Source organism: Ambystoma mexicanum, chromosome 1q (genome assembly GCF_040938575.1).
Source record: "Ambystoma mexicanum isolate Mex_15411 chromosome 1q, UKY_AmexF1_1, whole genome shotgun sequence".
NCBI classification, from domain to species: Eukaryota; Metazoa; Chordata; class Amphibia; order Caudata; family Ambystomatidae; genus Ambystoma; species Ambystoma mexicanum.
Genome location: NC_090922.1, coordinates 645114384 through 645402741, shown reverse-complemented (window position 1 = coordinate 645402741; position 288358 = coordinate 645114384).

Genomic DNA, 288358 nt, shown 5'->3' with positions numbered 1-288358 from the left:
TTTTAGACCCTGTTGGGAGAACAGTCCTTTCCAAAGCCCTCTGCTAGAGGTGACGACAGGGGTTCTAAGACATAGACAAGGTCTGTCCCTTAACGATCTCCATAGAACTTAGGAGGGTGACTGCTGTTGGACCAAGAACTCACTAGAGGTGAAGGACTCCTGCAGTGAGTGAAGAGGAAAAGAGCTCAACTTATCCCAGAGTCCATTGATTGGGACCTGCAGCACAAGAGTAGTCAAAGCAGATGGAGTCCTGTGTTCAGCCACTTAGAACCATCCTGAAGCCTGGGCCTCCCATATTTGATTCATCCAAACCCTCCAAGACCCGAAGTGCTGCATTAGGTACTCTTTTTGTATCTGTAACCTATGTTTTGCTGCATCAAACCAGTTTGCTGCTGCATCATGCCAGCAGAGTCAATGGCAGCTCCAGCTTGAACAAGTAGCTAACCTCTGTAGAAGTCTTGGAGAAGCTGTATATCTGAAAAAGCACCTCGAACGGCCAAGATCTTCCCATCAAACCAGACCTTGACATGAACCCCTGGAAGAATAATTTTGCCTGTGTAATTGATTCAAAAGTACCCATCGTCTTGATCTGACTCGATCATAAAACTTGACCTGGTAGATTCTTTGAGCAACACCGTTGTGATGCTGTATTGAAACCACATGGAGCTTCACATCAAACCCGACTCAACGCCAACTCGCTGACTGGATGACCATAATTCACTGAATTCAAACCCAGTTCAACCCATTCACAGCACTTAGAACCCCAGTTAGACCCTGTTTAATCCCTGGCTTTTTTGATTTGTATTAATAATACAATTATGCAGATAATCCACTACAGAAAGGGTGGTGCTAAACAGACCCGTCTTTCAGAAATCTCCATGCCAACAAGAAGATACTAACATAATTTTGAGAGGCCCAGGCCCCCTGGTCCATTTTTGGAACTTTAGTGACTGTAAAGCCCCCCCTGTTGTACCGTTTTAAAGGACATATTATTTTAACATCACTGTGTTGCAATTTCTCGCTCTTCACCTCTGCTACAGAACCCACAGTGCCTTCATTTCCATGTTCTGTATTTTCCATGTTCTTTCCACATTGATGGGTTTTTGCTAGTGTTTTTCAGTCAGTTATTTTGCATATTGGTTTCTCCAATTAAAGTATACATTTGTATAGAACCTTGATTGGACATTCCTTTATTTTGGAGTCTTAAACGTCTGCTGTGTGGCTTGCTACAGTTATCATCGTCATGCATCTCTTTAGACTATAGCCTTCGCTCGGCCCAGGTTACCATAATAGGCAAAGTAGTTATACTTCTTGACTGTGCCTAGTTCATCTTTATGATTGGGATCCTTGTTGGTTTGTAGAAGTGTGAAAGCTGAGTAGGTGACTTAGCCACTTCTCATCCTTGTACTCTTGCAGAGAAGTAGTCATTTCATCACAGGTTGTCACACAAAGGTTGTCACATGAAACCCTTTTGTGAAAAGCTTTATAAAAACCGTGCTAACATACATTATGAATGTTGAAACTCTTTCCCTTAACCATACACCTCATGCTGGAAAAAAGGTTCCCAGAATCTCGTGTGAAAACCTGTGTGTGACACCCTGTGAAAAATTGACTTCTACCCTGTAGGAGTACAAGGATGAGTAATGGCTAATACTCCCACTCAGGCGTAACACTTCTACAAACCAAGATCGCACAGAATCATAAAGGTAAATCAGGCACAGTTAAGAGATATACCTCATTCACCTTTTGTGGTAACGTCAGCCAAGTAAAATGTATGCTCATAAGAGGGACATGGATGTGATACCGTCGTGACCCAAACAACATAGTAACATAGTCCAGAATAACGGGAATATCCAATGAAGTTTCGAAATAAATATATATACTTTCATCAAACACGCTATCTACAAGAAAACAAAATAAAAACACTGTACAAAACCCACCCCTGGGGAACGAACAGAGAACATGCAACAGATAGAAGAATGTAGCATTCTGAGCATGAACACTGGGGTGATAGGCAAATTATAAACCATAAAAAGCATATGGATGAAAAAAGGTACACAAATGACCTAACCAGTCTCTAGGTCCCACAATGGACAAGGGAGGGCAGTATTTGATATTGCCGGGTCGACAGCATCACACCCACCTTTGTGCAGTGGTGTAAGCAGATCGAGCACAGTTTGGGTACATTGGGCCTCATTACGACCCAGGCGCTGGACCATGGTGCTATTAGCACCATGGTCCATGCCGGTCTCCGGCATGGTGGATGGCGGAATTACCGCCCCCATCACAAGGTTGGCGGGGGCGGTAATTCCCCATTCACCATTTGCCCTTCCCCATTCCCATTTTGCCCCATAGGGCATAATGGGGATGGGGAAGGTGCTAATTACGGCACTGTAAATTACGGTTGCCGTAATTAGCTCCAAGGTCCCTTAGCGGGTTGGATTTTAATGCCTACAAAAAGCAGGCGTTAAAGCCTCCAACCCGCTAAGGGACCTTGTAATCAGGCGCTAATGGTTTAACGGCGCCGACGCTCTTTACGGCGCCGTTAAACCATTAGCGCCAGGGTCGTAATGAGGCCCATTGCATCAAGCAGGTGCTAATGCAGCAGCTATGTGCATTTCAAAAGCAGCGTTCGGTTCACACGTTGGGACGCTCACCAGGATCTGTTCAATGTCAAGCAGAATCAACGAGTGATGCTCCAAAGGCTCCAGTCAGCAGGCGGAAATTGTCGAAATTGGTGATCCTGTTGCTCCTTTCTGAGGTTTGGAAATAGGCTCAGTAAGGGCATAATGCTGCATCTCGAGCCTGCTTGAGATGCAGGCACTGTAGTTCAAAGGTTCATAGGAGTGCTCAAAAGCGGCACCAGAGGGATCCCTCAGCATTGAAAGCAGCTAGACGTCAGTTCAGCCTGTCTCAAGGTGGCAGAATGGGAAGCCTTAGCTGATCTGGTCCTCCAGATGCTTTCAGATCCACTTTAGGGGCTCAGGACAGGATGAACCCGTCAGGCGCTGTTCTCCTATCCTTGGGAGATTCTAGTGCAGAGTTTCAGGCCCTTGTTCACAGTAAGAGTCACCCCCAATGTGCCATCAGAGTTGTAAGAGGGCACAACCCTCCTCCGCCTTAGACGGCTCCTTTTTCACTTTAGTGGTTGAAGGCTTTGGAAAATGCAACTCTCGCAAAGTCCAAATGAATCCTTCTCAGGTGTTTGTTCCAGGGAATCCCGTTGGTGGGGGAAGACCCCTTTTTGTTAAAGGTGCAAGTGATTGGACTAAAGCTAGCCTGCTTTAGGCATCCAATCCATGCTCCTGGAATCAGTGGACTGTGCCTTCTGACATCACACCAATTGTGCTTTCTGTTGCAGGAAGTGGAGAGGACAGGGAGGAGAGATAGAGGTAGAGAGAAAAAAGATGGTGGATCCTTCCTCCAGTTGTCAAGAGCTCCCTCTTCCTGCACTCACCCCGACCCCTTTATTCCTGTGTGAATAGGTGTGCTCCTTTGATCACTGTTCCCAGACAAGATTATTGTGGAGTGGCTGTCTGGTGAGGGGTTACCAGCATTCACAAAGGAATCAACGAGAGCCACTTCCCAGGTATACAGTCTTGCTACCAGAGTTGAGACAGCCCAGTCTGGGGAGAATACACATAGCCACTTCATTTCTGAGCTAGATTCACAGGGCTATAGTGTGGGATATAAAATTGCTGTGGATGTAATCATTATGAGAATACCATCCACTATATCCTAACTCAGGTATGGCTTATTATTTTTTGTATTTATTTATTGCACTATGGTTTCCAACAAAACCCTTTGCATAATCACATCAACAGTTCTGGGGCACTGATGGAAGCATGACCCAATCAATATTTAGAAAGGAGTCCATCAGCGGTGTGTACTGGCTCCCAAGCTGTTTTATATGTTCATCAATGGAATAATTACTGAGCTGCTATCATCCCATTCAGATGCCCCTACACTGTCAGGAGATAAGATTCTGGTTTTATTGTTTGTCAATGATACATTATTACTGTCTTTAACACCAGTTGGCAAGCAACTAAAGTTATTTATGGATTTTTGTAACAGAAATAGCCATGCTCTTAATGTCTCGAAGATGAAATTCACATTCTTTAGCGTCACAAGGAAGAGCAAAGCCAGAGTCCTAAAGCTGGAGCTAGAAGAGGGCCCCATTGAGCAGGTTGACTTTTATGACTAGGTCAAAGGTCATGCTGGCAAGATATAGCTGCGTTCTTTCCAGGTTCACCAATGAGCAAGGAAACGGACCAATGACCAAGGAAACGGCGCAGTCGGCGTTTCCCTAGAGGCCCACAAAGCCAAGGCTAGGCAGGCTGCCATTTATGGGGATGAGCAATGGGGGAGTCAAATACTGTTTCCTTACCCATTGAGAAAAGTAAGTATCTGAAGACCATCCTGGGACTATTTTACACTGTGCCCACTTTATCTGTATTCTCAGAAACAGGGATGTAAGGCATCCAATCAATTTGTTGTATGTGGCCGGTAAATTACTGGGTTTGCTTAAGGTCGAATGATTCTTTGATTAAGTGAAAAAAAGTAGTGTTAGATGTTATATCACAGGATGGAGGCCCTTCACTCCCATAGTTTGCCCATGTTAAGGAAGAATTGTTTACCCTGGGCTTGGAAGAGTACTGCACTGGCCGAGTAACATAACTAGTTTCATGCAAGGCAGTGCTTAAGTCTTCATCCCTGCTCAAAGCTGTGATATTATCTCCAAGTTAGAAGGATCCTCACTCCTGATTCACTATTGGAGTGTAAAGTAAAAACAGGAATACAAAGATTACTTAGATTATGTAAACCTAAAATACAAAAGAGAGCTGTATATATAACTTTGCATTGGATTCTCCTGATTACTAGCCTTCGTAATAAATGGAACAACACTGTATCTCCAGTATGTCTACTCTGTGGTTGTTCCAGTGAAACCTTGGTTCACTTCCTACTGATATGTCCTGCCAACCTGATTGCAAGGACACGCTACCTAAGGCCGTTGTTTAGGATTTGAGGAAGTTGCGTGATGACCCTTGAGGCCATGTCTGTATGTACTAATTCCAGTGATATTTTAGCAGTCCACTCAACTTGTAAATATCTTGTTTGAGCCGGGAGGCTAAGACAGAAGAAGGCATCTTAAATGTGTAGTATATACTCCTGATAATGAAATATGCGTTGCTCAGATCTTAACCTGACTGACAGAGTAGGCATTTTAGTGCTGCTATTAGTAGGTAACATGTTGTCCTTGGGGTTCTGTATAACATATTCAATCAGTGCTATCAGTTTATGCATTGCACAAAGATGTTCTGTTAATGATACCATGGAACTGTATTATAGCTATCATGGATCTTACTTGTAATTTAGCATTATCATATGTGTGTGTTTTTGTATCATTCGAATGGATTTAATGAATTGAAATGTGATGTTCATTGTTTGCTTTTATGGCATTTTTGATTGAAATAAAGCACTGAACTGGACATCAACAAAAAGCCTTATTTACAATCAAACCCTAAATTACCAGCATAAAAAGGCACATTATATCGACTTTAAAACCTGCTTTGCAAAAGTTAAAACAGCAATACTTAATCACATTTCAGGTGCATTCAAAATGCAGTGCCAAAACGGGACTGTCAATAACATGGCATCATGGTACACAAATCTTCTGAATGTTTGAAGTCGCAACAGCAATAAAACCACACATTTGGTGAGTAGGTTTGGTAGAGTCTCCATCTCTAAATGGCAGAATCGACATAGTCGTGCAGACCTTGTCACTCCAGTTCTGGCACCTACCACCTCCAATGTTAGAAACAGGTTAAACTTCAACGTGAGAAATTCAAAGCTAAAACTACGAGATGAACAGGTATGGCTTATATCTAGAGATTATTTTGCAATCAGGACAGGAGACTAATTGTGGGTTTTAGTGCATGGGTGCATGTCTTAAATGCAGCCGCTGTGCTGCAGAGACGTGGCTGTAACAGCAGCTGTCTGTCAAATGGGTGCTTGTGTCCTCTGAACCTGCTCTGTGCTACTGATAGAAAGTAGTTACACACAATTTGGCACGTTGGTGTCGGGCTACATTAGGCATAAGCAACCCTATTTGCTTTTTTGCACATGACGCAGGGGTTTTACAGTGTCAAGTTCAGACACAGGTTTTGTAAATATGGAGGTAGTCTTGTATTTGTTCTTTATGTTTGTACGTGTGAATGGGAGTCTAGTCATGATTCAATGTTTTTTATGTGATATTCATATGCCAGTCTCATGACAGTGGATACATTTTGCAATTTGTGATCATATTGCGCTGTATCTCATTACTAATTGTTTAATAAAACTGCATTTCTATATATGTCATGATTGTTATGTGTGGATGTTGTCTAATGTAGGCAGTGTATTGCTTATGCGAACAGATTATTGCATGTATTCATGGGCATCAGATCTTTCACTTGTGCGTTTTTGATTGTTGGTTTCCACTCATCCTATTGTGGCCAATGTTTTGTGGAAAACTTCATGCTCTTGTTTCTGTGCTGCTGATAGAGCAGGTGCTGCAGATCAGGATACTGATGCAGCAGAACACAAGTGTATACTGTGCTTTTGTGCATGGAGCCTATGAGAGGTGTATCTGATCGGAAGATTGCCCTTTCAGAGAGGGTATTACCTGCATCATCTTATCAATAAATGTCAAATCAATAAAGCCAGGGCTTCAATTAATTTCCTTGACAGATGGTAATTACTCACAGGTAGTGCTTGAGTTATTAATTTAAGAGAGAACAGATCAGCGGCACTGCAAGTTTGAGACTACCTGCTATCCTTTTAAAATCCAGTGGTGAGGTGCTAAAGGCAGATATGTTCCTATGGGGCATCAAGAAAGCACTAGTCACACAAATGGAGCTACACATGGACACCAACAATCCAAACCTACCAATCTGGATTCAGATCTAGAAGCAGCACTGAGACAGGTGGTTGACAACGCCCTCAATATCCTTGACGATGGCCACCCGGCCTACTGGTTCTACAAAATCACAGGGATACTGTACTTGCCAATATGTTCTATATGTAAGGATATTTGGCATGTTACAGCACAGAGTACAGCACTACTGCACAGGTAGCAAACAGCACAGAGTACAGCACTACTGCACAGGTAGCACATTTTTTTTTGCAGCACCACCACAAGGGTGCGGTGCATTGCTATATGTGTTACCAGATTAACAAGGAAAGACAGGCCATTCAGTCAAAAACGATTTTAACATATAAGATGCAAATCTATTTTTACAGTTAAAAGTACACGTGCACATTCAAAAATGCACACTATTTTTCACCTGAAATGCCTATGGTGCGAGAGACACATTTGAAAATAATAACTAACCTTACTGACAACTAACATGACTAATGAAACATAATCCACTAATAAAAATGTGTCTCCACTGCAGAATTAGGCCTATTCTGAAAGTGAACTTTTAAACGCACATCCATTTTTTTTTCTGTTCTCTCTGCTGCCCTGTCCACATAACTACAGGAAGCAAATGGGCTCGAAAGAACAGGAAATCAGTTGGTTACAAAGTATTACTATGAAAATGAGCCATTGTGTAGAGAAGGAGGAGATGGCGTGATTAATTCTGATTGGAGCAGCGTCATAGCAAGTATCATGCTAGAGGGAGTGATCAGGCTTTTGCTGGGGGGTTTTTGAGAAAGGAGAAGGGAGTCGAGATTGGGGAGAGCTGAAAGAAGGACCTTTCCACTGGCTGAGGCATTCCTATCTGCAAAAGCTGAGAATTCCAGGCAATGACCCCGGTTTGAGAAGGCAAGCGTTCCTTTTTACTGGAGTTAATCTTCAAGGGAGCCACATTCAGAAGGAGAACAGCCAAAGAGAACAACTAAAAAGATAAGGTAATTACAGAAATGTGGGAGCTGAGTGTGTACGATAATATGCAGTCAGTGTAGGATTCCTGTACATGCCTTAATCAAATGCTAATGTTGCAATTTGAGTTCTGTTCTCCGCCACTCTCTTTGCAGTGTGTCATAGACAATGCTTTTACTGTACCATTTTATTTATTTCTGTAAAGAATGAGATCGTGTTTAATTGCAACATTTATAATACAGAAAAATATTTGAAAACAGACGGGTGGTGTATTTACTATTTACCATTACAATGCTGATGATGTGGGGAGATTTTAGACAGTGCAATGGTCATTTTAAGACAGATGTGTGCATGTCAGATTCAGTATGAACAGTTGTGAGTGACTGTAGCATAGCTCGTTGGAGGTACATGAGCCAACGGGAAGAGAGACTCTCTGAACATAGCTCCCTACCGTATATAAGGTAGTGGAAATTACCACAAGATTACCATATATAGCTCTCTGTCGTAAATAAGTCAGTGAGATCGCCCATGGTGGCACACAAACACTGAAAAATGTGGTATTCCTAAAATGTAGGTCTGAGGTCTCTCTAGTGATTACACGAAAAATCTAAGCAAAGATAAGGGATTCTGGACATTGGGGCCACAAATAAAACAAGGGAATTATGCTCACCAAAATACCACCAACCGCGCCTACCACCCACGCATACCAAATATGCATGCCTGGGTGCTGAAATAATGCATGTTCACTGTATTATTGTTGTACATGGCCCAATCTGAATACAAGGAGTGATTGTTGCTAAGTTATATTTCGGCGGTAAGAAAATACCGTCAGGCCCCAAATCTCCACAAAATACCCTCCATATTTATGGTGCGTTGCAGGCCGGGAAAGTGATCATAGAGTACCTACTGGGCGTGGCAAGCGTGTCTCACACTGCCATTTGCACATTAAAGGGAACCCATTTTATAATAGCAGTTTGCCACTAAAAACGAATTTCAGAATGTCACAAAGGGAAACCACATTCTCAGATCTAGTGCAATATTTAGAGGCAAAGTTATTTACACATGGGAATTGGTCTTCGAATAGCACGTTAGAATGGAGTAACCGCATTCAGGGTGAGGTGCAGAAAGAAAAACTAGACAATATTTTTACAGAAGGCAGCATAATTCAGGTCTGCCTTACAAGATTATTGAATGCAGCCGATAAAAGTACAGAGAAAGACTGTTTAATACGGCTATGCGGCAAAATATGGTTTATTTTAAACAAGTCCCTGCGAATGCAAGAGAATGATACTCAGCTAATTAACAGGTTAAAGACTGAATTAGAGGGGGCAAGTAAGAATCAGGAAATGTTGAGAGCAGAATTGGATGTATGCCAAAAAGACATGCAATTAAAATGCAGAGACTTTGATACTCAGTTATCCAAAAGCAAGAAACAATTTGAAGATAGTGAGCAAGAATTGGCACACTTAAAAGCCTTAGTGGATCACATTAGGCAGGATAAAGATGAGGTTGTTTCAGAAATGCAGATTTTACAAAAAAAACATTGTGAAAAAGAAGGTGATCTCCAGAGTGCAGAACAAGAAATGATTAAAATGATCCAAGAAAGAGACAAGAGAAATAAAGAGTTCAATGAATGCCAAATGCAAATGTGCGAAATGCAGGAGGTGATTAATAAAATGAGTGATGAAAATAATTATTTGCATGATGAAGCCAACAGACTCCTTAAAAAGTGTAAGGACTTAGAACAGCAAATGTGCATTCCCAGGTCCCAGGAGAGGCGGCAGGGTACCACATTCAATGGAGTGGAGGTGAATTCTAGCTCTGCCCAAAGAGCTAGTGCCCCAGTGACTGGGCCGGTGACTGAACTTGGTTGCAGCGCCCTTGGGGGATTTGATACTCCCATTGGGGGCAGTCACCAATCTCATACACCTGAAAACAGGATTGACTCACAAAATAGTGCAATTCCATGTATTGCAACAAGTAGCCCCATAAAAATAATGAAATCCATTAAAGCCCTGATCAAACCATTTAAAAAGGGAGGTGAATGCTGCATTGAGGATCACTTAGAAGCGGTGCATGACATTTGTAAAGCACTCCAGATACCTAGGGAACAGTACAGACAATATTTTCATTTAACTTTAGATGCCCCGACGGCCAGCATCATAAGGGGATTAAATGAACAGCAGAATATGACATGGCTGGAGTTTGAAAAAGAAATTAGGCGTCATTTTTCTCCTTTTCAGTCATTGCAGGAGGCAAAGAAAGTCGCATACACAATTACTGCTGGACCTAATACATCCCCTCGCCAATTTTTACAAGACTTAAAAAGAGCATTCTCTCGCTTTGATGTATCTTTTGACTCAAATTCCAATGAGTTTAAAACTGCATACTTCTATGGGCTACAGAAAGACATCATATCCCAATTGGTCCGTGAATTTGACCGTGACAAGTCCCTTGAATGGATTGTACATCAAAGCACAAAGCTATATGAGGTACTCTATTGTCAGGGTAGGGAAAGTGATAAAATGAAAGATACCAGGCCTAAATCTAAAGAACCCTCAGCCACAGTAATGGAAATCAGGTCAGCCAAAATGTCCCTTGAGTCTGCTCAAAGTCAAGGTAAAAATAATGTGACACCTGAACAAAGGGGTAATCAACAAAGATCGCCATTTCCTGTACCAATGTTCCAAACACATGATCCTAGTAATAGAGAGAGCTACATCAGCCCTAGGTATTTAGGGGATAGACCCCGGGTAGGATAACGGCCTGATATGGCAGGTATGAACAATAACCAGAGACAAAATCAAGATCAAAGAAATGATGGTCCCTACCAGTCATTGGGGACACAGAGTAGGTTTGATCCCAACACCATGATATATGGTAATCAGGATAGGCCCCGATATGTGGATCGATTTACTAATAATGGAAATCAACATAGGGGCCAGTACCCACAATCTGAGAGACAGGACATGAGGCAAAACGTGAACTACAGTCCACGCCAGTACAATGATTCCCCACCAGGGGACTATAATCAAAGGATGGGTGCAACCCGCTCCCCTCCACAAATGAATCAAGAGTTCAGAAACCATCCCAACCGACATCAATCACCTGAGAGGTATCAGAATAGATCCAATCAGGGGGAAAACAACCAATATCGACCTAGGCCACAGAAAGAGGATCCTAGAGAGTTGGAAAGGTTCCAGTGCCTTGAGGCCCAAGTGAAAATGTTAGCTGAGCAAATAGGAAAGCTCTATACAGCGCAAAAACAACCTTCCAAAGAGGGGGCTGATGGCCATAGCAATGACCGGGGGGCTTCCAAAAAGTGACTAAGTACTCATGATAACTGCAGTGCCAAAATGACAGATTGCTCTGATATAATTTTGCATAACGACTCTGAGATGCCTAATGGATTAAAAATGAAAGTACCAGTAAATGAAATTGTGATAGAAAGTGCAAATACTTCTAAAAAAGAGGTACGGTTTAACTTAGAGCTAAATAAAACAGTAAAGATTTGCACAAATGAAAAAGAAACATTAGGAATTCCAAAAGAACAAAGGAACAGATTTAAGAAAAATGACTCATGCATGGGGAATACCAGTGAAAAGGGAGTAAGTGGGGATGCCATAGCTCCTTCCCTGGGCAAGCAAAACAATGACCAAACACAGACAGAAAAAGGAAATACTCACAAGGAGGGTACAAGTCAATCACCTGAAGAATTCTTTGAGCCACATATTTTTGAAGAGGCTGAAAGGGCTGGTATTACACTAAATGATCACAAATGCACAGAATTAAAAAATGACAAATTGCTGAATGATGTTGTTACACATGTTCAGTTGGAAGGTTGTAATGTGATCTCTGATGTTACCCAGATGGATGGGCGAACAGTGGCCACACTCCAAAAAACCTCTGAACATGGAGAAATGAATAAAATATCTCGCACAGAAATGGGTAAAAAGGAGGGAAAAATGTCTTTTCATTTACCAATGTGCTTAGCCAAAAGTGAAAAAGACCTGAGAAAGGTGAGCCCTGAAATCAGTAATAATTCACATTTCTTATGTGTATTAGAGGAAGTTGAGGACAGATATTATGCACCCATCACTGTAGAAGAAAAATGCCACACCTTCGCTATGATTGACACTGGCGCACAGGCCACAATTATGTCCAAGGAGCTGGTAAAGTGTATCAATGAAGGGAGGCCTCCACAGAGTCAGATCACAGTGAAGGCAAATCAAGGCCCAGTGCATAACTTTAATGGGGAGGAGGTGCCCATCATAGGTGTAACTGAGGTTGACATAAAAATAGGAAAGCACAAAATGAAACAAGAGGTATTGATCACATCTATTTGTGAAATTCCATTTCTGATGGGGACAGATTGCCTGAAAAGATTGTCTCCTCTCATAGATGGGGTGAATGGAGTGCTGTGGTCCTTAACCAAAAAACCATTGAGGCCTAAGAAACTAAAATCACAAAACAGCAATATAAATGAATGTCACACCGTTGCCAAAACAAATGATGCTGTGGAAGTATATCTCCAGAATAGCTGCATACCTAGTGTCACTGTTATATTAATGTGTCAAGACAAAATGCAGAGCGACAATTAAAAACTACCTGTACAAATATACTTGGACCCAAGGAAAGATTGGCAGACTGCCATAGATGAGCACACATTACGTTTCTATTTAAAAGAGAAAACATGCAAACAGAATATTGCTCCTAAAACAGATTCAGAAAAACACATTACCACTCTGGCAGAAATACACATGGAAGATGAGCAACCATGGGTTCATGTTGGTATAAATGATTATCTTAAAACAATAAAAGCCACTTTAGCACTTGAACATGAAAGGAGTTTCATTAATGAGAAATTGTTGCAAAAAATTATGGAGAGGGAAGAAATCCCGAAATTTAGGATTAAAAACCAATATGTTTCTGGGTTGGATAGTCCAGACTTTGAAAACCAAATTGCAGGCAGATGCATGCTTAAAATTAGCATTGGGCAGAAAACAATTTACCATAATGTATGGATAGTGAGTGGAGCACAAAATGAATTTTACATGGGCAATGACATCATGCACAGAATGTGTATGGTGTTTGATTTCCTTAATCAAAAAATATGGTCACGCCTAGGTGGTCCGGCACCTGAATTTGAAGACAAAAGAAGGGCTTATCATTGTGCACAACTGGTTCCTTATGCAGTCGAATTACAAATGAGGAAAAATACTATTATTCCTGCATTTACAAAACAGTTTGCAATAACACTGAAATGCAAAAATGGACAGCAGATGAAAGGCTCTGATGCATTTGTATGCCTGAATGAATCCATAAAACAGCAAGGCCTGGATTATGAATACATTCCATTGGTAGACATTGGTGAGGGATCTGTAAAAATCATGGTAAATAATAAAGGTTGTCAGGATATTCATTTAGAGGAAAACTCCCCATTAGGAATGGCCATACAAAAATCACATTATACGGCAGATTTAAATAACATGGTGATTGGGAATATTCCTGAAAAATATGTAGATGCCAAGGGCGAGTTGCCAGAACACCTGGACTCTCAGCCCAAAGGAATATTTAAAATTCATTCTGTGTATCCTTATGGTTCAAATGAGACAGTGTGCTGCCATCAAGAGGATTGCATAATATTTAATTTAAATGAAAATGAAACAGGAAATCAGCCCATTGAAGTGGAAGCTGATATGCCAAAATATTTAAAAGTGGCAGCTCTACAAAAAGACACAGCCACACAGTTAGAGGAAAGCACTGAGATTCCTTTACCAGAAGAGTTTCCAGAATTTTCCACAATGGTAGAAGAGCAGATCTCCTTAGCGGATGCATGTGACAGCGATAAGGATAGGGACGACCTGAGGGAAATATTTATGGAGTTTAAGGATGTATTTGCAAAAGATGCTTATGATTGTGGTTTAACTGATTTACATGTGGAAATCCAGTGTTTGTACGCCAGTATAGACTACCGCTGGCATGTTTAGAATCATTGGCAGAGATTATTAAAAATTTGGAATCACGAAGAATAATCAGGCCCATTCATAGCACATCCAATACGCCTATTTTAGGTGTGTTAAAGCCAAATGGTCAATGGCGGCTGTGTGCAGACTTAAGAGAGTTAAATAAAAGAGTACCAATATCTAGATGGCCACTGCCATTCATTGATCAGGGCCTAGCTCAGATACATGGTTCAAATGTATTTACCACATTAGATCTCACCTCTGGATATTGGTGCGTGCCATTGGCAGAGGAGATACAACACTTATTTTCCTTTACATTTGACAGGACTCAATATGCCTGGCGTAGAGCTCCATTCGGGTACATCAATAGTGGGAGTGAATTTGGCATATTTTTGAGAAAGGCCATGCCGGATGTAGCGGAAAGAGGAACAATAGTTTATGTGGATGATGTCCTGATAAAAAATGAAAGCCTGAAAAGCCATTTTGATGAAATAAGACATGTACTTGGCCAATTGCAGAAAGCGGGCGCCAAAGTATCTTTGCAAAAAGCACAATGGTGCAAGAAAAAAGTGAACTTTCTAGGGCATGAAGTGACTGAACATGGGCTAAATCCACAAAGGAAGAAAATAGAGGCCATACAAAGATTAAAAGATCCTAAAAATGTGAAAGGAGTAAAAAGTTTATTAGGGATGACAGGCTATAACAGAAAGTTCATTGAAAATTATGCAGAAATCACTCAACCATTGACTAAACTGCTTAAACTGAATACTCCCTGGAAATGGGAAAGAGGGCAGTCTGGTGCAGTGGCTAAATTAAAGGTATGTCTTGTAAAGGCACCATGTTTAGCATACACCATAAAGGACAGGGATTTCTTTATAGAAATAGGTTTTTCTGAACATTGTATGTCAGCAGTGTTATCACAAAAACACGATTTGAATCACAAAACCATTGCATATGCAAGTAAGGCGTTTTCCCAAGTTGAAATGAAATTTAATGAATGTGAAAAGGCCCTAGTAACCACTGTGTGGGCGCTACAACATTTCCGCCCCATTGTTCAGGGAGAAAAGGTGATTATTGAAACAAATCATCAACCTTTGCAATTTTTAGAGAGTAAAAGAATTAGATCAGGCAATCTAGCACAATCCAGAATCACTTCATGGACGCTGGCATTACAAGGTTTTCCCGTAGAAGTGAGATATAGACAAAATAAAAAGAGCCCAATTGCTCAAGGGTTAGCTGACTTACATGACTGTGCAGCTGAACAAATACCAAATGAAATGGAAGTGGAAACTAGTTTACAGGAATTTGAACAATCACCACACAAAGCTTTTGATGAAAAAACATGCAAGGATTTGCCAACTGTATATGTGGATGGGTGTGTTTTTCACATTGAAAATGACAGTAATAAACAATTAGTGGCAGGAATAGGAAATGTCTGGTTGAAATGTGAAGGCGTTCCCAGTATAGGGATGAGGATTGGAGATAGGAGCAGTCAGGTGGCGGAATTGGCAGCCATTTATAAAGCAATTGCTACTGCAGTTGATAAAAAGTTCAGTGAAATTGTCCTGGTGACTGATTCTGACTATGCACGGAATAGTTTTGTGGAGTATTTGCCTGGTTGGAAAGCAAGAGGCATGGTTACATACAACAAAAAGCCACTTAAACATGGAAAAATGATACAAGCCATAGACAAATTGGTGTCAGAAAATAATTTAACAATATACTGGAGAAAATTCGTGGGCATTTAAAAACACCAGGAGAGGATAAGGAGGGAAATGATAAGGCAGACCACCTGGCTTTAAAATGACTACTGGGATTCTGCTGTTCGTTTATATGTCTGCCCCAAAGTGCAAGCAGATCCAACTCTGGCAATGTATTGTTTACAAATTGTAGCCATTTCCATTTTGTGTCATCTGTTGACTCTAACAATTCCCACGAGATCCTTGTGGAATGCCCGTATTCAGTGTAATTTCATGTACATAATTGTATGTAATATGTTCTCTGCAAAACGTTTTGGCTTAAGGCGCTATGTAATAACTCATTACCATTATCATTGACAACAAAAAAAGAGATAATAAATACATTAATAGCAATAGATTTTGTAAAAAAAAGTTTGAAAGAAACACAAATAAAGGATAAAGAACAATAAAAATAAACTGAATTCACTGGGGTCTTGTGCTTATTTCACAGACTCAACATATATTAGATCAGATAAAAAAAAAAGTTAGGATATAACCAAAATCAATTAAATAAGCAATATGACCCGAGGGGCGGGGGGCATTACCGACTGAGGTAATGCCCCGGGGCCGATAGTTATAGTGTTCTCAGCGCGTCCGCTCCCGAAAAAGAAGCAAAAGGTAAGTGGGGTTTGGAGGGAGGGGATGGGAAAAAAAAAAAAAAGTACCTGCGTCCCTGGCGGGGGACGATGGAAGCTTCCAGCCATGTGGAGGCGCGGAGCGGGGATGGCCCCGCTCCGAGTCTCCACACTGCTGGAGGCTGCTATCGTCCCCCACCGGGGATGCAGGAGCAAGCAGGTAAGTGGGGTGGGGAGGGCAGGGAGGAGGGAAGGAAGGGAAGAAAAAAGAAAAAAAAAAAAAGCTTACCTGAGTCCTGGGCGGGGGACGAAGGCAGCCTCCCAGTCGTGGGGAGGCTCGGAGCGGGGATGGCCCCGCTTTGAGCCTCCTCATTGGCTGAGGGGCTGCCACGCCCCCCGCCGAGGACAAGGCGGCTTGAATCCCGGCCGAGAATCGAAGGATTCTCGGCCGGGTAAGGACCCGGCGAGAGCCAATCGGAATGCGTGTTGCATTCTGCTTGACTCTCGCCGGGTACTAATAAGAAATAAGTAACTAACGAAGGTTTAAAATATATTGTTTACTAACCAAATTCAAAATAACGTTGGTGTAGATGGAACCTGGTGCCCAGACGATTAAGGGGTCATCAGGGTGATGAGGCATTCACCTATTTAATGAGGCATTCACTAGGCTAAAACACTGGAATTCAATCCATCGTGGGTAGAGCAGGCAAGTATCCAATGGTTTGTCCACCAATGTTACATCGAACCACAGGTGAGTGAATGCCTATGTGCTTGAAAGGACACAAATGTCATACTTGTGTCCTCTTTGCAGCCCATTTGTTGCCAGGAACAGCGCATGGAGATGGAGATGCTTCCATCCCTGGCGAATAAGAACATTTGTGGTGAAGTGATAAACACCAGCATGCAATTCTGTGTCCCAGGGGTATCAGAGATGTACTTAGCGAAAATAGGGGTGAAATATGTCAATGAGATGGCCAATTCAGCCAATTAAAAATATAGATATGCAATCATGACCAGTCTGTAAGGATTTATGTTTAGGGGTAGCATAGAACAAGGACAGATCCTGCCATTAATTCTTAGATGGCTGAAAGTTTGGCTTAATCCACATCTTGAAAGTGTTCCTTTTAACAAACGTTAAATGTGGTATCCACTACTGATTGCATGGATAACAAAAATGTTGAATAGCTGCAGCTCCCTAATGGCTGTGTCCACTGACTTGTCTCCACATTAGACTTCACAACAGAGTGGGTCATGAGTTACTGGTCCACAGAAAACCTGGACCAGACCAGGAAAAACAGTTTGGGTCAGCCTGAAGCCTGCAACACCAGAAAGGGGTGAGGCAATCCCCCTTGGAGCTCCACAAACTATGACACTTCCATTGTGTGGTTGAGACATTGGACTTGGTGAGGGTTTCTGAAGGGACTAAAACCATGTATTGAATCTCCTAGCGCACATAGCAGGCTTCAATCAAGGGCTGATATTGTCAAGAGTGATGCCTGTTTGAGGCTTGCCAACCCCTAGCTGTTTATGATGATGTGCAATTTATGGCACTTTACGGCTAAGGTAAAATTGGGCTAAGTCATTTCAAGAAGTTTCAATTTAAGGCATCATAATTTCATGATCGCCAATGAACAATAGGTATGGTGCATTGTGTAGAGTTGCACATGTATTTTGTTAATCAAATGGACATACAATTCTACACTTAGATATTTGTTGCTAAAGGATTGTATATCTGACTAAGAAAAAATGGTGTATCATACTTTTGTTTTGTTGTGGTCAAATGTTATGTGTTTTTAATATGTTTGAATCATCTTTAGTCATTTGATAGAGATGATTGCAAACAAATTAACTAACCCGACGTGTGTTGGCAACAAATGTGGTGGTGAGAACAATGTTTGCAGTAGCATCAATGTTGCCAATTAAGACCAGGTACAGATCTTTTCCATATACACATTCAATAAAGTAGCATCTCATATAATTAGTCAGAGGAGGAGGGATAATCTTTTATTAATCTTCATACAATGTAATAACAATTGAATTACTGATTTCACCTTCGGCACAAATATTCTTTCCAAGCAATGTTTTTAACCAAATTACTTAACATAAATAATACAATTCCCTAGGTAATGAAAGTAAAAAATTATTCTTATTAAAAACTCAAAAAAACACTGAAGTTACATCCTTTTGAAATTATATTGTATCTATAATGAACATGTAAAGTAAAGTTTCAGCAAAAAGATGTTAAAATTATATTAAATAGTGAATAAGAAAATTTGTTTATTTTCAGCTATTTTGAAGCATAATTTAAAAACAAAGTCCTGTGGACCAAGTTTGTAAGAGGACTGGGTTAATATTCATCTGAACTCCAAGTTTCCCAAATTTTCACTATGTTTGGTTGACTCGTGCTCGGAGATTGAGGTGACAAATGTGGGTTAAGTTCATGAATATTCATGCTGATGAACTGTTGCTGTAAACATTGAGTTAAAGGGGTCAGATCTTTTCCTGCGTACAAATTTGAAGACATTGATTCTCACTGATATAAAATCAGTATTGTCTCCAAGCATGTCGTTATTTTTTGGAATCTATATCCATTAGTTGCTGACAACATAATGACATGCTATTAAACATGTTGAAATTTTGCGTAGAACAAAATAATTGTGTATATGACAATATTATGTATAAGGAAACACAGGGGACAGCCTATGCACACCTATATATGGGGTGGTGGGATCCGAAAAAACGGCATGGAAAGAGAAATTGGAGATTTACACGCAACATATAGTGGTATGGTACTGCTATATAGATGACTTATATATTATTTGGGAAGGTACTGAAGAAAAACTTACCTTAACAAAGGCATATTGTTCCCCTTGTTTAATACTCCCTCTCTCTCACGTTCAGGGGATAACCATACATTTTTATCATATAAAGGAGACAGAAATTACATTCCTTCAATAAATACTGGTCTATACATATTGTATGATGCGGAAGTACCCTCTTTGTACCAATAGTCTTGAAAAAATAGACTTAGTACCTAGTTGTTTTTTCACAATATCAAAAACAGTTTATTTTAATAGGTTAAAATTGGGTTGTGATTTAACCTATTAAAATAAACTGTCTATTTTTCAAGACTATTGGTACAAAGAGGGTACTTCTGCATCATACAATATGTACAGATCAGTATTTAGTGAAGGAATGTAATTTCTGTCTCCTTTATATGATTAAAAACAAACTGAAGAAAAACTTGCCAGATATATTGGAATCCTAAATAATAATGACCTGAACCTTAGGCTGACTATAATAGCTAGGCCATTAGAGTTGGTATTTCTGGATATAAAATTCCAAATGATAGAAGATGAATTAATATCCATCTTGTATAGAAATCATATTAATTCTAATTCTACACCTCATGCCAATAGCCATCACCCAAGAACTCTCAACAATTCTATCCCGTATGTAGAATTTGCACCAGAGACAACAACTACCAGAGGGAGGCTAAAGGGATTACAACGCATTTCCTTCGTAGAGTTTATCAACACTCCACATTAGATAATTGTTTTGAGAAAACTTAAGAGAAAAGTAGAGCTCACCTTTTTAAGCACAATAAAAAAGTGGAGGAAGATACCATCAGATTTATTACTGGTTTTACTCATCAAGCGAACCATGTGCATGCTATTTTACCAAGCATTGTCATATATTAGCCAGATCTTTATAAAGACTTGGGTAAGTCTCCTCAGGCAACACTATCAAATCAGACATCTAAATATTGTCTCTCTAATTCATCTAAGATCCACCATTGTCTCATTAAAACAGTGTATATTACAACATTACAGGGCCATACTTAATGCTGATCTTAGCTACCGTCTAACTCAAAGCATTTTATAGAGAAGCATAGTAGTGATGTCCAAACTATGACATTTTTGGGTCTGGAGCACATTCCTGAACATGACAGAAAATGTAACAGAGACCTTAAACTAAGACAACTAGAAGCAAAATTGATTTGTAAACGTAATACTTTAAAACCATTTGGTCTAAATGTTGACTCAGAAATGTATATGTTTTTGAATTGAATAACATATATGCACTTTAAGATAAAATATATGCTGTAAACTATTTATTGCTTGTTAGTTAAAAGTGATATATATATATATATATGTATATATATATATATATATATATATATACATATATATATATATATATCAGTGAAAAAACATTGTTAAAGGGACGATATGGTTAAGTTGTGCCAATAAAAACCTATCAAATTCAGTGCAAAAACTTTGTTAAAGGGATGTTACAGTTACTTTGCTAATAAAAACCTATCCATATTATGGTTACGAGTAAAATCGAAAAATCCCAGAAATTTGTCAGTTATGGTAAGCTAAGCAGCCATAACTCGTGCCACCACCGTGCACTGCTAAGACTAACACCCATGACATCAAAGATGACATCACAAATGTCATTGATGACATCACTGATGACAGCACATATGCATTTAATTTTCAGGAAAAGCCTCTTATAATGTTGGCAAAAAACTATCAGAGGTCATTGGGAGAAATATCATGAGCTACATAGTTCATTAAGCAATGCACTGCTATAAACACCATTGTATTACAGAGTTCTTTCCAGTATAGCAACCTACTCATGTAGAAACATGATTTTACGTGTAGCCATAATATGGATGGATATTAGTGCAAAGAATCTATAACATCCCTTTAACAAAGTTTTTGCACTGAATTTGATGGGTTTTTATTAGCGCAACTGAACCATATCATCCCTTTAACAAAGTTTTCTCATTGAATTTCAAAGGTTTTTACCAGGATACCCGTAAGTTGTACAGATGTAGCATACACCATACTGAACCCCCTGCTATAACCACAGGGTCTGCAGACCATGCGACTATTCACAAACCTCGGGTAGCATCCACACTGCTCAAAACCTCAGCGGTTGTTTTACATTCTGATAGCGTGCAGCAAAGACACTGCAAATGTTTAAAGAGCAACACATAAGTGAATTATAAGGAAAAGTAGGTCTTCAAACTCTGTACTTATAACAACAGCTGCGCAATTGCATAGAATGTGCAACATAATGGAATGCACCAAGGAGAAAAATAACCTGTGCTTCCAACAGTATTACCTCAGTGCTGCTTTACCTACAAACTGAGAAGCAACTGTCATCAGGAGAAGTCCAATGTAGTGACAGCAGAACCATACTAGAAAGTGGTAAGTACACTATATTTTTTCCTATAACTGTGCAGTTTGTTCTGACTACATCACTAGTAAAACGTTTTTTTTTATCACAGAAATGGCAAGCACCCTGGAGTAGCTTGAGGAGAATTTACATCTTGAAATGAGTGAAGATAGTAACTCCAATGGTATATAGTGCAGTTTGAAAAATAAGAGAATTAATACACATTGCTTCACATGTAACTGAGCCATGTGTTTTTGTTTATCAGTACATACAGGAAATGAAGGGAATGGCAGAGACTCATTAGCTACTACACAAGTGCATGAGCACATAGAAATGCAAACTGACAATGTGGCCAATGAACCGTGAGCCTGGGGGCAAAAATTGACTAATTGAATAACAGTTTTGCAGATTTAAAGCTACCTATTGAAAGGCATATCATGGAAAATATAAAGTACCACTGCCTCACTTTAACCTGTACCCCTTTCCTCTGTCCCACCCTACCATCCCCACAAATTCCCTGTAAGCAAAGACATTATGATGAGACCTCAATCCCTTCCTCCCCTGAATACCAGCCTTTACAATACCCCAATTCCCCTGTATATGTCTCCATTTCTACTACCCCTTCCCTTTCCTAATTGTGTCTATTTGTGTGTGTGTAAATAAAGTTCTATGTGTATACTGTTGCTGTTTGTGTGTGTGTGTTCAAAATGCAGGTGTGCATAGGACTCCGCGTCTATTCGGACATGTCCACAAAGTTGTGATGTACCTGTAATTGGTTTGAGGAGCCCACCCCTGTCCTGCAGACCCCTGGGTGCACGCGCATCACATTCCCTGTGTCCTATGAACAACTCACCTGTCCGGCATATCTGCAGAGTTGTAGCGTACTTTTAATTAGTTCGGGGAGCCCACCCCTGTCCGGAGGACACCTGGGTGCATGTGCATCTTGTACCCCGGGTCCTATGAACAATGGTCCTGTCTAGCATGTCCACAAAGCAGTGACATAGTTCAATTAGTTTGGGGAGCCCACCCATGCCCGGTGGACACCTGGGTGCATGCGTATCTCGTCCCCCGGGTCTAACAAGCAACAGGCCTTTCCGGCATGTCTGCAAAGCAGTGGCATACCTTAATTAGTTTGGGCAGCCCACCCCTGTCTGGCGGACACCTGGGCACATGCGCATCACGCCCCCTGGGTCCTATGAACACTGCGCCTGTTCAGAACTGTCCGCTGCACATTTGTCGCACTTTTAATTAATTCGGCGAGCCCAACCCTGTCCATAGGACACCTAGGCGCATGCGCACAATGGATCCTACTTGATAGGTGTCCTACGGACAGCCGCCCCATACGCAAACTTTAACGATGTCACCATGTGACCATACCCACGCTGAGCGTCGCCCCTTATTTGTGAACAGGGTCCGGGCCCCCCAAACAGCAAAAAGGTGCTCTTTTGAGAAATCCAAGGTGTTTTACTGTGAAACGTCACCCTTATTTGCGAACAGAGTCCAGGCCCCTGAACAGCTAAAAAGTACTTTTTTGAGCAATCCCAAGGTGTTTTACTGTAAAACTTCACCCTTGTGGATGTCCCAGATCATGCCCCAGGCGATCTAGGGACTTTTTTTTAACTTTTTGAGCCCAGCTTGCTGTTCAAAATGTCCGTGAAGCGCACGACTGTCCGTGAAGCGTTCCCAGCACCCCTATAAAAGGCCACACCCCAGTGCTGCTCCTCATTCTGTTTTTGGATTTCAAGGCCAGACACTGCTTCACATTGCTGGATTGCTGCATTACTGCTCCACATTGCTGGATCACTGGACTACTGCTCCACATTGCGTTATTGCTGGATTGCTGGGCTGCTGAGTTCCTTCATTAGGTAGATTACCTGCATAATGGCATCCACTGCTGTTGCATCTGCTGCCTCTGCCTCAGCACCACCCCCACCCCCACCACCTCCAACACCTTTCCAAGGGCCTGGGGAGGGCAACAGGCGTGATCAGGGGGAACAAGAAGATGATGAGGATGAGGTAGTGGAAGTCCCCGCTACCAGCTGCTGACGTGAGTCTTGGGCCTGGAGGCATTTTTCACCGTTGAGGGAGGTAGCCAAGGCTCAAGCAGCCAAGGCTCACTGCAATGAGTGCCACATTGTACTCAGTCATGGCAAACCTGGGCTGTACAGTTATGGCACCACATCCATGCAGCGACACCTGAGATCCAAACACAAAGCAGCAGTTGGAAGGGTTGTCCCCTCCGAACTTCTAAAGCATGCAGTGGGTGGCTGCCGGTAAATCAATACAATTAATTTCTTGGAGAAAGTGGTGGGTCTGAAAAGAGCCTTTATTGTTGTGTTTCGAAGGTTTGAAGTGGCCATCACCGACTGCACAAATGCTTGCTATACTTGCAAGAAGGGCTGCAAAGCATTTTGGATATTGCGCAAAAAAGGCGATTGCCAGCATCAGTAAGATGGATGCCATTTCTGTGGAAAATGTTGGTGCTACAAAATGTAATTTTTTCATTGTGGAAGGAAGACATACCAACACCTGGTTGATGTTGCGCCTGGCTTTCTTCATTTACGGACCCAATGAGGAAGAGCACAGCCACATCTGTCTCTGGGCAATGCATGAAAAAATTACTCAAGAGTTTGGAAACATGTCCATGACTTTCCCAAGTGCCTCCTTCACCACAAACTGCAGAGAGATTCCAGTAACGTGGCCTAAACGTCTCCATCCACAATGAACAATAATAATGGCTGGATGATGCTGCATTACCAAAGTGTCACAAAGGGGAAGCAAATCCAGCCACTTCATGTCACGCACTCCATACCAGTGCACATCCACATGAGGGAATCCAAGATGTGCAGTCACTCCACACTGCTCTGCATACACCTGCAACCAATGTATCCAAGAGTCCCCCAAAATTCAGACACTCTGCCTCCTAAAACACACAGCCATAGCCACAGCCATATGCACTCCTCTCAGCAAACAAAGCCTCTGCCACACATTCGCCTTGCACACCACACCCAGGGTACCTTATTGACCTATCCCCTGGCCTCCAAAGTCCCATTCCCATGCCTGCCATCCTTAAAAGTTCTGGATGTGGCACGTGCGATCCGCAAACTACTGCTGTTTTCATGGATAAATCAGGCCATTCAAGGGTATGGGGAGAAACATTTAACCCAGGTGAGGCCATTTCCTCTATTGTGGTGGCTGTGAAAATAGCCTTTTTCTTTAGGTGCTACTGAACAAACACCTTTTGTTTTCTATGTTTTTTTGGGGAGGGGGGTTCTCTTCTTTTCCTCCTTAATGCCTTACATCAACCTCTGCAAAGCATCCCTTAGATTGCAAAAAAAAAAAAACTAGCATTTCCAAGAATGGACAACGAAACGCTGTCTGCCGTAAAATAGTGCACACTAAGGGAGTCAATGTTGTCATCGGAGAAAACAGACATCCCAGCTTGTCGCAAAACTATACCCATGCCTTTATTAACAAGGCACCTTCCAACATTTTGCAGCGTATTAAAGAGATTGGGGTTGTTCCATTGTGCTCTAAGTGGTATTTCAGAAAAAACACCTTTGCAGTAGGGAAAATCAGCATCAGTTCTTCCACCAACAACTTCAGTAAAGTAACCAAACCTGGAGCACTGATGTAGCCAAAATGCTCTACTCCACAAAATCAGGACTACCAAAATTACCCATGTTTCAGCAAAGAGCAAGTAGTGCCTGCTAATATCAGCCAGGCACACTATACCACAAAGCCTGCAGGCCTGGAAAACCAAGATCAGCAGAAACACTTCTTGCCTTTACATACCTCTCCAGATCACATTCAAAGGAATCTCCCACTATCAATATAGTAACTCCAGCCAACTTCACTACACAACCAACACAGCAATGAAAAAATGTATTACCCTCCCTTCCTGTAAAGCACACCGTCAACACCTGATTGGCTAATCCCCACAGTCCCAATTCCATCCCAGGCATGCCGAGAAGCCCCGCATGTGGCACATGCGATCCACAAACTACCACAGTGTTCACGGATCCCGTAACACAGGGGCAGCCCTTCTTCCCTTTCCCCTCTTTGCAGCACTCTCTCATTGGCGGCTGGTAAGCAGTCACAAACCCATCCACCAATCACATCCAAGATCTCTAAATTTAACTCTGTCAACTCAGTACACCACTATAGATGTACTGTTCACCACTCAGAGCACAGGTGTCCTGTGATTCCCAAGCACCTGCATCCAAAAATACTGGAAAACTCTCCAATATTTCGACTTCCAGATTTATCCACATCTACATCATCCATCAACACAAACTACAAGTATGCATATGTTTTGTAATGCACACAGAAAAAGACAACTGCATGTATGTTGCCAAAGCATAGCAAGTACATAGACTGCATGCATGTGAAAACGATGCCTGCCCCCTTGCCCTGCATAACATACTCAACAATCATACTCTTATTTGTCCCATCTCCTGATATTAACTGGCAATTAGTTACAATGCTGTTTGCTTTCAAAGTGTTCTTGTAATGCCCACTTGCATAACAGCTGCAACCCACATATTTCAATTTCAGCACCACGGTCTGTGATTTTTTAAATAAAAAACAACATTAGGAACATTTGCACAGCAAATTGAAGTGTCAGATCCTATGTGAAATGCCCAGAATGCACACAGAAAAGGAAAAATGCATGTATGTTAGGAAAGCATGGCAAGTACAGCCATTGCACAGTTGACAAAATGCACCATTGGAAGGAAAGCAAAGAAATGCATGTGTACATTGGAAACAGTGATATCTGTAAATTTGGATAAATAAATGAAACAGCAGGAAAATATATCTGCACTTGTAGCAAGCATCTATGTGTGGGGAAAAGTAATAAAATGCCACACACAGGAACATTCTTTTTTGTAATCTGTACATCTTTCTGAGCCTTTTTCTCACCCTACTCAGACTTGCACTAATCCATTTCCCAAACCAGTAGTACAACAGCAACTCACACACTTGCAAATGTGCAGCTCACAGAGCACACTTATCAATACACCACTGCCCCCATAGCACCAATGCTGATGCTCCCAAGTCCAATTCCTATGCAGTGCTGTACGGATCTACGTGATCCGACTGCGTCTGAATGTCCCGCAGCCAGAAAGTTTGCATGAGAAAGGTGCGAACTACCAAAGGCCTGCACCTTTGTCATGCGAACACACGTACATATCCACACCCCTACCCACACCCACAACACACCCATGACACACCCCCATCCACACCCTCAACACACCCCAACACAAACAAACCCCACTTAAATTCTTCTTCACGCTGGGTCCCTGCGGTGCCAGTCCCCTTTCACTTCCGTGATCGAGAACCGGCACTGCAGGGTCCTTTTTTTTTGTTGCTGCGGGGGTGTCCCTCGCAACCCCTGCTCACTACACTATAAAGTATAGTGAGCAGGGCGATGCGGGGGACAGCACCGCAGCCACTGTTTCTTTTTTTTTTTACAATGCTACCACCAAACTTTTGGTGTTCAAACCTTTGGTGGTAACATGTTTAGAACTTTTGGTTCATGTGAACCATTATATTCGGTAAAAAGGTACAAACCCGTGCTGTACAATGGAACACACACACTAACTCTTCCTGCCAACAAATCTTCCTACAATCTTAAATAATGTGTTCTCCTAGTGCAATTACTGTGCCATCAATATACATACCCAGTAACTTAGTTCTTTCGCAATTGCAGTGAAGAACAGCCTCCTGAAAGCCAGTGAATTCTCCAGTGGAAGATAAAACCCAGAAGAAACCTACTCTTCACATCCAACAAAGTAAGTGCAGTACTGTAGTACTGTTCTGCCTGTTACTCAGACAGTGCAGTGTTGGTGAATGGTAGCCTAGAAAATTCTATCCAACCCAAAACCATTTACTTCACTCTTACTCATTGCACCTTAGCAGGTCCACTCTTTGTATTTATATTGTTATCTGAACACCAGTATGGTAACATCCACTAGTTTTGTGAAAACACCGTAATGTCCTTACTTTTTCAGGTACAGTACACTGTCATACACACTGAAGCAAACCTTTCCCACATAAACACATACTAGTACAACCTTCCTAACCAAAAGTAACAGCCCTTTACACAATCGCACACCCCGCTATGTATGCCTACCCTCATATTCAAACTCTCATACAAAGTGCACACAAATACATTACACAATTTCCTTTTTTCTCCAACAGACACAAGAGAATGCCTACCAAAAAGCAACTCAGTAGAAAACAATGCAGAAATAGAGCAGATAAAACTCAAAGCATGCAAAATAGCCATCCGCCTCTAGCAGACCTTGTATAAAAAGTTCAAACAAAACCGCTTATACAGTCACTGAGCAAAATGAAACAAGGTAGCAGGAAAAAAGTGTGACCCCTCTTCCAAATTGTAAAATTAAAAAGAAATGTATTAACAAGAATGCAACTATCAGTAGTGTTAACACTACATCTAGCAATGTTTACATAGCCACAGGTAAGCATTCCAAATAAATTATTTTACAAAAAATATTTCACCATAGAGTCCTTCAGAAACTTATAAAAACAGGGGAGAAAACATGCACACCCCTTCAAACTTACCGCAGACAACGGATCCTGGAAGCTCTCATAGACAGTGCAATGCTCCTCAAAAGGAAATTGTTTATATTAATTGTAAACAGAATGAAACCACTAACACAATTAATTAGTAAACTACAAGAAGTACTTCACAACATACGCAATATCAAGATAGATACCTTTACAAACTTCTGTGCAGGTGAGAGGATTCACACAAGCAGCACAGAGCCATATTTCAATGAGGAGGCATACAAACAAGAGCAAAAAAAACAAATTGCCATACATAGCAGTGGCCGAGGGTATGAAAAGGTAGACAGTACCATAATGGCAGAAGAAAGGCTGATTGAAAGAATATCCCCAACAAAATTAAAATCAACTCTCCATTCCACTGAACCTATCCGTCCCATCTACAAATGGCGGTGCACCTCAGTGTGTAACGTACGAAAACAATCCTTCAAATCTTTGTGGCAGTTCCTCAATCAGTATGCAAAAGCCAAAGACTAATTATAAAATTTAAATTTTACAAACCATGGACTCCTGTCCAGTGCACAAATACACAGGACTATGAGGACATTCATTAGCCTGCATTTCCAGGCCTACTTGCAAAAGCACCTTCCATCACATGAAAATGTTAGCAACACACCATTCTACTGTACGAAATTTCGTTCAGAGACTGTACTAAAAGTCCTGCTTTAGCATCGGAGCATTTAACTCACATTCCCCTACATGGCACAGCCAAAGAACTCCTGGAAGAAATAGACCACATCCAAAGCAAATATTTTGGAAGTGAAGAGCACTTACAAAATCCAGTAACTTTAGAAGGTAGTAGCGACAACCTTGCAGATGCCAACCTTCTATTACACACGTAAAAAAAAAAATAGCTAAATTTAAAAGCACATCTGCTGAAGTACCAAACCAAGTATGTGTGTGTTGTCGCAGAACTTTTTATACAAAGATTACCATAACTGTAGATATAACGTACAAAATGGAAGACAATGAGGAATCCCAATGGTTTCAATTAGCTCTGTGTCTTATAGCAGAAAACAAATACGAAATTACTAACCCCTCAATATTTTGCACATACTGCACTGGAAAACTTGATAATAACCAAATGCCTTCACAGGCTATCACTAAAAGCTTGGAAATATTCCCACTTCCAAAACCATTCCAACAGCTCAATTTCTATGAGAACATTGTAATCCAAACAGTACACCCATTTCAAGCGATACTACGCCTTCAACTGAAAACAGCCAAGTTGCCTCCTTCTGTTTTACTCAAAGGCATTTGTGGCAAAGTATTTTATTTGCCATTAGATCTTAAAGAAATTGTAGACACTCTGGGAGTGCAACGGCCAATAAATCAATCTTGTATTATCCTAGTGAATGGTGTACCTACGAAAGACAAAATGAATTGGCAGCAAGAAGTAGCCTTAAACAAAGTTAGAGAAGCCCTGCTATATCTTAAAGAGAACAATGAATTCTACAAAGAAATAAACATTGAAGAAAACATGAGAGAATCCACTGAAATAATTCAGGATTCCTCATCAACTGGCCAATTTGAACTTCTAGATCCTAATGCAGCCTCCAATATTTTAGACCAGTATACAATTCACCCACTGCACTCCAAAGACACCATAGAGGATGCACTAGAAACATATCACACGTTGCAAGCCAAAGGATATCCAATCAGCATATGGGGAAAAAAAGTGTAGAAGCACAAGCCTTTCCTCTACTCGTTCCTACTTGAAAACATGGAAGGTAAGATAAGAGATGCACATAAATAACAGCATCAGAATACCGCTGTTTATGAATGTATTCTGAAGAACAGCATCAGAATACCGCTGTTTATGAATGTATTCTGAAGAACTCAGATTCAGACAAAATGTTGAATACATATTCCACCTCATGTTTGAAAGTAAACTAGCAACTCTATGTTACAGAGTAGCACACACATTGAAAACAGGTTTCAATTTGTTAAACATGTCTGCTACGCAGCTACTTCAAAAGGTGCAAGAGAAAGATGATGTTTTACATTCAAGTATTACAAATCTCTTGGCAAACATGTGTGGTACGAAATAAAACTGGTTCCGACGTCACACAGATGTACGGTGTATGCTATGCAACCTTGGCCCACGTCATGGTTTGTCACTTTAAGTTGTGCAGAGTATGCATGGGAAGACTTGCACGATTTCCAAAGCATGTCAAATGAAAACAATGCAGAGATAGACATGAAAACACCAGGAGAACTCTGCTCTCTGGACCCTGTACATGTGTCAAGGTACTTCCATCACCACGTTATTGCCATGCTGCACTTCATCTGTAATAAAACAATTCCCCCCCCTCTGAGAAATGCAACACTTTTTTGGGATAATAAATATCAATCCAGAGGAGCACCAGACATCCACATGCTTTTGTGGACTACAGAAGCTCCTAAATTTGGTCAGGACTGTGCTGCCACTGTTTTCCAGTTCATTCACAAATATGTCACTTATGAAATCCCTTCACAAAGCGCACATAGTGACCTACATGCACAAAATGTGTGGTTTCAAAGACATAAATGTGGCAAGTATTGTCAGCACATATATAAAAAGCAAAGGCAAATACTACACAAAATGCCTCTTTAGTTTCCCTAGACCAGTTTGAGTAAAAGGACAAGTAAACAGCTTCATGTCTTCTGTGAGACACATTGTGAAAGGCAAATCACATGAGAACACATACTGCATTAAAAGAACTGAAGCATCAAAGTACATCAGTAATTACAATGCAATCATTGTCCTCCTCTGGAATGCAAACATAGATATGCAGTACATTGCAGACAATTCCACTGCAGTTGCATGACATGTCACAGCTTACTTAACCAAAGCTGAGAAAACAGAGCTAAAAGACCTCTGGGATGACATACCATCTGACAAAACACTGTCACAAAGATTATACAACTTTGCCATAAAAATGCTCTCTGGTAGAGAATGTGGTTACTATGAAGCCACAGACTGTTTAACCGGCACAGCCTTGTATGGGAAATCTGAAAACATAGTCCGTCTAAGCCTTGGTCCTGCTGCATCCAGAAAAAGAGTTCTCAAATCTTACCAAGACATAGAAACAATAGCCAAAAATGATCCGAACAGCCAGGACATTTTGAAAAACAATATATTGGACACATACTACCGAAACAGGATTACTGATTTAGAAACCATCTGTCTATACTACATAGCCCAACACTTCTCATACAAAAATAATATTAAACCAGATGAGAAAAATGGTAAATGCATAGTCAAAAGTTGTGATGGCAGCCTGGTTAAACTTACCAAATGCAGCCTGATTAATCATATGAAGCTATCATTTAAAACTCCTCAACATAGAGAACTTTACGACATGTCCCTACTGCAACTTTTTAAACCATGAAGAAAAGAAGAAGATGTATTGGCCACCTATGCTCCTATGAAGATGCTTTCAATGTGTGTGAAAGCTCTATAAGAGATACCAAGTTCAAACAGAACAAAAACATGTTGGACAATGAACGCCAACAAGAGGAAGAACTTCAAGCACAAGTAAATGTAGACGCTCAACCTTCTCTTACAGGAAGCCAAGAACCACTTGGAGAGCCAGTCATAGTAGATGAGGCAGAATTAGCAATGACTGAAATAGAAAAAACCATGTGTCAGTATGAGGAATCTGAAGAAAAGTTTTATCTACGGAAATCCCAACTGATTATGAACAGCGTGGCATTTTCCTAGAATTAACTACAGAAATTGAACATGGTGTGCAGCAGGAAACTAAAACTTGTACCTGTCAAAATTATCCACCTGTACTCCTGTATGTAAGTGGTGAAGCTGGTTCAGGAAAAACATTCTTAATAAACATCATCAGCAAGTTCCTTCAACAAATGACAAACTACAAGCTTTCAGCTATTGTAACTGCCCCCACAGGTTTAGCTGCATACAACATAGGTTGTGTTACTTTACACTGATTACTACTCCTCCAGCAGAACACCAAAACAAATTAGACTGCTACAAACTTTCAGCAGAAGCTGCTATGGAGCTACGCAGAATTTTGAAACAAATAAAAATGTTCCTAATAGATGAGGTGAGCATGGTCTCCAACCTAATGTTAGCTTTGATTCACCTCAGATTGCAAGAGGTCCTTAAAACGGACTGCGAAGAACTCTTTGGAGAAAAACACATTATTGTTTTCGGAGATCTTCTTCAATTAACACCAGTGAAAGGTGAACCAATTTTTAAAACCTTAGGACACAAACTGTGCCGTAACACACTTGGCAGCATAGGAAATGTAAATCTCTGGCAACATTTCCAAAACAGAGAACTAACTGAAAACATGCGTCAGTCTGTAGACCTCACCTATGCTAACATTTTGAAAAGCATTCAGATTGGTGTGCTTTCTAAGGAAGCACAGTCTATCTTAAATAGCAGACACATCCATGAGCTATACAGGCATAACACATCTGCTACTGATGTCATGGAACAATTAGCATACACACATGTAAAATATGTGTCCTTAATGCCAACCGTAGCAAGCTCTGTGCAATTCAATGAAACAATGTTGAGAAAAGAAATTCAACCAATAGTGCAAATTTACTCCACAGACAAACTTGAAGTGCAAGGTATGACAGTGCCTATGTGTCGACAAGCCACAGCATGACTAAATAGCTTAGAAAACTATCTCCAACACTGCTGGTTTGGAGAAAATGTTAACATTGTGTTTAAACTGTAGTGTAATGCTAAAGCTTAACCTTGAAATGGAGCAAGGTTTAGTAAATGGAGCACTTGGTACAGTTGTTGGCTTCCAGACATACCCACGTGACAACAGCACTCAGTTTGTCAACTTCCACTTTGACAAACTTTCAAAAGTTAAAAGGATATGACACTCAGCAGCCAGATTCCTACTTTTCAAAGACATGTATGCACGCAGAGAACAATTTTCTCTGTCTCTTGGGTATGCAGTCACTATTTATAAATCGGAAGTTCTACACCTAGATCAAGCATTGATTGACATTGGCAGCACAGTCTTTAAAGAAGGCATGAGTTACGTAGCACTGTCACGCCTACACACACTTGAATGACTGTTTTTAGTCAATTTTAATACAAGCAAACTCAAGGCTGACATTGCATTGTAGAGTACTACAGACTACGTGCTCTCTACACAGCCCATCTCAAAATGTACCCTGTTCCTCAAAAAGGCAAACTTGGCTAAATAAAACTAGTGCAAACACAACTTATACATGATCTCCCAAAAGTACCACCAAAGAAATTGAAAGCAGCTGCTACTCTATCAATTACCACAACCACAGAAAGATGTACTGAAAAGGCAAATGCATGCCCAACTGCACAAACACAGAGAAGTACCTCTTCAAAAAAAGCAAGTGGACTTCCATTCAAATTTTCCAACACAACTGGTGTAAACTGATATGCAAATGTAGCAATCAATGTTCGATTCCAATTGCCAACAATTGTTGAAAACGACACAGACCAGTTCTGTTTGCAAATGCTACTCCTTCATAGAATGCAACAAACAATCCTGACAACACTTATAGTGTCTCAGGAATGATACAGGAATTGAACTATTGTGCGGAAATGGTGAGATTCACTATAAATACATCACGCATTTCATATGTACTTACTGCAAGTACTGGAAAGCAAAAACATCTTCCAGATTTCATACGTGTGGAAGGGTACAGGCACTCTCTGCAGCCATGTGGCGCAGGAACATGTCCCTAAGCGCTTTGTGTATGTATCTATACCTAATTGTGAATCCATTCCATTTCAGCTGCTGGTACAAAATGAAAATCATGGCATATTATGTACTACTTGCAATTCAAACAATTGTTCCACCTTACAGACACAGTCTCATAGCCAATACGTAATAGTAATGCTTTTATGATACAATGCAGATGGTACCAAAAACAACTACAAGCTTACTAGCTTCACACACGAGCAAGTATCACTTGGCAAGAAAACCTTCACAACAGTAGACATAATCTACCACAAAGTTGCCACAACAACTGCAGGTCACTATACTGTATATATTAAAAATAGATGTGGGTGGTTTGAATGCAATGATACTTCCATTACTCTAAAGCAGAAATTACCAGCAAATCTTGCAAATGCCTACTTAATATTCTTGAAACCAAAATATACACACTGATCTACAAAAGTAGCATAGCCTACTGTCCAATACCCATCAACAGATATGTAACTGCAAACAGAAAATAACCTTCTGCCCTGTGAAACTGGAACAATTTAGCATACACAAACTGGCCCATGAGGTCATCAATTAAAAGAAAAGCACTGATTATGAGGGTCTACAAACTGTCCTCAATGACCTGTGAAATGACCAACTGTTAGAATAAGGCAACAGCTGTCGATCAATGCCCATACCACTGCAATAAATACACAACTGCATGTAACTACACCCATAATACTGCAAAGGCACTTCACAATAGTGGAAAATGGAAATCTGACAACAAGAATGAAGGTGCTTGAAGACATACCCTGCAAAACTGTGAAACTGTAAACAGTTAGATTACGCCAACTGGTATCTAACTGCAACCATAATACTGCAATATTACTTCCCATTACTACACAATTTAAAATCCACCAGCAAAAATGAAAGTTCTTCTGAGGAAACCCTTCACGACCTATTAGGTATAAACAACCAGAAGACACCAACTGGTGTCTTAGTACACCCGCAGTACTCCAATGTTACTTGCAGCGGTCAAACTGCCAAAATCATTCTTCAGCAATCAAAGTGCAACAAAACACACCCTTAACAACTTTCAAACTACCAACAGTTAGAATACGCCAACAGGTTTCCAACTGCCCCCACAATCCTTCAATATTAGTTTGCAATAGTACAGTACTTAGAAAACACCAACAGCAATCAAAAGCATAAGTGGATACTGTTAAAAAGAGGAAACAGATAAACAGTTAGAATACACCAGCTGATATCTAACTGCAACCATAGTACCACCACTTCCAAAAAGCAAAACACATACACCATTTCAATTCCTCATACTGCAACCGTGCTTATAACTGCAAGACCACCTAGATGTGTACCTTAAACATTCCTGTAAGTACTGCACACATCAATTTAACAGAGTGTGCCACATAACATCAAATGAAAGTAGACGTTTTTTTTTTTGTAATCCTGCATGGATTTTGTTTTTCCCACAGACTCAATGATTATGCAAACAAACACAGGAACTGAGCAAATTGCACAGTACACTTGTTTGAAGCACATTACTTGTAATGTAATAATTATGAGGGTTCACAAAGTACATAAATGTCTGAAATTGAATACAATACGACATTTTGAAGTACCGTCCCTAACATGTTAAGTTTTTTATCACAGACAATGAAACAAATATTTCTCGTGCATTCCCACATGCAACAAAGACAATAGGCTTCATTACGAGGCAGGCGGCCACGTAATGAACGGTGCCAGTACAGGACCTGCACAGTTTATTACAGGCTGCCCTGTTACTAGGACTGCTGCGGGACCCGCTAAAGAATGCCTGGTCAGACCAGGCGTCCTTAGCGGGTCCCGCTAGCAATCCAGGATGCTAACAACGGGCCCGTCATTAACGGGCCCGTTGTTAGCATCCTCCCCATTCCCATTGAGCCCTATGGGGGCTCAATGGGAATGGGGATGTACCGGGTCCAGGTCCCGCGAAAGGGATTTACCAGGCCCTCCAAGGTCGGAATGGCCCGGTAAGTCCCCTTTTGCAGGACCCGGACCTGGAACCCGGTATGGAGATAGCCATGCCACTTTTAGCAGCATGGCTACCTCCATACTCGTAATGAGGCCCAATATGTGCCCACAGCGCCACAATATTTAAATCTGCTATTGCCACTTCAATGGTATTCTATCACTGAGTTCCAAAAAGGTATACAGTGCATCAACAATATATACAGTGAGTTTATGATTATTGGTGTCATGCTTCTTTGTAATCAGCAAATTGCATTTCTATACACATGTTTGTGCAATCCACATGCAGGAGTCACATTCTTGGGTGCATGGTCGTATAATGCTGCAGTGGCTGTGGCCAGGCCCTAGATTCTTGGGCCATTCCTATGGCCTTGCACTCAAGAGTCTAGGGCCACAACCACCGCAGCATAATACAGCCATGCACCCAAAAACCTGCCCAGTGACCACAACCCACACACATAATTCAGCCACCTAAGACCTTGTCCACCTCAGTTCACATACTAGTACACTACTTGCACCCACTGCACAGACTCTCATTCATCCGAGAATATCAAGGCAGTCCAATAAACCAACTGCCACATGCCCTATGCACTTCTCTATACATATTATTACAGTACTTCAACCAGTGGGCATACTCTTGGCCAAGCACCCAAGATCCCAGGAGCTTGCCACAACCACCACAGCATAATACAGCATATACAAACATCCTCATATAATGCACATTCCACTCCCGTACCCTAATGAAGCCTGTCTGCAGTCACCAGATAAACTGCTCACCTGCGGACCTACGCACAAACTGCTGTGGATTCCGCAGATGGCCGCAGGCACAACACATTCTTCTTCCACCTAAACAAATATATCATATGAACGATCTTTTACTCCCCCACCCTTTCCAGCCCCTCTTCCCAACACCAAATGCCCCAAACATGTTTTCCAGTCTCGTTCTCCCCTGTGCTATCCGCAGATATCCGCAGATGCAACATGGCGGGTGTTTTGGGAAAATATGACGCACATCACACTTCCATCCAGCCAATCAGCAGGTGCATTGGATGTCCGCAGACATGACGCGGTCCTCCGGACCAATCAGAGTCCCTTTCATGGAGCAAACAGGGAAATGGGTCCATGGAACAGAGCCAAATATCACACATTTTTTCACACCTACATTTTGCATGTTTTAAAAAAACAAATGGGAGGATTTTCACCAAATGTACAAAAGCACGCTTTCGGGACCAAGCCGCTACTCCTGCCGCAAATTTGGTAAAAATCTGTCCAGCAGTTTGGGCTGGAGGCGTGAGCAAAAATGCTTTCCATTCAGTCGATGGAGAAAAAAAAATGTTGGTACCTCCCTATAACTTTTCCCCCCCTTGACGAAACCTCACCAAACTTGCCATAAAATTTCACAGCAGGCCATATACTTTATTTGCAAAGTTTGGTGAGGATTTGTCCTGGGAGAGCGAAGTTAGAAGCAGCCCAAAAAGTGCTCTTCCTATGGGTTTAGCAACTTAACCATAACTACATGGCTACTACCCCAACCGTTTAAGATATATATGTATATGCACTTTGTGATGTTCTGTTAATGTATAGCCCACATGTTCATTGGTCTTTGATAGAATAAGATAGAGAATCATGAATTTAATATGTATTTGACATTGTTTCATTAGAGGAATATGCACTAGCAATGTACATATTATTTAAGTTTTAGCAAGTATTTTATCATGAATGATGCTACCATATTGAAAGAGTTTCAAAGAAGGTAGCAGGCGCTCCTCTCCGGAAAGAACATGGCATGATAACCTGTTCTGAGATGAGAGTTTGCAGCACACGCTTTTTGCTCACTGTACCTTTCACATATGGGAAATACCCATTTGCATATCAGTCTTTGTCCCACCCACATGGGCAATCCAGTACCGAAATGCTATGGCAATTCCTCTGAACAAGAGTACCAAAAGCAACCCCATACACGTGTTTCAGCCTTGTTGGGCCTCATCAGTTGAGGTACAGTGAGTAAAAAGCGTGTGCTGCAAACTCTCACCTCAGAACAGGTTATCATGCCATGTTCTCTCTGGAGAGGAGCGCTTGCTACCTTTTGTGAAATATGTGGAAGGAACTTGGGGTTGGTCACCCTAAGTTACCTGGGGGCAACTAGACGTGGTCTCCCTGCTCACTCTGCTCAGAGAGGCACAGCTTCACCTCACTGATGAGGCCCAACAAAGCTGAAACACGTGTATGGGGTTGCTGTCGGTACTCTTGTTCAGAGAGGAATTGCCACAGCATTCCGGTGCTGGACTGCCCATGTGGGCGGGACAAAGACTGATATGCAAATGGATATTTCCCATCTGTGAAAGGTACAGTGAGCAAAAAGCGTGTGCTGCAAACTCTCACCTCAGGACAGGTTATCATGCCATGTTCTCTCTGGAGAGGAGCGCCTGCTACCTTTTGTGACATATTGAAAGAGTGTATACATGATTATGGGTTTAGATAATAATGTTTCTTATGTTTTGAGAAGGATTCATTTATGCATTCGCATTTTAGGAAATCTCATATGCTTCTAGATAAACCAAGCGCCAATATGCTCTCTGTATTTGCACTAAGGCACAAGCACTTTAGGAAATTATATTTGCTGCTATAGAAGCCAAGCGTGATGTTACTCTTGGAATATGCACTAAGGTACTTGAACTTTTCAATTGTCCGAGGATGAAGGGACTGTCTTTTATATTCCAGACTCTGTGTGTTTTTGCAATATAGTGACATTACTAATTTGTGTGCTTTTATATATTGCACAAGCTTTATATAACGGTTGCGTTATTATAGTGAGGTGATTAGAAATTGTCTTATTATAGGTTTTGTTGTTTAAACAGTGAATTCATCTTTAGCCTAGCAACTAATGGCAAACATTGTGAATGTATGATGCTGTAAAGGATATATGTTTTATTCAACCATTAACGTTAGATGCAGGTGCTGTTGTCTTGTAATCCGCTCACTCATCACAAGGGGGATTTGCTGGCGAGCCATTTATATTGTATCAAGCATTGCTGGTCCAAGAGATATGTTACCCACACTTGCGGATTTACCTTCCAATATTGTGTTTTATAAACTGGCACAATCCATTTGTCACGTACCCCAAAAACAAATGCAGGTTAACAATCTTTACTATTCCTTTTATGTTTGCTACTGAGCTATATACATTATGTACATGGGAATCTGCAGTAAGCCAGTTTGTTCTAAAATGGCGGCTCTATTTGCCTTTTTAAGCTCTATGGTTATCACATGATACTGATACGAGGGGAGTGAATAATGGCTTGTCTTTGTGTATATTGGAGTAAGCGACCAGAAATGACTATTTTATCACTGCCCGAAGAAGCCTTTTTTATGGGCGGAACGCATGGCATCCCGCTATAGGAAGGAAAATCCTTTTCCAAGATGGCCACCGTGGAAAAAAAGGCGGGACTCCGTACAGAACCCGTCTTCCCTTTCCATGGCAGCCTGCAGAAACCTATGACCATATTATCACAAGCACATTTTTTTTCCCTTTCAAACCTATCCTACTTTCGAATAACTTTACCACAAAGGAGGTCCCAGGTGGACATGGCCACTGTAACACCATTTTTCGTCCCTTGTGGTCATGGCCAGTATCCAGATTGTCTGCGTCATGACCTTATACCATGAACCGGACAATCTGGCCACTGCCCATGGCCACAGGCTATACCTCAGTCACCAAAGGTATATGACTTTTTTTTGTACCTACAAAACACTCGTAAAAAAATAAAACATGGGCACATTTGCAAAACCATGCTTTAAGATCCTTGCCAATGCTCCTTACATGAGTTTGCTTGAAATTCGCCCATGTTTTATTTTTTCAAATGTGTTAAAATGTATGTACATACAATAGTCATCTAAGCTAGCCCCACTTGACAAAATCCATTCAATCTTAACATAAACATTGAAGGTTGGGTCTATAATATTTCTCAAAACGTTTGTCCACATTAACCAAACGGCAAGATATAAGCCATCAAAAAATGTTGAGACCACCCCTCTAATTTCGACCCTCTTGAGAAAATCCCACCAAACTTTAGAAAAACATGTATATCTAGATCCAAAATCGGTATGCCAACTGGTGTGCAGATTCGTCAAATGGTACCACATTTATAAGCCTTTACAATATTCTGGGAGCCCCCTCTAATTTTGCCCCCACCAATCTTTGCAAAACCATTCAGGATTAGGTCTAGATGCAGTTTCATTGAGTGGTGCCAAAGTTATAAGCCATCCAAAAGCTGCTTTTCTACAACCCTTAATGCAGAAATCGGCACAGATGTTCTGGGACATCTGAAGTGTCAGCGGACACTACAGGACTGTCCCAGGACATCTAGGGTGTTGCAGACTTTTGGGGGATGAAAAACACCTGTTTTTTGGCTTCTTATGGCTATATACCATCCCATCCTCATCCCACCGCACTTCCGCAGAGATTTTTTGTTGAGTTTGACAAGTGCTATGTTGCATTTAAAAAAAAATCTACGGTGGTGTCTGCGGACACGGGCAAAAGTCTGCGAATCCAACCTGGTGTTCGTCTCAAGAAAATGGACGCATTTTTACACTTGTGCCCATCCAATCAGCAGGCGTGCCCGATGTCTGCGGACATTATGTTGCCTGATAGGCCAATCGGATGACTTTCCGTGGACCGAACAGGCAAATGGGTTCTGTGGACCGAACCCAGATATCACTAATTTTGTGACTTACGTTTAGCCCATTTTAAAGAAAACTAATCGACGAATGTACACCAAATTTACAAAAGCACACTTTCTGACCAAGCCGCCGCTCCAACCACAGATTTGTTGGAAATCTGTCTACTGGTTTGGGTTGTAGACGTGAGCAAAATTAATTTTCTATTGCGTCTATGGAAAAAACAGAAATGTTGGGACCCCCCCTTACAACTTTGCCCTCCCTTAACGAAACCTCACCAAACTTGCCAGAACAATTTTGACAGGACCATATACTTTTTTTGCAAAGTTTGGTTAGGATTCATCGAGGGGCGAAAAAGTTATAAGCCACCCAAAAAGCGTTCTTCCTATGGATTGAGCAATTTAACCATAACTACAGGGCCCCTACTGCAGGCCCTGTAATTATAGGGCAGCTATCACCACCTTATATTTCAGCTTAGTTGCACTCCCATAGGAACCCCTCAAAATTCTATTGTTAATAACATTTGATTCGAGTGACGGATTTGACTGAAATTTCAAAAATGATTAAGGACTCGTGGTCTCCCACCCCCAAACTAGCAAAGTTTGTAAAAAACCAAAAAAGTTATTAAGAAGACAACATTTTTTTGTTCCAAACTTGCGGCCTACTTCCCATTCATTTTTCCCATTAACAAACATGGTCAATATTTGTAAAATCGCACAGACCAAAGCACTGGATTGATTTGGACCAGGTCCGGAACAACTTGGGCACGAAGTGTTTAAAAAAGGCCTTTTTGTAGTTTGGGGTTATTCTGTGTTATTTAAATATTTGATGGCGAATGTGGTGCCCCTTTCTCAAAAATAGATAGCTGTATCTCGAGGATTTACCCCAAAACAGTTTTTTTTTAAATGAAATGACCACCACCTTGTTTTTCTCTCGATGCAAGAGATAACGCCAACTATAGCCGAGAATATCGGGAAATGAAAAGTAGTTAAAAAGCTATTTGCAGGTTAGAATAATTTCAAATGACTTTAGTCTAGAGGTGAAATTTGGGTGTTATACGAGTTCCAGGGACTGAGCTTGCAATGCAAAGCTTTCTGTAGCCATGGCTATAGCCTTGAATAGCTGACATCTCAAAGAAAACTGCATCACAGAAGCAGCATTTGTTGAGGAAGGAAAGGGAGAGGGAAGGTGAGGAGGCCATCTAGGCAGTGAGGGGAGCTGGCACAGATGAGGAATGCACTTGTTGAGGGCCTTGGGGCGCAGGAAAGCATTTTCCTTTCTATTTTTCCGATATTCGAGGCTATATCTGAGGCTGTACAGGACTACAGATAACCGTGGGTAATAGAAGTTCGGTGCCCATGGCTATACATTTTGGGGTGTCTGTGTTTTATTTCTTTTAAAACATAATTTTTATAGGTATAGTGACGTTGTGGCATAAAATTAACTGGCCATGGCCATAGACCATGGTCTGTGACACGGTAGGTATTTTGGAAAGTTATCTATTTTGGTTGTGTGTTTTCAGACTTTCTTACATGTGAGACTGTGGAGCAAACAATTGTTTATAGAAATCAAAACAAAAAGGATCCACAGTACTTTAGTTTTAGATGCCCCATGCACTGTATTTTAGCCTTTCTATTGTCACCCATGCTATTTTATCTGGTCTAATTTTACCTATTAAATGTATCCCCACCTAGTTTGCTATCATATATTATACTGTACTCTCTTTATCTTCATCTACCTTACAGATGTAGATGAGCAGTGTTTTACTGTTTTTATCTTTTACCTTCTATTGTATTATAAACTCGAAGTGACCCCCCCCTTTAACTAACAATTCTTAACCGCTGTTATTGAAAAAAGTCAATGAACTCCAACAGGGTTATATTAACAACAAAATTGTGGGCATTATTTTTTTGCATTTGTGTATTTATATATGATAAGTAGTCCTTAAAAGGACTGTTTTGGGGTACACTGAGTGTAGTATTTTAGCACAGATGGAGTACTGTTTTGATGTTATGAAGGAACACTGTATTTCCGTCATCGGTTAGGTATACTCCGTCATGTCTGTAGAAATTGGCCATGTATGTATGTTGTTGTTTGAAATCCATAATTGGTTGTGGTCTCTCATGAATACTGTAAACTACTTTATCAACATTTCTCTGTGGTTTTTCAATTTTACCATTACATTTGGTGGTCCATTTCCATTTTTGCCTCTGAGTTCCATCGGAAAAGATGAAAGCGTGTGAGGAATATGTTCCATTCGTTTTTCCCAGTCCTTATAGTAAGGGACACACCTCGTACATTCACCAAATCATTGCCTCCACAATTAATTAGTTTGATGTCTGGGTGCCCTCTACTTTTCGAACTGAACATATTTGGAAACCCTTAGAACCAACGCATTCCTCGCAATCCAATCCATTTAATTGTATAATCTCTAAAACCAAGGTCCACGTTAAGTTATGTTTTCTCACAAAAAGTCAGTAACCAAAACAGCCAACTGTCTCCAGTCAGCCACACAGTTTTCATACCAGCCATGATATCTGCAGTTTTTCTCTGTTTCCAGGAAAATTATTCTTAGTTTGAATTTCTAGTAATTTGGATGAGTAGGGTATGTATGATGTGTGTGTTTTGAATTTTGTAATTAGTTGATGTTACTGTTGTAATTCTGTGTTTGTCTGGGATAGGCTACACTCAAAATGTTTCAGCCATTTTTTTATTTTGGCTAGTAAATATAGTCCTCTTTTTGTGATTTTAATTTTGCAAAGTATGTGTAAGTGATTTCAATCCGGCACACACCCAAGTCAAAGCCCAGCATGTAGTGCACAACTGAAACCCATATTTATTTTTGTCTATAAGTTCAATATTCTGAACGATATACCACTCATATCACACCCTTCTCCTGAGACCCCCCCCAGGTCACACTGAACCAGGAATCAGGCTAGTTTGCAAAGGTTAATATTTATTTATGTATTTAAAATATTATCACAGTATCTTTTAATAGGTACATAACAATCACCAATGGGGTGACAGAACACTAAATAATATATTTAATACACTTGGAATAAGTAATCAGAAAAACAAATGCAGCATAGAAAATAATACTTTTCTGTTTGTTCAGATCAGATAGCACTACGGTTAGAGGTTTCCCCTGCAACACCCCCCAAACCCCAATAGGCAATGTAAAGAGATAGGAGGAGAGAGCAGGTATTCAGGAATAGCACAAATCAAACAGAATATCAGTCCCACTTTCCCCCTTCAAACACAAGAGAAAAACGGAATTGACTTTTCAGCTGCAGGATGGCTTTTAAATTATCTTTAAAATTGACTGGGCACAAAAACGAAATATGGTCAAAAATACTTAAATTGTTGTAAATTCCTATGGGAGCAGTTTTCAATAGGTGTAAACAATCACAAGCAATGATTTAGTCAGAAGAAAACATTTGAAATCTTAAGTTCCAAGGCGGAGGCAGTTTAAAGCTATTTCCCACGTGTAAAATTTCTCAGACTGGAACATCGTGGCATACTTTTCCTTGCGCGATATTCGTGATAATGGGAGAATTGTTCTATGGATAGCTATGGATGTTAGGTACAAGTAGGAGTTGAAATTTCATTTCTATCACAAAAACTGAGGAAGTTATAGAGGTTTTAGTGAAAGTTATCTTCGTAAAATAGGCGCGAGAATGGAAATCAGAAATGCACTTTTGAAAATGACAAATGGGTTTGCTTACACTAGAGGATGACTATGAACAAGCGAATACCACACAGGGATCTTACAGTCACGTGATCAGAGTGACCCGCCTGCTAAGGAAACTCGACTTCTTCAGATGAGAAAAGGGTCAGCGCAAAGATGGTTCTAACAATACTGGTTCTGAAGGAAAGATAGGATGGGTTTGAGATAGGGATAGGACAATGCACAGATACTCCTAACAATACTTGTTCTGAATGAAAGATAAGATGGGTTTGAGATATGGATGATGCAGGGTAAATATCCTATGGGCCACAGTTCTTCCTATTAATACTCACAGGATGAGTTTTTAAATGGACCGTCAGCTCTGGTCATTGGATTGGGTCTGGTCTAGGAAAGACAGCACATCAGGCATGGTACTGGATAATCTAGGCCGGTCACCCGATTGGCACTGGATCTACCCTCCTAGTCTCCTGGTAGTTATATCAGCCGGGTAGCGAGTTCCTCAGTCAAGCCTAGTGGTGGCAAGCCACAGGATTTCAGGATACTGGTTCAAAAGGCCTTCTCACACCACACAGCGCTTTACTGGGTGTGGAGAATACATTTGAGGATTTGGGCCTTGCTGGAAATCAATAGTTCTCTATTGCTGGCAAGAGATTTGGCATCTGGATCTGGAAGAATATAAAAGCTGGATGTAGATTGCTGGATCAGAGTGCTTCGTTGGAATCAGGAAAGGGAGTGGATCTGTGAGTCCCTATGTGTTGTCAGCTGTCTCTATTTATCCTTTAAAATGACATCACAAAGGGGTTGTATGGGCCGGCTTAGCTAAGCTTGCCCCTGTGAGCTGGGATTGGACCAAACTTCAACTCCGCCTTGCAATTTGAGTGATTGGATCAAGGCCGGATGATGTCGCATTTTATGATTTGCTTTACAAGCCGCAGAGACCTCCCTTTAGCCACTGGTCTCAAAATCGGATTTGATACTAAATGTACATTTCTACATTGATCACCTTTATGCAAAACACACATAAAGATGCCATATTTTATGTGGCAGCTAGTCCTCAAAACCCTGCAGCGGTAGGATCTTGTCTCAAATTTCTACAGAATGTTGCCCTTTTCGCTATGAACACAATTTCCAAATTGTATGCACATTTCCACAAATGTGCGTGTTTAACATAGGGATATGCGTGTACATTGTCACAATTCTAACATTAATTTTGCATAAAACCACATATATTGCCATTCCTGTCCAGAACATGCCACCCAGTTCTACCACCTCTCCACACGTGCAGCCAAAAGTTAAATTAACAACTCTGTCTTTTTTTATATTTTTCACCCTTTTGGACAACAAGTTATGAGTCTTTTACAACTTGTTTTTGTTCATGTTTAGCAACAGATGGTCCGCCCCTTTTTGTCTCCCTGCAGTCCAGGGCATCCCCCTCCTTGTTTGTTCCTTCCAGAGGCCATTTACGATCCCCTTCAAACTTCCAATTTCCGGGGCTGAAGCTCTGTCATTGTTCCTTCCCTTTCCATGGACAAAAGTCTGTTCTGACCCGCAATTACCACCTCCCAGGGAGTTTTTGGTGACAGGAAGGCCCTCCTTCTTGGAGAAACCTGCTTTTCCAGTTCTTGTGACTCAGCCAAGCTAATTAACTTCCTAAATCCTGCAAAAACCAACTTTGTTGCATCAAACATAAATACATTTCTTTCTTAGCCTTAAAATCTGTGGGATCAAAAACAAAACTAAAACCTGTATTCCTTTTTGGCAACAATCTTTTTTCTGTTTGCTAATCCAGCAGACTTTTTAGTTTTAGGTCATTTTAAAGTTTCCTCAGTACTCCTCTGACAGCTGTCATTCAGGTAGCCCCGGGTACTGCACACATATTTTGGCATAGAGGCTGTCAATTTTTAGACTTTGTATGTTTCACAATGCTTCATTTGATACATGAATTTTAGCACCAGGCAAGATTTTGAATGTGGAGAAGTGTTGTGTATCGGCATTTAGGAGTTTTTAACAACAAATCAAGCAGCCGATTCATGGAATTAATGTGCGTTGACATTTTCAGCGCAAGCGTGCGAAAGCGTGCAAATCGCAGTGCCAGTGCGAAAATTGCAGCGAAACCCGCGCACAGCGATTCATGGAAGTCCGTGCGCGTGTACATTCCAGGATGTGCGCCAAAATTCTGTGTGGCGCACGCTGGCGCACACGTCTCCAAACAGCGTGCGCTACGCGCACAGCGAAATCGCACATAGCGCGGTGCACACAACAAAAGTAGAATGAACAGGAGGCGTGACACGTGGAATGGGGAACAACTCGTCAAAATGTGGGTGTCACAGGGGAAGTACAGGAGGCAAGTGCGCGGAACGCCCACACGCATGTTCAAAACACGTATGCATGGAATCGAACGGGGCTAAGGCGTGCGCCAAAAAAGACGAGCTAATCAGGAAACATGTACGCCAGCAGGAAGCGGGCGTACGTGGACCCGCGCAGCTTAAAAGTGCACGCAAACAACAAAAAAGCACAGACGCCAGGATGAATCTACCGTTCCTAGCAGCAGTGGTCGTGGGATACCGCAGGAGGAGGAGGAGGATAGTCAGGCCCAGAATTTTTACACCCAGAACCAGCCTTTTTGGGATGCCTGATGACCAGGTGTATGGGAGGTACAGGTTTCCACCTCACATACTACTCGACCTAGTGAGTGAGTGGGAGGATGACCTCACATCACCCACCCTGTGCTCCCAAGCACTCAGCCCCCTGCATAAGGTCCTCAATGTACTGCACTTCTTGGCCACTGGATCATTTCAGCGGACAAGTGCCATAGTGGTGGGGGGTGTCACAGGCCACGTAGTCACGCTGCCTACACCAGGTCTTGGCCATCATGACTGCACACCCATCAGTCCGCAGGCACATATACCTGCCCAAAACACCTGCAGAAAGGCAGGCTGTCGTCCAGGATTTTTACGGGGTGGCACACTTCCCCAAAGTGCTAGGTGCCATTGACTGCACCCATGTGGCTCTAGGTCCTCCCAGGGCATCTGAGCACATCTATAGAAACCGCAAGCACTGGCATTCCATCAACGTCCAGGTAGTATGTGATGCCAAGGGAATCATCACCTCAGTATATGCCAACTATCCAGGGTCCACCCACGACAGTTTTATTTACAGAATGTCAACCCTAAACCGGGACCTAGAAGCTGGGCGGCATGGCGATACATGGCTGCTCGGTGAGTATAAATGCCACAGCACATGCATGCATGTCACATACTGAGTAATGTCACAACCCCACTAATGATACCCATCATCACCTCCCTAGGGGACAGTGCCTACCCTCTGAGCACCCACATGATGACGCCAATTCGGAACCCCACCACGCCACCCGAGGTAAGATACAACACAGCCCACATTGCAACCCGGGGCATAGTGGAGCGCACATTCGGAGTGCTCAAGTCACGCTTTCGCTCCCTTGACCGTTCTTGCGGACAGCTGTTATACGCTCCCCCAGTAGTGTGCAGGATCATAGTGGCAGCATGTGTCCTGCACAACGTTGCAACACGCCAGGGTCTGCCCGTGGACATGGTGGTGCCCCCACATCCCCAACCACATGCACGGCCGCTGCGCATGGGAGGGTAAAGGGCACGGGGTGAGGCAGCCCGTACGCAGCTGGTGGCTAATTACTTTACCTAAATCACACCCCTGTGGAGTGCACACATCCCTGCCACATACCAGCTGACAATCAATGATGATGACATAAGGGACAGTCAACTGTCACAACCATACCAGCCTGAGATTGGTCAGCTGGAATTGTTACATTGTGTGAATCCCTATCTGCCGAAAGACAACCAATGCTGTGTCACAAACAAAACCACACATTTATGCTGCATGAATGACTACCCCCTTGCAAAATACAACATGAAAATAGTGCCATGTCACCCAACCCCTCTCCAGCTCTGCCACCCAACACACCATGGCATGTCATGCAATGTGAAAGCAAACAAAGCAATGCACAAGACCTGTCACAAGTGTCAAAGTACAGTGTCCCTAATAGAAACTGCCCACTCACAATATGCAGTAATGTCCAACTAACAACACACATGACCAAATACTTACCAACAATACAATGTAGCTACACAACCTCAAACATAGCATAAACAAGACAGTACTAAGTTAAAGTAGTGGTAGTCTTACAACCTGATTATGCCAGCACATCGACCACTTCCAACTGTACAGTGCTGCTGCCACGCAAATGTCTAAGTGCACTGCTTACAACATGAACTCCATCTCCAAAGTAGACGGCCTTGTGAAGACATGAGGAATTAACCTGCAAATTAGGAGAAAGACATGGATGCACAAGCACATAGCAATACACCATGCAGTGTACAATTCAACAACAATATCCACTAGGAATGTATACACAGTGTTGACTACAGACTGCCCACACCGCTCATGGGAGTCCTACGTCACCGTGAAAGTCACTGTCACTTGGGCACACCCCTTGCAAGCCCATGGAAACGAGAAGCAGGAGGGGTGTGTGTCTCACGAATCCATGGAAAAAAAAAAAAAATCAAAAATCAAAAATGTTAACATTATTAACAAAGAGCTGGAATCAACAAAATGCTCGGAGATCAAGAAGTGGATCGCCTGCCAAATAAACGATCTGGAACAAGTGGCATGTTCTACAGAGGACCTGAAAAGCAATCCACAAAGAGTGTCCCAAAAATTGAAAAATCAAGACTGGATTACCACAGCCGACCAAACCAGAGTGATTAAATTCCTAAAGCATCTGCCACCAACATTCAAAAGGCTCAAAAGCCCACTGGCCTACTGCGTAAAATTTCCAAATAGAAACCTTCGAACCTACTTCTTAAGAGCAAGGCTCAACTTGCTCCATACCGGAGAAATCATGGCGATAAGAAGTCAGGCCGCGGCAACCACATGCAGATTACGCCAATCCGACGACGCAATTGAGACAATTCGCCATCTTCTGCTAAACTGCCATACTCTCAACGCAGAACGTGCAGCCTACTTGGAACCCTTATGGGAAGAAGACACATGGTGGTGCCGCCTTATCTCGGGTGAAAAAACACTCTGGGCTGTAGCGGCATGTAAACTACTGGAAGCTGCCTTCACAAAAATAAAGGCCACAGAATCTTCTCCCTAGGCAGGCGAAAGCACAGTCTATCACCGAGACAGATAGCACCACCTTTGGTGTAGCAAGACCTGGCCTTCGGACCCATAGTCACATTTAGACCTTCTGGGCCTGACCAGTCCGGTCAACACGCAACGGACTCTAACTTCTCGTAACGGAGTGTGTGAGCTGGCGTATTTATATGAAAGCAGAAACATACGCGGCTAGACCGGATTTTGATTATCCTTGTAAAAATCATTGTTTCTTTTGATTATATACAAGTAAATAAAAAAAATAAAAAAATGGCCACCCTTTGCAAGCCCATGGAAACGGGAAGCAGGAGGGGTGTGTGTCTCACGAATCCAAGCATCTAACCCAAACTCAGGACAAGCCTGCATGTGCCCAGCCGGAATACAGTGGATGGCCACGGGAGTCAGACAAGGCAACACACTGTAAAAAAAAAAAATAATGAAAAATCAAAAATTTTAACATTATTAACAAAGAGCTGCAATCAACAAAATGCTCGGAGATCAGGAAGTGGATCGCCTGCCAAGTAAACAATCTGGAACAAGTGGCATGTTCTACAGAGGACCTGAAAAGCAATCCACAAAGAGTGTCCCAAAAATTGAAAAATCAAGACTGGATTACCACAGCCGACCAAACCAGAGTGATTAAATTCCTAAAGCATCTGCCACCAACATTCAAAAGGCTCAAAAGCCCACTGGCCTACTGCGTAAAATTTCCAAATAGAAACCTTCGAACCTACTTCTTAAGAGCAAGGCTCAACTTGCTCCATACCGGAGAAATCATGGCGATAAGAAGTCAGGCCGCGGCAACCACATGCAGATTACGCCAATCCGACGACGCAATTGAGACAATTCGCCATCTTCTGCTAAACTGCCATACTCTCAACGCAGAACGTGCAGCCTACTTGGAACCCTTATGGGAAGAAGACACATGGTGGTGCCGCCTTATCTCGGGTGAAAAAACACTCTGGGCTGTAGCGGCATGTAAACTACTGGAAGCTGCCTTCACAAAAATAAAGGCCACAGAATCTTCTCCCTAGGCAGGCGAAAGCACAGTCTATCACCGAGACAGATAGCACCACCTTTGGTGTAGCAAGACCTGGCCTTCGGACCCATAGTCACATTTAGACCTTCTGGGCCTGACCAGTCCGGTCAACACGCAACGGACTCTAACTTCTCGTAACGGAGTGTGTGAGCTGGCGTATTTATATGAAAGCAGAAACATACGCGGCTAGACCGGATTTTGATTATCCTTGTAAAAATCATTGTTTCTTTTGATTATATACAAGTAAATAAAAAAAATAAAAAAATGGCCACCCTTTGCAAGCCCATGGAAACGGGAAGCAGGAGGGGTGTGTGTCTCACGAATCCAAGCATCTAACCCAAACTCAGGACAAGCCTGCATGTGCCCAGCCGGAATACAGTGGATGGCCACGGGAGTCAGACAAGGCAACACACTGTAAAAAAAAAAAATAATGAAAAATCAAAAATTTTAACATTATTAACAAAGAGCTGCAATCAACAAAATGCTCGGAGATCAGGAAGTGGATCGCCTGCCAAGTAAACAATCTGGAACAAGTGGCATGTTCTACAGAGGACCTGAAAAGCAATCCACAAAGAGTGTCCCAAAAATTGAAAAATCAAGACTGGATTACCACAGCCGACCAAACCAGAGTGATTAAATTCCTAAAGCATCTGCCACCAACATTCAAAAGGCTCAAAAGCCCACTGGCCTACTGCGTAAAATTTCCAAATAGAAACCTTCGAACCTACTTCTTAAGAGCAAGGCTCAACTTGCTCCATACCGGAGAAATCATGGCGATAAGAAGTCAGGCCGCGGCAACCACATGCAGATTACGCCAATCCGACGACGCAATTGAGACAATTCGCCATCTTCTGCTAAACTGCCATACTCTCAACGCAGAACGTGCAGCCTACTTGGAACCCTTATGGGAAGAAGACACATGGTGGTGCCGCCTTATCTCGGGTGAAAAAACACTCTGGGCTGTAGCGGCATGTAAACTACTGGAAGCTGCCTTCACAAAAATAAAGGCCACAGAATCTTCTCCCTAGGCAGGCGAAAGCACAGTCTATCACCGAGACAGATAGCACCACCTTTGGTGTAGCAAGACCTGGCCTTCGGACCCATAGTCACATTTAGACCTTCTGGGCCTGACCAGTCCGGTCAACACGCAACGGACTCTAACTTCTCGTAACGGAGTGTGTGAGCTGGCGTATTTATATGAAAGCAGAAACATACGCGGCTAGACCGGATTTTGATTATCCTTGTAAAAATCATTGTTTCTTTTGATTATATACAAGTAAATAAAAAAAATAAAAAAATGGCCACCCTTTGCAAGCCCATGGAAACGGGAAGCAGGAGGGGTGTGTGTCTCACGAATCCAAGCATCTAACCCAAACTCAGGACAAGCCTGCATGTGCCCAGCCGGAATACAGTGGATGCCCACGGGACCCACACAAGGCAACACACTGTAAAAAAAAAAAATAATCAAAAATCAAAAATTTTAACATTATTAACAAAGAGCTGGAATCAACAAAATGCTCGGAGATCAAGAAGTGGATCGCCTGCCAAGTAAACAATCTGGAACAAGTGGCATGTTCTACAGAGGACCTGAAAAGCAATCCACAAAGAGTGTCCCAAAAATTGAAAAATCAAGACTGGATTACCACAGCCGACCAAACCAGAGCGATTAAATTCCTAAAGCATCTGCCACCGACATTCAAAAGGCTCAAAAGCCCACTGGCCTACTGCGTAAAATTTCCAAATAGAAACCTTTGAACCTACTTCTTAAGAGCAAGGCTCAACTTGCTCCATACCGGAGAAATCATGGCGATAAGAAGTCAGGCCGCGGCAACCACATGCAGATTATGCCAATCCGACGACGCAATTGAGACAATTCGCCATCTTCTGCTAAACTGCCATACTCTCAACGCAGAACGTGCAGCCTACTTGGAACCCTTATGGGTTAATTCAGTGTTGGTGGAAGAAGACACATGATGGTGCCGCCTTATCTCGGGTGAAAAAACACTCTGGGCTGTAGCGGCATGTAAACTACTGGAAGATGCCTTCACAAAAATAAAGGCCACAGAATCTTCTCACTAGGCAGGCGAAAGCACGGTCTCTCACCGAGACAGATAGCACCACCTTTGGTGTAGCAAGGTCTGGCCTTCGGACCCATGGTCACATTTAGACCTTCTGGGCCTGACCAGTCCGGTCAACACGCAACAGACTCTAACTTCTCGTAACGGAGTATGTGAGCTGGCGTATTTATATGAAAGCAGAAACATACGCGGCTAGATCGGATTTTGATTATTCTTGTAAAAATCATTGTTTCTTTTGATTATATACAAGTAAATAAAAAAAAATTAAAAAAATGGCCACCCTTTGCAAGCCCATGGAACGGGAAGCAGGAGGAGTGTGTGTCTCACGAATCCAAGCATCTAACCCAAACTCAGGACAAGCCTGCATGTGCCCAGCCGGAATACAGTGGATGCCCACGGGACCCACACAAGGCAACACACTGTAAAAAAAAAAAATAATCAAAAATCAAAAATTTTAACATTATTAACAAAGAGCTGGAATCAACAAAATGCTCGGAGATCAAGAAGTGGATCGCCTGCCAAGTAAACAATCTGGAACAAGTGGCATGTTCTACAGAGGACCTGAAAAGCAATCCACAAAGAGTGTCCCAAAAATTGAAAAATCATGACTGGATTACCACAGCCGACCAAACCAGAGCGATTAAATTCCTAAAGCATCTGCCACTGACATTCAATAGGCTCAAAAGCCCACTGGCCTACTGCGTAAAATTTCCAAATAGAAACCTTCGAACCTACTTCTTAAGAGCAAGGCTCAACTTGCTCCATACCAGAGAAATCATGGCGATAAGAAGTCAGGCCGCGGCAACCACATGCAGATTATGCCAATCCGACGACGCAATTGAGACAATTCGCCATCTTCTGCTAAACTGCCATACTCTCAATGCAGAACGTGCAGCCTACTTGGAACCCTTATGGGTTAATTCAGTGTTGGTGGAAGAAGACACATGGTGGTGCCGCCTTATCTCGGGTGAAAAAACACGCTGGGCTGTAGCGGCATGTAAACTACTGGAAGCTGCCTTCACAAAAATAAAGGCCACAGAATCTTCTCACTAGGCAGGCGAAAGCACGGTCTCTCACTGAGACAGATAGCACCACCTTTGGTGTAGCAAGGTCTAGCCTTCGGACCCATAGTCACATTTAGACCTTCTGGGCCTGACCAGTCCGGTCAACACGCAATGGACTCTAACTTCTCGTAACGGAGTGTGTGAGCTGGCGTATTTATATGAAAGCAGAAACATACGCGGCTAGACCGGATTTTGATTATCCTTGTAAAAATCATTGTTTCTTTTGATTATATAAAAGTACATTAAAAAAAAATAAAAAAAATAAAAAAAAAATGGCCATGTGGGGGTCGGGGGGGGAGACCACCCAGGAGGTCCAAGGACAGGGGGCGCACCAAGAGCCACCTGTGTGGATGTTGGGAAAAAAAACACCTCCATGGGCTCATGGCCTGCACGGCTATGCCATTGTGGGAGAAATGCTGCTGTCGCTCTCATCAGCCTCTGCTGCTGCCACAGCAGGTGGTGCTGCCACAGGAGGTGGTGCTGCCACAGGAGGTGGTGGTGCTATGGGAGGCAGACCACGCAAAGCCCTGGCATGGTCCTCCATGGCAGCAAGCATGTGGGCGTGGAAGGTCTCGTTCTGTAGGATTATAGTGCGGAGATCCCCATGCAGCACCTGACGTGATGCCCGGATCGCCTCCCGAGTTGCATGCATCTCAGCTGAGAGCGAACGTGTGAGCCGCTCCAGCTGCTGTTCTGTCCTCAAGTAAGTGGAAGCCTCAAGGGCAACAAGAGTCTCCCTGAGGTGATGGAGTTCTACCCTCAGGGCTTCGCTGTGGCCCTGGGACTCTATTGATATCGATTGGCGTAGAGTCTTCAGTGCCGCCCGTCTGTCCCTGTTGGACGCCAACATGTCCTCCCTGTGTGATTGGCAAATGGAGTCTGTTGCCTGCTGTAGTTGCTCCATCTGCCTTTCAGGGGGGACAATGGAAGTGGCCACCCTCTCCATTGCTTGAGCCATCATCTCAACTGATGCTGCCTGTTGGCTTGCCATACCGTACATGGATTTTTCCCATACGGTATTGCCTGGTGGCGTACGGCCACCGCGTCGGCAGGCACCACACCTGTTTGGGGCAAGGCGATCTGCGCCTTGCTGTGCCGGCACTGCCTGAGGCTGCAGGACTGCATTCCCCCTCTGATCTGCTGGCCCAGGAACAGGATCAGATATTGTGGTGTGTGACCCTGAATCCGTAACCGCCAAAGGCGGATTTAACAACACTGACATCCCCATAGAGGGTTCTACCCCTGGTGCAGGTGGGTTGGACAGAACAGAATCCCTGCCAGAAACACTTACCTGCGATGGCACATAGGTCTCATCATCCGAATGAGCACCTGAATAGAGGTCTGGGGAGGTGCACCCCTCGACAGAATGGTCTGCAGCAAGATTGGGTTCTCACCCACCACCACACCACGTCCCCCACTGGTGCCCAGTCGTGCCTGAGATTCCTCCTGTGTCTGCACCATCTCCTCAACCTCAACAGCATCAAGTGCGTCATCCCCTGCAAAAACATGAAAGACAAAAAATGGAAACAGGCATTATCACCATAGCACACAAATAGGCCTGACAAGCTACAGAACCAGTACATGATTTACACATGTCCCACATGACTATAAGCCTCCCATGCATGCACTGTCACTGAGTTGGAAGGGGAGGCAAAAGGCAGACACTGATGACACCAAGATGGAAGAGCAACACATTTGCTGCATGCTGGGTAGCACTGCCATCACACATTGGCCTGTGAGTGGCATGTCCAATACACATACATGACACATGCCATCACACAGATGGCATGTACCATAGCCATGGTACATTCCACAAGTACATCCATATGTCAGTGAATGAATACTGTCAGCCATCCATGTGAGATGGACATGATGAGATGAAAAATGCTACATAGTGTGACAAAATAGGCATGTGCCACACACTGCAACACATCCAGTGTACAAAAATACATTGATTGCAGGCCGATGTACACATCAATGGTTGTGTACTTCAACATGACAGGAAACAACTATCATATTCAAACAGGCCCCAACAATTCCTGTGAGCAGGCCAATACTCAATTAGCCTGAATGGTCAAATCATTCACCTAACAAGGTAACACATGTGGGCCAATGTGGGGTTCTCCAATGACAGAAGCATGTCACAAATGTGACAATAGGGCTGAGGAATGCGCAGCAAAAGTGGGAGAATTGAAACAATCAGCCTGAACGAACACTGAAAAAGACAAACAATGTTGTTGCAAGATGCCACTTTAAGGGGAACTGCCGTAATGTTGCGCTAAATTACTAATGTGTGCAGAAGGGATACTGTCACACCCAAATCCCAGGCCGCTGAATGTTTTGGATGAAGCACATGGGTGACCCATACCACTCAGGCACACACACCCTCACCTGGCACTCAATCAGAACCCGTCACCCAAACAACATACACATGCATTACACACACATGCATGGGCACTCACCGGACAATGCATCATAATCAGGTAGTCCTCCCACACCTTGGATCTGTTCCTCTGTAACGAAGGCCCCAGCAACAGACTCATGTTCAGTGAGTTTGTTGTCCTCTTGTGGAGACCCACCGCCAGTCACCAGAGTAGCGGCATGATTTGAGGCCAGCTTGTTCTTTGCTCTGCGTTTCATGTCTTTCCACCGCTTGTAGCAATCATCAGCTGTGCGCCTCACAAATACAAGGGCACTTAAGCGGTCGGCGATGGTCTGCCAGTGTGCCTTACGTTGACCAGGTGTGGTCTTGCACCCTGCAGTCACCAGCATTTCGTGGCTATGTGCCGACACATAGCCCACAAGTGCATCAAGTTCCGGATCATTGAAGCAAGGCTTCCTTGAGGTACCGGAGTGTGTAGCTGTGTCTGGTGTCTCAGCCTGTCGTGCCAGAGCACCCTTCTTCCTCTTCTTTAAAGGTGGAGCAGAGCCAGAGTGGCTTACGCCACTCTGGTCAGTAGGGGCAGAATCACCGGTGGACTGGGTAGCAGAAGTGTGGGAATGCACAATGACCATAGGTCTTGATGCAGGCATTGGTTGCAGGGTAATGTTGGCAGGGGGAACATCAGTTTAATGGACCGGGACTGACACTGTCCTGGCTGGGAGAGTCAGAGCTGGGGAGGATGGAACTGCAGCTGCCCCTGCAGCCTCCCCACCCTGCATACTTGGGGCAGCAGATGACATAGCTGCCCCAAATCCACGTGGATTGGTAACAACAACTTGCACCGCCACACGTGGCCTAGACTTGCTGACCTGGAAGTCAGCCAGGGAGTCATCCTGTGCCAGGTCAGGTGCCACAATGGGCTGGTCCAACAGGGGCTGAGCTTGGATGGTGTCAGCCACGTTTCCCTCAACCATGGGGGGGGCATGGGTGTCCCTGATTGTTCCTCCACACATGGGGCATAGGGGCACCCTGCAAATCCCAGACACGTCCCCTACCGCGCCCACCACGCCCACCTCTTGAGGGTCGGCCACCTTTGCCTCCCTTACCGCTTGGTCGCCTCCCAACCATGGCACTGATGTTGTTGTGCTTATGGGAGTTGCAGTAAACTATTGTCCTGGGCAATTGGGGTGAAAGGGGTAGGATACCAGATGGAATTCGTACCCTAGTGCTCTAACAAGGCTGTCTGTGACCCCTGGGGGAAGATGACGGGTCACGCAACCCACAGGCAGCCCAAAATCAAAAATAAACATGCACGCAACCCCTCGTAGACCACGTGCGTGAACAAATGAACCCAGACACACAAAAATAAGCGTACGCGTAATACACGCAGCCTACAATGACCTCTGAAGGGGAACGCAACACACAGGGCAAGCACAGTTGCTAAGTACGTGCGGAACTCACTGTCTGCCTGGAAAAAGAACTCAAAAAATACACGCGTGTGTGCGTTGGCAAAACCCGCGCCAAAAGAAGAATTGTACGCTGTCTGAGGAGACAGGACCAAAGGAGAAATGAACTCTGTTTGAGGAAACAGGCCCAACAAAAAATCAGAAAAGAGCTGTCAGAGGTAACAGGGAGTACGAACTAGAAACGCTGTGAAGTAATCGTGTGTGAACTGACAAGAAGTACAGATTCCACCCACTCGCTCTCCACGAAAAACACGTACAAGGAAATGGCGTCCTACACATAGCTTTTAAACCGGCCCACACGTACACGTCAGATACACATGTACGCGGGCGCTTTCCTCCAATTACACGCGATGACACTTGGACGGGCAGTTTTTCCACGTGTGCTCTGTCATCACATGCTATGAGGGAAACGCCTGCGCACATAATGTAACTTACGCTCTTACGCACTAAGGGCCTTTGGTCCAATGGAATCGCGTGCATGTGCGGATGCACTTACGCACTAAGGCCCTTTCCTCAAATTACACGCTGAGGTGCAAGATTTTCACGTGCCAAATCACTCCGTATCAAGCTGGCCACGCGAAAACACACGGAAGACCACGCTCCTGCCCAGAAGGCCGAATTACTGCCCCCCAGATCCCCGAGCAGGCTCCAACCTGCCATCTGCTGCTGCCTGACTGCCTGCTGCCCACGTGCCCTGCCATTTTCTGCCTGCACGTAAGCCAGGAGTGTAGTTGCTGTGACCACCCCTGCTGGAACCGAAGACTCCCGACTGGGATTCCTTCGCTCCACAGCCCAGCCCCAGGATCCAGTTGCCCACCCACTCCTGCCTCTGGGGTTGCCATGTCCAGCACTACACCATCTGGCAGCACTGGCAACCCCCAGCCAGAGAGGCAGAGGGCCACCAGCTTCAGTGCCACCGAAGTTGGTGTCCTGGTGGAGCAAGTCCTGGGGCAGTATGATGCCCTCTTTGAAAGTTCGCGCACCTACAAGGAAGGACGGACCAGGATCTGGATGGACATCGTGACTGCCATCAACGCGGAGGGGGTGGCAGTCCGCGACTTACAACATGTCAAGAAGCGCTGGGAGGACTTCAGGTCCAGGACCCTCAACATGGCCCGACGCCTCGCTAAGGCAGCGGATGCCAAAGGGCGCCGGGGCCAGCTGTCAGACCATCAAATGAGGGTCGTGGAACGCATATGCCCAGCGCTCTACGTCCAGATCCTTCATAGGCAGACCCGTCTGGAGTCCAGCGGTAAGTGTACATGCATGTTGATGGTATGCTGTGCGTGTCGTGTTGTGCCAGTAGTGTGCAGGTTGCACATGTGTTTATGTACGGCCATGTAGGGATGTGTATGAGCATGGGCGTGTGGCTGCCACATGTGAGTCCTCTCAGGTGTGAGACACATTGATGGTGTATGTGTTGGTAAGCATGTTGGGCACATGCAGGTGTGGGAGCACACAGGTTTCAATCTCTCCGTATGTACATTGGCATGGTTGTGGCACGAATGGTGGTTTATAATTCATGTATCTGCACTGTGTACATGTGCATGCATGTGTATTTCACAAGTGTGCAAATGTGATGCATCATGGATGCACGTGACACTGATATGGAGAAGGATGAATGGCAGAGGTGACATGTATGGCGATCTCTTCACTGAAACAGTTGCAGGAGATGTAGACATGCATGTAAGTGTGGTGGCGTGTGTGCACTCCCTGTGCTTCATGTGATGTCTGGCTCACTTTTGGCTGCTCATGCTGTTGTATGTGTATGGATGTTGCTGGCCGTTGTGATATGGCTGTGGAATAGTTCATGTGTGTGAGTTGAAATGACATGTGTGTTGGGGATTGTGATGCCATGTCTGAAGTTTGACACTGCCACTCATGTGGAACTGTCATGTGTGTATCAGTCCATTGTACAGTGCCCTGATGCCTGTCTCCTATCTCTCCCTGTCTGCAGCGTCAACTGATGAAGAGGGTGGACAGTGTGCTGTGGAGCACAGTGGCAGGGATCACACCGCCAGCTGGAGACGCAAGGCCCGGCTCCCCTCCCAGGCTTTGATCTCGTCGGGGAGTGAGGAGTCCGGTGCCGTGTCCCAGGCCGCAGCTGCCGAGGGTAGGTCCAAGAGGCGGAGGTCGGAGTTGGACTCCTCGGCAGCAGAAGGGGCAGCTGAGACCCCACAGGGTCCGACGGAGGAAGATGGCACGGAGTCATCCAGGTTGGTGTGGGGTTTGGTGGAGGAGGAGGCTGTGCAAGGGACAGACATGGGGTATGGAGGTGGGGATTCCACTGGTGCTAGTGGTGCAGTGCAGGGGCAGGGACAGGAGGCAGCACAGGCCACCGCCGATGTGCCTGTGTGTAATCCTGTCCCCGATCCTGTGACTGCATCATCCCGCACCAGCAGGGATGCCTACGTCCAGACCCATTTTCAGGGAGGGGATCCGCTTACAACAACTGGCCTTCCTCTCCCTGCGGACGTGGCTTTCCGGTGCGGTGGCGTTGCGTCGACGGGCCATGCGAGCTGACCTGCAGTCTTTTCATGAGGAGGCAGCGCGTCTTCTCGGATAGCTCGTTGACCACGTTGACCTACTGGGACAGCTCACCAGGGCCGGATTCCTCCGTTTTCTGGACCTTGTTCCGACCCCCTCCTCAACTGAACCCCCTATGCCCGAATCATCCTCCATGCCATCTTCCCACCAATGTATCACATGGGTACCCTGTGGAGATGCCTCTGACCCTGCGGCCAGGCTGGTGGAGGACACATCCCTGCCACAGTCGGGAGTCGGACGTCCAGCAGGGGTGGCCACCAAAACAACTGCACCCCAGCCAGAGGAGGATGTGCAGGCAGCAAGAGCCAGGGCACAGGCAGAGGCACAGCAGCAGCAGCAACAAGGTGGGAGCCATCATGGCTCGGGGCCTTCGACATCGGAGGGGCAAGCATCGGCCAGAGGGCAGGAGGACCCAGGACTGGAAGTGTCTTCCGTGTGGCAGCGGTTAGGCCATGCTATAGATGCGGAGCGGCAGCGGGCAGAAGCGGCACGGCTCACAATGGTCAGGGCGGAGAACTCCATGCGGAAGGCCCTGAGGCGGGCCGAGTGCCTCGAGGCAATTCGCAGGGAGTTGGAGGAGAACATGTCATCGTCCCTGCGAATCCTCGGGCCATGGAAGAGGACCGCCTCCATTACATTGAGCAGGAGTTCGATGATGCCCTGGCCCGGGACATCAAAAGTGAGCCGTCGGACTAGCCTGCTGCCCTTGTAAATAGTTTTTAAAGTTAGGTTTCCTTTATGTTTTCCTTTTATTTGTGGTCAATGGACAATGCCACCCAAATTTGTATATAGTTATATTTTTAGGTAGTTAGGTAGGTAGGTTTCATTTATTTTGTTGGGATCATGGACCCTTTACATCCTTGGACAATGGATTGTATATAGTTTAATCATGTATTCCTTATTTTTTTTTGTTTTGCATTATGGACATGGAGCAATGGATTTATTTTTTCCGGACAATGGATTGTAAATAGTTGGACTATGGATTGATTTTTTTTTTTTTTTTATGAACATGAAGCAATGGATTTTTTTTTTACATTTCCTTTGGATTTGCGTTGTTGGAGGGTAACTTTGGACTGTTTTCCTTTCAAACTTATATGGATTGGTTATCATTTTCATTCAATTATCTTTTTCACATGCTTTTCATTTCATGTTTCATATTTTGGTATGCTTTCATTTCATTTTTGATTTCATGTACATAATACATTTTCATTTTTTAGTTCCATGTGTGGGATTCGCTCATTGGGTTGATGCATGTGAAAATATGGGTTTACACAAGCAATGCCAACCAGTGTATGTGTGTGCTGGACATGTGTTGATGTACATAGTTGACTTTTGGTTTGTGTCATGAGATCAGCATTTCACTGCTTGGGGGTGGGGGTCCAAGGGGACATGAGTGGGACATGTGTGGGGGCCTGCTGGCAGGTGCCCCGCACTGCTGGGGGTGGGGGTGCTGGGGGACATGAGTGGGGGCCTACTGGCAGGTTTGAAAGAAAAGTCACCCTCCAACAACGCAAATCCAAAGGAAATGTTAAAAAAAAATCTCCATTGCTTCATGTTCATAATACAGAAAATAAGAGAAATCAATACATAGTCCAACTATTTACAATCCATTGTCCGGAAAAAATAAATCCATTGCTCCATGTCCATAATGCAAAACAAAAAAAAATAAGGAATACATGATGAAACTATATACAATCCATTGTCCAAGGATGTAAAGGGTCCATGATCCCAACCAAACAAATGAAACCTACCTACCTACCTAAAAATATAACTATATACAAATTTGGGTGGCATTGTCCATTGACCACAAATAAAAGGAAAACGAAAATTAAACCTAACTCTAAAAACTATTTACAAGGGCAGCGGGCTAGTCCGACGGCTCACTTTTGGATGTCCTGGGCCAGGGCATCATTGAACTCCTGCTCGATGTCCTGGAGGCGGTCCTCTTCCATGGCCCCGAGGGTTCGCAGGGACAACGACAAGTTCTCCTCCAATTCCCTGCGAATTGCCTCGAGGCACTCGGCCCGCCTCAGGGCCCTCCGCATGGAGTTCTCTGCCCTGACCATTGTGAGCCGTGCCTCTTCTGCCCGCTGCCGCTCTGCATCTATAGCATGGGTCCTCCTGCCCTCTGTCCGATGCCTGCCCCTCCGATGTTGATGGCCCCGAGCCATCATTGCTCCCACCTAGAGTCTGCTCCTGCTGCTGCTGTGCATGTGCCATGTCTGATGGTGCCTGCACATCCTCCATCAGCTAGTCCCCAGTTGGGGTGTCCACCCCTGCTGGGCCGCCGACTCCCGACTGTGGCAGGGATGTGAGCTCCACCAAGCTGGCTGTGTTGGTCGGGCCAGGTCCACAGGGGGCCCTGGTGGAATCTGGGCTGGAAGACGGTGTGGAGAACGACTGGCGCATAGTCTCCACAGAGGAGGAGAGGTCCGCCAGAGTGTGCGACACATGTAGGGACCCACCAACCAGGACGGAGCCCATACGTTCATGGGACCCCTCGTCCGCAGGTAGTGGAGAGGCAGATGACATGGCACTCTCCCCTACCTGCGGACGGGCCTGGGACGGGCCTCCCTGCTGGTGCATGGTGGTGCAGTCACAGGGTCAGGGACAGCGACATGCACAGGCCCCTCCGCGGTGACCTGTGCTGCCTCCTGACCATGGCCCTGGACTGCACCACTTGCACCAGTGGTACTACCCCCACCAGGACCCATGTGCGGCTCAGTAGCGGGCTCCTCCTCCTCTGTGGAGACCACCAACCTGGATGTCTCCACACCGTCTTCCGCCATTGGAAGCCCCTGTGGGGGCTCACCCGGCCCTTCTGCCACAGCCGTTGTGGCAGACGCAGCACCAGGCCCCTCATCCCGGATGATGGTAATTCCTGGGAGGGTGGCTGGGCCTTGCGTCGCCGCCCAGTGGAGGCATCCCCGCCGCTTGGCTCCACAGCGGCGTCTCCGCCCTCTTCTTCACTTGACGCTGCGTAGAGGGAGACATAGAACACAAGCATCAGGGTACAGTACAAAATACCCTAGACAGGAAGCAATAACACATGAGTGGCACTGTCAAATGTCACTTCCATCCTGTCATTCCACAACACATGGGTGAATGCACACAACACACATGCAGAAATAGTCCTGGCGCCTGCAATCAACATCAACATCTATGTAGAAGGGCCCCTGTATACCAAGATGTTGCCTTCAAAGTCACATGCAGCCATGGCGTTTCAAAGTCACACACACACTTCTCTGGCACACACACACACACGTGCACCATACAAGTACATGACATCAGCACCCATTCCTCACCCCCCCTTCATGTCCAGGAACAGAGACAGCCATGCTTTCATGTGTGCATTCTGCATAGAGCTCCCCGTGTTGCATTAAAACACATACACCAACCATGTGGTTCACCACACATAACTGGTCTCACATGCATGACCATGATGTCCCTGCACACACACATCCATACATGGCCTATGTCACACATACAGGCAAGCATCAGACTAGCAGCACACTGCAACATGCCCTGTCTCACACAGCAATGCTTGGCCACTTACCGCTCAACTCCAGACAGGTCTGCCTCTGAAGGATCTGGGCGTTGAGCGCTGGGCCTACGCGTTCCAGGACCCTCATCTGGATGTTACTCATGCGTGCCCGGCCCCCCTCCGCGAGGCGCCGGGCCTTGTGGAGGGTCCTGGACCTGAAGTCCTCCCAGTGCTTCTTGACGTGCTTGAGGTTGTGGGTTGCCACCCCCTCTGCGTTGATGGCAACCACTACGTCGTCCCAGATCCTCTCCCGTCCTTCCTTGTTGGCGTGTGATGTTCCGAAGAGGGCATCATAATGCCCCAGGACATGCTCCACCAGGACACCAACTTCGGTGGCAGTGAAGCTGGTGGCCCTCTGCCTCTCTGCTGGGGGTTGCCAGTGGTGCCAGATGGAGATGTGCCCGACATGGCAACCCCAGAGGCAGGAGTGGGTGGGCAACTGTGTCCTGGGGCTGGGCTGTGGAGCGATGGTATCCCAGTCGGGAGACTTCTGTTCCAGCAGAGGTGGACACATCAACTGGACCCCTGCAGATGGCTGATGTGCAGGCACCAAATAGCAGGGCACGTGGGCAGCAGACAGTCAGGCAGCAGCAGATGGCAGGTGGGAGCGTGCTCGGAGCTCTGGGGGGCAGGAAAATGGCCTTCAGGGCAGGAGCGTGGTCTTCCGTTTGTGTATGCGTGGCCAGCTTGATACGGAGTGATTTGGCACGTGAAAAATGTGCACGTCAGCGTGTAATTCGAGGAAAGGCCCTTAGCGCGTAAGCGGGTCACCACACGTACACGATTTCATTGGACCAAAGGCCCTTAGTGCGTAAGCGCGTCTGTAACGTATCGTGCACGGGCGTTGCCGTTTCACGTGTCAAACTTCACGCGAACCCCAGGAATACACGTACCCCACTTGCACAGGGCCCTTTCGTGTGTCAAACTTCACGCGAACCCCAGGAATACACGTACCCCACTCGCACAGGGCCCTTTCGCGTGTCAAACTTCACGCGAACCCCAGGAATACACGTACCCCACTCGCACAGCCCTTTCGCGTGTAAAACTTCACGCGAACCCCAGGAATACACGTACCCCACTCGCACAGGGCCCTTTCGCATGTAAAACTTTATGCGAGCCCCAGGAATACACGTGCCCCACTCGCACAGAGCCCTTTCGCGTGTAAAACTTCACGCAGACCCCAGGAGTACACGTACCCCACTCGCACAGGCCCTTTCGCGTGTGAAAATTCCAGCGCACACCCGAAATACACGTGCCCGGATCCAATCGCGTGTGTGACTTCCCGCAAACCCCCGTAACACATGTACCCTGCTGAAATTGCATGTGAAACTTCCCGCGAACCCCAGTTATACACATACCCCACTCGCACAGGCCCTTTCGCGTGTGAAACTTCCCGCGAACCCCAGTAATACATGTTCCCCGCTTGGCTTTGCTGTTTGGCAGCCCTGTAAACTGGTCCAGGGTTAGCGCAGCCCTTTGCACTGGATTGGGGATTTTGATGGCTTTTCCTTGCGCGAGGGCGTTCTTGGGGGGGTAACTGGCGCTGCTGCAGGGTCGCTGCGCCACTCTGCGCCACGGCTGGTTTTGGAGGCTAAAATTCATGAATACGATGTGCGCGGAAATCGATTTTAGCGCAGGCGGCTGGCGCAGACATTCGCACGCGCACACTGTGCGCCAGCCGCGTGCGCCACTTTTGTGTGAAATTCTATGAATTACCTTGCAAATGTCATGTGTAGGCACATTTTGGGATTTCACTTGCAAAGTGCTGCTTCTCTCTCTGCACTTTGTTTGCTGGTCATGGAGCCCACTGGCACATGTTTGCAGGGTGTGCTCTATCCCACCGCACATGCGCCATGGGTGGCTGGTTGTGCATCCCTCTTTTTGTGTGCTGAAGAACACGGTTTTTGTAGGTTTTTGTGGGTTTTTGGCGCGCACAAGAGTTTTGCCGCCATTGTTGCTGTTTCTTTCACCATAACTGGCAGGGTGATGCTGCATAGCATAGCGGAGTGGGTCAATATATCCCACATATAAAAGCGAACACTTTATGGAGTTTTGTCCTTCTGATTGTAGAACTCCCTATGCACTATTCTCTCATTGTTTGTGTCCAACCCATGTTTGCCTGTTTTTGAACTTTATCACCCTACCTAACCCCAATCCTGTATATACTCTAACTGCTATGTATATTTTATCCTCATCCACTTTAAATAATTTAATGAGCAGTCATGTATTGCATTGACAACGTTTAAGGATCATTGTACCAATACTGTATCCTTTCTCATTTATATTGCATGTTCAGACTTTACAAAAAAAAATAATTCTGGTAGCCGCAGATTTACAAAAAGAGAGGTTATTGGAGGATTGAGGGTCGCACCCAGCAACAGCAATGACTGGGGTATTTAACTACAGCTATCCAGTACCCATTCAGTGCGTGGTGGTGCTACCCATGGGTAAACCTGGCACCCTGTGCAGCCACAGCTCTATTCTGGCAAATGGCATATTGTGTGTTTGTGGGCGTGTGGTAGCCGTCGCTATCCAACAGTTTGCGTGGAGTAGCATCATAGATGCATTGAGTGTTTTGGGGGGGGGGTGGGAGAGACCAGGGTAGTGGAGGAGGACCATGGGGAGTGGAGGGGGGGATATGTGTTAAACATTTTTGGAACATGCACACTGGCCATGGCTGAAGGCCATGCTTAATGCTAGTTACTGTTGTAATGTCATCAGTGATGTGATCTGTAATGGGGTTGCAAAGTTAAGGTGACTTTAGCTGAATTTCAGGGGTTTTGTTTTAAGTTCTAACCTTAACGTTCTCACCTTAACTTTATGTAGTCCTACCAGACTTAATGGAATTTCTTTAAGCATTTTCAAAGTCTACATAATGAATAGTTAACATGTGACTGACTCTGCCTCAGTCTGACAGGAATTTCTGGATCATTGACCTCCAGCAATGAACTCTTCTGATCATTAAATAAATAACTGCAGCAGTTCACATGGAAGCAAACTCAGCAGAATGAAACTTCATACACCCCCAATGCAGTACTGGCTCTTCATGATTGACTCTTCCAGAGCTTTACAGAGGTTATAAATTCCCTATATTGTAGTATTGTAATATTATAAACCTCCATAATTCCCAATGTGTTTACCTCTGAATGATGTAATGTAGACCTATTCATGCCTGACATGTGAGTGACTATACTGGCCTGACATGCAATCTTACAATTCCCCAATAAAACGTTATTACTTTGATCATCTTCAGAAGAGTGAAAGGCAAAGTCTTTTTACCCAGATTCAAACCTGAGCCTGCAGTTTACACATAACACTCTGCAGTAGGCACTTTTACCTACTGGGATATCTTCCTGAGGAGTTTAATGTGCTATCCTACTTGAATAACATTCACAGAAGCACAGAAGCCCCCTCACCCCTAGCCTCCACTTACCCCTACCTGACCCTACCCTTTTCTTTAACTTTTCACACCCTTCCTGAAGCCTTATGAGTTATTTTGTCTGTGTGTTTCCCAAGAATCAGCCCAAAGCTTCTTCCCAACCTCCCTGAAGATGTATGGCTCTCAAAAGAGGTTCAGTAAATTTTGGCAGGAAAAAAAATCAGCAGGATCGCGCAAACTTACCCGAATCTCACAGAGATGTGTGTGAGCCTACAGATCGTGCTTGTGAAAGTTACCCACGACTTAGACTTTAAGACTGGGGAAGTACTGACCCAGTATAAATAATAAAATATTTCCTAACACTTTAAGAGCTCACAAAAGTTTTAGTTAATAGTTATTGTGATGTTACTTTTGGAGCACCTCTGTTACGCTTGGCTGGTCTCTGCGGGGATGTTGCGGCACGGTTGGAGCCCTCCCTGGATCTGGCTCCCTCTGCTAGCTTCTCTCCCCAACTGCTGTCTTGCCAGGGATCCTAATGGCTGGGCTTGTTCCTGTGATAAGGTGAGAGGCAATAAGGATATCGTGGTGGAGTCGCAGTTCACTTCTGCCCTTTCATGTCAAAATGCAGTGCGTAGAGGTTTACCCATGCAGGCTCACCTGTTTGTATGTAAGGATGCGCTTTCTGTCCTGCTTTCTTCAGCAGGGGCGCTGCGGATGGACCTAGTTGCGTCACTTGTCCAAATTGTGGAGGTCCAGACTAGCTGCGACCATTCCGTCTTCACGTTAAGTTTTTATAATAATGGTTGTTGTCCGTATTCTTGTAACAATACTGTCTCAAGTTAGATTGTTCGTAATGGTATATTGTTCTCTCTCCCCTGTAGATGATGAAGATGACCCAGGAGCGCGTGATGGAGAGGAGAGGCTGTTCCGGATGATTCCACTATTGGTAAGTAAGTCGTTTTTGGAACTGCACCAAGTTCGTGAGTAGTGCTGCTTTAGCGAGTTAGTCTGTGTGACCGCTCACCTTGTGTCTCTTATTCTCTTGCAGGTGCAGCAGAGCGGCGATGGCTGGCGAGCGGTGTCCGTCTCCTTCAGGTTACCGGAGATGAAGATCCGCGTGGAGGCTGCACCCGATGAAGGCCCCGTGTTGGTGAAACTCGGAGCAGGTATGGATGCTGGGCAGTACCTGCAGAGGATTTCAGAAGGCAGGTAAGGTGAATGCGGCTGTGGCGGAGTCGGGAGCTGAAGACAGCACTTCCAGCAATGGTGTGGCCTCAGATAAGGCGTTTTCAGTGACTGCGGAATGAGAAGCGGATGGCGATGCTTCTGGTGATGGTGCGACTTCAGGTAAGGTGTGCGCAGTGACTGCAGAGCAGAAAGCAGATTGCAGACTTCTCTGCGATGGTGTGACTGAATACAGGTAAGATGGTCGAGGAATCCGGAGACTGGAGATGCACATGTAGAACCAGGTAGGTGGTGGAGGGTTCCAGAGACTGAAGGCACATGTGCTGGATCAGGTAAGAGTCCTCTGAACGGCACTAAGTGTTATGCTGCTCTCAGCAAACTAACGCGAAGTGCCAGTATACGGGTGGGGCCGGCTTATATAGCCTGGTCCCAGCCACTCCCTTTAGGCCCCGCCTTGTGGCCCCACCTAGCTCCTCCTTCTGTCTTCTGCACGTGCCTTTCCTGTGATAACAGGGCCCCACCCGGCCTTGCTGCACGTGCCTTCGGTCTTCTGTGTGCCATGCACACTTTGAAATGAGCTTGGTGCCTTAGGCGCCAAGACTGGGTCCATTGGGACCCTGCATGAAGTGAAGTACTGGGCTCCTGCCCAGTGGCCATGACAACCTCAGAGTGGTGCAAAAGTGGTTAACATTGGGACAGAGTCTTTCTTCAACCTTTATTTTGTGTACTCGGTCCTGGTGATTGCAAGGCAAGGACACATTCTACATAATCCCCACTTAATCGCTGAGAGCCGGGGAGTGGTTGTCAGTGGGACAAAACCTTTATTTTGGAAGGCAGTCCTAGTGATTGCAAGGCAAAAACACACCCTACATAATCCCTATTTACTCTCGGAGTCCGCAGAGTGGCGCAGGAGTGGTTACCAGTGGGACAGAGCCTTTCTTCAACCTTTATTTTGTGATGGCAGTCCTAGTGATTGCCAGGCGAGAACATGTCTACATAATCCCCATTTGCTTGAGGAGTGCCGCAGAGTGGTGCGGTAGTGGTTATCAGTGGTTATCAGTGGGTTGCAGTGGCCACAAGTAAGTGCACTGTTCACTTTCTTCACTTGCTTTGCGGCTATTGAGACCTGACGGGATTCGCACGCATACAGCGAGTCGCAATGCACATTCGCCATCTGACATGATTCAGGTGGAGCAGACGCTTGGCATTCCAAAAAAAGTGTGCTAATTCATCATCTCCGATCGATACCAGTGACACCAGCGAAACCAGCAGGGGCCAAGAAGGGTGTACCTGGGAGCGTCAGCTTGGAACAGGCCGGTAGGTGGTGCCTGGAATTGGCAGTGTGGGCTATTATTAACGTGCATCACCCAGAAAAACTGCTGGGCAGTGGGTCAAGCAGTGGCTGTCATAGCAGTGCACAATAAAGTAGTTACCCGTGCTGTGGTGGAGTGATGGCGAGTCGATGTATCTACGGCCTGAGAAGTCAAGCTGTACTGATACGTAGGTAAGTGCAGAATGTGCGTGACCCATCGACCCCTGGAGGGTGCAACACAACATCTGATCAGCCTCGGTGCAAAAGGAAGAGACTGTACACAGGAACTTGGTCACTCTAATAGCGTGCCATCAAATTACAGACTTTTTGCCCAGAAAGGGAACAAGTACTGAAATAAGAACTATAAATACAGTCTGTGCGCTAGCCCGTACATAATGTTCTCATATCAGTGACATTAGTATGATAGCGTTTGTTGATAATGTGGTTTATAATAAAGTGGTACAAGAGAAGCAATGCAATGAAAATGAAAATGCAATTGAAGTTTTTAATGCGGATTCCGACAGGGGTTCTGAGGATGGATCAGGGGTGGGGCTGGGGCCGGGCTCCCTGACTGAGCTAACAAACCTGTTGGAAGAGAAATAATATGAAGAAATGGAACAGGCCCGCTAATCCTTGCACCACACATTAGGAGGTTGATGAGCGTATCAAGCTCACTGCGCAGACAATTTCGGCATTAAACATGGTGTTGAGCTCCTTTGTCGAGTTTTACGATATCAGGATATACAGGACAAAGTGAGAGCTCACACCCTGCTATTGAGTGAAATCAAACTAAAAATGGAATTTATGGGTGAGAGAAATATATAAATACAAGGCAGGGTTGCTCAAACCATATCAGTGGTCCCGCCCAAATGTGTCAGGGTGAAGATATTCTGAAGAGGTCAGTGCGCAATGACCTAATTAGTGGATCAGTCTGCACGGCACGTCCAGACTGCACAGCATCACTGATCTGCCCTGTCACAGCGGAGACATCCTGCGGCAGACATTAGCGTGAATAATGGAAAGTATTCCACTGGCACCATGACAGTGGATTTTGATTCCAACAACTTGGACTACCCACTGCGCCTCTTCCTTACAGCGCGCTTTTCAATGCTTGGGGCAACTTCCCACTGACCTCGCCTTATGACTGTTCACACCTTACCACCTCGCTTTGACAGTCACGGTGACCGCAAGACTACACCTTGATGTGGCTGCCAGCTGTGGCCTCGGTTCCATGGTGGACTACCAATCCACACACAGTATGTTGTTTCCCCTGATGAAGACGTGGTAAAAAGGACCTACATGTCGAAACAGGTTGGACTGGTTTAGTTCAGGGTCCCTATAAAAACTTCATTTGGGCTTCCTAACTCTTGAACCAAAAGAAATGGATTCATGAAATATTTCATAGTCAATTTTGTGTTTGTTTTGTGTAAAATTGTGTTGCTGGTATGAATGGTATGATTGAATGTATGATTTACTCTTCTTGAGAATAGAAATGATGTTTGAGCTCTCTTTTCTCTGTGCTTATGCTTTGCTATCCATTGGATTTAGATCTTTTGTTGTGTTTCCTGAATTAATTGTACGATTTTTTTCTACCACAAAAAAATCTAAAATAAATGTTTCTTGAAAAATAATGATCTAGAACTCTTTTTCTGTTTTTCAATTTATGCTCCTCTGGATCTAGAATGAGGGATACCCACCTTTCCGTTCCTCTCTCAAGTAGTGGATCAGGACATTGAAATATCAGGTGTTATCTTACCACATCTGAAGGAAAATAGTCTGTAAGGTCCGAGTGGGTTGGGCAGCCTTGGCAGTGTTGTTATAGGTGTCGGTGAAAATAAGGACGATGAGGAAAAGCAGTAAAATAATGAAAGGAAAAACTTAGAAAAGTCTGAGATGATAATGACCAATGCCAAGAAGACTGGTAGCAGTAAATCACTTGGAAGGTAACAAGAGGCTATTCGATGTATGGAGGACAATTAGGGGCGGGGTTCCATAGGCATACTATACAGAGGGAGTAAGAAAGTTGTGGGGAGGAAACAGGCACAACGATCTTTAGATTCAAAGCAAAGTCCTTGCGTATGGTCTTAAGAAATCTCCTGATTGTAGAGTCCTATGATCGGACTGTAAGAGGGAGCTTTAAAAAGGAAAGGGATGAAAATAAACCGCTGGAAGTCAGCATGGTTTGGAGGGAAAGAGTGACTTACGTGTGGGGAGTGGAAATAGGTCAGTGATAAAGGTGGATCAACTAAGTCCCCCGGCACGAATCGTGGTGGATTCTGCAGCACAGACAGACAGGGAGAAACAGGAGTGTGCAATGGCCCAAAGAACAACATAGGCAGCTCCCAAAGGATTTGTATAGAGACGCTTATTATAGTGGTGGAGATAAGGAAGGGTGGCCAATGAGAAGGCACGAGTGGGCTCCACAGAGGTGTACCTACAGAGTGCTGAAAACCGTTCTTAGCAAGGACAACAATCTAGAGTCTGATAAACAAAACGTGATGGAAAAGAGAACCAAACAAATGAGTGTAATTAAAAACATGCAGTAACGGGAGGCTACAGAAAGAAATAGTGTAATGGTAACAGGCCTTTGGGACAAAAACTCTCCAATTGGTCTAAATAGAACCAATAACCTGACGAGTTTTGCTGAAATCCCTAACCTCAGTGCAGTTTCACCTTATGACATCAACCGAGTGGAATTTACAGACCATGCTCAGACAGACATCTGTGTACTACACCTTGGGGCATGCATTGTTAGAGACCTCATTCTAAGAGAATAATCACTGATGCCTAACATGGGCTTCGATATAAATATCGTTGGGAAGGGGCCGTTAGACCAAGGAGTACCAGAACATGTGAATAGGGGACGAGACATAGTTGTATCAGTGCAGCCACAAGTGGGGCTGGTGCGGGAAGTAACAGCAGGGAACATCCACCGGATTGAAAGTCCTAGACAAGTAGATTGGTCTTGGGTAGCCGCGGCATTAACAAAGCAGGGAGCAAGCAACAAGCACTTCCTTTAGCCAAGTAGTAGGAATGAGGATTGCATCCTGGAATTCTAGGACAGTGCCCATCTTTTTAGTAATGAGACTCCAATGTTACTTTTGAAAGAGTTCAGCTCTGAGCTCATATAGGAGATGTGGCTTAATGCTCCCCCAGTGTGGGATGGGTTTGTAGTATTTTCTCTAGAAGCAAAGCCCAGTTTAGGGGTAAGATCATCAGGTGGGCTAATAGTGGCAATTAAGTCATGTCAGAATCTAAAGGCCAGAATGTTACCTAACTTACCGTTTGGTATTTTGGCAGTGGAATTGGTACCGAGGATGGTGTGTGACGCTGCACCACTGCTTTTACTAAATATATACTAGCATATATATACTAGCATAAAAGAGTGAGTGACATTGACTTCTTTCTAAAAATGATCATCAGAGTAATTGTAGAGTGGAATTGCAAGAAATTGAATGGTTGAGTCATCCTGGCAGGTGTGGAAATTGAAATGGATGAAGTCTGGAGGAATGAGGATGGGGGTACGTGGGTGTGAACAATAAGGTACGGTTTGGGAGTGAATGATGGGGCTGGCATCTGTAGGCATCCATTTATTAAATGGAAAAGTACAAGGGGATAGTCCTCTAGGATACACCTGATTCAGGGTGGCGATAGGCCCACTCTTGACTTCTTTTTTGAAGACATTGCCTTATTTCAAGAATGTTCCGAAATGTATGCTGTTAGGAATCCGTGGAATGACCCTTGCATAATTATCACCTCATTTGCGTGTGTCCTGGATAAAACTGAACAGGGGGGTGTAGTTGATTTAGCAGTGAACCCAGCAAACGATAGAGTCTTTTGGACACCAAGCGATATTATAAGCCGAAATGGATAGATGGAGGAAATCCTGTTAGAAACTGGACAGTATGGCCCTATCTATGCATAAACTTTTAGAGAGACAGAAGAGGATGCATAAACATAGATTTGACAGTGTGATGGCAAGGGAAAAAAGAGAGCACCATTCCACTATAGGTGGGTGAAGGTTGGTAATAACTTGACGTATGGTAAACTGCATGAAATTAGAAAACTAAAGCAATAGTTTAAAAATGTCAGGAAACAACATAGAGCCATATTACTACAGAATGAATCTGAACGAATGTTGGACATTGCCAAGAAAAAGAACATAAGCGCATTCTGGGAGGTGATAAATGCGCATGAGACCGATGAAGCAATGAAACAAACAAATGTGGTCTCTGAGAATGATTGGATGTCTCATTATTCAAGGGTGTATGCTCTGGGACCACCACATACAATTATGACCCCAGGTGTAAGCCAAACCAACCTTTGGTATAAGTTTGTACCACACAGTTTTTGGTAGCGAGCTGAGCAGCCAGGATTATCTCAAGAGTGAATGTGAGCAGTACAAGAGGTTACACAGAGGCCTTTCAATCACAGTAGTTCAAGTAGACACTTTTACTCAAGGTTTCTTGGTAAAACACTTATTAATTTATTACACAATCATTTAGAAAACATTTACTAGAAGGAGGCAACTTGATATTAAAATAATAAGGGGGTCCTGGGAGACCCTCTGCCAGACATTAGTCCTGGTTACGAGAGCCCTACCCAGAGTCTTCAGCTCACTATCTTTCACAGAGAAGAAATATCCCAAACCTATCAGTCTACAGACTCTGGGTAAGTCTCTCGTAACCAGGACCAATGTCTGGCAGAGGGATTCCCAGGACCCCCCTTGTTAATTTGCATATTTAAGTAACTTTGGGCCTCACCCTAAATTACTAGGGCAATCCAGACTTGGACCTCTTGCTCACTATTCTTAGGGAGGCACAGCTTCACCCTACTGATGAGGTCCAACCAGACCGAAACAGGTGTCTGGGGTTGCTGTTGGTACTCTTGTTCAGAAGAGGATTACCTAGCATTTCGGTGCTGGACTGCCCCAGGGCAGGACAAAGACTGATATGTTTGGGATATTTCTTCTCTGTGAAAGATAGTGAGCTACAGACTCTGGGTAAGTCTCTCGTAACCAGGACTAATGTCTGGCAGAGGGACTCTCAGGACCCCCCTTGTTAATTGGCAAATTAATATTATACACAAACACGTTTCAGTACTGAACCAATACGTTTCTGAACAAGTTAGGCTCCCCTGAAGTAGGAGCAAAATGGCACTTCAGTTACTTTCAATGGTAGTAAATGGCACAAGTTAAGTAGAATAGATCATACATACTTTCATAGGCAGTGCAAATAGTTTCAGTTCACAAGAGGACTCACTTCAGTTCAATAGGCATAGGCCAACGTCAATGGACTAGTGTCTTGGATAGGAAAGAGCAGTTCTTGTAGTAAAGTCTTTGCAAAAGTTCTCAGAAGTAGTTCAGACAAAACAGAATTATATGTTGGGTGACAAGCTGATTAGGCCTGCAAGTTGGGAACGTTACACAACCTTTCCCCACAAGTGTGGCGTTCTCTCAATCGGATTGTCACAGTACCTTAATATGAAGAACAAAATGCAGCTGAAGACGTTGATTCCTGGCAGGTCCTGCAGATCTCACTGTTCCTGAGCCTCAGTCATGGAGACAAGAGGGAGGACGTCGGGGGACTCCTGCACTGTGCGGGATCATTGGAAAAAGCTGACAAGATGGAGTCACTTCAGTTCCAGTAGCTGTAATTCAAGCACACAAGCTGGCGTCCCTCTCCCTGGTTAATCCTAACCAGCCTTGAGAATGGTATCCAGGTGGCTTACGAGTTGATTGGTCCCACCAACTCAAAGGAAGAAGTCGTCCTTGAAGGGGCTTCTCTGTCGAGATGAACTTGGCAATTCGGACCTGCAGCAGGGCTTCACCGGGCAAACAAATGGTCCAGGAGTTGCAGCAGCCGTCTTCTTCCAGCTCTTCTTTGGTTCTTTCTTTCCAGTGGTTGACTCTTCTTTCCAGTCCAAGATACTTGCCTTTTAAACAGTTCTCTCCCTTTCATTCCATACTAGCTGTCAATCGCCCCGCTGGTTGGCTGTCCTTACCAGACAGTCAGCCAGCCAATCATGCCAAAGTGCATTTGGGTCTCTTAGGAGCCTAAGCACAGGGAGTTTCGGGCACCTCCCTCACTTCCTGCCCAAACCAGACACACAGACACCAGAGGCGGTCTTCAGTCCTAAAGCTCGCCAAAGGCACACGAACAAAGGGACCAAACCTGGTTTGGCACGCAGAGAAAAACTCTAGAAGGAACTTTCCAAAAAGAAACAGTGAAAAAAGAAGACCGGGACCTGTTTAAACAAAGGGGTTTAAGGCGCCATCTTGAAAACATGATTCCCGCGATTTTTAGCTAGCAGTGTTCGTGGTCGGGAAAAATCATGGTACTTCATTGTAAAACCACTGCCACCAGCCTTTTAATTGAGAAAGGATAGCATTTGATTGCTACGTGAGTATTTAGACACAGGGGATGCTGTGTAACCCCTCCAGCACTCCATTGTAAAATGGTGTGTGCTGGGTATAGGAATTTGGAAAGACTAGTAAAGTCAATTTCACTTTACATTCTCTGGGAAACAGTAGTTAATCCCAGAGAAGGTATTTAAACCTTGGGACGGCCTAAAAGGCTTCCCTATGTCACTGCACTAATGGTGCTGTGTGACACACACAAAAAGATTATGAGGGTAATTCATAGAAAATCGCACAAAAGTGGCGCACGCGACTGGCGCACAGCATGCCCGTGTGAATATCTGTGCCAGCCGCGTGCGCTAAAATTGATTTCCGCGCACAGCGTATTCATGGATTTTCGCATCCAAAACCAGCCGTGGCGCAGCGTGGCGCAGCGACCCTGCAGCAGCGCCAGTTACGCCCCCAAGAACGCCCTTGCGCAAGGAAAAGCCCTCTAAATCCCCGAATAATCGCAAAGGGCTGCGCTAACCCTGGACCAGTTCACAGGGCTGGCAAACAGCAAACGCCATGCGGGGACCATGTATTTCAGAGGTTCGCGGGAAGTTCCACACGCGATTGACCTGTGTACGTGTGCATCAGGGGTGCGCTGGAAGTATCACACGCAAATTCAGCTGGGTACGTGTATTTCAGGGGTGCGCGGGAAGTTCCACACGCGATTGGCCCCGTGCGAGCAGGGTACATGTATTCCAGGGGTGTGCGGGAAGTTCCACATGCGATTCCATCAGGGTACGTGTATTTCAGGGGTGCGCCGGAAGTTCCACATGCGATTGGCCCCGTGCGAGTAGGGAACTATATTCCAGGGGTGCGCGGGTAGTTCCACACGCGATTTCGGCAGGGTACGTGTATTGCAGGGGTGCGCAGGAAGTTACACACGCGATTTCAGCAGGGTACGTGTATTGCAGGGGTGCGCGGGAAGTTCCACACGCGATTTCAGCAGGGTACGTGTATTTCAGGGGTTCTGGGGAGTACTGCACGTGAATTGGCCGTGTGGGTCCTCCCAGGTGTTCGCTCTACAACCTCCACGGCCCCTGCAGGCAGCCCACACCACGGGGGACTACCCTGCACCCCTGCCCATGTCCCGCAGGCAGCCCATCCACCATGTGCATGCCCCCCAGCCAACCCACATGTCACCTTGCACCACTGATCAACAATGCATGTCTCCCACCACCCCCACCCCCCAGCAGTGCAGGGGCAGCCTCCACCAGGCCCCCACTCATGTCTCCCACCACCCCCACCCCCCAGCCACCAGGGGCAGCCTCCACCAAGCCCCCACTCATGTCCCCTATTACCCCCACACCCCCCGCAGTGCAGGGGCAGCCTCCACCAGGCCCCCACCATGTCTTCCACCACCCCCACCCCCCAGCCACCAGGGGCACCCTCCACCAGGCCCCGACCCATGTCTCCCACCACCCCCACCCCCCAGCCACCAGGGGCACCCTCCACCAGGTCCCCACTCATGTCCCCTATTACCCCCACCCCCCACAGTGCAGGGGCAGCCTCCACCAGGCCCCCACCCATGTCTACCACCACCCCCACCCCCCAGCCACCAGGGGCAGCCTCCACCAGGCCCCTACTCATGTCTCCCACCACCCCCACCCCCCAGCCACCAGGGGCTGCCTCCACCAAGCCCCCACTCATGCCCCCTATTACCCCCACTTCCCAGCCACCAGGGGCAGCCTCCACCAGGCCCCCACTCATGTCTCCCACCATCCCCACTCTCCAGCCACCAGGGACAGCCTCCACCAGGCCCCCACACATGTCTCCCACCACGCCCACCCCCCAGCCACCAGGGGCAGCCTCCACCAGGCCCCCACTCATGTCCCCTATTACCCCCACCCTCTGCAGTGCAGGGGCAGCCTCCACCAGGCCCCCACTCATGTCTCCCACCACCCCCACCCCCCAGCCACCAGGGGCAGCCTCCACCAGGCCCCCACTCATGTCCCCTATAACCCCCACCCCCCGCAGTGCAGGGGCAGGCTCCACCAGGCCCCCACTCATGTCTCCCACCACCCCCACCCCCCAGCAGTGTAGGGGCAGCCTCCACCAGGCCCCCACTCATGTCAAACACCAACCCCACCCCCCAGCCACCAGGGGCACCCTCCACCAGGCGCCCACCCATGTCTCCCACAACCCTCACCCCCCAGCCACCAGGGGCAGCCTCCACCAGGCCCCCACTCATGTCTCCCACCACCCCCAACCCCAGCAGTGCAGGGGCAGCCTCCACCAGGCCCCCACTCATGTCATCCACCACCCCCACCCCCCAGCCACCAGGGGCAGCCTCCACCAGGCCCCCACTCATGTCTCCCACAACCCCCACCCCCCAGCCACCAGGGGCAGGCTCCACCAGGCCCCCACTCATGTCTCCCACCACCCCCACCCCCCAGCCACCAGGGGCAGCCTCTACCAGGCCCCCACTCATGTCTCCCACCACCCCCACCCCCCATCCACCAGGGGCAGCCTCCACCAGGCCCCCACTCATGTCCCCTATTACCCCCACCCCCCGCAGTGCAGGGGCAGCCTCCACCAGGCCCCCACTCATGTCTCCCACCACCCCCACCCCCCAACCACCAGGGGCAGCCTCCACCAGGCCCCCACTCATGTCCTCTATTACCCCCAACCCCCGCAGTGCAGGGGCAGCCTCCACCAGGCCCCCACTCATGTCTCCCACCACCCCCACCCCCCAGCCACCAGGGGCAGCCTCCACCAGGCCCCCACTCATGTCTCCCACCACCCCCACCCCCCAGCAGTGCAGGGGCAGGCTCCACCAGGCCCCCACTCATGTCTACTACCACCCCCACCTCCCAGCCACCAGGGGAAGCCTCAACCAGGCCCCCACTCATGTCTCCCACCACCCCCACCCCCCAGCCACCAGGGGCAGCCTCCACCAGGCCCGCACCCATGTCTCCCACCACCCCCTACCCCCCAGGAGTCAGGGGCAGCCTCCACCAGGCCCCCACTCATGTCTCCCACCACCCCCACCCCCCAGCCACCAGGGGCAGCCTCCACCAGGCCCCCACTCATGTCCCCTATTACCCCCACCCCTCCGCAGTGCAGGGGCAGCCTCCACCAGGCCCCCACTCATGTCTCCCACCACCCTCACCCCCCAGCCACCAGGGGCAGCCTCCACCAGGCCCCCACTCATGTCTCCCACCACCCCCACCCCCCAGCCACTAGGGGCAGCCTCCACCAGGCCCCCACCCATGTCTCCCACAACCCCCTACCCCCCAGCAGTCATGGGCAGCCTCCACCAGGCCCCCACTCATGTCTCCCACCACCCCCAGCCACCAGGGGCAGCCTCCACCAGGCCCCCACTCATGTCCCCTATTACCCCCACCCCCCCGCAGTGCAGGGGCAGCCTCCACCAGGCCCCCACTCATGTCTCCCACCACCCCCACCCCCCAGCCACCAGGGGCAGCCTCCACCAGGCCCCTACTCATGTCTCCCACCACCCCCACCCCCCATCCACCAGGGGCAGCCTCCACCAGGCCCCCATCCATGTCCCCTATTACCACCACCCCCCGCAGTGCAGGGGCAGCCTCCACCAGGCCCCCACTCATGTCTCCCACCACCCCCACCCCCCAGCCACCAGGGGCAGCCTCCACTAGACCCCCACTCATGTCCCCTATTACCCCCACCCCCCCGCAGTGCAGGGGCAGCCTCCACCAGGCCCCCACTCATGTCTCCCACCACCCCCACCCCCCAGCCACCAGGGGCAGCCTCCACCAGGCCCCCACTCATGTCTCCCACCACCCCCACCCCCCATCCACCAGGGGCAGCCTCCACCAGGCCCCCACTCATGTCTCCCACCACCCCCTACCCCCCAGCAGTCAGGGGCAGCCTCCACCAGGCTCCCACTCATGTCTCCCACCACCCCCACCCCCCAGCCACCAGGGGCAGCCTCCACCAGGCCCCTACTCATGTCCCCTATTACCCCCACCCCCCGCAGTGCAGGGGCAGCCTCCACCAGGCCCCCACTCATGTCTCCCACCACCCTCTACCCCCCAGCCACCAGGGCCAGCCTCCACCAGGACCCCACTCGTGTCCCCTATTACCCCCACCACCCAGCCACCAGGGGCACCCTCCACCAGGCCCCCACCCATGTCTCCCACCACCCCCTACCCCACAGCGGTCAGGGGCAGCCTCCACCAGGCCCCACTCATGTCCCCCTGCACCCCCACCCCCCAGCAGTGCAGGGGCAGCCTCCACCAGGCCCCCACTCATGTCTCCCACCACCCCCACCCCCCAGCCACCAGGGGCAGCCTCCACCAAGCCCCCACTCATGTCCCATATTACCCCCACCCCCCGCAGTGCAGGGGCACCCTCCACCAGGCCCTCACTCATGTCTCCGACCACCCCCTACCCCCCAGCAGTCAGGGGCACCCTCCACCAGGCCCCCACCCATGTCTCCCACCACCCCCTACCCCCCAGCAGTCAGGGGCAGCCTCCACCAGGCCCCCACTCATGTCTCCCACCACCCCCACCCCCCAGCCACCAGGGGCAGCCTCCACCAGGCCCCCACTCATGTCCCCTATTACCCCCACCCCCCACAGTGCAGGGACAGCCTCCACCAGGCCCCCACTCATGTCTCCCACCACCCCCACCCCCCAGCCACCAGGGGCAGCCTCCACCAGGCCCCCACTCATGTCCCCTATTACCCCCACCCCCCGCAGTGCAGGGGCAGCCTCCACCAGGCCCCCACTCATGTCTCCCACCACCCCCACCCCCCAGGCACCAGGGGCAGCCTCCACCAGGCCCCCACTCATGTCTCCCACCACCCCCACCCCGCATCCACCAGGGGCAGCGTCCACCAGGCCCCCACTCATGTCTCCCACCACCCTCTACCCCCCAGCTACCAGGGGCAGCCTCCACCAGGCCCCCACTCATGTCCCCTATTACCCCCACCACCCAGCCACCAGGGGCAAACTCCACCAGGCCCCCACACATGTCTCCCACCACCCCCTACCCCACAGCAGTCAGGGGCAGCCTCCACCAGGCCCCCACTCATGTCCCCCAGCACCCCCACCTCCCAGCAGTGCAGGGGCAGCCTCCACCAGGCCCCCACTCATGTCTCCCACCACCCCCACCCCCCAGTCACCAGGGGCAGCCTTCACCGAGCCCCCACTCATGTCCCCTATTACCCCCAACCCCCGCAGTGCAGGGGCACCCTCCACCAGGCCCCCACCCATGTCTCCCACCACCCCCTACCCCACAGCAGTCAGGGGCAGCCTCCACCAGGCCCCCACTCATGTCCCCCAGCACCCCCACCTCCCAGCAGTGCAGGGGCAGCCTCCACCAGGCCTCCACTCATGTCTCCCACCACCCCCACCCCCCAGCCACCAGGGGCAGCCTCCACCAGGCCCCCACTCATGTCCCCTATTACCCCCACCCCCCCGCAGTGCAGGGGCAGCCTCCACCAGGCCCCCACACATGTCGACCACCACCCCCACCCCCCAGCCACCAGGGGCAGCCTCCACCAGGCCCCCGCCCATGTCTCCCACCACCCCCTACCCCCCAGCAGTCAGGGGCAGCCTCCACCAAGCCCCCACTCATGTCTCCCACCACCCCCACCCCCCAGCCACCAGGGGCAGCCTCCACCAGGCCCCCACTCATGTCCCCTATTACCCCACCCCCCCGCAGTGCAGGGGCACCCTCCACCAGGCCCCACTCATGTCTCCCACCAGCCCCTACCCCCCAGCAGTCAGGGGCACCCTCCACCAGGCCCCCACCCATGTCTCCCACACCCCCACCCCCCAGCAGTCAGGGGCAGCCTCCACCAGGCCCCCACTCATGTCCCCCTGCGCCCCCACCCCCCAGCAGTGCAGGGCCAGCCTCCACCAGGCCCCCACTAGTGTCCCCTATTACCCCCACCACCCAGCCACCAGGGGCACCCTCCACCAGGCCCCCACCCATGTCTCCCACCACCCCCTACCCACAGCAGTCAGAGGCAGCCTCCACCAGGCCCCCACTCATGTCCCCCTGCACCCCCAACCCCCAGCAGTGCAGGGGCAGCCTCCACCAAGCCCCCACTCATGTCTCCCACCACCCCCACCCCCCAGCCACCAGGGGCAGCCTCCACCAAGCCCCCACTCATGTCCCATATTACCCCCACCCCCCGCAGTGCAGGGGCACCCTCCACCAGGCCCTCACTCACGTCTCCCACCACCCCCACCCCGCATCCACCAGGGGCAGCGTCCACCAGGCCCCCACTCATGTCTCCCACCACCCCCTACCCCACAGCCACCAGGGGCAGCCTCCACCAGGCCCCCACTCATGTCCCCTATTACCCCCACCACCCAGCCACCAGGGGCAAACTCCACCAGGCCCCCACACATGTCTCCCACCACCCCCTACCCCACAGCAGTCAGGGGCAGCCTTCACCAGGCCCCCACTCATGTCCCCCAGCACCCCCACCTCCCAGCAGTGCAGGGGCAGCCTCCACCAGGCCCCCACTCATGTCTCCCACCACCCCCACCCCCACCCCCCAGCCATCAGGGGCAGCCTCCACCGAGCCCCCACTCATGTCCCCCATTACCCCCAACCCCCGCAGTGCAGGGGCAACCTCCACCAGGACCCCACCCATGGCTCCCACCACCCCCTACCCCACAGCTTTCAGGGGCAGCCTCCACCAGGCCCCCATTCATGTCCCTCAGCACCCCCACCTCCCAGCAGTGCAGGGGCAGCCTCCACCAGGCCCCCACTCATGTCTCCCACCACCCCCACCCCCCAGCCACCAGGGCTAGCCTCCACCAAGCCCCCACTCATGTCCCCTATTACCCCCTACCCCCCAGCAGTCAGGGGCACCCTCCACCAGGCCCCCACCCATGTCTCCCACCGCCCCCACCCCCAGCAGCCAGGGGCAGCCTCCACCAGGCCCCCACTCATGTCCCCCTGCACCCCCACCCCCCAGCAGTGCAGGGGCAGCCTCCACCAGGCCCCCACTCATGTCTCCCACCACCCCCATCCCACAGCCACCAGGGGCACCCTCCACCAGGCCCCCACTCATGTCTCCCACCACCCCCACCCCCAGCCACCTGGGGCAGCCTCCACCAGGCCCCCACTCATGTCCCCTATTACCCCCACCCCCCCGCAGTGCAGGGGCAGCCTCCACCAGGCCCCCACTCATGTCGACCACCACCCCCACCCCCCAGCCACCAGGGGCAGCCTCCACCAGGCCCCCGCCCATGTCTCCCACCACCCCCTACCCCCCAGCAGTCAGGGGCAGCCTCCACCAGGCCCCCACTCATGTCTCCCACCACCCCCAACCCCCAGCCACCAGGGGCAGCCTCCACCAGGCCCCCACTCATGTCCCCTATTACCCCCATCCCCCCGCAGTGCAGGGGCACCCTCCACCAGGCCCCACTCATGTCTCCCACCACCCCCTACCCCCCAGCAGTCAGGGGCACCCTCCACCAGGCCCCCACCCATGTCGCCCACCCCCCCCACCCCCAGCAGTCAGGGGCAGCCTCCACCAGGCCCCCACTCATGTCCCCCTGCACCCCCACCCCCCAGCAGTGCAGGGGCAGCCTCCACCAGGCCACCACTAGTGTCCGCTATTACCCCCACCACCCAGCCACCAGGGGCACCCTCCACCAGGCCCCCACCCATGTCTCCCACCACCCCTACCCCACAGCAGTCAGGGGCAGCCTCCACCAGGCCCCCACTCATGTCCCCCTGTACCCCCAACCCCCAGCAGTGCAGCGGCAGCCTCCACCAGGCCCCCACTCATGTCTCCCACCACCCCCACCCCCAGCCACCTGGGGCAGCCTCCACCAGGCCCCCACTCATGTCCCCTATTACCCCCACCCCCCCGCAGTGCAGGGGCAGCCTCCACCAGGCCCCCACTCATGTCGACCACCACCCCCACCCCCCAGCCACCAGGGGCAGCCTCCACCAGGCCCCCGCCCATGTCTCCCACCACCCCCTACCCCCCAGCAGTCAGGGGCAGCCTCCACCAGGCCCCCACTCATGTCTCCCACCACCCCCAACCCCCAGCCACCAGGGGCAGCCTCCACCAGGCCCCCACTCATGTCCCCTATTACCCCCATCTCCCCGCAGTGCAGGGGCACCCTCCACCAGGCCCCACTCATGTCTCCAACCACCCCCTACCCCCCAGCAGTCAGGGGCACCCTCCACCAGGCCCCCACCCATGTCGCCCACCCCCCCCACCCCAGCAGTCAGGGGCAGCCTCCACCAGGCCCCCACTCATGTCCCCCTGCACCCCCACCCCCCAGCAGTGCAGGGGCAGCCTCCACCAGGCCACCACTAGTGTCCGCTATTACCCCCACCACCCAGCCACCAGGGGAACCCTCCACCAGGCCCCCACCCATGTCTCCCACCACCCCTACCCCACAGCAGTCAGGGGCAGCCTCCACCAGGCCCCCACTCATGTCCCCCTCTACCCCCAACCCCCAGCAGTGCAGCGGCAGCCTCCACCAAGCCCCCACTCATGTCTCCCACCAACCCCACCCCCCAGCCACCAGGGGCAGCCTCCACCAAGCCCCCACTCATGTCCCATATTACCCCCACCCCCCCGCAGTGCAGGGGCACCCTCCACCAGGCCCTCACTCATGTCTCCCACCACCCCCTACCCCCAGCAGTCAGGGGCACCCTCCACCAGGCCCCCACCCATGTCTCCCACCACCCCCTACCCCCCAGCAGTCAGGGGCAGCCTCCACCACGCTACCACTCATGTCTCCCACCACCCCCAACCCCCAGCCACCAGGGGCAGCCTCCACCAGGCCCCCACTCATGTCCCCTATTACCCCACCCCCCGCAGTGCAGGGGCCGCCTCCACCAGGCCCCCACTCATGTCTCCAACCACCCCCACCCCCCAGCCACCAGGGGCAGCCTCCACCAGGCCCCCACTCATGTCCCCTATTACCCCCACCCCCCCGCAGTGCAGGGACAGCCTCCACCAGGCCCCCACTCATGTCTCCCACCACCCCCACCCCCAGCCACCAGGGGCAGCCTCCACCAGGCCCCCACTCATGTCCCCTATTACCCCCACCCCCCGCAGTGCAGGGGCAGCCTCCACCAGGCCCCCACTCATGTCTCCCACCACCCCCACCCCCCAGCCACCAGGGGCAGCCTCCACCAGGCCCCCACTCATGTCTCCCACCACCCCCACCCCGCATCGACCAGGGGCAGCATCCACCAGGCCCCCACTCATGTCTCCCACCACCCCCTACCCTCCAGCCACCAGGGGCAGCCTCCACCAGGCCCCCACTCATGTCCCCTATTACCACCACCACCCAGCCACCAGGGGGCAGCCTCCACCAGGCCCCCACTCATGCCTCCCACCACCCCCACCCCGCATCCACCAGGGGCAGCATCCACCAGGCCCCCACTCATGTCTCCCACCACCCCCTACCCCCCAGGCACCAGGGGCAGCCTCCACCAGGCCCCCACTCATGTCCCCTATTACCCCCACCACCCAGCCACCAGGGGCACCCTCCACCAGGCCCCCACACATGTCTCCCACCACCCCCTAACCCACAGCAGTCAGGGGCAGCCTCCACCAGGCCCCCACTCATGTCCCCCAGCACCCCCTACCCCCCAGCAGTCACTGGCAGCCTCCACCAAGCCCCCACTCATGTCTCCCACCACCCCCACCCCCCAGCCACCAGGGGCAGCCTCCACCAGGCCCCCACTCATGTCCCCTATTACCCCACCCCCCCGCAGTGCAGGGGCACCCTCCACCAGGCCCCACTCATGTCTCCCACCACCCCCTACCCCCCAGCAGTCAGGGGCACCCTCCACCAGGCCCCCACCCATGTCTCCCACACCCCCACCCCCCAGCAGTCAGGGGCAGCCTCCACCAGGCCCCCACTCATGTCCCCCTGCGCCCCCACCCCCCAGCATTGCAGGGCCAGCCTCCACCAGGCCCCCACTAGTGTCCCCTATTACCCCCACCACCCAGCCACCAGGGGCACCCTCCACCAGGCCCCCACCCATGTCTCCCACCACCCCCTACCCACAGCAGTCAGAGGCAGCCTCCACCAGGCCCCCACTCATGTCCCCCTGCACCCCCAACCCCCAGCAGTGCAGGGGCAGCCTCCACCAAGCCCCCACTCATGTCTCCCACCACCCCCACCCCCCAGCCACCAGGGGCAGCCTCCACCAAGCCCCCACTCATGTCCCATATTACCCCCACCCCCCGCAGTGCAGGGGCACCCTCCACCAGGCCCTCACTCACGTCTCCCACCACCCCCACCCCGCATCCACCAGGGGCAGTGTCCACCAGGCCCCCACTCATGTCTCCCACCACCCCCTACCCCACAGCCACCAGGGGCAGCCTCCACCAGGCCCCCACTCATGTCCCCTATTACCCCCACCACCCAGCCACCAGGGGCAAACTCCACCAGGCCCCCACACATGTCTCCCACCACCCCCTACCCCACAGCAGTCAGGGGAAGCTTTCACCAGGCCCCCACTCATGTCCCCCAGCACCCCCACCTCCCAGCAGTGCAGGGGCAGCCTCCACCAGGCCCCCACTCATGTCTCCCACCACCCCCACCCCCACCCCCCAGCCACCAGGGGCAGCCTCCACCGAGCCCCCACTCATGTCCCCCATTACCCCCAACCCCCGCAGTGCAGGGGCAACCTCCACCAGGACCCCACCCATGGCTCCCACCACCCCCTACCCCACAGCTTTCAGGGGCAGCCTCCACCAGGCCCCCACTCATGTCCCCCAGCACCCCCACCTCCCAGCAGTGCAGGGGCAGCCTCCACCAGGCCCCCACTCATGTCTCCCACCACCCCCACCCCCCAGCCACCAGGGCTAGCCTCCACCAAGCCCCCACTCATGTCCCCTATTACCCCCTACCCCCCAGCAGTCAGGGGCACCCTCCACCAGGCCCCCACCCATGTCTCCCACCGCCCCCACCCCCAGCAGTCAGGGGCAGCCTCCACCAGGCCCCCACTCATGTCCCCCTGCACCCCCACCCCCCAGCAGTGCAGGGGCAGCCTCCACCAGGCCCCCACTCATGTCTCCCACCACCCCCATCCCACAGCCACCAGAGGCACCCTCCACCAGGCCCCCACTCATGTCTCCCACCACCCCCACCCCCAGCCACCTGGGGCAGCCTCCACCAGGCCCCCACTCATGTCCCCTATTACCCCCACCCCCCCGCAGTGCAGGGGCAGCCTCCACCAGGCCCCCACTCATGTCGACCACCACCCCCACCCCCCAGCCACCAGGGGCAGCCTCCACCAGGCCCCCGCCCATGTCTCCCACCACCCCCTACCCCCCAGCAGTCAGGGGCAGCCTCCACCAGGCCCCCACTCATGTCTCCCACCACCCCCACCCCCCAGCCACCAGGGGCAGCCTCCACCAGGCCCCCACTCATGTCCCCTATTACCCCCATCCCCCCGCAGTGCAGGGGCACCCTCCACCAGGCCCCACTCATGTCTCCCACCACCCCCTACCCCCCAGCAGTCAGGGGCACCCTCCACCAGGCCCCCACCCATGTCGCCCACCCCCCCACCCCCAGCAGTCAGGGGCAGCCTCCACCAGGCCCCCACTCATGTCCCCCTGCACCCCCACCCCCCAGCAGTGCAGGGGCAGCCTCCACCAGGCCCCCACTAGTGTCCGCTATTACCCCCACCACCCAGCCACCAGGGGCACCCTCCACCAGGCCCCCACCCATGTCTCCCACCACCCCTACCCCACAGCAGTCAGGGGCAGCCTCCACCAGGCCCCCACTCATGTCCCACTGTACCCCCAACCCCCAGCAGTGCAGCGGCAGCCTCCACCAAGCCCCCACTCATGTCTCCCACCACCCCCACCCCCCAGCCACCAGGGGCAGCCTCCACCAAGCCCCCACTCATGTCCCATATTACCCCCACCCCCCCGCAGTGCAGGGGCACCCTCCAGCAGGCCCTCACTCATGTCTCCCACCACCCCCTACCCCCAGCAGTCAGGGGCACCCTCCACCAGGCCCCCACCCATGTCTCCCACCACCCCCTACCCCCCAGCAGTCAGGGGCAGCCTCCACCACGCTCCCACTCATGTCTCCCACCACCCCCACCCCCCAGCCACCAGGGGCAGCCTCCACCAGGCCCCCACTCATGTCCCCTATTACCCCCACCCCCCGCAGTGCAGGGGCAGCCTCCACCAGGCCCCCACTCATGTCTCCAACCACCCCCACCCCCCAGCCACCAGGGGCAGCCTCCACCAGGCCCCCACTCATGTCCCCTATTACCCCCACCCCCCCGCAGTGCAGGGACAGCCTCCACCAGGCCCCCACTCATGTCTCCCACCACCCCCACCCCCAGCCACCAGGGGCAGCCTCCACCAGGCCTCCACTCATGTCCCCTATTACCCCCACCCCCCCGCAGTGCAGGGGCAGCCTCCACCAGGCCCCCACTCATGTCTCCCACCACCCCCACCCCCCAGCCACCAGGGGCAGCCTCCACCAGGCCCCCACTCATGTCTCCCACCACCCCCACCCCGCATCGACCAGGGGCAGCATCCACCAGGCCCCCACTCATGTCTCCCACCACCCCCTACCCTCCAGCCACCAGGGGCAGCCTCCACCAGGCCCCCACTCATGTCCCCTATTACCACCACCACCCAGCCACCAGGGGCAGCCTCCACCAGGCCCCCACTCATGCCTCCCACCACCCCCACCCCGCATCCACCAGGGGCAGCATCCACCAGGCCCCCACTCATGTCTCCCACCACCCCTTACCCCCCAGCCACCAGGGGCAGCCTCCACCAGGCCCCCACTCATGTCCCCTATTACCCCCACCATCCAGCCACCAGGGGCACCCTCCACCAGGCCCCCACACATGTCTCCCACCACCCCCAAACCCACAGCAGTCAGGGGCAGCCTCCACCAGGCCCCCACTCATGTCCCCCAGCACCCCCTACCCCCCAGCAGTCAGGGGCAGCCTCCACCAGGCCCCCACTCATGTCTCCCACCACCCCCACCCCCCAGCCACCAGGGGCAGCCTCCACCAGGCCCCCACTCATGTCCCCTATTACCCCCACCCACCGCAGTGCAGGGGCAGCCTCCACCAGACCCCCACTGATGTCTCCCACCACCCCCACCCCCCAGCCACCAGGGGCACCCTCCACCAGGCCCCCACTCATGCCTCCCACCACCCCCACCCCCAGCCACCAGGGGCAGCCTCCACCAGGCCCCCACTCATGTCCCCTATTACCCCCACCCCCCGCAGTGCAGGGGCAGCCTCCACCAGGCCCCCACTCATGTCTCCCACCACCCCCACCCCCCAGCCACCAGGGGCAGCCTCCACCAGGCCCCCACTCATGTCTCCCACCACCCCCACCCCCAGCCACCAGGGGCAGCCTCCACCAGGCCCCCACCCATGTCTCCCACCGCCCCCACCCCCCAGCAGTCAGGGGCAGCCTCCACCAGGCCCCCACTCATGTCCCCCTGCACCCCCACCCCCCAGCAGTGCAGGGGCAGCCTCCACCAGGCCCCCACCCATGTCTCCCACCGCCCCCACCCCTCAGCAGTAAGGGGCAGCCTCCACCAGGCCCCCACTCATGTCCCCCTGCACCTCCACCCCCCGGCAGTGCAGGGCAGCCTCCACCAGGGCCCCACTCATGTCTCCCACCACCCCCATCCCACAGCCACCAGGGGCACCCTCCACCAGGCCCCCACTCATGTCTCCCACCACCCCCACCCCCAACCACCAGGGGCAGCCTCCACCAGGCCCCCACTCATGTCCCCTATTACCCCCACCCCCCCGCAGTGCAGGGGCAGCCTCCACCAGGCCCCCACTCATGTCGACCACCACCCCCACCTCCCAGCCACCAGGGGCAGCCTCCACCAGGCCTCCGCCCATGTCTCCCACCACCCCCTACCCCCCAGCAGTCAGGGGCAGCCTCCACCAGGCCCCCACTCATGTCTCCCACCACCCCCACCCCCCAGCCACCAGGGGCAGCCTCCACCAGGCCCCCACTCATGTCCCCTATTACCCCCATCCCCCCGCAGTGCAGGGGCACCCTCCACCAGGCCCCACTCATGTCTCCCACCACCCCCTACCCCCCAGCAGTCAGGGGCACCCTCCACCAGGCCCCCACCCATGTCGCCCACCCCCCCACCCCCAGCAGTCAGGGGCAGCCTCCACCAGGCCCCCACTCATGTCCCCCTGCACCCCCACCCCCCAGCAGTGCAGGGGCAGCCTCCACCAGGCCCCCACTAGTGTCCGCTATTACCCCCACCACCCAGCCACCAGGGGCACCCTCCACCAGGCCCCCACCCATGTCTCCCACCACCCCTACCCCACAGCAGTCAGGGGCAGCCTCCACCAGGCCCCCACTCATGTCCCCCTGTACCCCCAACCCCCAGCAGTGCAGCGGCAGCCTCCACCAAGCCCCCACTCATGTCTCCCACCACCCCCACCCCCCAGCCACCAGGGGCAGCCTCCACCAAGCCCCCACTCATGTCCCATATTACCCCCACCCCCCCGCAGTGCAGGGGCACCCTCCAGCAGGCCCTCACTCATGTCTCCCACCACCCCCTACCCCCAGCAGTCAGGGGCACCCTCCACCAGGCCCCCACCCATGTCTCCCACCACCCCCTACCCCCCAGCAGTCAGGGGCAGCCTCCACCACGCTCCCACTCATGTCTCCCACCACCCCCACCCCCCAGCCACCAGGGGCAGCCTCCACCAGGCCCCCACTCATGTCCCCTATTACTCCCACCCCCCGCAGTGCAGGGGCAGCCTCCACCAGGCCCCCACTCATGTCTCCAACCACCCCCACCCCCCAGCCACCAGGGGCAGCCTCCACCAGGCCCCCACTCATGTCCCCTATTACCCCCACCCCCCCGCAGTGCAGGGACAGCCTCCACCAGGCCCCCACTCATGTCTCCCACCACCCCCACCCCCAGCCACCAGGGGCAGCCTCCACCAGGCCCCCACTCATGTCCCCTATTACCCCCACCCCCCCGCAGTGCAGGGGCAGCCTCCACCAGGCCCCCACTCATGTCTCCCACCACCCCCACCCCCCAGCCACCAGGGGCAGCCTCCACCAGGCCCCCACTCATGTCTCCCACCACCCCCACCCCGCATCGACCAGGGGCAGCATCCACCAGGCCCCCACTCATGTCTCCCACCACCCCCTACCCTCCAGCCACCAGGGGCAGCCTCCACCAGGCCCCCACTCATGTCCCCTATTACCACCACCACCCAGCCACCAGGGGCAGCCTCCACCAGGCCCCCACTCATGCCTCCCACCACCCCCACCCCGCATCCACCAGGGGCAGCATCCACCAGGCCCCCACTCATGTCTCCCACCACCCCTTACCCCCCAGCCACCAGGGGCAGCCTCCACCAGGCCCCCACTCATGTCCCCTATTACCCCCACCATCCAGCCACCAGGGGCACCCTCCACCAGGCCCCCACACATGTCTCCCACCACCCCCAAACCCACAGCAGTCAGGGGCAGCCTCCACCAGGCCCCCACTCATGTCCCCCAGCACCCCCTACCCCCCAGCAGTCAGGGGCAGCCTCCACCAGGCCCCCACTCATGTCTCCCACCACCCCCACCCCCCAGCCACCAGGGGCAGCCTCCACCAGGCCCCCACTCATGTCCCCTATTACCCCCACCCACCGCAGTGCAGGGGCAGCCTCCACCAGACCCCCACTGATGTCTCCCACCACCCCCACCCCCCAGCCACCAGGGGCACCCTCCACCAGGCCCCCACTCATGCCTCCCACCACCCCCACCCCCAGCCACCAGGGGCAGCCTCCACCAGGCCCCCACTCATGTCCCCTATTACCCCCACCCCCCGCAGTGCAGGGGCAGCCTCCACCAGGCCCCCACTCATGTCTCCCACCACCCCCACCCCCCAGCCACCAGGGGCAGCCTCCACCAGGCCCCCACTCATGTCTCCCACCACCCCCTACCCCCAGCAGTCAGGGGCACCCTCCACCAGGCCCCCACCCATGTCTCCCACCGCCCCCTACCCCCCAGCAGTCAGGGGCAGCCTCCACCACGCTCCCACTCATGTCTCCCACCACCCCCACCCCCCAGCCACCAGGGGCAGCCTCCACCAGGCCCCCACTCATGTCCCCTATTACTCCCACCCCCCGCAGTGCAGGGGCAGCCTCCACCAGGCCCCCACTCATGTCTCCAACCACCCCCACCCCCCAGCCACCAGGGGCAGCCTCCACCAGGCCCCCACTCATGTCCCCTATTACCCCCACCCCCCGCAGTGCAGGGACAGCCTCCACCAGGCCCCCACTCATGTCTCCCACCACCCCCACCCCCAGCCACCAGGGGCAGCCTCCACCAGGCCCCCACTCATGTCCCCTATTACCCCCACCCCCCCGCAGTGCAGGGGCAGCCTCCACCAGGCCCCCACTCATGTCTCCCACCACCCCCACCCCCCAGCCACCAGGGGCAGCCTCCACCAGGCCCCCACTCATGTCTCCCACCACCCCCACCCCGCATCGACCAGGGGCAGCATCCACCAGGCCCCCACTCATGTCTCCCACCACCCCCTACCCTCCAGCCACCAGGGGCAGCCTCCACCAGGCCCCCACTCATGTCCCCTATTACCACCACCACCCAGCCACCAGGGGCAGCCTCCACCAGGCCCCCACTCATGCCTCCCACCACCCCCACCCCGCATCCACCAGGGGCAGCATCCACCAGGCCCCCACTCATGTCTCCCACCACCCCTTACCCCCCAGCCACCAGGGGCAGCCTCCACCAGGCCCCCACTCATGTCCCCTATTACCCCCACCATCCAGCCACCAGGGGCACCCTCCACCAGGCCCCCACACATGTCTCCCACCACCCCCAAACCCACAGCAGTCAGGGGCAGCCTCCACCAGGCCCCCACTCATGTCCCCCAGCACCCCCTACCCCCCAGCAGTCAGGGGCAGCCTCCACCAGGCCCCCACTCATGTCTCCCACCACCCCCACCCCCCAGCCACCAGGGGCAGCCTCCACCAGGCCCCCACTCATGTCCCCTATTACCCCCACCCACCGCAGTGCAGGGGCAGCCTCCACCAGACCCCCACTGATGTCTCCCACCACCCCCACCCCCCAGCCACCAGGGGCACCCTCCACCAGGCCCCCACTCATGCCTCCCACCACCCCCACCCCCAGCCACCAGGGGCAGCCTCCACCAGGCCCCCACTCATGTCCCCTATTACCCCCACCCCCCGCAGTGCAGGGGCAGCCTCCACCAGGCCCCCACTCATGTCTCCCACCACCCCCACCCCCCAGCCACCAGGGGCAGCCTCCACCAGGCCCCCACTCATGTCTCCCACCACCCCCACCCCCAGCCACCAGGGGCAGCCTCCACCAGGCCCCCACCCATGTCTCCCACCGCCCCCACCCCCCAGCAGTCAGGGGCAGCCTCCACCAGGCCCCCACTCATGTCCCCCTGCACCCCCACCCCCCAGCAGTGCAGGGGCAGCCTCCACCAGGCCCCCACCCATGTCTCCCACCGCCCCCACCCCTCAGCAGTAAGGGGCAGCCTCCACCAGGCCCCCACTCATGTCCCCCTGCACCTCCACCCCCCGGCAGTGCAGGGCAGCCTCCACCAGGGCCCCACTCATGTCTCCCACCACCCCCATCCCACAGCCACCAGGGGCACCCTCCACCAGGCCCCCACTCATGTCTCCCACCACCCCCACCCCCAACCACCAGGGGCAGCCTCCACCAGGCCCCCACTCATGTCCCCTATTACCCCCACCCCCCCGCAGTGCAGGGGCAGCCTCCACCAGGCCCCCACTCATGTCGACCACCACCCCCACCTCCCAGCCACCAGGGGCAGCCTCCACCAGGCCCCCACCCATGTCTCCCACCACCCCCTACCCCCCAGCAGTCAGGGGCAGCCTCCACCAGGCCCCCACTCATGTCTCCCACCACCCCCACCCCCCAGCCACCAGGGGCAGCCTCCACCAGGCCCCCACTCATGTCCCCTATTACCCCCACCCCCCCGCAGTGCAGGGGCACCCTCCACCAGGCCCCCACTCATGTCTCCCACCACCCCCTACCCCCCAGCAGTCAGGGGCACCCTCCACCAGGCCCCCACCCATGTCTCCCACCACCCCCATCCCCCAGCAGTCAGGGGCAGCCTCCACCAGGCCCCCACTCATGTCCCCCTGCACCCCCACCCCCCAGCAGTGCAGGGGAAGCCTCCACCAGGCCCCCACTCATGTCTCCCACCACCCCCTACCCTCCAGCCACCAGGGGCACCCTCCACCAGGCCCCCACTCATGTCTCCCACCACCCCCTACCCCCCAGCAGTCAGGGGAAGCCTCCACCAGGCTCCCACTCATGTCGACCATCACCCCCACCCCCCTGCCACCATGGGCAGGCTCCACCAGGCCCCCACTCATGTCCCCTATTACCCCCACCCCCCGCAGTGCAGGGGCAGCCTCCACCAGGCACCCACTCATGTCTCCCGCCACCCCCACCCCCAGCCACCAGGGGCAGCCTCCACCAGGCCCCCACTCATGTCTCCCACCACCCCCACCCCCCATCCACCAGGGGCAGCCTCCACCAGGCCCCCACTCATGTCCCCTATTACCCCCACTCCCCCCGCAGTGTAGGGACAGCCACCACCAGGCCCCCACTCATGTCTCCCACCACCCCCACCCCCCAGCCACCAGGGGCAGCCTCCACCAGGCCCCCACTCATGTCTCCCACCACCCCCACCCCCCAGCCACCAGGGGCAGCCTCCACCAGGCCCCCACTCATGTCCCCTTTTACCCCCCCCCGCAGTGCAGGGGCAGCCCCCACCAGGCCCCCACTCATGTCTCCCACCACCCCCTACCCCCAGCCACCAGGGGCAGCCTCCACCAGGCCCCCACTCATGTCCCCTATTACCCCCACCTCCCAGCCACCAGGGGCACCCTCCACCAGGCCCCCACCCATGTCTCCCACCACCCCCTACCCCACAGCCACCAGGGGCAGCCTCCACCAGGCCCCCACTCATGTCCCCTATTACCCCCACCACCCAGCCACCAGGGGCAAACTCCACCAGGCCCCCACACATGTCTCCCACCACCCCCTACCCCACAGCAGTCAGGGGCAGCCTTCACCAGGCCCCCACTCATGTCCCCCAGCACCCCCACCTCCCAGCAGTGCAGGGGCAGCCTCCACCAGGCCCCCACTCATGTCTCCCACCACCCCCACCCCCACCCCCCAGCCACCAGGGGCAGCCTCCACCGAGCCCCCACTCATGTCCCCCATTACCCCCAACCCCCGCAGTGCAGGGGCAACCTCCACCAGGACCCCACCCATGGCTCCCACCACCCCCTACCCCACAGCTTTCAGGGGCAGCCTCCACCAGGCCCCCATTCATGTCCCTCAGCACCCCCACCTCCCAGCAGTGCAGGGGCAGCCTCCACCAGGCCCCCACTCATGTCTCCCACCACCACCACCCCCCAGCCACCAGGGCTAGCCTCCACCAAGCCCCCACTCATGTCCCCTATTACCCCCTACCCCCCAGCAGTCAGGGGCACCCTCCACCAGGCCCCCACCCATGTCTCCCACCGCCCCCACCCCCAGCAGCCAGGGGCAGCCTCCACCAGGCCCCCACTCATGTCCCCCTGCACCCCCACCCCCCAGCAGTGCAGGGGCAGCCTCCACCAGGCCCCCACTCATGTCTCCCACCACCCCCATCCCACAGCCACCAGGGGCACCCTCCACCAGGCCCCCACTCATGTCTCCCACCACCCCCACCCCCAGCCACCTGGGGCAGCCTCCACCAGGCCCCCACTCATGTCCCCTATTACCCCCACCCCCCCGCAGTGCAGGGGCAGCCTCCACCAGGCCCCCACTCATGTCGACCACCACCCCCACCCCCCAGCCACCAGGGGCAGCCTCCACCAGGCCCCCGCCCATGTCTCCCACCACCCCCTACCCCCCAGCAGTCAGGGGCAGCCTCCACCAGGCCCCCACTCATGTCTCCCACCACCCCCAACCCCCAGCCACCAGGGGCAGCCTCCACCAGGCCCCCACTCATGTCCCCTATTACCCCCATCCCCCCGCAGTGCAGGGGCACCCTCCACCAGGCCCCACTCATGTCTCCCACCACCCCCTACCCCCCAGCAGTCAGGGGCACCCTCCACCAGGCCCCCACCCATGTCGCCCACCCCCCCCACCCCCAGCAGTCAGGGGCAGCCTCCACCAGGCCCCCACTCATGTCCCCCTGCACCCCCACCCCCCAGCAGTGCAGGGGCAGCCTCCACCAGGCCACCACTAGTGTCCGCTATTACCCCCACCACCCAGCCACCAGGGGCACCCTCCACCAGGCCCCCACCCATGTCTCCCACCACCCCTACCCCACAGCAGTCAGGGGCAGCCTCCACCAGGCCCCCACTCATGTCCCCCTGTACCCCCAACCCCCAGCAGTGCAGCGGCAGCCTCCACCAGGCCCCCACTCATGTCTCCCACCACCCCCACCCCCAGCCACCTGGGGCAGCCTCCACCAGGCCCCCACTCATGTCCCCTATTACCCCCACCCCCCCGCAGTGCAGGGGCACCCTCCACCAGGCCCCACTCATGTCTCCCACCACCCCCTACCCCCCAGCAGTGTAGGGACAGCCACCACCAGGCCCCCACTCATGTCACCCACCACCCCCACCCCCCAGCCACCAGGGGCAGCCTCCACCAGGCCCCCACTCATGTCTCCCACCACCCCCACCCCCCAGCCACCAGGGGCAGCCTCCACCAGGCCCCCACTCATGTCCCCTTTTACCCCCCCCGCAGTGCAGGGGCAGCCCCCACCAGGCCCCCACTCATGTCTCCCACCACCCCCTACCCCCAGCCACCAGGGGCAGCCTCCACCAGGCCCCCACTCATGTCCCCTATTACCCCCACCTCCCAGCCACCAGGGGCACCCTCCACCAGGCCCCCACCCATGTCTCCCACCACCCCCTACCCCACAGCCACCAGGGGCAGCCTCCACCAGGCCCCCACTCATGTCCCCTATTACCCCCACCACCCAGCCACCAGGGGCAAACTCCACCAGGCCCCCACACATGTCTCCCACCACCCCCTACCCCACAGCAGTCAGGGGCAGCCTTCACCAGGCCCCCACTCATGTCCCCCAGCACCCCCACCTCCCAGCAGTGCAGGGGCAGCCTCCACCAGGCCCCCACTCATGTCTCCCACCACCCCCACCCCCACCCCCCAGCCACCAGGGGCAGCCTCCACCGAGCCCCCACTCATGTCCCCCATTACCCCCAACCCCCGCAGTGCAGGGGCAACCTCCACCAGGACCCCACCCATGGCTCCCACCACCCCCTACCCCACAGCTTTCAGGGGCAGCCTCCACCAGGCCCCCATTCATGTCCCTCAGCACCCCCACCTCCCAGCAGTGCAGGGGCAGCCTCCACCAGGCCCCCACTCATGTCTCCCACCACCCCCACCCCCCAGCCACCAGGGCTAGCCTCCACCAAGCCCCCACTCATGTCCCCTATTACCCCCTACCCCCCAGCAGTCAGGGGCACCCTCCACCAGGCCCCCACCCATGTCTCCCACCGCCCCCACCCCCAGCAGCCAGGGGCAGCCTCCACCAGGCCCCCACTCATGTCCCCCTGCACCCCCACCCCCCAGCAGTGCAGGGGCAGCCTCCACCAGGCCCCCACTCATGTCTCCCACCACCCCCATCCCACAGCCACCAGGGGCACCCTCCACCAGGCCCCCACTCATGTCTCCCACCACCCCCACCCCCAGCCACCTGGGGCAGCCTCCACCAGGCCCCCACTCATGTCCCCTATTACCCCCACCCCCCCGCAGTGCAGGGGCAGCCTCCACCAGGCCCCCACTCATGTCGACCACCACCCCCACCCCCCAGCCACCAGGGGCAGCCTCCACCAGGCCCCCGCCCATGTCTCCCACCACCCCCTACCCCCCAGCAGTCAGGGGCAGCCTCCACCAGGCCCCCACTCATGTCTCCCACCACCCCCAACCCCCAGCCACCAGGGGCAGCCTCCACCAGGCCCCCACTCATGTCCCCTATTACCCCCATCCCCCCGCAGTGCAGGGGCACCCTCCACCAGGCCCCACTCATGTCTCCCACCACCCCCTACCCCCCAGCAGTCAGGGGCACCCTCCACCAGGCCCCCACCCATGTCGCCCACCCCCCCCACCCCCAGCAGTCAGGGGCAGCCTCCACCAGGCCCCCACTCATGTCCCCCTGCACCCCCACCCCCCAGCAGTGCAGGGGCAGCCTCCACCAGGCCACCACTAGTGTCCGCTATTACCCCCACCACCCAGCCACCAGGGGCACCCTCCACCAGGCCCCCACCCATGTCTCCCACCACCCCTACCCCACAGCAGTCAGGGGCAGCCTCCACCAGGCCCCCACTCATGTCCCCCTGTACCCCCAACCCCGAGCAGTGCAGCGGCAGCCTCCACCAGGCCCCCACTCATGTCTCCCACCACCCCCACCCCCAGCCACCTGGGGCAGCCTCCACCAGGCCCCCACTCATGTCCCCTATTACCCCCACCCCCCCGCAGTGCAGGGGCAGCCTCCACCAGGCCCCCACTCATGTCGACCACCACCCCCACCCCCCAGCCACCAGGGGCAGCCTCCACCAGGCCCCCGCCCATGTCTCCCACCACCCCCTACCCCCCAGCAGTCAGGGGCAGCCTCCACCAGGCCCCCACTCATGTCTCCCACCACCCCCAACCCCCAGCCACCAGGGGCAGCCTCCACCAGGCCCCCACTCATGTCCCCTATTACCCCCATCTCCCCGCAGTGCAGGGGCACCCTCCACCAGGCCCCACTCATGTCTCCCACCACCCCCTACCCCCCAGCAGTCAGGGGCACCCTCCACCAGGCCCCCACCCATGTCGCCCACCCCCCCCACCCGCAGCAGTCAGGGGCAGCCTCCACCAGGCCCCCACTCATGTCCCCCTGCACCCCCACCCCCCAGCAGTGCAGGGGCAGCCTCCACCAGGCCACCACTAGTGTCCGCTATTACCCCCACCACCCAGCCACCAGGGGCACCCTCCACCAGGCCCCCACCCATGTCTCCCACCACCCCTACCCCACAGCAGTCAGGGGCAGCCTCCACCAGGCCCCCACTCATGTCCCCCTCTACCCCCAACCCCCAGCAGTGCAGCGGCAGCCTCCACCAAGCCCCCACTCATGTCTCCCACCAACCCCACCCCCCAGCCACCAGGGGCAGCCTCCACCAAGCCCCCACTCATGTCCCATATTACCCCCACCCCCCCGCAGTGCAGGGGCACCCTCCACCAGGCCCTCACTCATGTCTCCCACCACCCCCTACCCCCAGCAGTCAGGGGCACCCTCCACCAGGCCCCCACCCATGTTTCCCACCACCCCCTACCCCCCAGCAGTCAGGGGCAGCCTCCACCACGCTCCCACTCATGTCTCCCACCACCCCCAACCCCCAGCCACCAGGGGCAGCCTCCACCAGGCCCCCACTCATGTCCCCTATTACCCCCACCCCCCGCAGTGCAGGGGCCGCCTCCACCAGGCCCCCACTCATGTCTCCAACCACCCCCACCCCCCAGCCACCAGGGGCAGCCTCCACCAGGCCCCCACTCATGTCCCCTATTACCCCCACCCCCCCGCAGTGCAGGGACAGCCTCCACCAGGCCCCCACTCATGTCTCCCACCACCCCCACCCCCAGCCACCAGGGGCAGCCTCCACCAGGCCCCCACTCATGTCCCCTATTACCCCCACCCCCCGCAGTGCAGGGGCAGCCTCCACCAGGCCCCCACTCATGTCTCCCACCACCCCCACCCCCCAGCCACCAGGGGCAGCCTCCACCAGGCCCCCACTCATGTCTCCCACCACCCCCACCCCGCATCGACCAGGGGCAGCATCCACCAGGCCCCCACTCATGTCTCCCACCACCCCCTACCCTCCAGCCACCAGGGGCAGCCTCCACCAGGCCCCCACTCATGTCCCCTATTACCACCACCACCCAGCCACCAGGGGGCAGCCTCCACCAGGCCCCCACTCATGCCTCCCACCACCCCCACCCCGCATCCACCAGGGGCAGCATCCACCAGGCCCCCACTCATGTCTCCCACCACCCCCTACCCCCCAGGCACCAGGGGCAGCCTCCACCAGGCCCCCACTCATGTCCCCTATTACCCCCACCACCCAGCCACCAGGGGCACCCTCCACCAGGCCCCCACACATGTCTCCCACCACCCCCTAACCCACAGCAGTCAGGGGCAGCCTCCACCAGGCCCCCACTCATGTCCCCCAGCACCCCCTACCCCCCAGCAGTCACTGGCAGCCTCCACCAAGCCCCCACTCATGTCTCCCACCACCCCCACCCCCCAGCCACCAGGGGCAGCCTCCACCAGGCCCCCACTCATGTCCCCTATTACCCCACCCCCCCGCAGTGCAGGGGCACCCTCCACCAGGCCCCACTCATGTCTCCCACCACCCCCTACCCCCCAGCAGTCAGGGGCACCCTCCACCAGGCCCCCACCCATGTCTCCCACACCCCCACCCCCCAGCAGTCAGGGGCAGCCTCCACCAGGCCCCCACTCATGTCCCCCTGCGCCCCCACCCCCCAGCATTGCAGGGCCAGCCTCCACCAGGCCCCCACTAGTGTCCCCTATTACCCCCACCACCCAGCCACCAGGGGCACCCTCCACCAGGCCCCCACCCATGTCTCCCACCACCCCCTACCCACAGCAGTCAGAGGCAGCCTCCACCAGGCCCCCACCCATGTCCCCCTGCACCCCCAACCCCCAGCAGTGCAGGGGCAGCCTCCACCAAGCCCCCACTCATGTCTCCCACCACCCCCACCACCCAGCCACCAGGGGCAGCCTCCACCAAGCCCCCACTCATGTCCCATATTACCCCCACCCCCCGCAGTGCAGGGGCACCCTCCACCAGGCCCTCACTCACGTCTCCCACCACCCCCACCCCGCATCCACCAGGGGCAGTGTCCACCAGGCCCCCACTCATGTCTCCCACCACCCCCTACCCCACAGCCACCAGGGGCAGCCTCCACCAGGCCCCCACTCATGTCCCCTATTACCCCCACCACCCAGCCACCAGGGGCAAACTCCACCAGGCCCCCACACATGTCTCCCACCACCCCCTACCCCACAGCAGTCAGGGGAAGCTTTCACCAGGCCCCCACTCATGTCCCCCAGCACCCCCACCTCCCAGCAGTGCAGGGGCAGCCTCCACCAGGCCCCCACTCATGTCTCCCACCACCCCCACCCCCACCCCCCAGCCACCAGGGGCAGCCTCCACCGAGCCCCCACTCATGTCCCCCATTACCCCCAACCCCCGCAGTGCAGGGGCAACCTCCACCAGGACCCCACCCATGGCTCCCACCACCCCCTACCCCACAGCTTTCAGGGGCAGCCTCCACCAGGCCCCCACTCATGTCCCCCAGCACGCCCACCTCCCAGCAGTGCAGGGGCAGCCTCCACCAGGCCCCCACTCATGTCTCCCACCACCCCCACCCCCCAGCCACCAGGGCTAGCCTCCACCAAGCCCCCACTCATGTCCCCTATTACCCCCTACCCCCCAGCAGTCAGGGGCACCCTCCACCAGGCCCCCACCCATGTCTCCCACCGCCCCCACCCCCAGCAGTCAGGGGCAGCCTCCACCAGGCCCCCACTCATGTCCCCCTGCACCCCCACCCCCCAGCAGTGCAGGGGCAGCCTCCACCAGGCCCCCACTCATGTCTCCCACCACCCCCATCCCACAGCCACCAGAGGCACCCTCCACCAGGCCCCCACTCATGTCTCCCACCACCCCCACCCCCAGCCACCTGGGGCAGCCTCCACCAGGCCCCCACTCATGTCCCCTATTACCCCCACCCCCCCGCAGTGCAGGGGCAGCCTCCACCAGGCCCCCACTCATGTCGACCACCACCCCCATCCCCCAGCCACCAGGGGCAGCCTCCACCAGGCCCCCGCCCATGTCTCCCACCACCCCCTACCCCCCAGCAGTCAGGGGCAGCCTCCACCAGGCCCCCACTCATGTCTCCCACCACCCCCACCCCCCAGCCACCAGGGGCAGCCTCCACCAGGCCCCCACTCATGTCCCCTATTACCCCCATCCCCCCGCAGTGCAGGGGCACCCTCCACCAGGCCCCACTCATGTCTCCCACCACCCCCTACCCCCCAGCAGTCAGGGGCACCCTCCACCAGGCCCCCACCCATGTCGCCCACCCCCCCACCCCCAGCAGTCAGGGGCAGCCTCCACCAGGCCCCCACTCATGTCCCCCTGCACCCCCACCCCCCAGCAGTGCAGGGGCAGCCTCCACCAGGCCCCCACTAGTGTCCGCTATTACCCCCACCACCCAGCCACCAGGGGCACCCTCCACCAGGCCCCCACCCATGTCTCCCACCACCCCTACCCCACAGCAGTCAGGGGCAGCCTCCACCAGGCCCCCACTCATGTCCCACTGTACCCCCAACCCCCAGCAGTGCAGCGGCAGCCTCCACCAAGCCCCCACTCATGTCTCCCACCACCCCCACCCCCCAGCCACCAGGGGCAGCCTCCACCAAGCCCCCACTCATGTCCCATATTACCCCCACCCCCCCGCAGTGCAGGGGCACCCTCCAGCAGGCCCTCACTCATGTCTCCCACCACCCCCTACCCCCAGCAGTCAAGGGCACCCTCCACCAGGCCCCCACCCATGTCTCCCACCACCCCCTACCCCCCAGCAGTCAGGGGCAGCCTCCACCACGCTCCCACTCATGTCTCCCACCACCCCCACCCCCCAGCCACCAGGGGCAGCCTCCACCAGGCCCCCACTCATGTCCCCTATTACCCCCACCCCCCGCAGTGCAGGGGCAGCCTCCACCAGGCCCCCACTCATGTCTCCAACCACCCCCACCCCCCAGCCACCAGGGGCAGCCTCCACCAGGCCCCCACTCATGTCCCCTATTACCCCCACCCCCCCGCAGTGCAGGGACAGCCTCCACCAGGCCCCCACTCATGTCTCCCACCACCCCCACCCCCAGCCACCAGGGGCAGCCTCCACCAGGCCTCCACTCATGTCCCCTATTACCCCCACCCCCCCGCAGTGCAGGGGCAGCCTCCACCAGGCCCCCACTCATGTCTCCCACCACCCCCACCCCCCAGCCACCAGGGGCAGCCTCCACCAGGCCCCCACTCATGTCTCCCACCACCCCCACCCCGCATCGACCAGGGGCAGCATCCACCAGGCCCCCACTCATGTCTCCCACCACCCCCTACCCTCCAGCCACCAGGGGCAGCCTCCACCAGGCCCCCACTCATGTCCCCTATTACCACCACCACCCAGCCACCAGGGGCAGCCTCCACCAGGCCCCCACTCATGCCTCCCACCACCCCCACCCCGCATCCACCAGGGGCAGCATCCACCAGGCCCCCACTCATGTCTCCCACCACCCCTTACCCCCCAGCCACCAGGGGCAGCCTCCACCAGGCCCCCACTCATGTCCCCTATTACCCCCACCATCCAGCCACCAGGGGCACCCTCCACCAGGCCCCCACACATGTCTCCCACCACCCCCAAACACACAGCAGTCAGGGGCAGCCTCCACCAGGCCCCCACTCATGTCCCCCAGCACCCCCTACCCCCCAGCAGTCAGGGGCAGCCTCCACCAGGCCCCCACTCATGTCTCCCACCACCCCCACCCCCCAGCCACCAGGGGCAGCCTCCACCAGGCCCCCACTCATGTCCCCTATTACCCCCACCCACCGCAGTGCAGGGGCAGCCTCCACCAGACCCCCACTGATGTCTCCCACCACCCCCACCCCCCAGCCACCAGGGGCACCCTCCACCAGGCCCCCACTCATGCCTCCCACCACCCCCACCCCCAGCCACCAGGGGCAGCCTCCACCAGGCCCCCACTCATGTCCCCTATTACCCCCACCCCCCGCAGTGCAGGGGCAGCCTCCACCAGGCCCCCACTCATGTCTCCCACCACCCCCACCCCCCAGCCACCAGGGGCAGCCTCCACCAGGCCCCCACTCATGTCTCCCACCACCCCCACCCCCAGCCACCAGGGGCAGCCTCCACCAGGCCCCCACCCATGTCTCCCACCGCCCCCACCCCCCAGCAGTCAGGGGCAGCCTCCACCAGGCCCCCACTCATGTCCCCCTGCACCCCCACCCCCCAGCAGTGCAGGGGCAGCCTCCACCAGGCCCCCACCCATGTCTCCCACCGCCCCCACCCCTCAGCAGTAAGGGGCAGCCTCCACCAGGCCCCCACTCATGTCCCCCTGCACCTCCACCCCCCGGCAGTGCAGGGCAGCCTCCACCAGGGCCCCACTCATGTCTCCCACCACCCCCATCCTACAGCCACCAGGGGCACCCTCCACCAGGCCCCCACTCATGTCTCCCACCACCCCCACCCCCAACCACCAGGGGCAGCCTCCACCAGGCCCCCACTCATGTCCCCTATTACCCCCACCCCCCCGCAGTGCAGGGGCAGCCTCCACCAGGCCCCCACTCATGTCGACCACCACCCCCACCTCCCAGCCACCAGGGGCAGCCTCCACCAGGCCTCCGCCCATGTCTCCCACCACCCCCTACCCCCCAGCAGTCAGGGGCAGCCTCCACCAGGCCCCCACTCATGTCTCCCACCACCCCCACCCCCCAGCCACCAGGGGCAGCCTCCACCAGGCCCCCACTCATGTCCCCTATTACCCCCATCCCCCCGCAGTGCAGGGGCACCCTCCACCAGGCCCCACTCATGTCTCCCACCACCCCCTACCCCCCAGCAGTCAGGGGCACCCTCCACCAGGCCCCCACCCATGTCGCCCACCCCCCCACCCCCAGCAGTCAGGGGCAGCCTCCACCAGGCCCCCACTCATGTCCCCCTGCACCCCCACCCCCCAGCAGTGCAGGGGCAGCCTCCACCAGGCCCCCACTAGTGTCCGCTATTACCCCCACCACCCAGCCACCAGGGGCACCCTCCACCAGGCCCCCACCCATGTCTCCCACCACCCCTACCCCACAGCAGTCAGGGGCAGCCTCCACCAGGCCCCCACTCATGTCCCCCTGTACCCCCAACCCCCAGCAGTGCAGCGGCAGCCTCCACCAAGCCCCCACTCATGTCTCCCACCACCCCCACCCCCCAGCCACCAGGGGCAGCCTCCACCAAGCCCCCAGTCATGTCCCATATTACCCCCACCCCCCCGCAGTGCAGGGGCACCCTCCAGCAGGCCCTCACTCATGTCTCCCACCACCCCCTACCCCCAGCAGTCAGGGGCACCCTCCACCAGGCCCCCACCCATGTCTCCCACCACCCCCTACCCCCCAGCAGTCAGGGGCAGCCTCCACCACGCTCCCACTCATGTCTCCCACCACCCCCACCCCCCAGCCACCAGGGGCAGCCTCCACCAGGCCCCCACTCATGTCCCCTATTACTCCCACCCCCCGCAGTGCAGGGGCAGCCTCCACCAGGCCCCCACTCATGTCTCCAACCACCCCCACCCCCCAGCCACCAGGGGCAGCCTCCACCAGGCCCCCACTCATGTCCCCTATTACCCCCACCCCCCCGCAGTGCAGGGACAGCCTCCACCAGGCCCCCACTCATGTCTCCCACCACCCCCACCCCCAGCCACCAGGGGCAGCCTCCACCAGGCCCCCACTCATGTCCCCTATTACCCCCACCCCCCCGCAGTGCAGGGGCAGCCTCCACCAGGCCCCCACTCATGTCTCCCACCACCCCCACCCCCCAGCCACCAGGGGCAGCCTCCACCAGGCCCCCACTCATGTCTCCCACCACCCCCACCCCGCATCGACCAGGGGCAGCATCCACCAGGCCCCCACTCATGTCTCCCACCACCCCCTACCCTCCAGCCACCAGGGGCAGCCTCCACCAGGCCCCCACTCATGTCCCCTATTACCACCACCACCCAGCCACCAGGGGCAGCCTCCACCAGGCCCCCACTCATGCCTCCCACCACCCCCACCCCGCATCCACCAGGGGCAGCATCCACCAGGCCCCCACTCATGTCTCCCACCACCCCTTACCCCCCAGCCACCAGGGGCAGCCTCCACCAGGCCCCCACTCATGTCCCCTATTACCCCCACCATCCAGCCACCAGGGGCACCCTCCACCAGGCCCCCACACATGTCTCCCACCACCCCCAAACCCACAGCAGTCAGGGGCAGCCTCCACCAGGCCCCCACTCATGTCCCCCAGCACCCCCTACCCCCCAGCAGTCAGGGGCAGCCTCCACCAGGCCCCCACTCATGTCTCCCACCACCCCCACCCCCCAGCCACCAGGGGCAGCCTCCACCAGGCCCCCACTCATGTCCCCTATTACCCCCACCCACCGCAGTGCAGGGGCAGCCTCCACCAGACCCCCACTGATGTCTCCCACCACCCCCACCCCCCAGCCACCAGGGGCACCCTCCACCAGGCCCCCACTCATGCCTCCCACCACCCCCACCCCCAGCCACCAGGGGCAGCCTCCACCAGGCCCCCACTCATGTCCCCTATTACCCCCACCCCCCGCAGTGCAGGGGCAGCCTCCACCAGGCCCCCACTCATGTCTCCCACCACCCCCACCCCCCAGCCACCAGGGGCAGCCTCCACCAGGCCCCCACTCATGTCTCCCACCACCCCCACCCCCAGCCACCAGGGGCAGCCTCCACCAGGCCCCCACCCATGTCTCCCACCGCCCCCACCCCCCAGCAGTCAGGGGCAGCCTCCACCAGGCCCCCACCCATGTCCCCCTGCACCCCCACCCCCCAGCAGTGCAGGGGCAGCCTCCACCAGGCCCCCACCCATGTCTCCCACCGCCCCCACCCCTCAGCAGTAAGGGGCAGCCTCCACCAGGCCCCCACTCATGTCCCCCTGCACCTCCACCCCCCGGCAGTGCAGGGCAGCCTCCACCAGGGCCCCACTCATGTCTCCCACCACCCCCATCCCACAGCCACCAGGGGCACCCTCCACCAGGCCCCCACTCATGTCTCCCACCACCCCCACCCCCAACCACCAGGGGCAGCCTCCACCAGGCCCCCACTCATGTCCCCTATTACCCCCACCCCCCCGCAGTGCAGGGGCAGCCTCCACCAGGCCCCCACTCATGTCGACCACCACCCCCACCTCCCAGCCACCAGGGGCAGCCTCCACCAGGCCCCCACCCATGTCTCCCACCACCCCCTACCCCCCAGCAGCCAGGGGCAGCCTCCACCAGGCCCCCACTCATGTCTCCCACCACCCCCACCCCCCAGCCACCAGGGGCAGCCTCCACCAGGCCCCCACTCATGTCCCCTATTACCCCCACCCCCCCGCAGTGCAGGGGCACCCTCCACCAGGCCCCCACTCATGTCTCCCACCACCCCCTACCCCCCAGCAGTCAGGGGCACCCTCCACCAGGCCCCCACCCATGTCTCCCACCACCCCCATCCCCCAGCAGTCAGGGGCAGCCTCCACCAGGCCCCCACTCATGTCCCCCTGCACCCCCACCCCCCAGCAGTGCAGGGGCAGCCTCCACCAGGCCCCCACTCATGTCTCCCACCACCCCCTACCCTCCAGCCACCAGGGGCACCCTCCACCAGGCCCCCACTCATGTCTCCCACCACCCCCTACCCCCCAGCAGTCAGGGGCAGCCTCCACCAGGCTCCCACTCATGTCGACCATCACCCCCACCCCCCTGCCACCATGGGCAGGCTCCACCAGGCCCCCACTCATGTCCCCTATTACCCCCACCCCCCGCAGTGCAGGGGCAGCCTCCACCAGGCACCCACTCATGTCTCCCGCCACCCCCACCCCCAGCCACCAGGGGCAGCCTCCACCAGGCCCCCACTCATGTCTCCCACCACCCCCACCCCCCATCCACCAGGGGCAGCCTCCACCAGGCCCCCACTCATGTCCCCTATTACCCCCACTCCCCCCGCAGTGTAGGGACAGCCACCACCAGGCCCCCACTCATGTCTCCCACCACCCCCACCCCCCAGCCACCAGGGGCAGCCTCCACCAGGCCCCCACTCATGTCTCCCACCACCCCCACCCCCCAGCCACCAGGGGCAGCCTCCACCAGGCCCCCACTCATGTCCCCTTTTACCCCCCCCGCAGTGCAGGGGCAGCCCCCACCAGGCCCCCACTCATGTCTCCCACCACCCCCTACCCCCAGCCACCAGGGGCAGCCTCCACCAGGCCCCCACTCATGTCCCCTATTACCCCCACCTCCCAGCCACCAGGGGCACCCTCCACCAGGCCCCCACCCATGTCTCCCACCACCCCCTACCAAACAGCAGTCAGGGGCAGCCTCCACCAGGCCCCCACCCATGTCCCCAGGCACCCCCACCTCCCAGCAGTGCAGGGGCAGCCTCCACCAGGCCCCCACTCATGTCTCCCACCACCCCCACCCCCCAGCCACCAGGGGCAGCCTCCACCAAGCCCCCACTCATGTCCCCTATTACCCCCACCCCCCACAGTGCAGGGGCACCCTCCACCAGGCCCCCACTCATGTCTCCCACCACCCCCTACCCCCCAGCAGTCAGGGGCACCCTCCACCAGGCCCCCACCCATGTCTCCCACCACCCCCACCCCCCAGCAGTCAGGGGCAGCCTCCACCAGGCCCCCACTCATGTCCCCCTGCACCCCCACCCCCTAGCAGTGCAGGGGCAGCCTCCACCAGGCCCCCACTCATGTCTCCCACCACCCCCATCCCACAGCCACCAGGGGCACCCTCCGCCAGGCCCCCACTCATGTCTCCCACCACCCCCACCCCCCAGCCACCAGGGGCAGCCTCCACCAGGCCCCCACTCATGTCCCCTATTACCCCCAGCCCCCCCAAGTGCAGGAGCAGCCTCCACCAGGCCCCCACTCATGTCTCCCACCACCCCCACCCCCCAGCCACCAGGGGCAGCCTCCACCAGGCCCCCACTCATGTCTCCCACCACCCCCACCCCCAGCCACCAGGGGCAGCCTCCACCAGGCCCCCACCCATGTCTCCCACCACCCCCTACCCCCCAGCAGTCAGGGGCAGCCTCCACCAGGCCCCCACTCATGTCTCCCACCACCCCCACCCCCCAGCCACCAGGGGCAGCCTCCACCAGGCCCCCACTCATGTCTCCCACCACCCCCACCCCCCAGCACTGTGGGGCACCTGCCAGCAGGCCCCCACTCATGTCCAACTCATGTACCCCTGCACCCCCACCCCCCAGCACTGTGGGGCACCAGCCAGCAGGCCCCCCACCATGTCCAACTCATGTACCCCTGCACCCCCACTCCCCAGCACTGTGGGGCACCTGCCAGCAGGCCCCCACTCATGTCCAACTCATGTTCCCCAGCCAACATGTCATCACAATCTAGATCCCTGTTCCCTATGGTCAGCCTCCAAATGCAAAACACCCACCCGAGTATTGCATCCACCCACTCAGAAATGGCAATTACATGACAGAACACCAATTGCAAGTTCCGAAACAAACACATTTCCCTCACATACACCCAATGGGTGTCAGTGAATCTCAAAAGCCATATCATGACATGCATTAAACCAATGAGATGATACTACACATTGAAGTGTGATAAAAAAATATGTATTGAAGGAAACATAAATAGAATCAAAAATAAAGAAACAGAAATGGGAATGTACAAAAATGAAAAGAAGCATGTCCGTGAAAAAAAGCGAAACCAAAAATAAAAATCCAAAGTAATGGTGTCCAAAGTCACCGTCCAGAAAACAAAATCCAATGGGAAATAAAATAGAAAGCCATTGCTCCATGGTGAAAATGCGAAAGAAAAATACAATCCAACAGTGAACTATGTACATACGAACAAGCCAGGGTCCATTATCCCAACAAAAGAAAGGAAACCTATCTAACTACACTGACTAATAAAATAAACTATATACAAAAATGTGGCCAATGTCCGAAAGGTCCAAAATAAATAAAAAAAAAAAATGAAACCTAACACTACCTACATAACTATGTACCAGGGCAGCGGGCTAGTTCGACGGCTCACTTGTGGATGTCCCGGGCCAGGGCATCATCGAACTCCTGCTCAATGTCCCGGAGGCGGTACTCCTCCATGGCCCCGAGGGTCCGCAGGGCCGTCGACGTGTCCACCTCCAAACCCCTGCGGATTGCCTCGAGGCACTCGGCCCGCCTCAGGGCCCTCCGCATGGAGTTCTCCGCCCTGACCATTGTGAGCCGTGCCTCTTCCGCCCGCTGCGCTCCGCATCTATGGCGTGGCCCAACCGCTGCCACACGGAAGACACTCTCTGTCCTGGGTCCTCCTGCCCTCCGGCCGATGCCAGCCCCTCCGATGTTGAAGGCCCCGAGCCTTCATGGCTCCCACCACGTTGCTGCTGCTGTGCCTCTGCCCGTGCACTGCCTCCTGCTGCCTGCACATCCTCCGCCGGCTGGGGTGCAGTCGTTGACGTGGCCACCCCTGCTGGACGTCCGACTCCCGACTGTGGCAGGGATGCCTCCTCCACCAGCCTGGCCGCACCGTCAGAGGCAGCTCCACAGGGCACCCAGGTGACTGATGGGTGGGAAGATGGCACGGAGGACGACTGGCGCGTAGGGGGTTCAGTTGAGGAGGGGGTCGGAGCAAGCCCCATCATACGGAGGAATCCGGCCTGGGTGACCTGTCCCAGCAGGCTGACGTGGTCAACGAGCCATTCGAGATGACGTGCAGTCTCCTCATGAAAAGACTGCATGTCACCTCGCATGGCCCGTTGACGCAACGCCACACCGCTCAGAACAGGCTCAACCCGGACCCGGATAGCCACGTCCGCAGGCAGAGGAAGGCCAGTTGTCGTAAGCTGTTCCCCTGCCTGAAAACGGGTCTGAACATAGGCATCCCTGCTGGTGCAAGATGATGCAGGGACAGGATCAGGGACAGGATTGCACACAGGCACCTCCGCGGCGGCCTGTGCTGCCTCCTGTCCCTGGTCCTGCACTGCACCACTAGCACCAGTGGGATCCCCACCTCCAGTCCCTGTCTCTGTTGCTTGCACGGCCTCCTCCTCCACCAAACCCCCCACCAACCTGGATGACTCTGTGCCATCTTCCCCCGTTGGGCCCTGTGGGGTCCCAGCTGCCCCTTCTGCTGCCGAGGAGTCCAACTCCAACCTCCGCCTCTTGGACCTCCCCCCAGCAGCTGCGGCCTGGGACGTGGCACAGGACTCCTCACTCCCCGACGAGATGACAACATGGGAGGGGAGCCGGGCCTTTCGTCTCCGTCTGGCGGTGGGATCCCCGCCGCTGTGCTCCACAGCACCTTCTCCGTCCTCTTCATCAGTTGATGCTGCAGACAGGGAGAAATAAAACACAGGCATCAGGGCACTGTACAATGGACACATACACACATGACAGTTGTACATGAGTGGCATTGTCAAACCTCAGACATGTCATCACAATCCCCAACACACATGTAATTTCAACTCGCACACATGAGCCATACCACAGCCATATCGCAACTGCCAGCACCATCCATACACATACAACAGCATGAGCAGGCAAAGGTGAGCCAGACATCACATGCAACACAGGAAGTGCACCACACATGTACACACACCACCGCACTTGCATGCATGTGTACACCTCTGCCAAGTGTTGCAGTGTTCAGATGGGCATCCATGTCACATCTGCCCATCAGGCTTCCACATACCACTGTCACATGCATCCATGTTGCATCACTCTTGCACCCTTGTCAAATACACACACATGCACATGTACACAGTGCTGATACATGCAGCTAAAAACAACATACATGCGTGACATCACGACATGTCTACTTACATACACATTCATCCAAACATGTTTGCCCACACAACTGCATTTGGCATGCAAGCCTACACACACAAGCACCATCCATGTCTCACACATTCCAGCCCTCGCATGTGTTAGCCCCACGGCCCTGTACACCCCCACCCATACTCGACCACATACAAACAGATGTGCAACCTGCACACTACTGAAAAATCACCACACGCACAGCTCACAATCAGGATGCATGTACACTTACCGCTCGACTCCAGACGGGTCAGCCTCTCAAGGACCTGGACGTGGAGCGCTGGGGATATGCGTTCCAGGACCCTCATCTGTTCTTCCGACAAATGGCCCCGGCGCCCCTTGGCATCCGCTGCCTTCAAGAGGCGCCGGGCCTTGTTCAGGGTCCTGGACCTAAAGTCCTCCCAGAGCTTCTTGACATGTTGGAAGTCACGGACTGCCACCCCCTCCGCGTTGATGGCAGTCACGATGTCAGTCCAGATCCGAGTCCGTCCTTCCTTGTCGGCGCGGGGACTTCCAAAGAGGGCATTATACTGCCCGAGGACTTGCTCCACAAGGACACCAACTTCGGTGGCACTGAAGCTGGTGCCCCTCTGCCTCTCTGGCCGGGGGTTGTCAGTGGTCTCAGATGGTGTTTGCCCAGACATTACAACCCCAGAGGCAGGAGTATGGAGATGCTTCATGATAGAGAAGTTCCCATTGGGTTAGGCTAGGAATGTGTCTTTTCCAACATGGCTGCTTTATTAAACAACACCCATAACCAGTTTATCACACTTCATATGCCACCCCACTCTATCTAAAGTCTGATGCAAATAATGTTGCCTCAGTAGGCATTGCGCTACAGTTGAGCTAACACTAAACATGAAGTGACTGCAGTAAGGATGAAACATGGCTCTTTGCACATTGTTTAAGTTGAATGGATTTGTTGTTTCTTCCTCCTACCTCTTTGGTGATGTTTCACTATTGTCAATTCAAAAAACCAACCACGTTATCATTCATGATGGTGGACGCTTATATGCTATGTGCTCTCATCCAATGTGAGTTCATTTTGATTTGGGTCTGTGATAAAAACACACAATTAAAAATGGTTGATGTATTGGACTTAATGGTGTAGAAAATTACCTGGACTGATTGTAATTATTAGCAGCAGTCAAAATGATCAGACTGGTGTGAGAACGTCTTCCGTAATGGAATTCTCATTTTACTAGCTCAGCCTTCGCAAATGAGTGGCTATAAAAGCAGTAGTCAAAGCTTTCATGATTGCAATAAGGAAAAGGTTTACACTAAACTAAAATAATCAGAGAGCATGCAAAGCTATTAGCCAACATCCAGCCTGGCCCTAAAAACCTTTGAGGTGGATGATGGTGGGAGTGGAAGGGGCAAATATGGAGAATCAAACCGAAATAAATAGGATCAGTTATTGATCAAGAAGTGTATAAAAGAAGACTGGCGGTGCAACATCTATGTTAAATCTAAGATGTCTTTCCCTGAGTAATGCTGCAGATTAAAGCCCAGATTGCTTATTGGTAATGTGCATCATACCTGTCAATCAAAGACAAGGTTATACGAATCTTTGAGATGGGTAACCTGTTCCATAATGAAACGTTTTTGTTTTGTGTAAGCCCCTCTCACGCGGCCTCATGGGGCAGGAGTAAGGTGGTCCTCAACCCATACACCCTCTGTAATATCGTAATGAGCTGGCTCTTGCCTTGTACTCCAGCTATAATATTGTAGTAGTCCAAGTACTGGGAGTCAGAGAAGCTGTGAGGGAAGGAGGCGGGGAAGAGAAGGGAGGGATGTAGGACTCAGTTGAGGATGAGTTGGACTCCATTTGAAGAAGATTACCAGTAAATAACCTGGCCCTTAACCATTTTCCCCTCTTTCTCAGTCCTTAACAATGAATACCTTTCAAGCAATAGAAGAGATATTTGAGCAACATGAAAGTCTTCACGTTAGGTATTTTTTCACAGTTCTTCCCATGTCTAGTGTGTGCATGTCCCAACAATCGGCCGCAACAGTAATTCTGTTCTGGTGAAATAGCATGAAACCCCAATACCGATCAGTGCATCCCTCAATTTTCAGTGTAAATAGCATTAACATCAGAAAAATGGAGACATTACTGAACGGTTATTCGTAGGGGGAGTTAGCATTGAGCATAAATAGAATCATTCTGGAAACTGGAAGCTCAAAAGCAGCCATCTTTCAAAACCCAACCAATTTAAAATCAGCCATGCTCTGTTACCATTCAACCCTGTGACTAGTGCTAAGCATGTCAGGCAAAAAAGACAAAGGGAAGGTGTCTGAAATGCATGTCAGAAAACGAAGGTTTAGTAAGGCAGGACTCCAGGTCCTTGCCTAAGATGTGGTCAGCCATGCTGCTGAGCTTTTTGGAGCATAGACATGTAAAACAACTGCCCCCAGGAGAAGTTTCGTCTAGAAAGACAAAGGACAGGATTGTGTCCGCTGGCAAGGTATCCTGGGACAATTAAGACTACCACAAGAGGTGGAATTACCTAAAGGCCAGGGTTTGGTCTTTAATCTCAAGCTAGCAATAGGAGACACTTGCCGCAGACAGCCACTCACTCTCATACCCTAGAGGGAATAGGACAGTGGTATCCACCACATAGCCTCCACAGCGTGAATTGGAGTTTGAAGCAGGCAGTCCACCATGGCCTGGTGAGCAGGAATGTCCTCTCTTTGAAGTGAATGTATAACCTGGCTCGCTAACATAGCCATGTCCTAGGTTATGTAATCAGATTGCAACAATTGTGATGCCAAGGCTATACTCCAAATGCCATCGAACTAATGCTGGGCCAGCAACATCCCTATGTCAACTTAAAGGCGCACCGTGTCAGTAAGGCTTAGAAGCTAAACATGTAATTGTGCATCTAAAGAAATGTGACCTCATGAAATCTGGAGATAGATCAATCAGGGCAATACTGTGAACTGAACACCCTGTGCCCACATGCATACCATACACCCCCAAAAACCACTGAGCACACATTGAAAACCATTGCCAATAAATGTACTCACCCATGGAAATATCACTTCATCACTGCATCGGCCAAAGAGATTTTCAATAAATGGCTTGCCAAGTCAAGATGTCTCTCTGGCCTAGCCACACCTTGCCAGTGTGTGGCCTACGAAAAAATACTGACACCTCCGAGAAAGCCACCCGGGGCCAGATTACAGAAACGTTGCAATGGAACAAGTGCAAAATGGCACCGTATTAACATTTTCACTGTGACAAGCACCATTTTTCATGCTATAATCAATAGGACAAAATGTTCCTATTGCAAAGAACATGCACTTTCAATGCATAATTGCATCGGGAAAAGTTTGCTAATATGGAATGGTATTAGCACTAAAGCCCCAATGTTTTTTATCCCAGTGATTTCACCATGAAAAATTGCACTTGTCACTGTGCAATGTTTTCGAATATGGCCCCAATCTTTTTTGCACTAAGGCAAACTTTGTGCCAGTTTGAATACAGTGCACATTTGCACTTGCACAGCTGCACATAACAACAAAAATGGTGAGACAAAATATTCCAATGTCACGCCCAGCAAGGTGTGCACACATCACAGAAGCACATGTACCAATGATCGAATAGCTACCCCCTGCATGTGAAGACACCCCTATTTAGAAGCTTTGGTCAGCATCCTCCAAAATATTCAGCTTTGTCATATACCAGTCTCTGACCTCAACCACCAGCACCTTGGTCAACACCCATGTGTGTCACAGTCATGGCACCAGACAGAAAACCCCTGGCATCAACATATCTTCTGCTAGTACCTGCATGGTACCTGCATCCACCAGCCAGATTTCCTCTACCTCATCAGTAGTTGCTAAGGACATCACCACTATTGACACTGCTCATTATGCAGCAGCTAGACTTGTCATCAGCACAACAGTGTACATGTCCCTGAGGACGCCAGTGACCCGTCAGACAATACTTTAACAACTCATTGTTAACAAATCCCTCCTGCCACCATCTCACCTGCTTCACTGACTCAATGCTAGCAACATCAGGACACATTGGACCACTGGATATCAGTGGGATGGGCTAAGGGTACCTGTGCAACATCCCCAGGCATGCCCGCACCCCTTACAGTGTCCGCAGTACAAACTGAAAAACATTGAGCAGCACCAGGAGCGCATTCAAAATATAGCAAAGCAGCAGCTGCAGGCTATTAAGGATGCTGTGCAGGTTCCATCTTGATAGATAGGTAGGGCAAATGACAAGCAGTGCCACCACCTAACAGTATTAACAGAATCCAAAACAGTGGGCCAGGGGGTAAAATAGCAACTACGAGAGCTGGGAAAGGATATATCGTCAGGTGCTGAGAACATGCAGAGGATAATACCCCCGAAATTGCAGCATATCCAGGGGTAGTAGTCAGAAAGTTCACTGGCAGGGTGCCCCTTCCATTAGTTCCAACGCTCTGATGCATGCACAAAAGCTGAGCAATCCAGCAGGTTAAATCAGTCCTGTAGTAAGACTGCACTTTATAAGACACTCAATTTGGGTTTAAGAGTGAAGGGGAGGGGCAAGGGTTGTTGGGTAGGAGAGAGGAGGGGGAGCAAGGATGTTGTGGATTAAGGTGGAGGGAGGGCAAGAGTATTGGATATGAGAGTGGTGGGAGAGCAATGATATTGGGTATGAGGGTGGAGGGAGAGCAATGATATTGGGGATTGAGAGGAGGAAGAGCAAGGGTGTTGGGGATTAGGGTGGAGGGAGGCCAAGAGTATTTGGTATGAGGGTGGAGAAGAGCATATATGTTGGGAATGGGGAGAAGGGAGGGCAAGGATGCTGGGGATGAGGGTTGAGGGTGGGTAAGGATTTTGGGTGTGAGGGTGAATGATGGGCAACTGTAGTATGGACTGAAAATAAAGTTACATACGAACATAAAATGAGGAGTACAAAGTCATCTTTCAGTAGGTGTGAATTAAGTAGCCACTTGTTACCTAATGACAAAGAAACTTCATAGCCACTGCTCCAGCACTCACTCTCAACCCACCCAAAGACAACATGAGCATGTGCATGTGCCATGTTTTATCAAACTCAATTAGTATGTGCTAATATACTACATTGTAACCATAATATTAAGAGACATGAAGACTGTCTCATGTTTAAGTGAGAGAGGTGCAAGAAAAATGCATTGCTTTATTTAGGATTTGTGGATCTCACCAGCCACCACGACAAAGGTGAACTTGGGGAATACCAGTACTTACCGGCTCCATAGAGAGACAACATGCCACAAATTGCATGGAGTTTCACACATTCACCTGGAACTCTCATGTGACTTGACCAGAGAGACTGATTTTTGAATAGCTTTAAATTAACAGCAGGTCATACTGAATGCCATTCCATGCAAGTTATGGAAATGCTTATTAGTAATGTTAAAAGTCCAGAGTGGGGTCAGAAATATGATTAAACCAACTAGAGAGAAAAGCTAGTGCTACAAACACATTTCTTTTAAAATTACAAAAGTCATGTGATAGGATGTTGATGAGTATTCTGAATGGCGTTCTTATACAGTTTTCCTATCACACATCAAGGCAAAGCAAAAAGCAAGATCAGTGTATTCAATGCTTTCTCTAATATAACATTTTCTTTCTTTCTCCATCCAATGTTGGATCATTGTACAGATATATAATAATATGGTGGAGTTAAAATAATGTCTTACAGTGCAAATGAAGGGTAAATGCAATGTTTTCTATATTGAATTGAATAACAGTTGCTGACCATCTCATCCATATTAAGGCTGATTTTAGTTGGCCACAGTTGACCTCAGACCAAACTAGCACCCACCATTGGAAGAATCTAAGAAAGTATGTTAACATTCTAACAACAAGAAAACTATGGTGTACTACTTAATGATAATCCATCTGTTTTCTTGTTACTGCTGAGCCTAAAAGGGAGACACTTTCATCTAAGGTGACACTTTGAACTCTGCAGCAATAAACACAGACATATGGCTGGGCATATGTGAATAACAAACCCATAAAGACCTGTCACTTGATCTAGGCTGATCATTAACTCGAGAAATGCTCTGCCATGTCTATTATGCAGATCAAATGCATCAATCTATTTGCAATACAATTTTGCATAGATACATTAATTTTGCCTGTAATGCTGGACCTATATGACTTAAAGAAAAAGAGAAGAGTGAGTGTTTATTGTGAGATCATTATCTATTTACTAAATTCCAATTTTAATGTTCTACATTGATTAAAAATGATGAACATGATTACTATTCAGAACTTTACAAATAAATATGGCAAACATTTGTGGCACATATCCAGACATGTGTCTGTGCCAGGGAATCTGAAAGGTCTGTGTTTCACGAAGGTGGCATGTTTCTGCAATGAATAATTAAATCAACATGAGTTTACATTCAGATATGCAAGAACAAACTTCCCCACTTTTATTTTTCTATTCATAAGTACAGAAATTATAATCAACCAATCGAGAAGGAGGGGGTGTATTCTCTTGGAGTGTCTGACTGTTTTGCAAGCCAATGGAAGGACTTGACGAATTAAGATGTGCAGCATCATCAATGACCAATTGCAAGAATATTTTAGATTATAAATGGGGAGCATACAGAAATATGATTTTTATGGGTGGATTAGAGAGACCAATGTAAGAACTGTAGAAGGGAGGATTCCTGTTCCAAGGGGATGAACCCTGTCCACAAGGGAACCTGCAGAGAAGGGGAACTGAGGCAGCTATAACGTCATAGAAGCAGATCAGCAGGGGTCTCGCTTACTAGGAGATTTCCAATTTGAGAGTGTACATGCTGATCCTAAAAATGAAAGGATCATTTCAAAGTGAGGATGCCACATCACCAATAGAAATGGCAGATGCTCTCTAGAATTATTTTACTGCTAAGTATCAGAAGAGGGATGGAAACGGTGCTACTATAATACTTTGAATTTCTAATCAGAAATTAACAGCACATCTCACTGTATTTAAAATTAAGTTGGATAACATGTTAATCTAACTTAAATATACATTTCTGAGTTGTGAGCGCAGTGATAAAGAAAGCATTCCTGTGCACAGCTCTTTTCTAACTAGCAATCTCATTAAATGGAACCCAAGTGTTTTCACAGATATAGTTAGCATTGGGCTGTGATATAAAGATTACCATCCGAAAGACAAATGACGAATTACTTGATAATGTGTGATCTGTGAGGGCCATAGATATTTAAACTGAATTTGGAAATTAGAGGAAGCTTAATTGTGTTATTTCTACTCCCATTGAAAATATACAAATGTAAATCCCATGCATCTACTCTCTCTTGACTTTGCGAAGTAGAGATAACGTATTGTGTGCCAGTGGGATGCAATTTGCAAAATAAAAGGTGAGGGTCACTCATAAATGTATTAGAATATCCTAAAATGAGTGGATGAGCTGCAATTCTGTGCTTTCTGAATCAATAACACTGCCTCCATAACATGTAACATTTAGAATTCTGATGAAACTCAGTGTAAACATAGTTTTAAATTTCACACACATACTAGCAACCTCCAGCACCATATTTAGATGGGATATGTGATGCATGCAAAGGTTCTATGGTCACAGTACAGGTACAGTCATTTCAATAATTTCTTGTGTACCTTACGGGTAATTTAGAAATGCTTTGAAGTAAAAAGAAATTTGATACAGTGACGAACAAGTAGCTAAATTATGACTATACTGCCTAACGTTTTTCAGAATTAAGCATACATATTTGATTATGTAAATGGATGTGTGTGTGAGAAATAGTGAGATTTAGTCAGCAGGTTGTTGTCATTCTGGTAGACAAAATCGATGTGATTGAATATTATTTTGGTGATTGTCCCTCCATAAATCTTGGGGGCCACCTTTGCATTGATTTTATTTTAATAAAACAAAATATTCTTTCTTTTAAATTAACCTGTTTCTTGTTCCCAGGATTGTGAAGTGAGATTGTATGCCAAGGGGCATTAAATTGGGGTAGCATATTAATGGATCAGACCAATATATAGAAGTTGATGTGCGTGACAATGTGGTTATTTAAATTGTAGCGTGAAATAGATAGTTATAGATGGACGAGTAGGCTTGGCATGAGTAAGGAGACTTGAACGGATGGGAAACCCCCTTTTAAAGAAAAAACTGAGGAAACCTACCTCCAAATAAATTACGAAATAATCGTTTATTTCAAAGAAATCACATGCAACTCAAAATAGTTACAACAATGACTATTAAAACTGAATTTGTCATAAGGGAACTTCTGTTGAAATAGCATAAACCCCCATGGTTAGCCACTTTAAAGCATTCTTATGCTTAGATCGTTGTGACAAAATAGGCAACATGGGAAACATCTTAACACTATATGATAAGTTGCGAGATGGCTGTGGAGGGTGCTCAGTTGCCCGGAACATTTTTCTATCACAAAATCAGATAAAACTGAAACTGTCTACCTTAAGCTATGAAAATAATTTAGTTAGATTAAATACCAATGCCAATACCGGTCCATTTATTTTGTGTAGAAATTCTTGCAACAACAGGCCTGCTTATATCAATGCCTATCCTAACAGTGATATAATAAGACAGTATCTGCTTCTTAAATTTAATTTGAGTGCGGCACTTGAGATACAAGGTGGGTCAGTTGGTCTTCCTCGTTCTGATCATTTGTGCCAGCTATGTGAGGACAATAAGCTTGCAACTTTGGAACATCTAATGATACACTGTCCAAGTCTTTTATTCATCAGGGAACAATTTGTCAAAGCATTTGATAATAGTTTTGACTGCTCTGACATGTCATCAATTTGGTCTAAATGTATGGCTAGAGAGGAGCAAAATTAGATTTACTTTATGATAAAATGTTATTGGAAATGTAAAGAGATTTTAAACATTTGATAGTGTTTGTTTTCTTTCTTAAATTTGATTAATCTGATGTTTTAAACTAATTTATGATGTTTTAGTATATTGTTTGATAGGCACTTTTAACTCATCACATATCTGTTTTATGAAACTCATTTCCAAGTCTGTACTATTAGTTGATGACCGATGGAACGTAATTCCGGGACTTATTGTTGTTGTTATTGTTGTTGGTTGATGTATTTTAACTAATTGTTTTTATGTTTATTGTTAAGATAGATGTCACCATTCAAATCATATGATCTTATAACTGGGCTATTACCAAATTGTTTAAGAAGAACACAAAGGGGGAAATGGTCAGTATCTTCAGGAAGCAAAATGGACATATTCTCCACTCGAGACAACCCTCCCCGACTTACAAATATGTGCTCTATGGTAGATGCACTATTACCACATATTCTCGTGTGAGCCATCTGAGCATCCCCAGCACACTGACAGTTCAAACAAACAAACCCAAGTGCCCAAAAGCAACATCTTCCAGGATTTTCCTTGTGGATTTGAAGTTGGCATTTTGACTGTGGCGGATTCATAGATCAGTGGATAGTCAGGGTTTGAAAGTACTATAGGTGCATTAAAATCACCCACGATCCATATTGGGAAAGATTGGTGATAAAAATCCAATAGTTGTCTTACTGTCAAGACATTGATTTTAGTCACAATGCATTTTGGGGGGGTCATAGATGTTAATCAATATAATTTCTTTCTTAAAATACATCAGTTTTACTATTTGGATTTAGAGGAGGAACCCCTGACTTCACTAATAGCCCACAGATCCTGGACTGATATCAACAAGCCTCCTTTTGGACGGCCAATCGACTCCTTTGTACCTTTCCTCTGCAAGGTGGTTTCGGCCATCGAGGTGAGTAGGCTCAGTAAACCACGTTTCTTGCAGGGTAATAATTGAAAAGAGGTCCATATAGACAAGCAGACCGTCATCAGTGAACAGATGAGAGTGCTCCCGCGTGTTCCGTGAGCACAAAATATTAATGTCATCATAACAGAATGGAGAAGTGAGTTTTAAATATAGTTGGCAACCATTGCCAGTAACCATCATCAGCACTCTGTACTACACCATCGAGATTAACATCAATGGGTGTTCTCCTACTACAGTTGGTCCCAGAGACATAGGTTCCATTGTGCACACTACTTGGTATACTCAATGCTTTTGATTCGAAGTGGGGATGACCAATGGCGAGTGGTTCAGTTGTTCAACATTTTTATATTTCGAAAACAATGAGGACGGCTTCTCAGGTATGTACTTTCCACGAGCAGTGTCTACCACCTTATTTCTTATTTTATTTAGTGACATCATCATGATATTGCATCAGTAGCCAAGTCTGTAGAGTTCGTCTCATATGCTAGTATGTATTCTAGAGTAGCCTCAGAGTTTAACCTAATGTCAACTATTTTAATATCCTCCATTGATATAACTCTCAATGGGACAACAGAGTGCAAAATACTCAAAATAGCTGCACGGTTAAGAGGGGGAAGATGATCCGTCGCCAATACAGGCTGCATCTGGAGAGCTTTAAATTGTCCGCCCACATCGGACCCAGGAAGATTATCTGATATAGCTGTTTTGTTTTGTACATACCACAAATCCCGTCAGCTTGTCTTGTGAAAATGTCCCATGGTGACAATCAGAGCTCAAAGGTGAGACAGAGGTACCATCCGGATTGTAAGCGATATTCAATCTACACTACAGCTAAGTCAATGCCTTGTCTGGGATGCTGAGGAAAACCCTTATTGATGTATTTTTATGTCCAGTTCAGTACTCTGGATGACAACCCTTGTATAACACCCCCTCTTAGAATCCCCCTGACCCCACTGAGCCGAGAAGTAGGTTTGTTTTGCAAATTAAAAGGTTTATTTGAAAATTCAAACGATATATATGTCACACTTCTATAAATAAATTGATAATGGATATTACACTTGTGAATATGAGAAGTAATCAGCAAGAGGTAACTTATGAATAGGAACAGAAGAATAAGGTGGGAAAGAATGCTTTATATGGTTCAAGGAAACGCAATGATGAATGAAATGCAGTACAGAAAATAACTTGATATGGCTTCACAAAAGATAATACGTTCACTTTTCCCCTGGTGGCAATTCACCTCCCCTATATGCAATGCAAGGAGATGGAAGTAACACACACAGTGTTCAGGAATACAATCAAGTACAATACGGAATTCAGTTCCCCCCTAGCAAGTTTAGAGAAAACAGGTAGAAGTTTGAAACACAGGCCCAAAATGATTTTAAATGTGATGGCAATGGATGGGAAAATGTGCTAACTGATTTTAATTCCCTCTAGAGATTCAGGGTGAGTGAGAGATGCTTGTTGGTATTAGTTCAGGCTCACTTTAGCAATGCTCTATGAGTTATTACCAGGTTGCAAACGGATTTTAACAAAAGAAAGTAAATCGCGATGGCGGAAAAAGTATAGGGAGTAGGAAGTCGGTTCTAGGTTCGTTGGAAATTTCGTTCCTAGCCCAAACGGTTCCAGAGATACGGACGATTTAATAAAGGTAGATTTTCGGATTTAGAGTAAAACTCGAAATGACAGGTGACAGCTTGCAGCTGCAGAATTGACAGGTGACAGCTGTGCAGCTTTAAAAATGACAGATGACACAATTTCTAGGAGGCAATTCTACTTAGGTTAAAATAGCTTGAATTAGATTATTTTAACTAAGAGATTGGTTCTGCACAGTTCTGGCCTCGTCACGGATCTGGTCAACACGTCCAGCGGCGGTTCTCTCAGCTCGGCGGGTCAATCAGGCACCGGTTCTGCTCACAGCGATCGAGATCTCTGGTTCTGCCCACAGCGTTCTGGGTCTAGTCTGCGGTTCCGGCAAAAGTTCTTGGCACAGAATTCAAACAGCTCGCCCGGCTGTGGAATAGTTTGCAGATGATTTTAAGGATGCTGAGGCCTGCTGAGAAGAGTTCTCAGTTTGTGGGTTTAGGCCCTTGCTTTAAGTTCTGAAGTAAAGTTCTAGTCGTTGGAGATTGATGGATGTGGGAGTCTCCCGGCAGAGCGTCCCACAGAAAATGGAATTGAATGTCTCTACCTGTCCCAGCAGTCTCTTTTTATGTGTTTTGGAAGTGGGTGTGTGCGTGGCATAACTGAGCCTGCCCCTCTCTACTTGTCATTGGCCCTATTCTCCCCTCTCCCATGATTGGGGGAAGGTAATGGATTGTCATCATGATGAGGTCTGTTTATGGGTCAGAGGATCCTCCCCTGGTCAATTTGCCAACAATCTATATTTGATTCAAATACATATTTCCCAGATACACAATTTGTTGAAATTACATGTACACATTATATATTCCTTATGGTCCATCCTTGTCCGCCTCTGATCTTCCTGGGGGCTTGCATTAAAAAATGACAACATTTTGCGCTTTTTGACTGGTTTTGCAATATCGGACATTTACCAAAAATTACACACATGTGCGCAAGGAGTATGGACATTAATTGATGAAGTGTCAGATTTTTAACATGCAGACATTTGTGTAAGACCCTATTTTCCGCTAGCAACCCCCCAGCATACACCACAGGGTCCTAACACCTCTTAAAACGTGCACGGAAAAATCACAAGAATAATGATATTACTTATATAATTCTGACAAGTCTGTACTATGAATTATCCATCTTTTTTTTAAATTATGCTCTGGTCAAAAAGGGGTGTGGCTTCCCACATCACATGGTGGAAGAACTGGTTTATCCACTTCCCCCAAGCTCAGCTGGCTCTCACAGGCACTTCTCCTCCCACTTCTGCCAAGAGGAAGCCACTTTACGCCCCCCCCCAATATAACATTTGCCTGAGTCCATTGTTCAGTTTCCTGCAGTCCCCAGGTCATTCAATCAGAGAGGTGTCACCTCCTTTTTGTGGGGGCAGCAGAATGCAGCCAGGCCTGGGAAGAGTGGCTGAGCAGGTTTCTCCTGTCAGGGGTAGTTGTCAGGCAGAATTCAGATAAATGTCACTTTAGTTCCCAGTTTAAATCAAACTTACAATTATTACCTATACATTAAATAATTACTTCCTTCAAGTCATTTCAGAATATAGTTTTACATTGTATCCACCTCTTAGCAAGTCTTTCCTTGGTCTGGTTTGGGTTCCTCTGTTCAGTTTTACACAAAAGTCTGGTGGTTTTAAAACGCTGGCTTTCTGATAGTGGTGAGTACCGGTATTGCAACCATTTTTGGGATTAAGAAAATTAATTTCCCCACAGTTCTGAGTTGCTTTTTGGCAATCAGCATTGCCATTCCCAATGGTTTCAGGCTACTGTGTTTGTAGCCCAATGGTGGTTTTAGGCAGTGCCTTCCTGTGCTCACAACATAGGCAAAAATGGGTGGCAGCCATTACTCTGGAGAGGCCCCCTCTGGTATAGCAGAGGACTCCTCCAGTTGATGCAGACTGTGCCTGGGGTGGCAGCCTATTCTTCATGTTTTCCCTGTGCACTCTCTGGGGAGTTCTGGCCATCATAATGTTTTCCATGCCAGTACTGCACAGTTTTATAGTAGGGCTTGGATGCATGGGTAAAAACATCCCACAAGCCCCCCTCTTGCGATGGCCATTCTGTCCATTCTCTGATGGAACTCGCAAGATCTGGGATGTTCGCCTCCTCCTCTTCCAATTCCATAGATGGCACAGTTCAGCATCTTTTCCTCCCTCCAGTCGATCAATCAGTTCTCCTTGCTGGTCCTGATGGGAGGATTGGGCGGTACCCCGGGCCCCTCGGATCTTCGCTCCCGGTCCCCAGGTCGCCTTCCGGTGTCAGTCTCCATGTTTTCTTTCTCCTAGGACGACAAAGGAAAGCGGCAATACCTATTCATAGACCTTTCTCCCCCACTATTGATATAGTGGGGCGACATATACATTTTATACTTTAATAGACATAGCATTCCAATTTTTAAAAACAAGATATAATTCAGAGACAGTGGCTTACAAGCATCATAATATTTTAGAGACTATATATGAGATATTTTAGGGTTGGAACTGAATTACTCTGGAGAGGCCCCCTCTGGTATAGCAGAGGACTCCTCCAGTTGATGCAGACTGTGCCTGGGATGGCAACACTTCAGCTGATTAATATGGACCCACTTATCTTCCCCTTCCGCCAAATTACCTTTGGGGATGCAGATTATGTAGGCAACAGGGGAGATCTTGTCTATAATTTCAAAGGGTCCCTTCCATGTAGGCAAACATTTTCGCTGTTTGGCCTGGTTCCTTTGGAAATTGTATAGATAGACCCGGTCTCACACATCATATTCCTTCCTGGTGGTTTTCAAATCATAGTGCGTTTTCATACTCTCAGCTGATCTTTCTATATTCCACTGAGCATAGGCAAAAGCATGTTGGAGGTGTTTCCTTAAATTCTCCACATACTCATGAGTTGTGGAGGCATTTATCAGTGTCTGCTCTTGGGTCCTGTAGAGAAGATGCTGGGGAAGCACCATCTTGCGTCCGGTCATCAAATCAAATGGTGACATTTTAGTTGCAGATGAAGGGGTAGATCTGATGGCCATTAGGACCAGAGGTAATCGGATATCCCAACTTGGCCCAGAATCTGCCAAAAACTGTTTTAATATGCTCACAATGGTTTGGTTGTATCTCTCCACTGCTCCAGAAGAAGCTGGCCTGTAAGCAATGTGTAGCTTCCTTTTAACCCCCAGTATCTCCCACATCTTTGTCATTACTTCGCTGGTGAAGTGGCTACCTCTGTCTGACTCAATCCTTTGAGGTAGACCAAAACGGGAAAAGATGTGGTTAATCATCAGGGCAGCTGCTGTTTCTGCCTTGCAGTTTGGGGCTGGGAGACATTCCACCCACTTGGTAAACAAGCATGTAACGGTCAACATGTACTTGTTTCCTCTAGACGAGCGAATTACAGGGCCTACAAAGTCGATTTGCAAATCTGACCATGGCAGTGTCATCCCCCTCTTTTGGAGAGGCGCACGGTGTGTGAGGGATGATGGCTGAAACTGTGCACACACAAGACACCCCTTCAAGTATTGGTCGAGGTCCTGCCCCATGTGTGGCCAGTATGCAATCTCTCTTAAGATCTCAAGTGTTGTGTGAAACCCTCTATGACCGGCGGTGGCTGCATCATGGGCGTGACTTAACATCAGGCTTCGGAATCAGGTTGGGACCACCCACTGATCATGGCCAGCTTGGGATTTCCTTACCAACAAACCGTCTTGGATTCTGAACATTTTTGGACATTTCATCAACACTCTTAGGTCCTCTTTCCCAATGTAATCGGTATCCGTCAGGGGAAAGTTCTCAGGGTCCTCAATGTGTTGGTAAAACTTACCAATTATTGGATCCCCCTTCTGAGCTGTAATCAAATCAGCATCAGGGGTCTTCTTACTCCATTGTGCAGTTGAAAGATCATTGTGAGCATTGGTCTGGGACCTAGTGATAGCAGTGGCCTAGATTTCCCCCAACAGGGACTCTATTTCTATTAGATCCCCTTGGATGGCCCCGGTTTTGGCCAGCTGATCAGCTAAGTCATTTCCAGTTTTGTCTGGTCCCTCTACTTTGGAATGACCCTTGATCTTTTTCCAGTAGATGGTCATCCCATTCGATGTGACCAGATCATCAATATTTTGGATTAACTTCCCGTGTTTCAGGGGTTTGTTATTAGCACATAACATGCCTCTGGTTTTCCAATTGACCAGGTGCTCCACGAACCCGTTCCGTACATAATCCGAATCTGTGATTATGACCAGTTCGTGGAGTTGTTGTTGGACGGCAGTGAGGATGGCTTGATGCACAGCCATCAACTCTGCCACCTGACTACTTCGGGGACCAATTTTGTATCCAGCGGAGGGTTCTGGGGACTCATTCACCGATGCATTCCCTACGCCGGCCACCAGTTCTTTCTCCCCGTTGTTGTCAACATGGTAAGAGCATCCATCCACATAGACAGTGGGCATTCCCTCACACTTGTCTTCTTCAAAGACTTTGTGTGGGGAATTAAGGTATGCCTCCATGTTGTCCTTGATTTTTAGACTTTTGTCCTCGAGACAGTTTTCTCTGGCACAATCATGCAAGTCAGCTAGACCTTGCGCGAGGGGACTCTTCTTGTTTTGGCCATATCTGACCTCCACAGGAAAGCCTTGCATTGACAGAATCCAGGAAGTAATTCGGGAATTACTCAGATTTCCGGCCCGGATTCTGCCACTTTGAAGATATTGCAGAGGCTGGTGTGGAGTCTCCACTATGATGTGTTCCCCCTGGATAAACGGGTGGTACTTCTTCAATGCCCACACCGTTGCCAGGAGTGCCTTCTCACAATCGTTGAATTTTTCCTCCAGAGAGGATAAAGTTTTGCTCGCATAGGAGATTACTTTATTGACCTTGTCATGCTTTTGGTATAATACTGCCGTCAAGCACGTATTAGAGAACCCTGTCTCCAGGAAGAACTCCTCGTTTCTGACAGGGTAAGCTAGGCAAGGCGCTTGTGAGAGGCTTCTCTTGAGTTGTCTTACTGCCTCGGATTGTTCTGGACCCCGTTCCCACTTGACCCCCCCCTTCAAGAGATGAATCAGGGGTCTAGTGATCTCTGCGTAGCCTTCAATGAACTTTCTGCTGTAATTAGTCAGTCCAAGGAGGCTCCTTAGTTCCTGCAGAGTTGTGGGGTCCTTCAGTTTCTGGAGTGCTTCCACTTTCTTTTCTTGGGGACAGAGACCCTGAGGAGTAATCTCATGCCCCAAGAAATTAACACGGGTTCTACACCACTGTGCTTTCTGAAAGGAAAGTTTTGCTCCGGCGGCCCTCAACTGTGTCAGAACATAACGGATCTCCGCTATGTGTTCCTCCACAGATGAACTTTTGATGAGGACATCATCTACATAAGCCAGGTTACCCCTCGCACCCAGGTCGGGCATGGCCTTATGTCCCTAAATGTTGAAAAAAGCCAGTTTGTATTGGTCCTCCCTACTGACAGGCACGGTCCAGTATCCATTGGTCAGGTCTATTGCGGTGAATACCTGTGACCCCCGGATCTGGGCCAGCCCTTGGTCAATGTAGGGCAGAGGCCATCGGGAAGTATGGACCCGTTTGTTGAGCTCCCTAAGGTCGACACAGAGTCTCCACTGGCCGTTTGGCTTCAATATTCCCAGCACCGGATTATTGAAAGTGCTGTGGACTGGGCGGATTATTCCCCGGGACTCAAGGTTCTTAATTATTTCAGTAAGGGACTCCATGGATGCGAGAGCCAAACGATATTGCTTCACAAACACTGGAGTCATTCCAGGGTCCGTGGGAATTGTTGTGGTGTGGATGTCGGTGCGACCACAGTCATATGAGTCTACCGCAAAGAGATCTTGAAAATCCAAGAAAACTTGTTTCAACTTTGCTTCTGTTCCAGAGTCACGCAGGCATCAGCTAGGTTGACCCTCTCTTCCACCATCTGCCTGAAGCCGGGAAAGACTTCTGGTTTGGCTATCTCAGCGGCCTCCTCCAGCTGGGTGGAGAAGTCCCTGGTCAGAGTGCTGATTTGGACTGGAGGCTTCAGGTGGGAAAGGCAGCCCTCATGGACCTGGAAAATCACCTCATCCCTCCTGAAGTCACAAGTCACAGCTTCCTTACCATAAGGGCAAGAAGTGTACACCAGGAACTTCCCCCCCATGCCGGGTGAAAATCCTGTCTGGTGTTGTATTGTCCTTACTGTCACTGTCAAAACAGTCCTTGGGGATCGGTCCTAACAGTTAATTTCCTAGATCAATGGAAAAATGTCGGTCATCAACCGCCATTCTAATAATGGTGCGTGCGGCTAGAGTAATGCTCTTTAAGTCGCTGTTATCCACCTCTATTGGAATGGTGTCATGTTCTATGTTGACTAATGGAGTTGGGTTTACCCCCAACCCTTGCTGTTGGAGAGAAGCATTTAGATGTATGTAAGCATCAGGGTTTTTCAATTTTTGTCCTCTTTTAACCTTCACTTCCAGGGAGAATTGTCGGGTCCTTTCTGGGATGGTGACTTGCTCTTTAAGCTGAATTTCAACTGCATAAGGTAGCAATTGAGCTGACCTTAATGCTTTTTCTTGATCATCAAAGCCCATGGGATTATCCGCTAATCGGGACCAAGCTTTTAGGTTTATTAGGTCCAAACTAATGGCAAAGCGATTGAGAATGTCACTGCCTAAGTAAAAGGCGGCAGTGACGTCTCGCACGACCCAACAATTATGGACTATGCTCTTGTTGCCAATGAAGATTTTGAGCATACACCTGCTTGGCAGGAGATGTTTGAAATTGGGTGTTTCCAGATCCATTTCCCATTTGTCTATCAGTTTGAATGTGGGAATGGCTGGATATTTTGGGAGTTGGCGGAACATGGCTTTGCTGATAAAGCTCTTACCGTTGTTCACACACACTCGAGCGAGAACAGAGTCCTTCCCCTCATTTAACTGAACAGGGATGGACAACTGCTCTCCAATTTGCTGAATATCAGCCAGGCTCTGAGCTGATTTCACATCTTTCTGGACTATAGGAGTGGGAGTTTCTGATTGTGGATTGGTAAATAATTTCAGAGTGTTTTCTTCCAGTGTGGAATACCACCTTAAACTGGAAGGAAGGTTGATTTTCAGAATAGAGAGGACCCCCCATCACCAGTCTGTTGTCCTACTGCTATTACTGTCACGTCTGGAATTTGGTTGTTCTGGAAGTGAAATTCTACTTGGTCAGATTTTTGTTCAACCATGTGGCATGTGCCGTTTAAACTAACATGGTTGACACTCTGTTTTAATTTTATTGGTCGGCTAGTCTGGGTCCAGAGGACCTTGTTTACACAATCTATTAGGGGTGACAACCTTCTCAGGAGGTTGTTTCCTAGTAAACAAGGGGTGCCCTCTGGAGTCACTACTATGACCGGGTGTTTCAACCTGTGACGCCCAATTTTAATGTCCAAATCTGCAGTCCCCTCGACAGGAATTTCCTTCCCGTCAAAGTTCTGCAGTTGTCCAGGAAGAGAGGTGAGAGGAATACAGTAATTCTCCCCCCTTCCTGCATTTAGTTCATCAAAGGCCCTTTTGGACAGAAGGGTAGCTTGGGATCCAGTGTCCACCAGTGCCGAAATTGTACCCTGCCCCTGTACTTGTACCGGGGGATAATATCTTCCCTCCTTCTCCTCAAGGGGGCACAGATAATGCACATTTTTGGACAACTGGTGGGCTAACTTTCTGGTTTTGGACATTGCTACCGAAGAGATTTGGGTAGAATTCTGTGGAGAGCCTGGGGAATCTGAAAGAAAAAGTTGGCAACTGGAAATGGTTTCGGGTTCTGGGCCACCCCCCCCTTTTTGGAGGCAGTCATCAGGATGGGTTTGACCTATGGGATTTTGGTATTGTCGGTTCTGGGATGAGATGATGGGCGGCGGTAGCTCAGTCTCCACATTTCCCCAGTCTGAATTGGCATCCCTTGGGACCCATTTTTCCTTGGGAGGAGTTCCCCCATCTCTGAAGGAGAAGATCATTTTCCCAGGATCTTCTGAGGATCCCTCTCCCTCAAATTGGAAGACGTGTACCTCCTCCACAAAGTGGGTCTGTTTGGGTCCTTTTTTTCTCCTACCCCCCTCTGCTCCTTGGGAGGCAGGCTTTCAGGGGCAGGAGATTTTGTTTCCGGTTCCTGATTTTCCAGGGGCTGTTTACAAGTTGGGAAGGAAGCTTCCTCCAAGGCTTTACACCCCCCTTCCCTTTGTGTCTCCTCCCTGGGAACCGGTGGGTTATCGGGGTGCTGCCCCCGTCATTGTTCTGGAGCACCAGGTCCAGAGTTTGGGGCATTCTGCGGTGGCATGCTCATCTGAGGGTTGTGTTGAGCCCTCAGTATGTGACCCAGATCTCATGCCATATTTTGGACCTGGCGCTCAAGTTGTGAAACCCGCTCTGGCTGATACGGGGCTCTATTTTCTCCCCTGGGCTAATCCCGGGAAGGGTAGCTATCCCTTCTCTGGTAATACCCCGGATTGGGAAGATTTTGGTACCCCTCCACCCTTGGCCTCCCCTCTCCCGGATTAGGTTGTCTGGGCTCAGGGAATTGGGGAAAGAAGGATGGATGGTTTTGGGGTTGGAAATTGGGTGGATACCTAGGGAAAAAGTTCTGCCCCGGATTTGGTGAATTTCTGCCCTCCTGGGGGAAGTTAGGAGGAAAGTTCCCCGGGTCAGGTGCTTGGCTGGATCCCCCCCCCCTTGGGCTGGAGGAGTCCACACATAACCCAGGATTGGTCGGTTTCCCTTGTAGCGGGGACTTACATAATCAGAGGAGCGGGGGACCCCATTTGTGGGACTACCTCCTCGACTCCCTGTCCCTGGCCTGAGGGCCTTCTGGGCTGTGAATTATTTGGTGCAGGCAGGTTTTTAGGCCCCCCCATCTCCAAATCTAAAACGGGGGCAACCTTTACCTCTGCCACCTTGGCAGCAGCAGGGGTGCTGTTGGTTTTGGGGTTTTTCTGCGCATTACTTTTATTTTCTATGGGCTTCTGCACCTCATAGATCCGGGTAGCCTGTTCAATGACCCAGTCTAGTGACGTCTTCTCGTGAAAATCTCTCACTAGCTGGGTTATGATGTATTTGGGCAAGGCATGGAAAAAAGTATTGACAAATTCTCTGCTGTCCGTGCGCACACTTCTGGTGGTCTGCGCAAAGGCACGCTTCAATTCTTGCACGAATTCTTGTGGGGCCTGATCCTCCACACATTGCAAATTGTAGGCTGCCTTGCGAGCATCTTGAGAATTTCTATGAACAGAAAAATGTTTCAAGATGGCCGCCCTATATGTGGACCATCTTGAATGGTTTTGGTCCTCCAGCCCCGTAAAGAAACTGGAGTATTCAGGGGAGAATGTCCATTTGACGTACTGGATGCAGCTACTGCTGTCCTTCAAATGGAAAGTCTCCATCATTTGCTCATAGAGCTCCAAGTGTTCCCAAACAGAATACTTGGCGTTCTTATGATAAGGCGTGATGACACTCCTTATTGCCTTTATTTGTTTCAATGGGTCCTTAAGCAAGGCCCTTTTTGCCTTATTGGCCTTTTTGGTTCGGGTCACCCTGGTCCATTCATCCTCTGACTCCAAAGCACTGCTCCCAGAGGTGCCCGTCTGATCTTCCAGGTTTTCCCGGATTCTGCGAGCCTGGGAATGGCTGGCAGAATGTGGGGACCTGGTCTCCTGTGTCCTGTAACGCTCAGAGGAGTCTTCAGATCCCTCCTCGCTGCCAGGATTTGATGGGTATCCCCCCCACTGACCTAACTGGGCAGAGGTTTTCAGGATGCCTTTAATGGGCCTACTCTCCTGGGGTTCCCCACTAAATTGCACTGTGCTTGGGTGCCCATACCCGGATGCCCACCCCTCCATTCCTGGGTGGTACTGGCCTATGAGCCCCATACCTTTGGCTGGATAGTAATCTGCCATTCCTGTGGCCCTGTGCTCATGCGCGCCAGGGGACATGGGGGTGGCAGAGTCCAGGGACTGGGAGAGATGAAGGCCTCTGGTACCAGGGCTCCTGAGGTTATGCTTAGGCGTTTCCCTTTCCCAGCGAACCTCGTCTCTATCAGCCCCTGCTCCCTGTTGCAATGCAAGAGCCTGCGCTTTCAGTTCCTCAGTTAAGGCCTTACTAGACTCTATCAGTCTCTCCTGCATGGCTACCTGTTGCTGGAGCCTATCACTGTGCTGACAGAGAGCCTCATTTTCTCTCTGTGACTCCTGATTGGTCCTGGAGTACTGGGCCAGTCTCTGCTGCAGGAGGGTTACCTCCTCAGTTCCATCCCTACTGGCCTGCTCCTTTCTTGCCAGAACCTCCTCCACCCTCCTGGTGTGATCTAGCAAGCCCTGATGCTCTTTGTGGAGGTCACCCAGCCCCTGGAGGGCCAAGTGATTTTCTTCAATTTTTCTTTTTAAATGGCAGACTTCCTGGCCTAAGGTATCCCTTTCCTGACCAAGAGTATGCATTTGTGACGCCAGGTCGTCCCTCTACCTTTGAAAGGCACCAGCTTTCTGGCGTTCTTCATCAAACTCTGCCTGGGTATCCAGGTCTTTCACAATCAATGTATTTCTTTCCTCTTTCTCTCTGTCTAGTTGGATTTGCAGGGTGGCTACCTGCTCTGTGCATGCCCTGTTGAAATTGATCTGTTGCTCCAGGTTTTTCTGGCTCTGCAGTAAGGAGTCCAAACTGTCTTGGTGCTCCTTCTGCAAAGCCAGAATTCTAGTATCCTGGTCTGTCTTTTCCTGTTGCAGTATATCCATGTCCTCTTTTATTTTAATGATATACTGCCTACTATCATGTTCTGACTCCTGGCTCCTCTGCAGCCTCTGCTCAGAAGAGACCAGGTCAGATTCGGCCTTTTCTAACGCCATCTGTTGCCTATTTGCCAGATCTTGGTCTTCAGCACATTTGTCCTGCATGCCTCCCATATATAGATACAAATATGCCGCTATCCTGGCAATTTTATTATGTTCATCTTTGGCTTTAGGGGCCATATATAGTTCACTCAGGGCCACATGTAGGGGACCCTGATCTCTCCATTTATCTGACCCTGTTTCAGTGACCTGTTGCGCGATTTCCTGCAACCAGACCGTTTGGTCCTGATGAGTCCACTCACCTCTCACAAATAGCTTATGTAAGAAGTGTTCTCTGGCTATTTTCATATCTACCAAGGTCGTCATTCTGGAATTTGAGTTCCTTCCTGACTTACAGAAGTTTGTATTTTATTTTGAAAAACAGACCGTTTCCTTAGAGCGTTCCTTTGAGGGATGCTTTCACAGTGTAAAACAGCGTGGTGATCTAACCGGATATGTGTATCTGGTCAGTTGGCTCACTGTATTAATCTGCACAAGTGGTAAATCTAACCCAGAATATCCCGGCTCCGAGCCCCCACTTTGTAAGTGATATTCAATCAATACTACAGCTAAGTCAATACATACTCTGGGATGCTGAGGAGAGGAAAACCCTTATTGATGTATTTTTATGTCCAGTTCAGTACTCTGGATGACAACCCTTGTATAACACCCCCTCTTAGAATCCCCCTGACCCCACTGAGCCAAGAAGTAGGTTTGTTTTGCAAATTAAAAGATTTATTTGAAAATTTAAACAATAGATATATATGTCACACTTCTATAAATAAATTGATAATGGATTTTACACTTGTGAATATGAAAAGTAATCAGCAAGAGGTAACTTATGAATGTGAACAGAAGAATAAGGTGGGAAAGAATGCTTGTTATGGTTCAAGGAAACGCAATGATGAATGAAATGCAGTACAGAAAAAAACTTGATATGGCTTCACAAGAGATAATACGTTCACTTTTCCCCTGGTGGCAATTCACCCCCCCCTATATGCAATGCAAGGAGATGGAAGTAACACACACAGTCTTCAGGAATACAATAAAGTACAATACGGAATTCAGTTCCCCCCTAGCAAGCTTAGAGGAAACAGGTAGAAGTTTGAAACACAGGCCCAAAATGATTTTAAATGTGATGGCAATGGATGGGAAAATGTGCTAACTGATTTTAATTCCCTCTAGAGATTCAGGGTGAGTGAGAGATGCTTGTTGGTATTAGTTCAGGCTCACTTTAGCAATGCTCTATGAGTTATTACCAGGTTTCAAACGGATTTTAACAAAGGAAAGTAAATCGTGATTGCGGAGAAAGTATAGGGAGTAGGAAGTCGGTTCTAGGTTTGTTGGAAATTTCGTTCCTAGCCCAAATGGTTCCAGAGATACGGACGATTTAATCAAGGTAGATTTTCGGATTTAAAGTAAAACTCAAAATGACAGGTGACAGCTTGCAGCTGCAGAATTGACAGGTGACAGTTGTGCAGCTTTAAAAATGACAGATGACACGATTTCTAGGAGGCAGTTCTACTTAGGTTAAAATAGCTTGAATTAGATTATTTTAACTAAGAGATTGGTTCTGCACAGTTCTGGCGGATACTCACTCCTAATTTTGAAATGAATGGGCCTCGTAACGGATCTGGTCAACACGTCCAGCGGCGGTTCTCTCTGCTCGGTGGGTCAATCAGGCACTGGTTCTGCTCACAACGATCCGGATCTCTGGTTCTGCCCACAGCGGTCTGGGTCTGGTCTGCGGTTCCGGCAAAAGTTCTTGGCACAGAATTCAAACAGCTCGCCCGGCTGTGGAATAGTTTGCAGATGATTTTAAGGATTCTGAGGTCTGCTGAGAAAAGTTCTCAGTTTGTGGGTTTAGGCCCTTGCTTTAAGTTCTGAAGTAAAGTTCTAGTCTTTGGAGATTGATGGATGTGGGAGTCTCCCGGCAGAGCGTCCCGCAGAAAATGGAATTGAATGTCTCTACCTGTCCCAGAAGTCTCTTTTTATGTGTTTTGGAAGTGGGTATGGCGTGGCATAACTGAGCCTGCCCCTCTCTACTTGTCATTGGCCCAATTCTCCCCTCTCCCATGATTGGGGGAAGGAAATGGTTTGATGATGAGGTCTGCTAATGGGTCAGAGGATACTCCCCTGGTCAATTTGGCCACAATCTATAATTGATTCAAATACATATTTCCCAGATACACAATTTGTTGAAATTACATGTACACATTATATATTCCTTATGGTCCATGCTTGTCCGCCTCTGATCTTCCTGGGGGCTTGCATTCAAAAATGACAACATTTGCGCTTTTTGACTGGTTTTGCAATATCGGACATTTACCAAAAATTACACACATGTGCGCAAGGAGTATGGACATTAATTGATGAAGTGTCAGATTTTTAACATGCAGACATTTGGAGGAAGACCCTATTTTCCGCTAGCAACCCCCCAGCATACACCACAGGGTCCTAACACCTCTTAAAACATGCACAGAAAAATCACAAGAATAATGATATTACTCATATAATTCTGACAAGTCCGTACTATGAATTATCCATCTTTTTTTAAAATTATGCTCTGGTCAAAAAGGGGGTGGCTTACCACATCACATGGTGGAAGAACTGGTTTATCCACTTCCCCCAAGCTCAGCTGGCTCTCACAGGTACTTCTCCTCCCACTTCTCCCAAGAGGAACCACTTTACGGCCCCCCCAATATAACATTTGCCCGAGTCCATTGTTCAGTTTCCTGCAGTCCCCAGGTAATTCAATCAGAGAGGTGTCACCTCCTTTTTGTGGGGGCAGCAGAATGCAGCCAGGCCTGGGAAGAGTGACTGAGCAGGTTTATCCTGTCGGGGGTAGTTGTCAGGCAGAATTCAGCTAAATGTCACTTTAGTTCCCAGTTTAAATCAAACTTACAATTTTTACCTATACATTAAATAATTACTTCCTTCAAGTCATTTCAGAATATAGTTTTACATTGTATCCACCTCTTAAGCAAGTCTTTCCTTGGTCTGGTTTGGGTTCCTCTGTTCAGTTTTACACAAAAGTCTGGTGGTTTTAAAACGCCGGCTTTCTGATAGTGGTGAGTACCGGTATTGCAACCATTTTTGGGGTTAAGAAAATGAATTCCCCACAGTTCTGAGTTGCTTTTTGGCAATCAGCATTGCCATTCCCAATGGTTTCAGGCTACTGTGTGTGTAGCCCAATGGTGGTTTTAGGCAGTGCCCTCCTGTGCTCACAACATAGGCAAAAATGGGTGGCAGCCTATTCTTCATGTTTTCCCTGTGCACTCTCTGGGGAGTTCTGGCCATCATGATGTTTTCCATGCCAGTACTGCACAGTTTTATGGTAGGGCTTGGATGCATGGGTAAAAACATCCCACAGGATGCGCTATACCAGTGTGCTTTCCGTCAACTGGTGGTGACGGTCTTACTATACCAGAAGCGTCTACCATTAGAGCACTACTAGGTATATCAACTGCCTCATGGGCAACTAAGTTAGAATGTACGACACCAGGGGGAGTTAGTTAAGTAAGATTCGAGGACTCAACATTCTCCTCAAAATGTTTCCAAACATACTATTATCCGAGACAACACAGGCATTCTTATGCGTTTTTGACCTCTTGGTGTATATGAATGCCTGAGACGTAGCTTTCTTTCTGCACTTCGTCAGAGTTCCTTTTGCTTTTTCCATTGGCATTACAGAGTTGGAAGTTTGTACAGCCAACCTGGCTATTGGAGACAAGGTCACCCCTGAACTCGTATCACTGCTCTTTACGACAAAACTAGTTAAGTCAGTATTGGAGCCTTGCTCATGTAGAATTGTCCTTGATTGATTAAGGCTCTCACGGAGGAGCAGGGATTGTAAATCTAATTTATTTTCGAATTGCTCACATTTGGCTTTCAGTGTTGTCAGTAGGCATTCAAATGCCATACACATCTCATTGGATGTCATACTGGCGTTACTACTATCTTGGAATTCCGGTGCCACCATGTCAAATTTTTCGGAGGGGTCATGGGGATCAATGAGGTTGAGTGATGACTCAGAAGGGGGCCCTAATTACTCAGATTTCATCCCAATTGGCCCAGTGGCAACAACACCATCCTCCTGTAAAAGATTGTGATTGAAGTTAGAACCCAAACAGGGTTCATGATGTCAGTGGGAGTCTAAAGATATATTACAGGTTGAGGAGGGAACATCACCCAAATATTCAACCTCTAGATTATCCATACTCAATGGTATTACTCTGTCCATCTATATTTGTACTATGTATCATGACTGGAGTGAGGGTGGTAGCAGAGACAGGCGGGCAGGTAGCGACCACAACATCCCATCCCTGGGGAGATAATACCAAACAGGAATGGTCGGCATAAGTCCCCAGAGACGAAATAACAGCATTATTTCTCAAAATATCATGCACAGGCTCGAGCTTAGTTCTTCAATGGGGCTAAGAGTATTTACTTTAGGAAAGAAGTCTATTTCCTCGCTCTCGTAATGGGAAGAGACTTTGTAATAATATTTGGTGAACACACTCAGCCATTGTCGTGGGGGCAAAGGTTCTTCCGTCAGTGATTCATGGACAATCATGGGGTCTCCCATAGGGAACGCTGAGAGAGACGAAAAGAAAACAGGCCTAGAGCATTCCAGAGAAAGGAAAGAGCCAGAAGGTGCGCACGTCTGTGACACACTAAGCCTATGGGCAGGAGACTCGCAGAAGACGCACACAAGTTTCTCAACTCGGTACAGCAGGTGACCACCAATAATAAAGAGTGGCCGCTGATCTGTCTACTGCCCACTTAGCGATATGAAGACACCAACTGACTGACTGGGTAAGCAAAGACTTAAACTTTCACTGCCACACCCCCGAAGGAAAAAAAAAAAAAACAATAAACGATCAAACAATAAAACAGGTAAGTTGTTGTAGGGATTTTTGCCACCTACTTGCAATGAGAACAGTAAATGCTTGTGCCGACACTCGTCGACTCAAAGGCAAACAGGACTCAGCAAGCAGCAAGCCGTATGGAAACTAGAAACAGCAAGGGTGCTACAGCTGGTGCTGGAGCTGGGCGAACCAGCGAACATCCAACAGCACTTTTAAAAAAGCAATTCCGTAAATGCACGCACGTGCTCGTGCGTCGATGCAGATATAGGGCTTCTCTGTAAAGCGGTGGAGCCAGGAAGATTTTCTTACTAGAATGTAACCAAGTGGTGAAATATTAACAAGCTGTTAGCTAAAATAAGTATAGTTCTTAATCACTATATGAATGTCCATAAATGTCCATGGCCCTCATTACAACACCGGCGCTAAACCATGGCGCTATTAGCACCATGGTTGCTGTCGGTTTTGTAACGAGTCCGCCATGGTGAAATGGGGAAGTACCACCCCATTCCAAGGTTGGCGGGGCGGTACTTCCCCATTTCACCATGGCCCTTCCCCATTCCCATTTTTGCCCCATAGGGCATAATGGGAATGGGGAAGGTGGTAATTACGGTACTGCAAATTGCGGTACCGTAATTAGCACCAAGGTCCCTTTGCGGGTCCATTCCTTAACGGCTGGTAAAGCCAGCCATTAAGGTGGGAACCCGCAAAGGGACCTCGTAATCAGGCGCTAAGGGATTACCGGTACCAGTACCTTTACCGGTACTGGTAATCCATTAGCGCCAGGGTCGTAATGAGGCCCCATGTGTTGATCCATACAAAGTGGTATTCCTCCAGACAGCATGGGCAGCAGAGGGTGCAGAGTCAGCAAACAGCACTTTCGAAAAAGCACTTCCGTAAATGTGCACGCGCACATCGATGTTGACTGAGGTCTTCTTGGTGGAGGGGTGGAGCCAGGCAGATTTTCTTACAAGTGGTATTCCTCTAGACAGCACGGGCAGCAGAGGGTGCAGAGGTAGCAAACAGCACTTTCAAAAAAGCACTTCCGTAAATGCATAATAATGCAGCAGTCCTAGTCGAGTCTAGTTAAATAAAAAGGGACAATATTAAAAAAACAAAATAAAACTATTGCCAATCCTTACCACTATGCTACAAAATAGTGTGGGATAATGTTCACAAAAAAAGAGTGTTCACAAAATGATAAGTCAGGATGTTATGGCAGGGGTCGCCTTTTCCCCACATTTTTTGCCTGGGACAAGGTGGGGATTACAGTTCCTTTTCCTCGATATCAGGGCCTTCTGTGCCCAAGTCTCTTTCATGCAATGTCTCTTGCCTCAGAGGGCCTGATATATCAAAACAACAAACAAAAGTTCCTTCTAATACTTTTCATATCGGGTGATCACTCTTCACCTTTTGATCCTCCCCAGCCGGGCTCCAATCATCAACCCACTGTGGTCATCCCTAAGTCGGTTCATGCTTGTCATCACAATGTTCAGTATTTACCACAGTTCCCAGGCATCTCTTGTTAGGGAGAATTCTCACATAAGTGCTAAATTCCCTCTACCATAGAGCCCTCCAGCTCTTTTGCTATATTTTGGGACTATGAACTTTAATTTTCAATATGTTTTACTTTTGTGTTCTTTGGTTATGGAGTTTTCAAACAACTCCATAGGCATCATCTATTTCTGTGTCTCACACAGTACCCTCAGTGCAGTGGCACAGGGGTGTCTTCCAGACTCCCCAAGGTTTAAATACCTTCTCTGAGACTGACTACTGTCTCCCAGAACATGTAAAGTTAAATTGACTTTACTAGTCTTTTTAAATTTACAGACCCAGCACACACTATCTTACTATAGAGTGCTGGAGGGGTTGCCTAGCTTGCCCTGAGTCTAAAAACTCATGTAACTGTCAAATGTTACCCTTTCCCACTTGAAATGGCTGGTGGCAATGGTTTTAAACAAACTACCATGATTTTTCCCGCGCGAACACTGGTAGCTAAAAATCAGGTCAGCCATGTTTTTCAATATGGCGCCGCAGACCTATCTGGAAAAACAGACTTTGGTCATCTTTTTTCGCCATTTCTTTTTGGGAAGGCCCTTCTTGTGTTTGTCTCTGCACGCCAATCCAGGTTTGGTCCCTTTGTTTGTTGGCCTTTGGCGGCTTCAGTGGTGAAGCCCTCCTCTGGCGCCTGAGTGTCTAGGGTGGACAGGATGTGAAGGAGGTTCCCGAAACTCCCTGTGCTTAGTCTCCTAGGAGACCTGAATGCACTCTGGCGTGATTGGCCAGCAGGCTGTCCGGCAAGGACATCTACCCTGCTGTGTGAGTGACAGCCAGGCTAGAATGAATGGGGGAAAACTGTTTAAAAGCAGGTCTCTGCGACTTGGAAAGCAGAGCTGACCACTGGAACGAAAGAATTGAAGACGAGCTGAAGGAGGACAACTGCTGCAACTCCTGGAATACCGGTGAAGCCCTGCTGCAGGACCGAATTGCCTGAAACTCCATCGACAGAGAAGCCCTTCAAGGTTAACTTCTTCCCTTCAGTTTGGTGGGAACAACCAACTCGTAAGCCACCTGGACACCGTCCCATCCTGGTCGATTTTTTGGAGAGTGCTGTGGAAAACCAGATAGCCAGTGGGAAGGATGCCAATTTGTGGTCTTTAAGGCACTCACACCTTAAACCGAAATTTTGCTAAGCTTGTGGCCTCTTCCCTCGGCAGTGCAGGAACCTCCCGGCGTCCTCCTTCTTGTCCCCACGACTGAAGCTCAGGAACAGCGAGATCTGCTCGAACTGCCAGGAACAACTGCCTCAGCTACAGCTCTTCTTCACTTTAAAAGTACTGTGCAAACCTGGTCTGGATATCTTTTCGGCCACGGTGAAAGTTTGTGAAACTTTCCCGACTTTGAAGTCTTGTCCTTCCCTAAACCAACATCTAACTTTTCGTATGGCCAAATTCTTCTAAGATGTGCGGCAAAGACTTAACCGTTTACTACCAGAACTGTGCTATCCTATACAAAGACTCTGAACCATTGACTTTGGTCCAGTCTTATGAACTGATTTGCTGGTTGTAGTTTACTGAAACCCTTTACCCTGCCTATACAAGTATTTGTACTGTTGATTCTTATAACCTTGTTTTTTTGTTCCTTTTTAAAATATCTGAAGTGCCATTTTGCTCCCACTTCAGGAGAGCTGAACTTGTTCAGTAACGGATTGGTTGTGTATTTGTAGCATATTAGTATAGGATATTGAGCTGCTCTTGCTAGTATAATGTTTACCAAATGATTGTGTAAATAAATGTATATTCATTTATAACCTTGAGTAAGTGTGTGTTTGAATCTCTGTATTTGTTGGTCCTTTGTGCAACTTGTTCTACTGCTCACTTTACTCTTGAGATAAGTCTGGGTGCTCAGCCATTGCTACCACTTTACTTTGTAGTACAGGCTTGTACCAAAGGTAGCATTGTACTTACACTTGCAGTCTTAATTGTGTGTGGTCTTCCCAAAGGGTGCTGCATATGATTCTGCCTATCATCCCTCAGTCGGGTTGTTCTGTGCCAATTATCAGAGTTCACTTCGTTTTCACATTGTGTCAAAGACTTTCAACTGTACAAGGGATTTGACTTGACCCTCGTATGATCACTTTGACACTTCACATGGCCTCCCCCAAGACCTCTTTGTCTTTGAAGTTTTGCTAACCAAAAGGTTATTAGTTCAATACCTTCACTTTCTTTCTGCAGAGGGATACAAGACAGAGTCCTTCGAATAACAACCCATGTGACACCAGACCAGTCTGGTTTCAATTTCACTCACAAAAGACCTCTGTCTATTATCTTCTTTCTTCACATACAATGTTGCCACTGCAACCTTGAGCTTAACGCAGTCCGGTTCATTATCAGTTTCTTCCGACTCACAGGCTGTGTTGAACTCATTGGCATTTCCTTTTCTGCTGGAGTCAAGGTCGGTACCACAATGGAAACCACTTCTTCCCGGCCCAGCAATCAGTGAGGGAGGGTTCCACGTACCGCTGACATCTGATACACCACTCACCAGATGCGATTCCCAGTCTTACATTTGCTTTCACAGAGGCTTCCTGGGTTTGATTTGAAAAGGGCAAGGGCAATTCCCTCCTGGTCATCCTTTCAGATCCCTCCGCATTTCTCATAGGTTTTCCTTGTGCGTGCTGCCTTGCTCAAAGTGTACTCTTGTGATCCACCTTTTATCCCTGTGGGGAAGGGAAAGGGCAATCAGGTGTGTGCAGTTATCGGTAATTGCTTGACTCTGTCTGACCCTTGTGTTGAGACATGTCAGGTAAACGACTCTGGTGTTAATCCGTTGTCTTTCATGGTGTGGGAACGTGTTTGTGGGGGAAAAGGGGGAGGCAGAGTTTCTAAGAATCCTACAGGGCAGGATGGGGAAAAGGTGTCAAAAGGAAGGGGCTATGGCATCTCACATTTTGGTGTCCCACTTCCACTCCCCGAAGACCCCCCATCCAGGTGATCCTCCCTCACGGGTCCACCCCTCAGAACTGGATCCAATAGAGATGACCATGTCCTGGGCACCTGGATGACAGATCCCCGTGGGCTAGCGGGTGAGACACCTTGAGGTTTTTCACAGTGCCACCTCAGGTGTCTAGCAATCCCAGCAGCATTCCAGAAGAGGACTGTATGCCTCCAGGCACAATAGGGCTTAATGGGGGTGGGAGGAGAGGTGTCAATCCACCTCATCCAAACCCTCTTCCCTTGCAAACAAATCCCAGCCACCTTTTATTAGTGGTTCTCTGAGCGATTGCATGTGCCGAGCCTCAGGTTAAGAAGATCCCTCTGCTAACCCTTACAATATCCTCTCCAATGCCACAGGCGCAGACCCTCACATGACAAATCCAATGGATACTCTTATTAATTAAAGAGTCCCCATTTTCAAAAACATCAAAGCCTAATTTGGGGACATTGCACATAAAGATTGCCTTGCAGTGCTGTAAACTCAGTGGCTTCCCATTAGTGGGGATATCATCCCCTTCATGTACAATTGGGCAGAGAATGTGTCTACTATTACTCATAGTTCTAGGGGGGTGGGTGAACATATGTTTTTTTAATAATGTCTTATAGGTCAAACTCACTCAGCGTCCTTCATCACCCTAGTAATATGAGTTTTCAGCAGGGCCACCCTATCCTTGCAATTGCTGGCCTTGTCCTGATACTGCACAGAAGAGGCCCTTCTCCCCTTGTCCAACACAGGCCTAGAAATGCAATCAGACAGGGGTTTAACCATAACAGAAGAAGACTCTTTCGGGGCTTCTAAAAGCTGAATCCCGTGGTCCACGACAGTTTTAGATAAACTGGCCACCATTTCCTTATGTTTACCAACATCCACATTAATTCATTAAAATTGCTTGTCCAATCACATTTGCACTTGGGACATCCCTGTTCAGGCAGTGAGTTTGGATCCATTGTCTCAGAAATGCTCTTTTTGGCTTTTGGGGCTTCCACATTATGATTTAAATGCTCTCCCTTTAAAGGCAATCTTTCTATCCCTTCCACCCTTGCCGACATTATACTCAGATTCCCACTCTCGCAGAGGGGGTGCAACCTCAAGGGGGGAAAATATATTATGTAGAGTGACTCCTGGGGTAATAATAACAGTTTCATGTGTACCAATATATGTGTAGCTCTGGTTTAGCCCCTCATTAGTCACCGTTTCCACTTCTACAGAGATTGGAGCACTCTTAATCAACTCACGATAAACTTCAAAGTTAAACATGGGGTTGGTGGGATGAGTACAGTCAGCAACGTGAGAATGGTCTTCAATTACACTACTCACCTGAGAGCCCAAATGCCCCATTGGTTTTGGGCTATGGACCGGGAGAAGGTACTTTTTCCCTTCTACTTACTCAGTTATATTTTCCACTATAAACACTCTATTACACCTTAACGTTACAACCCTCATCCAAAATTGCACAGTTGGAATTGACAGTTTTTGGAGCTGGCAATCTACTAATGTTTATGCAAACCTGTGCAAGAATATGTGCAAATAAGTGCAATGTGTGCAAAATACAAAACCTCAAATTCACGTAAAAACCATGCAGCTTGGGACAAACAAACGATAAAAAAAAGCAGTTAAAAAGCTCAAAACAGGTCCATAAAAATGAGCTGGCCATGTTATACTAAATAAAACGGGGTGCAGCTATTAAATCCTTATAGTCCTTTTAACCAAGGACATGATAAGGTTAGGAGCACTAAAGACATTGAAGACCTTGAAAGGCAACGCAATTAATAATTTTTGGAGCAAGTAGACAAATAGAAAAGAGATGGATTGTAAAAATGGGGATGCAGGACAATTTAAAGGTAATTGAGATGCAGAAGAAAGAGAGTGCTACAGAGAATATACAGAGGTTAAAGAGGAAAGATAAAGAGGGGCCAAACCATGAACACATTTGAATACTATACTAACAAAATGGGAAAGAAAATGAGAATGAAAATTAAGCCAGAGAAGAGGGGTAAGAAAATAAGCTATAGATGAATGTGATGATATACAAAAGATAAGACAAATGGAAGAAATGAAGATGAGTGGTGCCCAATGAAGGAGCAGAGCAGTATTCGAAATGTGAGAAAATAATGGTAGTCTATATAAGTTTAGTAGCCTGGAAAGTTAGAAAGGTCAGATTTTAGAGATGTTGTAAATACAAAAAGAGCTTTATGAGAGATATGAAGTATAAAAGCAAGAGAACAGTCAGAAATGAAAACAAGATTATGACCAGACAGAGTCAAAGGAAGAATAGGAGGAAAAAAGACAGAAGAAGGTGGTGTAAAGAGGAAGGGGAATATGCAAGAACATACACACTTTCTGTTTCAGTAGAATTAAAAAGAAGCACGTAATTCAGCAGCAATGCGGGAATTGCAGAAGGACAGGATGAAAGAATAGAATGATTTGAGTTAGAACAATAAAAAGAAATGCTTTGAGGATCATCAGTTTAGAAGTGCCAGGTCAGCTTGAAAGACTGAAAGAAGGAATAATATCTAAAAGTGGTTCAGTGTAAAATGAAAAGAGTAAAGGACAAAGAATAAAGCCTTGAGTAAACATACTGAATAGGATAAGTTGAAGAGACTTAACTAGCACAAGATACAGAATGTGTACAGCCAGAAAGATAGGAAGAAAACCATTGAAAGCCAGATACATAGAATGATCCACTGTGTCAAAATCAGCTGAAAGATCCAATAGAACAAGTAATGATGATGGTTTAACATGGGAAATCAGAAACAAAAGAATAAATTGAAGGTTCAAGTGAGGTTTATTTCAGCATTAGGATAAAACTGGCATGTTTTAAGCATTATTAAAAATGCCAAAAGAAAGAGAAAGATTGGACATAATAGTTAGAAGCTCTGGTGCTAAATAAGGACAGACAGCTAGAACAAAAAAAGAGGAAATCGAATCAGAAAGTGCTGCAGGAAGATGGGGACACTTTCAAAAAGTAGTCATGTCTATGTCTGATAACAAAGAAAAATATATAAGGATCGGTATGCTGGGCTTTCATCGGGCCTGGACAACAGTATCATGAAAGCTCAGAACACGTCTTCCTTCACCTGTCAACGCAAAGCAGTAGTGCTGTTCATAGCTTTAACATTGCTCTTATGCACCTGCACCTTCTGCCCAGCAGAGGGGTAACACTTTTATTCTTAAAGTTGCACAGACTGATAGATCATTTTTTTTTACTCTCAATGGTTTCATTTTTTGGAATGGGGAGGAATCCCATCTTCACCATTCTTCAGACATGTTTTGCATGGTTTTGGGCAAATTGTGCAATATACCGAAAATTAAGGACATTTTCAAAAATTGGCAGTTACCTCACTGCCCCAGTGTAATGTGCAAAGTGGTGCTTCAATATTTGTTCCTGCCACACTCTCCAATGATTCTAAGCACCACCACTGAATAAAGACGGTACCTAGACGTCATGAAATGGCACAGTGCAGGGGGGTGTTTACTATGGACACTGCGTCTTGAAGAGAATTAGGCTGTCAGTATTACAATACCAGTGAAATAATTAAGAATAACATAACAGAGCTGCGGGGGAGATGGAACATCTTCAGGCAAAAAACAAGGGGGGTTCTGGGAGTCCCTCTGTCGGACATTAGTCCCGGTTACAAGAGCCTTACCCAGATTCTTTAGCTCACTATCTTTCACAGAAGAGACATATCCAAAGCATATCAGTCTTTGTCCTGCACTGGGGCAGTCCAGCACCGAAATGCCAGGCAAGGGAACATACAAACATATCTTATAAGACTTGGTCAGCATCCTCCAAAATGTTCAGCTTTGACATAGGCTAATCACAGGTCATCTAGGGAGAGGAAGGTGGGCCCAGTTTGTAATGGTCAACCAAGCCTGCCACTTGGACCAATGGATGGCCCAAATCACAGTGAGGTGGCAACCCCATCCACGAGGATGTTGGCCACCCCATCTGTGCCTGCATAGTCCTGGCACCAGACAGCAAACCTCTGGCATTAAAATATCTTCTGCTAGTACCTGCATGACATCTGCATCCACCAAGCAGTCCACCTCTAACCTCAGCAGTAGTAGCTAAGGACCCCACCACTATCGACACTTCTCATTAAGCAGCAGCTAGAACTGCCTTCAGTACAACAGTATGCATGTCCCTGTGGAGGCCAGTGACCTGTCATACACCCCAATAGCAACCTATTGTCAGTATATCCCTCCTGCCAGCTGTGGGATACATTTTGGGGTTATACCTAACTTTATGGTATTTTACTATGCTGGTAAATAATGGTATTTTATGGTGGTATTATATCTTGTGGTAATTTGTTGGGGTATTTATTTTTATAGTGATGAGACTAACTTCTGAATATTGCCTATCAATTGTTTTTACCAGGGTCACTCACCATAACAGACTACTGGACTTGATACACTCTGGGGAGATAACTTATGCCCCCTTCTCGCAGTATTTTATGCACAATACTGCAATATGCCCCTGTGGCTGAATTTCAAAATCATAAAACAAACAAATTGAAATACCACACATTCATTCACTTTCTGGCTAGACAGTTCACAGCAGTTATCTCCCTTTGGGATATTGCTAGTCGCGCACCCGCATCTTTGTATAGGTTAAATAAAAAGACAGACTGACGCAAAAATGCAGCAGAACACCAAGTGGCTTTATAATGTGTTGTTTTATCATAAGTGATAAACATACCATTTGCACATGGCAACAGTTATGCATACATTGGGTTTTACAGTGCAAATGTATTATAATGAGCAATGGCACTTTTCAAAATAGAATAAGCTGTACCCATTCTTACCATTTGTCCTTGAAAGTGAGGAACATGGCAAGAGATGCAGTTTGTGGAAAGATATACTGATACAACAATGGCATTCATATCATTTTAAAATTACATGCACTTTTAACATCGACAGCACCTAAAATGAAATCACCTATCTCCCTGACTAACTGACCAACAGGCAATCCAACACCCCTCCCTTTAGACTTATATCTGCCCTGGTATGCTGGCGATATTTCTGGCTCATCTGCGCATTGGGAACCCCATCAGTCTTTTTCTCCTGCTCCCTCAGGGTTGGCAACTCAGATAAGGACTTCTATGGCACCAGGCAGCTTTGCCAGCACTGAACTCTGTTCTCCAGTCAGCACCCTGCAATTCAGCATCCCTCTCAGTGCAGTGCTCGAGGATGTCTGCCCTCCACCCACTCACAGCCTTTTTGATATGTTCTTCTGTCAATCAATGCAACACCTCACCATCTGCATTTCTGAAAAACAAATGTTACATTTCTTCCTTCGCTTCCTGACTCAACAATGGTTCGCCTCAGCAGAGTGGAATTCCATGTTTGTTTAACTTACTGCACCAAGCTCAGTCTGCAAAAAACTTCATTTTACAAAAAACATGCATTTTCCAAATTTTTCCAGGCTATTCCACAAAGACTTATTTGCACTATATATTAATAAGGGGACAAGTTACTTGGGTTGGATTAATTATGTTAATGTCATCCTGAAATAATATACACTTTTAAGCAGGTGCTCTGCATTTCTGTGCATTTCCCATCCTGTGCCTTGTGCATTGGCAATCATGTGATTTGTGCATTTCTGCATTTCTGTGTTTCTGTCTATGACCCACACTACAGCTACATGTGCATGCTACACTAATTAGCCCCTACTAATCAGAGCCCCCAGCTACTCCTCCTACACACCATCTCACCTGCTGCACCAATTCAGTGCTAGCAACTTCAAGACTCTTTGAAAAGTGCAGGACTCAATCTCTGCGCCAGCTAACACAAGTATCCACGTGGGTGTGTGGCTGATGTGCTGGTTCAAATAAAAGTCCTCTGAGGGCAGTGTGTTGTTCCATTTTCAATTTTATTACAAAGTTACAAGTAGAGCATATAGTTTTCCAATTGTGTCCTTAGTGCTATCTGAATTAGATTCATTCAGAGTTAAAGTTTTCCAAATAAGTCCTTTGTCTAAACTAACTTCAGTTAGAATTGATGTTATTGTTGTCCTCATTTTGCTGATAATTATCCACAAAATAGTTGTCCAAAATAATGTTCTTAATAGTAATAGCTTTTTCTTGTTGGGATTTTCCTTGTTGATAACCTTTTGTCCTGTACACGTGTTTCACCACTATCATTGAGTGGCTCATCAGGAGGGATTGTGTTGCCAGAATGAATAATAAAGGTTTTGATTTTACATTTCTTCATTATATCTATGACAAAATAGAATGTGCATATATTAAGCTCATATATGGGCATTATGTGTGATCAACTGTTTTGTGATCTATAAAGTGAACAAATTGAAAAGGTAGCCAAACCCACCCATGGGGGTTCTTGATCAAATAAGTGTAGACAGTGGTTTGTATTCTCCTTGTAAGGCAATATATCCTAAGTAGAATGAAGATAATAATGGGGGTTCAGATTAGTGAATGGGGTTCCAGGTTTCCCTAATGGATATAGTGATTTATTACTTAAATTGAGATCCACAAAGATCCAAATGCAGTAAAATAGTATCTCAAAATGTCTTAACTTAGTAGGGGCTAGAAACTGGATTAAGTTTCTCCAGCTTCACTCATAAAAGTGAACACCGATCCTGGTGGATGCAGTGTTCTAAAATGGCCACCAAATATAAATTAGCACATCTGAAGTCTTTGCGCACCCTCCGCATGCACAATAACGTCACTAATGGTATGCGGTTGACAGTCACTGTGGAATGGTGCCTTGCAAGCGGAAAAAAGTAAACATTATGATAAAGAATGAACAGTCAAAGGTTTGGGAGAGTTTTGGTTAGAAGATCTTAGTAAACATGCTTAAGGTGTGGCATCCATCCTTCTATGAAAATTGTCGAATAGCAACTCTTATTGTTGTCAAATGGCACAATGTTGTTTCCCCAGTGCCAAAATATATTATTCTGATGTCAGTCATTTTGATTGATGAAATAGACATGCATAGGGAGGGGTAGCTGTATAAAGGAAATTATCCTTTTTTTGTATAGCTGTAGCTTTAGACAATATAGTGTTTGAAAAATAATAACATTATTAAAGATTATCAAAATTATAGAGCCCATTGTCCTGATTCGGACCTGAAAAATATGTGTCCATAGAATATATCCATTGTGCTTCTCTCTGGTTTAGGAGCTGTTTTCTTTGTTACCTCCTCTTGGTAGGTTATTTATTCTTTACAAACCTGCACATTTGAGAAGTTCTAATTTACCTTCAGGGTGTTCTGCTGAGAAATTTGCCGCTAGTGGATATCTAATATCTTTGTTACATATGCTTCTGAAACATTCCATTATTCTGGTTTTCATTTTACGTATGGTGCTGCCTATGTACCATTTTTTACATAAGCATTGGATGCCATACAAACATCATTTGTGTTACAGTTGACAAACTTTTGGATAATCGTTTTCTTAGTACCATTGGTTAAATCTAGATTTCTTAGTCCATTAATCATATTAGGGCACATCTTACAGTGTCCACATGTTTCTGATTCCCTCAGGCATCTTCCATGTGTATTCCAGAGATTTTGATTTCCCTTCTGGTTTCATATAGCTTGGGCTCACCTGGTTGTTAATGGTTACTGCCTTTCGAAGGGTAATAGATGGCTTGGGGTCAATACAGTCTTTGAGATGTATGATGTTCCACTGTTTTTATAATATTTTTCTTATAGTTGAAGCATTGAAACTGTAGGTGGTAATGAATCTGACAGTGAACGTTTTAGTTTTTGGGTCTTTATTATTAAGGAGATCAGACCTTTCCATGAGGTTGGCTCTTGTTTCCTCTTTGTTTAGAAGTTTCTTATTGTTTTCTTGTGCTATGGATTCTGTTTGTTTATGTTTATGTTGTTTGAATTCTGATATTTCACTGCAATTCCTCTGTATTCTGAGTAGTTCTCTATAGGTTATATTGTGTATGATGTGTTTGGGATGATTATTAGGGCATGCAGTGTACTGTTTCCAGCTGTCAGTTTTTTGTACAAGGTTGTTTGTATGGTGCTGTGGTTGACATAGATATCAAGATCCAGGAAGCAGATTCTCGCAGTACTCTCATTCATAGTCAGTGAGATGTAGTCATTGGTGTTTAAGTAGTTGACGTAATGGATAAGGGATGCTCGGTCTCCATCCCAAATGATTATAATAGCATCAATAAAGCGGCACAAGAAAATTACTTGGTTGCTATCATTGAAGGCTGGGTGTGTCCAGGCATATTTGAATTTTGAAATGAACCATCAATAGGTTGGCGTACGATAGAGCATATTTCAACCTCATAGCTGTCCCTTGTGTTTATTGATATATTTGGTAATTGAAACAGAATATATTGTTTGTCAGCGTAAATTCCAACATTGATATTATCATTTTGTTTTGTTGAAAATATGAGACCGATCTTGATTTGAGGAAATAGTTAGTGGTTTCTATTCCCTTCTGATGTTTGGTACTGGTGTATAGAGACGTTACAACAAATGTAACAAATCTATATGTGTTGAGCCACGTGATAGAATCCAATTGTTGGAGTACGTGAGTGGTGTCTTTAATATAGGAAGCCAAGCCTGAGGCTAGTGTTTGTAGGTGGGAATCAATGTCGGCAGATATTCTCTCAATTAGTGATCCAATACTGCTCACAATGGGTCTACATGGTGGGAATTTTTTGTAAAGCTTTGTACATTTTCAGTATAGAGTATATTGTTACCATGCATGGATGTTGGATGTTCATGTAGTTGTGCTCAACTTCATTCAGTAGGCCTTTGTCACACCAATTCTTACTCATAGTTCTCCATGATTGTGTTAATTCTGGATAATTTTTTGCAGAAATGTTTCTCATCAAGTTTATGTTGGTCTTCTTTGATGTAGTAAATTCGGTCCATAATCACGATTTCTCCTCGTTTATCAGCGGCTTTCGAAATATAGTTCTCATCCTTTTACAGGTTCTTTAAGGCCATCTTTTCTTTCAAAGTGAGGTTATTGTCATGATCTCTGCTTCCAAAAGGTCAGGGTTTTCCCAACTCCCTTGGAAGCAGATCCATAACCCAGGTTCCGAGTGCCAACCAGTCCCAATTGGGACCTTTTGGACCCAGTCCTGGCGCCAGTGGCACCAGGCTCATAAATATGCCCAGTCCCAGCGCTGGAAGCGCCGGGCTCATAATGCTTGGGTGGACTTACCTGCAGCAGACCATGCTGCTTACTTGCCTGCCAGTTGAGCCTCTGATCCTCTTCTGTTTGGAACTACTTTTCCTGTTGGGTGGGGCAGGAGCCACTCCCTAGATTCAGAACACTGGAACTCGTCTGGAAAGCAGGAACTCTTTTCTTACCTAGGCGTGGGTGTGGAAGGAGACACCTAAGCACTACAGGAGGCTATTTAAACCACACCCGATGGATGAATCTTGCTTTGCGTTATTCTGCATCCTCTGCAGCAGAACGCTCATCGTGTCTTCTGCATCTGATCCTGGGCCTAAGGAAAAAGGCTTACCATCCTGAATCCAGTCTTCAGCAACACCTATAAAGACAAGAAAGAACAGGTTAGCATTACGGTCTTCAGTGACAGCTCTTCACTTACCTGGTCCATCGGCTGTCACCAACGCCTCGCGCTGCATTCCGGCATCTGAAAGACAAAGGCTTACCTACTCTTCGTGCGCTCCGGAGGTCTTCACACTGCATTCCGGCATCTGAAAGACAAAAGCTTACCAACTCTTCGCACGCTCCGGAGGCCTTCGGCGCTGCATCCCGCATCTGAAAGACAAAACAAGGTGCGTTTAAAGACATTGGGGAACTTTAATACTCACGTGCCATTACTCCTTTCCACATCTAACCCAGTGGGTATTCCGGCACCCTGCAGCCGCTCCGAACTTGTACCTGCAAAATAAAAAGACAGTTAGAGCGCATCGTGAAGCAGGCAACAAGCGCTTACTTACGTGCTTCCAGGCGCTTCTATTCATCACACGGGCTCCATCTTCAACTCACTTCAGCCCGTCATCCGCCATCGCCGGAACCCTGCAAAACAAGAAACATCATTACTAAAGACTTTAAAGACATTAGAATTACTCGAAACTTACCGTTCGTGCAGTAAACGACGGACAGCAGTCCTCTGAAGTCAAGAGGCCTGCTCCCCTTATCCAGTGAAGGAACTGGTTACAGCACCCTGCCCCGAGGCAGATGGAGAGCACGGCGTTCACTTACCTAAGACATCTTACCCTTCGAGTCAGACATACAGTGCACAGAGGTCCAGCCCAAAGAGCCAGCCGTGTGTTACACATCACCTTTGAAGATACGGTATACGCCCAGTCAAGAGCGGCGCCTCTACGGGAATCAGGTGAGCGTTACAGAACGCAAAGCCTACCACAAAACTCCCGTCCAGGCGCTATGGAAACCTCGGATACCGACCAGCTAGCCCAGTTACTTGGGCAACTAAGGGCAGAAGTGCATGCAGCCCGTCAGGAAACGAACGCTCTAAGAAGGGAGCTGATTATTTCCAAGGAGCGAACAGATGATCTCGCTAGACAATTGCTACAGTCACAAGCCGGACAGACCCCGTTACCCGCATCTGGGGGAAATCTTCCTTCTACATCCTCTATGAATCCAGTGCAGATCAACCTACCTGGGAATGTACCTCTGGCTCCGCCCGAACGATTTGCTGGTGACCCAAAGAGGTTTGCAGTATTTATCAATCAGTGCCGGTTGCATTTCTTATGCCGGCCAGCAGCCTTTCCAACTGATCAAGCTAAAGTAGCTTTCGTGCTTTCGTACCTTAGTGGTAATGCGGCAGACTGGTCGATCCCTCTAGTAAATCAAGATGATCCGGTCCTCCATGATTTTCAAGCTTTTCAGCTCAGTATGGAAAAACTGTTCGCAAGACATTCACAGGGGCAGGCCTTGGACAATGAGCTTCTTTCGTTGCGACAAGGTAATCAAGACCTTTTGGCTTATATTGCGTCTTTCAACAGACTGATAGTGGAAACTCAATGGCCTGAGGACAAAAGGATTATGCTGTTTTATAGAGGTCTACGTGGAGAGCTCAAAGATGTGTTAGCCCAAGTAGTGAATCCCCCACAAGATTGTTCGGACTATATAGACTTAGTCGTTCAAATAGATCACAGACTGCAGAACAGGAAGGCCGATCGTTCCAAGTTTGATGCTCGAGTATTTTCCAAACCGCCAACTCCTTCCAAAGGAGTAGACTCCGGGGAACCCATGCAAATAGGGGGTCTGAAAGGTCCTCTAACACAAAAGGAGCGGGAAAGGAGAAAACAGTTGCAATTATGCCTCTATTGCGGAAACTCAGGGCACTTTCTTCGAGACTGTCCGGTGAAACCTGCCAAGAAGGCAGTAGGAGCTGCAGTTACCAAAGTTACAAACTCTGAGCAGGGAAACGACCTCGCTCGACAAGAATAGAGGTCCTCTTGCCGAGCTTGAAAACCAGTTCCGTGACCTCGCATTTCGTGATACCTATGGTCCTCATTAGCCCTGATAATCCGGATCGATTACATGCAATTGAAGCTTACGTCGACAGCGGTGCCATCGGCAATTATGTGGATCATGAAATGGTTTTGAGGATGAATCTAACTCTTTGTCCCAAGGCTGTAAAGGACGTCATTACTACGGTGGATGGTACGGAGATAGCCTCCGAGCCAGTAACGCATACCACTCAAGAGGTGACGCTAGTAAGTCAAGATGGACACCATGAGAAGATTGTGTTCGATGTGATCAAGGCCCCTCAGTTTCAGATTATTCTAGGAATACCTTGGTTAGAGAAACACAATCCTCTGATCGATTGGCGAGCAAGAACGGTCCAGTTTCCAGAATGTGTCTCTACTTGTCACCCTCCACCTAGTGTTGCACTGGCAGCAATTTCTTCAGAGACTCCCCAGTTACCTCCCGAATACCTAGAATACCAAGATGTTTTCCGGAAGGATCAGGCTAACTCTCTACCTCCTCATAGGTCTTATGACTGCCAGATAGACCTGATACCTGGATCTACTCCTCCTTGTAGTAGAATTTATGCCCTCACCGAGCCTGAGAACCTTCACCTTCGACAATACCTGGATCAATACCTGGCAAATGGGTTTATTCGTCCTTCCAAGTCCCCTGCTTCTTCAGCTTTGTTCTTCGTTCCAAAAAAGGAAGGAGACCTTAGAACTTGTATAGATTATCGCTCCCTGAACCAGATCACCGTTAAGAATAGATATCCGTTACCTTTGATCCCTGAACTCCTGGACCAAGTCAGAAAAGCATGCATATATACAAAGCTGGATCTTAGAGGAGCTTACCACTTGGTACGAGTAAAAGAGGGCGATGAATGGAAGACGGCCTTCCGCACCAAGTATGGGCTATTTGAATATCAGGTCATGCCCTTCGGACTTTGCAATGCCCCGGCCGCCTTTCAATATTTTATGAACGATGTCCTCAGAGAGCTCATAGATGTGTGTGTTGTTGTTTACATTGACGACATCCTCGTTTATTCTTCATCGGAATCTGAACATCGGAAACACGTGAAAATGGTCCTCGAAAGATTGCGTCAACACAAACTTTTCGCTAAGTTGGAAAAATGTGTTTTCAACGTGACTGAAGTTGAATTCTTGGGATTCATATTATCACCTGGCGGAGTGCGTATGGATTCAAAGAAGGTCGATGCAGTTCTCAAATGGCCATCACCATCCTCCGTAAAAGGTGTGCAAAGCATGTTAGGCTTCGCTAACTTTTACCGCAGGTTTATCCCCGAATTCTCTCGAATAGTCCAGCCCATCACTGCCTTGTTAAAGAAAAACAAACGTTTTGAATGGTCTACCGAGGCGGAACAAGCTTTCCAGGATTTGAAGACTAAATTTATCTCTGCACCAATCTTAAAACACCCTCGCCCCGAACTCCCCTACATCGTGGAAACTGATGCTTCAAGCCTTGCCATGGGGGCAGTTCTATCACAAAAGGACCCGGTAACCAATCAGTTGCATCCCGTGGCATTTTGGTCCCGCAAATTCTCGCCTCCTGAAATCAATTACACGATTACTGACAAGGAACTTCTGGCTATCAAGTCTGCCTTTAAGGCTTGGCGGCATTATCTGCTGGGGGCCCGACACACCGTTACTGGGATTACGGATCACCGAAACCTGCAATATTTGAAAACCGCAAAAGCCCAATCCTCTAGACAACTCCGTTGGGCATTATTCTTTGCCGAGTTTGACTTCATAATTACCTATCTACCTGGTACAAAGAACGGTAAAGCTGATGCCCTTTCTCGGATGGGAGTGGAAGAACACTTGATCAACCCTAAACCTGTACCAATCATACCCGAACAAAGAATTCTGAGTGTAATCGCCACAGAATCCATAGAGGAAGTTAAGGATAAAGCCAGGCAACTTGTAACTCCAGCAGACATACAGAATTGGCATCTGCAGGGAAAGGACTTTGCAGTAAAGGACAACTTATTGTATTTCCAAGAACGATTATACCTACCCAGCACAGATTTACAGAAAAAAGTAATCTCTTGTTATCACGATTCTTTAACGGAAGGACATCCCGGTATGGCCAAGACCTCAGAAAAGATCAAGCGCTACTTCTGGTGGCCGTCTTGGAAAAAAGATATCAGAGACTTTATAATGTCCTGTGGAGTATGCGCCCAAAACAAGAGTCAAAAGGAAAGACCAGCAGGCCTCTTACGCCCTATTGACATGCCACCTCGCCCTTGGCATACGCTTTCTATGGACTTCATCACCGATCTACCTCCATGCTCCGGATACAATACGATTCTAGTAATCGTGGACTTATTCTCCAAGATGGTGCATTTCATTCCGCTCAAAGGCTTGCCAACAGCAGCAACTCTGGCCCGAGAATTTCTCGAAAACATCGTCCGACTGCACGGTTTTCCTTCGGTTCTAATTTCGGATCGAGGTAGTCAATTTATTTCTCATTTTTGGCGAAGTTGCTGTCGGTCGGCTCAAATTGATGTGAGACTATCGACCAGTCACCACCCTCAGACCGACGGACAAACCGAGAGGACCAATCAAACTCTGGAACAGTATTTACGCTGCATGCTGCAACAAACTGAAAAAACTTGGAAAGACATCCTTTGGATAGCCGAATATGCCTACAATAACTCTGTCCATTCGGGAACTGGGAAAACCCCGTTTTTTCTTTTGTACGGCAGTCACCCTCGAACCTCGAAGTTGGATCCCCTCCAAGATCTTGAAACACCAGCAGTAGACTACCTGCATTCTACAATCACCCAAGCCTTTAAGGAAGCTGTTTCTCACCTTCAAAGGGCTAAAGAACAATACAAGAAAGGAGCAGATCAACATCGGAAGGATGCCCCTCAATATCAAGTAGGGGATCAAGTCTGGTTATCCACCAAATATCTACCTCTAAAAGGGCCACGCACATTCAACCCAAGATACCTTGGTCCCTATTCCATCACTACCATAGTAAACCCAGTAGCGGTCAAGTTGGACTTGCCCCCGCACATGAAGATACATCCGGTCTTCCACGTCTCTCTATTAAAACCCGTGCAACCTCAAACCCGACTAACTAAATCTCCAAAACCTATCCTAGTTGATGGAGAACTCGAGTTTGAAGTCAAAAGCATTCTGGACTCCAAGATATCCAAATCTAAACTATTTTACCTAATTGACTGGAAAGGCTACGGCCCCCAAGAGAGATCCTGGGAACCTGCTGAATATGTCCACGCTCCTCGCCTAATCAAAAGATTTCACCGAACATTTCCTGACAAGCCAAAACCCCCGGAGAAGCCCGGTTTGGGAGGGGCCTTGAGGGGGGGTACTGTCATGATCTCTGCTTCCAAAAGGTCAGGGTTTTCCCAACGCCCTTGGAAGCAGATCCATAACCCAGGTTCCGAGTGCCAACCAGTCCCAATTGGGACCTTTTGGACCCAGTCCTGGCGCCAGTGGCACCAGGCTCATAAATATGCCCAGTCCCAGCGCTGGAAGCGCCGGGCTCATAATGCTTGGGTGGACTTACCTGCAGCAGACCATGCTGCTTACTTGCCTGCCAGTTGAGCCTCTGATCCTCTTCTGTTTGGAACTACTTTTCCTGTTGGGTGGGGCAGGAGCCACTCCCTAGATTCAGAACACTGGAACTCTTCTGGAAAGCAGGAACTCTTTTCTTACCTAGGCGTGGCTGTGGAAGGAGACACCTAAGCACTACAGGAGGCTATTTAAACCACACCCGATGGATGAATCTTGCTTTGCGTTATTCTGCATCCTCTGCAGCAGAACGCTCATTGTGTCTTCTGCATCTGATCCTGGGCCTAAGGAAAAAGGCTTACCATCCTGAATCCAGTCTTCAGCAACACCTATAAAGACAAGAAAGAACAGGTTAGCATTACGGTCTTCAGTGACAGCTCTTCACTTACCTGGTCCATCGGCTGTCACCAACGCCTCGCGCTGCATTCCGGCATCTGAAAGACAAAGGCTTACCTACTCTTCGTGCGCTCCGGAGGTCTTCACACTGCATTCCGGCATCTGAAAGACAAAAGCTTACCAACTCTTCGCACGCTCCGGAGGCCTTCGGCGCTGCATCCCGCATCTGAAAGACAAAACAAGGTGCGTTTAAAGACATTGGGGAACTTTAATACTCACGTGCCATTACTCCTTTCCACATCTAACCCAGTGGGTATTCCGGCACCCTGCAGCCGCTCCGAAATGTACCTGCAAAATAAAAAGACAGTTAGAGCGCATCGTGAAGCAGGCAACAAGCGCTTACTTACGTGCTTCCAGGCGCTTCTATTCATCACACGGGCTCCATCTTCAACTCACTTCAGCCCGTCATCCGCCATCGCCGGAACCCTGCAAAACAAGAAACATCATTACTAAAGACTTTAAAGACATTAGAATTACTCGAAACTTACCGTTCGTGCAGTAAACGACGGACAGCAGTCCTCTGAAGTCAAGAGGCCTGCTCCCCTTATCCAGTGAAGGAACTGGTTACAGCACCCTGCCCCGAGGCAGATGGAGAGCACGGCGTTCACTTACCTAAGACATCTTACCCTTCGAGTCAGACATACAGTGCACAGAGGTCCAGCCCAAAGAGCCAGCCGTGTGTTACACATCACCTTTGAAGATACGGTATACGCCCAGTCAAGACCGGCGCCTCTACGGGAATCAGGTGAGCGTTACAGTTATAGTGGATTTTTGGTTTGTCGTTGGAGAGATACATTTTTCTCAGATCCTCTGTTACTGCTCTGTTGAAGAGGTCTATGACATTGTCTGAAGCTGGTGTCGGAACAAATGTGGACCGGGGTTTCAAATTGGTTTCTTCTGCTAGGTTTAATAGTATATTTTCTTCTCTCGCAAAGTTTTCTAATTTATGATCCTCTTCTACTCCTTCCAAGTTTAGTAGAAGTATTGTGTTTTCTGAGAGATCCACTGTCAATTCTGAAGGAGTCAGTGAAGATCCCTCCTTTGAAAATCCTTTGGTGATACCTCAAATAATGTATTTATTTTCAATTGTCTGCTGAATTTATATATATCCACATCAGAACACATTGGATCTCAGGATACCAGTGGGATGGGCTAAAGGTACCTCTGCAATACTCCCAGGCCTGTGGGCACCCCTGACAGTGTCCCCAGTACACCCTTGAATGGGTCAGGAGCAAGCTGAAAAACATTGAGCAGCACCAGGAGTTAATTTATTTATTTATTTTTGCATTTTTTGTCTTTATAAAGCGCTCTAAACCCAAAGGCATCAAGGCACTGGATACAGGATTAAAACAACAAATACTGGTTATGTTGAAAAACAAAAATCAGATGTTTCATAGTCTCAGGTGAGTAGATGACACCAGGGGAGGGCCCTGCAAGAATAACAATGTCTTCAGATGCTTTGGAAAGGACTAGTATGATTGTTCTGATCTTAGTTCTGGGGGTAGTGAGTTCCAATTCTTGGTTGCGATAAATCGGAAGCTCAACCTGCCAGATCTATTTAGTCTGAATCTTGGAGTTACCAGCCGATGAGAGTGATAGGAGCAAGTGGGTCTTGAGGATTGAGCTTTTTTGAGTTTTTGGAAGAGGTAGTTGGGGGTTGTGTTTGAGAGGCATATTTAGGTGATGGCTAAAGTTTTGAAGATAATGCACTCATGTATAGATAGCCAATGAGCATTTCTTCTGGCAGACGTGATGTGATCTCGCCTCAGAATGTTTAGGGCTGTCTTAAGAGTATCACCTTCAGTTGGTTGGTATTTCATATGGAGCTGCCAGCAAATAGAGCATTGCAAATCCAATCTGGATCTATTGAGTGCATGGGTGATGGTGAGGTAGCTGTCAGAGGAAAGAAAAGGTCTTCTGGCATTGATTAGTGTAGTGGTGTAAGTGGCAGAGGATGAAATAGCATTGACATGCCACGTTAGTGAACACCCAAGGTCTTTACAATGCTGGATACTGTGATAGTGTGGCTAAGAATGGTTAGGCTTGGTCAAGCTTGCTGAGTAGGGCTTGGGAACCAACAAGGAGAATTTCTGTCTCGTTGTCATTGAGGCAGAGGAGAGGACATCCAAGCCTGGATGGTTAGGTAGACCAGGTGCAGTGTTTTAGAGACACTGTTGCAGTTGTCGGGTGTAGGGAGGAGGATCTGTGTATCATCAGTCTAGCAGGTGTTGAGAATGCTCAGGTTGTCTAGGAGGTCCAGTAATGGTTTAGTAAAGAAATTGCAAAGGGTTGGGGAAATGCATAAGGCTTGGGGCATGCTGTAGGTGACATGGGTGGGGGAGCAGAGACATTAACTGAGAAAAACCTCATGGATCTGTCACCCAGAAAGGAGGCGATTCAGAAGATAGCTACGGGCGAACAATGAGCTGCTGATGCAAGGTTGTGACACAGTATTTAGTGGTTCCACAAGGTGAAAGACTGTAGACAAGTTAAGCAGAAGAATCCTGATTCCATACCATGGCCCAGCCAGAAGCCAGATTGACATGATCCTAGAATGTTGTTAGATTCTAGGAACAGTTGAATCTGCATGTAGGCCGCCTGATCCAGGATTTGGGGGAGGAATGGGAGGGTGGTGATTGGACAGTAGTTATTGGGATGGCCAGGTCTAGAGTGGATTTTTTCAGCAAACGGAGAATCCAGGCAACCTTTAGGTTGGTTGGCACTGAGCAGGCAGAAAAGGAGGCATTGATGAACGTAGTAATGAAAGCTGAGAGTTCTTTGGCACAGCCCTTGATGACTGAAGCAGGACACACATCGCCTTGGCAGCTTGACGCCTTTCATGATCATGGTGACTTCTGCTACTGAGACTGGTTTGAAGTGAAATAGGGGTAGGTTTGTCGGGGTGGCCGTAGGGCAGACTTTAGGGGAACCTGATGAGTCCCTGCTGAGGTCTTTTTCTATTTAGGATATTTTTGTGGAGAGTGCTGATTTTATATAAGAGGGCATTTTGGATGTTGGAGCACCAAGTACTGTTCTTGGTGCAGTTGGTGAGTGGAAGAGTGGCAGATTCCAGCTCATGCAGAATCATGAAGAGCTCACGGATACTAGATTTGACATTGGAAATCCTTGTGTTATAGGTCATGCTTTAAGCTTGTAATATAGCTTGCTTATATTCTCTCAATGAGGAGGTAACACCAGCTTTGTTGGGTTCAGAAGGGGTATTCCTCCATTTTGTTTCAGCCTCACGTTTTTTCAGGTGGAGTGATATGATGTCATCAGTGTATGGTGAGTTAAGATCTGAGGCAGGTTTTGCATTGCGTTGGGTGAGGGGAGCTATGGCGTCGACTACATGTTTGAGGGTTTTGTTGTAAACATCCACCAAGCGGGCCGGGTCACTTGAAGGAGGCTGCAAAGGCAGCAGCTCATACTGCATTGGAAGTATGTGGTCATATGTTACATTGCTGAGGCTCCGGTTAAAGTGGTGGTTAAGGGCAAGGCAGAGGTTAGAGGGGGCTTTGATGTAGGTATGGTGAATGATACAATATTGTGATCGGTCCAAGGGCATGGCAGATTGAAGGTCTACTAGCGAGTCCAGGATGCAATCTTTGGATTGTGTGGAGTTAAAGATTTGCTGTGTAAAGCCAAGAGCTGTAAGGGAGCTGGCTAGGGATGAGGCGTTAGAATCGGCCTTATCATTTAAGTCTAGATTGTCCCAAGGAGCTTGGTCTTGGCGATGGGTTTTGCATTAGCGGAGAGGAGGGGCAAGATGTCCTCTTTGAAAGAAAGCAGTAGGCCTGAGGTTTGGCTAGATCAGGTGCATAGTTATTGTGAAACTGTGAGAATGGCTTAATTTGGTTGTGAGTAACTCTCCACTGGGGAGGGTCGAAATACAGATTTTTCTGATCTGATGGGGAGAGTCTCTTAATATTAGTGCTAGAGGATGGTGTATTTGGGGAGTTTTCCAATGGACGTGAGGTGCCTGAGGCAGTGTGTAGCCAAGTTTCAGAGATGGCTAACAGGTCAAGATTGTTGGACGTGATGAGGTCTGAGATATCCAAGGGGTGGCCGGGATCGACCTTGCATTAAGCGCCTTTTCGAGAAGTGGCTGGAGAGTTGACTGGGCCCTTGATGTTGAGCTCTCACCTACGGCAGGAAGAGCTGTTCTTGATGCTGTTGGGTGATAGGGTGGAGCAGTCCAGTGATTGGTTGGGATCATTATCTGTCTGAGATATCTCTGAGATAGCGATGGATGGGGTAGTACTGGATGAACAGCTCAGGATTGAGCTCATCAGGTTGGGCTGATTGGGTATGATGGTATTTGCAGATTGGCTGGATGTGCAGTCCCTGGTGGTGGTCAGTATATAGTCACTATAGGTTGGCTGTGATGGGCCAGTAGGCATTATGTAGGAGCTTATTGACAGCATGTGGGGGGTCCGAGCGGCACCCACAGAGATCAGAGGAGGTAGCTCAATGGCAACTAGAGCACAGTCCGTAGAAGCATTGGTGGATGCAGTGAATGCCAGGCTTGAGGGCAACTTCCCACAAATGCTTGCAGACATGCCTAGATGGGTCTCTGAGCGGTGTGTGTTCTGCGACATGCCAAAGTAAAGGCTGGCCTGGCTGGTACACAATCGCAGATGCAGATTCCTAAGTTGGGGTGTCAAGGGCATGCCGTAATGTGCGAGGCAAGAGGCTGTGCGGGTAGGCGCACAGGCAAGTCTGGAGTTGCCTAGGCATCGCACAGTGGAACCTCAAATGACTGGTATGAGCCGTTTATCATTAGAGAGGCCAATGGGTGCAGGCAGAGGAACCGGGGCCATCATTTTACAGTGAGAAAATGAGCAAGGCAAGAGGAAGGGGGAAGGCGGCGTAGATGAGTGGAGTGTGAGGTTTGTTTGCATAGAGAGAGTTGCTGTGCCACCAGAAGGGAGTACGAGCATGTACCTTGTAAACAGTACTTCTGGGTATCCTTCCCGGTCCTGACAGAGGATGATAGCCTTTGTGTACGGCCTTCGTGGGAGGCTGACTTCACCTGCGAGATCCCGGACTGCAGGCACAGATGATTAGGCAATGGCCAATCAATTGCGATAGGGTGAGGGTCAGCAGAGTGGCATCCCTAGAATGATGAGGGCCTCTGCAAGGTGGCAGCTATGTCGGTATGAGTCAGAACACCCGACAGAATCAATAAACCAAGCAGGGCATACCTTCTGAGAGACGCTGTGCGCATTCGGGTGCAGTGCAGGAGGGCAGATGGGATCCTCAACTGCATCTGGTCAGAGAGGGGATGATAGCCTTTGTGTACGGCATTCGTGGGAGGCTGGCTTCGCTTGCCAGATCCTGGGCTGCAGGCACAGATGATTTTGCAATGGCCAATCCTGATTGATGGGAGGCGGGACAGGAGAGCGGCATCACTCGAATGATGAGGGGGCTCTGCAAGGATGCAGCCATGTAGTTATGAGTCAGCCCACCAGGGCTTACCTCAAGAGAGACTTTGTGCGAATGTGTGTGCAGTGCAGGAGGGCAGATGGGATCATCAACTTCATCTTGCCATAGAGGGATGATAGTCTTTTTCGAAAGTCTTCATAGGAGGCCTGCTTTGCCTGTCAGCTCCCGGGCTTCAGGCACAGATGATTTGGCAACAACCAATCCATTGCGATGGGAGGCAGGGCAGCAGAGCGGCATCGCATGAATGATGATTTCCTCTGCAAGGTGGCAGCCATGTTGGTTTGAGTCGGAACACCTGATGTAGGATCAATCAGCCCAGTAGGGCTTGCTTTCAGGGAGACATTGTGTGCATTCGGGTGCAGTGCAGAAGGGCAGAAGGGATCATCAACTGCATCTGGCCAGACAGGGGATGATAGCCTTTGTGAACAAGCATTGTGAGAGGCCGGCTTCACCAGCCGGCTCCCGGGCTGCAGGCACAATTGATTTGGCAATGGCCATTCTGATGCAGTGGGAGGCGGGGAAGCAGAGCAGCATCCTTCGAATGATGAGGGCCTCTGCAAAACTGGAGACATGTTGGTATGAGTGGGAATGCCCGACATAGAATCAATCAGCCCAGCAGGGCTTACCTTCAGGGAGACATTGTGTACAATTGGGCACCATGCAGGAGGGCAGATTGGTCAGACAGGGGATGATAGCTTTTGTGTTTATTGAAAATATAGCAAAGCAGCAGCTGCTGGCCATTAATTATGTTGTGCAGGTTTCATCTCGACAGATGGGTAGGGTAAAGGACAGGCAGTGCCACCAGCTAACAGTATTGACAGCATCCAGAACAGTGGGATAGAGGTTAAGTGAGCAATGTTGGGAGCAAACTATGAGGACTGGCAGAGGCTATATCGTCAGTTGCTGAAACATGCAGAGGACACTACCCCTGCCATTAGTCCCAACGCCTTGCTGCATGCACAAAAGCTGAATAATCTAGCATGTTAAAACAGTCATGTAATAAGACTGCAGTTCATAAGAAACAAGGGTGTTGGTGAGTTTACCGGCACACTTATTTCCAGACAAGCAAATTCGGCAAATTCGGCATGAGGCCCAATGTCTTCCACTTCACTACACCCTTTAGTGAGATCAACCCCAGTTCTCGTCTGATCCCCTGTATTGGGGTTGATCTTGGGAGGCCCAGTACTTCCTTCCAAAAAAGGCCTTCAGCAATGGACCATATTGTTTGCGGAGAAAAAATAGGAACTATGCACCCTAAGTTAAGACCGGCGTCACCTTTAGTTTATAAAAGTCGACCAGTGGTATGAGAACCGACAGAATCTCCTAATAAGAATCCCTGCTTGAACTGTCAGTGTTTTTGCCCTGGTCCTTATTAGGCCATCAGTTTTAGCCTCAACCTTAATGGAGTTTATGGAGAGGCTCAGGTATTTGAAGGATTCAATTTATTCAACTTGGGATGGCCCATGATGCCATTGGAACTGCACTCTGACAAAATGTACATTAGGAAAAAAGCCTGCAGCTATGCGCTGCCACCGTGAACAGGACATTTAGTGCAGCCTCAGTGCTACTGGGATCAAAAGTGCCATACAGCGTGAAAATGGCAAGTGATGGACATAACACTGTACCAAAACCTCATCACAGCATGCTTGCAACATGGATGACCCAATGAAAAATAAATTGCAAATTATTATTTTTTAATTAAGATACACCTTTATCTTTCAAACGGCATACACCAATCATCATGTAATTCACAGAAAAAAAAGAAGCAAAGCAAAGCAAGACCAATCAACTCCCACTAAACAACCCAATACATCTTCCCACTCCACTTCTTGATGATTTTCATTCATAACAAGGCTATACATGTAATCAATCCCTTTCAAATTGGCTTCCAGTAAAACAATAAAATAAAACAAAAGCATTCCCAGCCAACCTATATTTTAAACCTTAGCAAATTCTATCTTTTTTGTAATGGTCTTATTTCTCGAGTTCGGGTCTCATTCAGTTCAAAAACTACCTTCAAAAACTGTACTAAACAAAAAATGATTGAGTTATTTTAAATGGGCTACAATCCATGCCCATATACCTTCTGCATCATGACATAGTCTGCTTAAAATCAAGCTGCCCATTTAACGAATTTACAGGGCGGTCAGTCCTGTGCAAAATAGGGTAATATGTTTTAACATTTCAGTCTTTTCTTTTGTAGCACAAAATCTACAGATACAATCAGAGACACACTTGTATATCTTCAAGATTTGCTTTGTAGAATGTATATTGAAGCTGTATTTCATAAATTGATGACTACACCATGAACACGGAAATCAAATCAGATACTTAGGTACACAACTATATGATTTAATTTCGTTTTTCAAATGAGCCTGCAGAGAATGACTATTTTTCTCCTTCAAAGTCAGAATCCAGTCATACTCCCAAAGCTTTGTTTTACCTTCACTTGGTTTGTTAGCAACATTTCTTGATTAGTTCCCAAAAGTTTTAATATGACCTCACATCCTCGGAGCCACTTATTTACATTGTTCTTTTCTTTGCAGGGCTTTGGGGTTAATATTTGATATGGAGTAGCGGACGGAGTCATAATACACTTTCTGAAAAACAAGAGCCTATTCAATGTCGTTCCAGCATGAAAAGAATTGAGGCCAAGTTTAAATATGATAACAGACTTTGGAACAATATGGAGAAGCCTCAGTATTTTTCTCCAGAAAAAGCCTTAAAAAACACCCAGATATTCCATGAAGTAAATAGAAAGTATATTTCCAGATACAAGCAGATAATCCAAAATAGAGACATGTACCCCGGTAGACCAGGTTGCCTTTGCCAGAAGATTACCCCTAGACTGACTGTTAACAGGTCTCTTGAACTCATGGCCTTAAACCATGCGCCTGCATTTTGAAGTCGTCTACCAATAGCGCATTCATTTTCATCTACAAGTCTACCCAAGTTGTCGATGCATTGAGTATTTAAATCCCCCCTACAATCACAAAATATGCATTGTGTTCTGTGTGAAATGTATCTATAATATCTAAAACTGAATTCACAAAAGCCAAGATCTAGTTTCACACACAAAACCTGCAAGAAAGGGTTAGGATTCCCAGCATCAACAACAGTAAGACGACCCCATTTTTCACAAAAACCAGGATGCTTGATGAAGGTCAACCCTTCGCACCAGTATATGCCGGATTCAAATACGAGCTGTAGCCATCCAAGATAGGGCATTGTATAAACCATGTTTCTTGTAAACAGATAATATCCACATTTCCGCCGAAATATGCAAAGCACCAAGTGTTCCACGAACCTAGACTCAAAATGTTCTCTCGTTGTTAGTTATTATTAGTCGAAAAGGCTATATCTGACTCGGGCATGGTACTGCCTGTGTTCCACTGTATGCTGGTCTTCTCATTTCACAACCTTCACGGTGCCCTCCATCCACACTTTAAATGTCACTGTCAAGGGACCTTTTGATTTATATTAAAGGTGCTTGGGCCCTTGAGCGCTCTCTCTGCTTGCCCCCCCCCCACTCTATCAGTGCCCTTTCCAATTGGATGCCTAGACAGCTTTGCCTCCGGAGATGGTAATTTTGACAAATACTTTTCCATAGAAGTCGCATTGTGCCTGCATTGGTTATGGAGACTAGAATTATTCTTGCTAGTTGGTTCAGTTAGCTCAAAACCTAAAAGCAAAAGTAAGTGAGCAGCTTCTAATAGTGAAGATTTAATCACTCCAGATGTTCTCAAACCTCAAAAGATTTATATCAAAGGGCGACTCCTTTTGATCGATATTAGACTTGCTAACCAAAAGCTTTGAGATAGTTTGATTGGATGTCAAAGAATGGGAGCTTTTCGCTAAGCTCCATTTCAAGTTGTCTGCCACTGGTTTATCAGTCAGGGTTTCAAAAGTGAGGTTGTCAGTGATGGGCCTTACTCAGGCAGATTTTAGGCCACCGCTACTCCAAGAATTAGGCAGATGGTTATCTGACAAATCAAATCTCTGAAATTCATTTGTTCTATTCAATTCACTTTCTTTGTATCGATTTGAATTTGAGCAATCAGCAGATGTGACAACCAGGTCTATGTTCAAATCTCCTTCTTCATCCTCATGTAAGTTGAAAGAGGCAATAATTCTTCATCGCCACCAGTGCAGCTATCTATGGGACTCATTACACGTTAGGCGGTGGACCAAGCTGCTATTAGCACCTTGGTCCATGCCGGTAAATTACCGGCACCGCCTTGGCGGAAAGGGGAATTACCGCCCTACTCCAAAGTTGGTGGGGCGGTAATTCCCCCTTCCACCATTGCCCTTCCCCATTCCCATTTTTACTCCATAGGGCATAATGGGAATGGGGAAGGTGCTAATTACGGTACCGCAAATTTGCGGTGCCGTAATTAGCACCAAGGTCCCTTTGCGGGTTGGGTTTTAACGCCTGCAAAAAGCAGGCGTTAAATTCCCCAACCCGCAAAGGGACCTCGTAGTACGGCGGTAAGGGTTAACGGTCACCGTTACCATTAACGGTGACCGTTAACCCTTACCGCCGTCCGTGTAATGAGGCCCTATATCTTGGCTAGACTCAACATCTGAAGCAATCATTTCTTCTGATCAAGCCAAGTTCTCGAACTTGCTGCATGAGTATTAGTCATATGACTGAAAACAGAGGGCATCGTTAAGTTCCTTAAAACATTTTTCGCACCATTTGATTTCCTATTTTTCTTCGATGAAATGTTTTTTGACTTTTTTGTACCCAAAGATTCTTGACCTTTCCCACTATCCCACTTTCCTTTCTTGCTTTTCTGAAAAATTGTGAAGGGCGAGGCACTAAAAAGAGAGTCATTGGACTCTTTAATTGGAGGTTTATTCAAATTCATGCAGGGTGTCTGATCTTGTACCACTTTAGCCTCCGAATCCCTGACTGCCATGCATTCAGACACTTTATCTATAATTAATTGTTGCTCCTTATTTAGTTCCAGTCTTTCCCCCACACCGTTTATTATGTGAGGTTGCTGTTGAGAGTCCAGTTTCACATTCACAACAACATCCACAAACGCCCTTCTGCTTACATTTTTTTGTAGATATTGAAGAGACTTCAATACTTGCAATGTTGAGGCGATAATATGTTGTAATTGTTCAGGTTGTTTTTCATACACTTTTTTCAACAAGGTAGCCAGTATCATCTTTTTGTCCTTCCCTCAGCATGAAGAGCCTCCTGCAGATTTTTTTGTATCTGGATCGAGGCAGTTACTTCGTGGTCCACTCTTCATTGCAAGGAAGTAATAAAAGATTCAATGTATTTTACCTTAGAATGGATCATGGTGAGTAGCGTTGCCTGATCTTTAAAACTTTCATTCATCGTTTCGTATAGCTTTAGAAAGGGTGAGAGAGAAACAGGTAAGGCAGACATACTGCATTGAATATTGAGTGCCATCAAACATAATGCTTTTGCTTGGCCCTGGCGCAATTTTGAGTCATCCAAAGTTGAAGTAGAAGACAAGAGGCGTGTAGCCTTTGCTTCAGTTAAATTAATAAGGGCCACCTTCGAATGTGATATGTCCTGGAGTGACTACGATTGTCCTCCTGACTCATATTCTACAGTATCAGACATCCCAGCTGGATCTTTGGGCAAATAACCAACTTGTTGATTCGATATATGTGAAGTGCAGATGTATTTGTTCTTATGAGGTAATGCATCTTTCACTTTATCAACTGTTGGAGATTTTGTTGTTTTCCCCAAGATTTCTTTAATCTGGGCTATATCTCTTGCAGGTCTTGCAGCTGAGGGAGAGGCAAACGTCTATGCTCCTTTGATTTGCAATGTCAAGATATAATTCCGAAATGGAGGGCATACGCAACTTGTTATGTTTTCTTGCAGTGGTTGAGAGGCTACTGGATTTATGGTAGATTGAGAGGATGTAATCCTCTGCTGTTCTAAAGAGGACTAATTACATTTAGTCGAAGTCAGCAGAACTGAAGACCCATCTTCATTCCGATCGGGTTTCCCCACTGAAATAGGCATGGTCATAGACAATCGCTCTGGGTCACAAGTGAGACCTTGTTGATAAGGGATAGTTGCACAACTTAAAATAGAATCCGCCGTCCCTTGCTGCAGGTTTATGGGTGAAATGTTGGCTTCCAGAATTTCCATATCAGTCGAAGACCGAATGGTCTTCCTAATGGGTTTTTCTTGAGTGACATTGCTGCCGACCGAAGTTCATATCAGATATTTATTGTCTGTTTTAGGCACTTTCTTTGGAATAGCATTTGACACTTCCTTTGCTATGGGGGATTTCTTTCTTTTTATAGCCCACATTCCTTCCATTCTATTGCATCTTCTTTCCACGCTTTTACATCTTTCAAGTTTGGCTGCTGTACCATATAATGTGCCAACATTTCTGTGGGTGAGGTAGCTAGTAGGGTAGTCCTGCCAGTCAAGGTAGGCAATTTTAAGCTCTTTAGCGCATTACCACCCTCTAAAAGTTTTACCAGAAGTTCCATTATACCCCGAGCAGACTGCATCGCATGCTCAATGATCACTCCCCAAGATGCCCCAGATGTGGCCACGTTACTCCCGACTATATTCACATGATCTGGTCCTGCCCCCGCCTTACCCAATTCTGGGGTATGGTGTGCTCAACCATGTCCTCTGTCCTTGAACATCCTATCGCCCCTTCTCCAATAAGGTGCCTCTTCCACGATTTCCCCGAACTTCCCCGGGACCCCAAAAAACTGGCTGGCCTTTGCATGCTTCTCGCAGTGCGATCCATTCTACTTTGTTGGCTATGCCCCACACCCCCCACTCACGCACAGTGGCTCAAGGCGATCACTTGGGCCTCAGACACTGAGGAAACCTGGTCCTTACGACAACCCACTCACTCAAGACCCAGGGACGTCTGGCTTAAATTTCGATCCTATGTGTCCGATTAAATGCGGCGTCGGATGCATCATCCCCAACTGTTACCACTTCTCGCCCTGGTTCCCGAGTCTGAATCACAGTTCCACCGACCTCACACCTACTCCGCATATGTGCTTAAAGGATACGACCACATTGCAAGCAGTCGCTGTACGCCTGTATGATTTAAATTGTAATTACACTGTACTTGCCTTGTGTGTGCTGCCAAGCTAAATAAATAAAAGTTTTTTTTAAAAAAAGAAGTCTTGTGTGAGGGAGAATCGATCCCAGTTCACTAGAGCACTCTGACTTCTGCAAACAAACGATGGCAGGGAGGACGTTTTTGATATGTAGCTTGTGTTAAAACGATTCCTTTTCCAACTTAGAGTATGATCTTCAGTTCCTGTCCATCCGGAGCACAGGGAACAAAGGAAACACTCTGTCTCAACTCTGTGACGCTCTGCGTCCGTATTAGGTCTTTAGCTGATCCGACCTCCTCAGCAGGAATCAACAGAGAAGACAGACTACACAAGATTCTCCAATACAGGAAACACACCGTCTCAAAACACGATGCTCCACGTCCAGAATGAGGTCTTTAGCTGTTCCGACCTCCTCAGCAGGAACCAACAGAGAAGACAAACTGCACACGATTCTCCAACACAGGAAATACTCTGTCTCACTCACAAAACTCAAATACAAATGCATACCCATGTGGTGTGCATTCAGAAGTAGTGTAAACGTTCCATCTGCATCAATGTTTGGCCATGGGTATGCAGTAGAAAAATCCTTTCTAGTTTTCAAGCAGTTACAGACCCCCACACTAGAGACAAAATAAATGTAATCATCAACCAACGCCAGAGGGAGAGGCATGTTCAAGGTGTTATGGCAGTCACCTGCATAGGAGCAACTATAAGTGGTGTTACAGGCTACCTGTCCCTCTCAACATATGAAAGGTGCAATTTGGCTCCCCTCAACTGTGACAACCCTTACTGGCTAAAAAGCCTGCAGCATCTTGGCACCTACAGCAGAACTTTAGAGCAATTTCTTTTTTAACACGTTTACTTTGTTAAGCAGTGCACTGATAACGTGCAGAGCACTTCTAGCCAAGCACCCCCTGTTTACTCGGCTGTCAGATGAAGAGGGCCATGTCCTGAAAGATGTGCTTTGGGTCAAAGTTATCATACCTATGATTACTCAATGGAAGCTCCCTGCTGTGCTTTCAATGGGCTTTTTATTACCTTTCTTTTTTTTTTGCTAGGAGCTGTTATCATTTTGGGCCGTATTTATAGTTAGAATGACTTTCGTAATAAATAAATTCCACAAGGAACATTACCACCTGAGGTAATTCTTTAAATCGAGCAAATTCAGAGTTTGACACTCATGGAAGTCGCATTTCTGGTGATGTTTCACAAATAAAACCCCTTCCAGCGATAATCTCTGAATGTTGTTATTTTTACACTTTGTTCTCTCTATTTCTCTTTCAACATAATTTGGAAATGAATAGTGAGCATTAAAAGGAGCAAATCAAAAAGTGTTTAGCTGGTTTTCCAAGCAAAATAATTGGAAGCTTTTTTTTTCCAGTAGTGCACATTGTTTTGCATCATGTCTGAACTACATACCTGTTCAATGCAATGATGAAATCTGGTGGCTTTTCCTTGAGGTGAGGTTACAAATGTCGCAAGTACCGTTTGACGTGTGAATGGCACCTCTGGTCCTATCTCCTTTCCTCGCATTCTGCCACTTGCAGCCAAATTAATTCTTTGTCTTAACTACTCCATCTTAACTTGAAGTATCAGATCATATATTAAACAGAATCATTATTTTTATTATCTCTATCCTTTACTCGTTACGACTTATGCTTTGAATGGTTTCCCAAAGCCTCATCTTTACTTCTGCTGTTTATCTAACACCTGTGCTGGAAGGCTCTTCCTCTCCAGACACTGCAATGGGTCTTAGGTCTTTCTTGATCAATTTACGAATTCGTGAAGAAAGAGTGACTAGTCTTAACAATTAGAAAATAGCATAACAGTACTTTTGGAAGATGCTGAAAGATCATGTGTAGTGGTGCTAAAGTTCAAAGCAATAGGTTTCTGCTGCAAGCATAATTTCACAGCAAATGCACTTTGAGGTAATATGTGCAGAGCGTTTCTCACCATAAGTCAAGTCTCTATGATACTGGATCCATTGGTGCTTCTCTCAGTGCACATTGAGAAGGCTTTTGACTCCGTTCACTAGGGATCCTTGTGGGGCATTATGGAAAGTATGGGGTTTGGGAGAATGTTTTGTGCTAGGTACTCTTGCTCTACAACTCACCAATGGCCGAGGTCAGAGTCAATGGGGTTTCCTCCAGGGCTTTCCCCTTGGGACGAGGGACGAGGCAGGGTTATCCCCTCTCACCCCTACTGTTTACAATGGCCATAGAACACTGGTAATCAAACTAAGAATGGACCCTGGGTGGGGGGATTGAAATCGCCATGGGGATGAGAGGATCGTGTTTCATTATATGCGGATGACCTCTTGATCTACATGGGTAACCCATTGGTCTCCTACCCTTCAGTGACCCGAATGCTGCACGAATATTAGGCGTTTCTGAGCTTAAAAGTACACTGGCAAAAGTCAATTCTCTTCCCTACACAGGGACAAGATGAGGCAATTCCATCAGGTTGCCCCTATTGGGTATCGGTGGGCAGTTTCAAGTATCTGGCATCCAGATGAGCCCTTGTCTCTCTGAGTTCCTCATGTTAAATCTTCAGCCACTGATAGATATATTTAGGCTTGATGTGGTGCATTGGAAATCTCTCCCAATAAATTTGCTGGGTAAGGCGGCTCTCTTCAAGATGATATCTTTGCCCACATTTCTTTATGTACTACAGAATGCCCCTCTTCTGGATCTTAAGTCAGATTTTGTGAAAGGGGCTCTTCGGGATTGCCCTGGGTGGAAGCAGCCACGCATCCCCTTGAAAACTCTACAATGCTCAGTGTGGAAGGGTGGGATTGGCCTACCTGACATACAACAGTATTATTTGGCTGCTCAACTGAGCATGGTAAATGATTGGTTACACAGAGATCCCCAACTGTCCCATATTAAACTAGAAAGAGACTGGATCAAGGGGAAACTCCCTAAACAAGTGCTTTATGGGGTCTAAAGGGTGAAGACTGCACTCCCACATATCACCCAGCAAACTCAGCAGGTTTGGGCTGAAGCACATACATACATTGAGTGCGGGGGAAATCCACCCTGGTTCAGCCCCTCTTGAACAACGCAAACATGCTTGAGATAATCAAAATGGGATACTTCCGGATTTGAGAGAACTGTGGAATATCAACCCTAGCACTTGTGGTGCAGGAGGAATGCCTCCTCCCTGTAACACATATGGGCTCTCAGTTCTCATCACTAAATGAGGTCCCACAGTGCTCCCCCCTGGAAGCTAATATCCATCCTGAATGCATAGATGCCAAGGTTACCTCCACTCTGTACCAAGTAGTCACTGCATTTGCGACTAGGGAATTAACTCGTCTCAGGGACCGATGGGATAGAGATATTGGTCCATTAGATCTCGAGGGATGGGTGCAAGCGCTAATGTTTCCCAGATCTGCACCAGGTCTTACACTCCTGCACAGTTCTGTTTGCCTGGGGTAGGACAGACAGCGATCATTGCCAACGATGCGGGAGGATGGCGGGCACTTTTCCCCACATTTTGTCGCAGTGTGATGTGATCCAGATCTTTTGGGGAAAATGTCTTGAGAGATTATCTGTGGTCATTGGGTCTGATGTGCCGGGGGAACCGCAAATTATGCTGCTTGGCATTTGGGGAGAGGCAGGATTTACCAACTTTGAGAAAGTGTTTCGTTCTGTGACTCTGGGACTGACCAAAAGGATTATTGCCTCAATATGGGGTGCTCCGGACAGCCCTCGGCTAAGCCTGTGGTGTGCTGAGGTTGACATGTGTGTGGCTCTAGAGAAGAGGGTATATAATGCACAGGGGTGCCCATTCAAGTTCCAGAAAGTGTGGGGCAAGTGGGCGTGGGAGAGCTGAAATAGTATATCCTAGCTCATGTACTGTACTCAGAGGTATGCGTTATTGGAAATCAACTGTGCCTGTACTGTCAAGATTGTTGGTACTTTGCACTTGGTCAAGCAACAGTCTATGTTTGTTACGCTTCGATATGTAAAATGGAGAAAAAAAAGATTTTAAAAAAAAATGCGCTTTGACGTTGTGGAAATCTAGTAGTCTAATTCCAGCCAGTCAAGTTAATCCCTTCCCTGTGAAATCGCAACTGTTATGTACATCTCGTCTTCAGTTCCTCACGTTCTCCCCCAACATATCAATGGCGGTTTCTTGCCTGCATGAACCTTAATTACCTAAGAGTCACCAGATTTCCCTTGCGGTGAAAGTTCAAGTACCCTTTGCAAGCAGGCCTTCTTGTGCTGAAGAGAGGAAATCTATTTTTTTATGTCTTGCATGAAAGGGTTTGACTTCTCTAGAAAGAGAAACGTGTAGGTGATTTAATTGTTTCACTGTCAATGGCCCTGTTTGGAATGAGGCAGGTATTTTTTATATTTCCAACATGGGGAAGGATTCAAAGCATGCCCCACAACCCAATGGGTCCATCCAGATCCAGACTGGGGCTGATGGGCATATACCAGGGCCCTGAGGTTGTTTGTAGCCTATTGGCCAAAGCCGGAACACTCAAAAAATTCAAATGTTTGCTGACTTCCAACTACAAAAAATACCAATGGCTTGAATTTTCCGCTGGCTGGTTTGCATAAGCATAGTGACGACACTGCTATAGTTTTTTCAAAACCAGCATAAGCTCTGGCAGTATGTTTCAGACATGTATTCTAAGTCTTCTTTAAGGGATGATGTTATTTTATTTTAAGAGGTCCCATTCGAAGCAGGCATGAAAAATAATCGATCTTTAAGAAGACGTTATTGGTCCTCTAAAAACAACTATTGGACCCTTTCCCTTTAAATTTCTCCACATTATGTTCTACTTTCAAAGGCCAATAAAAGGAAATGCACAGACCCATTTCACAAACGTGTTGTGTGAATGGAGCTGGATGTATCTCTCACATAGCAAGAGGGGGGTCCAGAGCAAACAGAGCACGTCAAGCCACAATGGTAGGGTTCATTGGGCGAGCATTCTTTGACTGATGGGACTTGCACGTATAACCTTGATAGTACTGGCTGTTCCATTGTAGTATTTTCCAATTAAACTGATTCAGGGACACTTTACAATGACTTGACATTTTTTTATTCATAGAAAGATCACGTAGGCACGACAATCTTTACTGTACTAATTCAAATGCTTATAACTCTGATATTTCCATGTTGTCCGTGTACAATAGTCAATTTTATTGGAATATAAAAGCAAAATGAAACAACATCCGCCAATTATGATCTGCACACAAAAGAGCCCTATTGTTGCCCTTTGTAACGAAAATGTATTTGTATACTCTACATCAAAGTGATGTATCTCGTTCTATTATAGCTCAACAAAATGCATGTCAAACCCCCTTAACCCCCCCTGAGAACTCAAGTCAACGACACAGTGAACTTTTGGAAAGTGTCACTTGGCCTTTCACCCACCTAAGATTGAACAGATCTCTACCACTGTATTGTCCAATCATAACCATTGTCCATTCACTTTGGACAGTTCTGCGTGTGGTGTATTCTATATAATTAAGGATTATACCTTTTGCTACACTTACGTTTAGCATTCAGCCACATGGGAAAGCCAAAAAGTAGCGCTCAGCGTCAGGTAGCATCTGGACTCTGGGTCTCCTCGTGGATCTTCCCTGTCCGCTTTGCTCTTTAACATCTATATACGCCACGTATTAATATGCTTAAAGACCTGGAATTTCAAAACAATTCTTAAACGAATGATGCACAGGTTAATATGTGTTTTAGAGGCCACATAGTGAATCTTTATGCTGGGTCAGATGATCTGACCTTTGCCCTTGTGCACAAATATAAAGCAAATTAATGTAGCACCAGTTTTGTTTTTTAGATGAGATGATTTGGAGTAAACAGGATTCATCCAAATGAATATTATCAAAAAATGTCTTCATGGCGAATATGGAGTAGACTGATTTTGTATTAGGTTTGCGGTGTAACATAGAAACAGTATAATATACAGAGTTAGCGGTAAGGGATGATGATGCGCTCAGCACCAAGAAAGAAAGTGGTGATCACTTGATTTTAGAAAATTAAATGGTGACTTTAATTTAGTAGCAAGCAGCCGACATGTGTTTCGACACACTGGTCGTTTTCAAGGCTGAAAAGTTACATGAATCATGCAAATGTTTAACATCATGAAATAAAACATCAAAAAACATTAGTGGAACAGAAATAACATCACAAAATGTGAGTGACAATAACCAAATATACAAGCACATGATAAGTTACATACACTATTCATGTATGCAAGGTAGTCAAACAAAGAAAAATCAACAAATCAGAAATAAATTGTACGTGAATAACATACCACAGTTCAGGTAAGGAATGAGGGCAGGAATTGCGTTCAGTGATGATCACCAATGTCAGAGAAAAGATCAAATAAGATTGAGATCAATCAACTAAAATGGTTAGTCTCATTCAACATTTGAGAAGGGGGAATAGTAACCCCCATGTGATTCTTAGTGAGAAATAGTCTCAATCAGCGATGGTGAATAATCAAAAGAGTAGGGTGAAACCAGAAATTTGGCAGTTAAACCCTAGAGCATCAAATACCACCAGCACTGCATCCTAACCCAAATGAGTTCTTGTGTCATGATCTGAGTGGACAAGGCCTTACGCCAAAAGGCTATATAGTGGGAGATCCTGCATGCACATAATTGTGAAAGCTCTTGCAAAAAAGCCAAGTACTGTTCATAAGGAGGGCAAAGAAAGGACCATGCAAGGATACAAAACCGATCTTCCCACTGGATACTTTGAAATTCCCCACTTCGTAATCCTATGTTAATAAATTAAATGAGAAGAAAAGAGGGAAATGAAATCGGAAAAGAAACCATGTGCAGGGCTATGGTAAATCCATGTGAGGTGTACTACATACCTGAGAATTAGTCAGGTGTGGACTGGGGACACCTCAGAGGATGGATGTATAAAGTGGTCAAGAAATAGACAAAATCTTGCCGTAATGGAAAATTTCTGGTTTCACCCTACTATTTTGATTATTCACCATCGTTGATTGAGACTATTTCTCACTAAAAATCACATGGGGGTTACTATTCCCCCTTCTCAAATGTTGAATGAGACTAACCATTTTAGTTGATTGATCTCAATCTTATTTGATCTTTTCTCTGACATTGGTGATCATCACTGAACGCAATTCCTGCCCTCATTCCTTACCTGAACTGTGGTATGTTATTCACGTACAATTTATTTCTGATTTGTTGATTTTCCTTTGTATGACTACCTTGCATACATGAATAGTGTATGTAACTTATCATGTGCTTGTATATTTGGTTATTGTCACTCACATTTTGTGATGTTATTTCTGTTCCACTAATGTTTTTTGATGTTTTATTTCATGATGTTAAACATTTCCATGATTCATGTAACTTTTCAGCCTTGAAAACGACCAGTGTGTCGAAACAAGTGTCGGCTGCTTGCTACTGAATTAAAGTCACCATTTAATTTTCTAAAATCAAGTGATCACCACTTTCTTTCTTGGTGCTGAGTGCATCATCATCCCTTACCGCTAAATCTGTTTTCAATTTATACCAACCTAGGTGGATGGGTTGGTTGCGTTAGAGTGATTTGCTGCCAGCACACATTCTAATGATTGACTTTACCAATAATAGAAGTTGGAGGTGAACACTAGCGCACGGATATCCAGTTTCGAATCTGCCATCGAACCCACTTTAATATACATCGTTATTTTTAATATTGAGCAAATACATAGGTAATTTGAAATGGAGCAAACAGATTTATTCACACTCAGTATTATCCAACAACGTTTGCAGAAGCGAAAACAATTATCTGACTGCTTTTTTGTATTTTGTTTGCTGCTTAACGTAATACAAACGAATACACAGGAAACAAAGTGAATAAAACAGGCTGATTCTTTTTGGCCTAGTGAAAACATATTTAAATATTTAATTACTGCACTATGGATTGTGGTTAAACTTGTTTGCTCTGTTTCGTATCACCACAGCAGCAAAGGTTGGTGGTAAAATATCATACTCCATTTCTTTCACAAGTGCACAGTTTTGATGATCTGATTGTTGATTAGAAAATATGTATTGTGTCAAAATATGTTTGCTGTATTCTGCTTTAGCAAAAGAACATAACCTGTGCATATGCTCATGTCTTTGCCCCAGAGCAAATGCTAGCTCATCCGGCCCTTGGTGGCCTAAAATCAAATGCCGCCAAGACTAAGGTTGCTCTATTAATGCCAGCTCAACGGTTCATATGGAGCGTGATATTCATGAAGTAAAACTGTGATGTAATGCAATTTTGATACGTTAAAACAAACTAAATAAAAAAATCAATGTAATTAATAGTTGAATTGAGTACAAGAACAATACTTTCACAAGGTATTAATTTACAAAAAAAGTAGAAATAAATATTGCTTTTAAAGACTCGTATGAGAGGTGTTACAATAAGCACATGTCAGAGACGATGGTTTGTTCTTATTTATTTATTTAATAAATGTATTTATTACATTTGATTATACACCCAAACCCGAGGGTATCAGGGCGTAGGTTACACATTTACAGTACAACTTTCTGGTTACAGGAGGAAAAAACGGATCAGGTGAAAGAAGACACATTAGGCACAGGTACAAGGCAGAGATTAAGAGTGGGGAACATGTGGCCTTACGATAGTTACACATAAGGGTGATGACGGTGGGACTGGACACAGCAATTGGGATGTAAGCAGATTAGAATTTATTGAATAACCATGTTTTTAGCAATTTCTTGAAGTGGGTGATTGAGGGCGCTTAACTGTAGCAAGTAGTGGCTTATGAATGTAGACAAATCGTACATTCAGAGATCTTGTATTCAAGAAGTGGAAAGGGAATTAATCAGCATTTGGGGATGGAGGGAGTCATTGAAATGCACCCTTATGATTGTGGCCAAACACCAAAGAAACTTAGTTGTTGTGTTCCTCGAGTAGGACATGAAGACCATCAGTAGTGGGAGATAGAGACAATAATTACAGTGTACATTTATGATCTTTGGTAAGGACTTAGAGTATAATGTCAACTCTGTTATTCTATGGGAGGAAAGAAAAGCAATCTGCACTGAAAGATGGAAGGAGTACATACATGTGAACACAGTGATGCAGTAGACTCTGAGGTCTTCCTTTCCATGGAGAGGACAGAAAGGAATGCCACATGCCCCGGCTGTAATCAAATTTGAGCTAATTGGAGAGAGAATCCCAAAGTAAATTCATTTATTTGGGCACTGACATTTTGTCTGCATTATAACATTTCAACTCACAGATGGTGCAGAGCACTTTGTAAAAGACCAGCTGATCTCCTGTTTGCCTGGTCCCCATATTTCTAGAGCGCTGCTGGCCACCCTTTAGTCTAGAATAGGTAATATATTTGTAGCTCTTTCTCCAAAGAACAGCACATAAAAAAGTCGCACAAATTGAACGTTTTGTTATAATGACAATACAGTTCAAATTTTAATAATACTCGAGTGGAAGAAGCAAAAAAGATGATACCCTTCTAATAAGGAGTGACAATTATAAGGCCACTACAAACCTTGAAGACCTTAAAAGTCAAAGGAATTATAATTTTTGGAGCAGCTAGACGAAAAGAAAGGAAATAGGCATGCACAAATGGGGATGAAGGACGTCAAAAGAAAGTGAGATGCAGAACCAAGAGAATGCTAAGGAGAATATACAGACGTCAAAGAGGAAAGATGGAGAGGAGCCAAACCATGAACACATTGGACACCATACTGACAAAATTGGAAAGAAAGCGAGAATGAAAAATGGAGCCAGAGAAGAGGGGTAAGAAAAAAAGGTATGGATACATGTGATGATAGACAAAAGATAAGACAAATGGAAGAAATGAAGATGCCTGGTGCCCAATGAAAAGAGCAGAGCAGTATTCCAAATGCGAGAACATAATGGTAGTGATTAAATGTTTAGCAGCCTGTAAAGTTAGAAAGGTCAGATTTTACATATGGTGAAAGAAAAAACAAGATTTATGTGAGATATAAAGTGAAAAAAACAAAGAGAACGGTCAGAAAAAAGCTGTCTTAAAAAGGCTTTTCATGTTTTTTTACCTGCGTGGAGCTAGCGCCTTTCTTTCTCTTGCCAGCATCAGCAGGCATGTTATTTTTGTTTTGAGGCAACCTTGAGCCCGCCCATGGGTCGACTGGAGCAGAGCATGCCTGATGTTGACAGCGTTGTTCCACGCCCTGGACCCAGACCGGAGACTGAAAGCAACGTTTCTGCAGTGAAGCACCAAGGACTGGTACGTTTAAGAATCCTGTTTGTATTGTGTCTGTGTTTGAATATTATATGTTTCAGGTAGTGTGTGTTCGCCTTTAATATTTGGAATGTGAGTGGCTCGGTTGCAACATCATTGGGCTCTAGGCCCGCGCCCCTGCAGAAATTCTGGGACATTGCTAAAGGGGCTGCCTGACCCTCACAGCGGCCACGAGAAGGACACAATGCATTTATGATCTGTTTCGTGTATACAGGAGGCTGCTTACAGGTAAGTGGTCCTCTCCATGAAATTTCAGGGCACAATCAAAATGTGCCCCAGTGAGATTTTGGCCACTTGGGGTAACTGGCATTTTAAAGTAAGTTGTTGGTGAGGCATAATCCTGCATACATGCCAAATTCTGTGACCAAAAATCTGTAGGAATCTTAAAGTTTCAAAAATAGTACGGCGAGGAGGTAATGATAGGAAAAGGGCATGTCAGCTGCCCATTGTCATTGAATGAGCCCGCCGCCGCGGGTGCATTCAATCACAATGAGGCGCCTGCCACGCCTTCTGACACCACACCAGCTTGGGTGAGCCCTTGAAAGACTCCCCCGAGCTGGCGTGGTGGGGGCATGGCGCCCTGGTCGTTCACCCGGCTCGCCCCCCCCTAAGGCTGGCTCTGCACCAAAGGATGCTAATCATGCTGTGCCGGGCCTCAGGCAGCCAGGGCAAAAAAAATATATATATTTATTTTTCAAAAATCAGTATTTGTTGCCACTAAATCGGTAGGGTTGGCAAGTATGATCCTGAGGGCACGGCAGGACCTGGGGGGAGGAACGAGGGTAGGCCAGGCCTTTTCCACCTCCCGGTGCACGTGACCACTGCCCACCTGGCTCTGGCTGTTTCAACTGCATAGACTTGGATTTAAGTTGAAAATACAGTGAGGCATAGCTCCTAGGCAAGGAGGGCTATATGCCACGCAGCTTTCCAAACTATGTTTGTATTGCATTCAGTTTGCAGTCGGTACCATTGCCATGCCATGCCTGCAATCCGAGACCAGCATTGTTTTGCAGATCAGAGTGTGAGAACTTCCCACTGTGCCAGGGCTCTATCTCCATATTTTGTTAACACCCCATCCAACAGACATTTTTGTCTCAGTGCCTGTGCAGGTGCAAGTTAATTGAGAGGGAGATTGACATAAGCAAGGGCATTAGGGACCCAAGGCACAATGTTTGTAGCGTAGGTGCAGCCTGTCGAGGTGACAATTTTGAAGCCTCTTTAACATTTTTTAAGCCTGCTGCCTCCCCCCATTGGGGTTGCACCCCTGGCATATAGCCCCAACGCAGGTGTGTGTGTCTGTGTGTGCGCGTGTGTGTGTACGCGCACGCGCGTGCGTGTATGTGTGTCTGTGTGTGTGTGGGTGTGCAATGCATGGGTGTGTTTGGCAGCAGACGGGGGCTGTGCTGGCAACATGAATGTGCTAAACAGTGGCATATTGGCATATTTTGTGAACACCTCCATGAAAGAGGTTTTCACTGGCAATACATGCATATATTTGGAAACAGGCAGAATGCAAAAGTGTTATTAAAGGTAATTCCGTTTATCAGAAATGCCTCTCTAACCATGACGTTTGAGGCAATATGCACGCCATTGCGTCATTTACAACCTAAAGACCCTCCTACTATTCCACTTCACTAGCAAACCGTGTCTGCTTCCATGTAGTGAGCAGAACAACAAAGCCACCTTTTCAAAATGAGTATATCCGATTATGTCTACTACGTTGACATGCAAAAAGTGGGTTTGCTTTTATTAGGATATCAAATGCTCCTAACATCATGCATTACATGCAGCTAGATATGCACCATGAACTGGCAACTGACAAACGCAACCGTGCACATCTTAATCACGGCAGTACCATGCTGGCAGCTACCACCAAAATGTGCATTTGATTTTTAAAACCCACAATGTTTTTGGCCAATGCTACTTTCCCAATTGTGCAATAAATTGTGCAATTGGTTGCTAATTTGACACTCGTTTCCAATAACATTCCTTTGGGACAAAGGAAATGGAGCACCATGCAAGTAAATATGCCCTGCCCTTACAAAGTCTTCTACCATTTGACACGTTAGTCCCCCGCCCCCGGTTTGTGTGTTTGTGCGCACGTGTGCGCTGGGCCGGCTGAATATCTGTCATGGATCATCGGGGCAACTGCTTTCAGTGGGATATGAAATCAAGCAGGTCTCTGGAAAGGGGGCCTGACAAAATGGTGCTGGGCATTGTAAATGAGGGAAGAGGGAGCTTCGGCATGGCTTCAAGGAGCCCACATGCATCTTCAGCTGGCCATAAAATCATAAATGGCTGTTGCACAAAATGAAAAGGCATTTTGGGAACACAAGAATAAGCATAGCACTTTAAATATCATCTATCCATGACATTGATTCAAACCTGCAAACCTCTTCTGAGCTCATTACACACAATGGCCTTTCTGCTTATTTCATCTTTAATTTAATAACACCCCTAATAGTAACATGACTGCAAATCTGAAGTGATACATAACTATGTGTACACATGTAGCCTTTCAGAGCTGCCTTCTAGGCATGGATTTCTGCCACAACCTTTTTGTCAACTCGTAACTCGAATCACCCATACTCAGGTGCCAAGTGGTTTTTCACTGAATAGTTAGGGGCTGGAGAGCCCCAGTTCATGGGTGGCTTATGGAGACTGTCAAGCTGTGTCCCGCCTATGCCCTGCCCACTTTAAGCCCTGGTGTGGGCCCCATTTCAACATGATGTTTCCGTGTACGGGGGCATTTGCCTAGATTGTGGAAAAACAGTATCAGGAACCAGTGGCATGTATGTAATAGATACAGCCAGGGGCTAGTGGTTGATAGTCACAGATTATCACGGCACGGGCAGTCAGCAGGGAGCTGAAACACCAAATGTCCACTCAAAGCTATTTACCAGTCTATGTCATCACAGGGCTAATGTAGACGAAACCAAAGTAAAAAAAAAGCCACCAACGTGATAAGATTGTTGCTGGATACCACAGAGATCCAAGGGAGGCGACGGTCCCTTAAGGCCTACAGCAAATACAGCCTGCAACATGCACCCTCAAAGCACATATTTAAAGTGCCCAATGAAAGAAGTATCTTGTAGTTTCATAGGACTGTTGTCTGCCAACATTGGGGCAGCTGCTGGGGTTTCCCCAAAGCTTGGGTCCATTTCAACTGGAAGGGTTGAAGGGACCTAACTGTGTACTTGTGTGCAAGCAAAGCTGACTGGTGATGCAGGCTCTAAATAAGAATAACAAAAAAGGAAAGTGCATCTGTAATTCCAGCGCCACTGTTATATGTTCTCAGTTTGTCTGTGTCACGTTTTAAAGTGTGTAATAAATGTAGGGAACAGATTCAGCATTTTTTTATGTTACCCCAGAGCACCAATTTTAAAATTGCATGACATTTTACCCCACTGTTCTCAAATTGTTCTGTAAAATTGTACATTTAAAAACATTACTTTAAACATTTTCTCAGGAGAGACCTGCGCCTGTCGGTCCTACATTCCTAGGGCTCCCTCACTACGCTCAGATTCTCACAGTAATTCATGGGAGAATGGTGATGCTCCTCCACTTAAAATTATTCAGCTGCTACCACCGACCTAGAATTGTTTACGAAGCCAGTTACTGCTCAGGATACACCCACCCTCTTGGCACCAAAAAGCTGCCTCTACCATTAGCATGTGCATAATAGGGAACAGACGCTGCCACCTCTTTGTTCTTACACTATGCCTTGTGGACCAGGTCTTCCCCGGGAATCTGTGGCGCAGCCTGTGCTTCATTGAGAGGTTTGGTGGGGGATGAGGGGAGGCGGCAGACGAAATCTCTGGGATTTTGATTTTCAAATGTAGGCAGGTCTGGTGCCATGTCTGAAGGAGATGTCTTTGCAGCTTATTTCTCAATGTAACTCTTTCCTGCCACAGATACGCAGACAGCTCAGTCCCAGACTAGACACAATACAGCACAATGAGAAATACCAGTTACTCTATGTCTGCTCTGCTTTTGAAGAGCGGCTTGACTGCATGATGCTGTATTTACCAAATTTGATGTGGTCTCAAAAGGCTTGCACCTGTGAAAAACATGCAAGGCAAGACTGAAGCTAGGCAATAAGTCCTGCTCTTAATCGGTGGTAGAAGTGTACCAAAGAAAGTAGTGCAACTGTGACCTTAGAGGAGGGTGGGGAAGGAGCATAGTGCAACATGTGACACAGTATTGCCATCAGGGCTGACAGACAGCCAGTGGCTGGAACAGGCGAAAGAAGGTAGTATCCCGGTATAATATTGTTTTTTTTTTGTCTTCATGAGTCAAAGTCAGTGGAATTGTTTATGCATTGCCTAGACTCACTGAAAGTATCTCCACGAGAACCTTTAACTATCATCTACCTGGGGCGTGCTGTTGCGCGTGTTGCTGTTTGCTGCACTGAGCGCGCGCTCCGAAGTCAGCGCACAGGCAAAAAACGGGAAAAAACGTTAAATATAGCCCGATTTTCGCCAGAACCAGAAGAGAAGGTGTCTAAACATGTGTACCACCTGCATATTAAGAACCGTGGGAATCCAAACGGTAAATCCGAAGATACACCGTGTGTCCTGCCCGACACAGAGAGACGAGCCATCAGATCCTGCCGAGACACGTGTTCGCAGCGAGCATTCAACACTCGAGAATCAGAAGTGACTCTGAATCCAGATCGTAGATCCGACCATGCCCCATGCACCTGGGGCAAGACACAAGTAGCTTTGGACCCCAGCTGCTGAACCGAAGAGAGGGAAGGGCTCACTCCGGCCCCCCAGATAGCTGCGCTGGCACTCCAGTGACAGGAATTGTCGAGCGCTAGCGGGCAAAGCAGCCTATCCCAACCGGGCCTCAGATGCTCCGGAATGGATCTTCCCAACGACCATTACCCATGAGCACCGATGATGGCATTGCTGCGAACCTGGGGTGAGCTACAACAGAGACACCAGGTACGTTACACTACGGTGCGGAGGTGGTGAACCGTACTGTGGGGACAGTGACACCGCAAGACAAGGCAAGATTGGCAGAACCCTTACCCCAACACCAACTGTGCCTGTGGCCCTCCGTGACCCCACCCCAACCCAGTCTGGCCGCATTAGCAGCCAACCCAACAGCAGCCGTATGCACATTAATATAGAGCAACCAGATATCCACCAAGTGCAAACTGCAGTATATGCGGGGCACGGGGTGACACTGGAGGGAACAAAGGAAAGCGCTAATATTAAGTCAGGCGAGGCAACTCCTGCCATACATGCAGAGGCCTGCCAGACATATGTTAATCCCCTCAGCCACAACACTGGAGGGCCCGAACAGTAATGTTCCAAACTGCTAGCCCGTAAGCACACAGCAAGACGAGCAGCAAAGCGGGCCATCTCACATAAGCCAAGGCCAGGGTGGTATAGTCCCTGGGCAGCAACACAGGGCGCAAAGGAGAGAAGTAAATCGGTGGTCCCCAAGGGCTGGCCATTAAGTGAACTGCACTCGGATCTGCAGGCCCGAAGACCTACAACACCAATGACACATCACTGCCCCGGAAGCACTGAGAAACGGAATAACACGACCCTGAAGCATAACGACCCCCTGGAGAACATACCTTAGGCACAAACTAAGGCAGCAACACTGACCATTGTGCGATATCACTAAACACCACTAGCCTAGTGCACTGTTCCACTGACCGGCACCACAGGGCAGGATAGACGCACCACTGATGGCGACGGATGAGTTACATTATTAGGAAAAAACACAGACTAATGGGAAACAATAGGACCATACCGGATCAGCCTCCTGGAGAGGGAGGACCAAAGAGCTGAACTCAAGGATACGTGAGACACTAACCCACAGACACATGCACATTTGGAATTAATTGAAGGCGTGAAGGTTGCACATACTGGCAACTTCTAATCACTGTCGCCATCTGAAGTGGTGCAAAGCGAGGAAACTACTACAGGAGAGAATACAATGCCCAAGGGGCAACAAGATGTTAGGCACAACAAATATTGCATGGCCAGCACCTGTTTAGTTACATCTGTGAGACAGGCCAAAGACAACAACGAATAACAGGGGTATAAACCAGACCCCGCAGCCTGGGATACAGACCAAAGGACCTGCAGCACAGACACGGGGAACACCCGAACTGCAGGCGCAGCATGAACTGGAAACAACCATAACACCACAGGGAGGCAAGATAAACACTCAAAGGGGGCACCACAAATCACTGTCGCCATTAAAGAGGAGCACACAGTAGGCAACGGCAGGCCAGCATACAATGCCCAGAGGAGCAGCACCCAAAAAGAGAAAGGGTGCCATTGATAGGTTTACAACAATCACCAAGGCAAGCACCATGAGTACTCCTGCCACTGACCAAGCTAATCCCCCCACGACGGCCCCTGTGGCTGCCACTATGGACCCACAAGTGGTCTTTACATCCATGCAACAGGGTTTTGCCGCCCTGAACGATAGATTCGATGGGACCAAATCGAATGTCACGTCCATCAGGACCCAACTCGAGAATGCCACAACTCGCATCACTGAAGCTGAATCGAGGATCAGCACAGCAGAAGACACACTAGAGTCTCTACAGGACTGTGACTGACATGGCCAAGGATTTGGGGACAGTGAAACTCAAATGTGAAGATTTGGAAGCGAGATTCTGCCGCAACAACGTGCGCATAGTAGGGGTACCCGAAGACGCACTAAAAGGTCCTATGGAACTTGCTGTGGAGGGATTTCTCAAGGAACTACTAGGAGATCTAGGATGGTCTCCCATGTTCGTCGTGAACGGGCGCACAGTCCCTGGCACTATCCTAGACCGATCATAGCCGTGCTAATGAACTATAGAGACCGGGACCTAATGCTACGCGCTGCAGGGGAAAAACAAGAACTGAAGCTGGGCTCAAATGTGATCCGGGTGTTCCCGGACTATACCCTGGCAGTCCAGCAAGAAAGAAGGTCATTCACATGAGTCAAGTAGATGCTACACAAATGCATGATACCGTACACAATGTTGCACCCAGCAAGACTGCGTTTCCAGTACAACAACAAAACATTATTTCTTCACCTTCCCGGAAGAGACAACCTCTGTGGAGACTAACATTCCAACACCCAACAAACGGAAACCTGGAGATGCTGGAGACAATACGAGCAAATCACCACACGGGCAGGAAGGGTGAAGGTGAACATTCAGAAGCAGCAACACTGGATCAATGGACACAAGGCTACCTTTGTAACTGACAACAGCATATCACATTCCAGTGTGGCAATGGTTACGCTGCCTACCGCCTCAGTTTATTATGTGTTCTGGTAACTGGTAAGGTATGATTCCGCCTCGGCTGCCATAGAAGTGCCCCCTCAAATGCGAGTGCAAGAGTTTGACAACTGGGGTAATAAGGGGAAGGGGATGAAGGGCAAAGGAAGATGCATAGTTGAAGTTCGGGGAACTATGAGGGTGGAGGAGGGGGTGTGAACAGTGTTCAGAGGGTTATAGTTAAAAATGCACAGGCACAAATAGTTTTGAAATATGAGGGACTAAAGGGACACTTTAACACAATGGTTCGGTATGGAATCAACACAAAACATGGCTGAGAGAACCCCTGCAGAGTTCAAATTGAGAAGCTGAAATGCAAGAGGTCTTGGTATGACTGTGAAGGGCAGGAAAATAATAGCATATATTAAAAGGACAGGAACATTCCTCTCCAAGAAACACAACTGTTAGGTCACCATGCCGATAGGCTCGTGCCAGGATGGGGTGACCAACGTGATACATCATACTCAAGCAGAGCCCGGGGGGTGATGATATTAATGCACAAATCACTACCGTTTATACACTGTGCGACAGACAGCGACCCCGATGGGAGGCATGTGATAGTCCATGGGAAACTAGCTGGAGTCGAGATCCTAATCATCAATCTGTACGGCCCAAATGTAGATGACCCTGATTATTACACCTGGGTATTTCAGACATGTGCAAAATACCCCACAGCGCACATCATCAGTGGTGGTGATTTCAACACAATACTCGACACAGAGATGGATCGGACATCCAGTACCCCCAGAACACTCTCCAATGCTGCTCTCTTGATACATATTCACATAGAGGATCTGGGCCTGCGAGATGTATGGCAATCGCTGCACGGATCGCAGCACCCATACACCTTCTATTCCTCAGTGCACGACATGCACTCTAGAATCAACATATGGCTGGTATCACAGACACCACTAGGCTGGGTAACGGAGCCAACAATACTATCTAGAACACTTTTAGACCCTTTTCCAGTATTGTTATCCATGTCCATTCCAACAGTCACCCCACAAAGACACCCATGGAGATTTAAAGCTACTGCACTAGCAGACTACGTGTACAAAACCAGTATATCCTGACATATTACTGAGTACTTTGAGAACAACGAGGGTTTGGTTGGGAGCCAGGCAACCCTATGGCAAGCATTTAAACCGTATATCAGAGGCATTGCTATGTCGACAGAGAACAGTGTGCTAAAAGACATCAGAAGAGAACCAGGGAGGCAGGAGGAGGCCATAGCCAGACTACAAGAACAGTATGCAACTGTCCTCAAAACACACAACCAAATTAGACATGAAAAACCAATCAGAGGAATTCAGTTCAGCTGCTGACCGAGAGATACATTATTTTGATAAGCCAGCAGCCGCAAGGCACTACAGAGAACAAGAACGACACGGTAGGTTCCTAGCAAAAATGGTGAGAGGAGAATGGGGAAACACAAATAGCCCATGCATAACACAGCCAGATGGGGTGGTGGTTACGGACAGAAAGAAGTGAGGGATGTCTTTTACGACTTCTATGCAGGCCTGTACTCCCCCCCAAAGCACGTCCACTGAGGAAGAAATAGACAAATACCTAGCAAAAATACCCACCACAATTATATCCAAGAAACCAAAGAACCCTTGGACAGCCCCATCACGGAGGCAAAAATAATGGTGACAGTTAAATCATTGCCACATGGAAAATCCCTGAGCTCTGATGGACTGGGGGCCAAATTCTACAAAGAATACACAGATATACTGAGTCCCCGACTCCACGCAGTCTGGGCTGAGGCCCTAACCACAGGGATACTCCCTGAAAAAACCCGGGAAGCAATCATAACGCTGCTGCTCAAGCCTGGTAAATGCCTGAGGAATGCGGATAATGCAGACCGCTATCATTGATAAACACAGATGCAACAATATTCACAAATGTACTGGCCACACGCTTAAACCCACTGATGCCACACAAGGTCCATGAAGACCAGGCGGGCTTTGTACTGGGCAGATCTACGGCAACCAACATATGTCGCTGCTATAACATACTTGCCTCGATCCCCAAAAATATGCAGGGAGTGGCACTAGCCTTAGACATGCAGAAGGCCTTTGACATGGTCTACTGGCCATTTTTATTCAGGGTCTTATCCAATTATGGGTTCGGGATGAAGTTTATAAATTGGATACGGATACTCTACACACAATCCTTTGCAAGGATATGTGTCAACGGGATCCCTACAGAGATCCTGAAACTAGCGGGAGGCACTCGACAAGGATGCCCTCTGTCACCCCTCCTATTTGCGGTAGTCATAGAACCGCTTGCTGACCTACTAAGATTCAGGCACAGCAGAGCAGGGATCCCACCAGATGGCAAAATAGAGATTATTACATTATACTCAAATGATATAATGTTATATTTGCAAAACCCAGAACTAACCTGAGAAAGGTACTGCACACAATGTGGGAATTCGGAGAGTACTCCGGTCGGAAACTGAACTCAACCAAGTCTGAGATGTGCCACTCACGGATGCAACCCAGAAACCCCCAAACCTACATAGACTTACATGGGCCCAATCTGGGTAAAATATCTAGGTGCGGCAATAGCACACACAACACAACTCGTCCAAACCCTAAACTATGGAACACTCACTGACATGCTTTGCGCCAAACCCGACCGCTGGAAGCACCTCCCAATCTCCCTGATGGGCAGGCTCACCTTGATTAAAATTATCATACTACCCAAGCTATTTTACCTATTCAACACTGTCCCAGTATGGCCCGCTAGAACATTCTTCACCAAAATCCAAGGGGCATGTGCATCATTTGTATGTAATGGCCATTCCAGGATAAGCTGGCAGCAACTCACCAAATCATATCCACAAGGAGTGCTCTCAGCTCCCGACTTCGAATCCTACTTTCTCACCGCACAGGCACACTATGGAGACACACTGGATAGAAGTAAGCTCAAATACATCATACAAACTGGTGAATCACACGCAAAGATCGCAACAAGGCTCCTACACAGGGCAGCTAAAGCGAACAGCAGGAAAGACAATACTACCAACCCGGCACTGGTAACTTGCAGTGCGTGGTCCAGAATGGCAAGGCGACCCAGACACGAGGTATTATACAACCATACAACCCGAACGTGATATTGTGGGACGCACCCTATTTGTATTTCTTTATTTATATAGTGCACCTGGCCCTAAGGCATCTGGGAACATGTCTTAGATTCCACAGGAAGTCATACATACATAGTCAGTTATAAGGCACAAATGATTGACATCAGATATTTACAAGTAGATCTATAGTACACATTTAACATGTAAGATTAGCATTAACAGAACAGATATTGCAATAACATTTAGGATACAATTTGAGGTATATACAGGCAGGTATAACAATCTGGAATGTGATGGTGTAGGTTAGTAAGGAAGTGGTGATATGTTGTTTACATCTTGATCCAATAGCCATGCTTTAGCTTTGCTCTTAAATATGCCAAAGGCAGGTTCAAGTCTGAGAGAGGTGGGCATCGAATTCCAAAGTTTCAATGCAAGTACAGGGAAGCTATCCCTGCCTGATTTCTATAGTTTGAATCTGGGGATGGAGAGGCAATGAGTTTGGGCTGTTCTTTGTGGTCAACTGGAGGTATGGCTCGAGAGCCTGATGGCTAGATAGGGGTGTGCATTGTCGGACAGACATTTGTGAATGAGGGCCAAGGATTTGAGGGTGACTCTTTGAGGAACAGCTAGCCAGCGCAAATTATGTCAGGTGTCCAGTATATGTTGGTTTCTAGGGAAGCTCAAGGCGGCCCTAATGGCGTTGTTTTGGGTAACCAGAAGTTTACTGAGATTACGGTGACTGGTCCCAAGATAGAGGGCGTTACAGTAATCTAGCTTAGACATGATAAGGGTTCTAGCAAGGATAATGCAGTTTGCTGTATTGATGAACGGGCGATACGCATTGATGAGTTTGCATGTGTATGCTGGTGCTAAGACAATAGCATTTGTTGGTCTTGAGAGTGAGAGGGCAGAATCCAAGTAAATACCTAGAGTTTCTGTGTCATTCCTAACCTTAATGATGTTACCATCAATGACAAATGATTTGAAGGAGCTATCTAGTCTATTGAGTCTGTTAGTAGAACCCAGGATGAGGAGCTCTGTCTTGTCACCATTAAGACAGAGCTTGTGTTGGGCCATCCAAGCCTGGATTGCTAAGTATATCTCATTTAGTACTTTGGTGTCAGCTACGTGCTTGCCAGTGATGGGGATGAGTATCTGGGTGTCATCTGCATAATTAGTGTAGGTGACACCCAGATAGTCAGGGATATCGAAGACTGGTTTTGTGAACACGTTATAGAGCGTGGGTGAAACACAAGAACCTTGGGGGACACTGCACAGTACTGGCCAGGGTGTTGCAGATGCAGAGGGGGAGAAGACCCTCTCGGAACAATTGGCCAGGAAGGATCTGATCCAGGTAGTGGCTTTGTCTGAGAAGTGTGCTGTCACTTCAAGTAGTCGACACAGGATTTGGTGGTTAACCAAGTCGAAGACAGCTGAGAAATCCAGTAACAGAAGGAGGGCGATCTTGCCATTATCTTTCAAGTCATCGATTTGCGTTTTTAAATCTAATTTCTGTTCCATGCTTAGGGTGGAAGCCTGATTGCCTAAGGCCCAGGAGGTTCCAGATAATCCTGGATCTGTAGGTAAGCGGCTCTGTCTAAAACTTTGAGCAGAAATAGTACAGTTGTGATAGGCCTGTAGTTAGTGGGTATACTTGGGTCGAGAGATGTTTTTTTAAGGAGGGGGATGACCCATGCATCCTTCAGGTTGTCTGGCACAGTGGCCGAACTAAAGGAAGAGTTTATTAGAGCTGCGATAAAGGGAGCTAGTTCATGGGATGCCTCCTTTATGATGGGAGCTGGGCAGATGTCGCCCTGGCAATTAGAGGGCTTAAGATTGTTGATGATATTTTCTACCTCTAGGATTGTGAACGGTGAGAAGCTGAACGGTTCGATAGTAGGAGGCATGAGGTTGGTTTTGTTGAGGAGGGAGTTGAGCAGGGTACTGGACTGGAGACTACTTTTTTATATTGATTTTAGAATGGAGTGTTGAGATTTTGTCCAAGAGCGCTTTCTGTATGTTTAAGCACCATGTGCTATCTTTGCTACAAATATCAGGAGGAGAGGCAGGAGTTTCAAGTTCTTTGAGAATCTTGAAGAGCTCTTTTGTATTAGATTTGGCTTGTAGGATACGTTTGTTGTAAGTCTCCTTCTTGGCTGAGTGAATAGCCTCTTTATAATTAAGTGAAGATATAGCAAGGCTGTCCTTGTTCACCTCAGATGGGTGACTTTTCCATCAGGCTTCAAAGTTTCTTTTTTCTTTGCGCAAGGTCCGCAGGTGTGGAGTGAACCACGAGTTGAGGTGCGCACATGGTTTGGCCTTCCTAATTATAGAATCCAATGCTTTGAGGATGGTGTTTTTGTAAGTATCAACTAGGACAGTCGGGTCAGAACAAGATAATATAGATTTGTTGAGAGATGGTAGGATGTGAGGGAGAAGGCTTTCTCTAGTTATGTCTCTTTTGTTTCTAGTACAGGTAGGGGGTTCCGTGTTTGGACTGGGGCGTTGATAACTGGCTGAGATTTTGAATGTAATGGAGTGGTGATCGGACCAGGGAAAGGGATAGGGTGAGTTGACTATTGAAGTGAGCGTGCAGTTTATATCAGCTAACTAATCAAGAGTTCTTCCCTTTTCATGAGTAGGTTTGAGTATGCAGTGAGGATGCAGTGAGTGAAGCCTAGGTTGGTAAGGGAGTTGGCAATTTCTAGGGCGTTAGAAACGTTAGGGTCCAATAGGCCCAGGTTGAAATCGCCTAGTAGAATAATTTGCGAGTTGGTCTTAGTTTTGCCAGATATTAAAGAAGTGATATTGTCTGCAAAGGTGGTGGTGGGCCCTGGTGGTATATAAATGAGGTGCAAGGTGGCAGTTTGATTATGTGAGATGGGAAGTTTAACTGACAGGAGTTCAGCTGATGGGATCTGTTGATTGGGTATCATTCTCATGTTTAAGGATTTTTTGTGGATAAAGACTACACCGCCGCCTTTAGATCAGTTAGAGGTGCGGTCACATCTAATGATGGTGTAGTCACTAGGGATGGCAAGCGAAAGAAGGGGTCCTGATGCAGCATGCAGCCAGGTCTCCGTAATAGCAAGGTAGTCTAGGTCTTGGGTAGATATGAGATCTGCAATATCAAGAGCATGGCAGTAAGCGACCTGGCATTGATGAGGGCGCCTTTGATGGTAATGTCTTTGGGGTCGTGACTAGTACTTGTGGCTAGGAGCTCTTAAGTGGTAATGTGTAGATCGGCAGAGGTGGTACTGTGATGGGGCTCCTGGAGGTGGACGGTTGTTTATGTAACGTGAGATGGTTAGGAGTTTGCTGAGTGACGCAAGCAGTTCTATAACCTAGTCTGGAGTTACGGATGTGTAAGGCGCAGGGTCAATTAGCAGTGGGTTTAGCTGCGTAGTGTTCAAGCCAGAGGGCAGGATCGTTCAGGTAAGGATTGGTAAGTAGTGTGGTGTGTGTAGTTATGCTATTGATGTTATGCTGCGAGCCTATGGACCGGCAGTGAGAGGGCTGAGGTGCGGGCAGTGTGAGACTGGGCTGGCAGGTAGTGTCTGTCAAGGTCTGGTTGATGCACTTTGCGGAGAGGTGGTGTGGTGATGGAACTTTGGCACAGTGTGTGTGCGCCAAAATCAGGGAAACTATAGTGTAGAGGTAGTAGCGTGATTGCACAGGTTTGTGCATATTGCATTGTAAGTTGTCAGTGATAATGCTGACAAGGTTAAGGAATGGCAGGATTCATAATGACATTTGCAACCTTGCGAAGTAGAGCATTGCATATTGCATAATAACAACGTTAGTTCACAACGTTACGCATTGGCTGTAAGAGGCGTAAATAGAAATTAGCTAACAGTCATATGATGCGAGTATACAGGAGCATTATGCAGCAAAGCATGCAACAAGCATAGGTCATGTACAAATCTCATTAGAACACAGTATACGTATGATACGACATAGCAAATACAATACACAACAGGTAGAGCTATACTGAGGCGTTCAAGACAAAACATGCAGTAAGGGAACAGTGGCAAGTTACAAACCTTACTAGCTGCCGTTCTGCAATAATGCAGACTGTGGTAGAGCCAAATACCTTGGGTGTGAATGACTGTTATTTAAAGTAAAGTTAAAGTTTCAGAAAGAGGTGCAGAGGGACGGGCCCTGGCCTCTGGATTGCTCTGGACAGGCTCGAGACAGGCGCCTTTGTCCAGCACCTTCGTCCAAGAGCCGGCTCATGCCTGCCGGCATTCTGGTTGGTGCAGAAGACAATGGTGTGCACCAATCCGGCGCCGGGGGTGGGTGCTGGGATGATGGACAATCAGGTAGTGCTAGAGCACAATAACATGGCGGCCATATTGGACAAGATAGCACCAAATGGAGTGAAATGGCGGTGTTCTGGCAATGTCGGTGCAAATTATTCAAATCAGTCTGTTTCAAGGCTATGCTGTGCTTCTGGTGATCAGGGCGAATTAAGGGTGCACCAGGATGATAAAACGATGCTGTGCCACACTTCAGGGTAAGCGCGGTCGATGACTCCTAAAAGCGTTCACATGGCCCATTGGCTTACCTGTGTACGCTGAAGATTCTGGAACGAGGTAGACATGCTCATGCAGTGTAGAGGGAACTCCTGCTCCTCTGTAGGAGGAGCAGGAGCTCCTCCCAACACAAGACAGGAGACTAGCCGAACACTGGAAAGAAAGAGGGATAAACCGCTTTGGGGACCTGTTCCCAGATAAACATTATTTTAGCTGGGAGGAGATAAAGACGACTATAGGGATAGTAATATATAGAAGCTACAATACTTCCGACTACAGTCCGCTATGGCAAACATATGGGAGGCATTCCCCAAACAACTGCAACCACAAGCGGGATTGGGATATATACGTACTGCAAACATAATCAAGACATCCGCCTCCACATTGTACAAAATCATGATATCAACTAGGGTAACACCTATCTCAACTGCTAGAGAGAAATGGGAAAACGATCTAGGACACGGACACTCACTGGGCACAACTGTGTGGTCGGACGAAGACAATGGGCCTCATTACAAGTTTGGAGGCAGCCATGGTGCTGCTAGCACCATGGCTGCCTCCAAACCGGGCTCCATAACCGGGTTCCTTCAATGAGGAATAACCGGGTCATTCCAACACTGGAGGGCCCGGTAATTCCTCCTTGAAGGAACCATTCCCCATTACCGTTTGAGCCCGCATAGGGCTCAATGGGAATGGGGAGGGAAGTAATACAGGGCACATTATAAATGGCCCGTTATTACCTCCCTCTTCCCCTCGCGCGACCTGGAAAGGACACCTGGTTTAACCAGACGTCTATTCCGAGTCCCACAAAGGGAACCTCGTAATCAGCACTCCCATAATGAAGGGGGCCGGTCCCATACCGGCCCCCTTCATTACGGGAGCGCAAGGGTTATAATGTGGTCCAATATCTTGCAATTCACGGTATCGACTGATACATTGCAAGATACTGAATAGAACACATTACACCCCGGTCAGCCTCAAGAGCATATACCCCACGGCAGATGGGAAGTGTCAAAGATGCAGAAGTGAAGATGCAGGCATTTTGCACATGCTGTGGGAGTGTTCTCATTTGACTGAATACTGGGCGGTTGTGTGTGGTACACTGGATGATATGTCGGACCAACCTATTGAATGGGAACCAGGTGTATGTCTGTTGGGAGTGGTACGCAAGATGAACACCACTTGGCGTAAATTGGTCAATCTCAGTCTATTGCTGGACAAACTGGCAATTTTAATGCGATGGAAAAGTAAAGATCCCCCAAGAAGAGTGACTGGGTAAAGGATATGACGTAGGCGAATGACTGTGAAGAAGTATATACCGGTCCTTTACCCGTTAATAACTGCCCCAAGGACATATGGGTCAGATACAGGCAACATGTCATCGATAATTATGGAGAAGAAGAAGTCCCAGATGGAACGCAAGAATTATTGTAAAGTGTACCCAACATGTAAAATGCTTATCAAAGACTAAAACAACACTGTAATGTTCATGAAATAATGATGTAAACTGTGCAAGTTAAAATAAAAAGTTTAAAAAACAAACATCTACCTGAACAGATGTCACTTCAACAGGGACATGTAAATAGAAATAGCTTGTGTTGTCATTAACAGAATTTGGTAATTTACTCCAAACCCTATGTCTCAAGAATGAAAGTCTTATCACCTCTGGTCTGACAGAGTTTTTGGGATGAATAGTCTGTGATCCTCCATAGAGCAACGTTTCCACAGGAGAGAATAAAAAAACCCTACCACAACCAGTGTTTTAGATGAGCAGGGCACGGAGAGCAGATGCACCTATCCCCTCTGCACCCATGTCCTCAGTGCCTATGGGCGGGGCATATGGTGGTAGGTGTGGTCTGCTTTGTTGAGGGGTATAATAATGTTGGGGCGGAGCTCTGATTGAACAATAGGAAGAAGAGAATTTGAATCAAGAAAAGACAAAGGTTGTAAGATAGCCACCCATTATAGAATTTTAAAAAGAAAATATAGAAGAGATAACAGACGGAAATTAGAAACAATAGAATAAATCGAAGGATCAAGAGAAGCTTTTTTCAGTATTGGGATAATAGTGTTATGTTTTTAAGCATTATTAAAAATGAAAGAAGAAAGTGAAAGATTGGAGCTAATAGCTCTGTTGCTAAAAGAGGACATACAGCTGGAATAAGAAAAGAGAGAATAGAATCAGAAAGTGCTGCAGTAAATTGGGCCTACTTTCAAAAAGTAGTCATGTCTGTGTCTGATACATGCCTGTGTTTGATAACAAAGAAAACAAAGATAAGGACGGGTATGCTGAGCGCCCATCAGACCTGGATGCCAGTCCTGTGCATGCTCGGAACACATCTTCATATGTCTATGCAAAACAGCAATGCCCTGCACTGCACTAAAATTGCTCTTCTGCACCTGCACCTTCTGCCCAGCACAGGGGTAAAACTTTTATTCTGAAAGTTGCACAGATTGATAGATCATTTTCTTTGACTCTCAATGGTTTCATTTTTGGAGAGGGTGAAATCACCTGTTTGCGATTCTCAGACATGTTTTGCACGGTGTTGGGCAAATATTTGCAATTACCAAATATGACGGACATTTTTGAAAATGTGCAGTCACCTCACTGCCCTCACTTAATGTGCAAAGTGGTGCTTCACTATTTGTGACTGTCACACGCTCCAATGATTCCCAACACGACTACAGAATAAGATAGTACCTAGGCGTCATGAAATGGCACAGTGCATGGGGGTGTTTACCATGCACACTGCTTCTTCATGTGAATTATTAGGCAATCAGAATTACAATACCAGTGAAAGAATTAAGAATAACACAACAGAGCTGCAGGGGGGATGGAACATACACCCCTATCTTATAGGACTGGGTCAGCATCCTTCAAAATGTTCCGTTTTGACATATACCAGTCAAACGCCACCTATGGGGAGGAAAGTGGGCTTAGTTTGTCATGGTCAACCCAACCTGCCACGTGTACCAATGGCCAATTAGCAGTGAGGTGCCGACCCCATCAACCAGCACCTTGGCCACCACCCCTGTGCCCCACAGACATGGCACCAGACAGAAAACCTCTGGCATTAACACCTCTTCTGCTAGTACCTGCATGGCATCTGCATCCACCAGCCAGACTTCCTCTACCTCAGCAGTAGTGGTTAAGGACACCACCACTATTGACACTGCTCATTATGCAGACCTGTCATTAGCACAACAGTATGCATGTACCGGTGGAGACCAGTGGCCTATCGGACACTCCAGTAAAAACCCATTGTTAACAAATCCCTTCTGCCACCATCTCACCTGATTAACAGATTCAGTACTAGCAATACCAGGACACGTTGGGCCTGCGGATACCAGTGGGATGGGCTAAAGGTGCCTGTGCAAAACCCCAGACCTGTCTGCACACCTGGCAGTGTCCCCAGTACACCCTTGAAGGGACCAGGAGCAAGCTGAAGACATTGAGCGGCACCAGGAGTGCATTAAAAAAAATAGCAAAGCAGCAGCTCCAGCCCATTAAGGATGCAGTGCAGGTTTTCTCTCTACAGATGGGGTCGGTTAAAGGTCAGACACTGCCACCACCTTACAGCATTGACAGCATCCAAAGCAGTGTGCCTGAGGCTATATTGTCAGGTTCCGAGAACATGAAGAGGGCACTACCCCTGATATTGCAGTATATCCAGGGGCAGTAATCAGAAGGTTCACTGGCAAGGGGCCCCCGCCATGAGCCCAACGCTCTGCTTCATGCACAAAAACTGAGCAATCTAGCATTCTAAAACAGTCACGTAATACAAATGCAGTTCATGAGACTTATTTTGGGTTTAAGGGTGAGGGGGCAAGGGTGTTGGGGGTAGAGTGCAGGGGGAGCAAGGGTGTTTGGGATGGGATGAGGGAAGGCAAGGGGTTTTGGAGTGATGGTGGAGGGAGAGCAATGATGTTGATGATGGTGAGGAGGGAGACCAATGGTGTTGAGGATTAGGATGGAGGGAGGTCAAGGGTGCTGGGGATGAGAGCAGAGTGTGGGCAAGGATGTTGGGTATGTGTGTGGAGGGTGGGCAACGGTGTAGTATGGTCTAAAAGTAAAGTCACATATGAGCACGAAATGAGGAGTGAAAAGTTATCTTTGAGTAGGTGTGAAAGAAGTATCCACTTGTTACCTAATGACAATGAATCTTCATAGCCACTGCTCCAGCATTCACTCTCACCCCACCCAAAGACAACATACTAACATTTTAAACAAAGCAACATGTGCCCTGTTTTATCAAACTAAATGAGTATGTGTTTATTTACTACATTGAAACCACAATATTAAGAGACATGAAAATTGTCGCAAGTTTAAGTGTGAGAGGTGCCAGAAAAATGCATGCTTCATTTAAGATTTGTGCATCTCACCAGCTACTATGACAAAGGTGAACATGGGGAATGCCAGTACATACCTGCTCCACTGAGAGATCGCATGCCACAAATTGCATGGAGATTCACACATTCACCTGGAACTCTCATGTGACGTGACCCCAGAGACTAGGTTTTGAATAACTTTATATTAACCGAAGGTCAGAATGAAAGCTATGGAACTGCTTATCAGAAATGTGTAAAGGCCTGACAGAGGTCAGAAATATGATTAAGCCAGCAATGGAGCACAGCCGGTGCTACAAACACATTTGTTTTAAAATTAAAAAAGTCATGTGATAGGATGTTGATGAGTATCCTGAATGACGTGCTTATGCAGTTTCCCTAGTATACATCAAGGCATGCCAAAAGGGGGAGATCACTGTATTCAATGGTTTCTCTAATCTAACATGTTCGTTCTTTCTACATTAATCGTTTGATTATTGTACAAACATATAATAATATGGTGGAGGTTAAATAATGTCTTACAGTGCAAATGAAGGGAAATGCAATGTGTTTTGAATTGGCATGAATAACACTTGCTGTCCATTTTAGCCCTATTAGTACTGATTTCAGATGACCAGAGTTTCACCTCAGAGCACACTACTCCCCACCATTGGGAGCAACTTTCGAGAAGATTCTAAGAAAGTATGTTAAAATTCTAACAGCAAGAAAACTATGGGGTACTCGTTAATAAACCCATTTGTTTCACCTCAAAGGGTGATTCTTCTGTGATTCTTCCGTCTAATGGCTGGGGGTACGTGAACAACAAAACCATAAATACAGGTCACTTGATCTAGCCTGATCATTAATGCAAGGCATTTTCTGCCATGTCCATTATGCAGTTAATATGCATCCATTAATTTGCATTACATTTTTACATAAAGAAATTAATTTTAACTGTCATTTTGGACCTATATGACTGAGAGACAAACAGAAGAGTTTGTTGTTATTGTGAGATCATTATCGATATAATAAATTCCAATTCAAATGTTCTACATTGATTATAAATTATGAAACTGATTAATATTCAGAACTTTACCAATAAATATGACACATTCTTGGCCCATATCCAGATGTCTGTCTGTACCAGGGAATCTGAGAGGTCTGTGTTTCATGAAGGTGGCATGTTTCTGCAGTGGATAATTCAAGCAAAATGATTTTGCATTCAGAAGCGCAAGAGCAAACTCCCCCACCTTTTTTTTATTTTCATAAGTACATAAATTATAATCAACCAATGTAGATGGAGGGAGTGTATTCCTGGGAGTGTCTGACTGTTTGAAACGCCAATGGAAGTACTGCACCAATAAAGATGTGCAGCATCATCAATGACCAAGTGTAAAAATATTTTAGATTATAAATGGGGAGGATACAGAAATATGATTTTTATGGATGATTAATCATAGAGACCAAAGTGAAAGCTACAGAAGGAGGGGATTCCTGTTCCAATGGGAAGAGCATTGTCCACAAGGGAACGTGCAGAGAAGGGAACCTGAGGCTGCTCTAACTTCATGGATGCATATCAGCATGGGACTTGCGTGCTGGAGATTTCCAATCTAAGAGAGTACATGCTGATCCCAAAATGTCCAAGTGAGGGTGGGAATTCACAAATAGAAATGATAGATGCTCTCTAGAATATGTCTTCCGCTAAGTACTGGAAGAAAGAAGGTGCTACTAAAATAGATTGAATTTGTAATCAGAAATCAACAGTACATCTCATTGTATTTAAAATCAAGTTGGATGAAATTTCAATCTAAACAAAATATTTATTTCTGAGTTGTTAGCGCACTGATATAGATAACATTCCTGTGTACAGCTCATTTCTAAATAACAATTTCATTTGATGGTACCCAAAGTGTTTTCACAGATATAATTGGCCCATATCATAGACAAATGAAGAATTACTTAAAACGTGTGATCATTGAAGGCCATAGATATTTAAACTGAATTCTGAAATTAGAGCAAACTTAAGTGTGTTACTTATACTCCCATTGAAAACATGCAAATATAAATCAATCCCATGCAACCACTCACTCTTGACTTTAGGCCCAGAGATAAAGTATCTTGAGCCAGTGGGATGCAATTTGCAAAATAAAAGGCAGGGACACTCATAAATGTATTAGAATATCCTGAAATGGGTGAATAAGCTGAAATTCTGTGCATTCTGAATCAACAACACTGCATCCATAACCTGAAAGGTACAGCATTGTGATGAAACTCAGTGAAAACATACTTTCAAAATGCAGACACATACTAGCAACCCTCAGCACCATATTTAGATGTCGAATGTGATGTATGCAAATGTTCTATGATTACAGTACTTATTGGTGTTATTGGGGAAGGCAAAGTTATTTCAATAATTCTTGTGTACCTTAAAGGTAATTTGGAAATGTTTTCTAGTAAAGAGAGTTTTGATACATTGACTGCCACATGGCAAAATTATAACTAGAATTCATATTATTTTTCCTTTCAGAATTAAGAATATATATTTGATTATGTAAATGGATATGTGTGTCAGAAATAATAAGATTTACCCAGGCAGGTTGTTTTCATTCTGATAGTCAAGCTTGCTGTGATTGAGTACTATTTTGGTAATTTCCTCTGCATAAAGCTTGTGGAGCACCTTTGCATTGATTTTATTTTAATAAAACAAATGATCGATTTTTAAATTAACCTGTTTCTTGTCCACAGAATTGTGGGGTGGGATTTTATGTCTGGGAGCATTGTATTGGGGTACCCTCATAATGAAACAGACACATTTATAGAGATTTCTGTCTGTGACAACGTGCTTATTTAAATTGTACTGTACAATAGATAGGTATGTGTAATGGGGTAGGGTTGGGGTGAGTATGGTATCTTGAAGGGTACCGAGAACCCCCTTTAAAGAAAAAAATGAGGAAACCTACCTCCAATTAAATTACCATATAGTAATTTATTTTGATGAAATCACATGGAACTCAACATAGTTGGTACTGTTTACGACTTCAGGGGTGTTTTCTAGCTCTCGTATGTGACACTCCAACCATACATATATCAGTCTCAAAGAGTATAGACAAACAAACTGAAACATCACAACACGGCTCATCTACTTACCGGGTATCTTCATAGCCACACCCCCAGCTCTCACACTTCATTCAAATATAATGTCACATCACTGAATCTGATTTGCTATAAGAGCAATTAGCCACCAGGAACCCCCTGAAAATAATGCAATAGACACAGAAACACACATACATCACAGATTCATACAGCGCCAATAAATGGTCCAACACATCACAGCACTCATACAAAAACATAACGGGGCCTGATTCACAAAGCTTTCATCAATGGGAAAATCACAATGAAAAATGCTCTGTGAATCAGGCCCAATGACTATTAAAGCTGAATTTGTCATGAGAGAACCTAAAAACATGATAATTGAATCTGCCTTAGAACAATCATCTAAATGTGCAGCTGCTTTGCACAGGTGGTATTGATCCAAGTGGAATTTGGGTATGTTGGCTCATTACCCATCTTTGGAAAACTAGGAAAGACAATTACATTGCTAAATTCTTTATGATTTATTTTCTTAATTAAATCGTTTTGAACATTGCCATCTTTTTATTACACACACTTTGAGAATCTGATGGCACAGCTGATGTCTGGGGTACTGAATTATCTTCATTGAGTTTGAGGTAAGGAGAAAAAGAATGATCCTTTTTAATTAAAACATCTTTCCAAAAGATACTACATGTCAGTTAATGCATAAGAAACCATAGCATAGCAAACTAATGACATATGACACCAAAAATATTTTTCAAGACTAAAGGGGTCGAGGTCACCGACTTGGTTTAGGCTTCCTTTATCCGTGATCCTCAGAGCCTTCAAGTGCATGCTGGTGTAATTTGTATTTATTTATTGGGTATGTATAATATGCCTATACACAAGGTGTTTCAAGGCGGTACAAGACAAGAGGGGCGGGCAATAGGGATGAAGAAAAACATGTTACATTCAGAACGTGCAAGTGCAGTAACAAGAAGTGTGCGGGAGAGCGAAGGAGGGAAGTGCCGGTCAGGGTGGACGGGCCTGTTGGTTAAGTGAGTGCTAGGGGGGGCCAGGTGGACAGAGCCAGTGGTATTAGGGGACTTCAGGGGGAGAAGTTCCATGTGCTAAGTGTGAGGGATGGGCTGGATTGAATCAAAGGGTGCAGGACATGCCAGGCTAGCGCAGGGGGAAAGAGCATGGGCAGGGCAAGTGCAGGTTAGGAGGGAGGTCAGCATAGACCAAGTACAGGGGTAGACTGATCGAGAAGGGCATGGTGTCCTATAAGAATCTGAAGCAACCAGGCAGCCTGTCAAAGGGGCAGATGGGGACATTAGCAGGGGAGGGGAGAAGGAAGGAGGAAGAGAAAAGAAGGGTCTTGAGAAACTTCTGGAATTTAAGGAGATCTGGCTCAATTCTGACAGCGCCAGGGAGGCCATTCCAGAGGGAGGCACCTGCGGAGGAGAAAGATCTACCCCACACTCTCTGATTGGGAAAGCGCCTGAGCTGCAGAGAGTTGGAGATAGAAGACCAAAGGGTTCTAGCAGGGAGGTATTTAGGAAGAGGGAGTTGGATGTAGCAGGGTCCCAGGCCCCAGAAAGCCTTGTAGATGATGCAGAGGGTCTTGCACTTGATCTTTGAAGCAACCGGGAGCCAGTGGAGAGATTTTAGGGCTTGAGAGATGCAATCCCTGGGCTTGAGGACAAGGTTAAGGCTTGCAGTCCTATTCTGGATTAGTTGGAGGGGAAAATGGAGGGGTTTGGCAGATTGAGAAAGAGGCTGTCACAGTAGTCCAGCATGTAGAGGGCCAGAGCTCTGGAGATATTGAGTTTCTGGGGAAATGTGAGGAAAGGGAGAATGCCTCTGAGGAGGTGCAGCTGGAATTGGGCCTTATTGGCAAGGTCCATGATGTGAGGAGAGAAGGAAAGAGAGGAGCCGAAGATGAAACCAAGGTTTTCTGCCTCACAGGAGGGTGCAGGGAGCGGGCACATGGAGGATGGCCAGAGTGTAGAAGGGAAGGAGGGAGCTGGGGTCCCAATGCGAAATATCTCAGTCTTACTGGCATTGAGGTAGAGATTGTTAGCAGTGCACCATGCCTGAATAGCAGACAGACAGTCAGGAATGAGAGAGGAAGAGATGGAGTAAGAGGAGGGAGGCTTGAAGGAGAGCTACGTGTCATCAGCATAACACTGGCATTCGGAAAGAAGGCAGAGATCAAAGGGGCTGGAGGGGCAAGGTAGATGTTGAACGGCCAAGGTGAGAGGATAGAGCCCTGAGGGATACCACAGGTTGAGAGTGAGATGGAGGAGAGAGAAGGGCCCAATCTAGAGCCAGGTCCATGATGCCAAGGGTATCAGGGAGCCAATTTATAAGGATGGCATGATTGGCAGTATCAAAGGCTGCGAAAAGGTCAAGATGGATGCAATCGGAAAGAAAGTTGGAATACAGATTTGAGAGCAAGTCTTCACAGGTGTTCAGGAGTGCAGTTTACGTGCCTCTGGTAACTCTGAAGACAGACTGGTGGTTGTGGAGACAACCAATAGATTCAGTGTGGTGGATAAACTGGGAGATGGCCAACTTCTCCCAGAACTTGCCCAAGAAGGGGGTGATCGAGATCGGACAGTAGTTCCCTGGACAGGAGGGGTCGGCAGAAGGCTTTTTGAGGAGAGGGTGCACAAGGGAGTGCTTGAGAAGTAACAGGAAGTATCCAATTGCAAAGGAGTGAATGCATAAATCACCCAAGGCTAGAGCAAGGAAGACAAGGTTGCCCTTGATAGTTCTGAAGGAGCAGGGGAGCACCTGATCGTATGAGACATTCATAGAGCGGACTTGTCTAGAGACCTCATCAGGTGAAATGGGAGAGAAAGAGGAGAGTAGGAGGGAAGGAGTGAGGGGGGAATAGAGGGCCTGAGAGAAGGTGAGGGAAAAGGGAGTGGTGTAGAGCAGACTAAGGATAGGATGTCCTGGTTTTTGTGACGCAGTGAGAGGCCAGTGCAGTTCAGAGGGACAGGGAAGGCAAAGGAGAAATGGAGACTTCAGTAGGATTGGCGGGTTCCTTACAGATTTTGAAAAGTTCAGCCGTGTTGTTATTGGCCCCACAGATGCAGGCTTGGATATAGGTATCTTCTTCGAGCAGATGGAATGTATGTATTCCCTTTGGAGCAGGTGGCAGGGTAGTTTGTCAGAGGATGTGCTCGAAGCCTGCCACTTCAGCTCAACAGCTCTGCGCTTGCGTTTCAGAGACGGCAGGTCGGAGTCATACCAGGTGTTGCACTTGGAGGCAGGCTTCATGCAGATCCTCATGACAGGGTCACGGATGTCTAGTGGTGGAGAGTTGAAGGTTAGTAAGGGCTGTGTCAGAGTGAAAGTCAGGAGGGGGAATGAATGTGGCGGCAAAAGCGGCAACTGACACTCACTCTATAGGTCGAAGGACGGAGAATGAGACTGGCAGTGCGTGTGGGGGCTTAGCCGGGGGACCCAGGAGGTCATGGTGAGAGAACAGGAGAGTGTGATCAGACCATGAGAGAGGAGTATTTAAAGCTTTGGAGATGGGGATATTTGTTGAGATGAGAGCATTCATGGTGTATCCAGCTGAGCACATCGGACTGGAGGGAAGAGAGTCAGAGAGGTTGCGGAAGATTCCAGAGACTGAATCGGGAGGGTAGGTGAATATTGAAGTCTACGAGGAGGAGAAGCTTGGAGGTGGAGCACAGGAGAGAAGAAGTGAGGTCGGACTATTCTGAGAGGAAGAGGGTGACTGGGCCAGGGGACCTGTAGATGGTGGCCAGAGTCAATGAGAGGATAGGAGAGACACTAAGCCTGAAGACGAGTCATTCGAAGGAGGAGTAGGACTGAGTGGGTATGATAGTAGCAGGGACCCATTCATGGAAGATCAGGGCCATTCTGCCCTAGAATCGATTAGGCCTGGGTTTAGAGAGGATCTTGTAGCCTTCCAGCAGGAGAGTGTCAAAACTCAGTGAGAGTGAGCACATCAAGGTCTTCAAGGGGGTGGCCTTTCGCAAGGTAAACATCCTTCGCTTCCACGTGTGCTCCTTTGTATCCAAGTACTCCCTGAGAACATCTCTTCAAAATCATGCCATAATTATTTTGATGAATCATTGCTGATACAGAATTTAAATTTTGTCTAGGATATTATTTTATAGCGTACAAGGGTTTTCTTTGTGCCCACGCCAAAATAGAACTATCTCTGACTAGTGCCCAATATGTGAGGACCTCTAACCCCCTCTTACAAACTTTGGCTTTGAAGGTTCAGCTATAATTCATCTCTTTCTGCAAATAAGACTAAATGTACCCTTAGAAAAATGCCTACAACTCTGTGCCAACATCACAAATATGACATTTAGTGCAACCTCCGTGCTGCTGGGATCGAAATTGCCATATGGCGCTAAAATGACATTCTGCAGTGTTTGAAAAACTTTTGGACATAACACTGCACCAAAATGACAGCATGTATGCATCATGGATGACCCAATGAAAAATAAATCGCCAATTGAGAGTTTGACACTCATGGAAGTGGCATTTCTGGTGATGTTTCACAAATAATACCTCTGCCTTTGTTCTCCCTATTTCTACCTTCAACATAATTTACAAATGAATAGTGAGCATTAAAAGGACCAAATCAAAAAGTGTTTAGCTGGTTTTCCAAGCAAAGTAATTGCAAGCTTTTTTGCTGTAGTGCACATTGTTTTGCATCATGTCTGAACTACATACCTTTTCAATACAATGATGAAATCTGGTGGCTTTTCCTTGAGGTGAGGTTACAAATGTCGCAAGTACCGGTTGACTTGTGAATGACACTTCTGGTCCTGTCTCCTTTGCTTGCATTTTGCCACTTACAGCCAAATGAATCCTTTGTCTTGACTACTCAATCTTAACTTGAAGTATCGGATCATATATTAAACAGAATCATTATTTTTTTCATCTCTATCCTTTACTCGTTGCGATTTATGCCTTGAATGGTTTCCCAAAGCCTCATCTTCACTTCTGCTGTTTATCTAACACCTGTTCTGGAAGGCTCTTCCTCCCCAGACACTGAAATGGGTCTTAGGTCTTTCTTGATCAATTTACAAATGTGTGAAGAAAGAGTGACTAGTCCAGTGGTAGAAGTGTACGGAAAAAAGTAGTGGAACTGTGGTCTCGGCAGGGGAGAGGGTATGCGGAAGCATGGTGCAACATGTGACAAGGTGTTGCAGCAGGGGCATTGCAATAGTCTATGAGACTAGTAACTAAGGCTCTTATTACAACTTTACATCTGGACAGGGACATGAATGGACAAATCCTCTGCATAGAATGGTGTATATGGTCGTAAAGAGTAGAGGAATGGTAAACAGATAAAAATAAAAGTAGTGGATCACCACTCCCAACCGTTCCCGCTCACTTCGATCACTTGACTAGTCTTAACAATTAGAAAATAGCATAACATTACTTTTGGAAGAAGCAGAAAAATCATGTGTAGTCGTACCACAACGGTATTACCGACTTTTGCTGACCTACACTTTTGCCTATTTGTTTTTTGCTCAGTTTTGTGACCACTTTTTTCTACCACAAAATGCAGATGGTAAGTTGTGGTAAGGTATATAAAAAGGGGTTGGGGTTGTCATGATGCGGAGTGGCGCCCTCCCATTTAAAAGATAAAATGGTACTTTCAGTAAAAATATTTCCTCAAAAGTGTAGGTAACCAAAAAAAAGTCGGCAAAAAAAAGTCGGCAAACATTCAGCGATCCATCAACACATTCTTATATTATGCATGTGTACAGCCTCAAATTGTGAATCAGAAATCAAATCAGAAAGCGCTGCAGTAAAATGAGCACACTTTCAAAAGATAGTCATGTCTATGTCTGATAAAAAAGAATAAAAAGATAAGGGCGGGTATGCTGGGCGCTCATCAGGCCTGGATGCGAGTCCCATGCATGCTCGGAACAGGTCTTCTTCAACTGTCAATCCAAAGAAGGAATGCCCTGCATTGCACTGAAATTGCTCTTCTGCACCTGTACCTTCTTCCCCGAATAGGGCTAAACTTGTATTCTTAAAGTTGCACAGATTGAAAGATCATTGTCTTTGACTCTCATTCATTTCATTTTTTGGAGTGGGGAAAAATCACATCTTCGGCATTCTTCAGACATGTTTTGCATAGTGTTGGGCACATTTTCGCAATTACCGAAAAGGAAGGACATTTTCGAAAATTAGCAGTCACCTCACTGCCCCCACGTAATATGCAAAGTGGTGCTTCACTATTTGTGACGGTCACACACTCCAATGACTCCCGGCACCAACATAGAATAAAGATAGTACCTAGGCATCATGAAACAGCACACTGCAGGGGGTGTTTACCATGCACGCTGTGTATTGGCAAGAATTGGGCCCTCAGTATTACAATACCAGTGAAATAATTAAGAATAACATAACAGAGCTGCAGGGGTAGATGGAACATCTTCGGGTTAAGGGAACATACACCCCTATTTTATTAGCCTTGGTGCATCCTCCAAAATGTTCAGCTTTGACATATACCAGTCACAGGCCATCTAGGGAGAGGAAGGTGGCCCTAGTGTTTCATGGTCAATCCAACCTGCCACTTGGAACAATGACCAATTAGCAGTGAGGTGCTGACCCCAACCACCAGGACGTTGGCCACCACCCCTGTACCCCACAGTCATGGCACCAGACAGAAAACCTCTGGCATTAACATATCTTCTGCTAGTTACTTCCCCATCTATCCTCCCCTCAGTGGTGGCCCCCACCCGTGTGCCCCTCTCACAAATCTTTTAAAGGGGGCAACCAACTGCACTTAGCCACCCTCAATTTTTGCTCTGCTATCAAACACCCCTCTGACATCTGTCACCTCCTTGAAGACCTTGACCTCAACGTCCTTTCTCTCACTGAGACGTGGTTCGAGGCCAGCTCAGTGAATGCTTTTGTCACTCTTCACCCTAAAGTCTACAAAATCCTATCCAATCCCAGGCCCTCATGGTTTGGTGGTGGAGTGGCACTGATCTTCCCTGAGTGTGTTCCTACCTCCATCCATCATCCCCACCCAAACCTACTCATCCTTTGAAAGCCTAGTCTTCAGGCTGTCTGTCTCACCTACTTTCTCTCTTGTTCTCGCTACCATCTACAGATCCCCCGGACCATCCTCTTCATCTCAGAATGGGCCGACCTGTCCTCCTCCCTTCTTGTTTCCTCCACCAAACCTATCTTCCATGGGGACTTCAACATTGATCTCAACTCTCTCGATGGGGCCACTGTTCTCTCCTGCAACCTTTGCAACACTCTTTCCCTCTGTATCCTTCCTTCAGGTCCAACCACTCACCCAGACACACCCTTGATGCTCTCATCTCTACAGACATCCCTCTCCCTAAACCTCTCATCACCCCTCTCTCAAGGTCTGACCATTCTCTCCTCTCTTCTCACCTTGACCTTCCCTGTCCCCTGATGCGTCCACTGCACTGCCAGTCTCCTGCTCCGTTATCCAACTGATGAAGCGTGTCAGTCGCTGCATTTACCTCTTGCTTCATCCCTCCTCCACCCCCCTCATTTGACTCTCCCTCTGACTCTGTTCTTGCTAACCTCCAATTCTCTATCTCCCACACCTTGGACATCCTTGCCCCTGTCATGAGGATCCGCCTGCCTCCAAATGCGACTCTTTGTATGACTCTGACTTGGCTGCTTTGAATCGTAAGTGCAAAGCTGCAGAGCAGAATTGGCTGTCATCTAGCTCATCCTCTGACAAACTGGCCTTCCGTCTATTTCAAAGACAATGGGGGTCATTCCGAGGTTGGAGGTAAGGGATAAACAATGCCGTTAAAGGATTACCGGCATCGCTTACCGCTCCGGCTATTCCGACCAGCCAAACTGCTATTAGCGGCATTGTAAATAACGGTACCTCTAATAGTGGCATGGGTGCGGGCACGCGGGCCATCATACCGGCAATATCGGCATGCCGTAAACTGGAGGAGATCACAAGTGAAGCGGACATACCGGCATCATGAAAGTGTTAAAAGTGGTTTATGGCATGCCGTAAATACCGGCATCTCTGACCAACCGTAAAATGCCATGTGCAGTGTTCCCAATTGCCACAGGTGCACACCATCAGCACAGGTAGAGGCAATGGAGTCTGGGCTTGACCAAAAGGAGCACACCCACACACCACACCCCTTTCCACACCAAGATAAATGCAATAGTAGCATCAACACTTCAGCTGGAGGACATGCATGAATTGCAACACCAGCAACAACACCATCACCAACAGCAGGCACCACACAGGAGACGCAGCAGGAGAAGGAGGGTGAGACAGGCCCAGCATGCCCCACCAGTGCAGCCAGCGTAACCACGCATGCAGCCCCCAATCCCAAACATCAGAGCCAGTCCCTCCAACCCAACCCAGCAGCACAACCGCACCCTGTACCGTCTGGACCGGGACACCATCAACACCAGTGTGGACATGTTACATGATTGTCAGCCTCATTGAAATACGCACCTCCATCCCCCCTCTAATGAAGGTAGTGTTGGTGCTCCACTTCCTTTCCACAGCCACCTACTAGCAGACAGTGTGGAACATGCATGGCATATCACCACCCTCAGTCACTTGCATCCTGAATCAAGTGCTGGATGCCCTCCTCAAGCACACAACGGAATACATCCCTACCACGGACTCCCCAGGAGATTCTTGAAACAAAAGGTGGCCTCCATGCCATGGAGGTGGTTTACCGCAATCGCAAACTATACCACTACAAACAGGTGCAGATCGAAGGCGACGTAAGCAAGATCATCACACATTGTTGTGCCCGATATCCCGGATCAACCACAGGAATGCTGCATGTCACCATTGGTAAAATCAGCACAGAATGATTAACATTGCAGAGCCTACTGCCAACGCTCCCCATCAGAAAATCCTACAGAACACATCACTTAATTTACACAAACACAGATGTATGCGTACACAATGCATGAGCTGCAATACGGCAGTGCACACTGTGTATCATCTTGAAGATGCTACTCACACCATTATTCCATGGAACAGGACACATTGATGGCCTAAAAATGGCGTCCATACTACTAGGGACATGTGCATGTGACTAACGATAATCTGCCAACATGTGTGACTAGTACAGCTGTCCATCATCAATCGACTGACATATAGCTTTTAATGCCTCTCATGCAGGTGACAGTGGCTATCCCTTGATGCCGTGACTCATCACCCCTGTCCGAAACACACAGAACAGGCATGAGGAGGACTACAATCGATCCCACACCCTTACCCGTGTGGCCATTGACCAGATCTTTGGCCTGTTGAAGGCATGGTTTTGCTGCCTTAGGCCATCAGGTGGGGCACTCCTCTACAGGCATGAAAAGGTGGTCAAGACCATCACGGCATGTGTTATGTTGTTCAACATGTTTATCCGACGCAACGTGCTCCTTACCCCTGACATTGAACTGCTACCACCTGGTGATGATGAAGGAGATAAAGAAGAAGTGGCTGCACATCATTGCAGTGCCGATGCACAGGAGGGACGTGCTGTGTGTCAGTCAGTGATTGCACAATATTACTGACAGACATGGCTGTAGAGGGTGCCATGATATTCTGACAGAGGCCACTGGGTGTGTGGGTACATGCACACTATGCACTGTATATGAATAAATGACACATGCGCAATGATGAATGTCCACTCAGGTCTTGCTTTTGACACAACGGGTGTATTAAATATAACAATGATAATGATGTGCAAAAACCCTCCACCACCCTCACCCCCCTCCTGCTCCCCCACAACTCCCCCACACACCCTCCCCCCCTCCCCCAACAACTCCCCCACACACCCTACCCCCCTCCCCCCACAACTCCCCCACACATGTCCCATGAAGTTTCCATTGCCTACATGAGGCTGCCCAGACTGTCAATTCTCACTCCCTGGACCAGGTGGCGGCATGTCTTGCCGGCGCAGGGTGCGTGCTGACCTGCGGAGCGGGCTCAGCTGGGTCGAGCTAGAGGATGACGGTGTGGCCGCCTGTTCGAATTGGGTAGCCGGACGCCCTGCCTCCATGGCATAGTATGCGGCCTAGTACCTGGCGGAGGGCAGAGGGCAGAGACCTCCTCGTAGAGGCGGCTAGTGTTTTCTGCAAATATTTTGGACATGGAGGTGGTGTTCTCTGAGATGGACCTGCCTAGAGAGGAGATGTTCTCCCGCCACTCCTGCCTAGCCAGTGTATTGTCCTCAACGAACTGCTGCACTAGGGCAGTCAGCTGTTCTGACCGCTGTGGTCCTGCGGGTGCACGTGTGGAGGTTGATGGTTCCTGTCTGTCCTGCTCATCCTGCTCAGGCTCAATACTTGGCAATATGGGACTGAAGTGCCCTTCCATTTGCTCCTGCCCAGACTGTTCAGGGGTGGTGACGTGGTCAGTTTCAAGGGATGATATTTGAGGGATGCTGGTGGACTGGGTGTGCATGCATCGTCCTCCACGGGCACCCATACCTCATCCTGTGGGTCCTCCACAGCCTGGGGTGCTGTGGCTGCCACCTCCCCAGCCAAACTTGACTCCACAGAGTGTGGTGCCTCGCCTGATTCCTCAGGCTGGCCAATTGGTGTTGGTGCTTCGGCCTCTACGGCCCTTGTCGGCACCGGTGTACTGGCAACATGGGGGGTCTTGCCTGGTGGTGCATGGCAACCCCTGGGTTGTCCCTATGAGGTCAAAGGGCGGTTGGCATCATCCCAGGACCTCTTCCGGGGTGTGGTCTTTGCAGGGGTTGCGTCCTGCCCATCGCTGTCATGGTCAGAGCCTGTGGGGGTCGAAGAGAGGGACAGCATGAGTGATGTTTTGATAGGCATCATACATACATTTGGATCATCCACACAATCATCCACACAATTGAGGGTAATAGGCATTTGAGTTTGGATGAGCACGTTGTTTGATACATGGGTGGGTTATGCAGGCATACATCAGGGTCACTCATGTTGGCCAAGAGCTATGCTATCTGACGGTATAGGGTCAGCCGGGGAGGCAGATTTAAGACGCTGAATAGCCTCTGAGATGTCCAGTTCAGAGAACACAGGGAAAGAGGACCAGGTAGACTTAGGCAATGGCAGAGAAGGGGGGCGGGGGGTAAGAATAGGCGGGGATTGACTGGCCACCACTCCAATACCATTAAGAATAGTTTCAATCTTGGTCAGAAAGAAAGATGACAGGGCGTTGCAGAGGGCTTGAGAAGGTGTAACAACAGAGCCCGTTGTACTAGGGGTGGACACGGACAGAACAAGTTCAAATAGAGCCTTAGGCTTGTTGACAGCAGCTTGCACCTTGTCACTGAAGAAAGATTTTTTGCAGCGCTAATGGCTTTTTCGTAGGCACACATAGTGCTACGGAAAATGCATTTATCAGTATTGGAGTATTATGCATGCCATTTCCTCTCAGCACATCTGCAGCCGAGTTTGAGAGCTCTGAGATCATCAGAGAGCCATGGCTCCGATATGTGATTCCTAGTTTTACAAAGCTTGAGTGGGGTCAGCTGGTCTGCCACTGTTGAAAAGGATTCTCCCAGAGAGCTAAGGGAGCAAGGGCTGTGAGAGGTCAGCTGGGCATGAAGGGAAGCGGTCAGATCCGCGTTGTTTACTTTGCGCCAGTTGCGTTTAAAAATGGCAGATTTGTCTGGGTACGCTAAGGTGTCCTGCAGAGAATGAAATTAAGAAGTGGTCAGTCCAAAGAAGAGGGGAGAAGGATGAAACCACAATGTCAGAGTAAGGGGCAGATAAAATGCAAGATATTACCAAGTTGGTGGGTAGATTCCAGAATAAGTTGAGGTAGGCCAAGATCCTCCATCAGAGAAAGAAAATTAGTGACTGAGCTAGCGGGGAAGGTATTAGCAGGCAAATTGAAATCTCCCATGACCCAGAGGTTAGGCTACATGGTCTGAATTTCAGAGACCAGGTTGGGGAAATTAGTGCAAAACATGGCGTCCCCACCAGGAGGCCGGTAAACCAGTAGGATGGTGAGCGTAGAGAGGGGGTAAACAGAAATACGAGCAAGACAGCACTCCATTTTGAGTGTATGAGTAGGCACTGTGCACACAGTTTTATGGATAATGGCCAGTCCGCCACCAGGGGCCAAAGTACAGTTAGGGGGCAGAGCCTGTACAATAGCAGGCTGGATGTCTCCCTCAGCCAGATTTCTGTGAGAAAAAGCAGATCAGGCTGGGAGCCCAGTAACAGTTCATGGCAAACAGGGGCGTGGGCCACTAAGGAACGAGTTTTAAGGAGTCTGCATTGTAGGCCTGTTACTGCAGGTTTGATCACTGCAGTAGATGTATTTAGGAACTCGGGAGGCCAGTTTGTCTCAGATGGGGCAAAGGAGATCAATGAGCTACGATCCCAGGAGACCAATGAGGGGAAACAAATGTTCCCTTCCTGCCCGAGCCCTGCACGGACGGGCACAGACGGGCTTGCCTTAAGCGTGAAGTCTGAATTTTCAAAAACGCTAGTCTTACTATAACGCAATATTTTGAGATAGGCGATTGAGTCTTTTTAGGATATTAGAATAATTCCTTAATGTAGGAATAGGATAGGTTGTCAAGATCCTGCATAGACATCACATCATGTACATAATTTTATGTGTGGATAATTAACACAGCATTCGAAGAGACACTCTCTCTGAAGGATGCTTGGAACAGGAGACGGACAGTTGCAACAACAGTAACACAGCTATCTAAGAATTCTTTTTTTGTCAGCACTGAAAACCTTTATTTTTCTTGAAAACATGTTGACAATCATAGCAGCTGAAGCCCCAACCTGTCTATCTAAGAATTTGTGATGCCACAATTTCTGAACAACATGAAGCTACTTAACAATTTCTTCTTTTTTTCTAATATTGAACGTTTTCTATTCTTTACTTTTTGGAGGCCTATATAGATTATACAAATGGCCACTCATCTAATAGGCTGGTAATTGGTTGATCATTTCAGCCGCAAGTTGCAACACCATTTACATTTAAAATAAAGTGCATTGCATGACGCCCTGATGTCATTGCGTCACCTTGCCCGCCACAACAAAATCGCGACCGGAGATGCCTGTGAAAGGAATCACTGTCACACACCTGCTAACAATACTTTAAGAAGGGTTCATTATAATGGAAGGTGATTATTTTTTGGACTTCATTTTTTGGACATATTTTCTGGATTGCTGTCCTTAGTGATCGGACATATATATTGTTTATATTTAGGCACACTCCAGTATTGTGAACTTTGTGGAACTGTTGGGGAGACCTCATCTCACCATTCACTACATTAAGGTAATTTAGGTAAGGATGCATTGTATTCATTTTAAGATACAGTCATCATTGCTATTCATTATTTTGCACCTGTAGCCTGGGGAAATGTTTTGACATTGTGCCCCTTGTATTTGGGTGTTGTTTCTTTAGGATTTTTGGCACAGAAGGTCAGGGCCAAGGTCCTGCTCTCACCATACAGTCAGTCCAGAATTTCTCAACATGTAGAGACTTCTGGATTCATTGACTTTTAATTTGTTATCCATAGTATATTAAAAAAAAATTCAATTAGTAATGTATGATATGTTTACCTTTTCTTAATCATCTAGAGCTTAGCGCCATGGTGAACTTTATGTTTGTAAGGAAGACTGTCTGTTGTTTTTCAAGGCATGGTTTTAGGATTAACTATTAGGTAAGAATATTTTGGCTAACACATCATACCATATGGAGTCTATTTGGTTGTGTAGTCAGTGGTCAACAACCCTAAAAGGAGTATTTCATCTATTTTCAGATTGGTTATGATTTCTAGCAAGTGGCTGAGAAATACTAAGGGGAAGATTGTCCCAGTTCCGACAGTTTGATCGAATTTTAAACACAAGAGGTGATTTATCAAGCGTATTTTGTGCTAACTAAAGATTAGATTATTAGGAAGAGGCTTTTGCTTATAATCTTTTTGTGATTATTTTCAGAACCTGTATAAGACTATATCCCTAATGAAGAGAATTACTTCTCATAACGTGTTGGATTCAACTGTCTTTGCTTAAAATTTGATTCAGCTGTTTTTGCTTTACATTTTTGTTAATAACAATTTGGATGCCAAATAAGTTTTGTTCTCCAACAGTGAATGATTACCTGTTACAACAAATTAATGTCAATCACAAAATAATCATTTTTATTGCTATATTTAATTTTTTTTCTTTTTTAGGCCACAGATAGAGTGCAGGGGACAGGATTCCACACAATTGGGAACGTTTGTTTTCTTTCATCAGCACAGCAGTGTGCATGTCTCTGTGGAGACAGTGACCTGTAGGACACTCCAGTAGCAACCCATTGTTAGTAAATCCCTCCTGCCACCATCTCACCTGCTTCACTGATTCAGTGCTAGCAACATCAGGACACATTGGGTCTGTGGATACCAGTCGGATGAACTAAAGGTAACTGTGCAGCACCCCCAGGCCTGTCCGCACCCCTGACAGTGTCCCCAGTACACTCTTGAAGGGATCAGGAGCAAGCAGAAAAACATTGATCAGCCCATGGAGTGCATTCAAAACATAGCAAAGCAACAGCTGGAGGCCATTAAGGATGCTGTGCAAGTTTCATCTCGACAGATGGGTAGGGTAAAGGACAGGCAGTGCCACCACCTAAAAGTATTAACAGCATCCAGAACAGGTGGCCAGAGGGTAAAAGTGCAACTACGAAAGATAGCAGAGGTAATAGAATCAGGTGCTGAGAACCTGCAGAGGACACTACCCCAGATATTGCAGCATATCTAGCTGCAGTAGTCAGAAAGATAATTGGCAGGGGGCCCTGCCATTAGGCCCAATACTCTGCTGCATGCACAAAAGCACAAAAGCTGAACAATCTAGCATGTTAAAACAGTCAGGTAATAATACTGAAGTTCTTGAAACACTCATTGTGGGTTTATGGGAGAAGGGGGGCAATGGTGTTTGGGAGGAGATTGGAGGGGGAGCAAGGATGTTGGGGATGGAGAGGAGGGAGGGCAAGGGTTTTGGGTTGATGGTGTAGGAGAGCAATGATGTTGGGGATGGGAAGGAGGGAGACCAAGTGTGTTGGTGTTTAGGGTGGAGGGAGGGCAAGAGTGTTGGGTATGAGGGTTGAGGGAGAACAGGTATGTTGCGAATAGGGAGGAGGAAGGGCAAATGTGCTGGGGATGAGGGTGGAAAGGGGGTGATTGTTGGGTATGAGGGAAGAGGGAGGGTAAGGGTGTTGGGGATGAGGGTGGAGGGAGGGCAAGGATTTTGTGTATGAGGGTGGAGGGAGGTCAATGCTGTAGTATGGTCTGAAACTAAAGTCAGATATGAGCATAAAATGAGGAGTGCAAAGTCACCTTTGAGTAGGTGTGAAAGAAGTATCCACTTGTTACCAAATGACAAAAAAACTTTAAAGCCACTGCTCCAGCACTCACTCTCACCCCACCCAACGTCAACATAAATTTAAACAAAGCAGCATGTGCCGTGTTTAATCAAACAAATTAGTATGGGGAATGTATGACATTATAACCATATTATTAGGAGACATGAAGAATGTCTCAAGTTTAAGTGAGGTGCCAGAAAAATGCATGCTTCCTTTAGGATTTGTGCATCTCACCAGCTACCACAACAAAGGTGAACTTGGGGAATACCAGTACTTACCTGCTTCACTGAGAGACAGCATGCCAAAAATTGCATGGAGTTTCACACATTTGCCTGGAACTTTCATGTGACTTGACCCCAGTTTTGAATAACTTTAAATTAACAGCAGGTCAGAAAGAAAGCCATTCAATGCAAGGTTTTATCAGAAATGTGATGAGGCCAGACAGAAATATGATTACACCAGCAAGAGAGCACAACCAGTGCTGCAAATACATTTGTTTTAAATTTACAAATGTCATGTGATATGATATTGATGAGTATTCTGAATAGCGTTCATATGCAGGTTTCCTATTATACATTAATGCAAGACAAAAGTGAAGATCACTGTATTCAATGTTTTCTCTAATGTAACATTTTCTTTCTTTCTCCATCGACTGTTGGATCACTGTAGAAGATATAATGATAATGGTGGAGTTTAAATAATGTTTTACAGTACTAATGAAGGGAAAATGCAATGTTTTTGTATTGACACAAATAACACTTGCTGTTCATTGTTTCTTTTCATAAGTACAGAAATGATAATCAACCAATGGAGATGGAGGGGGGTGTATTCTCCAGGAGTGTCTGACTGTTGGGCAAGCCAACAGAAGGACTTCACAAATTAAGACGGGAAGCATCATCAATGACTAAGTGCGAGAATTTTTAAGATTATACATGGAGAGCATACAGAAATATGATTTTTATGGGTGATTAGCTGGGGTACCCGGCATTACCCGTGTCCTGATCGAGTGGTGTCTCATGTGCCCTGGAGAATGCTCCTCTTGTCCTCTTGTCGACAAGTCTTGCTTCAGTTTGCTCTGGTATCTCATGTGCCCTGGAAGATGTTGCTCTTGTCCTCTGGTCGGCAAGTCATGCTGCTGTTTGTTGTTGTGTTTCAGAAGCCCTTGATATTGATTTTCACTTTGCATCAGATGGAGCTTTTACAAGTGATGTTCATTTTTTGTGCGCCATGTTTCAGTCACTTAATGGCTTCAACACATTTGAGAAAGTGTCCAAGAAAGATTAATTGATTGTGCTCTCTTTTTGTGAATGAACTTAAGTAAACTGTAACCTTGCCATTTTCCACATTTGGAGTGATGTGATTTAAAAAAAGTATTTTTTGACTTCCCTTTAAAACTGCTCTAATAAACATTTTTTAACTGTATACAGTAGTAATACATTTCAAAGGAATAACCAACACATCGAACATTTTGCTTCAGACACTTTTCCTCCTTCTAGTACCTACTATAGTGAATCGGGGTGAGCATCAGTAAATGAGGGTGTCTACGGAGTGAATTGTTTGCATCCAAACATAGACTACAATCTTGCCCGAGACAAGTGAGGAATCAATGCAAATGTTGATAGCAGTGGGTTCAACAGTGTGCATTTGTATAGCTGGACAAACATACAAACACATATCCCAAAAATGTTTTGCATATACTATGATCTTGCCACAGACAAAAGAAGAATCCATGCAAAATTTGGTAGACGTGTTTCAACGGTGTGGATAGCCGGACAAACATACACACAGAACAAAAGAGGTGATGGCTGGAAGGTTTAGAATAAATCTTAACCTCTGGCATTGCTCTGGGCAACCCTCCAGACCATTGTTCTCCGCCTGCCAAACCATTATAAAAGGGGAAAGACCATATGCAAATCAGCCTTGGTCCCACCCCAAAAGGGGTAGTCCAGCCCAAACTGCTAAATAACATCCCTTCTGCACGAGACCACAAGCATCCCCAGACATGTTTCAGTTCAGCCTTGTTGGGCATCATCATTGAGGAGTAGCTTAGCTCTCTAGGCCCAGCAGGCACGGGGCCCAAGTCTGGGCATACCCATCCCACTCGGGGTGACAATAGCAAAACAAAAGAGGTGATGGCTGGAAGGTTTAGAATAAATCTTAACCTCTGGCATTGCTCTGGGCAACCCTCCAGACCATCGTTCTTTGCCTGCCAAGCCATTACCAAAGGGGAAATTCCATATGCAAATCAGGCTTGGTCCCACCCCAAAACGGGCAGTCGAGCCTGAACTGCTAGGTCACATCCCTTCTGCACGAGACCACAAGCATCCCCAGACATGTTTCAGCCTTGTTGGACATCATCAGTGAGGGGTAGCTAGTCATTTATTTCGACGAAATCCCATGCAATTCAAAATAATTGGTACTATTTAGGTACTTCAGGGGTGTTTTCTAGTACTCGTTTGTAACGCTCAAACCACACAAATATCGGTTTCAAAGCACATCGACAAAGAAACTGAAACATCACAAAACCCCTCAACTACGAAGGTATCCTCATAGCCACTCCCCCAGCTCTCACACCTAATTCAAATACAATATCACGTCACTAAATTTGATTTGCAGTAAGAGCAATTTGTTATCAGTAACCCTCTAAACATAATGCAACAGACACAAAAACACACATATATCACAGATTCATACAGCACCAACAAATGATCCAAACCATCACAGCAATCCTACAAAAACATAATTAGGCCTGATTCACAAAGCTTTTTTAATGGGAAAATCCAATTGAATAAAGCTCTGTGAATCAGGCCCAACAACTATTAAAACTGAATTTCTCATGAGGGAACTTTATAACTTCAATACGTCATTATTCAATCGGCTTTAGAACAATCATCTAAATTTGCAGCTGATTTTCACAGGTGGTTTTGTTCCAAGTGGAATTCGGGTATGTTGGTTCATTACCCAACTTTGGAAAACTAGGAATGGCAATTACATCGCACATTTCTCCATCACTATTTTTCTTAATTAAATCCTTTTGTTCGTTGCCATCTTTTTGTTACACACACTTTGAGAATCTGATGGCACTGCTGATGTCTGTGGTACTGAATTATCTTCATTAAGTGTGAGGTAAGGAGAATGAGAATGTTGCTTTTTAAACGGAACATCTGTCCACAAGATACTACATTTCAATTAATGCATATCAAAAAATAGAATAGCAAGTGAATGACATATGACCCAAACATTTTTTTTCAAGACCAAATCATGTCATCAATTTATTTTAGCCTTCCTTTGTTCATGAAATAAAACCTAAACCTCCTCCTATTCCAGGTGTGCTCCTTTGTATCCAAGTAATCCATGTGAACATATCTTCACAATCATGCCATCATTATTTTAATGAATAATTACTGACATCAAACTTATTTTTTGTCTAGGACATTATTTTATAGCTGTCAAGGGTTTTCTATGCGTCCACCTCCAAATAGAACCATCTCTTTTCTAGTGGCCTAGTTTGTGCGGCCCTCTAACCCCTCTTACAAAGGTTGGCTTTGCAGGTTCTGCTATAATTCATCTCTTTCTGTAAATAAGACTAAATGAACCCTGTGGAAAAGGCCTGCAACTATGTGCAACCTTCGTGAACAGGACATTTATTGCAGCCTCACTGGTACTGTGATCAAAAGAGCCATATCTCGCCAAAATTGCATTCTCTAGTGTTTGAAAAAGTGATGGACATAACACTGCACCAAAACTTCATCACAACATTTATGCAACATGGATGACCCAATGAAAAAGAAATCGCAAATTATTACTCAAATGCAAATGCATGGACATGTGTCAAAGGTAGTGCAAACTTTCCATCTATATCACATTTTGGCCATGGGAATGCAGGAGAAAAATTAGTTTTATATTCCTAGCAGTGACATGCCCCCCACACTAGAGAGGAAATAAATGTAATCAGCACCCGACTCCCAATGGAAAGGGAGGTGTATGGTGTTATGGCAGTCACCTGCATAGGAGAAACCATAAGTGGAGTTACAGTCTACCTGCTCCCTTTAACTTAGGACAGATGTCAATTGGTTCCCCTCAACTGTGACAACCCTTACTGGCTAAAAGGCTTGCAGCATCTTGGCACCTGCAGCAGAACATTATAGTAATTCCTTTTTTTAACATGTCTGCTTTGTTAAGCAGCGCACTAATAACGTGCAGCGCACTTCTAGCCAACCACCCCCTGTTTACTCTGCTGTCAGGTGAAAATGGTCCTGTCCTGAAAGGTGTGTTTTGGGTCAAAGTTATCAAACCTACAATTCCTCAATGGAAGCTCCCTGCTGTGCTTTCAACAGCCTTTGATTGCCTTTCTTTTTTTTTGTTGAGCGGAGCCTGTATAATGTTGGGCCTTATATATAGTTAGATGGAGTTTCATCAATAAATACCTCATGAAACATTACCTCCTAAGGTAGTTCTTTAAATCAAGCCAATTGAGAGTTTAACACGTGTGGAAGTAGCATTTCCGATGATGTTTCACAAATAAAACCTCTGCCAGTGCTAACTTCTGAGTGTAGTTTCTTTACACGTTTTTTTCTCTATTTCCTCCTTCAACATGAAGGTGGGAATGAATAGTGAGCAGAAGGGGTTACCCACACTACTGAACACTTTTAATTCACAAAATAGTTTGTCCTGGCCCTTTTAGGCATTACAAGTGGTTGAGGGAGCACCAGAGATGCTCAGTTTATCAACCTCTACGATGGCCCAGTCTGCAAATCTTTGTTGTTTACTGTGCTTCCTTTCTGTAGAGAAAAACAAAGGTCAAAGATGTGATTGGGGCTAGTTTTTGATGTTTGCCTCCACCTCTGAGATACAGTTAAAAATAGACAGGCTTTGAACAGCACATTTGCCCCGAATACTATCTGTGGTGTTTGACGTAACCATGAACTGGGCTGACAGTAAATATGGTGGTATTTTTCATTACCACCCAACTCTGAATGAAGCCTCTCATATTTTGTCCATCAGCCACTCATTGATCGAAAAGGAGTCATGAGAGCATGCTTATCTCCAGGGACCCTTTTTTGTATAAAAAGGTCCAAACCAAAACGTGTTTTGCTGGTTTTCCAAGCAAAATAATTTTAATCTTTTGCAGCAATGCACATTTCTGTACTACATACCTGTTTAAAGCAATGATGAAATCAGGTGACTTTTTCTTGAGGGGTGTGTACAGATGTCATAAGTCCCAGTTCACTTGTGAATAGCACCTCTGGTCCTGTCTCCTTATCTTGCATTCTGCCAAGTGTTAGGCAGAATCATATGCGGTACCCTTTGGGAACACCTCACACAATTAAGACTACAAGTGTAAGTACAATTTCACCTTTGTTACAAGCCTGTACTACACAGTAAAGTGGTAGCGATGGCTGAGCTGCCAGACTTATCTCAAGAGTAAAGTGAGCAGTACAAGCGTTTACACAAAGGACAAAAATTACTATGATTCAGGCAAACACTGATTCAAGGTTTCTGAGTAAAAGAATATACATTTATTTACACCATCAGTTATAAAACAGTTCACTGTTATAAATCAGCAGAAAATCACAGTCTTAATACACTACACAACACCCAATCAATTCTGGACAAGAAAAGCTCAAAATGAAGTGTGAGCAAAATGGCACTCCAGTAATTTAAAAGGGAGGAAAAGACAAGGTTATCAAAATCAACAACACCAACAAGTTATAGGCAGGGCAATCTAGAAAAGGCTTACTACAACTAGGATTCAAGTCAATAGGCCTGAGCCAATGTTAATGGTTCAGAGTCTTTGCAGAGGATCACACAGTTCAGAGTAGTTCGCGGTTAAGTCTTTGCCAAGAGTTCAAAACGAAGTTGGTCGGAGGAAAAGTTATTCAAAGGAGAAGGGAAGGACAAGCCTTCGGAGAGGTGAAAGATGTCATGCACTTTCACTGCAGTTGGACGGAATGAACGACCGGATTTGCACAGCACCAGAAAATGGAGAAGAATGCTGTAGCTGAGGCAATTGTTCCTGGCAGTTCCTGCAGGCTCACGGTTCCTGAAGCAACTGTCGTGGTGACAAGAAGGAGGACGTCTGGTGGGTCCTGCACTGCCCAGGGAAGAAGCCAGCAGTGAAGCAAAACATTGAATAAAAGGTGCGCTCCTTAAAACCCAAACAGGTTCCGTTCCTCCTGGCTATTCTGTTCACTGCAGCGATGCACAGCAAATTCCACCAGGAGAGGGAGGCCGGCGTTTGGTGTTTGGCGAGCTGGTTGGTCCCACCAAGCTCAAGGAAAGAAGATTCCTTGCAGATCTTCTCTGTCGTTGAAGTTTCGGGCGATTCAGACCTGCAGCAGGGCTTCACCGGGATGTCCAGTAGTTGCAGCAGTTGTCTTCCTTCAACTTCTCTTTGGTTCTCTGGATCCAGTGGGGACTCTGCCTTCCAAGTCCCAGACACCTGCTTGTAAGCAGTTTTCCGCCATTCACACAGCCTGGCTGTCAATCACACAGTAGGGTGGCTGTCCTAGGAGGACAGCCACCTAGCCAATCAAACTAGAGTATGACTTGGGTCTCCAAGGAGACCCTGTGCAGGGGGCATCAAAACCCTCCCTCACATCCTGCCCACTCAGACACTTCGGCGCCTAAGGAGGGCTTCTGTGTAGAAGCCCGCCAAAGGACGGCGAACAAAGGAACCAAACCTGGTTTGGTGCACAGAGTTAAACACGGGAAAGACCTTTACAAAAAGAAATGGCGAATAAACCCGACCGGAACAAAAATAAAATAAAAGGGGTCCAGCTGGTTAAAGTTTGAGGGTACCACCATAGCCTCTAACGTTACCAAGGCAATTTTCATAGCTTTCGGTAGAATAAAAATGGTAGATATCACTGCCACCAGCCAAATCTTAGAGAAAGGTGAACACAATATTGTTCCATGAGAATCAGACAAAAAGGGATAACTATTAACTCTTCCAGTACTCTATGGGAAGATAGGGTGTACTGGGTCTGTAGATTTAAAAAGACTAGTAAAGTCAATGGCAACTTTACATCTTCTGGGAGTCAGCAGTCAGTCCCAGAAAATGGAGTTTAAAGTGGGAAGTCTGAAAAGACAACCCTGTGTCACTGTACTGAAGGTGCTGTGTGACACACAGTAAAAAGATTATGCCTATGGAGTGGGTCAGACTCCATAGCCCATGAGCATAAAATGTACAACACACAGCAAAACACATGTAAGAGGGGGAAAACAAGGCTCACACTCTTACCAGGTAAAAAGATTAAACCCTAGAAATCCAGCAAAGCTGCTAAAACACTCAACAGGCAAGGGAAATTAGCCATTGTGGAGAATTCTCCCTAACACCAATTGCAGCCAAATTAATCCTTTCACTTGACTACTCCATCTTAACTTGAAGCATCTGATTATATATGAAACAGAATCATATTTTTTATCATCTCTATCCTTTACTCTTTCTGACTTATGCTTTGAATGGTTTCCAAAGACTGGAGCTTCACTTCTGCTGCTTATCTGCCACCTGTGTTGGTAGGCTCTTCCTCTTCAGGCACTGCAATGAATCTTCTTACTTGATCAATTTACCAATTCAGTAATAAAGAGTGACTTGTCTTAACAGTTAGAAAATAGCATTACTTTTGGACTATGCAGTAAGATTCAGTGTAGTGGCAACACAACACAAAGGGCTGGGGTTTCAGTGGGGAGGATGTGGGCTGCCCCCCCCATTTTGCAGTAAAAAAAATTGGTACATTCAGCATAAATAATTCAGCAAACGTGTAGGTCCGTAAAAAAAGGCCGCAAATATTCAGAGATCCAGCAAAACATTCTTATATTATACATGTCTATCTACAGCCTTAATTTGTGTAACATTTCACTCTTTTGAAGTATATTTTAAAGATTAAAACACAAATATTTAAATATTCAGGTCGAGTAAGTGTGCAAGGGAAGGTACGCTGCTACACTTTGTTTTATTTCCCTTGGTGAGATGTGGATTCAGCAATATGGGAAACCGTTCAGGTCAAAGTTACACCTTTATGAATGTGACATATTGAAATGAATACAACATGCATTGAAATGAGTCAGGCATGCATTGAGATGACTATAGCATGTATTGAGATGACTATAACATGTATTCAAATGAGTATGACATGTATTGGAATGAGTATGACATACATTGAAATCCAACACATAAGACATGCATTGAAATGAATAGGACACCTATTGAAATGAATATGACACACATTGAAGTGAATACTACATGCAATCGAATGCATATGACACCCGCTGACATGAATATGACACCAATTGACATGAATATGACACACATTCAAAATGAATATGACACACATTGAAGTGAATATAATATGCATTGGAAGGAGTAAGACATTCATTGAAATGAATAGGACATGCATTGGAATGAATATGACACCAAATGAAATGAATATGACACGTTGAAGTGAATATGACATGCATTGGAATGCATAAGATATGCATTCAAATGAACATGACACACATTGAATTGAATGTAACATGCATTGGAATGAATATAACATGCATTGGAATGAATAAGACAAGCATTGAAATGTATATGAGATGCAATGGAATGAATATGACGCCCATTCAAATGATTATGACACACATCGAAGTGAATATGACATGCAATGGAATGAATATGACACTAATTGAAATGAATATGACACACATTGAAGTAATTATAACATGCATTGGAATGAATAAGGCATGCGTTGAATAAACATGCATTGGAATGAAAAAGGAATGCATTGAAATGAATGGGACATGAATTTGTATTAATATGACACCCATTGAAATGAATATGACATGCAATGGTATGCATACGACATGCCATGGAAGGAATATGACACCCATTGAAATGAAAATGACACACATTGAAGTGAACATAACATGCATTGGAATGATTAAGACATGCATTGAAATTAATAGGGCATTCATTGAAATGAATATGACACCCATTGAAATTAATATGACCCAAGTTGAAGTGAATAAGACATGGATTGGGATGAATATGACACCCTTTCAAATGAATATGACACACATTGAAGAGAATGTAACATGCATTGGAATAAATAGAATATGCATTGGAATGAATATGACACCCATTGAAATTACTATGACACACTGAAGTGAATGTAACACATTGGAATTAATATGACACCCATTGAAATGACTATGACACACATTGAAGTTGAATGACATATGCATTGAAATGCATATAAGATGCATTCAAATGAATAAGACATGCATAAGACATGCATTTGAATTTAATATGACACCCATTGAAATCAATATGACACCCATTCAAATCAATATGACAGATGTTGAAGTGGATGCAACACCCATTGGAATGAATATGACACACATTGAAGTGAACGTAGCATGCATTGGAATGAATATGACACACATTGAAGTGAATGTAGCATGCATTGGAATGAATATACCATGCACTGGAATGAATGAGACATGCATTGAAATGAATATGACACCCATTCAAATTAATATGGCACACGTTGAAATGAATATGACATCCATTGAAGTGAATGTAACATGCATTGAAATGAATATAACATGCATTGGAATGAATTAGACATGCTTTGAAATTAATAGGACATGCATTGGAATACATATGACACCCATTGAAATGAATATGTTGTAATGAATGTGACATGCAATGGAATGATTATAAGTAACATGCATTGAAATAAATATGAAACACGTTGAAGTGAAAATGCCACACGTTGAAGTGAATATGACATGCAATCGAATGAATATGAAACCCATTGAAATGAATATGACACACATTGAAGTGAATGTAACATGCATTGAAATAATATAACATGCATTAAAATGAATAAGACACGTCCCTCTTCCTCGTCCCAGTATTTACCACTGAGAACGTTCTGTGCTCACTGGAACATTTTTCTTTTCAAGCTGGCCTCTTCTGGCCCGTCCCCTTCCAGGAGGTATAACCTCCCAACCAAGCAGCCCACACCTGTTATTTCATTCCTGCCAGAACTGGTGAATCCTCTCTATGCTGGGCAGGACGGGCAGCAGCTGGCGGCCCTCACTCAGTGACTCCTCTGTGGGGCTTGTAGGTTGCCTGAGGGTTGGGATGCCTGCAAGGCCCCGGCGGCACTGTGGATTCTGGCAGATGTAGTCCGGTAGCGAAGTGCAGGCAGGGTGTCCCCGTCGGCCTCTGGAAGTTGGCGATTCTGCTGGATGAGGTCCGGGGATTCTTTGCCCTGCTCTGAGCATCAGTAATTTGGTGGGAGCTGGTGGTGGAGCCTGAAGGTCTCCCACAGTGGCCACCAAACTTCCTTACACCTGTCTGGAGTTCAGGTGTACTCTTACTTGGATGATTGGTTGATCAAGGCCAGGTATTGGCTCCAGGTTGGGCCATCTTCGACTTGTCTTTTGGGCCCTGTGCAAATGGGGTTTCTTGCTCACTCTTCTGAAATCGCACTTGTCCACTTCTCGGACTCTAAAGTTCATCAGTGCACAGTTCTGCACCAGGGAGGGACAGGTTCGGCTCCCACTAGACAGGACCTCCTGGGCTCCAGTGTCTGCTGCAGACTGTTTTTGACAGGGATTTGGCTTTGGCCAGGGAATTGTTATGTTCGCAGGGGCACATCGTTTCCTGTGTTTTTGTGGTCCCCGAGGCGTGGCTGCATTTAAGACTGTTGGTGCATCATATTTTGTTCCATTGGCAACCGGCATCTCTTCAGTTCAACTGTCTGATCCTAGTGGCATCTCCCCTCCGGAAGTCCCTCCAGTGGTGGTTGGTCCAGTCCCATCTCTGGAGGGGTGTGGCCTTATTCCCGGGCTTGCCGATCATTCATACCACTGACACCAGCAGCAGGGCTGGGGGCAACTCTCCTAGACTTCTCTCATCAGGCAAGGTGGTCTCTTCAGGAGCAGGAGTGGTCCTCCAATTGGCGGCCGTTCTAAGGGCTTTGATGGTCTTCAGGTCTTTGATCCAGGGGAAGGATGTTCTGTATCAGACAAACAACACCTCAGCTCTGGCTTAAATCAACCACTAAGGGGTACAGGGTCCTACTCCTGGGAGGGTCTAGCATTGTCCATCAGGACCTGGGTCGAGGCACACCTGCTCTCCTTCAGAGCGGTCCAGATCCGGAGGGTGGACAATGTGACTGCGGACTGGCTCAGCTGGGTGTTTCCAGTCTCATGGGAGATGTCTCTTCATCCCAAGGTTTTTCAGGAGGTGTATTGGTGGTTCAGGCATCCCTGGGTGGACCTCTTTGCCTCCCCTGCAACTCTCAATTTCCCCAGTTTTGCTCGAGGACTCCATCCCCAGGGCCTGGAGAGGGGGGGAGGAGGCGCTCTTTCCTTGGCTTGGCCTCCAGAGTTTCTTTATACGTTTTCTCCATTTCTGATGATTCCGAAGGTCCTCAGCACAATCAGATTGTTTCCGGGGTGTTTATCCTGGTGGTCCCTTACTGGCCTCAGAGGGGATGGTTCCCGGGCCTACTGGAAATGCTGTTAGTTCCTCCTTTGTTGTTGCCCAGATGCATTCTCCGTTGAAGGTGGTCAATGCCCCTTTCTCCTCTCATCCGTTGAAGGGTATGAAAACTGAGAGCACGGGTCTACAGGCGTTAGGCCTTTCTGTTGCTCTGGCTGGGACAGACCTGAGGGCACGTCGGTCCTCTACGCTTAAGTCCTATGACCATCATTGAGCTAATTTTCTGGCTTGGTGTTCCCCGGAGGGTGTCCTCTGACTGGAGTATGGCCTCCCATTTGGCAATTTCTTATGAAGGGGTGGAGAAGGGGTTGGCGGTCTCTACTCTCTGTACTCACTGGGGGGCCATTCAGGCTTTTCGGGTTTCCTGGTCCCCTCTGGCGAGGAGGGAGGTCTCTCATCTCAAGGCTCTTGAAAACTGTTGCAGATTCTCATGCTGTGGGGCCAGTTTGGGATCCCCCGTGGGGCCTTCCTTTAGTCCTGTCCATGTTGCAGAAGCCTCCATTTGAGCCCCTGGAGGAGGTGGAGTTGAAGTGGTTGACGCTGAAGACTACCTTCCTGATTTCTATTACTTTGGCTCAGTGTTTGGGGGAAATTGGGTCCCTCTTGCGTAGGCCTCCATTTCTTGTGGTCCAGGAGGAGGCACTGTTGCTGCGCTGTGAACCCTCATTTGTGCCAAAGATTGCCTCTTGGTTCTATTGGTCTCAGGAGGTGGTTCTCCCGGATTTCTTTCCTGCTTTGTCCTCTCCTGAGGAGGAGGCTTGATATTGTCTGGATGTTAAGTGGGTGGTCTTACATTGTATGTCCTGGACTGAGTAATTTCATCTCACTGAGCATCTCTTAGTCACCTTTGGGGCCGGGGACTGTGGTCGCTTGGCTTCCACTCTAACGATTAGTCGGACGATTAAATCTTTGATTCTGCAGGCCTATGAGTCTGCAGACCTCTGTCCTGCAAGGCGGGTCAAGGGTTGGTCCACGAGAGGGTCGGCTGCCTGCTGGGCACGCCTGTGGGGGTACCTTTGTTGGACATTTGCTGAGATGCCACATGGGCTACACCCAACACATTCATTCGGCATTAGCAACTCAACATGGAGGGGCCCCAATCTACTTCCTTTGCTGTGGGTGTTTTGGAGGCTTTGTCTGGATGAGATGGTAGCAGGAATCATGGCCGGCCTGCCTTTTACTTTTTGCTGTTCCTTGAATAAATTGGTGTTGGGTGGGTTTCACATTACCGTTGGTGTATGTGTCCTTTGTGATGGGCCTGGGCATCCTTCCTGTTTCTGCTTTGGTACAACTGAAAGGTAAGTACTTGGATGATAAAGAGGGATGTGGAGGTAATGCGCAGATTACTTACCGGTAATCTACATTACTCCTTGTCCTACTCTTCCTCGCTCCAGTACGGATTTCACTTCCCTCCCGCCCAGCGGATGAAGGTTCCCATACCTGGGCTTTGGATTACTGTATTTGGGTGGTTGGTTGGCAGGTCATACCTCCTGGGAGGATAGGGGCAGCTAGAGGAGGCCAGCTTGAAATAAAAAGGGTTCCAGTGAGCACGGAATATACTCAAAGGTAAGCACTGGGATGAGGAAGAGTAGGACTAGGAGTAATGATGATTACCAGTAAGTAATCTGACCATGCTTTGAAATTAATAGAACATGCATTAAAATAACCTTGACACCCACTGAAATGAATGTAACATCGATAGATATGAATATAGCACTGATTGAAAATAACGTAACATGCATTTAAATGGATATTACATGCTTTGAAATGAATATGACAATCATTGAAATGAATATAATCTGGGTTGACATTCTCAGGACACTGAAATGAATGTAGCATGCATTGGAATGGATAAGGTGCTCTGAATTGTGAGTATAACACATGCTCAAAAGCACATGACATAGTCAACCAATCATATTGCAGTGAAATGAAAGCGACAAAGCCTTCCAGTGAATGCTGCTCACTCTTTCCTGGGATTAGCTGCCCCAGCCTGACAGGGCTGGCAGCATGTGCGTTGGGGGGTTTATCTTTTGTTGTGATCATTATGTTTTTGTTTACTGATATATTTGGGCCTGGGCCGCTCGTTTCTTTGCTTTTTACAGAGCGCTTTCTCCTTCTCTTAACTGCAGAGTCAAAAATAGAATCAGCTCAGGCCAGACATTCAAGCACTGCCAGTTTACCAATTCACAGCTAGGCAGACACACACACACAACGACCATGGCTCTGCAGGTTGTTAAGGTGCTCAGGTTGCAAACATATTTCGTTTAAAGCCAGATCCTACAGGGAGTGGGACCCCGTACCCCTTAGTGGTTGATGTAAGTCAGAGCCAAGGTGTTGCCTGTCCGATCCAGAACATCCTTCCCCTGTATCGAAGACCTGAAGACCATCAAAGCCCTTAGAACGGCCGCCAACTCCTTCCAATTGGAGAACCACTCCTGGTCCTGAAGAGACCACCTTGCCTGATGAGAGAAATCCAGATGAGTCGACCCCAGCCCAGGCTGCTGGTGTCCATGTTAAGAATGATTGGCAAGCAGGGGGATAAGGGCACACCCCTCCGGAGATGGGACCGGACCAACTACCACCAGAGGGACTTCCTGAGGGGAGACGCCCCTATGATCAGACAGTTGAACTGAAGAGTTGCTGGTTGCCAATACAACACCTGATGACCCACCAACAGTCTCAAAAGCAGTCGCTCCAAGGGGACCACAAAATGCAAGAAGCCATGTGCCACTGGAGACATAACAATTCCTTAGCTGAAGCCCAATCCCTGTCAAAAACAGTCTGCAGCAGACACTAGAGACAGAGAGGCCCTGTCCAGTGGGAGCCAAACCAATCCCTCCATGATGCAAAGCTCTGCACTGATGAAGGGGACAAGTGAGATTTCAGAAGATTGAGCAAGAAACCTCTCCTGCACAGGGCTTGACAGGCAAGTTGAAAATGGGCCAACCTGGAGCAAAGACCCGACCTTGATCAACCAATCATCCAAGTAAATGTACAACTGAACACTGGACAGGTGTAAGGAAGCTTGGTGGCCACTGTGGGTGACCCGCAGGCTCCGCCACCAGCTCCCACCAAATTACTGATGCTCAGAGCAGAGCACGGAATCCCCTGGTCCTATGCCAGCAGAATGGCCAACTTCCAGAGGCTGACTGGGACACCCTGCCTGCACTTGTCTACCGGACTCCATCGGCCAGAACCCACAGTGCCACAGGGGGCCTGGTAGGCATTCTAACACCTGGGGAACCTCCAAGCCCATAGAGGAGTTGCCGAGTGAGGGCCGCCAGCATTGCCCCACCTGCCCAGCATGGAGAGGATTCACCAGTTCCGACAGGAATGAAAGAACTGCTGTGAGCTGGTTAATTGGGAGGTTATACCTTCTGGGAGGGGAGGGGCTGGAGGAGGCCAGCTTGAAAAGAAAAAAGTTCCAGTGAGCACGGAACATACTCAAACGTCAGTACTGGAACTAGGAAGAGGAACGTGGAGGTAATGCCTTATTCATTCTAATAATTAATTTCAATGCATGTTACATTAACTTCAATGTGTTTCATATTCATTTCAATGGGTTTCATAATCATTCTATTGCATGTCGTATTCACTTCTTCGTATGTCATATTCATTTCAATGGGTATCATATTTATTCCAATGCATGTCCTATTCATTCCAATGCATGTTTTATTCATTCCAATGCATGTTATATTCATTCCAATGCATGTTACATTCACTCAATGTGTGTCATATTTATTTCAATGGGTGTCATATTCACTCCATTGCATGACGTATTCACTTCAACATGTGCCATATTCAATTCAATGGGTGTCATATTCATTACAATGCATGTCTCATTCATTCCAATGCATGTTATGTTCATTCCAAAACATGCTACATTCACTTAAATGTGTGTCAAATTCATTCAAATGGATGCCGTGTTCACTGCAACGTGTGTCATATTTATTTCAATGGTTGTCATATTGATTTAAATGGGTGTCATATTAATTCATTTGCATGTCCTATCCATTTCAATGCATGTCATTTTCATTCCAATGCATGTTATATGCATTTCAATGCATGTTCCATTCACTTTAATGTGTGTCATATTCTTTTCAATGTTTGTCATATTTATTCCGATGCATATTCTATTCATTGCAATGCATGTTACATTCACTTTAATGTGTGTCATATTCATTTTAATGGGTGTCATATTAATTCCAATGCATGTCCTATTCATTTCAATGCATGTCTATTCATTCCAGTGCATGTTATATTCACTTCAATGTGTGTCATATTCATTCCATTGCATGTTGTATTCATTACATTGCAAGTCATATTGTTTTCAATGGGTGCCATATTAATTTCAATGCATGTCCTATTCATTCCAATGCATGTCTTACTCATTCCAATGCATATTATATTCATTCCAATGCATGTTACTTTCACTTCAATGTGTGTCATATTTATTTCAATGGGTGTCATATTCACTCCATTGCATGACATATTCACTTCAACATGTGCCATATTCATTTCAATGGGTTTCATATTCATTACAATGCATGTCTCATTCATTCCAATGCATGTTATGTTCATTCCAAAGCATGCTACATTCACTTAAATGTGTGTCAAATTCATTCCAATGGATGCCGTGTTCAATTCTACGTGTGTCATATTTATTTCAATGGGTGTTATATTGATTTAAATGGGTGTCATATTAATTCATTTGCATGTCCTATTAATTTCAATGCATGTCGTTTTCATTCCAATGCATGTTATATGCATTTCAATGCATGTTCCATTCACTTTAATGTGTGTCATATTCTTTTCAATGTTTGTCATATTCATTCCAATGCATGTTCTATTCATTGCAATGGATGTTACATTCACTTTAATGTGTGTCATATTCATTTCAATGGGTGTCATATTAATTCCAATGCATGTCCTATTCATTTCAATGCATGTCATATCCATTCCATTGCATGTTGTATTCATTCCATTGCATGTCATATTGTTTTCAATGGGTGTCATATTAATTTCAATGCATGTCCTATTCATTCCAATGCATGTCTTATTCATTCCAATGCATGTTATATTTATTCCAATGCATGTTACTTTCACTTCAATGTGTGTCATATTCATTTCAATGCATGTTACATTCACTTCAATGTGTGTCATATTTATTTCAATAGGTGTCATATTCACTCCATTGCATGACATATTCACTTCAACATGTGCCATATTCATTTCAATGGGTGTCATATTCATTACAATGCATGTCTCATTCATTCCAATGCATGTTGTGTTCATTCCAAAGCATGCCACATTCACTTAAATGTGTGTCATATTCATTCCAATGGATGCCGTGTTCACTTCAACGTGTGTCATATTGATTTAAATGGGTGTCATATTGATTTAAATGGGTGTCATATTCATTCATTTGCATGTCCTATTCATTTCAATGCATGTCGTTTTCATTCCAATGCAGGTTATATGCATTTCAATGCATGTTCCATTCACTTTAATGTGTGTCATATTCTTTTCAATGTTTGTCATATTTATTCCAATGCATGTTCTATTTATTGCAATGCATGTTACATTCACTTTAATGTGTGTCATATTCATTTCAATGGGTGTCATATTAATTCCAATGCATGTCCTATTCATTTCAATGCATGTCTTATTCATTCCAGTGCATGTTATATTCACTTCAATGTGTGTCATATTCATTCCATTGCATGTTGTATTCATTCCATTGCATGTCATATTGTTTTCAATAGGTGTCAAATGAATTTCAATGCATGTCCTATTCATTCCAATGCATGTCTTATTCATTCCAATGCATGTTATATTCATTCCAATGCATGTTACTTTCACTTCAATGTGTGTCATATTCATTTCAATGGGTGTCATATTTATTCCAATGCATGTCCTATTCATTCCAATGCATGTCTTATTCATTCCAATGCATGTTATATTCATTCCAATGCATGTTACATTCACTCAATGTGTGTCATATTTATTTCAATGGGTGTCATATTCACTCCATTGCATGACGTATTCACTTCAACATGTGCCTATTCAATTCAATGGGTGTCATATTCATTACAATGCATGTCTCATTCATTCCAATGCATGTTATGTTCATTCCAAAACATGCTACATTCACTTAAATGTGTGTCAAATTCATTCAAATGGATGCCGTGTTCACTGCAACGTGTGTCATATTTATTTCAATGGTTGTCATATTGATTTAAATGGGTGTCATATTAATTCATTTGCATGTCCTATCCATTTCAATGCATGTCATTTTCATTCCAATGCATGTTATATGCATTTCAATGCATGTTCCATTCACTTTAATGTGTGTCATATTCTTTTCAATGTTTGTCATATTTATTCCGATGCATATTCTATTCATTGCAATGCATGTTACATTCACTTTAATGTGTGTCATATTCATTTTAATGGGTGTCATATTAATTCCAATGCATGTCCTATTCATTTCAATGCATGTCTATTCATTCCAGTGCATGTTATATTCACTTCAATGTGTGTCATATTCATTCCATTGCATGTTGTATTCATTACATTGCAAGTCATATTGTTTTCAATGGGTGCCATATTAATTTCAATGCATGTCCTATTCATTCCAATGCATGTCTTACTCATTCCAATGCATATTATATTCATTCCAATGCATGTTACTTTCACTTCAATGTGTGTCATATTTATTTCAATGGGTGTCATATTCACTCCATTGCATGACATATTCACTTCAACATGTGCCATATTCATTTCAATGGGTTTCATATTCATTACAATGCATGTCTCATTCATTCCAATGCATGTTATGTTCATTCCAAAGCATGCTACATTCACTTAAATGTGTGTCAAATTCATTCCAATGGATGCCGTGTTCAATTCTACGTGTGTCATATTTATTTCAATGGGTGTTATATTGATTTAAATGGGTGTCATATTAATTCATTTGCATGTCCTATTAATTTCAATGCATGTCGTTTTCATTCCAATGCATGTTATATGCATTTCAATGCATGTTCCATTCACTTTAATGTGTGTCATATTCTTTTCAATGTTTGTCATATTCATTCCAATGCATGTTCTATTCATTGCAATGGATGTTACATTCACTTTAATGTGTGTCATATTCATTTCAATGGGTGTCATATTAATTCCAATGCATGTCCTATTCATTTCAATGCATGTCATATCCATTCCATTGCATGTTGTATTCATTCCATTGCATGTCATATTGTTTTCAATGGGTGTCATATTAATTTCAATGCATGTCCTATTCATTCCAATGCATGTCTTATTCATTCCAATGCATGTTATATTTATTCCAATGCATGTTACTTTCACTTCAATGTGTGTCATATTCATTTCAATGCATGTTACATTCACTTCAATGTGTGTCATATTTATTTCAATAGGTGTCATATTCACTCCATTGCATGACATATTCACTTCAACATGTGCCATATTCATTTCAATGGGTGTCATATTCATTACAATGCATGTCTCATTCATTCCAATGCATGTTGTGTTCATTCCAAAGCATGCCACATTCACTTAAATGTGTGTCATATTCATTCCAATGGATGCCGTGTTCACTTCAACGTGTGTCATATTGATTTAAATGGGTGTCATATTGATTTAAATGGGTGTCATATTCATTCATTTGCATGTCCTATTCATTTCAATGCATGTCGTTTTCATTCCAATGCAGGTTATATGCATTTCAATGCATGTTCCATTCACTTTAATGTGTGTCATATTCTTTTCAATGTTTGTCATATTTATTCCAATGCATGTTCTATTTATTGCAATGCATGTTACATTCACTTTAATGTGTGTCATATTCATTTCAATGGGTGTCATATTAATTCCAATGCATGTCCTATTCATTTCAATGCATGTCTTATTCATTCCAGTGCATGTTATATTCACTTCAATGTGTGTCATATTCATTCCATTGCATGTTGTATTCATTCCATTGCATGTCATATTGTTTTCAATAGGTGTCAAATGAATTTCAATGCATGTCCTATTCATTCCAATGCATGTCTTATTCATTCCAATGCATGTTATATTCATTCCAATGCATGTTACTTTCACTTCAATGTGTGTCATATTCATTTCAATGGGTGTCATATTCACTCCATTGCATGACGTATTCACTTCAACATGTACCATATTCATTTCAATGGGTGTCATATTCATTACAATGCATGTCTCATTCATTCCAATGCATGTTGTGTTCATTCCAAAGCATGCCACATTCACTTAAATGTGTGTCATATTCATTCCAATGGATGCCGTGTTCACTTCAACATGTGTCATATTTATTTCAATGCATGTTGTTTTCATTCCAATGCATGTTATATGCATTTCAATGCATGTTCCATTCACTTTAATGTGTGTCATATTCTTTTCAATGTTTGTCATATTTATTCCAATGCATGTTCTATTCATTGCAATGCATGTTACATTCACTTTAATGTGTGTCATATTCATTTCAATGGAGGTCATATCAATTCCAATGCATGTCCTATTCATTTCAATGCATGTCTTATTCATTCCAGTGCATGTTATATTCACTTCAATGTGTGTCATATTCATTCCATTGCATGTTGTATTCATTCCATTACATGTATTCATTCCATTGCATGTCATATTGTTTTCAATGGCTGTCATATTAATTTCAATGCATGTCCTATTCATTCCAATGCATGTCTTATTCATTCCAATGCATGTTATATTCATTCCAATGCATGTTACTTTCACATCAATGTGTGTCATATTCATTTCAATGCATATTACATTGACTTCAATGTGTGTCATATTTATTTCAATGGGTGTCATATTCACTCCATTGCATGACGTATTCACTTCAACATGTGCCATATTCATTTCAATGGGCGTCATATTCATTACAATGCATGTCTCATTCATTCCAATGCATGTTATGTTCATTCCAAAGAATGCTGCATTCACTTAAATGTGTGTCAAATTTATTCCAATGGATGCTGTGTTCACTTCAACATGTGTCATATTTATTTCAATGGGTGTCATATTGATTTAAATGGGTGTCATATTAATTCATTTGCATGTCCTATTCATTTCAATGCATGTCATTTTCATTCCAATGCATGTTATATGCATTTCAATGCATGTTCCATTCACTTTAATGTGTGTCATATTCTTTTCAATGTTTGTCATATTTATTCCAATGCATGTTCTATTCATTGCAATGCATGTTACATTCACTTTAATGTGTGTCATGTTCATTTCAATGGGTGTCATATTCATTCCATTGCATGTTGTATTCATTCCATTGCATGTCATATTGTTTTCAATGGGTGTCATATTAATTTCAATGCATGTCCTATTCTTTCCAATGCATGTCTTATTCATTCCAGTGCATGTTATATTCACTTCAATTTGTGTCATATTCATTCCATTGCATGTTGTATTCATTCCATTGCATGTCATATTGTTTTCAATGGGTGTCATATTAATTTCAATGCATGTCCTATTAATTCCAATGCATGTTCTATTCATTTTAATGCATGTTACATTCACTTCAATGTGTGTCATATTCATTTCAATGGGTGTCATATTAATTACAATTAATGTACTATTCATTTCAATGCATGTCTTTTTCATTCCAATGCATGTCATAATTACTTCAATGTGTGTCATATTCATTTCAAGGGGTGTCATATTCATTCCATTGCATGTCGCATTCACTTCAATGTGTGTCATATTCATTTCAATGGGTGTCATAGTCTTCCCATTACATGTTGTTTTCACTTCCTCATGTGCATTTTCATTTCAATGCATATTTTATTCATTCCAATGCATGTTATATTCATTGCAATGCATCTTACATTCACTTCAATGTGTGTCATATTCATTTCAATGGGTGTCATATTCATCCCAATCCATGTCGTATTCATTCCATTGCATGTTGTATTCACTTCAATGTGTGTCATATTCATTTCAATGTGTGTCATACTCACTTCAATGTGTGCCAAATTTATTTCAATGAATGTCCTATTCATTTCAATGCACGTCTTATTCGTTGAATTTTAATGTATGTCATAGTCTTTTCAATACATGTCATACTCATTTCAATATATGTTATAGTCATCTCAATACATGTTATAGTCATCTCATTGCATGCCTTACTCATTTCAATGCATGTTGTATTCATTTCAATGTGTCACATTCATAAAGGTATCATTTTGACCTGAATAGCTTCCCGTACATTAAGTTACTAAAGAAAAAATACACATCCATATTTTCAAAATTCAAACAATAGTCAATGGCCAATGATGGCATTCCAAACATAACCTAGCTTTCGCAATAGTAATTGGTTTTATCCTTTGAATAATGTACATTCTCTTCATCTACCTTGCTGCAGTTCATAGCAATAGGCTTCTGCTGCAAGCATCATCTCACAGCAAATGCACTTTGAGATTGTGGAAATCTAGCATTATAATTCCAGCCTGTCAAGTTAATCCCTTCCCTGTGCCATCGCAACTCTCACATACATCTGGCCTTCAGTTCCTCACGGCCATTGCCCAAAAAATATTTTGCTTTCCTGCATGAACCTTGATTACCTACGAGTCACCAGATTTTCCTCGATGGGAAAGTTCAAGCACCCTTTGCAAGCAGGCATTCTTGCGCTGAAGAGCGGACACATATTTTTTCTATGTCTCGCATGAAGCGATTTGGCTTTCTCTCTTTCACAGCAAAGGTGCCGGTTTGGAACAAAGCATTTTGTTTTTATATTTCCAACATGGGGAAGGATTCAAAGAATGCCCCACAACACAAAGGGTCCACCCAGATCCAGACTGGGGTTGATGGGCATATATCAGGGCCCTAACAGTGTTTGTAGCCTGTTGGCTAAAGTATCTCTAAACTCAGGGTGCCTGGTAGGCCTTGATCTTCCAGGCTATAATATAGATCAACAACAAAACAAAATCCCAGACAAACTGTAAACAACATAGATGTAAAGTGCCAAAAGCCCCTGACACCATGGGGGGACCCCTCAAATTTTATGAGTTCTTTTTAGTGACCGGCATCTTATTTGCAGTGTCTTACTTTCTTCTTAAACATCAACATAGTGTGTTTCGGGCTTCTAAAGAGCATCAGATGGTGATCCAACCCTTTGCGGCCGTCATCAGGACAAAACAAATGTATTCACGATAACCCGACTGTTCCTGTGTCTTTTCTATATCTTCCTGTAGCGGCCAGTCAAATGGTAGCCTCTTCCAAACAGGTGGACCCTTGCCCCTCAAAACCATCAAGGACAACATTGACTCTCTAGCTCCAGCCTTGCAGACCTCTGCAACCTCTCCTCCACCACTGCAGTTTTCCTCACTTCTCTCAAGCATTCTCTTGTGCACCCTCGGCTCAAAAAACCCTCTGCCGACTCTTCTGTTCTGGCAAACTATCTCCCGATCTCCATCACTCCTTTCCTGGGCAAACTCCTGGATAAGTTGGCTATCTCTCAGTTTAGCCTCCACACTAAATCTGTTGGCTGTCTCCATGACCATCAGTCTGGCTTTAGAGCATCCAGAGGCATGGAAACTGCTCTTCTGAACGGTATTAGCATAATTGAGCTAAAATTATTAGACCAAAAACATTTGATCGCATTTTCTTTTACCTTTTTTTTCGGTCAAATTTAATTGAATATATATATGGAGGTGAGTAAGGGTATAGATTAGGTTGAGTGGAAGTGAAAGTGTTGTGGGAAGTCTCCCCCTGCATTTTAGACCAAAATAAAGGTCAAATTCAGTCAAATGTGATTAGATCAAATGCTTTAAGTCAAATCGACCCAAGCCCTTCTGAACACCTGTGAAGACCTGCTCGCAAACTTTGACTCTGACTCTCACTCTGTCCTCATTCTCCTTGACCTGCCCTCTGCTTTCGATATGGTAAACCACAACATACTGATCTCCCATCTCGGTGAAACCCTGGGCATCACAGATCACACCCTAGCGTGGCTTGGATACTTTCTCTCTAACCGTTCTTCCCAGGTGGAACTTGGGTCATTTCTCTTTTCTCTCTGCAATCACTCTCTCTACTTGTGGTGTCCCCCAGGGATCTAATCTATCCCCCTGGTTTCCCCAATGTCTACATGGCCACTTTGGCTCACAAGATCTCTGGCTCTGCACTCTGCCCTGGCACTACTGCATTTGAAATATGTTCAATGAGAGGGGCAACCACTCTGCACTTAACCCGGGCCCCTGCTGGACTGAGTGCACTTATCCCCTTCCCCCACCCTTGCACTTCCTGTCTGCACACTTGCACGACTTTGAATGTACCAGGCCTAGCAATTTGTCTGTCCTGTACTCCCTCCTTCTCGCTTCTCCCTCCTAGCTTGGTTGTACCTGAAATGATCATGCATGGGTGCATTAGATGACCAAACACCAATCTCACCAGGCCTAGTATGGTAGTTTTTTGTTTTGTATGTCCTTTTTCCTCTCCTCCCCTTATCCCCCCACTCTTTGTCATGCACTTACACTAGTAGATATGCCTCTGACCTAGTATGCTAGTTATTGTTGTTAGATCATTCAGAATCTTCAAGGCCTAAGAATGACGACTGCATTCCCTTGTTCCCTTCCCACCTTCAAGCGATTTGAAACACTTCACTTGTGTATAAATGCTTTACAAATAAACAATTACAATGGCCAATTTGTTCTGCCTAAGCTTTTGAATAGTCACCTTATCCTGCTTTTGCAAGATGCCGTCTCATATTTAGTCATTTCAGAAATGACAACCGCAGTATTTCCAAAGAGGCCAACAGCCAACTCACTCAGCCTCCCGAGTCCATGCAGTCCCGAAAGTGGAGGAAGATTCCAATTAGTCGCTTTCTGCCTTGTCCAGAACGGATAAGTAGACCCGGGACCTAAAGGTGCTTGGTTTCATGCTATGCCAAAGTTAAATCTAGGTGTTTTCCATGCTCTACCATAGTTCATTCTGAGTCTTTTCCATTGCTGTGCTAAAGTAAAATCTCAGTGTTTCCATTGCTCTACCAAAGTTAATTCTGAGTGTTTGCCATTGCTGTGCCAAATTTAAATCTCAGTGTTATCCACTGTTCTAACAAAGTTAAATCTAGGTGGTTTTCAACTACTGATCACAAGCTGAATCTAAGTTGTTTCCATTACTGTGCCAAAGCTAAATCTTTGTGCGCTCCATTGCTGTGCCAGAGGTGATTTTGGTTGGTTTTCCATCGCTGTGCCAAAATTTAATCTCAGTATTCCCATTAATCTACCAAAGCTGAATCTAAGAGGTTTTCAACAGCTACCCCGAAGTTGAATCTGAGTGTCTTTCCATTACTGTTCCTAGGTTTAATCTGAGTGTTTTCCATTGTTGTACCAGAGTTGAATCTGGGCAGAGAGGGCCACCCATGGTAAAGGAAACAACTGAGAAGGTTCAGTACGCGCATTATATCTGGGTAGTTTTGCCATGCTATCCGCCTAGAAGAGCCTGTAAGTATAGCCCATGCTCCTCTAGCTGCAATCTGTTAAAGCACAGACTGCCACCAATCGTTTTATCGCAGCCGCAAGAATCAACAGAGGAATCCACTACCTTATCGGGCGCACATACAGCAAATCACCACCAAATCTGTTCGGTTGTTATAACGCACAACTCCGGTGGACACTGGCCACAGGCATGGCTACCTGAACACATCAGAACACAGCAAGGACTATGACAAAATTCTGTCGTGCGGGTCGCATAATTTTTTCCACCCCCTTACACCAGACTACACCTCAACACCTCTGGCATCCGTATGCAGGGACGACCTATGACAAATTTGGGCACGCTGAACACATAGCGAGTCTCTGGCACTCACGCCATCTTCTGACTCCGTTCAGCACCCATCTGCCTGCCTAACCTGACGGGTTGCTCTCTAACGGAGCCCGGCCAGCCCTGCTGAGCCTCATTTGGCCAAATGCACACCCGCATTCTAATCTTACTCTGTGAACTCCAACACTCTGGACTTCGGTCCCGGAGGGCGTTCCCTCCACCAGCGCATTGAGACTGTAATAATGGTAAAAGGTGCTATATAAATGACAATACAATACAATACATAAAAAGGGGTGGACTCAGGGCTTTAAGTGGGCCGGGACCTGGCTCCGAAATTTCATTTTGAGGCGGGGCCCTGCCGGGGCCCACTAACGCCCCGTGGCAGCCCCGGCCACTCCACGAAAAGGCTTTTTTTTCTACAGCCTGAAAGCTCTCGCTCGTGTGCGAGAGCTTCAGGCTTCAGAAAAAAATGCCTTTCAGCCATAATGGTGGCGCCGCACCTGCGAGGCATCCCTTTAATCAAGTGATGCCCGTGGGCCGGCGCCACCATTAAGGAGATAATGTGAGGCCGCTGGAAGCAGAGGCCTTGCTTTCTAAATACTGAAGCTCCCACAGATTCGCGGGAGTTTCAGTCTTTAGGAAAAAGGCCTCAGCTCTCAGCGGCCTCACCCTTTCAGCCTTAATGGTGACGCTGCCCCTCCCCAGCTGGCGAGGGGCAGCGCCACCATTAAGGCTGAATAGGCGAGGCGCTGTCTCCTGCCAGGCAAGAATATAAAAAATAAATGCAGAGATCAGCACCCTCTCACTAATGGGGAGAGGGCTGCCTGGTAGGGGTGCCAGTAGCCCATTGAGCAGAGGCTCGTCAAGGGGGCGTGGCCTAACGGGCCAGCAGGCCCCCTGCTGTTAGGCCACACCCCCTCGATGAGCCCCAGCTCGATTTGTAGTGCCACTTAAGGCACTGGGTGGACTACAGCAAACAGAACACCTCAAGCCACAATGGTATGATTCATTTGGCGAGCATTCTTTGACTGATGGGACTTGCATGTATAACCTTGAAAAAACTGACTGTTCCACTGTAGTAGTTTCCAATTAAATTGATTCAGAGACACAATTACCTGACTTTTTTGTACGTATAGTGTCATTACGTTGGCACGACAATCTTAACTGTACTAATTCAAATGCTTATAACTCTGGTATTTCCATGCTTTTTTGTGTATGATAGTCAATGCTTATGGAATATAAAAGTAAAATGAAAACAATCTACCAATTATCATCTGCACACAAAAGAGCCCTATTGATGATTTTCGTGAAAAAACTGTATTTGTATACCCTACTTCAAAGTGATTTTCTCTTCCTATTATATACTTGCTTGGGAAAAGGGAGGATAGCTCAACAGAATTCAAACCACCATTAACCCCTCCCTGAGACCTCAAGGCCACGGCACACTGAAATTCTGGCAGATGCCCCTTGGCCTTTCACCCACCTAAGATTGACCAGATGACTTCCCTTGTATTGTCTAATCATAACCATTGTCCATTCACTTTAGACAGTTCCATGTGTGGTGTACGTTATATAATTAAGGATTATAGCTATTGCTACACTTACATTTAGCATTCAGCCACTTGGGAAAGCCATAAAGTAGCGCTCAGGACTCCGGGGCTCCTCGTGGATCGTGGATCTGCCCAGTACCCTTTGCTCTTTAACATCTATATAAACCACGTATTCATCTGCTTAAAGACCTGGGATTTCAAAACCATTCTTAAACAAATTATGCACATGTTTATCTGTGTTTTAGTGGCCACAAAGAGAATCTTTATGCTGGGGTCAGATTATATGATCTTTGCCCTTGTGGACAAAAATAGAGCAAATGCATTTACCACCAGTTTTGCTTCTTAAATGAGATGGATTAGAGCAAACAGGTTTTGTTCAAATGCATATTATCTAAAATGTTTTAATTATAGCAAATATGGAGAAGACAGATTTTGTATTATGTATGCTGTGTAACATAGACACAGTGCAATAAACTGAGTTATTGTTACTACCTGCAGCAAACATAGGCAAACAACAGCCTAGAAAGATTATCTAAGAGTTGCACTGCTACAAAAAATTTAGCAAATGCTTAGATAATATGGAATGGAGCAAACAGGTTTCGTCACAATCATTGTTATCCAAAAACGTGTGCATGACTGCAAAAATGAATCTGACTGCTTTTTTGTATTTTGTTTGGTGCATAACATAAAACAAATGAATACACAGCAAACCTACTGAATAAAAAAGGCTGCTTCTTTTTGGCCTAGTGAAAACATATTTCAATACTGCAATATGGATTGCAGTTAAACTTGTTTGCTCTGTTTCGTATCATCAACATGGCAAAATTGGTGGTAAATTGTCATGCTTTATTTTTTTCACAAGGGCACAGTTTTGATGATCTGACCCTTGATTCACGTTTGCCATAGTACAAACATTTTAGAAAATATGTATTGTGTCAAAATATGTTTGCTCGATTCTGCATTAGCAAAAGAACATAACCGGTGCATTTGCTCACGTCTTTGCTCCAGAGCAAATGCTAGCTCATCCGGCCCTTGGTGGCCTAAAATCAAATGTCGCCAAGACTAAGGTTGCTCTATTAATGCCAGCTCAACGGTTCATATGGAGCGTGATATTCATGAAGTAAAACTGTGATGTAATGACATTTTGCTACATTAAAACCTCCTAAAATTAAAACAATCATTTAAATTAATAGCTGAATTGATTACAGGAACAATACTTTTTAAAGGGGATTTGTACAACAAACATTGCCAATCCATATTGCTTTTAAAGAATAGAATGAACGGTGTTACAATAAGGGCATGTCACAGAAGATATAACTGTAGCAAGTAGTGCCTTGTGAACGTAGATAGAGATCTTGTATTCATGAATTGCAAAGGGAATTCATCAGCATTTGGAGATGGAGTGAGTCATTGGACTGCATCCTTACGATCGTGGGCAAACACCATAGATACTTAGCTGTTGTGTTCCTCTAGGAGGAAATGAAGAACATCAGTAGTGGGAGATAGAGACAATCATTACAGTGTACCTTTATGTTCTTTGGTAAGGACTTGGAGTATAATGTTAACTCTGTTATTCTATGGGAGGAAAGAAACGCAATCTGTACTGAAAGATGGAAGGAGTACATACATGTGAACACAGTGATGCAGTAGACCGTGAGGTGTTCTTTTACATGCAGAGGACAGAAAGGATTGCCACTCCCGCACCTGTTATCAAATTTGAGCTAATTGGAGAGGGAGTCCCAAAGTAAATGCATTTATTTGCACTGACATTTTGTCTGAATTATACATTATTTAAACTCAAAGATGGTGTAGAGCACTTTGCAAAAGACCAGCCAATCTCCAGCTTGCCTGGTCCTCATATTCTGGAGCGCTGCACGATTACAATTTAAATAATATATATATTTTTTAAAGATTTCTTTATTATACGGTTCACATCATCATCTCTATGGACTACATTACAGATCTACGTGATTTTACCGAACCGAAAAGTTCGACTCCCAAAAGTCTGTGTTTTGTTTTTGTTTTCAATTATTTGCAAATATATATGTGGACACAGCCCCCCACCTTACCCCTATACATTTTTTAATTTTTTATTCACCCCCCTGCCCCACATATGTGGAAAATTGGGGTTCAAACTTTTGGGGGTCGAACTTTTGGGAGTAGGTAATTTTGTACAATACCTACATTATAATAAACATCAGTACAGTAATGCAATATCAAAGATCACTGCAGAGCAATTACATTATCGGTCAGGGTAAAACTTTCCCTCCACCCGCCTGTCACCTTCGGGTGTCCAACCCATACATGATGCAGGGTTTTGTGACTCTTCCCCTTTCTCACGTTGGCATTTCATCACGTTCGGCAAGGTATACTGATAATGGGCCCCAGATGCATTTGTGCCTGTTTCGTTGCCCACGTAGGGCGTCGTAGTCTCTGTCTGTGTCCCTCAGCCAGATCAAGTCTCTCAGCCATTTTTCACTCCTGATGGGGAAGTATTAGTCCATTTCACCAGAATACATCTCCTTGCCACTATCATGCATGTCGCTAGCAGTTTACGATACCGCTTTGTTACCCCAGGTGCCCAACGAAACATACCACATATTATAGTATTTGGGACCGGTTGCCCTATCATCTCTGTCATGACCCCATTTATTGCCTCCCAGTAAGGGTGCAGTTTTGCGGATGACCACAGCATGTGTACAAAATCAGCGTGGTCTGTATTACATCTTGGACATGTAGCTGGTTTAATGGTGTTATAATTGTGCACTCGTGCTGGTGATATATAAGCCTTATGGAGGGATTTAAGTTGGATTAACTGTATTCTAGAGCTAAAGGCTCCTGTGTGTGTCGTGCCGCATATTTTTGCTCATTGCTTGTCGCTGAGGTTCTCTCCGAAATCATTCTCCCATTTGCTTTTGCATCTGAGGGGAGGGCGATGTGACTCGGCCTGAATGATCTTATATATCGCTGATATCACCCCTCTGCACCCTATTGAGTTTCTGATATAGTGCAGTAGCAGTGTAGTTTGCGGGATATCCGAAAATGACGGGGAGCACTCCCAAAACGCTGTTTCATCCTGAAGTATTGCGGCCTGTGCATTAGTCCGCCCCCCATCTTGTCAACAAACTCCTCCTGTGTCACAAATTTACCATTAGGATAAATGTCTTCCAGTCGTGTTATCCCTGCCCCCACCCAGTTCTGTACCAGGGCCACATCACATGTCGGTGCAAGGGCTTCTATCTGCCATAATGAGATACTTGGGTCAAACGGGTGCTGCACTCCCATTCTCGCCAGATCCCTCCTCCATGTGTGCATCATGCAGCCCACCGGATCAATCCTGCACTTATCCACCACCTTGCCTGAAATCAGCACTCCCTGCAGTGTGCAGGGGTGAACAGAGCCTCTCTCTATACGCAAGTGGGTGTCAATGGTGCCCCCTGCATCCAGAATGATGCAAAGGAGACTTGGGCTGCCAAAAAGTATGTTTCCATGTCGGGAGCCCCTATTGACACCTTCGCCCAAGGAAGTAATAACATAGCCAACCTTACACGAGGGGCCCTAGAATGCCATGCCAATTTAATCATTTGGGAGCACACCTCACAAAAGTAGCCCGTCCCCGGCCACACCGTTATATTTTGAAAAATATAGACGAGCTTCGGTACCACCACCATCTTGGCCAGTGCCACCCGGGTCATGAGTGTGAGTGGGAGTCTGCACCATCTATCCACGCTAGATTGTAGAGCCCGCAGGTAGTTTCTATGATTATTGTGTAACAAGGATTGAGCTTCCCAACTAATCTTCACCCCCAGATATGTCACACCCTCTTGCTCCCATCCGAAACCTTCTATCTTTGGAGGGTGAGTAGTCACCTCATTCAGGGGGAACAGTGAGGACTTTGTTCGGTTTTGCATGAGACCCGAGGCACTGCTGAATTCAGCTATTTCTTGTATTATTGGTGAAAGATTGACCGCCGGGTCTTAAATGTAAATTATTGCATCATCTGTGTACAGGGACACCAGTTAATTCAGCCTACCCATGGCCAGGCCCCTATGTCCATGAAACCTCCTCAGCCTACTGGTCAAGACCTCGATTGCGACAGCGACAGAATAATAATGGCGAGAGAGGTCTCCCCTGTCTGATCCCCCTCCCAAGAGCAAACAGGCCTGACCATGTGCCACATATATTGATTTGTGCGCTGTAGCCCGCGTAAAGCAGTCACACCGCTTTCAGATAGTATGCAGGGATTCTCACCTGGAACAGCTCTGCGAAAATGTAGTTCCACTCCACAGAGTTGAACACCTTCTCCATATCCAGGAGTGCCGCCACTGCCTGGTGGAGGGGTCTATTTGTGCCAGGAATGAAAACAGGTGCCTGAGATTTAGTGAAGTAGACCTCCCGGGGATAAATTCTGACTGATTCAGGGGGACTATCTGTGTGACATAAGGGAGCAATCAGTCGATCTGCCAGTATTTTAGCTAATATTACGGTGTCAAGGTTTAATAAGGAGATCAGAGGGTACGATGAACATTCCACCTGGTCCTTCCCCAGCTTAAGGATCAGTGTGACCACTGCTTCCCGCATTGAGGGGGACAGTATTCACAACAACATCCCCCTTTCCCAAACTTCCAGCATATGTTGAGCTACCTCCGTGCCCCACTCCTTATAAAATTCTGCAGTTATTCCATCTGTGCCTGGAGCCTTCGCAGTAGGAAGGGCACAAACTGCCCCCAATATCTCTTCAACTGTTAGGGGTTGTGCCAGGGCTTCCACGGCTTCGGTGTCTAGTCTGGGAAGCACCGCTGCCCTGATATATTCCCTGAGGTCCTCTGCCTGTGGTGTGCCTCTCGTGGCATATAGAGATTCATAATGCTCACGGAAGACTTCCGCTATTTCACTCGGTTTCACTCTTAGCTCTCTCCCCTTGGGGTTCTTACTGCAGTTATTTCACTTTGTCCATGCTCATGTCTGATCAGTGCCGCCAGGTGCCTTCCCGGCCTCCCCTCCTTCCCATATCTACGTGCCATTGCGGGTCGGGCGAAGTAATTTACCTCTCTGTCTGATAGTTCCTGGAAATGTCCAATCCCTAATTTAGGTTGGCAAGTGAGCTCAGGGTATTCAACCTTTCCTCCTCCCCTTCCCTGTGTTTTATCTTGAGTTCCACTTGCTGCAGCTGTCCACCGATCAATTTCAATACTCCCAATTCGGTGGGCATGCATCCCCCCCAGCACCACCTTGAACAACTCCCACAAGGTCCCCTTCCCAGTTACCATTCCCACATTTTCTTAAAAGTAGTTTTTTACCAAGCTGTGGTAAAACACCTCTGAATACAATATCTAGTAGCGCCGCCGGTTTAAACCTCCAGTGGGGTCGAGGAGGTGATGTATCCAGGTACACTGACCATAACACTGGAGAGTGATCCGAGATGGTCCTCGGAAGCAGCTCACATCCTTATGTGCAGTGTACCAGTTGGGGGCTTGCCAGGATATGATCTATTCTAGTAGATGTATTGTATGCTGTAGAGTGGTGCGAGTAGCCCCCTTCCCCCGGGTGGAGCAATCTCCAGATGTCCCCCATGTCCAGGGCCTCCATTGCTTTTAGCACTGCTTCGGCCACTTTGGGGTGCCTCCTCGCCTCCCCGGTCCTATCTACGCTTGGATCCAGTAGCACATTAAGATCACCCGCCCATATGATGATGGTGTCTACATACATTTGGCATCGCCCAAGTAGGGAGTTGAAGAATTCGGTATCATCCACATTTGGCCCGTCCACATTAACCAGGGTCAACTTTGTCCCACACATCCCGAAACAATCACAAACCTCCCCTTTAGTATCCACTGTAGTATCACTGACCCAGAACCCTAGGGACTTGTGTACCAGCGTCATCACCCCCGTTGTGTATGGAGAGTAAGTCGTGAAATATTTACAGTTTCCCCAGCTCTTGGCAGCCCCCTCATTCCCTTTCCCTTTGAGATGGGTTTCCTGTAACAGGATTATCTTTACCCCATGCCTCTCACAAGAATGTATCACTTTCAGGGCTTTATGCGGGTCATTCAGCCCCAGAACATTCCAGCTCATTACTTTATGTACCATTGCTCAAAAAGAAGGGTTTGTTGCTCTTTCCCCCCTAACCTTATAACAGATTACTTTGTGTCCATTCTTATACGATGTGAACCTTTTTGTAAAACCCCATAGTTGCCAACCGAGCAATTCACCCTTTTTCCATTCCCAATATTCCAGATTCCCAATCGCCCCGCCCCCCCTCCCACACTGCCCTACCCCAACCCGCAGTGAATACCCATCACCCCAACAACATCTTAACATCTGAATCAGCGTGGGCAACAGCCCGGGGCCTAGGACACCACTCTCCAAGAGGCCTCCAGCTCCTGTGTGTCGGAGGAGGACTAACCTCGAAAATGTTTGTTAAAGCTATTGTACTGACTAGTTACATTTCTAGCAGTGATATAACTTGACCCATTGGGACATAAGTCTATACATTCACTGGCAGTAGAAGTCATTGTTCCTTATACATGGTGCTGCTTTGCATCTTACCAAACTTTTTGATTACAATATCCTTGTTCCTTACGTCGCCACACATGGTTTATTATTTTGGCAGATTGTCTATGAATTTGTGAACCGCTGCCGGATCAGTGAAGAAGTGTGCTCTTCCTTCATACTGCACCCACAGTTTGGAAGGATATTGCATGGAGCATTGCAGCGCTTTGTCGCGTAGTGCCCTCTTTGCAGCTGTGAAGGACATGCAAGCTTTCTGTACTGCTGGCGTGAAGTCTGGATAGAAGGACACCCTACTATTCTCGAAAGTGAGGTCTCCCAGTTCTCTTGCCCTCCTCAATATCGCATCTCGGTCCCGGTAATTGAGCACTTTCGCTATCACTGTGCGCTGGTTTTGGCCCGGTCCCAGGGCAAGTTGTGAAATTCTGTGTGCCCTCACGACCAGGAATTGAGGAGATAGCGCTGGTCCCTGGAGGATGTCTGTGATAAAAGTTTGCATGAACACTTCCATGTTCTGTTGCGGCACCATCTCTAGAATTCCCATCACCTTTATATTGTTTCTATTTGACCTCGCTTCAAGGTCTTCATTCTTGTCTTTTATAGCTCTTACTTCTCTCCGCAGTTCCTGTACCGCCTGCACAGTTTCACTGCTGGTGTCCTCTAGAACGCTGACTCTTGTCTCCACTTCGGAGGTTCTGCTGCTCTCTTTGTCAATGCATTCCTGCATCCTGTCCACTTTATATGTTAGGCCATCCAACTTTGTGTTGATGGCCGCGAATCCGGAGTGCATCTCCGCTAGAACCAGGCTCAATTCCAAAGTTTCCCGCTCGATCCTGCTGGGGATTGGGTCGCTGCCATCGTGGGGTGGCCAGGCATGGCCATTGGTGGCTCTTTGTGTTCTAGCAGCCAGGGGCGTTGCTAGGGGGGGCTAAGAGGGCTATAGCCCCTGATCTTTTGGTAGTAGCCCCGGATAGAATCTCAGGAGCTACAGCCCAAAGACTAGGTAGCCCCCAGTCCCAACAGTTCCAACATCAGTTTAGCCCCGGGTCTTTTTCAGACCTAGCAACTCCCCTGCTAGCAGCCCTTCTTTCTGGGTAAATGGTAGGCGGTCAGCTTTTTTCTCCCTTTTGCCATAAAGTCTGTGCATACCTTCTCGCTCCTGGGCCTGAGGCCAGCCAGTTGCTTCGGGAGGTCTGTGTTTGGGGCTGCCCCAGTGCCTCTGTCCCCTTCTGGGCGTGTGCGACACTTTGTCTCAGCCTTATTGTCCACTCCTGACGTGAGCTTCATTTGTGGTTTTGCCCACCCTTTTATTATTATCGGGACCTCTGCCGACTTGCACCCCAATGTTCCAGTCGGTGCCATTCCCACAGTACTCCCTCATGTGGCTTTTAGGCTGGCCTTATGCACCACTCCCTGGGTACAGTAGCTTCCCCTCCTCACCAGCTTGACCCAGGGGTGCTTTCTGCCAGTTTATGCACCCCGGCAGACCCCTATCCTCCTGCAGCGAGTATTGCTCTAGTTTTGCTGTTGCCTCTTCACCAATACTGTATGCAGTCGCGACTAGTTGCCTATGTTCTTGCAGGCTTTGCAGAGATTGCCCCGCTGTAAACCACTGTTGCGATGACCTTCACCAATCCTCTGTTCCTTCGTATTGGATTGTACACACCATGAGGATCATGACATGTCCATTGACTCCGTCTATCCCCCTCTAGCGCCCACTTGTTTTTGAGCCAGTTATCGAGTACTTTCTGTGCCTGGGGTTTTCCCCCTGCCCTCCCGGTCCAGTCTTGTTGTCGCGGGGGTGGGCTGCCTTGCTGAATCATGCCTCGCCGCTGCCCTCCATACTGTGTCTCTGCTCACCTGCTTGCGCACTCCGGGCCTACTAATTGTCTGTCCAGTGGTTCCTCCCCACCGATCTGGGCCCAGTGAAGTTCAGTGCCCCCTCTATTTTAGCTGACCAACTTGGCAGGCCTTAGCATCGGTATCCTCCCTTCCTTCTTGGCCGCGACTTTGGTTAGCCAGCTGTATTCTACCAGCTCCTATCCTCTGACTTTCTCGCTTCCCTGTGCCTCTCTCCCCAAGGCTGTGGCACTGGCCTTCTGTTCCACATGATTCTCGTGTTAATTAGCCCTCTAGCAACCAATGTTACCGCTAGGTGCGGCTGCCCCACTCACCCCTCTGTGCTTCTGTGTATTATCAGGGCCGATGTGCACTGGGGTCTGGGCACCGTGCCTCACCTTCCTACTGTGCACTTCCAAAGTGATTGACATTCTACTACCGGGTCCGGCGTGTTGTTGCTTTTATGGGCCATTATGGCGAGTTCCAGTTCGTCGATCAATATTGTAATTCAGTGCTCTCCTCTCCGCCGGGCTCCTGTTCTCCTGCCATGCTCTCTGCCTGTGGTCTGTCGTATAACTGATGTCTCCCAACCTGTCTGGGCCAATGATAGTAGGCGCGCCCTCAATGCTGCCTGCGAGTCGGTCGGGCTACGGCAGTCCCCACTCAGGTATGTCTGGCAGGGGGTGAAGCGTACACCCAGCAGTTGTCTCTGCGCTCCCAAGGTCTGGGGCAGAGTGCACAGCTCACTTTTGTTTTCAGGGTTTAGTCTCCAACAATGACAGTTGGGGGGCAGCGGGTCAGCCGTCAGCCTCGCCCCGTCTCTGCTTCTCTGGACGTGTGGTCTTCTTGTGGCAGCTTTGTCTGCTGTCACAGCCACCCTGGGCCCCCTCCTTCTGTCCCTGCAGACCATTTAGGGCCTCGAGGTGGTCCGCTAGTGCTGAATGATGCAGGTGTTGGTCGCTCCCTTCCTCCAAGGAGCCCTCTCTCACCCGCCATCGGGTGCCGCCCCTCTGTCTCTCTCCCGCCAGACCAACATCACCTCCGTATTCTGCTAGGTGCGCAGTTACCGCAGGCCGTCACCCACCGGGTTCCAGCCTGCACAGCGCCCTCGGCTCCTCCTCACCTGGCCCCTTTCAAATCTCTGCTGCCTGCTTCAATGTAGATGGGCTGCTGCGAGGCACAGTTGTTGCCTCTGAGTCCTGCTGGTTCAGAACTGCGAGTCGCGCACAGGCACTCGGTGCAGGAGGCACAGAGCTGCGCTATCAGCCCTCGCCAGTCCTTTACATGCCAGCGAGCTGCGGCACTTCCAGGGAGCCGATTGCGACCAGATTTCACGGTCCTGTCCCCCAGTCCACCTGCAGCACCTCTACCAAGTTTCAGCTCGCTTTTGCCCTGATGGGTCTATTGTAATCCTCCTCCTGCATGGTACCTCGCAGGAGTTTACAGAAACGTGGCCATCTTGGTCCTGGGCTCAATTGTGCCTCCAATTTAAAAAATATTTAAGAGGAAAAAGCAGAGAAGATGATCTCTTCAAATAAGCTGTGAATTTGAAATGGTTAGGATAGCTACTGACCTTGAAAGGCCAAGGAATTATCACTTTTGGGGAGTAGGCAGACCAAAAGAAAGGAAACTGGATTTCACAAATTAGGATGAAGGACAGTTAAACGAAATTGAGATGCAGAAGAAAGAGAATGCTAAAGAAAATATACAGAGATCAAAGAGGAAAGATAAAGAGGAGCCAAACCATGAACACATTTGAACACCATACTGACAAAATGGGAAAGAAAACGAGAATACAAATTGAGCCATGGAAGAGGTTTAAGAAAAGAAGATATAGATGAATGTGATGAAAGCCAAAGATAAGACAAATGGAAGAAATTAAGATGGAACAAAGAGCAAGTGCATATGCCTGGTGCCCAATGAATATAGCGGAGCAGTATTTGAAATGTGAGAAAATAATGGTAGTGATTAATGGTTTAGTAGCCTGGAAAGTTAGAAAGGTTAGATTTTAGAAACGTTGTAAAGATAAAAAGAGCTTTATGGGATATATAAAGTGAAAAAGCAAGAGAACGTCCAGAAATAAAAACAAGATTATGACCAAACAGAGACAAAGAAAGAATGGAAGGAGGAAAAAAGACAGAAAAAGGTTGAAATAAAGAGGAAGGAGAATACGCAGGAAAATACAAACGTTCTGTTTAATGTTAAGAATGAACATCCGGACAACCGCAAGTTAAAGGAACTGTTTATTTTAAGTTATATTTATAATGAAAGGACCTCCAGCTGCATAACACTACAACCAGGCACGTAAGAAAGCAGCAACAGATTCACTTGGAATGCCAACAAAAGTAAACAGCAGCATCATAGCAAAATGGAATGTTCTCTTACAGTATGACATACCTCCATTCCAGGCTACATTGAATAGACAGGGCTGTATTCTCTCCATGGCAATACTTGCTTTCCATTGTTATTGAACACAACATTTAACTTGCTTATATTTCTATATCTTGAACCTACATCTTAATTGACATATATATATGTCTCATAAAAGCTACACCATAACAGTTCTGTTTTAGAAGAATGAAAAAGAAGCAAGTAAGTCAGCATCCGTGCCTAAATTGCAGAAAGCTAGGAAGAACGCATAGAATGAAGCGAGTTAGAACAATTTAAAATAAAAGCTTTGAGAATCATCAATGTAGAAATGACAGGACCACTTGAAAGATTGAACGAAGGAATAATATCTGAAAGTGGTTTAGTGTAAAATAAAAAAGAGTAAAGGACAAAGAATAGAGCCTTGAGGAGAAACATACTGAATAGGATAGGTTGAAGAGACTTGACCAGCACATGATACAGAATAGCTTCAGCCAGAAAGAGAGGGATACAACCATGGAAAGCCAGATACATAGAATGATCCACTGTGTCAAAAGCAGCTGAAAGGTCTAATAGAACAAGTAATGATGACTGTTTAACATGACAGGTAGAAACACTTGAGTTACCAACATGAAGAAGAGGAGTTTCAGTGGGGTGAAAAGGTTTAAAGTCTGATTGAACAATAAGAAGAAGAGAATTTGAATCAAGAAAAGATGAAAGCTGTGAGTAAGCTGCCCATTCTAGAATTTTAGAAAGAATTGGTAGAAGAGATAACAGATGTAAATTAGAAACAATAGAAGGAATCGAAGGATCAATAGAGGTGTTTTCAGTATTGAGATAATAGTTGCATGTTTTTAAATATTAAAAATGCCAGAAGAAAGGTAAAGATTGGATATAATAGTTAGCACTGACAGTATAAGAGGACAGAGAGCTGGAATAAGAAAAGAAGGAATAGAATCGGATAATGCTGCTGTAAGATGGGCACACTTTCAAAAAGTAGTCATGTCTATGTCAGATAACAAAGAATAAAAAGATAAGGGCTGGTATGCTGGGTGCTCATCAGGCCTGGATGCGAGTCCCATGCATGCTCGGAACAGGTCTTCACCTGTTAACACAAAGCAGCATTGGCAGTCATAGCATTAAAATGACTCTTCTGCACCTACATCTTCTGCTCAGCGGAGGGTTAAAACTTTATTCTTAAAGTTGCACAGACTGATAGATCATTTTCTTTCACTCCCAATAGATTCATTGTTTGGAGTGGGTTGAGATCACATCTTTGGCATTCTTCAGGCATGTTTTGCATTGTGCTGTGCATATTTTCGCAATTAGCGAAAATGAAGGACATTTTTGAAAATTGAAAAGTGGTGCTTCACTATTTGTGGCTGTCACACTCTCCAATGATGCCCAGCACCACCACAGAGTTAAGATAGTACCTAGGCATCATGAAATGGGAAACTGCAGGGGATTGTTTACCATGTGCACTGCATCTTGACGTGATATTGCAATACCAGTAAAATAATTAAGAATAATGTAATGGGGCTGTAGAGGGATATGGAAGATCTTCGGATCTACGGAACATACACTTCCCTATTGGAGGGGGAAGCTAGCCTGAGATCGGCTGGGGAGAAGTCCTCAGATGTGATTGGGAAAGAGATTACAAGGACTGAGGTCTCTTCCAAAATAGGTGAATCGAGTCAGTGTAAAGGGGATGAGATAATAATCGTAAAGAGTTTAGATGTATCTTTGGGGATGACCAGGGTGTCCCCCTCAATAGGGCAATATTTCTGGCCATATTCGTGGTGATCCCCTCCTTGTCCATTCTCTCTTCAGCCGATCGGAAACAGATTGAGTTCTGTGACGACTATCATGCTGATCGATGTATTGTGCACTTACTCTAAACTGGCCTAGGGACTGCTAATATCGGCCCATGAAGACCTCTTAGAAAGAGGGATTGATTTGTATATACCTAAGGGGAGACATCTCGGCTGACCACGTGATGTCTCTAATTGTAGAGTAGAAGAAATAAATAATAAGTATCCAATTGGAAATGCATGCTGTAGACTTAGCTCAACTGGACGGATGTTCACAGTCCCCTTTCCCGCATACCTTGAAAATGACTGGGAGTGGCTCCCTGCAGCCCTTTCATCAAATGGACTGAGAAGACATTGGCCATGTTTTTAAGTTCCAATCTCTCTCACTGTTACGATAGAATACACATGGATTTAATCATTTTTAAATTGTCGAATTATGGAATATTTTTATACGTTTGATGTGTTGTTCCTAAACCTGGCCACAGGAATCACTCTTTATGCATGATTTGTAACTATTATAAAAAAAGCAAAAAAAGTTGCAGAGTTCGTGCCTCAGGAGTATTATTAATTGCTGTAAAGAACAACGTGGAGCTAGAATTGAAATTGTTCAAATCAAATGTTATGTTATGTCATGATATTTTGCATTTATATAGCGCCTTATATACCATTGGTATGGTCTGAAGGCGCTGGTAGGTTGAACGCCCTTGGGAACCGAAGTTCGGGTCAGTAGAGAGAGTAGAGAGAGTCCAAAGGTTTGTGTGCGCACCAGGTATGTGTGCAGCTGCTGCGGAATTCATGTGGTAGCTGCTTCTTAGCGGTAGGTGTGGTGTTGAGAGATCAGGAGTATGTGTTCGCTCTGGCAGGATTTATCCAGACCGAGTGTGGCTGCCTTAGGCCTGAGGGGAACGCCTGGCTGGGCGGGGGGGGGGGTGAAACCAGCAGTGTTTACTCAGGGTGATGGGGAGTGAGCGGGAGATGTTGATATGAGAACAGTTATACCGAATGGTGACATAGTATCTCTGTGTTCTAGTTGAGTGGTGGGGTAAAGAAGAAAGTAAGCGTGGGGTGTGGAATGGTATATGCTCTTTCAAATGTTCCCTGCATTCAAAAGCATATTACTTCTAGATGCAACTTTCAGAGAGAGGCTATTGGGCACACTTCTAAATTCACAGAGAGGCCATTGGGCACACTTCTAAATGCAACTTTCAAAGAGAGGCTATTGGGCATACTTCAAAATGCAACTTTTCTCAGAGAGGCTATTGGTCACAACTTCTAAATGCAATTGGGTACACTTCTAAATGCAACTTTTCAGAGAGACTATTGGGCACAACTTCGACATGCAGCTTTTCTCAGATAGGCTATTGGTCACAACTTCTAAATGTAATTGGGTACACTTCTAAATGCAACTTTTCTCAAAGGGACTATTGGGCACAACTTCTAAATGCAATTGGGAACACTTCTAAATGCGGCTTTTCTCAGAGAGGCTATTGGTCGGAGCTTCTAGATGCAATTGGGTACACTTCTAATGCAATTGGACACATTTCTAAATGCAACTTTTCTCAGAGAGGCTATTGGGCAGAACCTCTAAGTGCTATTGGGTACACTTCTAAATGCAATTGGGCACATTTCTAAATGCAACTTTCTTCAGAGAGGCTATTGGTCACAACTTCTAAATGCAATTGGGGACACTTCTAAATTCAACTTTCCTCAGAGAGACTATTGGGCACAACTTCTAAATGTAATTGGGAACTCTTCTAAAAGCAATTGGGCACACTTTAACTGTAACTTTTCTCTGAGAGGCTATTGGGCACAACTTCTAAATGCAATTGGGTACACTTCTAAATGCAATTGGGCCCACTTCTAACTGCCACTTTCTCTTAGAGGCTATTGGGCACAACTTATAAATGTGGTTGGGTACACTTCTAAATGCAATTGGGCACACTTCTAAATGCAATTTTTCTCAGAGAGGCTATTGGGCACAACTTCCAAGTGCAACCTTTCTTAGAGAGGCTATTGTGCACAACTTCTAAATGCAACTTTTCTCAGAGAGGCTATTGGGCACAACTTCTAAATGCAACTTTTCTCAGAGAGGCTATTGGGCACAACTTCTAAATGTGATTGGGTACACTTCTAAATGCAATTGGGCACACTTCTAAATGCAACCTTTCTCAGAGAGACTATTGGGCACAAATTCTGAATGCAATTAGGGATATTTCTAAATTCAGCTTTTCTCAGAGAGACTATTGGGCACAACTTCTAAATGCAACTTTCTCAGAGAGGCTATTGGGCACAACTTCTAAATGTGATTGGGTAACTTCTAAATGCAATTGGGCACACTGCTAAATGCAACTTTTCTCAGAGAGGCTATTGGTCACAACTTCTAAATGTAATTGGGTACACTTCTAAATGCAGTTGGGTACACTTCTAAATGCAATTGGGGACACTTCTAGATTCAACTTTTCACAGATAGGCTATTGGGCACAACTTCTAAATGCAATTGGGTACACTTCTAAATGCAGTTGGGCACACTTCTAAATGCAATTGGGAACACTTGTTAATGCTACTGTTAAGGGACATTTATACTGTGCACTATCACCACCGAAGTGGTCCCCTGGCGCTCTGGCGGCTCTGAAAAAGAGAAGAAGAGGGGGTGAGTTAGTGGGAATAAGCTGGAAAAGTGCAAGAGAGCAGTGATGTGCTGTTGACAGCCTCAACCCGGTGGGTCCGTTGGCTGGGTTTGGGGTGTTTTGTGGTCCGTAGTCGTCGTGTGCTGTTGTGCAAGTCTATGTGTGGTTTGTTTTGTTGTTGCATTGTTGTGAAGTTTGTGCGGATTGCTGCGTTTTAGGTTTGTGGTTGTGTTTGCTTATAGTTTGAGAGGTGTATAAAGAGGGATGGAATTGTTAGTTGGTTGGTTAGTTGGCATTGCTGTCCTTGCAATTGTGGGATTCCATCTAGGTGTGGCAAATGCAGACAGTCACATTTCTATCTAGATGCGACGCAAACTAGGTTCAGAATTCTAAGTGTGGTGCATGCTGAGAATCATATATGCTAACAGTCACATTTCAGAAATTCCATCTAAGTGTGGCATATGCCAACAATCACATTTCTGTCTAAATCTGGCACAGACTACACTTGATAAATTCCATCCAAGTGTGGCATATGCTAACAGTCACATTTCTGTCTAGATCTGGAGCAGACTAGGCTTGAGAAATTCCATCCAAGAGTGGCATATGCTAACAATCACATTTCTGTCTAGATCTGGCGCAGACTACACTTGAGAAATTCCATCCAAGAGTGGCATATGCTAACAATCACATTTCTGTCTAGATCTGGCGCAGACTACACTTGAGAAATTCCATCTAAGTGTGGCACATGCTAACAGTCACGTTTCTATCTAGATGCGGCGCAGGCTAAAGGCAAGAGTCCCGAGTGTGGAAAATGCTAGCAATCACATTTCTATCTAGATGCGATGCAAGCTAGGGTTCAGTTCCATAGATGTGTGGCACTAGCATATTCATCTCATAGTAACATTTACATTCCATTTACAGAGGTCACAAGTCTTCATAGGTATATATTATTAAAGTCTATGGCAGTCTACGCTACGGAAGGTAAGGTAGAGTGACAGGGGCTTTCTGGAGTAGAGTGATTTCTCTACACCCCACCCCTGCCACACTCACAGTTTTGTTGGTGTCTGCTGGCTTCCTTGGCTTCCCCTGCTGACACCTGCAGACACTTCGTGTCTCCGTCCTTCGCCTCAGGGTCCTTAGCTGTAGGGGCTGCCGGGCAGGGGCTGCCCTGGGAAGGTGGCTTAAGAGCCTTGATGGACCAATAGGGTTGAGGGGGTGGACAGGGAGGCGGGAGGAGGGAGGGAAGGGGAGCCACAGGAGAGGGACGCTTCGGGGAATGGCGGGGGCTTGCCGGGGCCACTGCTGGCCAAAATGGAGGCAGCCCATGCCCAGCCTTACCTGGAGTGCCGCACTCACCTGTAACGCCGAGATGGAATCAGGCGTGCAGGGAGCGCTGGCAACTCCATATGGAAGACATAGGCCTTAGCCTGGCCAATCACTGGACGGGGGCGGGCAGGGAGGTAGGAGGAGGGAGGGAAGGGGAGCCGCAGGAGAGGGACGCTTCGGGGCATGGCGGGGGCTTGCCGGGGCCACTGCTGGCCAAAATGGAGGCAGCCCATGCCCAGCCTTACCTGGAGTGCCGCACTCACCTGCAACGCCGAGATGGAATCAGGCGTGCATAGAGCGCTGGCAACTCCATATTGAAGACACAGGCCTCAGCCTGGCAATCACTGGACGGGGTCGGGCAGGGAGGCAGGAGGAGGGAGGGAAGGGGAGCCGCAGGAGAGGGACGCTTCGGGGCATGGCGGGGGCTTGCCGGGGCCACTGCTGGCCAAAATGGAGGCAGCCCATGCCCAGCCTTACCTGGAGTGCCGCACTCACCTGCAACGCCGAGATGGAATCAGGCGTGCATAGAGCGCTGGCAACTCCATATTGAAGACACAGGCCTCAGCCTGGCAATCAATGGACGGGGTCGGGCAGGGAGGCAGGAGGAGGGAGGGAAGGGGAGCCGCAGGAGAGGGACGCTTCGGGGCATGGCGGGGGCTTGCCGGGGACACTGCTGGCCAAAATGGAGGCAGCCCATGCCCAGCCTTACCTGGAGTGCCGCACTCACCTGCAACGCCGAGATGGAATCAGGCGTGCAGGGAGCGCTGGCAACTCCATATTGAAGACATAGGCCTCAGCCTGGCCAATCACTGGACGGGGGCGGGCAGGGAGGCGGGAGGAGGGAGGGAAGGGGAGCAGCAGGAGAGGGACGCTTCGGGGCATGGCAGGGGCTTGCCGGGGCCACTGCTAGCTAAAATGGAGGCAGCACTTGTCCTGCCTTACCTGGAGTGCCGCACTCACCTGCAACGCCGCGATGGAATCAGGCGTTTAGGGAGCGCTGGCAACTCCATATTGAAGCCATAGGCCTCAGCCTGGCCAATCAATGGACGGGGGCAGGCAGGGAGGCGGGAGGAGGGAGGGAAGGGGAGCCGCAGGAGAGGGACGCTTCGGGGCATGGTGGGGGCTTGCCGGGGCCACTGCTGGCCAAAATGGAGGCAGCCCATGCCCAGCCTTACCTGGAGTGCCGCACTCACCTGCAACGCCGAGATGGAATCAGGCGTGCAGGGAGTGCTGGCAACTCCATATTGAAGACATAGGCCTCAGCCTGGCCAATCACTGGACGGGGGAGGGCAGGGAGGCGGGAGGAGGGAGGGAAGGGGAGCAGCAGGAGAGGGACGCTTCGGGGCATGGCAGGGGCTTGCCGGGGCCACTGCTGGACAAAATGGAGACAGCCCATGCCCAGCCTTACCTGGAGTGCCGCACTCACCTGCAATGCCGAGATGAAGTCAAAGTAAGCAGCCAGATTAGGGATTAAGTCTGGTCATAATAGGCTTAATAATATGTTATTAATCAACCTTTATTGCAATTCACTGTATGCCAACAATGACCAAGTAAGAGTGGAGTTTGAGACAACGCTGCCACAATGGATGACCATTCACTCATGTCCAAAGGCTATATGTGTGCGCAATTTTAACTGCTTATGCTCAAATAAGGAGGAGGTCCCTGATGATTTAGGGCTTGATCACAAGTTGGACAGTATCCCGGCTGGGATACCGCCCAACTTTATCAGCATTGGCGCCCATCCATTTGCGCGGCATTACCGCTGGATCACGGGTTGGGCACTAACTGTTAGTCCCCATTCCCCATGGGGAATTTTCAGTGCAATTACCACCAGCGGTAATTGCGCCGAAAATGGGGATTTTTCCAGCGTGTTTACCCACAGCTATGGAAATAATTAAAAAATGCCCCTAAATTCTGAGGGATTACTCTTAAGGGAAGTACAGGTCAATATATGTCTGAAATAGGGTTGTGTGTTGGCCCCTACCCTTTTTAATTTGTATGTCACAGACCTTCAGAGTACTTTACAGAATTCCTTGTTGTTCACGCCAAAGCTGGCCTCCCTAGAGGTAGGATTGTTGGCCTACGCCGATTACCTTATTTTATTGGATGCCTGTCATAATCTGTGCTGGGGCCTGATTATAACTATGTGTGTGTCATGATGGTGTGATGATGTCAATGACATTCTATGTGGAGTGTTGCTGTGGTGATGTCATTGACATTCTTTGTGGAGTGTTGATGGTTGTTTGGTGTGCTGGGTTCTACTGGTGTCAGTTGGACCTAATGTGCTGGGCTGGATGGATGTCCCAGTGCTTTCTCTACTTTATATCTAAGAGAATAAACCTACATGTAAACTACATACCTTCTAGTGTTCCTGATCGGGGAAGGAGGCTTAGTTTACCACAATGCCATCCCTATTGGCCTATAACCAAGCTTAGATTTAGTCAGCAATTATCTTTGAGAAAAAAAGTTAATGAGACATTCCGCAAAGCCTCGGATTTTAGTTTATAACAAGAAGGCAAAGTGTACACATTTTAGTTGGCGCATTAATGGTGAATTGAGGAAGTAGAACACCTACTATACCTAGGTTTTATCTTTGTGAATGAAAATCATTTGGGTTTGATAAAAGATAAACCCTAAAGCCTTTAATAGAATTCTATAGAGTCAAAAAAACAGCAACAATATTGTATGATCTGGAATGTTTACCAGTTAGGATTAGGAAATGGCTAAATGTGTTTGAAGGAAACATATGGCGAACAGTTTTGGGTCTTAGGTACTCTTGGGGCCTCATTACGACTCAGGCGGTAAGGGTTTTACGGCGGCGTAAACAGCGCCGACCCTTACCGCCTGAGTACGAGGTCCCTTAGCGCCATGGAGATATTAACACCTGCTTTTAGCAGGTGTTAAAATCCATGGCGCTAAGGGACCATGGAGTTAATTACGCCACCGTAATTTACGGTGGCGTAATTAACGCCTTCCCCACTCCCATTATGCCCTATGGGGCAAAATGGGAATGGGGAAGGGTAAATGGGAAAATGGGGATTTACCGCCCCGCCAAGGTTGGAATGGGGCGGTAAATCCGCCAACCACCATGGCGTAAACGTAGTTTACGCCATGGTGGTAAAGTCACGGCCCAGGCGGTAACTTACCGCCTGGGTCGTAATGAGGCCCTTTGTCAATAGGGGTAATTTGTTTAGAGTTGGGTTTACACTCTCTGTGGTTCTCATATAAATGGGCCGAATTGGCTCTATACTTCAAGATAAAGGAGGCTAGTGGGAATTATTTGATTGGTAGGCTGTGCGAAGTTTATGCGGACATATGAAAGCTTTTTGGAGGAGGTAGGAATAGAAGTGGATTGTAACATCATGTCTATCAAGAAAAAGATGAGCGAGTGGGATATTATTCAAAGTAGAGAGAGCCTTACTGATTTAAAACTATACAAAGAATATAGGAACTACTTCCCAGCCACAAAAATATCTGACAGGCTTTGGCATTAAGTCCCCTCCCGTGCCTTTAGGTTGTTGTTTAACCACACTTGAATTTCTGACTCCTCGTATTGGCCTTCCTAGAGCCAAACATACATATCGTTTGTGTAAATCTGATAAGATTGAAACTCTTCTTCATTTAGGGGGTAATTCATAGAATTCGGCGCACAAGTGGCGCACGCAGCCTGCACCACCCGCGTGCGCCAAAACCCATTTCAGCGCACAGCGTATTCATGGATTTCAACATCCATGAGCACCCGTGGCGCAGAGTGGCGCAGCGACCCTGCAGCAGCGCCAGTTACCCCCCCCCCAACCCCGCCCCATGCGCCATGACCAGCGCACAAATCTAGTACATGGCGCAAAGGCCAGTGGACCAGCATTCAGCCCTCCAACCACAAAAATGCGTGTAAAACTCCCCACGCACCCCTCAGAATACACATACCCCTCCTGCGGCAGCAGAAACGCGTGTAAAAGTCCCTGCGGACCCCATTGAATACACGAACCCCGCTCGCGCCAGGTAAATAGCGTAGAAAAATCACACCCCTGAGGCGTGGTTTGCCTGTGGGGCATACCCAGGGTGGATGGGGTGCCTGCATGTATTCTAGGGTTGCGTGTGGAGCTTTACATGCGATAGGCCTAGTGCGAGCAGGGTACGTGTATTTCGGGGATGCGCGTGAAGTATCACACGCGATAGGTCTAGTGCGAGCGGGTTACGTGTATTCTGGGGGTGCACGGGACGTGTTACACACGATAGGCCTAGTGCGAGCAGGGTACGTGTATTTTGGGGGTGCGCATGAAGTATCACACGCGATAGGCCTAGTGCGAGCGGGGTACGTATATTCTGGGTGTGCACAGGATGTGTTACACGCGATAGGCCTAGTGCGGGCGGGGTACGTGTATTCTGGGGGTGCGCGGGACGTGTCACACGTGATAGGCCTAGTGCGAGCGGGGTACGTGTATCCTGGGGGGGTGCGGGACATGTTACACGCGATAGGCCTAGTGCAAGCGGGGTATTCTGAGGGGTGCGTGGGGAGTTTTACACGCCTTTTCGCTGCTGTGGGAGGGGGATGTGTATTATGGGGGTGCGTGGGGAGTTTTAAACGTGATAGGCCTTTTGCGAGCGGGGTAAGTGTATTTCGGGGGTGTGTGTGAAGTATCACATGCGATAGGCCTTGTGCGAGCGGGGTACGTGTATTCTAAGGGGTGCGCGGGACGTTTTACATGCGATAGGCCTTGTGCGAGCGGTTTACATGTATTTCGGGGGTGCACGTGAAGTATCACACGCGATAGGCCTTGTGCGAGCGGGGTACGTGTATTCTGAGGGGTGTGTGGGATGTTTTACACACGACAGGCCTTGTCTAGTGGGGTACGTGTATTTTGGGGGTGCACGTGAAGTATCACACACGATAGGCCTTGTGCGAGCGGGGTACGTGTATTCTGAGGGGTGCGCGGGATGTTTTAAATCTGATAGGCCTTGTGCGAGTGGGGTACGTGTATTCAGAGGGGTGCGCTGGGAGTTTTAAATGCGTTTTCGCTGCTGCAGGAGGGGAACGTATATTCCTGGGGTGCCCCAAAGCAAATTGGCAGTGTGTGTCCTCCCAGGTGTGCCCTCTCCCCCCTCCACAGGCACTGCAGGCAGCCCACAACACAGGGGACTACGCTGCACCCCTGGCCATGCCTCGCAGGAAGCCCATCCACCAAGCCATGCCCCCCAGACAGCCCACATGTCACCATGCACAAGTGAGCACCGACACATGTCCCCCAGCACCCCCACCCACCCAGCAGTGACAGGCACCTGCCAGCAGGGCCCAACTCATGTCCCCCCACCCACTCACCCACAAAGCAGTGACAGGCACCTGCCAGCAGGCCCCGACTCATGTCCCCCCAACACGTCATGACGATCCACAATCATGGGCCTTATGGCCACCCAAATCAGACCCCACGTCACCCCAGTCCAAAACACACAACCAGGTATTAAATCCACCCCACAATGAAATCCCCATCACATGATACATCCCAAATGGCAAGTATGCACATCAACACATTTCCGTCACACCCACACAATGGGTCCATGTGATTGAGAAAACACACATCGTGACATGCATGAAACCAAAGAGAGAATACCACACATTGAAGTAGGAAATAAAAATGTATTAAACACAAAAGCAAGGGAATGAAAAGAAACACACAAGAATGGAAATAATGATCAAAAAGCTGCATGTCCAAAAAATCAAATAAAAATGTAGGAAAGCAGAATCCAAATCAATCCAAAAGCAGTCAGTCTGGCAAAACAAATCCAAAGTGAAAAAACAAGACAAAACCATTGTTCCATGGAAAAATAAAAAATAAGAAGTGAAATCCAGTGTAGAACTATTTACAAACTACAAATCCAGGGTCCATGAGCCCAACCATTGAAATGAAACCTACAAAAAACCCTACCTAATGAGGAACTATATACAAAAAGGTGGGGCATTGTCCAAGCGCCCCAACAGAAATAGAAACAGAAAGGAAAACTAACACCATGCCGGAGGCGGGCCTCTGCCATGGCCCCGAGGTCTCGCACGATGCAGTCATGGCCTGTTCAAACTCCCTGAAAGTTGCCTCAAGGCACTCAGCCCGCCTCAACACCCTGCTCATGGAGAACTCCGCCCTGACCATGGTGAGCAGCGCCTCTTCCGCCCGTCGCCGCTCTGCATCTATCCGCTGGCCCAACCGCTGCCACACAGAAGACACTCCCATTCCAGGGTCCTCCTGCCCTCTGACCGATGCCTGTCCCTCTGATGTTGATGGCCCCGAGCCATCATCGCTCCCACCTTGAGCCTGCTTCTGCTGTCCATGTGCCCTGCCCGATGATGCCGGCACATCCTCCATCTGATGGTCTCCAGTTGGTGGGGTGTCCAACCCTGTTGGACCTCCGACTCCCGACTGTGGCAGGGATGTGATCTCCACCAAGCTGGCTGTGTTGGTCAGGCCATGTCCACAGGGGACCTTGGTGGAATCTGGGCCAGAAGACGGCAGGGAGAACGACTGGCCCATAGTCTCCACAGAGGAGGAGAGGGCCGCCAGAGTGCCTGACACATGTAGGAACCCTCCGACCAGAGCCCCTCCCAATTGTGCCACTTTGCCACGCAGCTCTTCGTGATGGCGTGCGTGGTCTCCCCAGGAAGCACACACGTCATCACGAATGACATGCGTGCGCAACGCAACACCAATCAGGATGGACCCCATACGGTCACGGGTCTCCTCGTCCGCTGGTAGTGGAGTGCCAGATGACGTGGGCCTCCCCCCTACCTGCGGACGGGCCTGGGACGGGGCATCCCTGCTGGTGCATGGTGGTGCATTCACAGGGTCAGGTACAGTGACATGCACAGGCCCCTCTGCGGTGACCTGTGCTGCCTCCTGCCCCTGGCCCTGGACTGCACCACTTGCACCAGTGGTACTAACCCCACTAGGCCCCATGTGTGGCTCAGTAGCGGCCTCCTCCTCCTCTGTGTAGACCACCAACCTGGATGGCTCCGCACTGTCTTCTGCCATCGCAAGCCCCTGTGAGGGCTCACCCGGCCCTTCCGCTGCAGCCGTAGTGGCAGACGCAGCACCAGTCCCCTCGCACTCGGATGATGGCAATTCCTGGGAGGGTGGCTGGGCCTTGCGTCGCCTCCCGGTGGAGGTATCCCCGCCGCTTTGCTCCACAGCGCCGTCTCCGCCCTCTTCTTCACTCGACGCTGCATAGAGGGAGACATAGAACACAAGCATCAGAGTACTGTACAATGGTCCCCTAAACAGGAAGCAATAACACATGAGGGGCACTGTCAAACATCACTTCCATCCTGTCCCTCCACAACACATGGGTCAATGCAGGCAACACACATGCAGAAACAGGCACAGCGCATGTAATCAACATCAGCATCCATGTACAAGGGCCTCTGTTGACATAAATGTTGTCTTCAAACTCACATGCATCATGGCTCATACTGATCCCATGCACACACATCACCGGAGGGTCATGCATCAGGGCTCGTACACCACAGACATAGTGGATACAAGGATGACTAGACTGCATAAGTGAATCAACACATCATCACAGACATGTGTCATGCATCCATTGGGTTTCAAAGTCACACACACGCTACTCAGACACACAGACATGTACACCATACATGTACATGATAGCAGCACCCATCACTCACACCCCATCCATGTCCAAGAACAGAGACAGGCATGCATTCATGCATGCTGCTCCCCATGTTGCATTGGAACACATGCACCATCCATGTGGTTCACGCCTGACTGGTCTCACATGCAGCACCATGATGTCTCTGCACACACACATCCATACATGGCCTATGTCACACATACAGGCGAGTAGCTGACTACCAGCACACTGCAACATGCCCTGTTTCACACAGCAATGCATGGACACTTACCGCTCAACTCCAGACGGGTCTGCCTCTGAAGGATGTCGACGTGGAGTGCTGGGCTTATGTGTTCCAGGACCCTCATCTGGATGTTGCTCAGGCTGACCCGGCACCCATCTACATCCTCTGACTTCAAATGGCACCAAGCCTTGCTGAGGGTCCTGGCCCTGAAGTCCACCCAGAGCTTCCGGACGTGCTTGATCTCACGGGTTGCCACCCCCTCCGCGTTGATGGCAACCACTACATCCTCCCAGATCCTCTCCCGTCCTTCCTTGTTGGCGTGCAATGGTGTGAAGAGGGCATCATAATGCCCCAGTACTTGCTCCACCAGGATACCAACTTCCTTATTGCTGAAGCTGGTAGCCCTCTGCCTCTCTGGCTGGGGGTCGCCAATGATCTTGGATGGTGTTTGCCCCGACATGACCCCACGAGGCAGGTGTGGGTGGGCAACTGGGTCCTGGGGATGGGCTGTGGAGCGATGGTATCCCAGTCGGGAGTCTTCTGTTCCAGCAGGGGTGGACACAGCAACTGGACCCCTGCAGATGGCTGACCTGCAGGCACCAAATAGCAGGGCACGTGGGCAGCAGGCAGGCAGGAGCAGATGGCAGGTGGGAGCGTGCTCGGGGATCTGGGGGCAGGAAAATTGCCTTTTGGGCAGGAGCGTGTTCTTCCATGTGTTGTCGCGTGGCCAGCTTGATATGGAGTGATTTGGCACATGAAAAAATTGCACGTCAGCGTGTAATTCGAGGAAAGGCCCTTAGTGCGTAAGCACGTCTGTGACGTAACGCCCACAGGCGTTTCCCCATGATGGGAGCATAGTGAATCAGCGCATGAAAAAACAATGCGTCCGCATGTTATTGCGTGCAATACGAGGAAAGGGCCCAAGCGTGTAAGTGACTTGATGCGCGCAGGCGTTACCCTCAGCACGGGTTAAAGGTGAGCAGGACCAGCAGTTCGCTGTACGTGCCTTTCGTGGAGACCGAAGTGTGTTGCTACTTCGTGTTGTTTTGCGCGCCATCACACCGGATCAAGGACGTATCTCTTCTTTTGGCGGGGATATTGGCTACGCGTGTTTTTCATTATCATGCTAGTCTGACGGTGAGTCGCGCATGCTATTTTTCCCACTTCGGGTGCCCCTGTGTATCGCGTACCCGTTTTCGAGGTCATAGTAGCCTGCGTGTCCCACGTGTACGTGTTTTTCGTGTCCCTGTGTGCCACTGCGTACTGCGGGAGGTTAATTCCACACACGTGGGCTGCCAGGGGTTGCGTGCATGGTTTTACTGCAGTTTTGGGGTGCCTGAGCGTTGCGTGACCCGTCACTTCATCACCGGGGTCACATACAGCCTTGCAGGTGCAGGGGTGCTTTTAACATCTTGCATCCTAACAACCTTCACCCGAATTTCCCAGGACAATAAACTATAGTTAATATAGTTTAATATTGTTTGTCTATTGTGCATTCATGTGACGGTGTGGTGCTTTGTGGCTTTTGAAAGCATCCACTGTCTGTTCCAGCTGGGCCCTTCAAGTTTGTCTCGTGTATGTGTTTGCAGCTTGGGGTCCTGACTCACATAGGCCACTCCTGCTTCCCTTATCCATGGGCTCGCTAGGATGGTTCGGTGTAACAAAATTTTACACAATGGCTTTGGACTTTCTTCATAACTGTGGCCTGTCTGCTGCTGTACTACTTGTGTTAACACCCCTAGTGGGGATTGGTTGCGTTTTATCCACCCCATGTCTGTGATCAATTTGGGTGAGTACATGATTGATGTCTCCATTAATTGATGTGGATTGTGATGTATGTTATTTTCTTGCCTTTATATGTGCTTGATGCACTTCATGCTGTAGACAGTAGCCTGCACCCTTGGCCTGTCAAAGTGACACTGATGGTGGGAGGAGTTTGGATGTAGGTCTGTAACCTGGCCCAGTGACAACCAGCATGAAGACACACACACACAGGGAACTTTCCAGCCTTATTAATTTATTTTATGCCCTTTCTGCAGGAAGATGAGCCTCCACACTACCTTTGCCAGTAGACACAGGGACAAGTAATCAAAAAAACTGGCCACGTTCGGTGGTGCAGACATGTGGATGTGTGCACAAGCAGAAGCACAGGGCTTGTGCTCAGACGTCCGACAGAAGCAGACGTGTTTCCAAGAGCTCCAGGCAAAGTGAGCAGCACAAGGGCCCACACCGCAGCCAACCTTCCACCAGGCCACTTGCACATGCATGCTAAGTAGCATCAGTGCTGGGGAGCTTTGCCAGCCATTGTTGGAGAAGCGCACAGTACAGCTGACATGCGTTGAGGGCCAAATGCCAAGTGGCTTTACAAGTTGTCTGGGGCACACGCAGGGGCCATCGAACATATCCTCGAGTACCACTTGCACCATTGAAGCAGAGTTATTAGGGCAGTAGCGTTCCTAGCCAGGAACTGATACACTGCACAGGGACACCCAGCGAGGCACAGACTCGTGGGCAGTGCATGTCATTTGCATGTGCAAATTGCCACGTGCACTACCTATTGGAATCTGCGGCTGCCAGAACACAACTTGTACTGAAGTTGCTCCTCGCTATATGCATCTAGCAGCTCCCCCAGGGACCATTGTATCATGTGTGATTCTTGACGCATTGGTCTTCCATTTCCCACATGCCCATATGTGCCTGCCTTACTGCATTGATAGTGTATGAACCATCAGGGGGCCAAGCTAACGTATGGGTACAAAGCAGCAGACAGGGGTGTTAGTTTGTGGAGAAGTCACTTACTTTGGGGAATGGATGGTGTTGTGTGTTGTAAACACACATTCAGATTAGTAACTCACGCTCTCTTTGCAGCATTGAACTGCTCCTGTTACCGGACCTTAGAATGCACAGGCAGGAGGCCAGCACTCACCCCAGAGATAAGTCTCTCTTTGACTTGCATTTGACTCATTTGGTACCATGTGCATGAGGAACATGTTTTCTCTAATTGAGTATGTTGTTTTGTGAATAGTTGTATTTTGCCTACTTTCCCTTGCAAATACACCTCCCCTCTTTCCGGTTATCCTAAATACCAATGCCTGTCCAAACAACCTACTATCCCTGACCCTCCTTCCCCACCGGGGTCTCATAGGCCTGTGTAAGTTGGACCTTGCAGGTGCCCAGACCACTGAGTGGGTGGTTGGCTCGTGCCACTCCTGCGCCTGGACACTGGAGCTGTGACACTACCCATCATTTGTTGCATCCTAATTGTATGTAATGTACCCTAAATGGTACCCATCCTGTTGGACCATTGTTCAACTGTGCTACCTTGGTTGTTCTATCATTGTGCTTGTACATGTGCTTTGACATTTCCTGCTACGTCAAGTCATCTAATGGAGACTCTTCCAGGGTTTTTTGGTGCCTACAGGCTTTTTCCCTAGTTTGTGGGTTTGGCTACTTGGAGTTCTCTGCGATTTGGTATTTTTACCAGTCAAGGTGGCCTCTGAGGGGGCTGGACCCTATTTACACGCAAGGTGGAACATGAAGACCAAGGGGTAGGGGGATCCTGTAGCCAGGTAGACTATAAGGAAGAAGGCTACATACCCCAGACACAGTTGTTCAGAAGGTCACGGTGATGTGTTAATGAGGGAGGGCCTTTTGTTGTTGGACAGTTGGCTTTGGCTACAGTGTTTTGGGCACTCTGACATTGTAATTGTGGGGTACTATGTACATGATGTGTTGTGGTGGTCAATGCCTGTTCCTGTGTTGTATTTGCTTTTCAGGTGTCAGGGGATTGGTGTGGTTTGACATGCTGGGGTGTTCACATGGGCAATGTTCACATGTGATGTGTACAGGACACTGGGGGTCACTTGATTTCACATGCATATATTGAGTGCATGTCCATAATGACACACACAGTTGCACGATGATCCACCATATGTACAACCACCCTTCCATGGCCACAGATGCACACAGATTGCATTCTCAGGCCCGCTGTGTCCCTGCAGCACATGATCTATTGCCATTTGGGTATCCTGTACATGCGTCATTTGGTTATTGATTTGATTTGTCATTTTCATGTTATGCTCAAGGTGTATCTGCAACACAATGGCTGCTCAATGTTCTGTGTGCTGAGCAGTGTGTTACAGGAGACACACACAGCACACAGGTTAGGGAGGCGGGATTTTGCCATGCCCAATATGCATGTGAATAGCCATTCAGTGTCGTGTTCATGCTACTACTGGTGGAAAGCATTTGTGTCTGACTTTGTATGTGTGGGAGGTTGTTGGTCAGTCATTTCATCTGATTCCATGTCATGCATCATTGTCCCATGCCAGTTTTCATTTGTGACATGTCACTTCATATGTTATTGGTCATGTGTTGGCATTTTGCTATTGCATGCCATGTCATGGTGTGGCAGACAAGGGTGATGTGGTTTGGGAGGGTTTAGGTGACATACCAGGGATTGTGATGAGCTGTTTTGCGGGGGTGTATGATACACACCTTGCATGTGTTCCTTTTGGTCACACAGGATTGGTTATGTTTAAGTAGCTAGGGATGCACACAATGTAGCACTTCTGTGGCAACATTCTCAAGGTGGTAAGGTTGTGACAGTTGACTGTCTCTTTGGCATCATCGATTGTCACCTGGTATGTGCCAGGCCTGTGTGCACTCCGCAGGGGTGGGAGTTTAGGTGAAAAATGTGGCCACATGTTGGGTCCGGGCTCCCTTGCCACATGCCCTTTCCACTCCCATTGGCAGCACCTGTGCCTGTGGTTAGGGATGTGGGGGCACCACCATGTCCACCGGTACGTCCTGCCGTGTTGCAACATTGTGCAGGACACATGCTGCCACAATGATCCTGCACACTACTGGGGGTGCATATAGTAGCTGGCCGCCAGAGCGGTCAAGGGAGCGGAAGCGTGACTTGAGCACTCTGAATGTGCGCTCCGCTATGCCCCTGGTTGCAATATGGGCAGCGTTGTATCTTACCTGGGGTGGTGTGGTGGGGTTCCAGATTGACATCATCATGTGTGTGCACAGCCATTTGTACTCACCTAGGAGCCATGTGTCGCCATGCTGCCCAGCTTCCAGGGCCCGGCTCAGGGCGGACATTCTGTATATGAAACTGTCATGGGTAGAGCCAGGGTACCTTGCATAGACAGAGGTGATGATTCCCTTTGCATCGCATACGACCTGCACGTTGATGGAATGCCAGTCATTGCGGTTTCGATAGATGTGCTCAGTGGCCCGAGTCGGACGTAGGGCCACATGGGTGCAATCTATGGCACCGAGCACTTTGGGGAAGTGTGCCACCCTGTAAAAGTCCTGGACCACGGCCTGCCTTTCTGCGGGTGTTCTGGGCATGAATATGTGCCTGCGGACTGAGGGGCATGCAGTGATGATTGCCAACACCTGGTGTAGGCAGCGTGACTGCGTGGCCTGTGAGACCCCCCCACTATGGCAGTTGTCCGCTGAAATGACCCAGTGGGCAAAAAATGCAGGACATTAAGCACCTTCTCCAAGGGGCTCAATGCTTGAGAGCACAGGGTGTGTGATGTAAGGTCACCTTCCCACTCCCTGACCAGGTCTAGGATGATACGGGGTGGAAACCTTTACCTGCCATAGACCTGGTCGTCAGGCATCCCAAAAAGGCTAGTCAGGGGAAAGAAAATGCGGGCCCCGGCTATTCTCCTCCACCTGTGGGATCCCGCAATCAGTGCTGCGACAAACGGGGCATTCATCGTAGCTGGATATACGTGTTTGTTGTTTGCGTGCACTTTTATACTGTGTGCGGGACGCTTCTGCCTGCCTTCGTGTGGCGGACGTGTTGACGCCTATGCGCGTCTTTTAGCATGCGCGGGTTTCTCGTATTCGATTCCATGAATACGTGCTGTTCGCGTGCGTGTGGGCGTTCTGTGTATTTCCCTGCAGTACTTCCCCAGTCACGCCTTCTTTTCATGCGTTGTTCCCCATTCCGCGTGTCCCGCCCCCTTTTTGGTGTGTGTTCCGACATTGTGCGCTTTCCCTGTGCGTGTTGCGACAGCATTCGGGATGTTGCAATGATGTGTTGGCCCGTGTGCCTACACACGGGTTTGGCGCACATCCCGAGGGGAACACGCGCAGGGACTTCCATGAATCGCACGCGTGGGCCTGTTTTTTCACGCTTGCGCCAGCTTGCGCCAAGATTTTTGGCACACATTTGTTCCGTGAATCGGCCCCTTAGTCTTGGACTGTTCAGTTTTGTTACAGAGCAGGATACTTAATTTGGAAGCATTTGTTTATTCGCCCTGAGCTGCAGTATCGAACATCATGAGAAGACATCTGAGGAGAGGCAGTCAATTATCTTTATCAATTGCTTTGTTAGCCTTGTTAAGGAAGATGTGTAGACATTTAGGAAGATTCCTTAATTAGCTGATCTGGTGCTGAATTTGCAAGACTGAGTGTGTCACATAACCCCAATTTGGCAGGACCTTGGAGGAGAGCTCAGGTATTTGATCTAACAGTTTTTAGCAACTTTTTTTCAGATCTAATATTATAATTATGGATTTATTATAATGAATTTGCCATGTGAGTGAGTTGAAATATTAATTATTGGAAATATGAATGTTATTATGAATGTTAAATTAAAAGATGCTATTATCTGTATTGATGTGTGAATTGGCATTTTAATCAATACATTTGTGAAAGGTTTCAATTGTAAACCAAAACACAAAAATAAAAAAAATAAACAAATAAGAAAAAAAAAGATCAGAAACAGTAGATTCAACTATTAAACAAACACAGGCTTACCCTCTACCTTACTTAGCCAAAACTATTGGTTTTGCTAGTGTTGAATATTGTAGATTCATCCTCGAAGAAAACTCACAATGCTTCCACTTCATAATGTTTGCCATATTGCTAAGCTGCCCACTTACTCTGCAATATTTCATTTGTGTTTTAATTTCTCTGACCATGTTCTGTCACGCATGTTCCAGAAATCATCCACTTCTTGTTTGCATATCCATGAATTTGTATTGCTTGAATTAGGATGTGCTCCTTTTTCCTTTAAATCATCTCATTGTTTATATTTTCACATACAATGGCTAAGAAAGAGTTGAGTTGAGAAACATGGATGGATAGATAGTTCTGTGAGAATAAACATGGTCACTGTCATTTTGGAACTTTTCAGAACTAGTTTTTCTATATACACAAACACACATCAATTAGTTCTACGTTAGATTATTTTCTAGCGTGTTCAGTAGACAGGGATGGTATCAAGAGAGATGTCACAGACAACAGATGTATAGTTCTAAACAAAACTTTATTAATGGTCTGAATGGTGTAACTCGCCCTGTACCATAGTGGCATTTTCACTGCCTAAAGAAACTAAGGAAAGTCTGTGTCAAAACCTATGCTTGTCCTCACAACTTTAACAAAACATGGTGTGGGAATCTTCTCAGCAAAATAGAAGTGTTCAAAAGTAAAAACTAAGCTACTTTCAGCTTGAGTTCTTCTTGGGTTCCCGATTTCAAGTTCAAAACAGTTCCAATAGAAGTTTATTTCAATAGAGTCTGGTCAAGTTCTGAAATTACTTTCTCCAAGTTCAAATGTAGCACAGTTCACACAAAACATAGGTCATGGGACTCCCTTGCTTGACTCTCAGGGTTCACTTCCCCAAGACTCATGTTGGTTTCATCTGCTCATAGCTCAAAATAAAATGCTGGTTTTTGCTTCTCCATTTGTTTCACAGTTCTTTACAGCTTGTTCGCCATTCGGGGTTTCCTGGACTAGGAGCAGTTATCAGCCCACACAGTCCACCCATCACAGGTCACGCAACCAGAAACCCTATACTTTTCTTAGGCTTGATTCTTGATGTTTGTAATGTTCACATTTGGTGACTTTCTGGTCTTTGTGCAGTTGTAAGACGGCACGGTCCACCCATCACATGTCACGCAACCATAAGTCTCCCCAAAGCTATTGAGCCATTCATAGGGTCTTTTGCCTTGGGCTGTCACGTTCCACACTAGTATTCCTTGTAACACTCTTTGATACCAGTTCTCGGCTTGTCATTCACTTGTGACGGTTTCTCACGTTTTAATTGATAGCCTCTCTTATCTTTGCAATTGTAATATTCAAAGTTCATACTGCATTTTACTGTCAGTGTGCCATTTAAAATGTCTGATTAACTTAGAGTGCTCAGTCACCATTCGGCACATCACAGTTTTACTGAAACAGCAGCTTTTCTTTCAGTTCGGTATTCAATATGTGTAGTATTTACTTGTGTTCACTCAAATAGTATTGTAGTGTATTCAATTAGTAGCTTTCTTTCAGCTCTGTTCATTCCTCTGTTGTGCGGCAGCACCTGTTGCCCGCCTTCCAAGAAGAGGGTACCCAGTCCTGCAAAGTCCCTCTTGCGTGTGTCCCGAGATTGTTTCCGACATCTCTGCTTCTGGTCCCAACATGGCTGATTCTCTCCCTTCTCTCTCTTTGTGATTGTGGGATCCACCTTTTATACTCTTTACAATTACTAACTGGTTGCAGGTGAGGTGGGCTAGACTCAATTGCCTGACCTTGCATAAGCCTGTTAGTGTGACATGCTTGATCTTCATTACTAGATGCCTCCAGGCCACTCTTCTTCACCCCAGTAGTAGAGTGGTGTTTGCCATAGGAGGTGTGCACTACTCTTAGCTGCCTCTTCCTCTTCTCAGTATTTGGTGGGAAACTACAGTGAAGAATGGGATAGGATTGACAATATTCCATGAAGACTGAGGGAGGGTAGGGTAGGTCAGTGTTAGTGTAGGGGGATACAATGCCTCGCCTTCAGGCAACCTCTCTCTTATCCCCATGGACCCTCCACCCAAGTGATCCTCCCTCGCTTGTCAACCCCCAGGTCAGGATCCAAAAGCGATGGCCCTTCCCTGGCCACCTGAACAGAAGATCCCTATGGAGTAGATGTGAGAGTGCCTTCTGGTTTCTCACAACACCAACAACACATATGATCTCATGCTACTAAAACAAAGCTGACCCCTCAACAGCTTCTTATAACTTAATGAAAGCAAGTACATCAGGGATGCATAATCATTTCTTCTAGAAAACGAAATGCCTATTACATTATATTAACAAGAGGTCATTTTCTGAAAAAATGTGTAATGTTTCATAGGAACACAATGAAATCATGATCTAATGTAGGTTACACAAGAGTTATTGAGATCTGTAACAAGTAAATATCTGCAAGTTCAAAATCTGCTTTTGATAGTTTTCAGAAAGTGAAAAGGTTGTACATATGGTTAGTGGGATCTATCAAACAAGCATTTTATATTTTCAGCAAGCTTATCACGCAATCAACAAATATATAAAGTATTTCCACACCGTGAACTCTCATTTTCATCCCATGGCCACCAGACTCTATTTTGTCTACATAATATCTAAATAAAACGCAACTGATTGCTCAACCCTTGGAAATAGCCTGGAATCCTCTGCAAAGTCAAGCCTTTCATCCCTATCTCAAGTTTCAGGACAATTGTCTGAACCCTGATCATCTGTCCCCTGGATGCGGCAATGCCCTTCTCAGATCAGTCCCAGATGACACAGTGGCCTCGTTGGAATCCATCCAGTAGCCAGCAGCAAGCATCATCACATGGCTAAGAACATTCTTCCACATCGCACCCATGCTCAATGGCTAACCAGAAATGTGGTATTCTGAAGGCACCCTGTAAAGTCTGTCCCTTACTGCCATGTTACATTCAGATCTTGTGCCGAGAAAGGTTTGAGGTGGGCATAAGGCAGTGCCTTAGAGAATTCCCCAACCTTCGAAAGGGCAAATGCCAAAGGTGAAATATGACCTTTCATTTTTGTATTGACAATTGTGGTAAGTCAGACATAGGAGACAGTTAAGGATACTTCATTTGAAATAAATAATGCCTCCTATAAGCCCTATTTCTATGAGGAGTTCCCTTTTCTAAATAATTATAAACAGGTGATGGTCAGGATAGCTTACAAAGAAGTCCTGTCCTCTATTTTACAAAGAAGTCCTATCCTCGGTACAAATTTACGTTTTCCCTTACGTCTACACGATCACTATGAAAGAAAAGAATAACATAAACTTTAGCTTGCAACAGGGTTACTTCTATTGATGTGGGCTAGTGGTGGATGGTTTCCTGACCCCCATCAAAGAGTCCTCAATGCCTTTTCTGGCCCCAAGTCCTTTGATTGCAGTTTAAACAAAACAAATGTCCCCCAGTTTTTCTCTTAGACAAAATACCTCATCAGATGGTTCAAACAGTTCCAGACCCATCCCATCTCCTGGGATGTGTTATCCTCGTTGGAAGAAGCAGGTTAATCAGACCTGGATTGGTTGGTACTCACAACATTGAAAATGGCTCTCTCGCCAGCTTAAATTTGCAACTTGGAGTGTTTGGGATCATTCTCTTGTTCACCCATGCTTGCCTTGTAGGACTTCTTATCCCCTGTGCACTACTTAGTGTCTTGGACCAGCTTGTGCTACTCAGCTCTTTAGACTATAGTTTTAGGTCGATTCTCCCACCCCGTCATGGGGTATTTAGACTCTAAGCCACGTTTGGGCTATGGGCCTGCTTAGGATTGCTTTGTTTGTCAGTTTCTTCACCCTCTCATAGGGTACTTGTATTCTCAGCCTGGTGGGGACTCTGGCCTTTCCCAACCCTGCTCTGCAACTCAGCTTTCTCACCCAACATGGACTATTTATATTTGCAGCCCGGCATATCTATGGGCTTCATTAGCAATGCTTCACTGATTCAGTTACTCTCCCTCCACCCTTGTGGTGTGTGAAAACTCTCAGCCCGGTGTGGGCAAGGGGCTTTCTCAGCCTGATTGTGCTTGTCAGTTCTGTCGCCTGCTCGTGGGTATGCCGATTCTCACCCCGGCGTGCGTTAGGGGCTTGCACCTTCTTTTTCACCAGCTTTGAGCTGCTTGGGCTCCCCACACTCGTCAAAGTGGCAGTGTTCCGCAGGCTTCCTTGGCTTGTGGTCCACCACATCGATGGCATGGCTTTCCTGCAGGCTCTGTCTGTGAGGAGAGGACTTCCTGGTCTATGCTACTGTGCAAGCCAGCGTTTGTGACTCTCTGGCTGGGTCCAACCCCCTGTGTTTGAGTCCAGGCACCTTTATATTTGTCCCTTGAATGAAAAGGGTAATCCATTGGCTTCACTCTTCATGCAAGAGGGTAACAAGTTCAAGTAAAAAACCAAGCCATCCACTAAAGGGCCATGTACATTACTGTCCTGTTCAAACACCTGTATAACCAACAAACACTTGGTGGAGTTAAATCTTTACTTGGGGTTTCCTTGTCCCCCAAGTGGGATGCTGCTTGCCCTGTCCCTTAAGGGTGTGTTAAGCGTAGCAGGTCAAAACATGGGTCATGACCTCATGGGTTGCTCTATACCGGAGTCTGGCCAGTCTCACTAAGCTTTATTTGGCCAAATGCACACACGCATTTTAATCTTACTCTGTGTCCTCATACATTCTGGACTTCGGTCTCTGAGGGTGTTCCCACCACAAGCCCATTGAGACTATAATAATGGTAAAAGACGCTATAAAAATGACAAACACAATACAATGCCCCCTTGGGGAGAAGGTTTGAATTCCCTGGATTCATCACACAATGTCTTCATTTTACAACAAAACAATCAACTGAATAGAAAATTTCAACGAGCTATTAAAGAGTAACTAAAATGACAGCTTTCTCCAAAGAGCCTAGTATCATCTATGCCTCAACCGAGAACAAAAAGGAATGTTCTATCATTTAAACACAATGCTTTTCAGTGTACCCCTTGTTTTAAATCAATATCACAAATAAGAAGACATTGTGAGGGATCTGGGACTAAGCAAGTTGTTTCCTAGCCTGGTAGGAATCGTTGACTTGTCTACAAATATGCTGCAATCTGTCCCCCATACATTTTCCGTGAAGCATAATCTTCTCTCTACAGGATGGATGGATATCCACTATTAAATCCTCCACACCTTTAATTTGTGTTTCTTTGTACAGATCGAGGTGCTTCAAAACAAAACATTTGTGAAAGCAAAGGTACCCAATCAAACAACATTTCAGTCTGTAAACATGTCAATCCTATCAATGTATTCACTCCAAAAATTAGGCATCATGTGCAGTCTGCAAAGTAAATGGCTCAGGATGCCTCTATGCACTCCTACAGTACCAACACCTTTGTGACAGGCCTTAACCATGCATTCATCAGGGGTCCAGGATAGGCGATACTAAATCTTAAGCTACTTGGGCCACAGACCTAAGTTCACTATAAGGTAAAAACATGGCCCATACCCATACAGGAAGTTCTACACCAATTCGTCAATCCAGTTATGTCTCAATGTTCCCCTGCACTCCTTGCATAACTCCACGTCCACAAATACTGATGCTGTAGAGTGCCAGATAAATCAAACTTCCGGGGTTAGGCTTATCACAAACATAATTTCACATCATGCCTAACACACTTCTAAGCAACATCCTTAGCTGCAAGCACGTACTGAGTTATGCAGCACTAAGTCCAAAGTTTCTCATAGGTTCTAGGAGTTCTGTTTGCCCAAACAACTTCAACTTCAATTTTGTAGGAGAAAGAAATGACAAATATTAGCAAAGCATTTTCTCAACACCTTCCTATTGGCTTGCACAGTGAGGGAACTTTCCCTTTCGTGAATCTCCAGTCCACATCTAAGTAATTTCTAAGGCAAAAAACATAACCTAATGCCTCTTAATGCCCAGCCATTCCAGCCTCATCAGGGTGTTACAGTTAAACATTGGGAAACCCTACCCACATTACCCAAGGACCATAAAAGCTTCCACAATGCAGTATGTATCTTTTTCAAATGGTTACCAAGAGCATACAGTTGTGCCATTTGCAACATATGAATCACATTTGGTAGAAGACACATTTTTATTTCATTGGTCATGTCCCATAGATTTCACTTACTCATAGTCCATTTTTGACACATGATTTCTAACTCCCTCAGAAACAGGTGCAGGTCTCCCTAATGTACATTTCTTTAGATTGATCAGCACAGTTCCCAAGTACATAACTACAATATTTGGCACCAAACTGGACAGTTTATGTAAGTGGTGGTTGAAAACTGGAGGACCTCATTCTTGTCCCATTTAACTTTGTGCCCAGATACATTTATAAATTCTAAAATTGAATCCATGAAATGGCCACTGGACCACCATGTCACTCAAATACATCTTGACATTGTCTTCTGTGTCCCCATATGTAATCCCAGTGATTTTCATTTTCGCTGTAAATAGCCAGCCAGTAGCTATGTCACTATATTGATCAGCAATGTTAATAATAGCTGTAGTATCTGGTGCTTGCTCAAATGAAATTGCTCACATTGAATCCCATTAGACCAGATATGAGTCACACACCCGAGTACAACGTATGAAGAACATGTACTCACTGAGGCCAAAGCACATACGGAGTTGTTAAGTAGTCAGCTGGAGACAAACGAGGTTTTCTTTCACAGTGGTTTATTGCACAACAAATTCTGGTCACAGATCAATAAATTTAGCCAACTGATGACGGTTCTTTTCACCTCATAGGCACAGGCGTTCTGTCTTACTTTACTTGCAACGGCCTCTGCTGGCCTTAATTAGTTCTAAGATAACAGCCAGGCGATTACAGGCTTTTCACCCTTCAACCTGTCCGCCGGCCATAAAAACGAAATTAACAAAATGTCAATAGTACACACTTCACCACTCTGAATCCTTCTTCTTAGGTGTCCGTTTCTCTCCAATGGAAGGTCTTGAGCCTTGGTCCGGGTACGGTGTCAATCTGTGAACTTTCCGCTTATTACTAGTAAGCCCACTCGTAATCTTGGCTGGTCTCACTCCACTCGGTTGCGGCGTCTCTCGCCTCGCGCTGCTCCTGAAAAATAAGACGCGCCCTGAGTCTCTTGGAGTTGCATTTAATCCTTGTCCGGCCCCTTCCCCATAATCAGCCCCATGTGTTCTCAGTAACGGTTTTAACACACCTGAATCAGATTCCCCACCTCCTCTCTGCTCCGTCCACTGTGGGCTAACCCTGTACTTTGTTTGTGTTCGGGTGGTTTTAACGTAAGGAAACCTGGTTCTCCCTTTCCTTTTTCTGCTTTCTTTACCCATCGGTGTGCCTTCCCCCTGATGCAGTATTTCGCGGGATGTTTTGGGATCTGTAGTTTGTCTCTTTTCATTGATGGCCAGCACTTGACGGGACTCTTCCTCAACTCCCTCCTTTCTCCCAGTGTCCAGGGCGGCTGCCACTGCTTCCACCTCACATACTCCCCCCCAAGGACCCATGCCGTTCGGGCAGGCCCATGGCACGTGACAAGTAATCAGCCACCATCTGATATTTTCCTGGTTTATGTATAGTCACGAACTGGTAAGGCTGTAGCGTCAAAAACCATCTCAGAACTATATGGTTTGAGTCTTTTTGTGTAGCCAACCATTTTAGTGGTGCATGATCGGTAAAAATGGTAAACCGTCTACCCAGTAGGTAATATCGAAGAGACTCAACAGCCCATTATATGGCCAGGCACTCCTTTTCCAGCGTTGAATACGGAATCTCGTGTGGAAGTAACTTCCTACTGATGAAGGCTATTGGGTAAAGGTTTTGCTCAGTCCCCTGGGACAGCACTGCTCCTAAACCACATCCCGAGGCATCCACCTGCAAATAGAATTCTTTTGAAAAGTCAGGACAATGGAGAACAGGTTTTGTGGAAATCATCCGGATCAGCTTCTGGAATGCTTGCACTGCCTCCGGGGTGATCTGTAGGGGACGGTTGGTAAGAATCTCCTATAATACCCCACAAACCCCAAGAAGGCTCGAATTTCTTTCCTAGTTTCGGGAGGCCTGAGTTTCTGTAGGGCTTGAATTTTGTCCAAAAGGGGGGTTATCACCCCTCCACCCACTGCATACCCCAAGTATTTGGTTGTGTGGGCTGCCAGTTTAGTCCTTTTTGGGTTAATGTGCAGACCAGCTTCTTTTAATGATTGTATTACTTGGGTCAAATGTGCCAGGTGTTCGTTCCACGAATGACTGAAGATCACTATGTCATCCAAATAAGCCGCAGCATATTCTTCGTGTGGTCTCAAGATTTTATCCATTAATGCCTGGAATGTGGCCGGTGCCCCATGCAAACCAAAGGGTAGGACAGTGAACTGAAATAAGCCTTGAGGTGTCGAAAAGGCAATTTTCTCCTGATCTGATTGGTTGAGGGGTATCTGCCAATACCCTTTGGTTAAATCCAGGGTGCTCAGGAATGAGGCTGAACCCAGTTTTTCTATCAGTTCATCAATTCTGGGCATCGGGTAGGCTTCATAGTGGGATATTGCATTCAACTGCCGAAAGTCCATACAAAACCTAGTAGTACCATCAGGTTTGGGTACTAGGACCACTGGTGAGCACCATGCGCTTTTAGATGGCACAATGGTCCCCAATTCGAGCATGTTATCTATTTCCTTGGCCATTTCCCCACGTTTTGACTCCGGAATTCGATAAGGCCTGAGCCTTACAATTTTCCCTTCTTCCGTGGGTAAAGAGTGGGTAGCCATATGTGTTCTTCCTGGTATTCCTGAAAAAATCCCAGCCACCTGCTTCAAGGTATCCAATAATTCGTTCTTTTGGGATTCACTCAACTGTTCCCCCATTTCCACATCTTGAAGACTACTATGGCTATTAGGGACCATTTGCTCTGAGACTGACATGTCTGAAAGGGTCGAGCATAATATGTCAGTTGTTCCTTCTTTCCATAGCTTGAGCAAGTTAATGTGATAATTCTGAAATTTATTTTTCCGTTCGGGTTGTTCCACCTCATAGTTAACAGGTCCCAATATTTTTGTTATCTGATATGGGCCCTTCCACTGAGCCAACATTTTGTTCGTGTGTGTAGGCAGCAAAACCAATACCTTATCCCCTACCTTCAAAGTTTGAGGTCTGCTTCCTTGATCATAATACTTCTCTTGTCGGTCTTGGGCCCTCCCCAGATGTTCTTGAGCAAAGTCTCTCAGTTTGCCTAGATGTTCTTTTAGGTCATTAACATATTCGGTGAGTGAGGTTTCCCCCTGTTGTTCCCAGGTGTCTTTTAGTAAGCCCAGTATGGACTTGGGCTGTCTTCCGAATAACAATTCAAAAGGGGAGTATCCGGTTGAGGATTACGGGGTATCCCTTAGTACCATCAACACCCAAGGTAGAACCCGATCCCATCCCAACCCTATGGGGCTGGTGGCTCTTCTTATCATCTGTTTAATAGTTTTGTTATATCGTTCCACCAACCCATCCGTTTGGAGATGGTACACTGAGGTTTTCAAGTGTTGAATTCCTAAGGTCTTACACACCTCCTTCATAACTACTGACATGAAGTTACTCCCCTGGTCTGTCACTATCTCCAGTGGGATTCCCACTCGAGCAAAGAACGGCATAAGCACATCGCATACCTGTCTTGCTGAGATTCCCCTTAAAGGGAAAGCTTCGGGATAGCGAGTGGCATAGTCCACAATCACTAAGAGAAACCGGAACCCTCTACTGGTGGGCTCCAATGGCCCTAGAATATCCATTCCTATTCTCTGGAAGGGTTCCCTAATCAGGGGCATTCTTTGTAGGGGTGCTCTTGCCGGTATATGATGACTAGTTTTTTGACATATGGCACACTCTAGACAATATCTGGCTATTTCCGCTTATACTCCAGGCCAGTAGAAGTTCTGCAACACCCTTTTCACTGTCATGTTTTCCGCTAAGTGGCCCCCTGTTGTGTGGTCATGGGCCAGTTGCCATAGCCTTTCGGTGCTGGACTGCCCATGTGGGCGGGACAAAGACTGATATGCAAATGGGTATTTCCCATCTGTGAAACGTACAGTGAGCAAAAAGCGTGTGCTGCAAACTCTCATCTCAGAACAGGTTATCATGCCGTGTTCTTTCTGGGGAGGAGCGCCTGCTACCTTTTTTGAAATAATTGTAAGAAACTTGGGGTTGGTCACCCTCAGTCACCTGGGGGCAACCAGACGTGGACTCCCTGCTCACTGTGCTCAGAGAGGCACAGCTTCACCTCACTGATGAGGCCCAACAAAGCTGAAACACGTGTATGGGGTTGCTTTTGGTACTCTTGTTCAGAGAGGAATTGCCACAGCCTTTCGGTGCTGGACTGCCCATGTGGGCGGGACAAGACTGATATGCAAATGGGTATTTATCATCTGTGAAAGGTACAGTGAGCAAAAAGTGTGTGCTGCAAACTCTCATCTCAGAACAGGTTATCATGCCATGTTCTTTCTGGAGAGGAGCGCCTGCTACCTCTTTTGTCACACTTCTGAGTTTGCATATTAGCTAGTATCTTTCTATATCCACTCCCCTGCTCCCAAATCCACTGGTTACACTGGAATGCACCCTTCCCAGCAGCTACAATGTTAGGAATATCATAGGACCCTTTGCTGCAAGGCGTTTCTCATGTTGCTCCTTCAGTTTAGTGACTGAAATGTTCCTTTTAAAAGGATACATTCTTAAACTCTTTCTTTTCTTGTAAGTGGTATTTGTTATGAACTCCACCTGGCTGGTGTCTTTAAATGCACTCCATGTGTTTTGGATACTAGTTCCTACCACATTTATTTTAAAAAATGCACCTATTTTGGTGGGATTTTTTGTACACAAAGAGATTCATTAATCAGTGACAGAAACAAAGACTATCTCCTGGACTCCCCAGCCTGCCACCCATGTCTAAATCCATCATCACATCAGAATGGTGTGAGACACGTTCAAAACCTCATTAGCAACAGCATCAGGCATTAGAGGCATTTCAGTGCAAGGCTAAGAATCACTGATGGGTGAGAAAATGTCCTTCCATCTGCCAGGTGGATCATTTTGATTCATGTATTCTGGTCTCTGCATAAGCACTTGGAGCCCCATTATGTGCTTGTGGACCAAAAGGCCTTCATGGTCAAGGGCACCTTTAAAATCACCACCTTCTATGATATTTTGGCTTTGTAGATGGCTCAGCTTGTGGGGTGGATCCTTATAAAAAGCTCACCATCCTATGCTTGACCCATAGATAGTCCCCAATACCAGCAGCGTAATGTATATTACTAGCTGTGAAAGAACAGGCTTGTTTGTACATTCATAAGCACTGTGTCTATCTGATAATAAAGGCCTGACCTTGACAAGATCATCACATCCCTGTTAGCCTTACTTGCAATGCCTCTAAATCTTGAATAATATAACTTTTTTTTTATTCCAGATATAGTCCATTTTAGACTCGAACATGTGTGTTTCCGGGAGACCATGATGGGCTGTGGCCCATAAAACGTCCGCCATATATTCTGATTGCTCCATCACTTCTCGATATAGAGCCTCATGAAATGTCCCCGAGACAAAGAAATGCATGTACAAAGTAGCCTCCCTCATATGAACCGAATAAGTCTAGTATTACCTAGGAGGTAAGTTCCCAGCAGAACGCAAGGTAACAGGACAGCATAACAACATCATCAGTTCGATTGTCCTAG